Source organism: Felis catus, chromosome X (assembly GCF_018350175.1).
Source record: "Felis catus isolate Fca126 chromosome X, F.catus_Fca126_mat1.0, whole genome shotgun sequence".
Lineage (NCBI taxonomy): Eukaryota > Metazoa > Chordata > Mammalia > Carnivora > Felidae > Felis > Felis catus.
The window spans coordinates 13,406,816-13,680,003 of record NC_058386.1 but is presented as its reverse complement, the minus strand read 5'-3'; the positions used below and the strand labels follow the sequence as shown (position 1 = coordinate 13,680,003).

The 273,188-nt window shown below is 41.6% G+C and overlaps 1 protein-coding gene and 1 pseudogene across 8 annotated transcripts; one reads left to right on the top strand and one right to left on the bottom strand.

Moving 5' to 3' along the window:
- Window positions 1-45,814: 45,814 nt before the first annotated feature.
- On the bottom strand, window positions 45,815-263,160 carry REPS2 (RALBP1 associated Eps domain containing 2). Of its 8 annotated transcripts, none has more exons than XM_023248867.2 (19): window positions 262,791-263,157; window positions 206,619-206,742; window positions 195,210-195,358; window positions 192,655-192,781; window positions 186,215-186,312; window positions 163,532-163,670; window positions 156,484-156,547; window positions 153,497-153,639; window positions 148,070-148,164; window positions 141,256-141,325; window positions 139,830-139,883; window positions 134,707-134,752; window positions 130,750-130,886; window positions 105,581-105,642; window positions 103,778-103,870; window positions 80,744-80,827; window positions 79,382-79,527; window positions 68,739-68,844; window positions 45,815-49,365 (listed from the first exon to the last, which is right to left on the bottom strand). In XM_023248867.2, the coding sequence occupies exons 1-19, from the start codon at window positions 263,028-263,030 to the stop codon at window positions 49,297-49,299; spliced, it is 2,046 nt and encodes a 681-aa protein (XP_023104635.2). In that variant the 5' UTR covers window positions 263,031-263,157; the 3' UTR covers window positions 45,815-49,296. The 8 variants fall into 8 exon arrangements, with proteins under 8 accessions (XP_023104635.2, XP_023104637.2, XP_023104636.2 ...); XM_023248869.2 differs by having other exon boundaries at window positions 141,256-141,322; XM_023248868.2 differs by having other exon boundaries at window positions 192,655-192,778.
- LOC101098439 lies at window positions 183,571-183,834 on the top strand (annotated as a pseudogene).
- Window positions 263,161-273,188: the final 10,028 nt, after the last annotated feature.

The following is a 273,188-nucleotide window of genomic DNA, read 5'->3' as shown; positions in this document are numbered from 1 at the left end:
AAACCAAAGTTTGTTATTTGATCCATATGTCTAATAAAGTTTAGGTCATATTGCTTTGCTTTTCATATGCTTATTCCAAAATTTTTATTGAGGAGTTTTTAATAAGTGTATAATTTACTCATATTTTATACCAGCTTTTATTGCTAATTATTAATAGGTACAGAAGGTTTTCCTCATACTTAAAAAGGTGGATAAAACATAAATCCAACATCTGGTCATACACAGAATAGAGTATTTGGTTCCTAACTCGTATACTCCTAATTTTGTGAAAAGGATTAAAATTTTTCTATTCAGAAATCATTTTGAACATTTTTAATCAGAATCCCCTCTTGTAGTCCCCCAGAATGTCAACATTTGCTTATAAACCATTTACTGAAAATATTTTTCTTAGAATATTTTTCTTATAAGTTAATTTGGAAACATTTGTTTGCTTAACAATTACTGAGAAATAGTGCAGTTTGGTGATTAAAATCATGTACTCTGGAGCCAGTATGCCAGGTTCAAATTCCAACTCTGCCATTTATTACTTGTGTGATCTTTGGCTTGTTTTTTAAAAATGAGGTGGTAATAGTACTTCCCATACGGTGATGTTTTGATGATTAAATTACTTAATACGTGAAAAGTGCTTAGAAGAGACCCTGGTACATAGTAGGTGCTCGGCGTTAATATTTAACATTAAATGCCTTTAGGAGTCTAGTCACTGGACTACATATCTTTGTTAGTGTGACTATTTGAAAGGTGCAGAATAACATTTCACTTAAAAGTTAACAAAAACATCTTTCAGATTTTCACTAATGCTGCATTTCCTTCCTAATTTTCTATCTCCATCAGTTCTGACTATATGTTGTCCTCTAATGGCTGGTCCTCATGCTCACTATACCCTTGGCCAGCACCAGCCTTATCAACTGTGGATTATGTATGTAAGAAAAAATACGTCAACAGCACACTACATGGTGACTACACCAGACACTGTTGTGGGAAAGTTGCCTGCTGCTCCAAAAGAAGTGATGGTCAAGCTGTTCATGAGTTTGCAGTTAGAGGGGGATGGGGGTTGAGGTCATCTTATAGGCTAATTCAGTCAAATGCCTAGTGCCTGGGCTGGGAAGGCTCAAATAGCTGGGGGCTGAACAGCTGGGGCTCTCAGGCATCTCTGTCTCTGCATGGTCTCTCTCTGTGGCATCTGTAACATGGCAGCCACAGGGTAACAAGACTTCTTACACAGTGGCTCAGGATTCCAACAGTGCCCGTGAGGGGAGGGGTGGGGAGGGGGGGTAAGAGAGAGAGAGAGAGAGAGAGAGAGAGAGAGAGAGAGAGAGAGAGAACAAGAGCCAGGCAGAAGCTGTACTTCCTCTTATGACCTAGCCTTGGAAGTCACACATTAGTCACAACTAATATTGTAGTCTGTGAGTCGAGGCTGTCAAAAAGGGATGAATGCCCACTGATGTCCAAGGGGGAAGCAAAATAGACTCCACCTCTTGACGGGGGGTGGGCGTGGGGTGGCAAGGTTCTGGAAGAGCATGTGGGACTGGAATTATTATAGTCATTTTTGGAAATATGCTCTGCCACAGATGGAAAGAGCATCAGTCAAAGCATGACTTGTGCTGGCCAAAGAGATGATACCCACAAGGAACAAAAAGCCATAGGTCCACTTGAGATGGCTAAATGTGTAGCTTTACCTGAATGGCCCTACCTGTATCAGGTTAAGAGAGAGAGCAACGATGGGGATAAGGGGAAGGGGAAGAAGGAAACTCATGTTTCTTGAGCACCAATGATACCCTGAATCTTTTACACATTGGCAACTGTCAATCAACAACCATTCAGCTCATGATTCTGTGGGATGGCAATCTGAATTGCATTCACCTGGCCAGTTCGTTTTTTTGAGTTTTTTTTGTTTTTGTTTTTTTTGCTCTATGCTTGCTTGTGCATCATCATCAGCCAGCTGCTAGGTCAGCTGGAGGCTGGTCGACAATCAGCTGAAGCACCTTTGCTCTTCCCATCATGGTCCCTCATCCTCTAGCAGACTAGCCCAGGCTTGTCCACACAGTGGAAAGTCCTACAGCAGCCAGCCCCATTACGCAGGCACTTTTGAAGTCTCTTCCATGTCACAATTGCTGTTGTCCCATTGATCCAATCAAGTCACATGGCCAGACAAGATCCACAAACACTGCAAGAGTGTAGACACAGGGAAGGGGGACATTTGTGGCCATTTTTACACCTTACCACAGCATGAGATGTAAAATTTTGTTCACCAACTTCTCCACAACAATTTCTCACAGAAAAGAGTCATAGTGACAGAAGTCTCTATTGGAGATTCCTTATGCTTCACCCTAGGCAAGCAAGGAAGGACCAGGAGCAAACAGTCTTTAGGACTTCTAGTCACACTAGAACAGTCCCATGTGGTCCGTGAGCCAGGACCACATCCAGCCTGGAAGGAAGGCAGCACACTTTGAGACAAGGAAGAATTGAATGGGAGAAGAGCAAGGAGAAAGCCCCTTCCAGAAGATGTCAGTCTAGCACCGCTGCTCCCATTCATCATTTACCACCTATCCCTGAAGAGAGTTCTCATTCAACCTCAATATATTCGTATTGTCATCAGCAAAAAAAAGTAAAAGCAACTAAGTTCTGCTTTTTGTTCTATATTTGTCTTCTTTTTACTTTTTTGTTTAGACAGTCTAGAGTGGGGGACTGGAAGAACTGGGCCAGGAAAGCTACCTACCACATAATGGACAAGGTTACATAGTTAGACAAAGCCCCCAAGGTGTGTTATTGTGTAACATAAGGCCATGAGTGCATTTTAGAATATTAAATTATTTTTAAAAATTGTCCTTGGGTCTTTGGCCTTCTTTATTTCTTCCACTTAGATGCCTCACTTATTTACCCAGAACATAAGCTATGGCCTTCCTCTGTGGCTACAACTCTTTGGCAGGGGTGGAGGGGCCTTAGTGTTTAACTAAACCACAAATAATTTGTCTCCAAAGAATAATCCCATCCCTACCTTCCATGCTCCTACCCTACCCCCACCCTACCCACACAGCTTGGTGGTTAACCCCTTAATGAAGTTCCAAAATGTCTGTTCCTCCTTCATTCAGGAGGACCAGGACTGTAGAACTAAGACCAGACCCTGACAGTAGACACATTCATGGCCAAGCTCTCAGGCAACTTCTCCTGAGTCTTCAGAGTCATATGAGCTATAGGTAGGACACTACTTGATCCCAGGTGCTCTTACTTGTTTCCCAATTCACAGGCCTGGTGGCACAGGAATAATGCCTCCCCCAAAGGTGTTATATTCATTTTCTAGGGCTGTGAAGAAAAATTTGTTCCAGCTTCTGATGGTTTTCCAGCAATCTTTGGTGTTCCTTGACTTATAGATGCATCACCCCGATCTCTGCCTTCATGTTCGCATGGAACTCTCCATGTGTGTGCGCATGTCGCTGTGTCCAAATATCCCCTTTTGATAAGGACATAGTCATATCAGATTACTGCCCACCATAATGACCTCATCTTAATTTGATCATCCGTGAAGACCCTATTTCCAAATAAGGTCAAATTCACAGGCACTGGGGGTTAAGACTTCAAAACCTTTTGGGGAGTTACAATTCAACCCATAACAGATGTCTACACAGTAATCCCTGGAACCTGTCAATATCTTGCCTTACATGGCAAAAGGGACTTTGCAGATGTGATTAAGGTTACTCAAGGGACTTTGAGATAGATTATCCTGGATTATCCAAGTGAGCCCAATGTAATCACAAGTCCTTAAAAGTAGAAAAGCTTTTCCCACTATAGAGGGATATGTGAGGATAAAAGAGTGCTCAGAGAGATTCAACACTGAGGATGACATTAGGGGGCCACAAGCCAAGGAATGTGGTGGCCTCCAGAAGCTGAAAAAGGCAAGGAAGTGGATTATTTCCTAGAGCTTTCAGAAAAGAATGCAGCCCTGGGGCGCCTGGGTGGCTCAATCGGTTAAGTGCCAACTCTTCATTTCAGTTCAGGACATGATCTCACGGTTCATGAGTTCGAGCCCTGGGTCAGGCTCTGTGCTGACGGTACGGAGCCAGCTTGGGATTATATCTCTCTCCCTCTCTCTCTGCCCTCCCATGCTTTCTCTCTCTCTCTCTCTCTCTCTCTCTCTCTCTCTCTCTCTCTCTTTCTCTCTGTCAAAATAAACTTTACAAATATTTAAAAACTAAGAAAAGAATGCAGCCCTGCTAACACCTTGATCTCAGGGTAAGGAGACTCATGTCAGACTTCTGGCCTATAAAACTATAAGATACTAAAATTGTACTATTTAAGCCCCCAAGTTTGTGGTAACTTTTCAAGCAGGGACAGAAAACAAATAAGCTGAGATTAAGCCTAACCAGATCTTACATCCTGTTCCCTGGAAGCAGAGCCTGAGACAGGGATTTTGTGCAAGTGATTTACTGGGGGAGCAGGATAGGGCAGGAGGAGAAAGCTAAGCAAGGATGGGATCTTTACTGGAGACTAGCTTCCACTTGATCCTGTGGGAAGCTCTGAAGTATAAATAGCACAACATTAATCAAATTTCTGCAAGGCTTTTATACCTCCATGCTAGTCAGTGATTGATCAAGAACTATAGGGGTTAGGGTAAGGTGGAAGTGAGCAGGGGAGGAGCAGAGCTTGCAGAGACAGGAACAGCTATGAGTCATCAGCCCATACTCACACTGGCTGGGAAATGGAGACCCTACACATAACCTAGGGCAGAGTCATCTAAATCTAATCTTAGGACCTTCAGGAGCCTCATGCATATTCCACAAGGACAATATTGGTTCACAATTTTAGGGTGCATTTTCCCTGTGCCTCCTGAAGGACATGACTTTGCCATGGTCAGTCCAAGGCATCTATTTGCTGGAAGATGGAGTGGGGCAGTGGGAGAGGAGATGGAGATTTTGCTGCAGAGGGCATGAAGACAGAAAGACCAAAGTAATATTTGGCTTTTAAGATTCAAAACTGAAATATGCAGCAGGCAAGGGCCTTATAAGCCAAGAGATTGTCTTCAGGAAGGATTTTCCAGAATCCTTTGTTCTCTTCCTATAGCCAATTAGCAAATGGAAGACTCTGGTTTTTACTGTAGTGAAATCAGGGAGATCTTTGTCTGCCATGAAGGCATAACTGGAGTCAGGAAAAAGGAAATATGACAAAGGGGAATAAAAGAAGCCCACCCCTTTTCCAGGCAAAGAACTTGTGAAAAGTACGAGTGTGAGGTAAGGAAGCGGTCACAGGGGTGTGTCCTGAGCTCCCATTTCTGGAATGTGCAGTAGCCACACTGAGAGATAAGAGGGCCTCGGACAAACCTGAAACAGTCACCTTACAGTCAACTGCATGGCACAGTGGGATCAAGTACGGGTGTCCCTGATCTTTGCAAGCTGCCTTCGGTCCCTGTAGGGTGTAACACCTAGGTTAAGAGCCAGAGGTCCCACCACAAGACCGCTGTAGCAGGACAATTTCACCCTGCAGTGGGCTGCACAGAGGCCTCAACAAGTACCCAGGGGTCTGCAGTCAGCAGGAGCCTAGGGGAGGCCTGGTCATCCTGGGAGGCCCTAGGCCTTGCCCACACCAAAAGAATAGTCAGATCCCAAGTTGCACTGGCAAGAAGACATCAGCCTGGGGTCCAGAAGAGGCTAAGGAGCCTGCCTAAGTCCCTCTCCTCATGGAGTAGGGAAAGTGCTTTCTCACCAAATGAGTGTCTGAATGTCTCCTGATAGGCCCATTTATAGCATCACAGATGACTACACTGAAGCCAAATTGGCATTTCATTTAATTTTATCCCACTAACAACCAGGTGGGGCCTCAGTAGACTCATTAAAGATCAAATAAAAATAATCTGGAGGAACGGGGACACCTTGGCTCAGTTGGTTAAGCATCTCTTGATTTTGGCTCAGATCATGATCTCACGGTTCATGAGATCGAGCCCCGTGTTGGGCTCTGCACTGACAGTGTGGAGCCTGCTTGGGATCGATCTCTCTCTCTCTCTCTCTCTCTCTCTCTCTGCCCCTCTCCCACCAAAATAAATAAACATTTTTTAAATAAAAATTTTTTATACACCCCATGTGCAGGTGAGTTTAATTCTGCCATGTGTACAATGAAGAGGCTTAGCCAAATGATTAACTTTAGAATTATGATTTTAGATCTGATACAGCAGGAGGTCACCAGAGCCGAGGACAATCTGAGCCCCAAAGGAGAAGAGGACTGCCCTCCTTCTCCACCACAGGGAGGCAGCCCCCAGGGAAAACAAGCCCTCATGCCCGGTCCCTGCCCCAGCTTGTGGGACTTGGCTCAGAGTGCTGAGCTAAAGGCCCTCACTTCCATGCTGCACCCTCATACCTGGGTCTGCCAGTACTCTCTGCTCCTCTCCCACCCTGACACATCAGGGGCTTTGGACTTTCCAGGGCTCATTAGTGCCTCTGTCATCAGAGAGAGGGCATAGGAGAGGAAACTGGCCTCTTCTGGCAATGCTCAAGAAAGGCTTGGTGGAGAGAAGGGGAAGAATCCTGCTAGGTTACCATGAGGTTTGGAGATGCCTGGTGAGTTCTACTGGCCCACTCAGAGCCACACTGAACTCAGCATTTTCAGAACATGCTAGCTCTTTCTGCATGACCATGGCTTCACTTGTTTTTGCTTTCATGTCAGCTCTTTTTCTTCAAGCACATGGTTTCTCCTTCAAGCCCCACTCCAGTGGAACCTCCTCAAGGAAGAAATTCCTGCTGACTCCAGGAAGATATGGCACCCTCCGCTGGGCTACATCATGTCCTTGCTGCCAATACAGAAGGAATGCAGTAACTTTGGAATGCTTGTGCCTTACCTGTTCGACTAAACTTCCCAAACTTGGGTGCAGCCTCAGTCTCAACCCTGCATCCCCAGGGCCTGGCACAATGAAGACACTGAACATTCCCGCAAGACTTTTGTCCCTTTTTCAGTCATGGTTCTAGCTTCATGCCCTTGATCTCTTCCTCTGGTAACTCTTCAGATATCTCATGTGATTCACTCATTCAGCAAATATTTACTAAATACCTACCATATGCCCCGACATTGAGTTGAACACTAGAGCTTGGACAAATATAAGACATGGGCTCTGACCTCAAGGAGCTCAGCCTATTGATTAAGACAGACAGGTGAACAAATTATTGTAAAATAATGTGGTTCCAGCAACAACATTGCACGCAAGGCATTACAGGAGTGCTAAGAAGGGACACTGCAAGGCTTAGGTCCAAGAGGCTAATGGTAGGTCCAAGAGGCCAATGGTTCTGCACATGGATTGGGTGGAGAAGAGTGCCACAGAGAGGGTTGCCAGCTCAGACACCGTCCATGTGAATGACACATGCGCACACACGCACACACAGATTCCCACCCCCAGGGTGCCAGCTAAGCTTAAAACAGACTGTGACATGTCAGATCTGAAATCCCAGTTCTTTTCCCAGTGAAAAAAAATGGGAATTAAGTTAAAGTTTTCTTTGAAAGTTCTTCTAATGGCCTGGCTCCACATTCCAAGCCATGGTCCTCCTCTGCATTCAGCTTATGTAGTGGTGGCCACTGCCCTATATAGAGAGGAGATTTGGAAGCCCCACACCTAAAACACAGCATCTCCTCTACCCAGGCTATCCCTTGGAGTTATGGGGTCCAAGCCAAACTCACTTTGAGCTCTTGAGATAAAGTTGATATTAAGGGCTCTTCCAAAATGAAAGAGAAGACTCCGACTGGGTGCAAAGTCGGGGACGATCAATAATCCATTCAGACCCCTTCATAACCATTCCCCATTGTGACATGTGGTGTCTGGTGGGCTTTCCTGCCCAACCACCAGCACTTGCATCTCTGTTGGTGGCCTGCCCTAGGCTGTTGGAGCCCGCTGTGTTGTTGGGCATGGACCATGAGTTGGCCCAGGGACAGCACATTGGTGACATACTGATAGGGAAAGGGTGTGAACACCCTCCTGTCCTTTGTGCAGACACAAATCCCAGAGCACCACTGCAGGGCTGAGCTAGTCACCTTCTGCGGGCTTTGCTGCGCCTCTTTCCCTCCCCAGCCCACTTTCCACTCCCATCCTGGTCTTTAATACAGCACTGTCCCATGAAGCCTCAGGCAATATGCTTCCAGGGAAGGCAGCCTCATGATGGGGGGTGGGGGGTGGAGGGGATGGGTTGTGCTCCCCCACTGGCTTGACTTAGGTGAGCCTTAGGATCTTTGTTCACCACCTGGTGACAGGCACCTGGGCCCCTTCTCTAGGCTACAAGCCACAGTGTGACAAGACCTGTCTCACCTCAGTAAGTGCCCTGTTTCTCCATAATCTGGGCAAGGCACTGGGAGCCCACCAAACCTTCTGGACCAAGGACTTCTCTGATAAAATGTTAAGAGGTCTCCTACAAGCCATTGAAAGTAGCTTCCTACGTAAACTTTGCTTGGTTTAGCCCAAGCTAACACTTCTGCAAAGTGTCATGAAGAAGGCACACAGGTTTGAGTCCTGACCACTCATCCGGGGTTATAATGGGGAAGACTATGGGAGCACTTTCACCTGGAAAGGGAAGAAAACAAAAGAATTCTCACTTGACATTGACTGAGTTTTCCTTGCCAGTTTGTTCTGAAGGAAATTCTGTTCTAACCGTCCTTGACCACAAAAGATCATGAAAATACTAAGGGAACATTTTTAGGCTTAATGTAGCGCCTCTAAATCATGTATCTTGGCAGCACAGATCCTGCTGACTCGGGATGTCAGAATTGGCAGGTGTGAAAAATCCCTACCGTCCATCACTGTAAAACTCATCTTCTCCCTGGGGTCTGAAGCTAGCAGAGCTGAGGAAAAAGAAAACACATCAAGCAAGAGACACTGCAGGAAAAACAGCCAGGGCTTTCAGATTCAGAGACAGCGACATTCATCATCATTAGCCAAATGAAGAGTTAAGCCAAAGGCCGGCAACCCCTTCATTACTGGCTCCCCCCTCTGAAGGGCTGGCAGAAGGTGGGCCAGATAGTTTTTGAGAGGCCCATGGTTTGTGGCACTTGGGCGTGAGGTGGCCTCATCAAGACCTTCAACAAAGGCATGGCCAGATACGGCTCTGATCTAGGTGCTCTGGGCAGAAATGTGATAGAAGGTACATGTCAATCAGAGGACAGTTGACATGAAGGACAAGATGAGGTTCTGGAGACGGCATGGGTAGGATCAAGCGGGAGAGGCTTCAGGAATGAAGAGACTTCAGGGGCGTCTATAGCTATGGCGAGGACTGCTATATATTCACTAAAATGCATTTCCTGTCTTCACTGGCACGCAGTTAGATACATTTCTCAGCCTCCCTTGCATTAGCCATTGGCATGTGATGCAGTTCTGGCTAATGGAATGCGGACAGAAATGTGGTGTACTTGCCCTCACTTGAGCCATAGAACCTCCTACAGGATACCCCCCACTCCCTTCCCCTACCTGCCTTCCAGAAGCAGAGGATGTAATGGATGACACTGAAGCCCTGGAGGAGAACAGAGGCACAGTTGGAAGGAATCTGGGCCCCTACATGACTGCATAAAGCAAAAGCCCCAGTCCCACATGGTCAGCCAGACTTTGTGTGTGGAAGAAGTAAATGTGTATTGTGTGAAGCCCCTGAGATTTAGGGCTTCATCTGTTATAGCAGCTAATATTACCTAAATTCATTCAGCAGGGAAGCTGAACCATGACAAAAGCAACCTTCAGTGTTTCACAACTGAGCCAAGAATGGACACTGCAGACAATAATCCTAATGAGAAACAAACCAACAAAAAACTAGTTACCTGGATCAAAGCTTTCCTTTCCCAGTTTGAGAAGCAGTGTACAAATAACAGGTGCTATGCAGGCTGACAGGCCAAGAAGTGAATTCTAGCTTTGTCCCTGGCTAGTCATGGGATCTCACAAGGAAGCTTCTCCTCTAAGGCTCAATTGCCTCACCTTTACAACAGAGATAGCCGGGGCACCTGGGTGGCTCAGTCTGTTGAGCGTCCGACTTCAGCTCAGGTCATGATCTTGCAGTTCTTGAGTTTGAGCCCCACGTCGGGCTCTGTGTTGACAGCTCAGAGCCTGGAGCCTGCTTCAGATTCTGTATCTCCCTCTCTCTTTGCCCCTCCCCCATTCACACTCTGTCTCTCTCTCAAAAATAAATAAACATTAAAAATTAAAAAAAATAAAATAGAGATAGCCATGTCCAATTTCTGTGGTCGTCATAATGTTCAGACTCAATGAGATTACATATCTAGTGTCCACACAATGCCTGATGCATAGCAGGCCCACATTAAATATGAGTTTTCCATTTTCTTCCTTGTCTTCCTCCAGAAACTTCTCCACACTGCCATTTTTCCCCCATAATCACTGGATAGTGTCCGACCTCAGAAAAATGGCAGACACATATACGTCTCACAATTTATCAGGTGCAGGAGAAAGACAGGAGCTGGTGCTGGCCTTCTCTGTCACACTGGGGCAACTTGACCAAGGCTTTCATTCCAGTGATTGATCATGTTCATTTTGAGCTACATTTGGCTGCTCAGAAAAATTCGTCCCCAGCCCTCACAGTGAGCTGGAAGGCTGGCCTGGCCCCAAAGATACCTCAGCAAATCTGCTACCCAGCTCCAGTGGCGGGCAGCCAGGCGTCTGGTCCCTCAGCCTCAGTCGTGCAGCTGTGACTGACAGGCAGCGGGGAGCTGAAGCTCTGATGTGAAGATCTGCTTTGGCTTCTAGAAAAATAGCAACAGCAGCAGCAGGCTCCACTGGAAAGCAGCCCCTGCCAGCACGGCTGATGCTGACACCCCACCGCCCAGGGACCCACACCGGAGGGTAAAACAGCAGGTAATTGATGGCTTCCCAAACTAACTTAGCAGACTGAGTTGACTCTGGAGTTTAAGACAGAGGTTTGATTCCAGCCGGACCCTAGTGGGCCATTTCCTGACAGCTCAGAGCAGAAAGCAAGAACTGAATGTTGCTTCCTCAGCTATATACAGAAATAATCCCTTGCAAGTGTGGGAGGCTCTAGCAGTGGGCCTCAGATCTGGCTGCACACAGGAATCACTTGGCAGCTTAAAAATTCCTGATGCCGAGGCCATGACCCAGGCCAACGCCATCAGAATTTCTGGGGCTGGGACCCAGGCATCTGGGGGTTTGAAAGCTTCCCCCAGGTGATTCCACCATGCAGTCAAGGGCGAGAATTCCCGGGCTACAGATTCCAAGCACTCACCCTGACATTAGCTGCCGTGATGTAGGACTGTTGGCTGCATTGGAGAGAGAAGTTCCCCCAAGTCCTAAGTTTGATAAGTGAAGGAGCTAGGATGTGGCCCCAGCCTTTTGGTATTTAATCCAGTAATCTCTCCTTAACCCTTCTGGCCTCATCTTCCTCTTCTGTAAAATGAGAATCCCATTAACCTACTTCACAGGTTGTTGTAAGGATGAAACAACTCAATTTTATTGTTTAATTTATTTTGCTTAATATCTACACGTGGCCTTCCAGTGTGCCCAGCACCCTTCAAGCACTTTACCAATATTAACTCAGCTTAGTTCACTAAAATAGCCTCCTGTACGCTCCTATGCCACTGGGGGGAATTGCTCTGGGGAGTGATTTAACAACATGAGCAATTGCCTTTAAAACGTGTGAACTTTTTGACCCAGCAAAATCTTAAAAGTCATGAAAGGAAATAATTAAGGGTGCATGAAAAAATTTAACCACAAGGGTGATTGCTGCAGTTTTTATAATGACAAAAAATGGAAACACTAATTTTCAAATATAAGGGATTCATTAAATAAATCAGCAAAAAGCTGAACCAGCATGGCTCGGTTTTAAATGGTGTGTGGCACACCCTTCCATGTTATCTGACTCTAATTCCATGGGAGCTATTTTACAATTTTGCAAACTGTATAACTGACAGCAATGTAGTTTCTCTTCTCTTGCTTAGGTACGTGCAAATCCTATCCTGCCCTGTCCTGTAGAAGTTCAAGGGACTGCCCTCCCCCACTGCGGAAGAGACTAGTTTTGCCTCCATTTGCACATTCATTTCAACATTCCTGATCTATAAATGTGTCCATTCTTTGGATTTTCTTTTGAACTGGTTATATATACCATCTGCTTGGTTTCCTCATTTTTACTGAGTTAAATAAAATCTTTAACAAGTGTAAAATGAAATGGAATAAATAAATGGTATGTGGCAAACATATCCTAGGGTGGTCTGCACCTGGCATAATCCCCTCCCCTTGAGTGTGGGCAGGACCCACAACTTGCTTCTAACCAATGGAATATGGCAAAGGTGATGAGATGTCATGGTTACATTATAATGTAGATATAAATAGGTATAGACAGATATCAGCATAGATACAATACTTATCTTGCTAGTGCACACTAGAAAGACTCACTTGCTGGCTTTGAACAGCTGCCATATTGAAAACTGCCTATGGAGAGAGCCACATGGCAGGGGATTGCTGGTGGCCTCTAAAACCTAAGGGCAGCCTCTAGCCAACAACAAGGAAGAAGCTGAGCCCTTAGACACACAGCTTCAAGAGAATGAATTTAACCAATGACCTAAATGAGCTCAAATGTGGACCCTTCCCTAGTCAAGCCTCCAGTTGAGAAAGCGGCCTGGCCTACATCATGTTTGTAGCCTCATGAGACCTTGAGCAAAGGCTCTAGCTAAGCCAGGCCTGGACTCTTGATGAGTGGAAACTGTGAGAAAATAAATGGTGTTGTTTTAAGTTACTGGATATGTGGTAATTTGTTACACTGAAATAGAAACTAATAGAGGTATTGTGGAAGAATATTCTTTTACATGAAAGAAATCAACAAAATATTATTCAATTACAAGCTCAGAATATAAAGCAATATGATCCAACACCCCCCCCCCACACACACACAATCTAGAAAGCTAATAATATAGAACTTGAGATGATTTGTATTTCTTCTTTTTGATTCTCTGTACCTTACAAAATTAGTTGCATTTTTAATATAATATTAGAAAATGTTGAAATAAAAGTACTGAATAAAATATTCAAGTATTAACAGTGGTTCTGTAAGGGTGGCGAAATTATGGTTGAATTTTATATTCCAGAATTCAGAAAATTATTTTAATTTTTCTGCTTTGAAGAGCTGACACTGACTGGTGTAATTAAACAGAATAAATAAATAACTCCCAATTATTCTTTCAATTACTGAAGAAAAATCCCACCTTCATTGCTCCCAGACTTAAGTAGGAGGGAAAAACCATCCATGTATGGTCTGTCAGCCACACAGAGATACAGAATAACACAGAGTTAATAGCATAGACTCTAGTGTCATATGACCTGGATTATGAGTCTGGCTACCTGATTGTATTTTCTGGGCAAATTATTTAGTCTCATCTAAAAATGGGAGAATAATAACTACTACCCCAGAGGGTAAGGATATCATGGGGATTCAATAAGATAGTTTATATAATTTATTTTTAAATGACCCTGGTATATGATAGGTGCTCAATAAATGTTGGTTAGTGTTATCATCATCATCATCATCATCATCATCATCCAACTTCCTATTGCAGGAGTGGCCATTATTTCAGGCCCAATGTTGTTCTTAGGCTCATTAAAAGAAGTGCTAAAGAGGGGTGCCTGGTTGGCTCAGTCAGTTGAGTGTCTGACTTTGGCTCAGGTCATGATCTCATGGTTTGTGGGTTCAAGCCCCGTGTTGGGCTCTGTGCTGTCAGCATGGAACCTACAGCCTGTTTTGGATTCTGTGTCTGTCTGTCCACCTCCCTCTCTCTTTGTCTCAAAAATAAATAAACATTAAAAATTAAAAAAAAAAAACAAGTACAAAAGAAAAACATAAGAATTATAATTATGGCATATTAATTCAGATATTTAAATGAATATCACATGCATTGAAAGACCTAAAGTGGATGCTGTGGGATGCTGAAGACACAATTTGCCCACTTCAATGCTAGAAAGAGGTTCTTCAGTATAATTAGCACTATGTTTCCGCTGGGGTGACATGAGGTGGTTGGAACTGGCCCTTTAAGAATCTGAGTCAAGCTGGTTTGAGGTTTATTACGTGCTATAATAAACTGGTTCGTTATGGTATGAGGTGAGCCAGGTCTAGGTCAAAACTCTCTCAACATTCCAGGGGCCTCTGGGCACTGGGTGGGAGGTGGAAGCACTCCAAGGCCACCGTGAAGCACAGCTGAAGAGTTACAGCTGCCCTTGGGATGGTGTCAAAATCTGGGCTTGGTAGGGGCAGGCCAGGCCAAGGAGCCTTGACAAACAGGCTGGAGCAGGAGAGAGGCCAACATCAGGGGACCTGTAGGCTGGGTGTCTGATGATGTGGCCACAGGCAGTAGGCAAATGGCCAGCCAGACAGGCAGATGGAGTCAGGGATGTTCTACAAACTTTTCATTGCCTGGGACAGACCTGGCCTTGGGAGTCTGGCAGAGAGTATTTGGTGGAGGCTAGGCCAAGCCACCGATGGCACAAGGGAGCCAAGCTACTGGTAGAAGTGCTACAGCTATAAGATGTTAAGGATGGCTTGTTGTCCTAAGAAGCAATTCTAAGGAATGTCTCTCTTAGAAGCATGCAGCTCCAAAACACTTGCAGACACAGGCATGGAATTGCTCCCATGATGAGCAGGGCAAAAAATGAAATCCATCTAAATCTTCCCCAAGAAAACTCCTAAAGGAAACTCATATTTCCTCAGGAGGACCTGTCTCCAGGTCCTCACAAACACCAAGCAGCAAAATAATGGTATCCATTTTGTTTATATTAGGAGCTCATCAGTGCAAGGTGAGGAAGGAGCAATGTATCCCCAGACTCAGAGAAGGGACAGTGGCTCTCTGGTGGGTCAGGCTTTACTATGAATATGATTATGATTATGGTCCCTTAAAAGAACCTTCAGATGTATTTATTTTTAAGTAACTGGTGTTTTAAGATTCCAATTCCAAAATGTCAAGACCAGTTTCCTAATTCACAACTAAACAGGTGGAAAGCAATTTAGACTTAAATATTAGACTGTCTACAATTTAACTAGTTTCCTCCCCTGGAAGGAAGATGTCTAGCTTGAAGGGACTGTCTACTTTGGTGCTTTCCTTTTTGCTTTCATGGCCAAGGCCATATCCATACCATTGTCTCCTGAGACCCAGAAAACTGCAGGAGCAGATTTACCCTGCAATTGGATGCTAAAGCCAGCATACCCAAATCACTACTTTGAGGGGTACAATACCCCAGTCAAAAGCCTATGAAGGTTGCTTACATTTAGTCAGCGTGGGTAATATCAGATGCTGTAACAAACAACCTGAAAATCTCAATGACTTAACATGATAAATGTTTCTTTCTTGCTCATGCAAAATCTACTCCGCTGAATGGTTCTTCTCTAAAGGGAGAGTCAGGAATCTAGTTGGTATCAATCATGAGGTTCTACCTTCCTGTGTGTTCAAGGCTGAGCTGGTATCATCCAGCTACCCAGTGGGGCACAGGGAGAGCATGGGGATCATATACTTACTACCTAGCTAGCTCAGCCTAGAGGTTACACAAACCCCTACCACTCACATCCCATTGGAGAGAACGAGTCATGTGCAAGGAGAGCTGGGAAAACATAGTCTGTGGCTGGGCAGGCAGCTCCCAGCAACAGTTCTAAACTACAGAATGGGAAACCCAAATGTTTGGTGGTCAGCCAACCATCTATTCCAACAGAATCTCCTCACCCACTGAATTACTTCCAGACTTGTTAGTATGGTATTCGAAACCTATCCCAACTTAGCCCCCCCAATTCAAGTCATGAAGGACATCTTCTAACCAACCAGGATGACTCAGTTTCCCCCCAGATATATCAATTAGCTTTGGTTGCATAGCAACCCATTCCAAAAGTTAGCAGCTTAAAACAATAACCATTTACTTCACTCATAATTCTTCAGACTGGCAATTTGGGCTGAGCCCAACTGACAGATTCTTCTCTTCCAGCTCTGCTCACTCACGTGTCTGTGGTGAGCTGGTGAATTGGCTAGTGGCTTTGAGTCTAGAGGGTACCTCAGCTAGGACAGGTTGCCTTTGCTTCACGTGGTCTCTCATCCTCCACTAGGGCTACTCCTGGCTTGTAAACCTAGCAGTGGCAGGCTTACAAGAATGAGAGCACAATTGGCAGAGCCACTTGAGGCCCAAGTTCAGAACTCACTCACTTCTGCAACATTTTAATAGACAAAGCCAGTCACAAGGCCAGTTCAGATTGAAGGGGTAGAGAATAGATTCCACCTCCTTGATAGGAGGAGGCTCAAAACTACTACACCAGGTATGTCCTGTGCTCTCCATGCCCTCCTCACAGTGTGCCATCTACCTAAAACTTCTCCCTTCTCCTTGTCTTTGTCTGTGAACAACTCCAGTTCAAATGCATCCTATTCCACAATGGCTTCTGCCTTAGTTTAGGTTCTCCCCAAAACAGAGCCTGAGACAAGGACTTAGGTACAGGTATTGAGTGAAAAATTAAAAAGAGTAAAGCAGAGGGGCACCTGGGTGGCTCGGTCAGTTAAGCATCTGACTCTTGATTTTGGCTCAAGTCATGATCTCATGGTTCATGGGATTGAGGCCCATGTCAGGCTCTGTGCTGAAAGCACGGAGCCTACTTGGGATTCTCTCTCTCTCTTCCTCTCTCTCTGCCCCTCCCCTGCTTGTTCTCACTCTCTCTAAATAAATAAACTTTAAAAAGTAGTAAAGCAGAGATAGAGGAAAAGGCCAAAATAGAGGTGCTTCACTAAGATCACTGCTGTGGGCAATAAGAGATTAATTCCACAGGGATCCCCAAGAAGCTATGGGATGAGTCTCAGAAGTGACCATTCTTCAAAGAAGAACAGCTGAGAGCCTTTCTCCACCAGCTCCCATTTTTTATTGGTTGAAGTTTACTCCAAAGGACAATATCTTCCCCACACTTTCAGGCTGCTCTTGCATATGGACCAAGACAGCTCTCACCGCATCAGAGGAAAGCCCTGAGGTAGAAAGATCCATGTGCAGGTTTGAAGTGGGATGCTGTCAGCATGACCCTGAGCTCCTCTGGAATTCTCCTCTACAGCTGTGTCTGAAATCAGAGACCAGGGAATGTTTTCTGAGATGCCAAAAATGTTAGATATAATTTCCCTGATGTCTTGTTGGAGAGGCATTCTCCCTCCTCAGGGATCCTGTGCTCTGAAGTTTCCATCAATCCTACAGCACTTATTACACATTGTTTTTAACTGCAGACATTTATATATGTGCATAATCTCCCCTGCTGGGCTACAAGCTACTGGAGGACAGCAGCCACATCAGATAGAACTTTTTAGACCCCTAAGGAGGGATGGGGGAATGGGGGAAATAGGTGATGAGGATTGAGGAGGGCCCTTATGATGAGCATGGGTGCTGTATGTAAGTGCTGAATCACTACAGTGTATACCTGAAACTAATGTTACACTGTATGTTAACTGGAATTTCAATAAAAACTCTTTTTAGAAAAGTAAATATGTCTAGGGGGGGCCTGGGTGGCTCAGTCAGTTGGGCATCGACTCTTGATTTTGGCTTAGGTCATGATCTCATGATTTGTGGGATTTAGCCCAGCTCCACTGTGAGCTTGGAACCTGCTTGGGATTCTTTCTCTCTCCCTCTTCTTCTGCTCCTTCCCCACTCATTCTCTGTAAACAAACAAACAAATAAACAAGCAAAGATTTAAAAAGTAAGTATGTCTAAGGCCATGCCAGGGAGTAATCTGGGGGGCACAATGGCTATGCCAAGAAGACCAATGGAGATGTTGTATTAGTGTGGCTGCCATAATGGAGACCTAGCTGAAGAAGGAGATAATGCAATAAGAAGCAGGTGTCACATTCACCAAATGGGTTAATATTTTTACAATATATTACTGATCACAAATATGATACATGTGCATTATAAAAGAGTTAGAAGATGCAAAAAAGAACAAAGAATAGAGTTCATAATCCTACCACCCAAATGTAACTACTAGAAACACTCTGGCATAGTTCCTTCTTTCCTTCTTCATACACATTTATGTTACACGGTTGAAGTCATACTGGATATTGATTCCTAGTTTATTTAGCATGAGAGCTAGAAGAGACAGAGAAAGTTGAGACCAACTTCTTCACTATATAAACAAGAAATGGAAAGCCCAAAGAAATCGAGGGATATATGAAGCCCCCAGAGCTGAGACCAGAATGGAGGTCTCCCAATCCCAATCCAGTGATATTTCCATGATATTATGCTACCTCTATTTACCTCTTCTTCCTTCCTATATAATTATCAATACACATAAGAAACATGTTTGTGGCTTAAGATTTTCCAAATCAGTATGTGCACTTAAAACTGTATGTCTCTGTATGTATACACTGTTGTGGAAAGAGGTAATGGTGACCAACAGAGCCACCCTGAGAGTTAAAGGAGATAACATACATGAGAAAGCACCCAGCATGCAGCAGGGACTCCGTAAGTGCGACTGGGGTGTCCATGTGGCTGGGGCGTGCAGAGAGAGGCAGAGCAGAACTCTCAGCTCTGTTTTTTCCACATGGCCCCAAGAATAAGCTCACAAGGTTCTGTTGCCCATGCTGGAATATAAAATAAACTTCTCAGCCAGGAAGGTGGTTCTGCCAGGTCTCCTCTGTGTCTGGGTGGATTCGTTTTTCTATAAACTTTATGGTCCTCTGCAAAGAATGACGACAAGGGCTGCAGATGTTGCAGGCTCCTGCGAGCAGATGTTCATGACTGTAAAATCTCAGGGAAATTATACCTCAGCCTTTTAAGTCAATGAGCTAAAACCCAACATAACATTCTGGGCTCATTTATTCTTTTCTCCCCTTACAGCAGGCTGTGGATTAGTAGCAACAAAACAAATGCATTTCCTGGGCAGTAGCCCATGGTCACTGGAGTCACAGATAAGCTCAAACCTCTCTGTGTCTTAGCCACTATGATTATCTTTCTTCTGGGCTTAACTGACAACACAAAACCTCTGGTATCAGAGGAGAAATATATTCAGGGACTCTGTGGGTGGCAAAGAAAGCAACACCTCCCCCACCCACCCCCACCTCTGGAAGCGACTTCCAACCCCTCCATTGCCACCAGCACCCATGCCAGGGGTGAGAGAATTGGGGTGTCAGAACAGAGCTTTGGAATTATTTAACCTTCTTCCTGTGCTGGAACTCAGTGCAATATCACAAACAATTATGTACAATAATCAGGAAGGCTTGAAGGAGTTTTTGTAAACAGAACATTAGAAGAAGTCACAGTTTGTTTGCTTGCTTTCTGTCTTTCAGTAAATGCAAGAGCATTTCTTTTGTTCGCGTATACCTCAGTATCTAAACACACTTTTGTGGGGAGGGATCAGGTTTCTTCTGTGAAGCTATGCATCATTTCTCTTCAAGAATAAGGACAGGGCATAACATTCTCACCACTATGAGCAAACAAGCACACAGGCTGTTGTTCTCTTTCTTCCTCTCCACCAGTGTCTCCTCCCTTCTTACCACCCCCTCCTCCCAATCGTGGAAGTCAATGAGTGATGAATAACAATCTCCCGAGCATGATGTTTCAAGATTAGGCCAGAGCATTGCAAGAAGCAGACTCCAAGCAACTTTCAAAAGCAGAGTCTGTTCAAAAACATACTCTGCTCCTCCCTCAGACAACTAAACAGGGTACAGACTGGCTCACAACCAGAATCTCTGCAGATAGGAATATGGAGAGAGTGACGTGCCTTGAAACAGAATTGTGGGGCGAATCACATGAAAGTATCAGACTCACTTTAAATGCCCAAGAGGAGAACAAGATTCCCAGGTGCTGAGAACAATTTCTAACAAGCAAACAAATAGGCACTTCATTGCTGAGCCTATCCCAAGCAACACAGCCAGGGTCCAATCTGGTTCGGTTGGTGGCAGTGGGCAAAAGTCCAGGTTCCCTTAGTTTATCCAAACTGGTTTGTCCATTTCTTGCTTTAATGTACAGAGTTTGTTTTTAAAAGTCATTGCCAACAGCTTTTCTCACAGTCTAACTGACTCATCAAATATGTATCTGGGGAAGTAAACTAGGGCTGTTTATTAAGTTTGGTGGTCAGAAGTTGTAGATGTCCCCATCTGATAATTTCTACTTTCTCTATGAAAATGATTACAAGTTTATTTCCTATAAATTCGGTACAGGGGTTGTGTGAGGGAGTGAGCGAGTGAGCGAGTGGGTGTCTGTGTTGGTAGAGGGTGGTATGGAAGAAAATGGAGGAAGATGAAAATGGGAGGAACAGAGTTATGGACACAGAGAATGATCATATAACAGTGTTGACGCCTCAGATAACTTGGACAATCTAACTTTGTATGTACCGTTGTATGATGGTTTTTCCCATGAGCCTACGTATAGACTGACCTAGTCTGAGGATTAGAGTGACCCAGAGGTAGGGTTTTGTCAGGTAAGTGCAACTAAAGGCTAAGGAAGGCCGTGGAATTAAGGATATTTTCAAGAATGCAAAGAGTACCTGGAGGGAAGATGAGAGAGAATAATACCTGGAGCTCACGTGAGGCAGGATATATAGTAGCTGTTCCCACAAACCAGCATGGAAAGCCTTGTAATTCACGGGGCATCAGGTGGAGTACTCAGAAGCATTTTGCCTCAATCACGGGAAATAATGAGCCCAAACAAAATGCTGCCTTGGTCCTGCCTAGTAAGTCTCAGAAGCAAGACCCAAAAGAATCAAACTGCTTCTAAGTAATTGAACCACATCGCAGGAAAATGAAAACTATTTACAGACATGCAAAAATACCCAACACCCAACAAGGTAAAATTCACAATGTGTGGAATCCAATTTAAAAAATACCAAGAAAGCAAAGAAGCAGGAAAATCAATCAATTGAAACTGACCTAGAATGGCAGAAATGATTGAATTAGTAGGCAAAGTCACTAAAATAGTTATTATAACTATTCCATATGTTCTAGAAGCTTAGAGGAAAGAGCACAAGTTAACTAGAGACAGAAATGATAAAAATATGGTAAATTATAGTTCTTTAAAGCATGTGTAAAGGCTGAAAGCACAATACAGAACACCATATGATGGAGTTCTCAATATCTGTTGACATAAGACAACTATAGCATGAAGGGGGGAGGGTAAAGATATCTATATGGCGGTAAGGTTGTTACATTTTCATCGAAGTAGGAAAATGTTGATTCTAACTAGACTGTGAAAAGTTAAGGATGCATTTTGCAATTCCTAAAGCAACTACTAAAAGATAATCAACTGTTTAAAACACACAACAGAACTGGCCCAAAAGGGAATCCTACTTTTTGTTCAATAAAAAAGTTAATAAACCATCAGAAAACCGCCACCTCCACAATTACTGCTCTAGGACAGGGGGTCAACAAACTATGGCCCATTGGCCAAATTCTTCTAAATAAAGTTTTACTGGAAAGCAGCCATGTTCATTGATTTATGTATCACCTATGCCTGTTTTCATGCCACAATGGCAAAGCTGAGTATTTGCAACACAGACCACAGGGCACGCAAAGCCAAAAATATGTACTATCTGGCCTTTTACATCAAAAGTTTGTTGAGTCCATCTCAAGTACTATACGGCCTCAGTCTACGCCATACCAAAAAAATGAAAGCCCTATGATTTGCCCCTCAACACATATTAAGTTAGAGCTTCATGCAGGGACCACTGTAACTGCTGCTAGAGAAACAGAACTCTAACTGCATACGCCATGAGAAGCATCACATCCACCTCATTTCTACTTTGCAAGTCTCTCAGGAAGGTATCTTCAGGGCAAAACCTGGGACACATACAGAATCCAAGCTGTCAGAGAAATTAGCAAATGAATTTAGCTTTCCAGTCCCCAGCATGAAGTAAGGCATGCTATAGAGTGTTGGAATGGAACTCAGTGGGCCAATTTGTACTATCTGCCAAGCCATCCACCTTAACGGTCATTCCAAACAAGAAATCCATGATCGAGCCAACAGGATGGCGACCAGGAAAAGGTATGAGGAGAACAGAAGGCACTTTATTTTATTATTTAATTTTTGAGATTTAATTCACATACCATAAAATTCACCATTTTAAAATACTTGATTTAGTGGTTTTTAGTACGTTCAAAAAGTTGTGCAACCACCACTACTAATTCCAGAACATTCACCACCCCCAAAGAGCCCACACCCATTAGCAGTCACTCCCTATTCACCCCCTCCTCCCAGCCTCTGGCAACAGTTAATCTGCTTTCTGTCTCTATGCATTTGCCTACTGAGTACTTTTCACATAAATAGACTCATGTGGCATTTTGTGCTTGACTTCTTTTACTTAGCACAATGTTGCAAGGTTCATCCATGTTGTAGCATGTGTCAATGCTTCATTCCTTTCTTGGATATGTGTGGATACACCATATTTTATTTATCCATAAATCAGCTGCTGGATAGCTGGGGTAGTTCCACTTTTTGGTTTCATAAATAATGCTGTTATGAATATTTGTGTGGACATGTATTTTCAATTCCCTTGGGTAAATGGGTAGGGGTAGAATTGCTAGGTCACATAGTAACTCAATGTTTAACTTTTCCAGGAACTGCCAAACTGTTTTCCAAAGCAGCTGCACCATTTTACAATCTTAACAGCATTGTAGGAGAGTCCCAATTTCTCCACATCATTGCCAAAACTTGTTATCTTCTGTTTTTTTAAATATTATCATCCTAATGTATATGAAGTGGTATGTTATGGTTACGACTTGCATTTCCCTAATGACTAATGGATGGTGTCAAGCATTTTTTCACGTGCTTGTTGACCATTGGTGTATCTTCTTTAAAGAAAAATCTATTCAAAGACTTCACCAATTTGAAAAATTCGGTTATTTGATTTTTATTGTTGAGTTGTAAGAGTTCTTTACATATTCTGGATACTAGTCAGTTATCAGATTTTTGAGTTTTGAATATTTTGTCCAATTCTCTGAGTTGTCTTTTCATTTTCTTAATAGCATCCTTTGAAGTACCAACATTTTTAGTTTGAGGAAGTCCAATTTATCTATTTTTTCTTTCACCATTTGTGTTTTTGCTGTCATAGTTAAAAAAAAAACCATTGCTTGATTCAAGGATATGAAGATCTATGTGTATGCTTTCTTCTAAGATTTTTATATTTTTAGCTTTTGCATTTATGTCTTTGGTCCATTTTTAAGTTAAATTTTGCTTATGATGTGAGGTAGTGGTCCAACTTCATTTTTTGGCATATGGATATCTAGTTCCAGCACCACTTACTGGAAAGACTATTCATGCCTTATCAAATTGTCTTGGTATCCTTGTAGAAAATCAATGGGCCATAAATGTAAGGTTTTGTTTCTGGAATCTCAGTTCTAGTCCACTGATTTATATGTCTATTCTCATGCCTGTACCACACTGTCTTGATTACTATTGCTTTGTGGGAAGTTTGAAATTGAAAAGTGTGAATCTTCCAATTTTGTTTTTCTTTTCCAACATTGTTTCAGCTCCATTCTGGGTATTTTGAGTTTCCATCTGAATTTTAGGAAAAGCTTATGAACTTATGCAAAAAAGGCAGAATTTTTATATGGGTTGCATTGAATCTGTAGATCAATATGAGGAGTATTGTCACTTGAACAGTATTAAGTCTTTCACCCCGTAAACATGAGATACCTTTCCATTTATTTAGGTCTTCTTTAATTTCTTCCAATGATATTTTGTAGTTTTCAGGGTGTAAGTCTTATACATCTTTGGTTCAGTTAATGCTAAGCATTTTATGCTTTATGTTTCTTTTCTAAATGGAATTGTTTTTTATTTAAAACAATTTTTTAATGTTTCTTCATTTTTGGGAGAGAGAGAGAGAGAGAGAGAGGCAGAGCACAAAAAGGGGAGGGGCAGAGAGAGGAGACACAGAATCTGAAGCAGGCTCCAGGCTCTGAGCTGTCAGTGCAGAGCCCAATGCAGGGCTTGAACCCATAAGCTGTGAGATCATGACCTGAGCTGAAGTCAGATGCTCAACCAACTGAGCCACCCAGGTGCCCCAAATGGAATTGTTTTATAATTTCATTTTCAAAGTGTTCATTTCTAGTGTATAGAAATACAATTGATTTTTTAATATTGATCTCATGTTTTGCAACCTTACTGAACTTGTTAGCTCTATTTTTCTCTCCCTCCCTCCCCCTTCTTTCTCCGCACTGTGTGTGTGTGTGTGCGTGTGCGTGTGTGTGTGTGTGTGTGTGTGTGTGAGAGAGAGAGAGAGAGAGAGAGAGAGAGAGAGAGAGAGAGAGAGTATTGTTTAGGATTATCTATACACAATATCATGTCATCTGCAAATAGAGCTCATTTTTACTTTTTCCTTTTCAATCTGGATACATTTTATTTTGTTTACTTGCCTGACTGCCCTGGCTAGAACATCCAGTTAAATGTTTAAATGAAGACATCCTTGTCTTATTCCTGTTCTTGGGGAGAAAGCTTTCAGTCCTAAGTATGATATTAGCTGTGGGGTTTTCATAGATGCCCTTTACTAAGTTAAGGAAGTTCCCTTCTGTTCCTAGCTTGTTGAGTGTTTTTATCATGAAAAGATGCTGGATTTTGTCAGACGCTTTTTCTTTGTCTATTGAGGTGATCACGGGGCTTTTGTCCTTTATTAATATGATGTATTACATTGATTTTCACACATTGAAACAATCTTGTATACATTAAATAAACATCACTTGGGGATAGTGTATAATCCTGTTTATATGTGGATTTGGTTTGCCAGTGTTTTGGTGAGGATTTACGCATCTATAATCATAATGGATATCGGTCTGTAGTTTTCTTTCGCTGTTACGTCTTTGTCTGGTTTTGGTATCAGGGTAATGCTGGTCACATGGAATGAGTTGAGAAGTATTCCCTCCTCGCTATTTTTTGGAAGAATTTCTGATGGCTTGGTGTTAATTCTTCCTTAAACATTCGGTAGAATTCACCAGTGAGGTCACCTGGTCCTGAGATTTACTTTGTGAAAAGTTTTTTGATGACTGATTCAATCAATGTCTTTACTTATATTCAGATTTTCTGTTTCTACTTGAGTCAGATTCAGTACTTGTGTCTTTCTGTGAATTTGTCCTTATCTAGGTTACCTGATTTGTTGACATAAAATTGTTCATATTATTCCCTTTTAATCACTGCCATTTCTATAAAGTCAGTAGTAGCGTCCTCATGTACATTACTCACCTTATTGAGTCTTCTCCTTTTTCTTGTTCAGTCTAGTTGTAGGTTAGTCAATTTTGTTGCTCTTTTCAAAGACCCAGCTATTGGTTCCACTCATACTTCTCGGTTGTCTTTCTATGTTCTATTTCATTAATTCCATTCTAATCTTTGTCATTTCCTTGTTGCTGCTTGCTTTGGGTTTCTGCTTGCTTTTTCTGGTTTCTTAAGGGAGAAAATTATTGATTTGAGATATTTCTTCTTTTGAAATTATTAGCATAACCACTCTAACTCTTTTGGTTACATTTGCATGGTATCTCTATCCTTTTACTTTCAAGCTGTTTGTGTATTTGAATCTAAGATGTCTCTTGTAGACAGCACATTGTGGATTTTTTAAATATCTATTATCCCAATCTCTGCCCTTTGTCTAACACATTTATATTTAATAATATAGGATCTACACCTCCAATTTTGCTATTTATTTTCTATCTGAATTGTCACTTTTATTTCTATATTCCTCCATTACTGCCTTCCTTTGTGTTAAATAGATATATTTAATGTACTATTTTATTTTCTTTATTATATTTTTGAGTTATTTTCTTAGTGATTACCCTGGGAATTATAATTAAAATGTTAATTTATAACAAACTGGCTTGGATTAATACCAACTTAACTTCAACAGTATATAAAAACTTTGCTCCTATATAGCTCCCTGGATTGCCATAAGCTTTTGGCTAATTTCCAGAGTTCTGAAAAAATTGATTCTGACCATTTTTGCTAGTATTCTTATAGTTTTTACATAGGAAAGGATTTTTGGAGGTCCTTGCTCCAATGTCCCCAGTGACATACACCCAGGCAGCTCACTTTTAAAGAGTGCCTACAATCTTAGGAAGGAGTGAGATAGAGTAGCTAAAGGTATAAAAGTAAAGATGGCTGTTGTAGGTATATAGCTGTGGAAGACTGCATTTTGTTTCCAATATCCACCCCTCTCACTATCCATGCACTCAGTCTGCCCTGTGACTTTGCAGCACTTCCATCTAGAGGTTTGGTATATTTCTCCAATCCACTGATGATGTTGCTTAGCTATATAGCTTTCTTTGGCCAAGTGGAATGTGGACAAAAATGAGGGTGCCAGTTCTGAGCTTAGATCACAAAGAAGTCGATGTTTCCACTCAGTCTTTTTGTGCCTCTGGCATCACCATGAGAACATGTGCAGCTAGTTTGCTGGTCCAAGAAACAAAAGAGACATAGGAAGCCAACCTGGACTCAACCTAGAGCTTGGAGCCAAGTTCAGCCAAGCTTGGTCTATATCATCCAAATGTCAGCCAATCCACAGGTGTGTGAACAAGAACAAATGATTTAAGCCAGTGAATTTGAAGCTACTCTATTATATATATCCCTGTTGTGGCAAAAGCTAGCTGATACATGTTGTTTTAATCAGACCCCTGTAGGACCTGGACCTCAAACATATCTACTAGTTTTTTGTGCCAGTACCACTTTCCTTCTCTCCCTCTTAACAAGTGGAAGAGTTTGCTCTACCTTCTCTGGGCTAAGGAGCTACTTTAGATTTGTGTCAGTTATGAAATGAATATCTGGTATGAAAGTCAACAACTACATTAGATCATGCACACTCAAAACAGCCTCTATCTTTTAGGGAAACAGCCAGCAGATCAGACAACAGAAACTCAAGATCAAAAATTACCAGGTCTTTTTTTCAAAAGAGAAATGATCAATTCTTCCCTCTCAGAGGGGAACAGTTTGCAGTATGGAAAGCAGTAATGGAAACTCCAGTTTTCATTCCAAGGATTGTCCTCCAGAAAACTAGTCATTTTCTTCAGAGCAGTTTAAGATCACATGCTCTGACTAGATTACATCATTTGTGGGGGAAAAAACGTCTCTGCCTCAGTATCTTTCTGGTGAAAATTTGTTCAACTGCCTATAGCCTCTAGGCCCTGAAAAATGGTAGAGTATGAGGAAGATATATGGGGAAATGGGTGTAAAGGTACTTGGTAAACTTTACAGGTGTTTTTTTAAAGTGTTGGCAATTTTTCTGTTGGCTACTCTATCTTGCTCAATTAAATTTTTAGTCTTTAATAGGTAAACTCTAGCTTACTGATAATGTAAATCATGGATGATCATTTCTTAATCATTAGAATAATGTTAAAGAATGAAGTAAGTGGGGGCACCTGGGTGGCTCAGTCAGTTAAGCATCTGACATCAGCTCAGGTCATGATCTTACGGCTTGTGAGTTCGGGCCCGTGTCGGGCTCTGTGCTGACAACTCAGAGCCTGCAGCCTGCTTTGGATTCTGTGTCTCCCTCTCTCTCTGCCCCTCCCCTCAAAAATAAATAAACATTAAAAAAAGAATGAAGTATAGAAGAATCATAGGAAAGAGTGCATTCTGTGAGTTGGTAACTTAATGTGCATGTATGAACATTCATACATTAGCATTAATCCCAGCAGTTCACTGATGCCTCTGCCCTCAATCTTAAGACATGTTTTATTTATGTAACTCCCTTAAAGAGGGGCTTATGTACATCAAGGAGGCATTGGAGTTTTTTAAGGAAAGAGAAACACATTTCCTTGAGAACGAAAGAGTGAACCAAGTACAACTGTTTGCTTGGGGACTGGCAATCTATGGCAGATTTACAACTTACATGAGCCTATGACAGCCACTGTTGTTTGCCTATCCCAACTCCCATCATAGTCTTCTTTTTAGTAACAGAATCTCAATTTTATTTACTATAACCATGGTCTTGCTTAAAGCTTACATTTCTACAGCCTCTCTTGCAATCAGATATATCCAAATAACTAAGTATTGGCCAATGAAATGTAAAAGGATATATGCATGGCTAATAGGAAGTCTCTTTAAAAGAACAGCATTTCCCTTAATTACTTCTTTATTGTTCCTACTGCCTGAATATGAATGTGATGACTGGAGATCCAAGCCACTATATTGGACCATAAGGTGACCTAAAAAAAGGAAGCCACATGCTAAGAATTATAAAACAGCATGATCTTCACCAGGATTCCTGTGACAACATGAAGCCACTATGCTAGCCCTAGCCTATTACTTCCTGGCCTATTACCTTCTTTTACGTGAGAGGAAAATAAAATTCATTTCCTTAAAGCCAGGTTTATTGTATAATATAAACTTCACCCTTTTCACGTGCACAGTTCAATGAGTTTTGACAAATTTATACAGTCATGTAACCACCATCACATTCAAGATGTGGAACACTTCCATCCCACCTGAAAAAGTTCTCTCATGTTCCTTTGCATTTAATCCCTTCCCCCATCTCTAGCCGTGAGTGATCACTGATTTGATTTCTGTCCAAAAAATTTACCTTATCCAGAATGTCACATAATTGGAATCATACAATATGTAGCCTCTTGTGTTTGGCTTTTATCACTTAACATAATGCTTTTGAGATTCACCCATGTCATTGCACATGTCAGTAGTTCATGCCTTTTTGTGGCTCAGTTTTTACAATTTGTTTATTCTTCATTTACCACCTGATGGGTATTTGGAGTGTCTCCAGTGTTGGTAATTATAAATAAAGCTACACTATTTGTGTACAAGTCCTTGTATGGACATAGTTCATTTCTCCTGAGTGGTATTGATGGGTGGTATGATAAGTTTAGTATTATGATTCTGCTAAATCCATTTTTACCCAGAAGCAATGTATAGGAGTTCCAACTGTTCTGCATTCTTGTCAGCACTTGATGATGTCAGAAATTTTCATTTTACGCATTCTAATCGGTGTGCAATGGTATCTCATTGCAGTTTTAATTTGCATTTCTCTAGTGATTAATAATGTTGAGCATCTTTTCATGTGTTTATATGTCATCTGTATCTCTTTGTGAAGTTTATGTTAAAATCTTTTGCCCATGTTTTAGTTAATTGTCTTCTTAGTTTTGAGTTGTATTTAAGATAGAAGTCCTTCATGAGATATGGGCTTTGTAAACATTTTCTCCTAAAGTGCAGTTTGCCATTTTCTCAACAGTGTCTTTAAAAAAAACAGAAGTGTTTGATTTTGATGAAGTTCAATTTAGCATATTTTTCTTCTATGATTTGTGCATTTTGTGTCCTATTTAAGAATACACTGCCTACCCCCAAGGATTTTTTCTTATGTTTCCTTCTAGAATTTTTATAGTTGTAATGCTTAAATGTGAATTCGTGATATATTTCAAATTTATTTTTTATGTGTTACAAGGTAAAGGTTAAAGTTCACTTTTATGCATACGGTTATCCAGTTGTTCTAGCAACATTTATTGAAAGACTATCCTCCTTCCACATTGAATTACCACGGCACTATTGTTAAAAATTAATTGACCATATATACACACAATGGACTATTTCTGGACACTATATTTTGTTCTGCTGATGAGGTCTATCTTTATGCCAATGCCATGCTGTCTTGATTACTGTAGCTTTACAGTAAGTCTTCTTCTAAGCGGATAATGAGAGTCCTCAAACTTTGACCTTTTTGTTTTCCAAACTGTCTTGGCTATTTTGGTTTCCTTAATTTTCCACGTAAATTTTAGAGTCAGCCTGTCAGTTTCTACAAATAAGAATTACAGGATTTTGACTGGGATTGCTTTGAGAAGCACAGTAATTTGAGAAGCATTGACAACCTAAGAATTTTGATCCTTCTGATTCATGAACATGGTATATAAAGAGAAAAATAAAACTTGATCTCACTTAAGACACTGTTACTTAGAGTTTGTTGTTGCATTCAGCCAAGCTTAATATTAATCAATAAAGAGACATTCACAACTTGTTATCTTGTACATCAGACACTCACAAGAAACAGAGGTACTAACAAAGAAAAAAGGAGCGTCACCTGGGTGGCTCAGTCGGTTAAGCATCCGACTTCAGCTCAGGTCATGATCTCGTGGTCTCTGAGTTTGGGCCACACGTCAGGCTCTATGCTGAAAGCTCAGAGCCTGGAGCCTGCTTCAGATTCTGTGTCTCCCCCTCTCTCTGCCCATCCCCTGCTTGTGCTCTCTCTCAAAAATAAACACTAAAAAAAAGAAAAAAGAAAAAAGAAGTCAAAAGGACACTGGAGTCAATCTGAAAGAGCTTCAAATTGCCAAAAATGAGTCAATTTGAACAACAAAATAAATACTGATTGTACTGGATCATAGCCCAAAGAATAAAATAAATATCCATGAGTTCAAACTGATATAAATCACTGAATGGGGAAGAAACAAATATTCCTTATACAAGAATTTCAATTAACATGTAGAATGAGAAAAATAGAAGATCACCCTTAGAATACCACAGCAATAATTACTACAGGTAAGAGTCACTGATGTGTACGAACATGTCAAATTCTTTAAACTTTACAGTTTTTATACGTGCAGTTTTGTTGCATGTCAATTGTACCTCAATAATACTACAAAATTAACTGATCCCATTCACAATTGCACCAAGAATCATAAAATACCTAGGAATAAACCTAACCAAAAAATGTAAAAGATATGTATGCTGAAAACTATAGAAAGCTTATGAAGGAAATTGAAGAAGATATAAAGAAATGGAAAAACATTCCGTGCTCATGGCTTGGAAGAATAAATATTGTTAAAATGTCAATACTGCCCAAAGCAATCTACACATTCAATGCAATCCCAATCAAAATTGCACCAGCATTCTTCTCAAGGCTAGAACAAGCAATCCTAAACTTTGTATGGAACCACAAAAGATCCTGAATAGCCAAAGTAATACTGAAGAAGAAAACCAAAGCAGGAGGCATCACAATCCCAGACTTTAGCCTCTACTACAAAGCTGTAATCATCAAGACAGTATGGTACTGGCACAAAAACAGAAACATAGACCAATGGAATAGAATAGAGAACCCAGAATGGGACCCACAAATGTATGGCCAACTAATCTTTGACAAAGCAGGAAAGAATATCCAATGGAAAAAAGACAGTCTCTTTAACAAATGGTGCTGGGAGAACTGGACAGCAACATGCAGAAGAATGAAACTAGACCACTTTCTTACCCCATACACAAAAATAAACTCAAATGGATGAAGGACCTGAATGTGAGACAAGAAACCATCAAAACCCTACAGGAGAAAGCAGGAAAAAAACCTCTCTGACCTCAGCCGCAGCAATTTCTTACTCGACACATCTCCATAGGCAAGGGAATTAAAAGCAAAAATGAACTATTGGGACCTCATCAAGATTAAAAGCTTCTGCACTGCAAAGGAAACAATCAACAAAACTAAAAGGCAACCAACGGAATGGGAAAAGATATTTGCAAATGACATATCGGATAAAGGGCTAGTATCCAAAATCTATACAGAACTCACCAAACACCACACCCAAAAAACAAATAATCCAGTGAAGAAATGGGCAGAAGACATGAATAGACACTTCTCTAAAGAAGACGTCCAGGGGCGCCTGGGTGGCTCAGTCGGTTAAGCGTCTGACTTCAGCTCAGGTCACGATCTCGCAGTCCATGAGTTCGAGCCCCGCGTCGGGCTCTGGGCTGATGGCTCAGAGCCTGGAGCCTGCTTCTGATTCTGTGTCTCCCTCTCTCTCTGCCCCTCCCCCGTTCATGCTCTGTCTCTCTCTGTCTCAAAAATAAATAAACGTTAAAAAAATTTTTTTTTTAAAAAAGAAGACATCCAGATGGCCAACAGACACATGAAAAGATGCTCAACGTCACTCCTCATTAGGGAAATACAAATCAAAACCACACTAAGATACCACCTCACACCGGTCAGAGTGGCTAAAATGAACAAATCAGGAGACTTTAGATGCTGGCAAGGATGTGGAGAAATGGGAACCCTCTTGCACTGTTGGTGGGGATGCAAACTGGTGCAGCCGCTCTGGAAAACAGTGTGGAGGTTCCTCTAAAAATTAAAAATAGATGACCCAGCAATAGCACTGCTAGCAATTTACCCAAGGGATACAGGAGTACTGATGCATAGGGGCACTTGTATCCCAATGTTTATAGCAGCACTTTCAACAATAGCCAAATTATGGAAAGAGCCTAAATGTCCATCAACTGATGAATGGATAAAGAAGATGTGGTTTATATACACAATGGAATACTACTTGACAATGAGAAAGAATGAAATCTGGCCTTTTGTAGCAATGTAGATGGAACTGGAGAGTGTTATGCTAAGTGAAGTAAGTCAGGCAGAGAAAGACAGATACCATATATTTTCACTCATATGTGGATCCTGAGAAACTTAACAGAAGACCAGGGGGGGAGGGGAAGGAGGCAAACCATAAGAGACTCTTAAATACTGAGACCAAACTGAGTGTTGATGGGGGGTGGGGGAGAGGGGAAAGTGGGTGATGGGCATTGAGGAGGGAACCTGTTGGGATGAGCACTGGGTATTGTATGGAAACCAATTTGACAATAAATTATATTAAAAAATAAAATAAAATAAATAAAATAGTTAATTGTATTAAAAATAGAACTACCCTACGACCCAGCAATTGCACTATTAGATATTTATCCAAGGGATACAGGTATGCTGTTTCAAAGGGGCACATGCACTCCAATGTTTATAGCAGCACTATAGACAATAGCCAAAGTAGGGAAAGAGCCCATATGTCCATCAATGGATGAATGAATAAAGAAGATGTGGTACACACACACACACACACACACACGCACGCACACACGCAATGGAGTATTACTCGGCAATCAAAAAGAATGAAATCTTGCCATTCACAACTATGTGGATGGAACTAGAAGGTATTATGCTAAGCGAAATTAGCCAGTCAGAGGAAGACAAGTATCATATGACTTTACTCATATGAGGAATTTAAGATACAAAAGGGAGGGGAATCAAAAATAATATAAAAACAGGAAGGGGGACAAAACATAAAAGACTCTTAATATAGAGAACAAATAGAGGGTTACTGGAGGGGTTATAGGAGAGGGGATGGGCTAAATGGGTAAGGGGCATTAAGGAATCTACTCCTGAAATCACTGTTGCACTATATGCTAACTAACTGGGATGTAAATTAAAAAATAAATTATTAATAAAAAAATAAGATGTGGTTTATATACACAATGGAATACTACGTGGCAATGAGAAAGAATGAAATCTGGCCTTTTGTAGCAACATGGATGGAACTGGAGAGTGTTATGCTAAGTGAAATAAGTCAGGCAGAGAAAGACAGATACCATATGTTTCACTCTTATGTGGATCCTGAGAAACTTAACAGAAGACCTCCCTCAGCCCCTTTCCCCCTGCTTTTTCTCTCAAATAAAAACAAAAACATAAAACTACTTGCTATTGAACTTTTATCTCAGGGTTGGCTTCTGGGGGAACCCAAACTAAGACAAATATGTAGTGGGCACCTTTAGTGAATACATGAGCATCTCTAAGAAAAATTACTAGGAAACATACTCCCCTTGAACAGAAAAACTACCGAGAATTTCAGGAACTTAAAACTTTTTTTTTCAGCCTATGAATATGCTTTAGAATTACTGTCTATAGGGGCGCTTGGGTGGCGCAGTCGGTTAAGCGTCCGACTTCAGCCAGGTCACGATCTCGCGGTCCGTGAGTTCGAGCCCCGCGTCAGGCTCTGGGCTGATGGCTCAGAGCCTGGAGCCTGTTTCCGATTCTGTGTCTCCCTCTCTCTCTGCCCCTCCCCCGTTCATGCTCTGTTTCTCTCTGTCCCAAAAATAAATAAACGTTGAAAAAAAAAAAAAGAATTACTGTCTATAAAACCAGTGCAATTAAAAATAAGCAATAATGTATGCAGCTGACTTAGAGTTGATATGCTTCTCACCATTTCTAATGAATAACTCACACAATCTTGACCATCACCTAGTTTATTCCCAGGCTAACAGTATATATTTGTCTATTTGTCAACTGTTCAGCAACTCTTCACTACTGGGGTTTTTGTTTTTTCTATCCCTTAGATGTTTGTCTTCATAAGATATCTCAGAAGGAAAGAGGAAGGCAAGCTCGTGACACAACGATTCAGCTTTATAAAGCAATTGTTTATCCTAATGAGGGGGGTGATGATCTCAAGGCTTGAACACAATGGGTTAACAATGCACAATTGGAAATAGCAGCAGCTGACATAGTTACTTATCACCTCTGAGGAGAGAGTATTGGTAATTGTGATGAATTGCAAAAACTGCCCCAACTCTTTACTTTTCCATGTATCCGCACTCACTCTGCCATGTAACTTTGCAGTGCTGTGCTATGCCTACAGGTTCATCTATGTGGCTTACTTTTAGACAACAGGATATAGGAGAATATGACACAAGTAGAGGTTTGAAAAGAGCTTCCATGGTTGGACTGGTTCACTCTTGCTTTCTGTCATCACCATGAGAACATGCTCAGGATGGCCTGCTGGTGGATGAGAGACATGTGGATCAGAGCCGAGTTGCCTCACTCATTTCAACCAAGGCCATCTTGGACCGGCTGAAAGTCAGCTAATTGCCAGAACTGTGAAGAACCCAGGTAAGACCAGATATACTGCCCAGTTGAGCTATCACCAACCCACAGACACATTAGTTAAATTTATACATATTTTGAGCCACTGAGTTTTGCAGTGGCTTGTTACATAGAATTTTGATGGAGATAAACAATTAATACATGTTTGACACATTACAAGCCACATTCTTTCCATCCTTTTGCTCACCATCCTTAGCATTTGGGTTTGTCCTCAGGCTTCTCTCTTCCTGATCACAAGGTGGCTGAAGCAATTCCAACCTTCACATTAATACAAGTTGACACATTACAAAACCACAACATCTTGGCCCTCATTGGAACAAGGGAAAACTTAGATAGAAATCAAGAGCGATTGAGGAGTATAACTTTTCTTGGGGCAATAGGGTCCAAAATCACATAAAAATGGATAAATTCACCAAGTCATCAGAATACTCATGAATATCTAGGTAAGTGATGGATTCTAAAACACCTATATCAGAGACTGCAAACTGGTGACCCACCATCCATATCCAGTCTGGAGATGTGTTCCTATGGAATGGTGAAAGCACAATTTCTTGTCTTCTTTTCAGTTGGAAAGAATAAGTGAGTCCTATATATTAGAAAGCTTACCTCTACTTGCTTCTTCTTTCTCTTCTACCAATTGGATGTAGAATCTAAAAGTAAATCCTGGGGTCAGGAAAATGTGACTCTGTATTAGGGTTTAGTCAGAGAAACAGAACCACTAGGAATTATGTAGAATAATAATTTGTCACAGGGATTTGACCTTAAGCAATTATGGGAACAGGTAAAACATCTTCAGCCTGGTTGTTTCTTCTGCATTTGGTCGAGAGCCTGTAGTGAGGTAGGCATGAACAGGGCAACCAGAACCTGCGAGGAACAAGCTGTATTTGCTTGGGCCTTTCCGCATCTCCAAGCTTCCGGTCTTGCTGCTCTAGGTGACCTGCAGAAGAAGTTGGTGCTCTTGCCATGAAGCCACACTGACACCTGGACTAGGACTTGGAGAAGCTAAAGAAAGAGATCTTATAATAACTGAAACTGCAAACCTGGCTGCTGCCGCAGAAAAAAGGTGCACCAGCAGATCCATGAAAATGTGCACAAGATGTAACACAGCCGAACCTACACTGACCTCCTGAGAGCAAACATGGCTACTGCTTCACTTCCGCCTTCCAACTATCCTGCAAATTTCTCCTGGGCTAACTCTAACTAGAAACATACAGGGAGGGGAACTCTAGGATCTGTAGTACCTGCTTAGCCAAGTTGGCACATGACAAAGCCACAACATCTTGGCACTTATTTGAACAAGTGAAAACTTAAATGGAAATCAAAAAGCCAGTTATCATATCCTAAGTTTTAAATTTCCGGATAAAAACTAGAGAGAGAAGAGCCATGCGGTTCATGCTGTGTGTCTCAGTTAGGAAGCTTCTTACTCTGAGTAAGACTGGTTTAAATGCAGGGAGATTTCCTGCCTTATATAATAAGTTAAAAGGTAGTGTGGTTTAAGAAAAGGTTAACTAATGGCTCCATGACACCATCGAAGATCCACATTCTTTCCATCTTTTGGCTCACCATCCTCAGCAGGTTGGGTTTGTCCTCAGGCTTCTCTCTTCCTGGTCACAAGGTGGCTGAAGCAATTCCAACCATCACATTCCCACATGCTAGCGTCCAAAAGTGTCTATTTTTGATGTGTGGGGTAACTTTTTCCATTAGTCTCCCTAGCAGAACTCTCTTCACATCCCATTGGCCAGAATTGGTTATATGTCTACCCTAAACCAATTAATGGCAGGGGAAAAAGGATTACAAAAATTTATCTTCCTAGGCTATGATTATGTCCATACAACTTTTTCTCTTAGTTATTTGCTTATGACATATGCTCCAAGGTACAATTATGAGGTCAAAAGGCATAATAATACTTCATTTTTTAATGTTTATTTTTGAGAGAGAGAGACAGAGACAGAGAGAGGGAGGGAAGAGGAGGTGGGGCAGAGAGATGGGGACCAAGGATCTGAAGCAGGCTCTGTGCTGACAGCAGAGAGCCCAATGCCAAGCTCGAACTCATGAACCCTGAGATCATGACCTCAAATGTTAGTTTCCTGTTGCTACCATAAGACATAACCACACATGTAGTGGTTTGAAACAACTTAACTTTATTACCTTACACTTCAGTATGTCAGAAGTCTGGGTACAGCATGGTTCAATTGAGTTCTCTGCTTAGAGTTTCTCTAAAATAAAATCAAGGTGTAGGTAGAGCTGTATTCCTTTCTGGAGGCTCTGGGGATGTATCTGTTTCCACATACAGTCAAGTTGTTGGCATCATTCAGTTATTTGTGACAGTAACACTGAGGTCCTTGTTTCCTTGTTGGTTGTCGTCTAGAAGCCTCTCTTTATGGCCGGCTGCAAGTCCTTCTCATGCTTCACATCTCTGTCTTCCTCTTCTCCTTTTAAGGATTTATGTGATCACATTGGGCCTATTAGATAATCCAGAATAATCTCCCTCTTTTAGAGTCAGCTGATTAGCAACCATACATCTGCAAAACCCTCTTTGCCACTCTAACACAATATGACCACACGTGTAACACCAGAACACCAGAGGGTGAAAATGGTAGGGTGCCAAATTCTGCTTAGCACAATCCACCCTCTGGTGGCCCCCATGGTCCCCATCCATTGCACATGGCCTCCAAGTTCACTTTTCTACTAAGTCTCTTTATGGTATTTAAGCTTTCTCTAAGGTAATTAGGATTTCTCTAGAATTGCCCTTAATCTTTCTGAGCCCTGACCAACAGTCTTTAATACCCATATTTCTACTAACAGTCTATTCAAGACAATCTAGGTTCTTTTCTATCATGCTGCCATGTCCTAGGAAAGTTACTTCACTTCTCAGGGTTACAAACTTCTTCATTTGCACGAATAATTCTAGTTTCACACTTAGGGAGAATACGCCACAGAATGATCTTAATCATCTAAGTGGCTTTGGATTTTAGCCATCAGCAGGCTCCACAAGAAGGTCATCAAACTGTCTGGTGTTCCCATTTCAGCCAGCTCAAGGAAGGAGGGGGCATTAGGTCAAGTTGTTTGCCTGTCTTGAAATCAGCTGGTGGTCTCTGAGACAGGGACACCTGTGTCTCCTGTTTCCCAATGCCGGACACAATGCCAAGGCCTGACACCAACCAACCATCAATTTTTAGATTAACAAACACATGCCTAGCACTTAGCTTACTAGGCACTGTTCTAAGTTCTTTATATGAACATGCAAACACTATTATTGGTAAGTTAGGGATGAGGAAGTGAGGCAGAGAGAAGCAAGTAACTTGCTGAAGACCACATAGCTGTTAAAGGATGGAGTCAGCATCTGAACACAGGCAGGCAAATTCCAGATCTCATACTTTTATGCTATACTGCTGGAGTGCCGTCCTCCAGGCTGCCTCTTCTTTCTCATCCCAACAGTGGGGTTAGAAGATGTGACAAGAGGAAATTCTACCCCTACCCCCACCCCACTGTCTCTACCAGACCATCAGGGAATTAAGAAATAGAGGTGCTTGGGTAAAGAAGAAAAGGAAGTGACCAAAACCAGAGTTAGGGAAGGAGATAGAAAGTAAGGAAGTTGGACATTAATGAGCTCACAATGTTACAGGTTTAAGCCTACGTCTCCATTTCTTGTGCCTCATGGCAGCTTGAAGCTGACTTCCAGAAGTGCTGAGCAATTCCAGTCCGAGAGCAGACTGAACACACAATGGGAGTCAATTTTAAAACTTGATTAAATTATACTTTAAGCTATTTTAATTACTGGGTCTACCAGAGGGAGAAAAGTGCTATTTAAAACTTAAAATCACAATAAGCAGCCATGCTGCCATCCAAGAGAAAAATCTCTATTATTCAGAAATCTATGTCTACATTGTTTCTTCCCCTCACAGAGGCTGGCAAGAAAAAAATGAGAAAATAGAGAAATGTTAAAGCTTCTATCATTCTTCTGTGCTGTGAAAGGTGAGGTTGCAAACTGGCAGTGTGTAGGCCCAAGCTGGCTCACAGACATGTTTTGTTTGGCCTGCATAATGTTAGCCCGCACAGTGGGGTTTTCCCCCTCAGTGTTTTAAATTGAAAATAGTTGCCAACATATTAAAAAATAGGCAAGAACCCTTTGACAGATGTATTGCAAATAAGTTCTACTGTGCCGCAGTCTGCCAAAACTCTCTTAGTTGTGAATTTCGATAAACAGAAGTTCCTAATTTTAATGAAATCCAACTTATCAATCTTTTCCTTTGTGGTTCTCTGTATGCACCATTTAAAAAAAATCTTTATGAAATTCATGAAGATATTATCCTATGCTTTATTCTAGAAGACTTCTTGTTTTACCTTTCACATTTAGATCTACGACCCATACTGAATTAATGTTTGTGCATGGTAGGGATCCAGGTTCATTTTTTTCCATGTGGATATCTAACTGTTCTAGCACCATTTATTGAAAAGACCATCTTTTTCCCCCACCAAATGATGGCAACATATTTATTGTAAATCAAGGGATTATATATGTGTGGATGTGTTTCTGGGATCCCTATTCTGTACTGTGGACCGTTTCTCCAACATTTGCAAGAATACCACACTCTTAATTACTGCGGCTTTATAGCAAGTCTTGAAATCTAGTAGTGTAAGCCCTCCAACTCTGTTCTTCTTCAAGATTATCTTCACTATTCATTGGGGCGAACACTTAACATTGGTGCATGTACATTACGCCTCAATGAAAAAGTAATGCAAAACAGACCTTCTGAGGGGTGAGGGAGAGGAGATACTGGGCTTCTCAAGCAATCAGTAATCTAGCAACACAGGAGCCTGACAATAATCTACACGTGCCCTTGTAGATGGAGTAAGGTCCAATTGGTCACAGTCCCTGCCTACTGGTCCCTACCACTGAGACGGATGGGCCAGCACACTTCTCATCTTCCTCCCAACTCACTTCACTAATTTACACTGCTGCCCGGAACCTGGAGGGATTTAACTTAACGGACTGACTTAGCAGAGCCTGTTGATGTAGATCTGACCGTTTGAAGGGGTGTCCCTGGCAGTGATGGGGTGAAGGCTACATTGTTCTCAATAATTGAGGAGAAAATGAAGGAAGCCTGAGGGGCTCCTCCATGGTCACTACTTTGAGGGCCAGAGCAGTCTTTGTGGTGGGACTCGTGCTATGCATTGTCGGATGGTTAGCAGCATCCCTGTCTTCTCACCAGATGCCCTCCCAAGTTGTGACAACCAAAAGTGTTTCTAGATATGGCCGGATGTTCCCTGGGGGCAGAGGCAGAATTGCACCCAGTTGAGACCTACGGGATCAGACTTTGACTAGAAACAGGAAGGGGAGAAAAGACATCTGTAGTGGGGGTCTGGGCACCAAGTTAGAACAGAAATACTGGCAGGACCCCCACAGCTCCCAACTTCTCTCCACTAGCAGAAGCAGAACACATCTACAGAGACAGAGAGGGGAACACTAAGAGAGGGGACCGTGCAGCACAGGGCTGTGAACAGGTCAGCCACATCACAAACCGCAAGGGGCATCTTTCACATAGAACACAATGTGAACAATGTCCCCTGGAAGTGCGAGCTGTGGAGGCCTTGGACATAAACTACACTCTATACATTCTGCCCCTTTCCCACTCCACCCCACCTTCCATACACATACACACAAATGCCTCGTGTAAGTGATATCTTGCAGGGAAATAATGGCCCATCTATCAAACTAATTCCTAGGAAATGTATCAGGGCCAGAAGTGACTAGGACAAAAGCATCAGTTCCTCTACCATTACCTCTGCATCTCAAAATCTCCAAAAAGACTGAGATGCAGGTTCTTGCCACACATGGGTTGAAGTTCAGGCCAATTTAATTTACATTTCAAAGGTCCTACATCACAATTCTCTGTATCTGTATTTAATTTGCTTCGCTTTCCTTTATTCCATTCCCCAAGCATTATCTTTCTTCCCCTTGGCTTTCCTTCAGCCTTGTAGCTTTGAGTAAGTCTAATCCAGGGTGGAGGTGTGCACTCTGTTCCATGTGTATCTCGGGCAGGAGTGGTCTGCCCCAGGTCCAAGAAAATGGGGTGCATTCTCTATAGAAAGTTTAAAGAAAACAATAATAAAATAGACTACAAGTCAGTCTTTTATTTTCACCAATGTGCCAGTGATTCTAATATTTAGACACTGGTCAAAGATAAAAAATATTCTGTTGGTCAACGTTCAAAACAATTACTGTGGTTAGTATTGTTTTATACACACACACACACACACACACACACACACACACACACACGATTGAAAGACAAATGCAATGAGAAGATCACTTAGATACCTTCCAACACCAATGTCTGCACTTCCCAAACACCTATTTGAAAACCAATATGGCAGTACTCTTTGAAGTTGGAGTTTGCCACAGAGATGCTATACTTCGGTGTATTTCTCCCCCAGACTCAGGGATTTTCAGAATTATTAAACAAATTCAAATGAGAACTCATGTCCAAAGGAATCAGTATTTTGGCTTCATTTCCAAACTCTCCATTTCTGCATTTTGATGTGCCTTCTTGCCAAAAAAAGAAAGAAAAAAAAAGAAAAAGAAAAAAAAAGAGCCTGTACCTCTCGGTCATCTCAGAGGCTGTTATCTCCCCCAAAAAGAAAGAACTGAGGATGGAAAAAGTCTTGTGTCATGCAAAGAACTCCTGCCTAGCAGGGTTTAGTCCCCAGAGTTCTGGGCTTTGGCCCTTTATCCAAACACGTGCCAGAAGACGTGTAACACATCAAACTAACAGGTTTGGTTCATGTCAGAAACACTAGTTTACAATCTTCCAGTGAAGCATTTCCTTTCTAGGGGGTAGAAGAAACTGGAAGAACACAAATCACTCCTTAAGTATTAGTGAAGTGACTTCATGCATTTGTGCTTAAATCTTGAAAGAGGCTGCAATTTCAGGATGCTTTATGCCTTCTCATGATGTGCAAGGCCTTCCCATCCAGCCCTGTGGCCAACTCTTGCCACTTCCTCCTCCCCTCCGTGCTCCACGGGCTCCTCCATCCAGAGGAGAATCTTCGGCAGTTCCCAGAAGACACCATATTCTTACTCAGCCTTGCCTTAACGTACACAGTTCTGCTCCCTCCGCCTGGAACACCCTCTTTTTCTTAGTTAATGCCCATCCCTCTTTTAAGACTCTTCTGTGAAGCCCTCTCCTGGCTCCCCACAGTCTGAATTAGATGCCCCCCCCTCCACCAACATACTGTGGGTTCTCAGAGCAACCTGGCCTTGTGTCTTCTCGTGCATCATGTGCTCACCACAACTTTTTCCTTCTGAGCAGACAGCTAGACCACATTTCCCAGTCTCCATTGCAGGTAACTGTTGTGATCTGAGCTCTGGGAAATGAAGTATGAAGAGAAGTGATGCATACCATTTCTGTGAAGAGAAATTGTATCCTCTCTACAGTGTCTTTTTTTTCTCCACACACTGGCTAAAAGGAGAAAACTCTCTAGCCCTATAGGAAGACCAAAGTGCATGTGAAAGGAGTCTGGGTCCCTGCATAACCACAGAGAAAAGGATGCAACTAAAAACATCCACTCTGCACTGTAAGGGGAGAAATACACTTCCATTGTGTCAAGCCACTCAACTCCTGGGGTTGTTATAGCAGTCAGCCTACCCTCGTACATCTTAGTAACTGTCCCACACTGCACTACAATTCCTTTGTCAGTGTCTGTGAGCTCCTTGAGGGAAGGGATCCTGTACTGTTGGTCTCACTTCCAGCTCCCAACATAGTCCTTGATACCCAGCAAGTATCCATGGGGAGAAGGTCAGGAGAGGGAACAAACTCATGACTGGATGCTATAGCACAGAACAAATTCTGCCCTGGGAACATTTTGATCCTTTGCTGTCAATTAACTGAGACCGGGATGAATCCACTTTGTCTCTCTGCACCACTTTCTTCAGCTGTAAAATGAAGTTAGCTGTACCAGGAGTTCAATTTTAGTGAGCATCAGTATCACATGGAGGGCTTGTTAACACAAACACTGCCAGGCTCACACCCAGAGTCCCTGATTCAATTGTTCTCCAGTGTAAGTTCCCTAAAGATGAGGATATCGCCAGTCCGGGGACCACATTTTGGGAACCACTTGCCTAGATGATCTCAGATGTCTTTTATCTCTAAAGTGAGGGACACAGTGATTTTCACCAGTGCTTGGAAAAGGCCAGGGTCAGGTGACCTCCAGTGTCCAAGCTTATGAGCCAAATCATGGATGATTTTTTTGCAGAGTTTTTTTGGTATTTAGAACTCATAGATTAGAAATATCCCATGTGTAGCCCACCATTTGCATTCACAAAGCAGAATAAAACTCCCAGCTGATAGGACAATGGTAGACTCCTAAAATTATTCAAATTTTATTTCATTTCATTATTTTGAGAGACAGTGCACGTGCACACAAACAGGGGAGGGGCAGAGAGAGAGGGAGAGAGAGAATCTCCAGAAGGCACCATGCTGTCAGCGCAGAGCCCAGCTTGGGGCTTGATCTCTCAATCCGGGGCTTGATCTCTCAATCCGGGAGATCATGACCTGAGCTTTAATCGAGTCAGGCACTTAACCAACTGAGCCACCCAGGTGCCCCAAATGATTCAAATCCTGAAGGTAAGAAACTGCAACTGGGATGCCAGATTACTGGGTCGGGCTTTCAAGCCCACTCTCCTTGACCTCTCCCCCACTTCACCCCTACTCTAGCTAAGGATAGGATGCTGGGAACATTTTCGAACAAAAAGAATACTGACAGGATGAAGCAAATAACCTGGACCCCACATTAAGCCAAGTTTTCAATGCAGGAGATCTTTAAAATGCACTGTGAGTTAGGCAAGATAGCCCATGATCACCCAGTGTTACTGTGTCTAGATATTTAAGGACCTAGCTCAGATCACCAGGAGGTAAAAATAATCAAATCTCAGACTTGATTGGGAAGACCTCCAACTCTTTTCCCACAGCACTTCCATTAAATGCACAAAACCAAATGCAGGCCACAATACATCGACACCAAGACTCCATAAAAACACTTAGTTATCGTACATTTATTTTTAACATAGCACCCCAGTTTCACATCATGTACATTTTCCAAAGTTGGAGATTTTTAACCTACTATGTTCTTCACAGACTTTCCAACAAGTGTGAAAAAGAGGCAGTAAGGTTAGTTTGAGTCTACAAGTCACAATCCAAATATAGGTTACCCTATATTTATTTATGCTTAAGACCAATATACTTTATGTTCCCAAGGCCTAGCAAATGAACAAAACTCTGGCTAAGTAAATTGCTAACACAACTTGTTAGCACATTATCATGAGGAGACAGAAGGCATCAAATATATATATACTCTGCTGTTACTCATTTTACTGTTCAATGTACCTGCAGTGACAAAATAGACACTCTTACTCTCGAGGTTAAAATAGACCATCAGCTCATTCTCTCTCCCGGCCCACTGTCGTGAAGACTAACACGGCTCTTCCTGTCTCTGGCTTTCTGGAACATATCTGTGCTGAAGACAAACAGAATGGCAGAATGCCGAAGAAAAGGGAACGCCCAGTTCCCAAGATGGGTACAGTTGAAGCCCTCACACAAGCTGCCTTAAAACAAAATGAAAACAACACAACTCGGCTGATCCAATCGCCATGCGATGGGGCTCTTGCATCAGCTGCACCATTCCGAGGGCAGAGCTCCAGAGCTCCGGGAAGGCCCTTTAGGGTCCAGTCCTGTCAGGCAACGGAGTACTGGAGTAGGCCGGAACTGGCCCCTGAATTTCCCTAGTGTCGAACTTGCCCTCGAATTCCAATTCAAGCCCTCTTAAAAGTCCCCGTCCTCTGGTCTCCAGAGTCATGAGCCCATTTTCTCCAGCTTCCCACAGCCGTGAACTTAGCTTAGAGCAAGACAGGAAAACTCACAAAACACAAAAACACTTTCCCATTATTAAGAACAGAGCAAGGTTTCTGTAAGTAGAACAAGTCCTCTCAACCGAAACCCCGCGATGCCTTTTAGAAAAGTTTCTTTCGTCATCATGTATGTCGGCAAATGCAAAAAATAACTATATAAGCCTAACAGGAGCCATGTGCCTGGGATGTCTTGCTCGCAGTAACACACTGGCTGTTCCAGGGAGCACTTGTAAGGCAACCTCTGAAGGCCGATCTTGGAGGAGGGCAGCAGCCCCCGGACTGACTATGCGTGGCTTTTGAAGTCCGGTCCCCCACGTCTGTTCTTTTGCTCTTGGAGGGGTCGCAAAACTAGATGCATTTCTCATTGCAAACAAGCAAAGCAGGGTGGCTCATAGAGCAAGACTCACATGCACACTGCCGCCCATGGCCGAGCCGCTGGTACTGGCGAGCAGTAGCCCTTAGCCTGTGCCTAAAGACAAGATGCCGCCTCGGAATTCCAAAAACCCAAATCCCCACCCCTTACTAGGGAACTTGAACCACATCAAGTCATGATGCAAAAAAAGAACATAATAAAACACCCATAGCTAACGTGTAAATTCAAAAGATCCTTGGAAATCGGAGTTTTAAAAGAGTACACTTAAAAGGGAGTAAGCCGGTTGGAAAGGGAAACCAAAGTCACCTCTGCTCTACTTAACGAGAGGAGAAAAAGACCTTTCAACTGATACTACATTCTGTTCACCTTCATAATGTTCAAACCACAACCTACTAAGCCCTACTTGTCAATAATATGGGAAGATCTGGTCGCTCTGATATTTGAAATTCTTTTTTTTCATACTTTTTTTTTTAATTTTTTTTTCAACGTTTTTATTTATTTTGGGGACAGAGAGAGACAGAGCATGAACGGGGGAGGGGCAGAGAGAGAGGGAGACACAGAATCGGAAACAGGCTCCAGGCTCTGAGCCATCAGCCCAGAGCCTGACGCGGGGCTCGAACTCATGGACCCCGAGATCGTGACCCGGACCGCGAGATCGTGACCTGGCTGAAGTCGGACGCTTAACTGACTGCGCCACCCAGGCGCCCCTTTTTTCATACTTTTAAAATCACATTCCTTTGGTGATGTCTAGTCAGGAGGTGTGACTGAAGTTTGTTTTGAACAAATGTTTTTAGCTGTTAGGTGTTATACTGTAACTGAGACCTTTCCAACTACTGCTTAGGAGAAGACTTTTGTAAATGCCTGTCTTAATTGCAAGAAAAACATCCGTTCCAGGTTTTCTTATTGATCTTCTGAGTGCACATCTCTTATTACCATGGTTGTGAGATCGTTTAAGAAACAAATTATCATTTATAAACAGACTATAGAATCAAGTCACATATGAAGAGTGCTTTATGATAGTTCAGACATTGGTAGGAAATCAGAGGACAATTCGTGTTTTTTACTACTCCCCCTCTAAAATATGCTGAAATCGAACATTTGCAACCCACATAACTGAAGATACAGCGAAGAAAACTGTAACTTACTACATATTGAATTCATTTCAATCGCAGTAGTCTATTTTAAAAACAAACTCCCATAAGGAATACAGGAATGGAATCCATTCAAAGCAACAGCTGTCAAAAGTTCTGCCAAGAAACTCAGAGTAATTTATTGCATCATGAAAGGTGAGGTGTTCAGAAGAACAAATAGTTCAATCATACTCTTTCCCTTCAAATTGTATTTTTTGCTTCAATCTAAGAGGAATATCTAGATCTAAAACTCACTGAAACGTGTTTTCATACTTTAAAACTTACTAAGTAAATAAAATTCAACATGGTAAATAGAAGAAACCCTTCTAATCTATTTTTAGTATTGCTAGAGGCTGGAGGACTTGACTTAGAATCCCTAAGATCAGCTGGCATCCCAGCTCTGCCACTAGTTACCTCCTTCTATGGATTCTCGGGCTAGAAAGTGTGGCTTCCCCAAGAGCAAACTGCAGGAGACGGGTCCAAGTCCTCTCCGCTCGGACATCCCATTCTCCAATGAGAGTAAAATGGGCTTCCAGCCAAGATGTCTCCTCTCCCGATCAGGCCCGAAGCATCTCTCTAATATTTATAAAGCGGTTAGATCTGTCCAACTAAAGCGAATCCAAGTATCTGCCTTGATCACAACATGCACTTCCATTCCAGATATCCACCTTCTGCTTTGGCTTCATATCTAATGGACAGGGAGGGGGCAAAAGCAGTAGGCCACATACAAGGCACATGAGGGTACCTGGAAGCCTGCTGTCAATTCCTGCTGCGCTTCCCGCTTTGGGGCACCAGGACCCTATGGAGGAGGACCACTCAACAAGCAGCTTTTTAAACCTCCACGGACGGGGGGCAACACCGACCTTCTGTCCATTGAATTCTGCTCAACGAGCAGGTCTAATTTGGGAGTGGTTTTATAGAAGAGGGCTAACGGTGACTTCACCAACTCAGCCTTCCTACAAGTCACATTAAAGGCTCACAGGAACATTAACAGGAGTTACAGTCCTACATTAAAAGTGCATATCCTAAGAAAACAGAGGAACAGAAGATGAGCACTAGTCGGGTAATCATAATAGTGTGTACTTGTTTTCTCTTTTAAAATCCACTTCTGAGCAACTAATAAACTGTGGTCACTGTTAAGTGCAGTCAAGAAAGATAGGCATAGACATTACTGATGTGGGCTTTAATGCGGCGCTCATCTTAAAATACGGGTGACGCTATGTGACTCATGGGGCTTTAACTGTCCAACGCGAGTTTGTTCCTTTAATGAAAACCAAGCCAAGTAAACAAAACCCGAACATCCTAATTTGTCTCACTGCGGCATGGACTGATCGGGGAAAAACATCTCGATATTTCTTAAATGTAGAATAGTGACTAACATTCTTTCATTTGTGTGCCCGCTCAACGGCTATGCGGCGCTATCTCGAGTGAGTGTGTATGTCCTGGAAGATTATGAGATGAAGTGCCAATGTCAGTCTTTCCTGGATGGAACATAACAAACGGTAATCATGCTGTCAAATGTGTGCAACGAGGACACTTGATAAAATTCCTTACAGCCCCCAGGTCTCAGAACATGGGAAAGGAGGTTATCTAAAAAATTTGCACCGCCCTTTTATAATCTTAGGAAGTGTTTTAAATGACTCCAAACCCCTCCCCGAGGGGCAGAAAAGGCAACCAAAAGGGAAGGAAAGGGAGAACAGAGAAACAGTTCAAGTTTTTTGATTTTCAAAATCAAATCAATTCCAAATCATCCTTTAATACACACAGAATAGAACCACCAACTTATTGGTTAGGCTCAAACATCATCTGTTTGAGCCTTTCTCTTCTGTTATTAAGCTATTGATAAAGCTGGCAAGTAAAATAAGGAAGCATTAAATAAACACCCACTTATTCTAAGAGCCGTCAACCTACTGAAACCGGAGGCTTGATCCCACATACCGCAAACCCATCCTAAAGCACTTCAGAAAGGACCGTAGGCACACCCCACCCGTCTACTCTAAGAATGGGTAAATTAGTAAAACGCACAAGAGACGGTATTTCTTATAATCAGTCTCTCAAAGTGATGTTAAAGCAGGCATGCCCTGACCCCTGTGAGGGTCGATCGATTCCCACTTTGAACTTGAGCTTTCAGGGGGAGCAGGTGATCAAAGTTTCTACAGCATGCTGGCTTCTGCAATTTGAGCTCATGGTTTTACATCACACACGCTGGAGTCAGCTGGGCTCCGCTGGGCTGTACATAAACCAATCACTTCCCCAGGGTGCACTTCACACAGAACGAACAGTTGCACCCCCAGAGTGAAGATGGGGTTTCTTTCATTATTTGTTTGTACTCAATACAATCACAATTCAGGTTAAAATAACAGGGACAGAAATAACTCCCAGAGTTGTTGGGAGTGCTGGTAACAACCAGTTCCCCTTATTCCCCAGGTTGAATACCTGGGTTCAAGCAACAAATATTTATCAGTCCAAACAATCTCTTCAGCCTTTTGCATCTGACGGGCGGTTTCCAAATACATGCATTTACAGGTATGTTATCCCATGCAGGATAAAAGTAGAGATCTGGCAACTATTTGTTCAATTTAAGCGGGTGAGGCAGTTAAAAAAGCAGATTGCTCTTGCACAAAAATTTACATGAAAGGACCGAGTTCTGTGAGCTGATGGCCTGGCTGGGCCAAGTTAAATAGATCACTGACAAAACTTCCACTTTACAGAGGTGCAAAGACCCAATAAATCTCTGCCATCCAACGGAAAACAATAGTTATGTATTATTTATAGCTAGATATAATGTCAAAATGGCACTAAGAAGCAGTTTTGGCATATGGTGGCAGAGGGCACAGCGCCAGTCTAAATCTGATGCTCTTGTTTTAGTTTTTGTTTTTATTATCATCATGCCAAAGACTATCCAGTTGGAATCCCAATTATTCAGGAAACCAACCTACTGTATTTGATATACATACAAAAATAAAACAAGCATCCTGAAGGTACTAGGTTATGAGGTTTTATACAAATCATAAAGTCTTTAAATAAATAACGCTCTAACTTGTTTTCATTTGCTAGAAGATTGGTTTTTGGTAAGGAGAAACATCTAACAACTTGAGGAAGTATTTAAGAATGTGAGATAAATTCCACTGATAATTACAATTTCAAGTGTGATAACTGGTTGTATTTTTTCCACCAGAGTAAAAGGTACAAGTGAACTACAAGAGAAAAGGAAACATGGATTATATTCTGCCGCTCACAGCTTTTCACACAGTCTTGGACATCTATGACAAGTAGTTGGGTTGAAACATTCAAAGGAAAGATCTTGGCAGAAAAAGTCGCCCACTGTTACTTGAATCTTGGGGATTACAACACAGTGACTGGACGAAGTTGTTCCAATTGGTTTTCCAATGCAATCCGTTCTTGATGAACCTCCTGATTTGTACAAAACAGAGAGAAGAAAACAAAAAGCAAAGGGGTCATTTCCTGGGTTCATCCCTACTTCATCAGATATTAAACAGAAACTCATAAGTGGACCCCAAAACACTGAAGTCCCACATGACTCAAGGACAAGTAGACTGTAAGGCATCATATTTAAAGCTGGTGATCAGACCAAGGCGGCTTCACAATTTGTCATCTCTCAACTCCCTTCTGAAGATGAGGAAGTGAAATTGACTGACACCACCCCCGCCTTAATCTCACCAGCAGTTTTAATAGGATTAGTGACTGGCAGAAGATGATGTTAAAAATCAACAGACAGACTGGGAGAGAGCAGAAAAGCAAAAGCAGACTGCTACTACTGAGAGGGAAGCCAGCAGGACTCAATTTCTAGCTTCAATCTCTCGTTCCTAATCCAGCACCACACTCCACAGGTCTGACGGATGAGCAAATGCACTGACTATCTGCCAAAATCTCATCTTGGCTCCTGCACAAAATACAACTTAAGGTGTGACTGCATGGCTAATGGCAGGGAGAAAGAAAGAGAGGATCATCCATCTGCTATTTGGGAATTCAAACTTTCAGCCCTAAAACAGATTTCTTGGCAGGAAGAGAGGGGGACACGTAAAGGCATTCTTAAGTACAATCAGTTGAGATGGGAAAGACCTCTGTATAAAGGCTCAATTCTGAGATGCCCCAGAAGAACCAACATATTAACAGTCCAAACAGAACTCAACAAGCGTTTGTTCACCCTCCCCTCCTACCCGGCCATCCAACAGTTCTTTGAGTATCTATCTACTATGGGCCAGATTCTGCTCTAGGTATGATAGTACCAGCAAAGAACAAGACAGATCAGACCAATGCCCTCACAGGGCTTGCACTCAAATGGCTAGAGAAAGACAATAAAGAACAAGATACCTTCAAAAGGAAAGAAATAAGATGACGTAATAGAGGAATCTGGAAGAAAGGTGGAGTGGGTGGTCAGGAAAGGCTTCACAGAGGTGACGCTATCTGACCAGAGACTTGAATGAACTGAGGGGTGAGCCATATGAAGACATGGGGGAAGGATCCTTAGGGAGACAAAATGGCAACTATAAAGGCCCCAAAGTGGGGCGGGACAAGCTTGCTGTGTTTGGTAACAGAAAGGCCTGTGTGACCAGAGGAGAGGGAGCAAGGAAGGCACTGGCAGGAGCTGTAGTCTGAGAGTTAGGCAGAGACCTTGTGGACAGAGTAAAGAGCGTGGACATCATTCACAGTACAGGGGGATAGCACTGTGGGTTTTGAACCAGGGAATGCATGTGGCTTAACTTAGAATTCAAAATATTCACTCTGGCTACTGTGTAGATAGTGGACTGGACAGCAGGGCAAAAGCACAGGCAGGGAGTAGTTGCAAGGTTACTGCATGGACCGAGGTGAGAAATGAAATGGCTTTGATCAGGGTAGCAGCCATAAAGATGGGGAAAACTGGATGAATTCTGGATACATTTTGAATTTAGAACTGATAGGACTTGCTGATAATGTAGGAAAGAAGGAAGGGGATTTGGGATTGAGCAAGTGGGTAGCTAGTAGTGGTATTAATTGAGAACAAGATTAGATGAGAAATCAGCATTTCAAAGGGAAGGTTGGGAAGGAAGCGTCTGACATGTGTACTGGATGTTTTAAGAGAGAATGGTGAGTAAGCAGTTGTGATAGTACGTCCAGGGACCAGAGGTAAGAGAAGGAGAGCTGGAGACATAAATTTAGGATCACCAGCCTATGGATGATCTTCAAAGCCTTGAGACTGTATAATACCATCTAGCAAAAGAATACAGACAGGTTGAAGGTAAAGATGCAACTGAACACACATACCACACTCATTCCCTACTGGAACCCCACCAAGACAATAAAAAGAAGTTTTTGAAGTCACAGACGCACAAGAACAAGTGATACAAATAAAATTTGTAAGCTGGAAGGCCAACAGATGACTTAGCAAATCCAAGAAAAATAAATGTGGGCATTCCACGGCTGCATGGTGGGGTCCTTCCATAAGGTGACCCAAACACCCCTCTGTTCAAGGGATTCTGCATCTGTAAACTGAGTCAGTCCAGAATGGACTGAGAGGCTGGGACTAAAGCTCCATTTTGATGGTTCTTCAGATTTCTGTTCACTAGGGCTGGTACGTTTCCACTCCTACAAATCAAGTACAGAAAACTGAAATGCAAGCTAAGCATAGGCACAAAACAAGAAGCAACCTGATTTTACAAAGAAGAATCCCTGAAAGACTCAAACTGGCAGCACCAGATTCCTGCGCAGGTGCAAGTGAAGGGAGGAGGAGGACCGCCTATGTAAGTGCTGGTTCCAAGTCTGCTTCGCAAACAGTTAGCTCCCTACAGCGTTCCAGCTACCAGGCCACAACCTTAAGATTTATTTCTTGCAAAGGGACAACATAAGGCCTCTTGACTAGCAGTACAAAGACCCAGTTGAGGACAAGATACTGGACTGGAACTAGGGAGAATAAATGAATGAATATCCAGGATACAGAGACCCAGAGCCCTCTCTCTCCAATGAACCAAGTCTTTCCCTCCATGTAGGAGACCAGAAAAAGTCTCTTCTCTGGAAACTCCAATCAGATTAAACAGAAAGAGCCAATGATGCTGCCTTAGGAGGCTCCCCAACTATGCAGCCCAACCAGACTGAAGACTGAAGCTCAAAGTTGACAAGCCTCACAACATGCTATGTGTTTCCAGTGAGCATTTTCATCCTCCTCCTAAATATAAGCAAAGGACCATCAGATACTGAAGGAAAGCATCTAATGAGAAATAGCTAATAAAACAGAAAAGCAAGTATTCAGGAAGAAGAAAACTACTACCATTAATAGAAGATATTACAATAATGAAATGAAAATAGGATACCTTTATTTTTTTTAACATTTATTTTTGAGAGACAGAGTGAAAGCAGAGGAGGGGCAGAGAGAGAGGGAGACACAGAATCCAAAGCAGGCTCCAGGCTCTGAGCTGTTGGCACAGAGCCCAGTGCAGGGCTTGAACCCACGGACCCCACGAACTGTGAGATCATAACCAGAGTAAAGTCGAACGCTTAACCAAGTGAGCCACCCAGCTGCCCCAAGAATAGGATACCTTTAAAGAGACAGAGTACAAAAACTGAACTCGTTATTAAACAACAGACTGAATATTTAAAATTAAGTAAGTTTCCAGAAATGGACAAAGAGACAAAAATAAATAAGAACAGAAAGAAAACAGATGAGAAAGTATGAGAAAATTAGAGGACCAAGCTAAGAGTTCCAATGTCTGAAAAATACCAACAAGTGAGAAGAGAGAAAATGGACAGGGGAGTGGGATGAAAACACATGGAGGAAATGTGCAACAATAACAAAAACCAAGAAAACTCCCAGAACTGAAGAATATGGGTTTCCAAATCAAAAGGGCTTACCAAGTACAGAGAACAAGTAGACAAAAATCATCTACACTTTCAAAGCAAAGTAAGAGGAGAGAAAAACAGCAAATAAAACACAAAACAAAAACAAGGTCACATACAAAGATTCATAAAACAGAGTGAAGTCTGACATTTTAAAAAATTATTTTTTATTACATGGTAAAAGTGACTTTTTTAGTGTACAGTTCTATAAATTTCAACACATGTATGTATTAGTGTAACTACCACCACAAACAGGGTACGTTACAGTTCCAACCAGAAAGCTCCCTGGTACTACTCCCTTATCTATAAACCCTCACCTTCATGCACAACCCCTGGCAACTACCAGTCTGTTTCCCAGCACCTATGGTTTTGTCTTTTCAAGAATGTCAAATACAAGGGAACAAGCAGTGTATAACCTTGACACTGGCTTGTCTCACTCAGCATAATGTCTGAGCTTCACCCAACTTGTGGTGTGTGTCACTACTTTTTAATGCTGAGTACTACTTCATTGTATGAATGTACCACACTTGATGCATTTATCCTTTGAAGTACATCTGGGCTGTTTCCAGGTTTGGGCCATCACATAAAACTGTTACGAACATTCGTGTACAGATTTTTGAGTGAACACAAGTTTTCAGTTCATTAAGGTGGATACCCAAGAGTAGAACTGTTGGGTCACATGGTCGGTGTATATATAACTTCATAAGAAACCTCCAAGCGTGCCTGGGTGGCTCAGTCGGTTAAGCATCTAACTTGGTTATGATCTCGCGGTTCGTGGTTCGTGAGCTTGAGCCCTATATCAGGCTCTGCACTGACAGCTCAGAGTCTGGAGCTTGCTTTGAATTCTGTGTCTCCCTCTCTCTCTGCCCCTCCCCCACTTGTTCTCTCACTCTCTCTCAAAAATAAAAAAACATAAAAAAGAAAAGAAAAAGAAACTGCCAAATGATTTTTCAGAGTAGGGTACCATTTTGCATTCCCACCAGTGCATGAGAGTCCCAGGTGCCAGCACTTGGTATTGTCATGATTTTCTGTTTTGGCGATTCTAATATGTGTGTAGTGGTATGTGATCATGGTTTCAATTAACGTTTCCCTACAGCTAATGACACTGAGTATCTTCTCATACATTTATCTGCTATCCTTATATCCTCTTTGGTGAAGTGTCTGTTCAAGTCCTTTGCCCATTTTTAAGTTGAGTTTTTGTAGTTTTGAGAGCTGTTATTGAGTTTGGAGTTCTTTAGATAATCTGGATACTATCAACTCCTTTGTCAAGCATGTGGGTTGCAAATATTTTATCCCAGTCTGTAGCTTGTCTCTTAACTCTCCTGACAGTCTTTAAGGCAGAGCACAAGTTTTTAATTTTGATGAAGTACAATTTATTAATATTTTTCTGTTCTAGATTATGTTTTTGGCATCATTTCTAATACCAGGTCATGAAGATTTTTCTCTATGTTTTCTTCCAAAAAATTTTATGTCTTTATGTTTTATGTTTCCATCCATAACCCACTTCATGTTCATCTCTGTAGAAGAACTGAAGTTTTGATCAAGGTTCGTTTTTTTCCCCAAAGGGAAAGGACCCATTGTTAGAAGACAATTGTTGAAAAGACTATCCCCTTTCTTAATGAACTGATTTTGCACCTTTGTCAAAGATTGAATGGCTATATTCATGTAGTCTACTTTATGACCCTCTAACCTGCTCCACTGATCTATGCATCAATCCCTCCACCAAGGCCATACTGTCTTGATTACCAAAGCCTGATACTAAAGTGATTCCTGGGGCATATGTGTGGCTCAGTCAGTTAAACATCCAACTTCAGCTCAAGTCATGATCTCATGGTTTGTGGGATCGAGCTCTATGTTGGGCTCTGCATTGACAGCAGAGAGCCCGCTTCAGATCCTCTGTCTCCCTCTCTCTCTCTCTCTCTCCCAAAAATACAAAAACATTAACAACAAGTGATTCGTCCAACTTTGCTCTTCTTTTCCAACTTTGTTTCAGCTATTCCAGTTTCTTGCTCCTTACATACAAAGTATAGGATTAGCTGATCTACACCTACAAAAAGTCCTGCTGACATTTTGATTGGCATTGTAGTGAATCTATAGATCACTTTGGAGAAAAATGACAGCACTACTCTGTTAAGTCTTCCAATCCACAAAAAGCAAATGTGTCTCTCCATTTATTTAGGTCTTGGCACTTTATAGTTTTCAGTATTCAGATCCTATGTGTTTTTGATGAATTTGTACCTAAGTATTTCCTTTAGAGGAGGGGGGGGCAAGATATTGTGAATGGTAGGGTTTTTCACATTTCTGTTGCCAATTATTTATTGCTTACGTATAAGAATATGATTGGTTTGTGTATGCTGACCTCGCATTCTGTAACTTAAGAAACTCAATGAGACAATGAAAATTTAAAAACCAATTCAGTTTGCGATAGTGTCACAAAATATTGGGAATAAATTTCACAAAACACATGTAATACCTGTACACTCAAAACTGCTAAGAAAAGTTTACAAGACGTAAATAATTAGAAAGATGTACCCTACCAGCAGATTGGCAGACTCAACACTGGATTTTGATCCTCCTTAAACTGATCTATATATTCAAACAAGTCTAATCATAATCCTAGCAGGCTATTTTGTAGCAAATGACACGCTGATTCTAAAACTTATATGAAACAAAGGGTCCAGAATATCCACAGGAATCTTGAAAAAGAAGAACAGGCTAAAAAAATACATGCTACCTGATTTTCTTACTCTAAAGCAACAGTGATCAAGATTGTGTGGTACTAGTATAAGAATCAACAAATAGATTAATGCAACAGAATAAGAACCTAGAAATAAATCTATATTTATATGGTCATTAGACTTTTAACAAGGGAACCAAAGTAATCCACGGAGGCAAAGAAATGCTTTTCAACAAATGGTGCTAGATTAGATACTGACATGGGGAAAAATAAGCCTTGACCCTCATCTCAAACTATACACAAAACGTAATTCAAGGTATATAAAAGACATTGGTGCAACCGCTAGGGAAAACACTATGAAAGTTTATCAAAAAATGCCAAAACTACCAGGAGTGACATCAGCATCATGGCTGTAAAAGACATGTCCCCCTTGCAACAACAATTTGGCACTCATTCATGGCAAAGTGTCTTTGTGGGAACTGTGGGACCCAGCACCGTACACTAAGAGATCCAGGAGGAGTCTCACCCAGCCACGCATTGGGTAAGAGGCATACATGTTTGTCTGCTTGGTCCCAGCTCTGGACCCTGAGCTGGCCCATGAGCCAGCTCTAACCCCTCTTAGCCAGTCTGGGAGTCTCTGGAAAACTGTTTTAGACAATCACGCACAGATGACAGAGCCTTTGTAGAAGTTTAATTTTCCAGCAGGTAAGTTCTAGAACAATGCTAGAGGAAAAAAAGAGTTTGGATGCACTGGAGAGAAGGAACTGTTAGATTTTACTCACATCACCCTCCTCCATAAGGCAGCACAGTTTGGGGCCAAGAGAGATCTTCTCAGCCCATGATTTCTCCCTTGGGGGAAATAGGTGTGTGAGTACACACCCAGTTTCCCCAGCTATGTGGAACACTGCCAAAGAGGCTCAATTCTCTCTTGCCCCATTCAGAGTACTGAATTGTGAACAACATGACTGAGAGATGGAAAGTAGCTGGGAGAATGGCAGATAGGACGCTCAAAAGGCACTAAAGGAAACACGGATCCTACAAAATGTGTTGTGGGACTCCATCAAGAAACCCACCCATGAGTCTCTGGGGATCCTCCAACTGCCCATATGGTACTTCCCAGCACACCTCTAGCCTTACTGACACACATACCCCTATCCTATAGCCAGACCCCTGTTCACACTCCCTAGGCAGCAAACTCTGGCAGGTGGCTAGCGAGCACATACAGAAAGGCTGTGCTGGCCCAAATCTGTGGGTCAGGGAGAGACCACAAAATTGAGCTTTAGCGCCACCTTTGAGAAAACAAAAGAGAGGCTGCTAGCACTTGACCTGGTGTTTTGTAGGATCAGGAGGAGACGGCATACAAGCTTAATAATTCTGCCACAAGAGGGAGCAAGAAATGTCAGGCAGATACATCCATAAAGGTCTAAGAAAGCCTCAGAATCCCTAGCAGGACTGATGAAACATATTTCTTTCCTGAAGGCAGTTTATAAAGACTGGAGGAAGGGACTGCTACTTCAAATATGAATACAGCAATGCAAAATTTCAAGGAACATGAAAAATCGAGGAAACCTGACACCACCAAAATATTGCAGCAATTTCCAGTAACCAATCCCAAAGACATGGAGATGTGTGGTTTACCTGATAAAGAATTTAAAATAGCTGTTTTAAGAAAACTCAGTGAGCTACAAGGAAACACAAAAAGACAAAATCAGGAAAACTACATTATACAAACAAAAGGAGAAGTTTAACAAAGAGAAATCATAAAAAAAGAACCAAACAGGAATTCTGGAGCTGAAGAATGAATGAAATGAAAATTGCAATAGAGAGTAAAAACATCAGAATGGATCAAACAGAAAAAAGAATCTATGAGACTGAAGACAGAAACTTTAAAATTGTACAGTCAGAAGAGGAAAGAAAAAAAAGAATCAACAAGAGTGAAGACAGCAAACATTATAGGGTACCATCAAAAGAAATAACTTATGATTTGCTAGACTTCCAGAAGTTGAAAAGAGATGGGGACAGAAAGCTTACTTAAATAAATAAAGGCTGAGAACTTCCCCAAACTGGGGAGAGATATGGATCCAAGTTCACAAAGCTCATAGATCACCAGACTCAAAGAGATCCTCTTCAAGACTCATTATGATAAAACTATCAAATATCAAAGAAAGACCATCTTAAAAGCAGCAAAAAATAAGAAGTCTGTAACTTACAAGTGAACCCACAAAAGGCTATCTCAGCAAGCACCTTACAGACAGGCCAGGCCAGAGTGGGATGAAAAGGTGATGAAAGGAAAAAAAACTGCCAACCAAGAATACTCTATTTGGCAAAGTAATCCTTCAGAAATGAAGAAGAATTCAACACTTTCCCAGAAAAACAAAAGCTGAATGTGTTCATCAACACTAGACCAGTGTTGCCAAGAAAGGTAGAAAGGAGTCCTTCAAGCTGAGACGAAAGAATGCTAATCAGCAACATGAAAACATAAAAAAATTAAACATACTGGTAAAGATAAGAATAAAACTGGTAAGATTCAGAATATTCTAATGCTGTAATATGAAGGGGTTAACCACTTAACTCTATTACAAGGTAAAAGGACAAAAGAATTAAAAATATCTGTAGCTACTTACAAATCAATGTGATACATCATACATTAACAAGAGGAAGGATAAAAACCATATGATTTTCTCAATAGATGCAAAAAACAGATTTGACAAAGGACAACATCCATTCATGATAAAAACTCCCAACAAAGTGGGTTTAGAGGGAACATACCTCAAAATAATAAAGGCGATATATGAAAAACCCACAGCTAACATCATACACAATGGTGACAAACTGAAAGCATTACCTCTAAGATCAGGAACAAGACAAGGATGTCTACTCTAGCCACTTTTATTCAACATAGTACTGGAAGTCTTAGCTGCATCACTCAGACAAAAAGAAATAAAAGGCATCCAAAGTGGTAAAAATGAAGCAAAACCGCCACTATTTGCAGATAAGTATACTATACATAGAAGACCCTAAAGACAACACCAAAAAAATGTTAGAATAAATGAATTCAGCAAAGTTTCAGAATACAAAATTGATATACAGAAATCTCTTGCATTTCTAAATATTAACAATGAGGTAGCAGAAAGAAAAATTAAGAAAACAACCCCACTGACATTTGCATAAGAATAAAATACCTAGGAATGAAATTAGCCAAAGAGGTGAAAAACCTATACTCTGAAAACTATAAGACACTGATGAAAGAAATTGAAGATGACAAAAATAAATGGAGGGATATTCCATGCTCATGGATTGGGTGAACAAATATTGCTAAAATGTCCAAACTACCCAAAGCAATCTACAGATTCAATGCAATCTCTATCAAAATACCAACAGCATTAAAAAAAATTTTTTTTAACGTTTATTTATTTTTGAGAGAGACAGCGTGAGCAGGGGAGGGGCAAAGAAAGAGGAAGACATAGAATTTGAAGCAGGTTCCAGGCTTTGAGCTGTCAGTACACAGCCTGATGCAGGGTTCAAATTCACAAACCGCGAGATTATGACCTGAGCTGAAGCTGGACGCTTAACTGACTAAGCCACCCAGGCGCCCCCCAACAGCATTTTTCAAAGAACTAGAACAAATAATCCAAAATTCATATGGAATCACAGAAGATCTTGAATAACAAAAGCAAACTTGAGAAAGAAGAACAAAGCTGGGGGTATCACAATCCCAGATTTCAAGATACACTACAAAACTGTAGTAATCAAAACAGTATGGTACAGGCACAAAAGCAGACACATAGATCAATGACCAGAATAGAGAGCCCCGAAATAAACGCATGCTTATACAGTCAATTAATTTATGACAAAGGAGGCAAGAATATCCACTGGGAAAACATCTCTTCAATAAATGGTGTTGGGAAAACGGGACAGCTACATGCCAAAGAATGAAACTGGACCACTTTCTTACACTATACACAAAAATAAATAAAAAATGTACTAAGACCTCAATGTGGGACCTGAAACCATAAAATTCCTCAAAGAAAACATAGGCAGTAATCTCTTGGATATTAGCCTTAGCAACATTTGTGGATATATCTCTGCAGACAAGGGAAACAAAAGCAAAAATAAACTATTAGGACTATATCAAAATAAAAAGCTTTTGCACAGCAAAGAAAACCATCAACAAGACAAAAAGGCAACCTACTGAGTAAGAGAGGATATTTGCAAATGATTTATCTGATGAGGGGTTAATATTCAAAATATATAAAGAACTTATACACCTCAATGCCAAACAAAACAAAATCCAATCCAATTAAAAAAATGGACAGAGGACCTAAATAGACATTTTTTTAAAAAAGACATACAAATGACCATCAGACACATTAAAAGATGTTCAACACCACTAATCATCTGAGAAAAGCAAATCAAAACCACAATGAGATATCACCTTATACCTGTCAGAATGGCTACAATCAAAAAGAAAAAACAAGTGTTGCCGAAGACGTGAAGAAAAAGGAACGCTCACGCACTGTTAGTGAGAATGTAAACTGGTGCAGCCACTATGCAAAACAATATGAAGGTTCCTCAAAAAATGTAAAATTGTAAGTCAGAGAGAGACAAATACAGTTATGATTTTACTCTTATGTGGAATTTAAGAAATAAAATAGATGAATATAGGGGAAGGGAAGAAAAATAAAGTAAGACAAAAACAGAAAGGCAAACCATAAGAGACTCTTAAATATAGAGAACTGAGGGTTGCTAGAGGGGAAATGGGTGGAGGGATGGGCTCAATGGGTGATGGGCCTTAAGGAGGGCACTTGTTGGGATGAGCACTGGGGGCTGTATGTAAGTGATGAAGCACCGGGTTCTACTCCTGAAACCAATATGACACTGTATGTTAACTAACTTGAATTTAAAATGAATGAATTAGGGGTGCCTGGGTGGCTCAGTCGGTTGAGCAACCAACTTCAGCTCAGGTCATGACCTCATGGTTTTTGAGTTCGAGCCCCGTGTCAGGTTCTGTGCTGACAGCTCAGAGCCTGGAGCCTGCTTCGGATTCTGTGTCTCCCTCTCTCTCTGCCCCTCCCCCACTTGTGCTCTGTCTCTATCTCAGAAATAAACATTAATGAATTAATTAAAATGAATGAATAAGAAATAGAACTACCATACAATCCAGTAATTCCAATATTCAATATTTACCCAAAGTAAATAAAAAACACTAATTTGAAAAGTTATATATGCACCCCTAAGTTTACTGCAGCATTATTTACAATAGCCAAGATATAGAAGCAACTCAAGTGTCGATTGACAGATGAATGGATAAAGATGTAAGATACACACACACACACACACACACACACACACACACACACACAGGAATATTACACAGTCATAAAAAATGAACGAAATCCTGCTATTTGCAACATGGATGGACCTAGAGGGTATAATGCTAAGTGAAATAAGTCAGATAGAGAATGACAAATACCATATGATACTACTTATATGTGAAATCTAAAAAATAAAACAAATGAACAAACGAAAAAACAGATCCTTAAATACACAGAATAAACTGGTGGTTGCCAGAGAGGAGGTGAGTAGAAGGATGGGCAAAATAGGTGAAATGGGTTAAGGGGTACAAAATTCCAGTTATAAAATAAATAAGTCATGGAGATGAAAAGTACAGCATAGGCAACAGAGTCAATAATACTACAATAGCACTGTATGGGGCCAGATGGTGACTACACTTGTGGTGGTGAGTGCTGAGTAATATATAGAATTGTAAAATCACTATGCTATACACCTGAAACTAATATAACAGTGTATGTCAGTTATACTTCAACAATAAAAAAAATAAAAAGCGGGGTGCCTGGGTGGCTCAGTCAGTTGGGCGACCAACTTTGGCTCAGGTCATGATCTCGCAGTCTGTGAGTTCAAGCCCCGCATCGGGCTCTGTGCTGACAGCTCAGAGCCTGGAGCCTGTTTCAGATTCTGTGTCTCCGTCTCTCTCTGACCCTCCCCCGTTCATGCTCTCTCTCTGTCTCAAAAATAAATCAACATTTAAAAAAAAAATAAAAAAATAAAAAAAATAAAAAGCAAATCAGTATCTTATGGGGAAGCAGAGTGCCAAAGGTGCTAGAGACTTGGTGTTACTCCTCCTCTGCTCTGTCCTGTGGTAACTAAGTGACCGGGGGCCAGTCACACAGATTTCAAGGGCCTTTCTATGCCCATCTGTCAAAGGAGGGTGTCCAGGCTCCCTTAAAGCTCTGAAATTCTGATTTAGAATGCTAAAAATCAGGACCTAAGACATTAATAGCCACAACTTTAGAGAGACTAGCATCCAGTTAATACTTTAAGAAAATAAAGTGAGATAGTAACTTTTAACAGGAACCACAGGAAGAGTATCTCTATAATTAAGGCAATAAAAAAACTTTTTTTACAAAAATGCTACAGCTACAATAATTTGCTAATGGATACACAATATAAAAAGAAGTTGTGACATCAAAAATGCAAATGGGGAGAGTAAAAGGGTGGAGTCTTTATATGCAAAGTTAAGTTGTTATCAGCATAAAACAGACTGTTATAGCTGTGAAACGTTTTATATAAGCCTCACAGTCATTGCAAAGCGAAAACTTATAGTAAATTCACAAAGATAAATAGAAGACAATCCAAGCATACCAATGGAGAAAAATCATCAATTCACAAAAGAAGGCAGTGAGTGAGGAAAAAGGAACTAGGAAACAGCCAGAAAAAAAATAAGATTGCATTAGTAAGTCCTTACCTATCAATAATTACTTTTAATGTAAATGAATTTAAATCCTCCAATCAAAAGGTATAAAGTGGCTAAAAAACAAACCCAACTATATGTTATCTACAAGAGACTCACTTCAGCTTTATGGTCACACACAAGGCTCAAAGTGAAGGGATGAGAAAGGGTAATTCATGCAAATGAAAAACCCAGAGAGCAGGGTGGCTATACTTAAAATCAGACAAAACAGACTTTAAACCAAAAACCATAACAAGAGGCAAAGAAGGTCATTATTTAATGTTTAGGGGTTAATTCATCAAGAAAATATAACAATCGTAAATACATATGTACCCAACATCAGAGCACCTAAATATATTAAGCAAATAACAGATCTGAAGGGAGAAATCGATGCATATATCATCCAGACAGAAAATCAGTAAGGAAACGTTGAACTTGAGCTATACTTTAGACCAAATGGACCTAACAGACATATAAAGAACATTCTATCCAGCAGCAGCAGCAGCAGCAGAATACATATTCTTTTCAAGTGCCACTCTCCAGGATAGATCATGATAGGTCACAAAACAAGTCCTAGAAAACTTAAAAAGATTGAAATCATACCAAGTATTGTTTCTGATCACAATGTTATGAAACTAGAAATCAATTAACAGGAAGAAAGCTGGAAAATTCATAAATATGTGGAAATTAACACTCCTGAATAACCAATAAAAGAAGAAATCAAAAGTTATCTTGAAACAAATGAAAATGGAAATACAACATACCAAAAGAAATGACCAACAGATACATAAAAAGATGCCCAACATCAGCAATCACCAAGGAAATGTAAATCAAAACCACAATAGGAGATCCCCTCACACCTGTCAAAATGACTATTATCAAAAAGGTAAGAGATAAGTGTTGGCAAAAATGTGGAGAAAAGGGAATCCTTGTGCACTGCTGGTAGGACTGTAAATTGGCCACCATGGAAAACACAGTATGGAGGTTCCTCAATATTAAAAGAACCATCATCTGATCCAGCAATCCCACTTCTGGGTATCCAAATGAAAAAAAAAAAAAATCAGGATTTCTAAGGGGTATCTGCATGTTCACCACAGCGTTATTTACAATAGGCAAGATATGGGAACATTAGGGTCTGTCTACAAATGAATGGATAAAGATGCAGTACATACATACAGTGGAGTCTTACTCAGCCATAAGAAAGAAGGAAACCCTACCCTTTGTGACAGAGATGGACCCTGTGGGTACTACACCAGGGGAAATAAGTCAGACAGAGAAAGGTAAATATTGTATGATATCACCTGTGTGTGGAATGTAAAAGCCAAATTCGTAGAAACAGAAAATAGAATGGCAGTTGCCAGGGACTTGGGGGAAATGGAGAGATGTTGATCAAGGGTGCAAACTTCCAATTGTAAGATGAGTAAGTTCTAGGGATCTAATGTACACACGATAATTACAATTAACACTACTGTATTACATACCTGAAAGTTGCCAAGAGAGTAAATCTTAAATGTTCTCACCACAGAAAAGAACTAATAATTATGTGAGGTGATAAAGGCATTAATTAACGATACCATGATAATCATATTTCAATATGTCAATGTATCAAATCAACATGTTGTATACCTTAAAACTACACAGTGGTATATGTCAATTATATCTCAATAAAGCTGAAAAAAAAAAACAGAACTACCATATGATCCAGCTTCTGGGTATATATCCAAAGGAGTTAAAATCAGTACCTTGAAGACACATCTGTACTCTCATGCTCATGGTAGCATTATTCACGGTAGCCAAGACATGGAAGGAACCTAAATGTCTACCAATGGACAAATGGATAAAGAAAATGTATATATGTACAATGGAATATTACTGAGCCTTAAAAAAGAAAGAAATTCAGCCGTTTGCAACAACATAGATAAACCCACAGGACATTATGGTAAGGGAAATAAGCCAGACACAGAAGGGCAAATGCTAACTGACACGATTCATATGAGCAATCTATAATAGTCAGACTCCGAAAAGGAGAGTGCAGAATGGTGGTGGTCAGGGACTGGGGGAAATGCAGAGACACTATTCAAAGGGTACAAAGTTTCAGTCATACAGGATGAGTAAAGCCTAGAGATCTATACAGCATAGTGCCTACAATTAATTATACTGTAGTGTATAATTAAAAATTTGCTAAGAGAGTAGATCTTACTTTAAACATTCTTATCATATACACAAAATAGTAAGAGAGAAAGAGAGAGAGAGGAGGGAACTTGTAGAGGTGATGGATAGTTTTATGGCATAAATTGTAGTGATGGGAGATATAATTATCTCCAAACTGTATGTATCATGTTGCATACACTAAATATTCACAGCTTTTGGTGTGTCAATCATACCTCAGTAGTTTAAATAATTATCTTAAGACCTAAAAGTAAAAACTAAAACAATAAAGCCTTTAAGAGAAAACATAAGAGACTAGATTCATTGTTTAGATGTAGGCAGTTTCCTTATATAGGAAAAAAATAACCAAAAAAAATGATAAATTCGACTTCATGGAAATTAAAAACTTCTGTTCATGAAAAGATACAGTTAAGAAAATGAATAAGCAAAACAAAGACTGCAAGAAAACATTTATAAAACAGGTATCTGACAAAGGACTAGTAGTAACCAAGATAATATAAAAAGCATCTGCCTAGGGGCGCCTGGGTGGCGCCTGGGTGCCTGGGCACCTGGTTGAGTGTCCAACTGTGGCTCAGGTCATAATCTCGCAGTTTGTGAGTTCGAGGCCTGCAGGGGGCTCTGTGCTGATGGCGCAGAGCCTGCTTCGGATCATCTGTCTCCCTCTCTCTCTGCCCCTCCCCGACTTCTTCTCTCCCTCTCTCTCTCTCTCAAAAATAAACATTAAAAAAAATCTACCTACAACTCCACAAAAACAATTTTTAAAATGGGCAAATACAGTACAACCTTGGGTTGCAAGTAACTTGTTCTGCGAGTGTTCCTCAAAACGAGCAAACATTTCTAATACATTTTAACTTGATAAATGAGCGATGTCTTGCAATACAACTAGTATGTGACGCCCAATGTCACATGATCAGAACTGAGTCAATGGTTCTTCTCTCTCTCTCTGGCTAGCTTGGTGTGGATTGTGGATGATCATCTCCCATGCTTGGATGCTCAGATGTTCTGTCTTAGGCCACAGTGTTCGGCAGAAATCAGTGATTTTTCAGAACGCTGGAAGGAGCCCACGACTGGCACTAGTGTATTTTTTGTCGCTTCAAAGCACCCATGGCCAGTCCTTTGCTTTTCCAGACAAGAGTAAGCTTAGGAATGCTCTGCTTCATTCTAGGTCAGGCTGCCTGCAGATACAGACCCTTTCCTCTGCTGCCTTCCTGTCAATTACATTAACTACAGTCTATGACAAGAGTTTATTAATACTGTACTATAGTCAACATCTGTTAGTAATAGTAAAAGTCATCCTACTCAATAACCCTCCTCTCTCTGGTCTCCCTCACAGCAGCCATGAAGGTTTTCAAAGGTAAGTGAAGGTTAACTTCTTTATTTTTCTTTACATTTTGTATTTTATTTATTATTTTGTATTATATTACAGTATTGCAATCATTTTTATATGAATATTTTTGTGTTGTGGAATAAATCATCTGAGTTTTCATTATTTCTTATGGGGAAATGTGCTCTGATATATAAGTGCTTTGGATCACAAGCATGTTTCCAGAACAAATTATGCTCACAAACCAAGGTTTTACTGTATTTTGAAAAGACACTTTATAAAATAAAATACATGAAAGGTAAATATAATTACAATAAAAAAGTGCTCGGCAAAATTATGCATCAAGGAGACACAAAATAAAAACTACATAACCACAGGATCAACTAAAATTAAAAGAACAACACTGGGGCACCTGGGTGGCTCAGTTTGTTGAGAGTCCAACTCTGGATTTGAGCTCAGGTCATGATCCCAGGGTTGTGGGATCAAGCCCCGCATTGGGCTCAGCACTGAGTATTGAGCCTACTTAAGATTCTCTCCCTCTCTCCCTCTGCCCCCTCCCCCACTCATGCTCGCTCGCTCTCTAAAAAGAAAAAGACCGCCACCAAATGTCAGCAAGGATGTGGAACAACGGGAACTCTCATGCTCTACATGGGACGAGTACAAAATACTTAAACCACTTTGGGAAAAGCTCTATTAGTTTCTAATAAAACTAATCACATACCCGTACCACATTACCTACTAATCCAAATCTTGGGGATTTCCTCGAGAGAAATGAGAATATATTTCCACACAAAGACTCACTCCAGAGTGTCATTTTCTTCAAAATAGCCAAAAACTGGAAACAGCTCAGGTGTCCATTAATAGGATAACTCATTAATAACTGATAACTAAATTGTAACACCATCGCTGAATGGAATACTATCCATCAGTAAAAAGGAACGGACAAGCAATATCAATCAATCTCAAAAATGTAATACTAAGTGAAATAAGCTTTACACAAAAGTACACATTGGAGGACACCATTTATATAAAGTTACAGAATAAGCAACACTATGGCATCACAAAGTAAGAACTGTATGAGTGGCAGGAATTGACTGGGAAGGAGCATGAGGCATCCCCCTGGGGTAATGATAATGTTCTAAATCTCAAGAGGGGTTTGGGTTCCATAAGTATATGCATTTGTAAAAAACTGAGCAAATACACATTTAAGATTCCTGCATTCATTTCATGGAAAACTTACATCATCAGAAAAACCTGTAAAAATACTGAATTCTAGTTAATGATATGCATGTTGCAAGCTAGGGGATGCAAACAGATGTCTGCAACGTACTTAAAAATACGTTAAAAACAGGGGCATCTGGGTGGCTCAGTCAGTTAGGTGTCCAGCTCTTGATCGGCTCAGGTCACGATCTCATGGTTTGTGAGATTGAGCCCCACGTGGGGCTATGCAGAACCTCTCTCTCTCCCTCCTTCTCTGCCCCTCCCCTCCTCGTGCTCGCTCTCTCTCAAAATAAACATTTAAAAAATGTTAGACATAAGATAGACTGAGGGACAGAGGCATAGATACATGATAAAACAAGTATACTAAAATGTTAAAAAGAGGTGGCTATGAAAGTATTTACCATAGGATTCTTCCAACTTTCCTGTAAGCTTGAAAATGTTCATAATAAAATACTGGGGCAAAGGGAAGAATAATACAACAGAAATCAAAGAAGGAAGAAATAGCAGAGAATGCTAAGGAAGAAACACCAGGAAGGGAAGGAATAGAAAGAACATGAGAAAAGTATTAAACCCCAAAACCAGTGAGAAAAGCAATGCCAGAGAAGGCAATAGTCCATTGTGTAGAATTCTTCTGAAAATTCAAGTAGTACTGAAACAGCCCATTGGATTTGGTCATAGGAGGGGTGTGAATGGAGGAGAGTGAAGCCACACTGAAGCGGAGAGAGAGAAAGCTGTTGGTGAGGAAGTAGAGTAAGAAGAAACCTAGCTGGGAAGGAGACCAGGGAGCTGGGGCTGCAGCTGGAGAAGGATGCGAGAAGACCAAGGACAATACTGGTGTGTGTGGATGTGGATGGCAATGACGTAGTAGAGAATCAGGGCATGTAGGAGGTAGAACCGTGTCCCCCAAAACGATATGCTTCAGTCCTAACCCCCAGCACCTGTAAATGTGACCTTATAGGACCTTTGTGGATGTGATTTAATTAAAATGAGGTTATGCTAAATTAGAGAAGGCCCTAATTCAAGGACTGGTGTCCCTATAAGAAGAGGACACAGTAAGAGGAGGAATTTGGACACAGATCCAGAGACAACGCCATGTGGCAGTGGAAACAGATATTGGAGTGATACATCTAGAAGCCAAGGAATGCCCAGGATTGCCAGCAACTACCAGAAGCTGGGAAGCAAGAAGGATTCTCCCCTAGAGCCTGCTGATAGAGCATGGCCCTGCTGACACCTGGACTTCAGACTTCGAGCCTCCAGAGTTGTGAGAAGTGATTTCTGTGACTTTAAGCCACCGAGTTTGTAGTACTTCGTTACGATGGTGCTGGGAAACTAACACAGGAGAGATGAAGGGAAAAGAGCAAGCGGTGATAAGGACAGGGATCATGTCCTTGAGAAGGTGCCATGGAACCACTTCCAAAGTGCTCAGGGGAGGGGTTGGGCCTTTGATAGTTATCAGGGCCACCCTCTTCGGCCTAAAGAAGTATAGAATCATTCAGGGAGGATCTAAACGATCAAGGGTTTATCCAGAAGCTTTGGACAAAGAAGAATGCTTCAGACAGCCTTTGTAATAGATTTTCTGTCCGTTTAACGAACACACGATATGCAGCCTGCAACATTCAAGTGACTAGTCTTCCTCTAAACATACGAGAATCAACCCATGAAACTTAAGTGCAGCAATTCTCTGCCTTCCAAAAGAAGTTTAAGAACAAAGATGAAAGTCTTACCAACAGGAACAGAAGCCAGTGCGCGGCCAAGGGGCAAAACAAAACCACCACACAGAAAGCTTGGTGATCCACATTCGGGAAGCCCCTTACCTTGAGCTGCTGCTGGAGTTCACTGTTCAACCGGGCCAGCACCGCGTTTGCCTCTTTATTTTTGCGGATAGCAGTTTGAATAGCCTTCTTCTGTTTGGAAGACTGTCTATAAAAAAGCACAAACAGTTCAGTGAACTAGAACCCAGAGATCCAGACCCTTGTGGGTCCAAACACTCGGATTCATGGGAAGTGCTAAACGAACAAGGGACCAATGTCACAGGGCTCCAAAAATAAAATCATACATTCACAGACAGGCAGCAGGCAGGTGCACACCAAATGAAACAAATTTGTCGGGATCAATTATTTACACCTGAAGTAATTCCCATTTTATAACTTGAAGAAAAGCTGTGAATTGGACCTTTTCAAACCTCGCATTCCATTTATTCCCAGACAATTTAATAAGTATTTCTTCCTGACAAACCACATTAACTAGAATGCCCTTTTTGTGTAAGCATTAATGGCATTTAAAAGACCTGCAGGTGGCCCCTGTGGACAAGTCTGAAGGAAATGAATAGAAGAACATTCTCTTTAGCAAAAATCCTACATTAACTTAGCCAGCCTGTATAACTCTCCTTCATTTCTTCATTGTTAGGCATAAATGCTTGAGTGTATGTGAGTATGCTCACATGTGTGCGTTCACCAGCACACATCTGTGGCACTGAGGAAAACAGAAATGTTTTAATACCAGTATCCCCAAATTAAGTCAATAGTAAATTCACAGAGCAGGTATAACTAGGGTGACCACATGTTCCACTTTGCCCATTACAGTCTCTGCTTACACTGCTTGCCTGGCCCTAATTATTCTCAGAACTCTCTTTCTCTTTCAAAGCTGTCTACAGTTGGGATGATAAATCAACGTGACTGCATAACCTATAGCCCTATATCCCACCGCAAAAAATACTGAATCCTCAGAGGAAAAAAAAAAACCCAGACATATTTGTAATCAGTGAGAGGTGGGTTCTAGGTGAGAGCAACTCAGCCAGAGTTGCTGGCTGTGGAGACAGCGACCACTGTGGAGATCTGATTAATATTCGCTGAGAATGTACACTATGGTACCCACTCTGCTACCATCTGCAGAAGGCATACTCCCTTCCCCAACAAGTTTAAAGATGAATTTTTTTCCATCCATAAATAGGCATGGAAGAGGCTTTAAAATCTACGTTTAGAAAGATAAGGATTGACCTTCCGGTTTCAGGACAACATAGAGTAGACACACTTCTCTCTACCCACCAAGTACAGTTAAAATCCTGGACATGATATATAAAACAAACATAAGATTACTTGAAAAAGGGGCACCTGGGTGGCTCAGTCAGTTAACCGTCTGACTCTTGATTTTGGCTCAGGTCATGATCTCACAGTTGTGAGATTGAACCCCACGTTGGGCTCTGCACTGACCACGCAGAGCCTACTTGGGATTCTCTCTCTCTCCCTCTCCCTCTGCCCCTCCTTCTCTCTCCCTCTCTTCCTACTCCTCCCTCTCCCCTCCCTCTCTCCTCCCCCTCTCCCTCAAAATAAATAAACTTAAAAAAAAAAAAAAGGTTACTCCAAAAAGTGAAGAAGGCAAACCAGCTAGGGAACTTGGTACCCAGGGAAATACATAGCAGTGAATTCCCTGAGTTTTCTTTTTTGCTTCATATATTCCAGACTAGATAGTGGAGAAGTCAGAAATCCATAAATGCCAATAAGGGCAGACATAAAAAAGCACCTTCCACCAAGCCCAAACGCTGCTCTCTCTAGTGAAATGACTTGGAAGGGGGCAACCTAGCAAGACATAAATTAGGCAAAGTATCTCTCCTGGAGATAGATGCAAAATCTTTTAACAAAATATTAACAAATTGAATTTATCAATATATTTAAATACTATACGCCATGACCAAGAGAGTTTTATTCCAGAGATGAAAGACTGATTTAATATTCAAAAGTCAATCAGTATAATCCACCATCCTGACAGTTGAAAGAAAAAACTCACATGATTATATCAACCGATATAGAAAAAGCACCGGTTAAAACTCAATACCCATTTCATGATAAAAACTCTCAGAAAACTGTGAATAGAGGCCAAACTGCTCAACTTGATGAAGAATTTCTACAAAAAAAGCCACAGCTAACATCATACATAATGAAAAACTGAATGCTTTCCCCCTAAGATGAAGAACAAAGCAAGGATTTCTACTCTCATTATTATTTTCAACACAGTGCTAGAAGTCCTAGCTAGCACAATAATTCAAGAAAAAGAAATAAAAAGCACACATATTGGAAAGAATGAAACTGTCACTATCTGCCGATGACATGATGACCTATATAGAAAATTCCACGGAATCTATAAAAAAAAATTCTCAGAACTATTATTTCAGCAAGAATAGAAGTGAGTTTGGAGGACAGAAGATTAACATACAAAAATCAATAGAGTTTTGATATAGTAACAATGAATACTTGGGGGAAAATACAGTATCACTTACAAAGATTCAAACAGAAATTCTTAGATATATCAAAACAGATACAAGATTTACATACTGACTTTATTCCACTGGATATTCTTTCCTGCTTTGTCAAAGTCTAGTGGGCCATATGTTTGTGGGTCCATTTCTGGGTTCTCTATTCTGTTCCATTGATCTGAGTGTCTGTTCTTGTGCCAGTACCATACTGTCCTGATGATTACAGCTTTGTAGTATAGCTTCAAGTCTGGGATTGTGATGCCTCCTGCTTTGGTTTTCTTTTTCAAGATTGCTTTGGCTATTCAGGGTCTTTTCTGGTTCCATACAGATTTTAGGATTGTTTGTTCTAGCTCTGTGAAGAATGCTGGTGTTATTTTGATAAGTATTGCATTGAATATGTAGATTGCTTTGGGTAGTATTAACATTTTAACAATATTTGTTCTTCCTATCCAGGAGCATGGATCTTGCCATTCGCAACTACGTGGGTGGAACTAGAGGGTATTATTGCTAAGCAAAATTGGTCACAGAAAGACAAATATCATAGGACTTCACTCATATGAGGACTTCAAGATACAAAACAGATGAACATAAGGGAAGGGAAGCAAAAATCATATAAAAACAGGGAGGGGGACAAAACCTAAGAGACTCTTATGTCCAACCAAACATGGAGAACAAACAGAGGGTTATTGGAGGGGTTGTGGGAGGGGGGATGGGCTAAAACGGGTAAGGGGCATTAAGAAATATACTCCCGAAATCATTATGGGTCTATTTGCTAACTTGGATGTAAATTAGATAAATAAAATGGTAAAAAAAAAAAAAAAAAAAAAAAAAAGATTTACATACTGAAAACTATGCAACACTAATGAAAAATTAGAATCAAAATAAATAGAGAAATATTTATCATGTTCATGGATTGGATGACTCAACATAGTAAAGATATCAACTCTCCCCGGGTTGATACAAAGGTTAACATAATTCCTACTGAAATCTCAGCAAGATTTTTGTAGATCAATACAAAATTACTCTAAAACTTACATGGAAGGTCAGAGGAATCAGAATAGCTAAAACAATTCTAAAAGATCCTAATAAAGTGGGAGAAATAGACATTTTATTATAGAACTATAGTAATCAAGTAAATAAGTAATGAAGACAGGAATCAGTACTGTGTGGTATTGGCAAGAGGAAAAGACACATAGATCAGCCAAACAGAACAGAGAACCCAGAAACAGATTCACATTGGTACAACTTAGTTTTGACAGATGTGCAAATGTAAGTCAATGGAGCAAGAATAGTCTTTTCAACCAACAGGGCTGAAGCAGTTCAACATCCACAAGCCAAAAAAAAGGGAAAAGAACCCTGACCTAATGGATCCAGCAAGTTAAATATAAAGTGTAAAATTACAAAACTTTTAGAAGAAAAGACACGAGAAAATCTTTAGGACCTAGGGCTTGGTGAAGAGTTTTAGATGCGACAAAAAAAGCACGATCCATACAAGAAAAAAAAAAATCAATAAGCTGGACTTCTTCGAAATTTTAAGAGCTTTCACACTACAAAAGACTGTTAAAGAGGATGAAATGACAAGCTACAGACTGAGAGAAAATATATTCAAAACACGTATCTGACCATTTATATGTATTTAAAACACATAAGGAACTCTCAAGTCTCAACAACAAAAAACAATTCAATTAGAAAACGGGCAAAGGACTTCAAGAGACGTTACCAAAGAGGATATATGATGGCAAATACACACATGAAAAGACGCTCGACATCACTAGCCATTAGGGAAATGCAAGTTAAGACCACAATAGGATAGAACTACACACCTATTTGAACAGCTAAAGTAAAAAAAATAGTGACAGTACCAAATGCTGGTGAGGATGTGGACACACTGCACCTGCCATACATTGCCGGTGGAAATGTAAAATGGTAGAGCCATTTTGGAAAACGGCGTGGCAGGTTCTTTAAAAACTAAACATATACTCAACACACAACCCAGCAGTCACATTCTTGGACATTTATACCAGAGAAATCAAAAGTTATGTACACATGAGAACCTGTACACAAGATGCTCATAGTAGCTTTATTTACAATTCTGAACAACTAGACACAACCAAAACGTCTCTCGACAGGCAAATGGCTCAACAGACTGTAGTACATCCATACCACAGAATACAGCTTAGCAGTGTGGACTCAGATACATAACTTGGATGTCAAGGGACTGTGCCAAGTGAAAAAAAGCCAAACTCACAAGGTCACATGCTGTGCGATTCTATTTATATAATATTCTCAAAATGATAAAACTATAGATAGGGGAAACAGATCAATCGTTGCCAGGGGTAAGGAATGGTGAGGAGGACGGGGTAGGTCTGACTTCTGTACCTTGATTACAGTGGTGGTTACAAGACTCTACACATGGGATTAAATGACACAGAACTACACATACACTATCCCAATGCCAGTTTCCTGGTTTTGATATTGTACTACAGTTGGGTAAAATGTTATCCATTGGGAGAAACTAGGCGAAAGAACACAGGACTGGGGCACCTGGATGACTCAGTCGGTTAAGCATCTGAGCTTGGCTCAGGTCATGATCTCGTGGTTTGAGAGTTTGAGCCCCGCATCGGGCTTGCTGCTGTCAGCACAGAGCCTACTTCGGATCCTCTGTCCCCCTCTCTCTGCCCCTCACCTACTTGCATGTGCGTTCGCTCTGTCTCGCTCTCTCTCTCAAAAATAAAACATTAAAAAAGAAGAAAATAGATTTAAAAAAAAAGATACACAGGACTGCTCTGCACAGTTTTTGTAATTTCTTGTGAATCTGTAATTATTTCAAAATAAAAAGTTTAAAAAAAGATGTTGATCAGAACTTGATGTCCCTCTTTAAACTACCACATTATGTGTGCTCAGTTCCTAACAGTTTCCTCCTTCTTTGGGAACTGTCTCCATCTCCTCCCACCTCCTCCACTGGGATGGGCCCCTGGCAGGCAGTCATATTTGTCTTAAGAAAACCTTCACCTCTATTTTGACCCTTGAGTGGATGCTGGCCCATGCTGAGCTGACCAAATTCTCCCTCCAAAGGATCTGGGTTATGGCTAATAGTTCAGTTCAGCCTGGGCCCAGCACAGAGAGAAAGTAATCTCTGGAGTTGTAGTTGCTTGAGGAGTCTTCACAGATAAAAATGTCAAAAACACCCTAAGAAAATTGAGAGGAATGAGAAGGCACCCCAAAGGGTTTGCAATCTTCTCTTCCAACCCACTCCTAATCCTGCCGCGGATTTCTATGAGTCACCCCTATATTCTTGTAATAAAGAGAATGGTTTTGCTACCTCAAGTTGCTTTTTATCATTTGCTACAAAGGAGGCCTAAATAACACCAAGATAGGATCAAGCCCAGAATACCTATGAAGAGGTCAGCGAAGCATTTAACTTGCCCCATCCTCTTTTTTTTTTTAATTTTTTTTTCTTTTTTTTCAACGTTTATTTTTATTTTTGGGACAGAGAGAGACAGAGCACGAATGGGGGAGGGGCAGAGAGAGAGGGAGACACAGAATCGGAAACAGGCTCCAGGCTCTGAGCCATCAGCCCAGAGCCCGACGCGGATAACTTGCCCCATCCTCTTAAGAGTTGCTTCTGCAGTTTGTCTCTTCAGGTTTTTGTAATATTTTCACTCACTGTTCCAGGCCAGGCTCTAACTGGCCTGGTTTCCATGGAGGAAAATGAAGGAGTAACAGTTAAGCAGACATTTACTTTGTCTGGTTCTACTGTGTGTCATGCTATCTATCAATTAAGAACTGCAGCACTGTAAGGCACTGTCCACTCAAGCTTTTGCAGCCGACTATCCTCCAAAACCTATTCCTGTGCCCTCTTGTTTGCAGTAGCCAGCCTATCATCTGCAGTTGAATGAGGTACACGCCATCCAACCAAAAAACTCTATTTCCCTGTCTCTACTGCAGGTAGGTAAGGCTATATGTCTAACTCTGGGCCAAAGGGATCAGAGAGAAGTGATGTGTGCCACTTCTGAGTCATGTCCTTAAAAGTAATCTGTTTTCTCTCCATTTTTCCTTTCTCCTCTCTGGGGCCCAGAATATGAACATGCTGGTGAGCCATCTGCAACCACAGGGATAAAGGGAACTCCCATGGGGATCTAGAACAAGAACACAGGAAGGCACCTGGGTTCCTGGGCAGAGCTACTCTGTGCTTCGACTACTCACCATCTCAGATTTTTACACAGGAAAGAAGGCAATTTCTACGTTAGCTGAGTGGCTGTTACCTGGGTTTCAATCAAACAGCTGAATCAATATTTGAAAGAATATAAACTAGGGTCTCTTGATGAGAAAAATCTTCTTAGCCTCCAACCTGAGGCCTGATTTCTCCCAAGGAATTATGAGTACAGCTTCTAAGAAATGAAGTTGTGTTGCCTTTTCTCTACTTGGAAATGGTAGATTTCATTAGGGATGCCACTCATCAGCCCCACAGACATTCCAGTGCTGCCAAATATGAAGCAGGAAGAAAAACAGAATCCCAGCCACATTGAGAGCGTCATGCAGGCAAGCAGACACTGCCACACTGGCTGCTGGGTATGCCCTGGGGTGGTCCAGGACGCTGTGGCCGTTGGCACAGTTTCAGTCATAGTACTGTTACACAACATCCTCTCTCTCCAAACTGTTCAAACAATTCTATTTTCCCAAAGTTCATCTTTACTAGATAGGCGAGATGTGAGGCAAAACCAAGTAAACCAAAGTATTTCTTTAAAAAACCCATTTTTGTCCTTAGGAGCAGCTCATTAATGATGACACAATACAAGAGGTGTTTATTAGTTATAACCTGGACTCAGCAGCTTGCGTGGAGACAATATTTTATTTTTCTTTTGCCCTAAATGGAGTAGACGATGATATCTGAAGAAGAATTTGTTTCTTACAATAGGTCAGTGCTGATGTTGATTTCCCAAAGAGCTGATGACCACTTTCCAACTAGTCTTTTTTTTTTTTTTTTTTAGCCTTTCTTAACCAGGGTTCTGTTAGGTAATTAAGAAAATGATTTGTGACTCTTTTCTCATTTTTCCCCAAACAATACATAGTAAAGACCACTCCAGATGCATGAGAGAGATTAATTTCCTACAGACAAGAGATGTCTAAGCACATGAGAATTTAATTCTTTCCCCAAAAAACCATGGGTGAATAAGAACTATACATCACGTTTCTGGCTGTCTCTCTCTCCAGGGCTTAAAAAATTATGAATGCTGGGGTGCTTGGGTGGCTCAGTCGGTTAAGTGTCAGACTCTTGGTTTCGGCTCAGGTCACGATCTTGTGGTTCATGAGTTCATTGGCTGTGTGCACTGTGAGTGCGTTGGGCTCTGCGTGGACAGTGTGGAACCTGCTTGGGACTCTCTCTGCTCCTCCTCTGCTCGCTCTCTCTCAAAATAAATAAATTAAAACAATTTTTTTAATAAAAATAAAATAAATTATGAATGCTAAGTTGCTTCTTATCACTCCAAAATAAACTGGTCTAGGAACTAAAACAAGCTGTATGAAATTCATCCCTGCCATTTACAGCACTATTTGTGTTGCTGGTGGCCAGGAGACTCTCTCAGCCTGACACCACATGGTCATCTAACTAGTGAGAGAGTATCACAATGAGGGACAGTCACTAAACAGGTAGATAAGAGAAAAAAGGATCTCCTTTCAACAAATGGTACGGGAACAACAGGATATCCACATGCAAAAGAATGAAGCTGGGGCCCTTCCTCACACTATACACAAACATGAACTCAAAATTAACCATGGATTTCGATGTAAGAGCTAAAACTATAAAATCTGTAGAAGCAAACACAGGAAAAAATCTTTATGAACTTGGGTTAGGCAATGCCTCCTAGCTATGACACTAAAAGCACAAGTAACAAAAGAAAGAAAAATAGATAAACTGGATGTCATCAATATTACAAACTTCTGCACTGCAAAGGACACCTTGAAGAAAGTGAAAAGACAACCTACAGAATGGGAAAGAATACTTGCAAGTCATACATCTGACAAGGGACTTGTATCCAGAATAGGCCAAGAACCCATTACTCAGAATAAAAAAAAAAAATCCGAGCAAAAAAGGGCAAAGGATCTGAGTAGACATTTCACTGAAGAAGATACACAAATGGCCAATAAATATATGAAAAGATGTTCAACCTCATTAGGCAAGAGGGAAATGCAAATCAAAAGCACAATAAGATACCCCTTCACACCCACTACGATGGCTGTAAAAATTAAAAAAAAAAAAAAAAAGAAACAGATAACAACAAGTGTTGGAAGAAACTGGAGAAACTGGAACTCTCGTTTGTTACCCGCCAAACTGTAAAATGCTGCAGTCACAGTGGAAAACAGTTTGGCAGGTCCTCAAAATACTAAATATAGAGCTGCCATATGACCCAGAAATTCCACTCCTAAGTACATACTGCAGACAAATGAAAACGTAAGACCACACAAAAAACTTGTACACAAAGAGTGTACCAGTGATGTTCTTTCTAGCTTCAAAGTGGCAACAACCCACATGTCCATCAAGTGAGAAACGGATAAATACAACGGGGTCTATCCATATAACGGAACATTACTGAGCAATAAAAAAAGAAGTACCCATTTGTGCCACAACACAGATAAACCTTGGACACGCAGTGGTAACTGGGAAAAAAGCCAGCCACAAAAGACCACATGTTGCATGATTCCATTTACATGACATGGCCAGAACAGGCAAATTTATAAAAAATAAAAAAAAAAGAAAAAAAAATAAAAAAGAAAAGAAAAGAAAGTAGATTAGTGGTTGCCTGGGACGCAGGATGGGGAATGGAAAGTGACTGCTAACGGGAATGGAATTTCTTTTGGGGGCAATGAAAATGTTCTAAAATTAGATTGCGGCAACAGCTGCACAACTCTGTGGATATACTGAACACCACCGAACTGTACATGGAAAAGGGTGAATTGTATGCTATGTGAATTATACCTCAATAAAGCTGTTTAAAAAAACAGACGAAGGAAAGAAAATGAAAAAGATCTCTGCGTGAGCCCCACCAGCCACCGTCTGTGCGCTCTGGTAGATGTAGCGGCCACCCCTGAGCGGCGGTAATGTGAAACAGAGACTAAAGCGGAAAGCTGGGGGAGCACTCGGAAGCGAGTTTAGCCATCTCTGTCCCTGACGGGGCTCCGTCCCCTAGGCCTGAGGGTGACAGGAAGATGGTCGAGGCTGTCAGCGGCCAGTAAGGACAAAATACACTTCCTTTATGCACTGACACCGTTAGGAAATGATCCATTTGAAAAAAGACACAGACACCATTCTGTGAAGAATAGTGCCGCACAAATTCAGAACGGGGTTTGGGCTCCAAAGGCAAGTTGCACCCCCGGAGTCTGTTGCTTCTCCTTCCACGACAGTGGAAATGGGAGAAGCCCAAAGCAGCCCCTGGGATCTGCGAGGCCTCGAGAGCAGTGTCAGGGCACATCTTGAGCACTGACATTAGTGCCCAGTCGAGCTCACTTGCGAAGTCATGCACAGCAGCAGGTTTCTGCCCTCAACACCTCGCTCGATTTCACTAGAGGGAAACTGAGGCAAGTGACAGCCTTCCTTAAAGCCAAAGCCTTCTAGAGAAAAATGGTTTGTCCAAGAGCACTGTTCTCTCGGCTCCCGGCCATGTCCACAGGTGTGCCCCCCTCCCTCCAATGTCTGTTACAGCCAGTCATATGGGCATTTTGGATATTTTGGATGCTCCACATGCAACCATTCTGTGCCGAGATGAGTGAAAACAGGCAATTTTCATGGGGACTGAGAAGAAATCACAAGCCACATCTACTGAAAGCTGGGTCTAAGGGTCATGAAGCTAACCATTCGCCCTGGGGCAACAGAAGACAGGTCAAGAGGGAAGACTGGCATCTCTATCACTGTCTTCCTCCTCGGAAAACGTGGGCCCCCATAAGAAGAGGGGTGGGAAGGAGACAAAGAGGAGGGAAGGAAGGAATCAAACCAAAATGCTACAGCTTTGTACTCGCTCGCCCCTTGGGGTGGTGGTCTCTTTCTAGGGGACTGGCAGGCTGTAATAGTACCACAGAGATGACTAAGATGAAATACAACCGAAAAAATCACACTCTTCTATGGCCATGAATATAAATGTAAACATATTTACATTTACACATGCATGAAGATTTAAAAGGTAGTCTCCGACCTCACTGATCTGATGGACTTACTTTTGGACTGCCGCGTGGGGTTTCACAGCCGCTGCCGTTGCTGGCCCACCAACAGCAGTAGAAGTGTCTTGGTTTTCTGTAGCTGGGTTTTCAGGTCGGAATTTCCTTCGGATGGGCTTTGATGGAGGCTGAGAATACGGTATGTCCTGCGGATTAAATACAAAACAATAAAACCCAAAAGTTAAAAACCGAAATGCTCCCCCATTATGCCAAAGCCCCATGTTCCTCTAGGTCAGGCGTGTGCTCTGTTCCAACTCCACACCCGAGGATAAAAGGCAAATTCATGGCTTGGCAAGAACTGGAGGGACACAGGCATCAGGTTCCACCCTCCCTCTCTTCCTTTTCTGAACGCTGTGTGCATCTCACACCACGAGGCCTTTTCTAACTGAAGACAAAGCTCACCCTTGCCTCACTTTGGGGCTTGTGGGAATATGTTAGACGTTTTGAAGTTTGTGATGGTCTCAGTCATCTGCTCCTCATTCTTCCATTCCCAATTCCTACATGAAGTCAAGCTCAAGGGCCACAATGTCGTCTTCTAAATTTTTTAATGTTTATTCATTTTTTTGAGAGACAGAGACAGAGCACAAGTGGGGGAGGGGCAGAGAGCTAGAGGGAGACACAGAATCCGAAGCAGGATCCAGGCTCTCAGCACAGAGCCCAACGCGGGGCTCGAACCAGCGAACCGTGAGATCATGACCTGAGCTGAAGTCGATGCTTAACCGACTCAGCCACCCAGGTGCCCCAGCAAGAGCCACAATGTCTTCTGGGAGGAGACAGCCAGCCTGCTTCCTGGGAGGCCCCTCTTCACCCATGCTCCTGAGCCCAAGGCCAGTGTTCTGACCAGAGAAGGGTCTGAGAAAAATGGGACCAGTAAGAAGAGGATGAGGTGAACAGAGAACACAACGAGTGAGTGGTGCCTACTGAGCAAAATGACCTGGGACTCAGAGACATGGAGGAGGGGGGTGAGGCTAAAGTGAAGACACCAGGACTCAAGAGGGCACCATGGCACACAAAGAGCAGACTGCCCTCCCTCAGAGGCACTCCCAGAGGCTCAGCAGCACGCAGGGTTCTGCTAAAGGCACCTGGCCCTCCCCACCATGCCGCCTGAACTTGCCAAAAGCAAGGCCGCCATATTTAACTGGGGTGTTGAAGAGGGAAGTGCAAACTGTCAGTGGCATCAAGGTCAGGCCCAAGAATCATCAGCACCCTAATCTTCACAAAGAACCCACATTCTAGGAAACCCGTATCATTAACATTCACCTCAGGACACAAAAACCATGAAAGAGATTTGCAAACAAAGACAAGAAGCCCAGGGGAGGGGCTCATAATGCCATGACAGTAGCACCTTCCCCTTGGCCTTACCTTCTTTGCTGGACTGCTCTCTGCAGCTTGGGAGGGGGCTCTGTTCAGCTGGGGGTGTATTTCAGCCTCAGGCGCTTGCTCAGACTGTAGCAAAATATCACACAGAAGATAAAAATGCAGAAACGTAACTACCTAAATATATAATGAAGAAAACTTAGAAAAAGTCACTAAGTGGAAGTTGATTTAGACCAACTTACAGCCAAGCATGGTCAGGTCTTCAGATCCTTGAGAAAAAGTTCCCTACACCCTGTCATTCCCTCCCATGCTCCCTTCCAGCATTGTTCAATCTTAAGAAAAGAAGTCACGGTTATGTCTGTAACTGGACATACATATTGCAAAACACTAATGCCTTATAAGTGCAAACAAAAAAAATTAGGATTATCAGAAAAAAAAAGGCACTGGGAAAGGAGTCAAAATTTTAACCCAAGCACTAACAAAAACAATAACCATAATAATAATAAAAAAACACTTTAAAAATATTTTTTAAATATATTAAATTCCTAAGAAAAACAGATAGGACTCTTTACCTTTAAAAAGGTAGGGATGGGAGAGCATGATGAAAGGAGTCAACAGAAGGGTTGAGGCCACGGAGTGGTATGGAATCAATGAATAAATGCACCAAGATTGGCAAGTAATGCTTCCAAAGCTCGTCAAGGCACAGCAGGTGCCAGAGAGCCAAGCAGCAGAGCACAGGAAGACGAGGCATCACTGCTGCGCCCCCATCTCCAGGAGGCTTGCTACATTCAGCTGCTATTAGTCGGCAATGCAAAGTGTTAACGTGCTGAGAAAAACCCTCCATGTAGTGATAGTGACAACAGTCCTCTACCCACAAATTAAAATGCATTACAGGAACACACGCTGCAGCACAACCATCAGCCTTAGTGTGTCCAGTCTGTCCCTAACCCGGCCTTCTGCAACCTCTTGCATGGCTTCTTCCTTCCTCTGCGTCCACTGAAACAGACAAGGGCACCAATGCTTCCCCATTTATCAGATTCTTCCTGCCTCTTCCAGTTTTGTCACAGGCCTTCTGCCCAACACAGCACCCTTGACTATCTTTTTAAAACTCCCATCCCTGGCATCTGAACAACCGCAAAGTCCTATGGATCATCATTACCTTTCTTTCCTGTTTTGATTCCTCTCATCCCTCAGCTGTAGGATTTCTCAAGGCTCTGTCTTTGGTTCTCCCACCCTATACCTCCCACTGCCATTCACTCTTTCCCAGAGTAATCCCATCCGCTCCCACATTTGCACGGCCCTAGCCAGAAACCTCGGTTCCCAACCACCTCTGCACCTCTTTCAAACCCACTATGCAGGCTTTTGGTGCCTGATTTCTCATTCCAAGCTTTGCTTATAGCCTTCTCCTTTCCATCAAGGATAACTGTATTGTTGTTGTCGATAGATATCTGAAACACCAAACACTGTGTCACACGGTTCTCCGGGTGTTCCGCAGGGATGAAAGCATTTCCTCATCACAGCCCTAGGAAGTAGTCATTCCCCCATCTTATTACTGAAGAAACTGGTGATCAAGAAGTTGAGGAACTCACCCAAGATCACACAAACAGCCGAGTCTGAACCCAGGCCTCAGGTTCCGACGCTGGGCATGTGACGACCATGTAATACGGCCTCAGGTACTCTCGGGCCTGACTGGTAAGTCATTCAAGAAATATGTATTGAACAGCTACTGCAGGCAAGTCTTGTGCTAGAGCTGGTATTCAAGATAAATGATACCCAGACCTTTCTTACAAGGAGCTTGAAGTCTAATGGAAAAGGCACAGAAACGACTGGGCAAGCATGCTTCGGTGGAATTCCAGACTATGGTGAGGAAGTATGGGGGCTCCAGGCACACCCACGCCTTGCGGGTCAACAAAGACTTGGGTGAGACCTGAGTCTCAGGGTGCTGCCAGCTACTGGGGCAGTGCACGGGGATGGTAAGGAAGGAGGCTCCGGAACCCAGAACACCAGCTTAGCATGCCACGAGAACACCAGAGGCCTGTCCCCAAGACAGGAACTGTGACAGAAGCAGGTGTAAGGCAAGCTCATTTTTAGCCATACCAGGTTTAAAACACCCAGGCAACATCTGAGCGAAGCTATCCGGGAGCCATTCCTTGTCAGGAGCACGGGGATTCCAAGCGTTCACCCGCCTTCCTTGGGTTCTGACAAATAATGTCCTGCTTCAACATTCGCGGGCCCGATGTCAGCTTCATTAAGGGGTGAGTGAGGGCCCAATAACCTCCCAAATGCAGGGCTTCCCATGACCTGTGCAGAAGAACACAACTTGGACCTGAGGTCCCTTCTTGCTCTCCACCTGCAGATCTATTGCTTGGAACGTGAATGTCCTGGCCTCAAGCGTACGCACACAAGCCCCTGCAGAAGTGCAGGTATGCATTGGCACGTCCCTCCAGGGAAAAGGAGCCAGAGGCCAGTCTCCTCACCTTTCAACTGCTCAGGTCCCCTCCATTATCAGGCAAAGGAGTGCTCGCCCTAATGCTCCCTTTCCTGGGGAGATGAGCAGTCTCCCTCTTGTAGTAACATTGAGGGAAATGATAAATCGAACCCTCTTTTCAACAAAAATAAGGATTCTGAGCACAGCAAAAGGAGTAGAATGTCACTGTCACTGCCTCCACACTCTCTTAAACATCTCTAAAAACAGGAATGTTGTGGGAGTTGGGAAGGATGAAAGAACAGTTTTAAGCGTCTGACAATTTTTTCCATTCACAGTTTACCTTCTGAAATTGTATACAAAGACTAGGTCTTCTAGCTCTACCACAGGGAACAAACCACTCCTGGGTGTCACGTCGGGCACAATCTAACCACCAATCTCCTTGGGAGGAACACCAAGAGGGCCCGTCACCACTCCGTGACTGATTCTAAATGGGTCCATCTATTGAACATTCAGGGGAGTGAAATCTTGTGAGGAGCCTGGAACACGGGGATCAAGAAAGTCCTGGAAAGGCAGAGGTTCGCCAGAGCCAGAAATTATCCCAGGAAAAGAGACGAGGAAAGAAAACAAGCTTTGTGATAAAAACAAACAAAAACAAAGATGGGATTTAGAGGTACAAAAGCCCCTCTTCACAATAAACAATTTCACTTGCATTCAAGAAAATAGGGTAAGGCTTAGCAGCTGGAAAGCAGAACAAACCTGGAAGATTTCGTTGCTATTTCTTCAGACTTTTCTAAGGTAACAACTTGGAGAGAATGATAACCCATGAAAACAGGGGGACCTCAGCAGCTCCCCTTTTCCTGCACATATTGAAGAAAGTAGGGAACAACTCTATCAATATGGAAAATAGGCCCTTGTCTGAAAGTTTTGAAGGTCTGAACTGAAATCCAATGCCTGAATCTTGTAAAAGAGACAAGTATTTGGATTACAGTTACTAGTACAAATGGCAGTCCTTCCCTCACGGTTCACTGTGTAACACGTACCCAGCCAGGATGTGGCAAGGCAGGAAAATGTACTTTTAGCCAAGAGCTCACTGAAACTCAAGCTTAGGTTCCTTTTAAAAATATATATCTCATATTTTAATTTCGATACTGCCCTATCCACAAATGAGACATATATTTTCATTCTCATCTTGCAATGAAAAGCCTGTTTAAGTCACGTGCACTTGGAAGGTACTGCCACTCAGGACACGGAGATCTGTTCTGGGGCTGTGCCCATTCCTATGGCTGATAGGACAATATAGACCCTGCTCAGCTGGCCCCCCAGAAATGGACACAGGGCCAGGAAGGCTAAGCATTGTCCACCAGAAGTAGCGTTTGTTTAGCTATTTAATTACACAGATATTTATTTTGTATACATCATGTATCACTTTCCAAATAACACTCATGTTCTACTTTTAGGGAACTAGACCTGAGACACCAGGCAAACTGCTCCCAGAATAGGAGAGTTAAAGCCTTCTGATGTGCTCCTCCTTGGTTTCTCTCTCAGATCACTTGTTCTGGAAAAAGTCAGCCGCCATGTTGTGAGAACACTCAAGCAGTCTTAACAAGGGGCCCATGTAGCAAGGAATTAAGGCCTCCCACCGACAGCCATGTGGGAGAGCCATCTTTGAGGTAGATCTTCCAGCCCCAGTCGAGCCTTCAGTTAACTGCAGTCCTGGCTGACATCTTGACTGCAGCCTAATGAGACCCCATAAGCCAGAACCACCAGATTAGTTTCTCCTTAATCTCTAACCCACAGAAACTATGAGACAATAAATGTCACCTGTTTTAGGCTCCAAAAACACCCATTCTCGTAAGTCTGAAATACGGAGTCTAGTAGGGCGGAATAAGGGTGAACAGTAGAGAAGAAGGAGAGCACTACAGCTGGAGAACAACAGTGCAGTGGATCACACGTGGTCTTAGAGATCACTGTCCCAGATGGTCTAGTAGCTACTCAGCACCATTCCCCCACTTGCGTCGTCTTCCCTATGTTGCAGGGGTAGAAGCCTGGGAACAATATTTATAAAATCCCCTTTCAATAATGCTCCTTGTTGACTCTGAGAGTCACTCACGTTAAACCAAGAAGGTGAAAGAAAAGAAGCTGTATTACTGCTCCTCTGGCAGGGGTGGAAAGAAAAGCATGGGGCTCAGCCGCCGGAAGATCTTGTAGTGGCCTCAGGCATTTCCCCACAAACCGTTACTTAGATGCTGCGGGCAGCCTGAGCATCTCCAGCTGTTTCCTTTAGTTCTTGCAAAGTCTTAAGGTTCAGAAAATTCTGGCCAACCTGACTGGTGGCCTTCCCTCATCTTTGCTCCTCTAGCAATCTAATTCTTTAAGTATCTAATTCCTTAAATGAAATCTCTTCCAGGGTGACATACCTAGAATGGTTTCTGTTTTCCCCACCAGACCTTGGCTGATACATCCATGTTGAGGATTTGGAGCTTATCCAGAGAGCCATAGGTGGAAGGGGGCATGGAAAGATTTTAAGTAGGGAAGTGATGAGACTAGATTTGCATTTTAGAAAGATTACTCTGAATCCAGTGAGTAAAATGGATTAAAAGGAACCCATCTTGGGGCAATTCACTTAAAAGCCCAAAAATGAAAACAAGACAAGAGATGACGGTCACTTAAAGCAATCTGGTGGGAATGGGGATAGGCAGATTTGAGAGCTATTTAGCTTGAGACTGAATACATCCTTGGTGACTGATGGAATGTGATAAGTCAAAGGAAAGAACAATGACACATGGGAGCCAGATTTTGGTCTTCAACAGTGGATAACGGTTGAGAGAAAATAGTTTAAAGCGAGGAAAAGATAGATGGCAGCATAAAAGCTGAATAAAATTAAGCAGATTCATCACAAGCAGTGCTAGAACAACCCACCTATATCTTAAGGCAGTATCTCTCAAATAGGGGTTCCAGGGAACACCAGTTCTATCAGTTGCCTGGACGGGGATAGGAAAAGTTTTTCTGTAAGGAGCAAGGTAATAAATATTTTCAGTTGTGCAGGCCATTTGGTCTCTGTGTCTCCAATGCAAATGTGCAACTCTGCTCTCCAGTGCTAAAGCAGCTAAAGACACCACAATGAACGGGTGGGACCATGTTCCAATAAACTTTACAAAAACATGTGGGTGGGATACATTTAGCCTGTGGGCCAGTCTGTCAGCCCCTGGCAGAGAGGAAAAAGAATCTACAAAAAAGTTTAGGGAACACTGCACAGTCTCTCTCCCTCCTAGAAATTCACAGAGCACACTGCACATCACACACACTCTGAGATCCCATGAGGTAAAGGAAGCCACTGCCTTGGCTTACTTAACCCAGCAGTTCCCAAACTTATTGGGCTTCGACTTCTTATTCTCATGTAACTCCTATTAACATCCAGCGGAACTAACGTTCTGTGGAACACACCTTGGGAAACAATGACCTACAGGTTGGGTTTTAGAGAACAAAGGAAAACTATTCCATTTGACCTCAAGGCCAAATGCCACATTCCACACCTAATCCTTTGAGAGGTGGTTGTCTTCGTTGTGGTCAGCAGGTCTAGCTCTGGGGCGTTTCTGCTAGGCTCCCTTCCCCAAGAGTGGAGAGGCAGGGTGAGGATGGGGTTGCTGCCTGGCAAGAAAGGCCCACCTTCATTTCTCCCTTCCTCCCGCCTTCCTCGCAACAGCAGCTCTGGCTGCTGCCAACTCCTTCTCTGTAGGAATTAATTTACTGGGCTTCCTTTAAAAGCTCCTGGACACAAACACAACAAAACCACTCCTTATAAGAGCTAAAGCAGATGAACACAACACTGATAAATTACCGGTTTGTTTAAAGTAGCTTAAAACAACATGTCCCAGATTCCTGTCTGGACCGGGCAGGCTAGCATTGCGAAGGTCCTACAGCTCCCATCTGAGTCCACGTGCTGACTCCACCTCCTACCTGGGCCGCTGCAAAAACTGTGCTGGGTCTTTTTCTACCCTTCAGTTTTTTCTCAGTCCAGTGTACCCCGCACACACTGAGGAACTAATTTTGTGAAACACCTTCTCTCATCAAAACACTTTTTCCTAAAAGCCTTTCAATTGGTCTGTAAGGCCTATGGCAGAGCACCACAGGCCTTAGGGACACTCGGCCAGTTAAAAGACCCTCCATCATCCGGCTCCAATTTACCTCTGCATCATAACTGCATTAGTTTGCCCATATGGAACTGGCTCCAGGCACGTAAGTATTACCTGAATCTTCAAACACACCAGAAATTTCTTCCCAACTCAGTTCTGTTTGTTCTAGACCTTCTATGCCCAGTGGTTCCCAAATGTAGCTGCACAGGAGAATTATTGGGGAATTTTTATAAATTACAGACTTTTAGATACTACTCTAGACTTCCCTGATTAGAATCTCCTAGGGGTGGAGCATTAGAAACTTCTATTTTAACAAGCTCCCTGGGTAATTTTTATGTAGCCAGCCCAGACCAACTGGGGGCCATCGATGGCCCAAACTCTTCATATAAGTCTCCAAGGTCCTAGTGTGAAAAAGGCCACAGGTGCTGCCCCAAAAACGAACTAGGCTAAAGTGTTTTCTTGTCCATTTACCATGAAGGAAATAGGGCTGTCTGCCATATGATTTCATAAATAAATAATGAAAGGTGGGCAAAATCTTCAGCAATAGGATTTTTACTTACTGCAAATTTGCAGGGTGCCTGGCTGGCTCACTTTGTGGAACATGCAACTCTTGATCTCAGGGTTGTGAGTTTGAACCCCACGTTGGGTGTAGAGATTACTTTAAAAGAATAAAATCGTAAATAAATGTCAAATTTGCAACAAAACAAAATCGGGGGAAGGGGGAGAAAGGGAATTAGAGAAAGGTGATCAAGAGGCACAAACTTCCAGTTCTAAGAGAAGTAAGAGGGATGTGATGCTGATGTACGATGTATAGGAAGTTATTAAGAGAGTAAATCTTAAGAGTTCTCATCATAAGGAGAAAACTTCTTCCTTTCTTTTCTTCTTTGTTTTTATTTTATCTATATGAGAAGATGGATGTTAGCTGAACCTATTGTGGTAATCTTTCACAATATATGTTTATCAAACCATCACGCTGTACATCTTAAACTTACACAGTGATATTACTTCTCAATAAAACTGAGAAAATAAATCAAATCTTTTTAAAAAGTAGTCTAATTGCAGAACTTGTCGCTAAGGTGGGGGTAATTGGTGAAGTTATTTTATAAGCTTTGTAATATTCATGCTACTGACAGATTAGAAAAAGAAACTCAAATTTCATTTATTCCCCAAGAATCCGGGCAGCTTCCAAGACTGGGAATCACAAAGGCAGCAGCTAAGTTCTAGGCAGATAAGCAGACGATTGTGCCATGGCCTCTAGGGAATCCCCAGCATCCCACTGGTATTCATTCGGTGCCTACCTTTCACCGGACCTCCATCTCTGCTAGGTAAGGGCACATTAGAAAAGCCACGTGGTCACACCCAGAAATAGAAGATGCAGAACCAGTGGCCAGGAGCACACTGGCCACAGCAAACCCCGTCATTCCACAATCAGTTTCAGAGAGAGGGTCCAAAAAACTGAATTTCTCTGCAAGAATGATTACTAAAATCCACGACCCCAGCCACCTATGAGAGACAGAAATGGGGCTGATGCATACGCACGTGGAAGGCAGGATCTGTGCTTTGCTTCACTATCCTTCTCCCAGTGCCTAAGCAGAGTGGCAGCACACAGCAGGTCCTCGGATCAATGTGTGGAATGAGCTAGTAATGAACTCAACACTGTTTTGTGTTCCACTGGACAAGTCAAGAATTCATCCTACAGTAACTGGAGCCATGGAGCACATCGGTTACAGGGCAGAGCCTTTGGAATCGATCCAGGGTTTGCACTTGCTGGGTATATAACCCCCCGGGCACGCACTTAACCTCTCTGAGCCACAGTTTCTTCATCTGCACTAGGGGATAATCCACCTAACTCCTAGCATTTGTAAGATTAAGCAAAATAGCTGTCTAGAGTGCTAAGCACAGTAACATAATAACTGCTCAGTAATGGCAGCTACTATCATAATTAAGAGTAAATATACAATTGGTTTCCCACTCAAAGATTCCACAACCTGCAAATAGCAGCCAATTCAACATAAAGGACTCTTACTCTCTTGCCAAAAGATGAAAACTTACACTGAGAAAGTGCTGACTCCGGTTTAGATTATACACAGATCCCATAGAGCAGGCTACCCACAATCCAAATTTGTGCCACTGGATGTTGCTGCTACCAATAGTGAAGGGAAGACGTTTTTAAAAATAAAAGCCTTTACAGATTTCATGGCTGCTTCAGCACAGACATCTCGGGCAGCTTACACTGAACATCTCTGGTGGCCCCTAGAGCTGGCCAACCCAACACCAGGGACACACCCAAGTGAACACTGACAGAGGAGCTCAGGGACAACTGCTCTAGAAGTGGATAATCAGTAACTAGAATGGGCAACCAGTCCCTGGATACGGCAGTCACACAGCACAGTCTCTTGGGAATTTTTGGAATCCACTGGATTACAGACAACGCCATAAAACAGACTTATTGTTAGAACTAAAGGACCATGGGTGCTTTATTTTGGTCTAAAAGACAAATACCTTGACTGCGCCTGGGGTTTTGGTCTTCTATTTCCAATTTCTAGTAATAGAACAGAAATCTGAGTCAAGTCTGAGCCTCACTCCCTATTCATCACACTCCTAAAGCCATATATGACAATGCGATCTGCAGAGTTGACAACACAGACCACATAGGTAAGGTGATCTACACGACAGGGTTCTCTTGAGATTCATGTTTCCCAATGACTAAGGGTGAAAAAAGATGCCATATGCATACCTCTTGCCATACTAAACATATGCTTACTTAAACGGGCAGCACCACCATCACAATTCAAAGGCGTCTAGATAGTAGGCCTTTAGAAATTCCTTTTGCTGGTTCCGCGGCCCTGACATAATAGGTCCGGGAAACAATACAAAAAGCATATAAAAATTTCAAAGTGCCTCAAAGCCCTAGCCTCACTTGATATTTTACCACACTTAAAATTTTGAATACCACTCCCAGTTCCACTGTTCTGTATTAGTAATCGAGTGTGTGAACCACTTCTCTTCTAACTAGTGATAGCTCATAGTGAGATTGTGATTAATGTCCTCTTTTGGGTTGACATAGCTCTTCCTGCATGAGCTATGTCCATCAGAAGAAGGTGGCTTTTAAAAATTTCAATTAGAAACAGTTGGCGGGAGAGGGAACTATAAAAATTATGTAAGAGTTAGGAGCCAGTCATAAAATAAACTCAGTATTGATGAGAATGTAGGAACTGGAACAGGCACACTGTTGATAGAGCATAAATCAGTACAAACACTTTATAAAACTGTTCAGCAGTACCCACGAAGGCTGAACATAGGCCTAACCTATGACCCAGCAATTCTACTGTAGGCATACATCCAAGAGAAATGAAAACATACATCCACTCAAAAACTTGTACGTGAATGTGCACAGGAGCATTATTCATAAGTGCCAAAATCTGAACACTACCCAAATGTCCATCAACAGTAGAAAATAGTGATACCTTTGCACACATAATGGAATACTATACAGCAGTGATCTAAAATTACACACAACAATATGAATGAATCACACATCTTTTAAGCCCAAAGAAGACTGACACAAGAGTATATACTGCATGGTTCCACTTATATAAGGTAAAAAATAGGTAAAACTGATCTATGCTGTTAGAAGTCAGAATAGCGGTAACCCTACAAAGGAATAGTAACTGGAAAAATAGCCTAAGATAGGCTTTCTGGGGTCCTAGTAATATTTTGTTTCTTGATTTGAATGCTGATTATACACATGTGTTCAGCTTGTGAAAATTCATTCAGTTGCACACTCAATGGGCACTTTTCAATATGCATGTTATACTTCAATAAAAAAGTTAAAAAATAAATCCAGTAGAGCCAATTTCCTATAATGTCCTTAAAGTGCCACCTAGTGGCACAAGTTAAATGTAAACAAGAGGAAAGCGTCATCTCTAGTGACTTCAAAAATATTGTCCCATTTCTAACAGCACATTTTACGACTGGGCTGAAACAGTGCCCTAGACTAAAAACAAACAAACAAACAAACAAACGAACAAACAAACAAACAAACAGCTCTTGTCTGGCGCAGAGAATCCCTAATACAAGGATTCAGCAGCAAGTGACGCTGTCGACTACGCAGCGCGCTGGTACCAGCGAGCTGATGACACACGTCACCTCCCAACCCCACCTGTGATCAGTCACAGTGGGAGTATTTACAACACAGACTGTGGAGTAGAGATTTTTCTTTTTTTCAGAGAGAAGGCTTACCAACACATCAGGAGGTGATACCTACAGAACTTGCTGAACAGAACAGGGTATTCAGGAAGAGATGGGGGAAAAAAAGAAACTCTTTCTCCTGTTTCTCCTGGACAGGCTCTTTCCTTCCCTCTTTCTCACCTTAAAGGCACACCCTTACTCTGGTTTCTTCTAGTGAGGCCTGAGAAACATAAAGTTATGAAAGCCCACCCATAGCAAGTCTTTGAAGCTGCCAGATGAATAAAGAATATTTTCTCCAGGTTTTGCTAGTAAACTCTGAAAGATGGAGCATCTTGGTCGATAAAGGTCCTCATGGCAAAGCTGCAAACTATAAATATAGGCATCATGACCCTTGAGTTAGGAGATAGTGGGTTAAAAGGCTTATGAGGACCTGTCTTTGCATCGATTCTTCTCCTTCATGTTTCCATGATTTACAGAAAGAGGCAATGATCTAGATTTGGCCTACAGGCTATAGTCTGCTGACCCCTGACCTAGGCAGAGGGCCAGCCCATGAAAGGTCACAGAAGTGGGCAAGAACGCCATTCTACTATAAGTGGTTTTGTAAGCCAGTTTAGCACTCATTCTGTGCTAAGGACTGGCCACTAACTTCTGGTTACCCTGAGCCTGTTTCTCCGTTTGCCAACTAGAACCTGCTTCTGTTTTGCTGGGCCTGGAGTGATAATAATCATAACGGCTACTTGTCAACGAGACCTGACTATATGCCAGGCACCACTCTGAGTGCTTCACGGATACGACCTCATTTAATCGTTTTAACAACCCTATGAAAGCAGACACTACCACTGTCTCCACTTTACACATGATGAAACTGAGACAGAGAGACTCAATAACTTGCCCAAAGATAAACAGCCAGTAAGACACAGAGATAAGATTTGAACCCGAGCCCATGTTCTTAACTACTCTGTCTACTGGCTCCCTGGGCCTGACTCCTAGTTGTCTTCTGCTGTCCTTTCCCATTAACACCACAGCACATCTGGACACCCTTCCATCCTGCCCCACTTCCATACCCTCTCCTTCCCTGACACACAGCACAGAGGAATGCTTCTTGGTTTTTGTCACTGTGTGGTAAGGAGGACAGAGAAAAGAAATAAGGATTCCATTGTTTAGGAACCTAGAAACCAACCATAACTGACCCCCAGGGGAAAACTGGGCTAGCTTGTTAGTTCAAGGAAATATGGCACTCAGCTATCGCTTGACAATACAGCATGAGAAAATGGATTTAAATGGATACATATACCCACCAGGAGAGACCATAAAATGGATGGTGTTAGGCATGACTGCCTTCAAACGGTGAGGAAAGATGAAGGAGTTACAGGATAAGAAGCCTATTGCAATTTTTGTGTCATCATAGTACTCGGCAAAGCACGGGCCTACTGTAAGCATATTCCATCAACACCTGACGAACTGACTAGATGAACTCATGGCATCTCCAGAGGAATGTTGCCAGCAAAGAAAGCTTTACACAACAATACCATGAGCACAATACAGTAAAGGGGGGGGGGAGTGCTAAGAAAGGACACAAGCTCCTAGAGGTGTGGTAAACCTAATTCGGTAAGAGGGTTCATAATATAAAGTGTATCCCTGATAAAGATAACTGTCAACTCAATTGTTAAGAAGAGACAGGTTAAGGGGTGCCTGACTGGTTCAGTTGGAAAAGCGTGCAACTCTCGGTCTGGGGTTGTGAGTTCTAGCCCCATGTTGGGTGCACAGATTACTAAAAGAAAGAAAGAAACTTTAAACAACAACAAAAAAAGAAAAGATAGGTTAAGAAAATAATTCTGAGATACGGTTGGATAGTATAGCACAGTAGGAGGAACTGGTACACTGAGGCAAGATAGCCAGGGTTAGAATCACCGCATTAATTCCTACTTGCTGTGCATACCTTGAGGAAATCCTCAAGTTCTGCACACCTCGGTTTACTTATCTGCAAAACGAGAACAGCAACAGACCCCATCACACATGGCTGTTATGAAGATTAAGTGAGTGAATATTTGTCGAACACTTAAAAGAGCATCTGACATATAGCCACTATATATAATTATTCATTATGCAGAAGTTCTGCCTTTTTGTTTCCTTTTAAAAAGCAGAATAAGCTACACTTGGCCTTTTGCTACCCCAAAAATAGCCCACTGACCAAAGTGTGAAGGCTATTTTGGCCAAGATAAATGTAAGTCTGCACTAATAAAGGCACTTCAGCATTTTCACTGAGTGTATGGAAATACTTCATGTTTAGAAAATTATTCGAGGGTGCCTGGATGGCTCAGGTGGTTAAGCATCCAACATCGGCTCAGGTCATGATCTCACAGTTTGTGGGTTCATGCCCCACATCAGGCTCTGTGCTGACAGCTCAGAGCCTGGAGCCTGCTTCGGATTCTGTGTCTCCCTCTCTCTCTGCCCCTCCCCCGCTTGTGCTTTGTCTCTGTCTCAAAAATAAAATAAAAACATTTTTTAAAAAACTTAAAAAAATTATTCGTGGGCATGGAGAGTGGAGACTCTCACTAACTTTTGCTTAGCAAATCTATAGTTAATTTTTGTGATGTGCAATGAGTGATTTTTCTCTCTCTCTAAACATTTATCATTAAATTTCTAGTATGTCCTCAGAAACCCTTCCCAGCTCCACCCTTCACAATAGCTACCTGGCTCTGTCACTCACTAGCTGTGAGGCTCCAAGGAACTCGCTTTCACTTTCTGAATCTCAACTTCTTATGCTGTAAAATTATATGCAAGGACAGACGTGAGTGCATGAGCATAAAAAGTGTTAAAATTAAAAAAGACTTAGGGGCGCCTGGGTGGCTCAGTCGGTTGAGCATCCGACTTCAGGTCAGGTCATGATCTCACAGTTTGTGAGTTCAAGCCCCGTGCCAGGCTCTCAGAGCCTGGAGCCTGCTTCAGATTCTGTGTCTCCCTCTCTCTCTGCTCCTCCCCCGCTCATGCTCTTTCTCTGTCTCTAAAAAAAATAAATAAATGTTTTAAAAAAAAAGACTCAGACACACTCAGAAGCAAGGTCAAGATCCCTATGGGGCCAAATCACAAAGCAGTTGGCCAGGCTGAGGGTTCGGAAGCAGGTAGAGGCAACTGAGAGCTCACAGGTATTTAAATGTCCTCTATGAGGCAAAGGACTGGCACCAAGTTCATTTCCTGAAGCCAGAGGCTAAGGTGGCGCTTTGCTACCTGTAAAGCTGCAAAACCAGGATGAAGTCTGCGAAGGTGCTCCGTACTGCCTACTTAGGAAAGGGAGCGGAAGCACATATAGCATCGCAGCCTGGTCTCAGGCTAAGCCACCGCCTGGTGCCATCTGCACCATCTCTGACATCTGCACCAGACGCACGTGCTGAACATCGAGTATAAGAACTGGCCTTACACTGGAGGCCCACGAGTGCAGGACCACGGGGTGTGGTTGGCCAGTGAACTGCTGGACGCCAATGAACTGCTGGACGGGGAGGAGCTCCAAGAACTGAGAATGAAATTTAAATTTAAACTCCAATTCAAAATAAGACTGCTAAACAAATTTCCAAAAGCATGAAGAAAAAACCCAATAGTAAGAAGAAGAGCCGAAAGAGAGAGAGAGAGAGAGAGAGAGAGAGAGAGAGAGAGAGAGGGAGGGAGGGAGGGAGGAGGAAAGGGAGGGGATGAATTTGCCTCTTGACAAAAAAGAAAACAAATCAAGTAGAAAATAACTTCAAAATAATTATGCTTAAATCCTCTCCCAGTTAAAAGTAGAAAATGCATCCTTAAAAAAAACAGACAAGTATGAAACAGAAATTGGGAGAAGTGAAACAAGAACAGATTGATATAAACAAGAATGGACTATAAAACTTGGAATCATACACAGTTACACAAAAGAATGATTAATTTGGAAGATGAAGGTTTCATCCGGGGCCTAGAGGGATCATGACATAAAAAGATAAAAGAGCCATTACTAGAAATAAAAGGTGTATTGACAAAGAAACCTAGCTAACCGGACTTCAAGAAGAAAACAGAGTAAGCATAGAATCATAACCTGCAGAGATATGACTAAGAATATTCCAAATTTGAATACATGGCTTTCCAGATGGAAAATGCACACAAAGAGTCACCTGGAACAAATAAATTTAAATCTATGCTTAGACACATCACAGTGAAATTAACACAGAACATTGAAAATAAAGTTTTAAAAGCCATCCTAGAGAAAAAACAGTCAATCCAAAGGAAACAATAGATTAACAGAATTCTCAGCAGCAACAATAAACACCAGAAAAGGAGGAGGTAATACATTCAAAACACTGAAGGAAAATGAACTTCAACCTGGAATTCTGCACAATGCAAAATTATCATTTAAGAGAAAGGGCAATTAGAGTATACTCTCCAGAGAACATGGATAAAAAAAACTAGAAGGTGGGGGGAAAAAAGAAAAAGAAAAAAACTACTACAAGCTAGATTTCAGCAAACAGTTTATTTGAAGCTCACAACTATATGATTATGCAGTATTACATGTCTTAAAAGTTCTGACAGCATGGTGTGTAAAAGTAGCTTCCAAGAGTCATTTGATTCTGATAAAGCTTTGAGTGACTTCTTCAAATTCTAGTTGTCCTTTAAGAGTGTTTTTCCCTTTTTCCTAAACCTCAATTGAAAGAGAAACTCTTTAAAAGAAAACCTACATAATTTTCCCACCAAAAACAGCTATCTAAACTATTACCAATTACTTAGCAGTTTACCTCCACATGCTTAGCAGTAAACACTTGACATTTTATTTATTTTGAGACAGCAAGCGAACGCGAGTACATGTGAGCGGGGGTGGGGGCAGAGAGAGAGAGAGAGCGCGCGAGCGAGCAAGCGAGAGAGAACCCCAAGCAGGCTCTGCACTGCCAGCACAGAGGCTCGAACTCACGAACCATGACATCATGCATGACCTGAGCCAAAATCAAGGGTCAGACGCTCAACTGACTGAACCACCCAGGCACCCCAATACCTGACAGTTTAGAGTGAAATGTCTGGAGACCTTCACAGACACCCTAATTCACACATTTACCACTCATGTAGAGTCTCTCCCAAAAGAGAGAATGTATTTCTATAAACAAGTTATCATAAGGTGAGATAGGTAAATTATAAATGAATTACTTAAGTGACCCCTTTAGACCCTCAATAAGAGTAGAGATTCACTGAGGAGTTAAAAACCTCAAAAGCCCACTGGGAAGAGAACACGGACCAGTAACGCTGAGAAAAGAATTCAAAATCCAACCATGGCAAAAGTGATCCAGAGGTGTTCCAGCCTACCCTGAGAAGGCAGAACACCTTATTATCAAAGGTCCACTAAATATTTTTATGTGGTACAGTCAGGAAACATTTCTGTATTCAGCTGGTGTCCCTCTTACCCAGTATTTTCCATGTAATCATTTTAATAGATGTCTAATATCCTATTAAGCAGATATATAACCCTTAACCAGAGGTGTCTTCTTGAACATTTATGTTGTCTGTATTGGTTTTTATTTTATTAATACTAAAATAAATGTCATCATAGAACTTTTCCTTTCTTTTGAACTAGTTAACAGGATAAATGCTGATGGCATTTGTTGATAGCTGGCAAAACGATGCATGCTCTTTTAAACAGAGGGATTTATCCTTAATCTTTCCTCCACTATCACAATGTGAGTACTTCATCGTTATTTCTCTTCTCCTTGAACTTATCACTATGGCAGTTTCCTTTGCCTTTCTAATTTCTCATTCAATGCCAACTGTTTTGATAATAGCTTTCAAATTCCCTTTAATAAATCCCTATTAAGAGGACCTGCAGAACTCTCGAGATTCCATCAACAGAGGCTGGTTTAAACCACAACTGTGTCTTCACGTTACACCATCCTGGAGCTCTGGCTGGCAATTTGAGTAATCTATAAACCAATCCTACAACTAGGGAACATACAGCAAAATGTACTGTGCCAAAGTTAATACAGGGGAAGAAAACACCTTACACAAAACAGAGTCATTCTACGGGAATATTCAACCTTGATAAATTCAAAACAACACTACCTACAGCGAGAGATAAATTTATGAGAATCTGATTTTAATTTCAAAGAAAGCCTTTTATTTTTAACTAGAGGCCACAAAAAACCAATTTCGGGTTTCAATGATGTTGCTATTGTTTTCCTTTCTCTATTTCATTCATCTCAACTCTCCTCTTCATCATTTCCTTCCTTCTGCCATCTTTGGGTTTAGCTTGCTCTCCTTTTTCTCATTTCTTTTATTTATTTTTTTTTAATTTTTTTTTCAATGTTTATTTATTTTTGGGACAGAGAGAGACAGAGCATGAACGGGGGAGGGGCAGAGAGAGAGGGAGACACAGAATCGGAAACAGGCTCCAGGCTCTGAGCCATCAGCCCAGAGCCCAACGCGGGGCTCGAACTCACGGACCGCGAGATCGTGACCTGGCTGAAGTCGGACGCTTAACCGACTGCGCCACCCAGGCGCCCCGATCCTTTTTCTCATTTCTTATAGTGTAAAGTTACCTTATTGATTTTCGATCCCTCTTTCTAATGTAAGTGGTTATAGCTATAAATTTCCTCCAGAGTACTATTAGTACTATTATTCCTGCATCTCATAGGTTTTGGCAGGTTTTCCTTTTCATTCATCTCAAGGTGTTTTCTAATTTCACTTACAATTTCTTCTTTAACCCACTGGTTTTTAAAGAGCATGTTGCCTAATTTCTACATGTTAGTGAATCTTCCAGTGTTACTTCTGTTACTGAGTTCTAGTTTCATTCCACCGTGGTCACTTACTATGATTTCACTCTCCTTAAATTTATTGAGACTTGTTTTGTGGCCTAACATATGGTCTATCCTGGAGAATGTTCCATGTGCACTTGAGGAAAATGTGTACTGTGCTGTTGTTGGGTGGAGCATTCTATAGATAGATGTCTGTTAGGTCTAGTTGACTTACAGCATTATTCAAATCTTCTATTTCCTTTTTTAAATTTTTTTTTAACATTTATTTTTTGAGAGAGACAGACAAAGCATGAGCAGGGGAGGGTCAGAGAGCGAGGGAGACACAGAATCCGAAGCAGGCTCCAGGCTCTGAGCTGTCAGCACAGAGCCTGACACGGGGATTGAACCCGCCAACTGTGACATCATGACCTGAGCCGAAGTCAGACGCTTAACCGACTGTGCCACGCAGGTGCTCCTCAAGTCCTCTATTTCCTTACTGGTCTTCCATCTAGTTGTTCTATCCATTATTAGAAGTGAGATTGTATAGAACTATGTGTAACTCCCTTTAATTCTGTTGGGTTTTGCTTTGTATATTTGAGGGGCTCTGTCATTAGGTGTGTATATTCTTCTAAATTTTTTGCCATCTTAATGGAGTGACCCTTTTTTATCAATACGTAATGTCCTTCTAGGTCTCATAACAGTTTTTTATCTTTAAGTCTATTTAATCTGAAGTGACTACAGCCACCCGGGCTCTCTTTTGGTTACTATTTGCATGAAGTATCTTTTTCCATTCTTCCATTTTCAACCTATGTGTATCACTGGATCTAAATGAAGTCTCTGGTAGACAGCATATAGATGAATTATTTTTTAAATCCATCTCCTTCTGCCTTTTATTTGGAGATTTTTATCCATTTAAAGTAATTACTAATAAGGAAAGATTTACTTTTGCCATTTGCTGTTTGTTTTCTATGTCTTACACCTGTTTGGTCCTTCAGTTCCTCCATCACTTCTCTTTTTATGATTAACTGATTTTTTTTCTACTATACCATTTTTATTACCTTCTCACTTTCATACTTTTTTATATGTTTTAGGTTTTTTTTCCTAAGGATTAATGTCTTAACTTTATAACCATCAAGTTTGAATTAATAGCAACTTAGTGTCAAAAGTATACTAACACTCTACTCCTTTATAGCCCTGCTGCCCCTTATATTATTATTGTCACAAATTATATCTTTATATATGTGGGCCCATTGACATAGATCTGTAATTATTGTTTTAAGCACTTTTAACTCCTAAGGAAAAAAGACGAGCTACAAATCAACACTACTGGGTTTTCTATTCACCAATGTAGCTACCTTCACCATTCTTCATTTCTTTTTATGGCTTCGAGGTACTGTCTAGTGTCCTTTCATTTCAGCCTGGAGGACTCTTCAGTATTCATTATAGGGCAGGTCTACTAGTTACAAACTCCTTGAGTTTTTGCCTATCTGGGAATGTCTGTCTATAATGACATTGTCTGGGGAGTGGGGGTTATAAAGTGCCTCCCCAGGCCACCTGATGCCATCAGATCAGGGTTAGGAGACCCCTTTGGTCTCTGCTGAAACCACGTTTGCCAGCTAGAAAAGTATCAACCCAGGCTGTCTGGCGAGGGACAAGAGACCAAACTCCGAGATCGGTCTCTGATGACACCAGAGGGAGGGGCACCCATGGTGTCTGGCTGGGGTAGGGCAGGTATTGTCAAAAAGGTTTCTATCTAGCTTGGCTACCCCTTTCCCAGTCCTTTGACTAGACAGTAGACTTTTCTCAAGGCTTTGTTTTCTTTTGGTCTACACTTGTTGGCAATTCCAGGCTACAGGCTTCTCTAGTACCCAGGGCAGGACACATGGGAGATTTTTTTCTTTAACTCAGGCAACTCACACCACCATGCCATTCCTCAAGTCCTAAGGCCCTCAACCAGTCCACTTTCCTGTTTACATCTTTCAAAGTCCTCTGTTTATTACGTCCAGGGCCTTCCATTGTATTCAGCAGTGTGGGCAAGCAGGGAGAAATTAGTCTAAACTATCTTGTCCTCAATTGTTTTATGATGTTTCGACTATATTTGCAACAAAATTTTTCTTGGACAAAGGAATACAACCAGAATCTAAGACCTTAAGAATGAGAAGGATCTATCTACTTTAATCTTCACATTTTACAGAAGAGGCAATGGTAGGTCTGTGAGACGAATGTGCTTACTCCCACAAGGCTACCGAGCTACAGAGTAGTCAGGCAAAGAATAAGACCACAGACATATTCATTCAGTGTTCTACAGCTTTCACTATGTCCTTCCATCATCACAGATGAAGAGAAATCCTGGGCCTAGATCTTTTCTTAATTACAGAAATACTCATTAACATACTGTGATTTTCACCTCATCTGCAGCGTGCACCCTAAGACAGAACAGAGTAACACTCCGAAAGAAAGTGAAAGTGGCATCTTAGGTGATAGGGTTGTAAATTCAGAATAATTACTAAGTTTCTAATACATGAATACATAGAAAAATACCTCTTGACATATACTAAACTTCTATATTGATGAGTAAAAATGATGATGCTGTAATCTTTGAAAGCTCACAAATATGCTTTATCTAAATAGCCAATATATTAAGGTGATTCGATGACTAACGTACATTGTATGAGATCATGTGCATGTATTATAGCAAAAGATCTTGTGATATTTGACGCATGCCCACTGAGTTTTAACTTGATAAAGAAAAAAGCCATGAGGGGCGCCTGGGTGGCTCAGTCAGTTAAGTGTCCAACTCTTGGTTTCAGTTCAGGTCATGATCTCATGGTTTGTGAGTTTGATTCCCGCATCCAGCTCCGCGCTGACAGTGCAGAGCCTGGTTGGGATTCTCTCTCTCTCTCTCTGTCTCCCTTTCTCTTTGCCCCTCCCCTGCTCATTCTCATTTTGCTCTCTCTCTCTCTCTCTCTTTCTATCTCAAAATAAATAAACTTCAAAGAAAAAAAGAACTCAGGGCATACCAGCAACAAATCCCCTAGATTCTCAACTTCTTCCTTGAACATTCCTTCTCTTGCCTTAATTCGGTGTTTCTCAATCCTGGCTGTACTTCAGAACCATGTGGGGAGCTTCTTAAAACTCCCAAAGTCTGAGCCTCCTCCCTGGGGGTGGGACCCAGACATCAGTAGGTTTAAAGCTCATCCAGATGATTTCACTGTGCATAAGGGTAAGTACCCCTGGACTGACACCCTTTGTTCTCCCTTCAGGGACTGCTCCCCCAACAGAACTCTCTTGTCAGGGGGCCCTTCTTCTCCCCCAGCTCTGGTACCACCGGGACTCAAGTGGGCAGGCCGCTGGTCCTCATTCCCACCTCTAAACACTAAATCTCTCTCCCCCAAAATCTAGCTTTCTACATTTCAGACAGTTCCTCAAACAAATGGGGATCTCTTGCATGCGTGTTTCCTTGCATTTGCTTTTTCTCTACAGTAATAGTCTGCATCCTTCGGCCATCAGAAAAGCAAAGTTCTCATTTAAAACTCACTTCACTGGTCATCTCAGCCCTTCCACGAAGCCCTCTCAGTCTAAGCCTAAGAGTATTGATCAAATGCTTCCTCCACAGTGCATCCATTCTGCAGTGCTATTTTAGTATTCGTTACATTGCCAACGAGAAGCACCTGCCGTTGTAAGAAATTCGTAGTATAAATAGGAAAATTATGAGCACGTTAGTCTACAAAGAGCCCCAATTCATCAAATGTGGTGCTAATATAAAACTGGAAAGATTACCCCATGTACCAAAAAACCTTTTTTCTTTAGAAAGATTACTGCCATAAGAAATATAGCATGGCATCAATACTATGAAACAGATTTAATTATTGGAGTACCGATCAGGCCCTTAGCAGAGAAGCAACCTATAGGACAAGCCACTCCGCAGATGGCATTTTATTCAGTTTCTATGCAAAGCATGAGGTACCAAGTTCAACTCTCATTTTAACGCTGCTCCATATGAAACAGTTCACTCTAATTGCTGTTTAGTCATTTATGTTATGAATCAGTCTTTAAAAAAATTAATAAATAAACGTGTCACCTCCTCTGAGCAGAGCCAAAATACCATGCCCTGTCTCTAGCCCATCCCCAGGAAAACACAGAACACAAACCATTTGATTCTTTATATAGTCATATGGTCCCTCTTGATCTTACCTATAGTACAAAAAATAAAAAGATCTGTTTCTTTGAATTTATTCCTTTTCTTAACTCCAGAGCCCCATTTGTATAACTTAATCCACATGTTCGTATCATAATGGTGCTTAGTAGAAATAGGAGCCAGCGAAACTGCATTTTATGCTAAAAACCTATACCTTCTCCCTCTCACTTGACAAAAGATACACTTTTAGTGTATGTAGAAATGATCTATATATACCTTTGTGGGCACAGCTGCAAACATACAAGCGCTTTTCTCTTACATACTTAAAACCTCAAAGGGCATCACTGGCCACGAAGTTTTTTAAACAGTGTTCCTTTTTAGGGAACAGAATGTTTTCGTGTTTACTATAATCTAGTCTTGCCCATTTATCAAGTTAAATAATATGAAATTTTTAAATCAAAACCTTTCTATCTTATAAAATCTCTTCTCAGAGCTACCAATAAATAAAAGATTTAAAATATAACCAAGCTTCCTTGTTTTCTCCCCTAGGTACTACAGTTTAAGCCTCATAAAAATGAGTCTGTGGTTAAGTACTGTATATATATTTTTTCCCAAAGTCAAGCCAATTGTCCATATATAACAAGGAACACTCAAAAAATGTGTTTAACAGAGCAAAAGACGAATTCGGAGCGCTTAAGATTTGCTGTAATAAAGCTTGCTGCGAAGTGGTAAAAATGACCTCATGAGAGAGTAAGCAAGAAGGAACAGAAAAGCAAATAAGAAAACACAACAAAGTGAAAACATGACAATCTGAAACCCGAAGCTAATGTGTAGTAAACTTTATTTTGCATTTTCAATTCCTCTAGGGAAAACTATTCACCTAAGTATAAAAATTTAACTTCAATCACATAATATAGAGAGGAGGTGACAGATTAAAGAGGTTTGGAAATGTTATTACCACTACTCTAAGGCTGGTGTATAATGTTTCCTAACAACCAAGCCCTCAGGATATTGATAAGTATTTTATAAATAAAGAGGTGAATGGTCACAATCACTAGGAAATCGCAAGCTTTACCAAATTTGACCAGATTTCTTTACTGTAGAATTTCAAACCCTTCAATGAGCCCATTCGCACCGTGAACCTCCCTAAGTGGGTACCGAGGCCACAGCCTGCAAATCTGTCTTACCACAGAGCCCTATGAACGTCTCCCAGAAGACTACTTTATCACAAGCAGTTCGGGAAAGACTAGAATATACAGGTGCCCCATCCAAGTGGTTAGGGGACTCTCTCCCAGGGCCATTAGGAATTTGACACTGCACAAAGACTAAATACAATCATGTGTTCAGTACCCAGGATTTCCTCTGTTGAATGTGTGTGTCCCACTTACAGAGGAGGACAGGGGGAGAGCAGGGGGAGGTCAGTAGCGAAGGGATTTTCTGCCTGCATTTCTTACACACCTGTTTCTGCAGTCTGAAATCTCCATAGTTAGGCAGCTGAGTTGGAGGCCTGCGCTGAGCACTGCGCTTACTGTTTACCCTGAGATGGGAAATCTGGTAGACAAAGAAGCAGTCTCGTTCATTAACAGTGACTTGAGAATTCCCAGCCCCCCGTCAGATCCTCAGTCACTAAGCCCCAAGGCAGGCAGGAAGCCCACTCAAGCAGGTCAGACGAGGCCCACTGATGGCAGCAAAACATTTCACAACCGGGAAATAACTGCTGTCACATGTGCGGTAGAAGATAAGGAGGTTGGTCACAAAAGCCCTTTCAGACAGGTCTTCCACGCATTCATCCAGGCGGCTCCCAAGCCCCAGTTTGAAACCAGCAGCTGGTGGGTAACCGCCTCCAGAATGCCCACTCTTCTGTTTTGACAAAGTCCCGGTTTGCTATTGGTGCCAATCAGGAGTTTGATCTCATCTACGTCCTCCACAGGAAGACGGGGTGAAGGCCTTACCTGCCAATGCAGCAGATCACCGTCTTACTGTATACATACACATCAGCTTCAAGGATGGGGAGGACAGGGATGTTTAGGAGATGGACTCTGACTGGGGAGCTGACTCTACCTATTCACTAGCTATGTCACCTTAGCTGACTTGCTTAACCCCTGTATGTTTCAATTTCCTCATCTGTATAAAAATAAAGCATATTAACACCTACTTCATAGGAGTTTTGTGAAGATTAAATAATGCGCTGAAAGCACTTAGCACAATAGGTGCTCGATAAACAGAACTAATAATTTAAATGAGCAGAAATCATAAGCAGGGAAAAGCTTGGAATGGAACTAAAGCTTGCTATTAGATATAAATGAGTATTTGTTGGCTGATTAATCAACAGGTCTTAGAGCCAATCCTGGAGCGTTGGAAAGGGGGTTCTCATTCGTTTCTATGTGAGTCAGGAAGAACGGGGCTTTTTATTACCCTTCAGACTGAGGCAGGAAAGCAGGACCTCACTGTATTTGCACCTCAAGGTTGAGTGGATGCTAAAGATGATCTAATTCTCTAAAAGAAGGACAAGCAAATGTTAAAAGTGGCTTCAGAGACTCAGCGAATCCTAAGATGTGGCATACGGAAAGATATGCTCTGGGCAGCATTTTCCGCCGAAAGTTAGAGAGGGCCTTTAAAGGCACAAAGTTTCTTCAGCAGCAGTTAACAAAAGGAAGGACCCGTAGTGCCCTTCACCGCATTCCGCAGATTTGCTGCTTCCTTCTCATTTCCAATTCTACGAGCAGTGTTGATGAATAAGGCCACAGCAGCACATAAAAATAAGGCAGAATGAATTCACAGGCGAAACAGATTTTGGTGACACACTCTCCCAACTCCTGATGTTTCAGCTTATTATTCCAAAGGAAGATACCAACCTAACGAAAGCACTGTAGGCTCAAACCACAGCTCTAACACCATGGTGATGGCCATTTATTTTTAGTTTATGCAGAATTCACACAGCTCCTAAAACATGATGAAAATATACACACCCAGACTGTACATACTATACAGAAACACCATGTCCCCCACCCCCAAAGCGAAAGGTGAACCAATACACATTTGTTTAGTTGCCTATTGAGGGAACTTCCACTTTTCTACATGAGGTTGAGGGACTGGCTAGATAAGAAGAAATTCAACCGCTCTCTCCTCTCTTTGTCCAGATGTCATCTTGGGAATGTGACCAGCCAGTTCTGTGGCTATCAACCCTTGCAAAGGAAGCACAGTGATAGGACCACTTCCCTAGTACCGAACAGTTCACAGAAATCAACTTCTGTCTCCTACCTGTGATGGACAAGGTCTTGGAGGGAGCGCAGGCGGCGGAGGTAACAATCCTGACTTAGTAGCTGAAAAGAAAAACACATACTGTTAAGAATTCCCAAACACAAAACAAATACCCCTCCACTTCTTAACTAGGAATAGCAATTGCAGTTAACATGTTTAAGTTATTAAAATCCATCTGAAGGCTTAATTAAAAAAAAAAGCACACGCTATTTCTAATCCCTTTTTCATCTGGATCCTACCTTCTCCAAATCCAATTATTTATATAGGCTGTTGTGATTAAGACCATATAAAACAGTAAGGAAAAGACACCTTTTGATCAAAGCACTGGAACCCAGCACGGGAAAGGCGGTCAATCCCTCATTATTCTGATGTTAATTATTTAGTTTCCAATCATCTAGGCCCTTAGGTTTCTCTAACATGTCTCCCTCTCTCCCGGCCATTACACTGCTCATTAGCTCAGCAAGGAGGCTACAGAAACGAAGGGAGCCAGAGTTCCCGTGACGCAGCTCTACTGCCCTGTAAGCGAGTAGGTCTGACAGCAGCAGGGGACGCTGGAAGAGACGGACTAAAATGATGTTTACAGACCCTTCAAAGATCTCAATTGCCTTTTCTCTCCCTGATCCTTATTAGCAGAAATAAGAAAATCTGTTTCTAAAATAATCTGGCCCCATTTGAAGGATGTTTTGAAGGGAAGTTTCAGTCTAATTTTTTTTTTAATTTTGTGAGATCTAGAGAAAATTTGAGTTAAGCCAAGAATGTCTGAATTATAACTTAACAATGAAAATAAACATCTGCTAGTGAATTATAAATCAAGTCCAAAATCACACACAAGAAATAACTTTATTATCGCACACTGGCAAGTTAAACCATATTCTTTACAAACTCGTTTAAAAAGCACACTGTGCTCTATATAACCGTACACAGCTTATTGGCAATTCTATAATATGTGTGCTAATATTTGGACAATTTTCTGTGACTTAAAAATAAATCATAGCAATGTGCCAAGAACATAAAAGTTTTTGTAAATCACTTTTGATCTGACCTAGCTAGACCAGACATGCCCAAAGATGGAGTTTGGGGCTTTCCACAAAGGTAACTTAAGAGTAATTTCACAGAGATTTGCATTCTGAGCCAGGGCAGAGATATGGTACAACCATGTGGGTCCATCAATGACCTCTCTCAATCTGTCTCTCATTAAAATTTATGAAACACATCAGTGGGTCACAACTCCAGTGGTGGTAAGACCTTGGACAGTCTTCAATAACAAAGCGTGTAGCAGCAGAAAAACAAAAGCCTCAGGAATTATCCATCTCGGGGTCCAAACTCTAAAGGTCCTCAGGATTGGGCCTTTAAATTACCGGTTTCTTTTAAAACAAAACTTGAAAAATCTACACGTGCTTTTAAAGGAAAAGCCTTGCACCAGAACAAACTGTGTGTTAAAAATCACCCTTTATTAACAAAAGAGGCCTAAGAATCGATAAGCCGCTTAATTAAACTTCTGCTTCCAGCCAAGAGGGAGTAACAAAGACCAGATTTATCCTCCCATTTGAAACAGCCAAAAACAAACACGTTTTTTATATGAAACAACAGTTTTCAACACTAGAACAAAACACAGAAAACGACAGTTTTCAAGACACTAGGAAACCAAGCAACAAAAGACAGTGATCCCTGAGAGGCAGGAAACCAAGCAGGTGAGTTGTGGGGTCTCACTGTTCCCGCTTAGTGTACTCGGATACAGGACCTACACATCATATTCGGGTCTGGTGCATGTCATTTGTGCTATTTTTTAATTAAAAAAACAAATGCCCTATCTTTATAAAAGATGGTATGAAGGTGTTTCTGCATATACTTTTGGATAAAATCGTATCACCTACAAACATGAACAGTAATTCTGTTGCCTCTTTTCAGTACCTTTACCTATTTTGTGTTTTTCAACGTTTATTTATTTTTGGGACAGAGAGAGACAGAGCATGAACGGGGGAGGGGCAGAGAGAGAGGGAGACACAGAATCGGAAACAGGCTCCAGGCTCCGAGCCATCAGCCCAGAGCCTGACGCGGGGCTCGAACTCACGGACCGCGAGATCGTGACCTGGCTGAAGTCGGACGCTTAACCGATTGTGCCACCCAGGCGCCCCTGTGTTTTTTATCTTACCTGGCAAGAACATCTACTATAAAGTTGACTTGTAATGATCATATGGGCATTCTTACCTTCTTTGATCTCAAAGGTAAGGCTGTCACTATTTCACCATTAGTATGGTACTTTCCGTAGGTTTCTTGTAGAAATGCTATAACGAATTATGAAAATTCCCACCTGTTGAGATTTTTTTTATAATTTGTTGATGATTTTTTACCAAAGTTGCATCTCCATCCACTGAGATGATGGTATGATTTTTCCCCTGATAATTAGTTAATATGATAAATTACATTATACATGTTTAAATGTGAAAGCACCCTTGCCAGCCTACAATAATCCCAACTTGGTCAGGTTTTTAGATCTGCTAGATTTAGTTGGCTAATATTGTGCTTAGGATTTTTGCCAACCATATTCATAAATGAGACTGTGATCAGTAAGTCTCCTTTCTCATGTAGTTGTCTGTCAGGCCTGATTCAGCCAGAAAATGTTCCCCATGTGTGCTCGGGAACAGGCTGTGTAAGATCGAAGATTGTTTTTGTTGCTAATGTTGAATGTCAGGTACAACTTGCCAGCAGAACTATCTGGGCCTGAAGTTTTGTTTGAAACAAGATTTTTAATGATTTCATTTCTTTAATTGTTACAGGATTATTCAGACTTTCTAATTCTTAAGTCAATTTTGAGAAATTTTATTTTTCTAGACATTTATTGTCTAAAGGCTCATATTTATTGCCATAAAGGAACTCCTACGCCCTCCTCTACTCATCTTAATCTTCGTGCACCTAACTTTTGTTTTTGATTCCTCATACTATTTGTATCATCACTCTACTTTCCCTTCACCGAGCTCACTTGACATTTGACCATTTTATTACTCTTTAAAAAAAAAAAAAAAAATTGGGGGCACCTGAGTGGCTCAGTTGGTTAAGCGTCTGACTTTGGCTCAGGTCATGATCTCGCAGTTTGTGAGTTCGAGCCCCGCATCGGGCTCTGTGCTGACAGCTCAGAGCCTGGAGCCTGCTTCAGATTCTGTGTCTCCCTCTCCCTGTGCCCCTCCCCTGCTCACGCTCTGTCTCTCAATAATAAATAAACGTTAAAAAAATAAAAAAAATAAACTTTCCTGAGCCTCTGTATTGCCTGCCTCCTTTGTTTCATTAATGTCTGTTCATCTTGCATTTTCTTTCTTTAGGCTTATCCTATTGTTCTTTTTCTAGCATAAAAACAGTTGCCAAGCTCAATTTCCAGTGTTTCTTCTTTTCTAACATAAGCATTTAGCGTTACAAATTTTCTTCCAAGAATCACAGGTTTTTGATATGTTCTCATTCAGTTTTACAACTTTCCTAATTTCCATTACAATCTCTTTTATGATAGTACCTTCCGTTTGAAATTCATCCTTTAGAATTTCTTTCATTGAGCGTCTGTTAGTAGCAAGCTTACTCCGTTTGTGGGACTGAAAGTCTTTATTTCACCCTCATTCTTAAGAGATTATTTCCCTGGCTCTAGATTCTAGATGGACAGCTACTTTCTCGCAGCACATTAAAAATAACATTTCGCAGTCTTCTGGCCTCCATTGCTGCTGCCGAGGAGTCAGGTGTCCATACAATCGTTTTTTGCTAAGTAGTCGGTCTTCTCTGTTTGCGGTGCTCTGCAGTACTGAACCTGACGCTGAGTCTGCCTAGTTCTTCATCTTCTTTTTCTTTCAACACCTACTGAGCTTCACTGGAATTTCTAAACCATGTGGCATCCCGTTCATTCTGGGAAACTCTGAGTGATTCTTCAAATACTATCTTTCTGCCAGTTTCTCTACCTCTCCTTCTGGAGCTCTTTGCTAAACTGTGCTGTGTTCTGGATAATTTTCTAGTATCTACTGTTCCATTGACCAATTCCCTCTTCAGCTGCGCTTAATGTCCTGTTAATCCTGTCTTTAGGTTTATTTCAATGACTGTTTCATTTCTAGTTCTATTTGATTTTTTTTCAAAGAGCTTTTTTTTCATTTTTATAATTTCTTGGCTATGTACTCATTTTCCCCATTTCCTTTTTTCCCCAAATTATTAAACATATTTATGTAACAGTGTGTGTCTGATAATCCCACAATCTGAGGCCCTTGTATTTACTACTATTTTGCTGCTCCTGCTATCTATCTCTCCTACTGGTTTATTTCCTAGAGTGCTTGGCAACCTTTGACTCTAAATGCGTATCCCTTGAAACTTTACCTGAAGAAATACTTTGGGCTCTGTGTGGAAAGTGGGTTCCTTCTCTACTATGTCTGCCAGAACCAGAAACTTGAAGACACTTACCAACTTGGGATCACTTTAAACTATAATCTTGGCCTGATACTGTGTAAGATTCCTAGTTTCTTTACTATCCTGAAATTTATTAAATGCCCCATAGTAAGACTTTTGAGTATAGATAGTAGCTTGAATATGTGCAACTAATCTCACTCTTACCTCATTACCAGTGAAAAGAACTGTTTAAACTTTCTTGTTTAAATTTGAAACTAGGAAAAGAGATGAGTGGCTGATGCCTAAATCAGCAGTAGAGAAAGCAGAGACTAATCAGTTTGTACCACACAAGCCCCTCAGTTCTCAAGAATCAGTGACATCAAACTCCTCGGGAAGTAGGGGTAAAATGAAGAAAGCAATAAAAAATAAACAAAATTAACTAACAGTGAATCCTACTTCCTACCCTTTAGAAGGGCATACCTTCACAATACCCTTGAAGATCAGGTTCCAGCTATACCTCATGCAGCTTTTGGCTTCAGCATCCCTGCTCCTGTGGTCCCCTCTACCTGTAGTATCCATGCCCTACCCCTACTTCACCTTAATAGCTCAGAATATAGTAAGTATCCAACAAATATCTATTTGAACTAATATAAGAACTACAGGACCATGATCCATCACAGCAGTTAGATCCTAAGATATTTCTCCCACATTCTGCATATTTGCAGCATGTTTCCCACTCCAGCAAAAGGCTAGAAATATTTTTCTTCTCCAGGGAGGACACCTGGCCGAGATGAAGGCATGAGGCCATACTGAAAACAGGGGGATCTAATAAATATATGAATTCTGGATGCTGAGACTTCCAACCCAATTCCTCTCTGCTCTCAAACTTCTGTATCCAGAGACTGAAAGAAGTGCTCCAGGGAACTAGACCAACCAAGAAGGAAGATCTAGATACCAACATTCAGAGATCTCCAACAAGTCATATCATTCTACCATGAAACCCAAAGGTGGCAAGTCCTATCCATTTACCCGTATAGTCCAATGAGCTTTTTTACCACCTTTATTTTGTCTTTAAGTTTATTTATTTTGAGAGAGAGGGAGAAAGAGAGAATCCCAAGCAGGCTCCACACTGGCAGTGCAGAGCCCGATGTGGGGTTCGATCCCACAAATCGTGAGATCATGACCTGGGCCAAAACCAAGTGTCAGACACTTAACCAACTGAGCCACCCAGACACCCCTACCCCTTTTCTTAAATAGAAACAGATGATGAAGTATTACCAGATAGCTGCAGAAAATTTCTAATCTAAGAGCAGTAAGAATAGAAAAAGTTAATCTAAAGAGACAGAGTAGATCTATATTAGGAGAAAAAATATAATGTATATTAGTATCATCATAACAATCATTCAGTTTATTCCAGAAATATTTAAACATTTACTATGTGTCAGGCATTGTTCGGAGTGCTGGGAAAACATCAGTGGAAAAAAAAAACAGGAAAAAAGGCCTACCCTCATGAATCTTTATTCTACTGAGAAGACAGATAATGGGGTGGAAGTAAGGAATGAAATTTCTAAGAGTCATTAGGGAAATCCTCAGTAAAAGGTAAGAGAGATTATTTGCAAAGACGAAATACTCAGATGCTATTGAAAAAAAAAAAACCAGTCAAATAATTAAAAAGAGCACCTGGAAATCAAAAACATGAGAGCAGAAATGGAAAGCTTAATAGAAAGGTTCAAAGATAATATAAGGATATCTTAAAGAAAGTAGGATAACATCCAAATAAAAGTTCCACAAAAAGAGAGTAAATAGCTGGCACAAAAAGAGACACTCAGATCAATGGAACAGAATAGAGAACCCAGAAATGGACCCACAAACATATGGCAACTAATCTTTGACAAAGCAGGAAAGAATATCCAATGGAATAAAGACAGTCTCTTCAGCAAGTGGTGCTGGGAAAACTGGACAGCGACATGCAGAAAAATGAACCTGGACCACTTTCTTATACCATACACAAAAATAAACTCAAAATGGATGAAAGACCTAAAGGTAAGACAGGAAGCCATCAAAATTCTCAAGGAGAAAGCAGGCAAAATCCTCTTTGATCTTGGCCGCAGCAACTTCTTACTCAAGACGTCTCTGGAGGCAAGGAAACAAAAGCAAAAATGAACTACTGGGACCTCACCAAAATAAAAAGCTTCTGTACAGTGAAGGAAACCATCAGCAAAACTAAAAGGCAACTGACAGAATGGGAGAAGATATTTGCAAATGACATACTAGATAAAGGGTTAGTATCCAAAATCTACAAAGAACTTATCAAACTCAACACCCAAAAAACAAATAATCCAGTGAAGAAATGGGCAAAAGACATGAATAGACACTTCTCCAAAGAAGACATTCAGATGGCCAACCAACACAGGAAAAAAGGCTCAACATCACTCATCATCAGGGAAATACAAATCAAAACCACATTGAGATACCACCTTACACCTGTCAGAATGGCTAACATAAACAACTCAGGCAACAACAGATGTTGGCAAGGATGAGGAAAAGAGAATCTCTTTTGCATTGCTGGTGGGAATGCAAACTGGTGTAGCCACTCTGGAGAACAGTATGGAGGTTCCTCAAAAAATTAAAAACAGAACTACCCTACGACCCAGGAATTGCACTACTAGGTATTTGTCCAAGGGATACAGGTGTGATGTTTCAAAGGGACACATGCACCCTCATGTTTATAGCAGTACTATCAACAATAGCCAAAGTATGGAAAGAGCTCAAATGTCCATCGATGGATGAGCAGATAAAGAAGTTGTGGTATATATATACACATATATGTACACAATGGAGTATTACTTGGCAATCAAAAGGAATGAAACCTTTCCATTTGCAACTATGTGGATGGAACTAGAGGGCATTATGCGAAACAAAATTAGTCAAAGACAAGTATCATATGACTTCACTCATATGAGAACTTTAAGACACAGAACAGATGAACATAAGGGAAGGGAAGGGAAGCAAAAATAATATAAAAACAGGGAGGGGGACAAAACATAAGAGACAAATATGGAGAATAAACAGAGGGTTACTGGGGGGGGGGGGTTGTGGGAGGGGGGATGGGCTAAACGGGTAAGGGGCATTAAGGAATCTACTCCTGAAATCATTGTTGCACTATATGCTAACTAATTTGGATGTAAATTTAAAAAATAAAATTAAAAGAGAGAGAGAGAGAGAGAGAGAGAGAGAGAGAGTAAATAGCAGGAAAAAAAATCACCTAGTCCAAGAAAACTTCCCAGAAATGAAGAATACGAGTTTCTAAATTAAAAAAGCCCAGAGTGCCCAGGACAACGGAAGAAAACAGACCCAGGGCAAGGCACATCGATATGAAATTTCAAAATAAAAGATTCTACAAGCTTCCTGCAGGGGGTGGAAGAGGAGGGGAGGCCACATCCAAAGGATCAAGAGTCCAAAAGGTTTTAGACTTTTAAGATACCACTGGAAGCTAGAATTCATTGGAACAATGCCATGAAAATTCTGAAGAAAACTGATTTCCAACTGATGGCTTTCCCCAAAAGAGCAGCCTGCATGATGGTTCAAGTAAAGGTATTTTTAGACATTCAGGGTCTCATATTGAGCTCCATGCACCCTTTCCAAGAAACTACTCAAGGATGTGTTCTACCAAAGCAAGAGAGTATACCAAGAAAGAGCAAAAGATGAGAACAGGATAAAAGAGATCCAACATGGGAGAAAGAAGAAAATCCTTGGATGACACAGATGGGGGATGCCATGATGAAAACTAAGTATGAGGCACAGAAGACAATCACTCTACATTTCTTCAAACAGATGAAACTAATACCTGTGTCAGAATTTCATAAAAGGAACTTTAGAAAATTGAGAGAGAGTCTGCAGTTGATTCAGGGCCAAGTACATTGAAAAGAAACAAGTTGATTATTCACTCCAAAGCCAACAAAAATCTGTCCAAGTAAGAAAAGTCAGTAATTTACTATATGGCTTACATAGCCATAATACTACCCTAAATACTACTGATCTAACCAAAATTCTAATATAAGTGTACTGGGAGGGTGAAAGAGGAGAAAGATGCTAGAAAGGGAAGGCAGTAGATGATGACTAAAACTGAAAAGTCAACAAGAGGTTATACAAGTATGTTATTTTGCAGTGTGAATACCAAAAGAATATAAAAAACTGTAGCAGAGTATATTCTCTCAAGTCTTGAGGTTCATCAATAGCCTTGGGGTACTTCCCAGACTTCAGTGTATCCCCTCAATTCAACACGGAGCCCTGGGCCTTCCCTTCCACCATATCAGGATACCAGCTGAGATTATTCACTTTTCCAGCTTTTTCCCTCTCTTTCCAGAAGTCATGTCCACTGACCCTCGGTCAAGAGAAGGTGAAACTAAGAGCACCCACTCACTTTACTTCACTCCAGATTTGGAATATCAATAAGAAATCTCAAGATTTGCCTACTTGCACACACAACTTCTAGAAGGAGGCAGGCAGAGTCAAGAGTGCTCCCAAAGCCTCGGGTTTCCCCTTAGCTGCCACTCTTTCAAAAAAAAAAAAAAAAAAGGCATGAGCTCCTGCATCTTTGCCTATTTGGTTCCTGCTGAAAAATCTCTTCTTCGTGTTTATGACCATGTTCATTTCCTTTAACAATAAGTGATATTAATCTAGGTTCATTCTACCAATTTTAAATCCAGTTCATCTTTTTATCTCCCACAGCACCTAAACACACTGCCTTGTGCATAGTAAGTATTCACATGGTGCATGAATAACTGAAATTGAATTTAGTAAAACAATCTCCTCTTATAATAGTTTCAGTCCATTCATGACCTTAAATTGGATTCAAGTATTTTATCCAGCATGCCCTAATCAATTTTAAAGAGTGAAAACGTATACCTTCATGCAAAGTGAAACTGAAAAAATACTTTGGCTGAGTAATCTAGCATACACATGCAAAAGATGACAACGTACCTGTTAAGAGTAACACCTGCTTGCCCGGAAGGGAAGAGAAGGAAAGAAGAGGGGAGGAGAACACTTTTGATGCATACATTAAAAGCTACCATCCTTGTGAAGCAACTGCAGGTTTATTCCTAAAATCTCACAGTTAACAGGTCGAACACCAGGTATCAGCAAGGCTCTGTCAAATCAAAAATTTTTTATAAGTTGGGGGGTGCCTGGGTGGCTCCGTCGGTTAAGCGTCCAACTCTTGATTTGGACTCTGGTCATGATCTCGCGGTCGTGGGATTGAGACCCACACCAGGCTCTGCACTGGGCATGGAGCCTGCTTAAGATTTTCTCTCTCCTTCTCCCTCTGCGCCTCTCCAGCTTGTGCGTGGTCTCTCCATCTCCCCCCAAAAAATAATTTTTGCATGTGTAATCAGAAAAAAAAAATGATACCCAAATCCTGAAAACAAGATTTAGAAGTTCATAAAAGAAACTGCTATTTAATCCTAAACTCAAAAAACACAGTAATAATTTCTGGTGTTTATTAATTTATTGAAAGATGTGCATTTTCTAACACTGATCTGCTGAATCTCAGGTTTCTAGTGTCTTCATCCCAAACTCTAACCTCTAAAATTCATCCTTTTATTATGCTAAGAAATTTCCAGACAGGGGCACCTGAGTGGCTCCGGTGGTTAAGTGTCTGACTTTGGCTCAGGTCACAATCTTGCGGTTCGTGAGTTCGAGACCCACTTGGCACTCTGCGCTGATGGCTCAGAGCCTGGAACCTGCTTCGGATTCTGTGTCTCCCTCTCTCTCTGCCCTCCCCTGCTCACGCTCTGTGTCTCTCTCTTAAAAAGAAAAAAAGAAAAAGAAATTTCCAGACAAAATATTATTCATATATGTTACTATCTATATACTAATTTCCTTCAGATTTTTACAAAGCCCCAAATCAATGACTTAATGAAAACGTGTTCCAAATTACTAAGTGGAAATAAAGCAGATGTGGCGTTGGATAGCTGCAAAGAACAGAAAGTCAATTCTTCAGGGGAGTGAAACTTGGAATAACTTCAGCTGTGAAAAGGCCTCCCATCCCCCCAAACTAGGAATATTTTATGAAGAAAATAAAAGCATTCAAATGCCAAAGGAAAAGAAAACACTTAAAGGATGGAAAATGTTGAAAGGAGTCTACCAGTGGGACCAACACTTTTAAGTATCAATCAAGTAGAGTTAGCCATAAGCAAAGCTTCAAGGATTTCATCAGGAAGGACCATTCCTCTTCTTGGAATCCATTAAAATGGCTATTTCTTTGTAATAGACAATGTACTTCCTTTCCTTTCTAATCATAAAAGCACGTGTGACTCTATGCCTATCTCCTAATCACCCAGTTACACACAGTGATGGGTTCGTAGGTCACACACACCTATGAGTATGACCAAATATTTGCCAGGAGTACTCTTCCAACAAAATAGCTGCCTCGATCCACTGACAAGGCCCCATTTGCCCCTAAACACACAAGCTTATTAAATTCTCTATTCAACACAATTATCTTTCACCAATTCAAAGACAGGAATTTACACATGACTTGGAACTGTTCAACAGGGAAAATATTAATGACTGAGTTGGTTAAAAAGTAATGAGGTCAAATTCAATTCTTCCACTTTGCAGATGAGAAAATTAAGGACAGAGAAGTAAAAGGACATCATGAAGGCTACTATGATGCAGTAATCAGTATCACATTTTGAACCCATAGGATAGGTAATGGTAAAGAGCACAAAGGTCACTGGGATAGGGGATAAACAGCTGGACAAGTGTTACTGTATATCCAGGGAATAAGCACGTCAGAAAGTTGTAAAGAAAAGTACCGCAACTTCAAGGAACTAAAAGGATGCTTCTGAATATGCAATATACCACAAACTCAGATAAATGTTAGACAAGATCTAAAAATGTGTCACTGTAGCAAATATTTAGCCTCCTGAGTCATGTGATTACCTCTACACAAGACTACATATGACTCCCTTGCTTTAAAAAATATTCAGGGGCACCTGGGTGGGTGAGTCGGTTGAGTGTCTGACTCAGGATTTCAGCTCGGGTCATAACGCACGGTTAGTGGGATGGATCCCCACACTGGGCTCTGGGCTGAGCTTGGAGCCTGCTTGAGATGCTCTCTCCCTCTCCTTTTGCCCTTCCCCCACTTTCACATGCACGCACATGCTCTAAAATAAAAAATATTCAGTGGAGTACTGTCATAAGGACATACAGATCAATAAAGAGAATGCAGAGTCCACAAACAAACCCTTATATTTACAGTCAAATGATTTTAAACAAAGGAGCCAAGGCAATTCAATAGGGAGAGATTTTCAGCAAATAGTGCTGGATATCCCCGTACGAACAAATGAACTTCTACCCTTACCTCATATTACATACAAAAATTAAATCAGAATGAATCAGAGATAGAAGTGCTAACACTGTAACATTTTTAGGAAGGATGAGTAGAAATGCTTCAAGACCTGGGGTGAGGCAAAGATTCCTTAGATATAGGACACCAAAAGCATAATCTAAACAGGACAAAATTGATAAACTGTACTTTACTGAAATGTACAACATTTTTGCTTCAAAATATACCAGTAAGAAAATGCAAAGACAAGTCACAAAATGAGAAAATGTATTTGCAAATCACGTATCTAATAAATGGCTTGTATGCAGAATATACAAAGAACTCCAGAATACAGAATTCAACAAGAAGAAGACAAACACCCAATTTAAAAATGGATAAATGATTTTAGCAGACATTTCACCAAAGAAGATATAGGAATCATTAGTAAGCACATGGAAAGATGCTCAACATCATTAGTCATCAGGGAAAAAGAAATCAAGAAATCAAAACCACAAAATGAAATACCACTTCCCATCTACTGAGATAGCTATAATTTTAAAAACTAGTAAGGTATTGGTGAAAATGTGAAGAAACAATAACTCTCGTACACCGGCTGGTGGAAATGTAAAATGGTATGGCCACTTTAAAAAATAGTTTAGCAGTTTCTTAAATTCACCATACACCAAGTAATTCCACTTGTAGGTACTATGCCAAGAGAAATGAAAACATATGTTCCCACAAAGACTTGCATGCAAGTGTTCATGGCAGCCTTATTCATAAAAGGTAAAAAGTATAAACTCAAATGTCCATCAAACTGAAGAATGGATAGACAAAATGTGGTATATCCATACAACGGAAAACTGTTCCACAATAAAAAAAATGAAATACTGATACATGCTACAACTTCGATGAACCTCAAAAACATCATACAAAATACAGAAAGCTAGACACAAAAGACCCCATAGTGTTATGATTTTATTTATATGAAATGTCCAGAAAAGGCAAGTCTATGGAAACTGGAGGTAGATTACTGGTTATCTGGGGCTGGGCATGGGTATTGACTGTAAACATGCATGACGAATATTACTGGGGTGCTGAAAAGATTCTAAAACTGGAGTATAGTAACATCACAATTTGATAAATTTACTGGAAATCATGGAGCTGTACACTGTAAAACAGATGAACTTTATGGTCTGAAAATTACATCTCAATAGTTCTTTTAAAGCTAAGGGTGGGGGAAAAAAAGTATAATTAATCATATGGGAGAGAGAACATAAACAAAATGGGCCATAGTTGACCACTGTTGAGGCCAGGGATTCAGTACACTATTCCTTTCCTTTTTAAAAAAAATTTTTTAACGTTTTATTTATTTTTGAGACAGAGAGAGACAGAGCATGAATGGGGGAAGGGCAGAGAGAGAGGGAGACAGAATCGGAAGCAGGCTCCAGGCTCTGAGTCATCAGCCCAGAGCCCGACGCGGGGCTCGAACTCACGGACCGTGAGATCGTGACCTGAGCTGAAGTTGGACGCGCAACCGACTGAGCCACCCAGGCGCCCCAATGTTTTATTTATTTTTGAGACAGAGAGAGACAGAGCATGAACGGGGGAGGGGCAGAGAGAGAGGGAGACACAGAATCGGAAGCAGGCTCCAGGCTCTGAGTCATCAGCCCAGAGCCCGACGCAGGGCTCAAACTCACAGACCACGAGATCGTGACCTGAGCTGAAGTCAGGCACTTAACCGACTGAGCCACCCAGGTGCCCCTTCCTTTCTTTTTTATATATATATTTAAAGTTGTTAGGATGCCTGGGTGGTTCGGTTGGTTAAGGTCAGACTCTTGCTTTCAGCTTAGGTCATGATCTGAGAAATCATGTGAAATTGGGCCCCATGTTGGATTCTGTGCTGAGAGTGCAGAGCCTGCTTGGGATTCTCTCTCTCCCTCTCTGCCCTTCACCCCCACCCCCACCACCACACACACGCTCTCTCTAATAAATTTTAAAAAATAAAGTTGTTGATACTATATATGAGATATAAGATCTCCAAGTATTTATGAAGGCAAAACTTTTCTTTCCTGTCTAGCTAAAGAACCTCAGGAAATTGGCCCAACACTGTAAATCACATAAAAGAAAACACAGGAAAATACTATTAGTTTCTTGGCATATAGTGGGCACCATATCTATTCTTCAATGTATCTCTTAACTTTAGGTGTATTATTACCTATAGAAAAATAATAAGGTGTGCTACCCAAATTAAATTAATATAGACTGCTTTCTCTGACACCAAATCTGCTACAACAAAGACCTGAACAGAGAGAATTCTGATGAAGAACAAAGCAATTACATTTCTGGATCTCAGCATCACTGCCTATAGTATGTGAGAGTTGGCCAAGATAACATTTAAGTTCTCTTTGAGCATTGACACTTTCTGATTCCAGAATTTGCTTGCCAGTTTTTTCCAGTAACTCCTTCTTACACCATGGGATATGTGATACAGGTTAACTAGGTCCCAGATGAAAACACAGGCAGAGTTACACAACAAAAACGCATGAGAATTAACTAAGCGGTAAAGTTCAAGTTTCACTTCTTGTACTACATTTACATAAATGCGTTTCTCCTAATCATGTTACTATCAAACTCCTTAGGTTGGTTCAAAACACTAGCTGTGCATGTGTATGTTTGTGTTGGAAGGAAGGCAGGCAACCCAGGAAAAGATTCTATTACCTTGGTACAGTCTCTTTTCCACCAAGAATTTTTTAAAAATATGACATTTAAGTCTGAAACATTTCAAAATGAGTTTGTGATGACAACTATTCCATACCAAAGTTTCTCAATCACTCCACCTTTTGCAACCTGGATTAATCCTACCACTACATTGAACTGTTTTAAGACTTCCTAAAAACACAGTTGGCAAACTCCTCCCCTAGTTTCCATTCTTTCTGGTCAGTCAGCAAATGTTAGACTTCCGTTCTCCACTTACTCCTAAAATACCCTCCCCCCAAGCATTCCCAGCCAAGGTGCTTGACCCTTACTGAATTCATGTATTGTCATGGCTTTAGGTCCAGCTGTTAAGACAAAGGAATTTGGTGTTTACATAGAAAGACATGAAAAGTTTTGAGCAGGGAGGTGACAAGAGAGTTGAGCATAAGAAAATTAACCCTTGGGGCGCCTGGGTGGCTCAGTCAGTTAAAAGCATCCGGCTCTCTGTTTCGGCTCAGGTCATGATCTTGCAGTTTCATGAGTTCGAGCCCCGCGTTGGGCTCTGCGCTGACAGCTCTGAGCCTGGAGCCTGCTTCAGATTCTATGTCTCCCTCTCTCTGCCCCTCCCCTACTCGTGCTCTGTCTCTCTCAAAACTGAATAAATTTTAAAAATGAAATAAAGGGGCGCCTGGGTGGCGCAGTCGGTTGAGCGTCCGACTTCAGCCAGGTCACGATCTCGCGCTCCGTGAGTTCGAGCCCCGCGTCGGGCTCTGGGCTGATGGCTCAGAGCCTGGAGCCTGTTTCCGATTCTGTGTCTCCCTCTCTCTCTGCCCCTCCCCCGTTCATGCTCTGTCTCTCTCTGTCCCAAAAATAAATAAACGTTGAAAAAAAAAATTTTTTTAAAAAAAAATAAAAATGAAATAAAAAAAAAACTGCCCAGACTCAATGCCCTTCTCACATACAACTCTAATAGTGATTGGCAGAATGTAGGGCCATCTCCATATTCTTCTTAGAATTCTCCAGAGTACCTAGTACACAGTAAGTGTTCAGTGAACATTGGTTAAATGAGAAGACATTTTTGCTGGTCACCCTTACTGCAATCTATTTCAGCTTTCACATAACTCTTGAAACCAAAATGCATATAAGGAATTTAGTGATACACTGAGAACTGTGTTGGTTTATGGTATTCTTCAGTTCAAAAGTTTCGTAACAGTCATAAGCAAAAGGTCTATCAACAGGTACATGGGTAAATACGGCCCAAATTAACAAAGGTAAAAGAAATAGAGTATCACCATTTTGCAACTACCAAAGAAATAATGGATCTAAACAGTAGTTTGCTGGAAACAGCTCATACCAGCTTCTGAGAGCCAACTCAGTACACCTGTTCCAACCCCACATTTAGTGACACATCAGCAAGAATGAAATTGGCTGTGGCAGGAGTGTTTATACCATAAAAATTGGCAGACAGCCAGTTAAACATTGACCAACGCACCACTGGATAAAGGCAATGAAGCTCAATACCTGATAAAACGATTATATGAAAGGCTGTGGGGGATCTCGATGATAATGGATGAACCAGGCTAAAACTTCATGAACCCACTGATAAACCAAACATCACAAAAACCTAGGCATTAGACATCAGAGGCCTCCTACTGTGATGCAGTAGAAAATACACAGCATCACCAGTAATGATTCTTGCCAAAACTAGAATGTGATTCTAATCAAGCCTAGATCTACCTACCAGTTTGTAAGAAATACAAAAGACAGAAGGACAACAAGCCAAATATAGAATGTGGAATGTCTACAGGGTAGATGATTTTCTTACATATGAATAAATACCAACTGGCGGGGGGTGGGGAGGAACAGATTGTAGGAAGTTCCTATCGATTAAAAGAGACTTAATAGTCAAAACAAACACAGTGTGCATTGTAGCCCTTGTTTGAATACTAATTTACAAGTCACTACAAAAACACATACTTGAGACAATTCAGAAAATCTGAACATTGGCTAGATATTAGATATTAAGGGGTTATTGTTAATTTTGTTACATGATAAAGATTTAGTCATTTTTTTTGAAAAAGGCCTTATCCATTAGAGATACATACAATGTATATATGAAAGTATACAATATCTGGCACTTGATCTGGGGATGGGGATTTTCTACTTTTACATAAATTTGAAGTTTTCCTTAATACAGTTTTTAACAGAGTAACCAGTATACAGAATATATACAAAAGAATGACAAAATTACCAGTACTGACAGGGATATATCTCCAAGAAATGACTTGCCTAAAAGTGTTGGGGAAACATGTACAATGTGATACCAATTATTTTAATGACAAAAAACATTAAATTGATATTATGAGTGGACTAGAAAATGTCAGAGGGATAGCGGGCTTGGTGGAGATGAGGTTAAGGAACAGATCTGTCTGCACTGTACACAGAACAAAAAATTTGTCTATTACTCAAATGAGTTTTATTAGCATTTTAACGTATATTTATTTTTGAGAGACAGACGGCAGGCAGGGGAGGGGCAGAGAGCGAGGAAGACACAAAATCTGAAGCAGGCTCCAGGCTCTGAACTGTCAGCCCAGAGCCCGATGTGGAGCTTGAACCCACAGACCACGAAATCATGACCTGAGCCGAAGCCGGACACTTAACTGACTGAGCCACACAGGCGCCTCAATAAGCATTTTAAAAATAAAGGTCATACCTTTATCCGCATCCTCCAGGTATTCTAGTCCTGTTCTTTCCCACAGTCCCTTGTTCAAGCACTCAGCCAGCCAGGGAAAGCTGTAAAACCAGAGGGTCGATAGAAAAGAGAATGCATCCTGCCTAATTGCAGCACTAGCTGCCCCCTCACCTTGGCAAGCCTTTGTAAACCCTCTACAGGCACAAATCACAGCACTATGCTAGTAGAGAAACTTTCACATAACTATTGGAAAAGAAAAAAAAAACCTATACATAGCGGAAGGAACAGGAAACAGGAAAAAGAAGGACCAAGTGACACTATACTGCAGCCAACACCTTTTACCTATCAACTACTGAGAAGTGCAAAAGGAAACCTTAATGCTGTCACTACAAATTCTTTCTTTTTAAGTTTACTTATTTGGGGGGGGGGCAAGAGAAAGACAGGGAGAGAATCCCAAGCAGGCTCCATGCCACCAGCACAGAGCCCAATGGAGGGCTCGAACTCATGAACCATGAGAGCTCAAACTCACGAACCAGGAGATCATGACCTGAACCAAAATCAAGAGTTGGATGCTTAACCAAATGAGCCACCCAGGTGCCCCTGTCACTACAAACTCTGAGTGTTACTTCTAATTTTTTTTAATGTTTTATTCATTTTTGAAAGAAGAGAGAGAGAGAGAGAGAGAGAGAGAGAGAAAGAGAGAGAGAGACCCATGAGTGGAGGAGGGGGAGGGGCAGAGAGAGAGGAAGCAACAGAGTACAAAGCAGGCTCCAGGCTCTGCACTGTCAGCACAGAGCCTGACGCGGGGCTCGAACCCATGGACCATGAGATAATGACCTGAGCCAAAGTCAGATGCTTCACTGACTGAGCCAGTCAGAGAAAAAGTACAATTGTATGCAAGCAGCCAGTTAATGATTCTTTAAATGTTTTCCAAACACTAAAAGGGATTTCCTCCATGATTTGTGGTAGCTGCAGGATTGCTTAAGCAGTTAAAAGTCCAATGAGTATGCTGCCAAACTCATCATCTAAGTCAAGGATGTGTCCAGACAACTAAGAGACCAGTTAGCAAGGTTACAAGATAGATCAATATATAAAAACCCATTATATTTTGGGGCACGTAAGTGGCTCGGTCAGTTAAGCATCCGACTTAGGCTCAGGTCATGATCTCACAGTTTGTAAGTTCAAGCCCCACATTGAGCTCCACACTGGGCTTCACGCTGACAGTATGGAGTCTGCTTGGGATTCTCACTCTCTCCTGTTCTCTCCCTGCCCCTTCACCACCTGCACATGCTCTCGCTCTCTCTCTCAAAATAAATAAACTTAAAAAAATTATATTTCTATACACCAGCAATGAAGACTGAAAAAATGAAAGTAAGAAAACAATTCCCTTTAAACTAACATCAAAATAAACAAAATACTTAACAATAAATTTTTTAAGTGTGAAACTTATATGTGAAAACTACAAAATACTGTTGAAAGAAATTAAAGACTTACATAAATGGAAATATATCCTGTGCTCATGAACTGTAAGACTTAATACCGTTAAGATGGAAAACATCATGTTGTAGACCATAAATGTGTATAATTTTTGTCAATTACTCTCATTATAAAGTTGGGGGAAAATATTGTTGAGACAGCAATACTAACCAAACTGATCTACAGAGTCAATGCAATCCCTACCAGATGCCCAGCTGCCTTTAATATAAATTGACAACCTGATCATAAATTTCATATGGAAATGCAAGGAACCCAGAATAACCAAAACAATCTTGAAAAAGAATAAAGTGGGCAGATTCACATGTCCCAATTGCAAAACTTACTACAATTCTGCAACAATCAAGACAGTATGGTGCTAGCTTAATGGAATAGAATTGAGAATCCAGAAATAAACCTTTATGGTCATGATCAGTTGATTTTTCAACAAGGGTGCCAGGAAAATTAAACAGGTAATTAATAGTTTTCTCAACAAATGGTACTGGAACAACTGGGTAGCCACATGCAAAAAAACAAAAAACAAAAAACAAAATTTGAACCCCTGCCTCACACCACATACAAAAAATCAACTCAAAATTGATCAGAGACCTAAATGTAAAAGTGAAAAATATCAAACTCTTAGAAGAAAAGAGTATTTGTGACCTTGAATTGAGCAATGATTTCTAAGATATGATACCAAAAGCACAAATGACAAAAGAAAAAATAAACTGGACTTCATCAAAATTAAAAGTTTCTGCACTTCAAAGGATACCATCAAAAGGTTGAAAGGACAACCCACAAACTGAGAAAATATTTGTAAATCATATATCTGAAAAGGGACTTGTATCCAGAATATATAAAGAACCCTTACAAACTCAACAATAAGAAGACAAACAGCCCAATTTAAAAATGCGCAAAGATTTTGAAGAGACATTTCCCTAAAAATGGCGCAAATATGGCCAACAAGCACATGAAACGATGTTCATCATTAGTCATTAGAAAAATGCAAATAAAGGGGTGCCTGGCTGGCTCAGTCGGTAGAGCATCTGACTCTTGATCTTGTGATCATGGGTTCAAGCCCCATGTTGGATATAGAGATTACTTTAAAATAATAATAGTAAAAAAAAATGGAAATCAAAACCATGATAAGATAAAACTTCATGATGGCTAAAATAAAAACGACAGGCAATAACAAGAGCTTCAAGAATAAACTGCGGTCCTCACAGATTGCTAGTGAGATGGTAAACTGGTGCAACTACTTCAGTAGTTCCTTGAGATGTCCAACTTACAGTTACTGTACAACCCAGAAAGTTCACTCCCATGGATATCCATGAACTGATAAATGAATAAAATGTGCCATATTCATAGAATATAATATTATTCATCCATAAAAGGAATGAAGTTCTCCTACATGCTACAACATGGATGAACCTCGCAACCATTATATTCAATGAAAGAAGCCAGTTACAAAAGACCATATATTGTGTGATGCCACTAATATGGAATGTCCAGAACAGGCAAATTCATACAAACGGAAAGTATGTTAGAGGATGCCAAAAGCTGGGGGAAGAGGAAAGGGGAATGAAAAGGGGCTGCTAGTGAGCATGGGGTTTCTTTTTAGAGTGAGGAAAATGTTCTAAAAATGGATAATGCTGGTGGTTGCACAACAGTGTAAATCTACTACAAGCCACTGAATTGTATACTTTAAAAAGGGAGAATCTTAGGGGTGCCTGGATGGCTCAGTCGGTTAAGCACTGGACTTTGGCTCAGGTCATGATCTCACTGTTCGTGAATTTGAGCCCTGCGTCGGGCTCTGTGCTGACAGCCCAGAGCCTGTAGCCTGCTTTGGATTCTGTGTCTTCCTCTTTCTCTGCCCCTCCCCTGCTCGCGCGCTGTCTCTGCCTCTCTCTCAAAATAAAAAATAATAAAAAAACTTTTTTAAAAAGGCGAATTTTATAGTGTGTGGATTTTATCTCAATAAAGCTTTGATTAAAAAAAATTGTCCAGACTGCCAAACTGAACCATTAAGCTGGATGTGTACTGCAGACCCAAAAGTTTGGGGGTGGGGCAGGAATCCCATAATCCTACTAGATTTTAAAAGAGAACCAAGTAGCACTCACATGAATGATACAATAAGGAAATCTATAAGGTCAAAGCCGTCTGTGTGAGCAAATTCATCCTTCGGAGAACTTGAACGGTTAAGTTGGTAAGACATATTGTATCTCTTCTTCCCAAGGCATTTACCTATTTCTCAAGTTGCAGAAAAATGTATTTGTTTGTAGGAAACCCCAGACAGACTCTTCTCAGATTGCCAACTAAAAAATACACCCCCATTCCAAGGTAAGAGAGAGCCGTTATCACACTTTGCCCATCCGTAGATCTCACAATGGAGGCTAGAGGAAGTCCTCTAAAACTATTCCTCACTATTGGAAAGGCACTCAAAAGGAATCTGAAGAACCTATCAGAACCTTAAAGAATGTCCTAAAATGCTTCTGTTATTTCAGGTGCATTCTAGGAAGTGGCAACAGATTGGTCATAAAAATACCCTGGATAGAGAATAGTAGGCAAGTTTGAGACAGGTAAACTCAGCCAGGAAGGACATTTCTGGTGCTCTCAGGTACCATCTGGTCATTGTGACTACGGAGTGAAAAGTAAAATTTTTAAAATATCGGGGTGCCTAGGTGGCTCAGTTAGTTGAGCGTCCAACTTCAGCTCAGATCATGATCTTACGGTTCAGTTCATGAGTTTAAGCCCTGCATCAGGGCTTGCTGCTGTCAGTGCAGAGCCTGCTTTGGATCCTCTATCCCCCTCTCTCTCTGTGCCTCCTCCACTCATAACGCTCTCTCAAAAATAAATAAAACATTAAAAATAATAATATCTATATATGAGGCAAAATTTAAAAGATGCAAGTGCAGAGGGGCACGTAGGTGGCTCAGTCAGTTAAGCATCCAACTCTTGATCTTGGCTCAGGTCACGATCTCACAGTTCTTGAGTTCAAGCCCCACATCAGGCTCTGTGCTGATATCGTGAAGCCTGGTTGGGATTCTGTCTCTCCTTCCTTCTGCCCCTCCCCCACTTCTTCTCGCTTGCTCTCTCTCTCTCTCTCACTTAAAAACCAAGATACAAGTGGGTGTTCAATGAAAAGTGAGTTTCTCTCTCACTTCTGTTCCCAGTCATCCTATTCTCTTCCCCAGAGGCAACCACTGGTACCACTTTTCTAAGTATCCTTCCGGAAACTGTCTACACATTTGAAAACAACATACATATTCTGCACTGTGCCTTCTTCACTTAGATAGGTCTCCACTTAGTACACATACCTTATTCTTTTTAACTGCTTCGTAAGTATTCATAATATGGATGTACTATAACTTCCTAGCCCCAGAATGGATTTTTATTATCAGGATGTCTAAAGCAGAGATAAAACATTGGCAACCCATGGGTAGTATCTAACCATGGATGTGTTTTGTTCAGCCATCACAATGGTTTGAACACGTGGATCTCAATGTATTTGACCATACGGGATGTGGTGGAAAGAGCTGTCCACCAACATCCACTCTCCTCTTTTATAGTAAGAGGGATGTCAACGGGAAATGGCTACCCTAACAGGAGCTACACTGCCCAGCTGCCTGCAGCCAGCTATCTCCACGGGACTAGCTTTCCCCAGTTAAAAGTTGAGTGGAAGTGATGAAGGTTTCTGGTCTGCAGCTTTAAAGGGATGGCTGTGTTTCCTCCACACAGTCCCTGCCCCTCCTGCCAGGCTGACTGACGCCCAATGACTGGAAGAGGGCTCTCCGTGGCCTGAAGGGGGTTCACCAGCACCGGCCTCTGGTTGCAAGCTTTAGGCATGGCTTTGGAGCAGGTCACTGTTGAGAGTGGAATGAGGGTAGTGGAACAAAAGATAACCCTGTTATGAAAAATATTTGCTTGATGAAAACAACTGTTTCGATGAGGAACAGGAGGTTAGGTTCTAAAAAGTACTACCTTCGCAGTGTGGTTTTTCTTACAGGAATTTCAGTAATAAAATGTTTTGTGGCTATAAGCATAGAACTATAAAATCTAAACATCACTGAACAAGTCCCAGGTTTGACTACATCTAGGTTTTGTACACTTGCATCACCACAGAGACTTTCTTACACGTTTTTATTTTCTCTAAAACACAGCAGCTGTTCAAGCCTTGAGAGGATGGCTCCGCAACCTGGATCAGCTATTACAAAGGTGATCTGATCTCTCTTTTACACACGGCATTCGTGTCATACCAATGCCTGCCTATGAAAGCATACACCTTTAGGTCTAATACCAGCACCTACCTATCTAGAGCCCTGGGAGAATCTAGACTCCTGTGAATATAAGTTGAGACTGTTTTACAGGTATCAAAGTAAAGCCAATTGCCCCTGACTGCCAAGTGGCCTTGTTCATTTTTATAGATTTACATTCTATACCAGCCCTTTGCGGGGCACCTGGCTGGCTCAGTCGGTAGAGCATGCGACTCTTGATCTCCAGGTTGTGAGTGCGAACCCGATGTTGGGTGTAGAGATTATTTTAAAAAAATAAAATATTCAAATCAGCCCTTTGTTATCCTTCCCCATATCATGTTACCTATCTGCATAAATGTGAAGGCATTAATGCCACCCTCTTCTAAGCTCTTCCCTTAAATCCCACCCAAATCCGACACCGAGTCTGTGGGCTCTCCTCCCTTTGGTAGCTACAGTCTTTTATTCTATATCCTTCTCCTCCCTTTATATAAACATCAGCCCTCCTATGTAACAACCACCTCATCACTTTCTTCACTTCCCTCTTTCATTCCTGCTTCTTGGCATCATCTCTCCATCCTGTTTCTTCTCCACACAGTCAGTCCACCGTAGGCCACTCTGACTCAGCAATCTAGCCTCACTTCCCCTGTTTTTCACAATCCTGTGTTTCTACCACAGCAGGCAACTGGGGCTCGGTCCCTCTGTGAGCCCACCAAGGAACTATTCCACGGGAGATCAAGGGAGTCAGGGGACTTTATCCTCAGACTCCCTTTCCTCAATGATCTTCTGTGCAAATGAGTGCATATGGATCAAACATGCTGCTATTAGGATCATGTTTATCATCTCACCAAAACCCTACAACTCCGCGGACAGTTGGCCCTATTTTACAGATTAAAAATCTGAAATGCAGAAAGATTAAGCCACTTGCTGAAAATTAAACAGTTAATAAGCAGCTGAGCTGGACTCCAAATCCAGCCTCGTCTCTTCCATTCTATGATGCAATGTCGGAAGAGCCACAGCACATCCATTCCCCAGCACGGTCGGCACTCGTGGGCTTGCACAGCCAGAGAGATGCTTGCACGCTTCCAGCCTCTCCTCCCAAGGAAAACGTATTAAGATAGCTGCCCAGATTGTTTTAATCTTCTTGCATGCATAGGAAAACCTTCTAGGTCATAATCCACCAGCCATGTGAAATTTTTATAGCATCATCATCCGTGGCTACTCCCACCTCAAATACCAGTTACTATGAAATTATGCCAGAATTTGGATCAAAGTATGGGGGAAAATGCAAGGCAAATTTTTATCTGATGAACTCATGGCAGAGAATCAAATTTCATAGAGAGTTCCAGACTCTAGTATATTAAAAAACAATCTGTAACTTTACTGTGAGGAGACTACTTTATTAGAACAACTAAAACATGCTGAGCTCTGCTGGGACACAGGGGTCATGCTAATGTGTGAGCCAAAGAGAGTCTTTTCTTGCTTTAGTAGAAAATATAATAATCTGCAAATCACTAGCATCTGAGGCTGGCTTGATTTAAAATGCACACAGATATAGAAAAAGTTCCAGGAAATCACTGTATTTATAGCTTGCCTACATTAGTCAGCGGAACGGCCCTCGCTGCTCCCAAAATAACACTTGGGAAGGCACTGCATCCTAGCACCTTCACTAAAGCCAAGGCATGGTTCTCATCTGCTGCTCTGTAAGTTCCCTAGGAGGACCTCTCCCCCTTCCCAGGGAGCCAGGCAAGCAGACAGGGCCCTCCAACCTCCCTCACCACCCGCCCAGCTGTACAGTGGCTGCCTCGAAGAAGTCCCAGCCCCAGAAGGCCCCCACCAGGCTACCTAGAGGAGCCCTGGCCTTAATCCCCTCCACCAACCAGCTAATCATCAGTCAGATTTAGAAAGCAGAGCCCCCTTAGCATTAAACCCTCCAGGACACAGGATCTTCACCACACGGGTAAGACACAGGAGAAGATTCTGGCCGGGTGTTGATCACCAAGATCTTTCACAAAAGAACCACGTAAGCGTTGGGGAAATAACAGATAATATATAAATTACCACAATGCAGCAGAGAACAAGACCCCAGCCATGCACACTCAGTGGGCTATGTGGGGTTAAAGTATTTTAATCCTCTTGGTACAGAATTTCTTAATTCCTGGTCCATAGCAAGTGTGGGCAAGGCTCCAGACACATGGGAGATCTATCTGCCTAGAACTGCTTTCCCTCCCAGGAATACCATAGCAACTCGAAGACCTTCCCAGGATGGGAAACGGCCAGGTCTGCTCGTCCCGTGAACTCACAAAGGCCTCTGTGGCAGACACACATCCACGGACTCTCACAGGAAAAGGAAAGACTGGGGTGCAGAGGGGCACTTCACCTGGCACACTGGGCTGGAAGACTTTATTCAGATCCAAGGAGGAGGCTCTGGAGTGGGTTTTCTGTGGCCGCGGTGGCGGGGTGGGAGGGTCCTCGCCCCTTTTCATGGCCTCTTCTATGGAGGTGCTAGAGTAAGATCTGCAGCAAAATAAGGAGAGGTCGGAAGGGAGACAGCAAAGCTTTAGTCTCTGAAGTAGGGTTGGAATGGAAACACCCACTACAAAGGACTGACCAGTTCCCATCTCAAAGCAACAATGAATTCTACTGTCCCTTGGGTGCCAGTATCTGCAGTAACTGCCCACACCCAACCCGTGAATCAGAAACTTTTTCAACCTCTTTGTTCATATTATATCTTAGACCTAAATTTACCCAAAGGAAAAGCTAAATTCAAACCAGTTTCTACTGGTACTGTTAATAAGAATAACATGTAAACCTTCTGCTTAGGTACTTCCATATTGTAACAGAAGGGCTTCATGGGTTAACAGACTGCAGAAGTTTCCTCCTGTTTACATGCAAACGTGATGACAGGCACATATGGGAGTGGGACAGATAACCTGAGAGTAAGTATCCGATACTCAGGGGAATATGCCACAAGTGAAATTCAGGAAAGGAAAACACACATCAGTCAGATGGAGGGGTCGAGGCTGTCTCACCGTGAGAAAGACCAGTTTGGGGGTCAAATTTTCAAAGCAAGAGCATCCTCTTAACCTTCTCCCTCCCTCGGTAACAAGTCAGTAGCTAACTAACTAGGCAACTTCTGAGACTGTAACTCCAATAATGACATTTAAAGAAATAGGAAACAAATAGCTTGCCAAAGGTCACATAGCTAGAAAGTTACATAGGTTCGATTCAAACTCCAATCTCTTTCTAAATTCCATTTTTAAAATATTCTGATACTGCCTATGAGCCAGGAAAGAAATCTTTTGGTAGCAGCGGCTAAACTACTTAGAGACGTAATTATTTTCTAAATTAATTCAACTCAGTCTATTGCTTAGAAATAGCTTTGTGGATGAGTTCCCAATATGATTTTCTAAAAAGCGGATGTGTATATCCGTTCTGCTCAGCTTCTCGGCTAAGTTCACGTCAAAGAAGAAAATGACCTTTGAGTCAGAGATAGGTTCTAGGGACAAATTAACCTCAGGAAACTGCTATCAGTATTTAGCTATTAGAGAGGCATTTATAAAATCAGAATCTATCTATTACTATTAAGCAATTTCAATTCTTGGTAAAGCTGGTTTGGGCATAGCAAGATTTTACCTTCCTGAATCATTCCCTCAAGGGTTTCCTTGTGGTGGCTGAAGAGTTTTGTTTGTCAAGCAAGATTGCAATCTTTAATAAAGCCACCATAATGGCATGTGATGTGCTCTGGGGTGGTCCCTGTAAAATAAGTGGCATGACGGACAAGGCAAAGGCATGTAGGAACCAGCACGAAGAACGCTCTAGTACTTTCAACCAGAGTCAGAGGAAATTGATAAGAAAGAACATTTTCAAATGGGAACTCTTGATTTGAAAAGGAAATGGGAGACTCCTGCTAGAAATTAAAAGAACTTTCAAGCATTTGACTTCGGCTCAGGTCATGATCTCACAGTTCTTGAGTTCAAGCCCCGCATCAGGCTCTGTGCAGACAGCTTAGAGCCTGGAGCCTGCTTCGGTTTTTGTGTCTCCCTCTCTCTCTGCCCCACCCCTGCTCATACTCTGTGTCTCTCAAAAAATGAATAAATGTTAAAAAAAATAAAAAGATTTAGGGGCGCCTGGATGGCTCAGTCGATTGGGCGACTGACTTCACTCAGGTCGTTATCTCACAGATTGTGAGTTCGAGCCCCATGTTGGGCTCTGTGCTGACAGCTCAGAGCCTGGAGTCTGCATCAGATTCTGTGTCTCCCTCTCTCTCTGCCCCTCTCCCACTCACGTTCTTTCTCCTTCAAAAATAAACATTTAAAAAAAATTAAAGAAAAAAAAAAGAACTTTCTATGCCAGACAGAGCTTTAGTGACATTTTTCAGTCAAGAAAGAAAAAATAATATGTGTGCATGTGTACACTAACACATATATATAGTTAGGCACACCATCCCGTCCCACATACCTCATTCCATTTTATTCCCATATGTAACCTGTATACTTGTATTTCCATATGGAAAGTTAACTGAGTATCAAATAAGTGATACTGGAAAACTAGGACCACAACCAATTTCAATATAAATGTGCAGGGAATCAACACAATAATGAATATAAGTAATGTCAGAATGGGGATTTTCCCTCTTCCCCTCACATTTCTACAAAGTTTTATTATTCTAAAAAGGAAAATAAAAATAATTTGACTCTCTCGGTCTCAGTAAAGACCCAGTGGGTTACAGTGAAAATAAAAAGGTCCAAATTAGACCAGGAGACCAATCCTTAAAAGAACATATAAAATTTGGCCATAGAGGGGTGCCTGGGTGGCTCAGTCGGTTGAGCATCCGACTTCGGCTCAGGTCATGATCTCACAGTTGGTGAGTTCAATCCCAGTGTCGGGCTCTGTGCTGACAGCTCAGAGCCTGGAGCCTGCTTCGGATTCTGTGTCTCCCTCTCTCTCTGCCCTCCCCCACTCACTCTGTCTCTCTCTCTCTCTCTCTCTCAAAAATAGATAAACATTAAAAAATAAAATAAAATAAAATAAAATAAAATAAAATAAAATAAAATTTGGCAGAGATATTAATAATAGAATATGTGACTATGAAGTTTTGTACTTTCACTCGCTTTGAGAAAAAGAGGAAGTCAACAGAAGAAAAATGTGAGGCTCAAATTATAGTTAATATAGCACACCTAAGCAGCTTCCTGCAAGTCAAAGGTTTTTCCTACTATGAGGTCAGATAAATGTTACTATTCCTACATCCTAAAGTCAGTACAGACTAATTTGCAAAAGAGCCATTCATCCTTAAAACAACAACAACAACAAAGGATGAGTAAATGTGGCAGCCATAGAGAAAAACGGTGACTGTATCTTTTCTTTTGGCCAAAAAGAATTCCTGTATCTATTGTTTCAAAAAACATGACTATAGGTATCTGTACCTTCTATAAACAAGAAAACAAATCCCCAATATAGAAAATCCAGATATACAAGTTAGACTAAGGGGTAACTCTCAGATTTACACAGAGACGAGATTTCCTTAAATGTCGGTATTTCAAGCATATAAAGTATTATCAGATTTAATTTCACTTTTTCAGGGACGTGTCTAAGTAGCCAAAGGAAGAAAAAAGTCACTAAGAGCCAAAGCAAACAGTGGAAGCCACAAACGTACTGTCCTATCTTCCACTGTATTCCTACCACTGAAAAGTGCTCCCAATACCATCTCCCCTCTCTGATGTTCTATTCATGTTCATGTATTTCTCCTCCATCTGCCATTCTGATGTCCAATGCCAACCGCAACTCTGCCTTCCTGGCTCTCCCTCTTCTACCAATCTAAAAACTGTGACTCCAAAAAGAGGCTCTAAGATAGGATAAAACAGACCATAAGCACCGCTTACCCGAAGCTTCAAGCCTCATTTTAAAATGACTGTGAGCATTTGTTTTTCCTCCTCTAGATTTTATCCCTCAGGTGTCTGTTTGGTGTCGACCTTGTCACGACAGTAAATTTCAGGGTTAGTCACCTCTTAACCACTTTTCCTTCTCTGCAGAGCCACTGCCCTCTATTCCTTATCATCCTGCAACAAGGGGGCCACGGCACACAAGCCACTTCTTGTCAGTCGACCAGCCAGCAGCAGCCACCACCTTCTACCACTAAGAGACACAGAAATTAAGAGTCTCCCAGCAGCACTGCAAGCTCCGATCAGGCCTCTCGTGACAAAGGAACTCACCCATTGTCTAAGCTGCCAATCTAAAGGAAAAGGAGATCGTGGGTTGGGCTTTGGGTTGTGGGACTTTATTTCTAGTCAAAGAGAGGGTACGAAGGGCATTAAAGCAGAAATTAAACAAACACTACCTGGATCTTGGTCTTGCTTTGAGGCTGTTGGAATCCTTAGAAGTGGCTGAAACAAAGACCGGTTGTTGTTTACTTGGCTTTCATTTCTGCGGTTGAACAGGTTTATAAGCAATACCTGGGCTAGTAGAGAACATATATCTCAACAGGTAAATATGAGGTGCAGGCATCCCTGTGGAGAACTTAACTGCCTCCACATCTTCATTATTTTCTCATTTCATTTCTAAAGCTAAAGGCACAGTTCAAAGGAAAGAAAATCCAACATTTTTCATCCTTCTGTCAGAGCACTAAGGAGCTATTCTCAAATCTATGCTGATGAATAAATTCCAATCTAAAAAGACAACCCTCTCATGGGGTTATCTACTTATATGAGGGGTTCTGACGTGTGGTTTCCTTGGTCTATCCTGATAGCTTAGTAACTGATTTTGAACCAGGCTCCCCTGAAGGCTAGGAAGAACTCTATCAGGTTACATATTTTAAGAATTTCTTAAGATACACTACCAGAGTAGCATGACCACAAGAAATCAAAGCTCCCACAAGCTAAGTTGAAATGAGCAACACAGCTTTTCCTCCAAGAAAATACTCTTGTGTCCTATGTCCCTGTGACCAAATCACACAGACGATAGTACGGAATGAAATCATTAAGATATTTTACCAACCATATGAGACTGTTCCTTATCAAATTTAAATCATTAACAACTTGCTCACTATCAACACCCATGGACCCTAACTTTCCCATCACAAGTTGTTGGGAATAATTAGAAACATTTACAAAAACATTGATCCTTTTTTATATTTTCAGTACCCTATGGAAGACAACTTTAGAAACCACCAGTTATGCTAAGGTTTTGCAAACACTGCAAATCTTTCATCATAAAATCTCATAAAAATTCATAGAAAAAGTGCTACTAACTAGGAACACGGAGAATATCATTTGTGTATTGTTTGCAGAAGTTCTTCCGGAGAGAAAATGTCTCAATGCATCATCCCACCTTTTTTTACATTGCTCTAAAGATAAAAACCCTCCTTGGTATGAAGGAGCCTAGATTTATGATGGTCGTTAAAATCTATGAGTTAGATAAGCAGGAGAGAAAGAGGAGTTAAAAATGTTAACAAGGCACAAAGCAAAGAAGCAATATGTATTCCCTTAGATATGGTCAGCTGTAGAAAAGACACATTTCTCTCAAAACAAGCATTGTGGCTTGTTGTAGCGAGAACACAGGCATGTTTCAACTTCAACCCATCAAAATGCTCTCCGAGCTCTGGAAAGCACTGGACGCCCGAGGAGTCTGAGCCCTGTCTTGCCCATTATCACGCACCCCCACCCACATGTACATGGAAAACTACCTCTTCCCACCCCACAAACTCCAGGCAGCAGAGGAAAGCGGCCTAAGGGGAGCTGCTCCTGCAGCCAAGCAGGCCGCCTTGGGGCTGAGTGGACAGTGCGACCGGACTCACCACAAATCCGGGGGCCGTCCTCCGGGCAGGCTGCCCACAGCTGGCTCTGACCCCTCTTCTCCCTCAGGCTACACTACTTTCCAGAAATAGTGTGGGCCCGGGGACACCTGGGCAGCTCAGTCGCTTAAGCATCTGACTCCTGATTTAACCCTAGGTCATGATCAAGCCCTGCTGTCAGTGCAGAGCCTGCTCGGGATTCTCTCTCTCCCTCTCTCTCTCTTCCCTTCGTCTGCTAGCTCTCTCTCTCAAAAATAAACAAATAAACATTAAAAAAAGAGAAATATGTGGGTTGGGAAAGTCTTAGTCATTTTAAAATAAAAGTCTGGTTCCCCAAACCAGACTGTAGTGACCGTTAAATGCCTCTGTCAAGTGCCATTATCTCTTTCTCCTAGGTAAGAATGGGTGTGGAAGAGTGAACCCTGCTGGTGAGAGATAGACACACAGACAGATGGGGTGAGGGGTATGGATAAGCAGTGGGGACGAGGACAGGAGTCCTAAGGCCTACGTGTTCCTCCTGGACACAATACCAACTGTTGCGTCTCTGAACCTCAGTCTCCTCACCTACAGAATGAAGAAAATAAAAATGTAGCCCCTTTCTCCTGGGGAGAGAGAAGGCAAAGGTACTTGGAAAACAATCTATTTTTGAACTGTAAAATATTACTGTTGTAGAGTGCTAATTTTTCAAGCTGAGAAATCTGGATTCTAAATGTAGTTCCCTCTAGGACAGCAAAGGAGGTGCAGGTGGGAACAGGTAATGAAAGGAGAAAATTGCTCTACCCCATAAGGCCATGGGGTGAGAGCTAGTAAATGGGGAAGCTGCTAGAATCACTAACAGCTGTCTGAAGACTACAGTGTGGGGACAAACAGGCCTAATCCGCTCAGCATAGCCTAGAGACATCAAGAAAAAGATCACCATTGTGCAGCTTGCTCCGAGGAATGAGGCTGCAGTATGTTAGCTAAGAAATCTACTTTCAGCAATGAAAAGGATAAGGGCATATTAAAAAACCACGTGACAAGGAATACCCCCCTCTTCCCTGACAGCAGTCCTACCACAACATCCTCTTCCTCACCATTACTATTATCATTATTATCAACACTACCAGCCACTGTGGAAGAACAGGGCAGGGAGAGACTTCTCCTGCCACCTGCAACAATATACCACAGGCAGGGCTTGGTGAGTCCCCACAGGTTTCAGATCACAAAAAGCTGGAGAACACTATTCCGGTTCAGTCGTCCATCAGCTTCCAAGCTCCTGAAAGTCAGACTGAGCATTTGGGGCATGTGAGCATCTGCAAAAATGGCAAGGTCGTGTTGTACTGGAATCCAGGCCAAAGCCAGCAGGTAGGTCATAGCTTCTCATTTAGCTAGGAAGAGGGAAGAAGGACAACTTCCCAGAAGATTGCAGGCATGTCATCGTTCCAGAAGATTGAAAGAGGATAAAAAGGCAAGCCTAAAGTTTAATTCTCTAAAAAGCAGCAACTCAACTGAGGTGAACTGCCCGTGTGGCATGGACAACCACCACCTTGAAATTCTACAGCGTCTCGCACTGGAAATTCAAACATTCCCCAGGAAAGGGGGTATTAAATACGTTTCAGATGAGGGATTCCCTCATATCCACTCCAGATAGGGAAGCAGTGGGAAAAATGAATCAGAAACCACATAGCATGTTCCTAGGCAGAATGTGAAACAAATTCAGATGTACTTCACGCACTGTCGCACACCCTGATAGGATTTGTCTGGTGACTCCGTGCCCCATTCAATAAAGAAATCTTAAAAATGACATCTACAGCTCAGGCTCCAGAGAACACATGATGCTCATGGAAAAAATAGGAAGTTATGAGCCTCAAAGACTGTTGGAAAAGCACCAATTTAACTCTCCAAAATCAAATAGCTTTTATTAATACCGTCAACACGAAGTTTACAAAACCTGAGGTACATCCACTCTGGCTCCAGAAATTAAAGCTGGAAAGAACCTACCTCATGCATTTGTCCTAAAATGGGTTTAGAGGGCAAGCGTAAAGTTTAATTCTCTAACAGGCCAGTCATCCATTTGTCTTTACACAAACTGAGCATTTCTCTTTCTGATGAAAGAACCCAAATCAGTTTCAAAAGCCCAAACTAGGCTTGAGAATTCCTACCACTTTGGGAGTCATGGTTGATCTATAAACTCAGTTTTCTATTTCTTTTTTATTTTTTTTTTGATGTTTTATTTTATTTTTGAGAGAGAGACAGAATGTGAGTGGGAGGGGGGGCAGAGAGCAAGGGAGACACAGAATCCGGAGCAGGCTCCAGGCTCTGAGCTGTCAGCACAGAGCCCGATTCAGGGCTTGAACCCACAAACTGTGAGATCATGACGTGAGCCAAAGTCAGATGCTTAACTGACTCAGCCACCCAGGTGCCCCAACGATTTTCTATTTCTTAATATCATCTTCTAGAGGCAAAGGTTCCAAAAATAGGCTACACACCGGAACTGCCTGGCAGACGATCTAAAAACAGATTCTTAGACCTCTTCACTAAAATCAATCATATATTCTCATTTGTATTCATTCTCACTCTCTCCCCTCCTCCTCCTCTCTCCCCCTACTCCCTTCTCTCCCTCCATCCCTCTTTTTATTAATTTGTTAAATATTTATTATTTTTGAGAGAGAGACAGAGTACAAGTGGGGGAGAGGCAGAGAGAGAGGGAGACAAAGAATCCGAAGCAGGCTCCAGGCTCTGAGCTGTCAGAACAAAGCCCAATGTGGGGCTCAAACTCACAAACTGTGAGATCATGACCTGAGCTGAAGTTGGACACCCAACCAACTGAGCCACCCAGGCGCCCCTATCCCTCTCTCTTTTAAACCTCAAATGAACTTGGTGTCTGGGGAAAACTCTACTATAGCATAAGCCTCAATGTTCTATCGACTCCTTTGTTCCAACTTTAAACAAATAAGCTTGGGATGATAGCTAACTAACCCAAACAAACATGATTTACTTATTAAATATTATGAGAGAGAACAATAAGAATGCAGCAACCTCTTTCATGTCCTCGTAACCGGAGCTCCAAATAGTAACGCCCTCCCTAGCCAGTTTGTTTTTAACTAGGTTCATCTTAGTTCAGTGATGGCTCCCATCAAGAGAGCTGAGGACACAGGCCTGGCCATCTCCCTGGTTCACAGACACAGTGCTGACTCTCCAAGAACGTGGGCAAACACACCTTTTCTTTTTCTCCTTGGGATCTCCTCCATGTAGAAGCACATTTACTTACTTGCCTTCCTGGTGGTGAATTTTCATGAAAACATTGGAGATTTCTGCTTTGGAAATGGAGAAGTTCAACTGTGGGCCTCCACTTGATCTATCCCATAAGCTCCTTACTCCACAGAAACCACAATGGCTTGCTGAAATCTTCTCAACTCCAAGTCTTTCCAATTTTACAGTAAAAGTAACAATGAGACTCTAACTTCAAACTGAGCGCTCCTATTGGTGAAACCTAAATTCAGAACTTAAAAATAAAATACCACCCTCTTTTCAGGTATAAAAAGCAACCAAAGGTTTCATTACAATAAAACCCAAGGCAAATATTTAGAGAGAAACATACACAACCATCAATTTTCTACTCACTGACACTGTTAGGTTTTTTAAATTAGAAAATAATTACACAAAAATGTATTAAAATTGTTTTCTCCTACCTGGATCCTCAGACACGTCCTTTGGTAAGGCTTCATCCACAGTACTTTTCAAACCTAGACGTGTTTTGTTTTTAAGGAACAAGAGAAAGGAGGAGAAAAGAAAACAAAACTGTAAAATTTTATTTCTTAGGCACATTATATTAAAGCAAAGAATCCCTAGTCATCACTTATGAAAATGGTGTAACAAACCTCTGTAAGTTGCTACAGCACCCAAACAATAGAGACCCCTTGAAGTAGGGAAATAGGTTCTCATCCCACAAAGAACATAGCCGAATTACCAACTTTCAACCGAGCGCGGCTCTAGTGGCTAGGAGGAGTATTACCAGGAAGTGCCAGAAATCTCCTCCTTTCATTCTTGACATCCAGACCAATGACATCAGAATCTCTCCGGGAGTGAGATGCGGGCTTTAGTACTTTCAGACCCGTCATTCCAACGCACAATCAAGGCTAAGACCCGCTAGGAAAGAACGTGATCAGAGTACACACTGCTGCAAAAAATGTCTAGTTCTGCCTGCCTCTCCTGAGCAAAGATTTAAATAGAGAGCAAGCGATCATTGCTTCCTAATGGAAAACTTACTTTTCATGTTTAACTCCTGTACAAGCTTGCGTCGGTGGCAGGTTTCGACAACAAAACTTGAAATAGCTTCACTGATTTTTAGTCCCTTCTGATAAGCCTCTCATTCATGGGTAGTAAATCAGTATCAGCTAATAAAAGGAATACTAGCCTGAGACTCAGAAAATCTTTATTCTTACCTCCACTCTTTTTATTATTAAGCAAATGACTCCTACTGCCTGAATTTCGGTTTACTCATCTCTAAATTTTAGGTGATAAAACATACTAGCCTCTGTTCGGCTTTGTGAGAACTGAGTAAGGCAGTAAATGAGGAAGGACCTGGTAGATTATAAAGCATTATATGGAGTGGTGGGAGTGGGGAGAGGTCCTCCTGTTCTAAATATTCCCAGGCCAACTCATCTCTGTGCTTAACGGTAGCGCTAACATGGAAAACTGAGCCGCGCTGCTTCTCACTCGCCTGGTAAGACAGACAAATTACCGCTGGCTTCCCGACACAGCTTCACATCCACAAAGTAACAGAAGATAAATCCAAAGGACAGAAACTCCCTCCAGAAAGATAACTTCCTCAAGGATTAGACCTGTATACAAATGTGCATTTGTACTGATGTTCTGGGATCACCTCTGCCAACCCAAGATGTTACGCTCTCAATTCTTTCAGCTTCCAGTCATTTCCTAATCAGTATGACCAAATTCCAAGTAAAGGGTCAGGACAGGTGAATAAGGGGCCAATGAGTTGAGGGGCTTTGGAAGTTCCTGTTACCACATGCTCCCGAAGTCAGCCATTCCAAGAGAAGTGGATGAAGAAACACAGGTAGAATGTCCCTGAAGGAAGAAAACTCATTCTTTTCATACCTTGTTTGTCATCACTAGTCACATCTTGAGTTGGGACAGGAAAGTCAGCCATGTCTTTAACAGATAGCTTCTTGGAAAAGAAAAGTAAATACATTATACAAGTTGAAATGGAAATTACATTATGTATACATATGATGAAATTGCTTTAAAAGCTACATATCTTGCCAATATTTTGGCTTCAGTAAACCCTGACATTTAATACTTTTTTATTTTGGGGGGTTCCTAGGGAGGTATAAGTTAATTTGTATTGAAGGTTTACATGTGGGGCGCCTGGCTGGCTCAGTCAGTAGAGCCCATGACTCTTGATCTCAGGGTTTTGAGTTTGAGCCCCACCCTGGGTGAAGAGATTTTTTTTTTAATTTTTTAAAGAAATTTACATGTGCAGAGGAAAAAAATTATTCAGATTTAGGCAGATGTATAGACTGCACATTAAATCTGAACCCGGTTTGGGATTCAGCCAGAGAACTGTGTAGCATTTGCCCATTCTGTCCAAAAACAAACCTGCACTTTCTGTACTGTTTCACAAGCAGAGTTCTGACAAGTAGCCCTATAATGTGGGTATCTGCCAAAATCTGTTATGCAGAGAGTGTTCAATAGCCTGATTCAAACAGCCTCCTTGTCAAGGAATAAGGTAATTTTATTGATGACCAGAACAAAATTTTCTCCTAACTCACTTAGGGGAAGTCTTCAGTAATACTAATGAGGTAGAATACCCAAATTGATCAAGTACTGATTCCTTTAAATTTTTGTTTAAAATCTACTTGCTATGAATTTATTTCTTACAAAGTCTAAATATGCACTCTGTGACCTTAGATAAGATTACAGAATAATATTTATTAGTATTTACTATATATAAACAAATTCTGGAAAGATACATAAAAATCGAAGGGTGACTCAGTAGATGGGGAACAGAATGGGAGGAAGACTTGTCACTATCTGCCTTTTGATATTCTTTTTATTTTAAACATATTCAGAAAAATCAAATAAAACTTATAGGAAGCAGAGTAAATCTTGGAGCAATCTGGTGCTCCAGAAGGTTCACTGGTTTGCCTTTCAGAATCTGAACAACCCCAGTGAGATAAGCAATACTTGTGTTTTTCAACTGCTTTAAAGAATGCAGTTCAGTGCTGCTTGGCGGTAACCTGATCTAGGATTTAACAATCCTCAGGCAGGTCATTCTTGGCATTTCCATGAAGCCTCCAGATAGAATTTCCTATTCAAAGTCTACTGTCTCCAACAGAACAGAGAATGTATCTTAACAGTGCCTTTCTTTCATTTTCTTCTCCCACCTGGATTATAAACTAGATACCTAGGTAGAAGAAAATGATTTAGGAGTAGAACATATAAAAAGTTCTCCAAAACAACCACCTTTGAAAGAAATTTTTAAAGCCTAAAGAAGTGGAAAGACATCCCATGCTCACAGGTCAGAAGACTCGATATTGTTAAGATGGCAATACTCCCCAAATTCATCTACAGATTCAGTGCAATCCTTCTTCACTTTTTTGCAGAATTTGAACAGCTTGTCCTAAATTTCATACAGAAATGCAAGGGACCCAAAAGAGCAAAAATATTCTTTAAAAGGAAGAACAACAAAAGAAGAAAACTGAAAGACTGAGACTTCTCAATTTCCAAACTTAACACAAAGTTACAGTCATCAAGACAGTGTGGTACTAGCATTACGACATCCATGTAGATCAATGGAACAGAACTGAGAATCCATAAATAAACCCTCACATTTGTCAACTGATTTTCAACAAAGGTACAAAACAATTGGGGGCGGGGGAGTTGTCTTTTTAATAAGTGATGCGAAAAGAATATACAAAAGAATGAAGGTGGACCTCTTCCTCACGGCATATGCAATAATGAACTCGGACTGGATCACGAACCTGAATGTGAGACCTAGAACTATACAACTCCTGGAAGGCCACATATAGGACTAAGTCTTTGTGAGCTTCTGCTAGGCAGTGGTTTCTTAGCTAGGACACCAAAAGCACAAGCAACAAAAGAAAAAAACAAACAAACTGGACCTCATTAAAATAAAAAACACTTGTGTTGCAGAGGACACTCTCAAGAAAGGAAAAAAAACAAAGAAATACTACCTCACACCTGTCAGAATAGCTAACATTAACAACTCAGGAAAACAACCGATGTTGGCGAGGATGCAGAAAAAGGCAAACCCTTTTGCACTGCAGGTGGGAAGACACACGGGTAGGTGTAACCACTCTGGAAAACAGGATGAAGGTTCCTCAAAAAATTATAAATAGAACTACCCTACCACCCATCAATTGCACTACTAAGCATTTATCCAAAGGATACAAAAATGCTGATTCGAAAGGGCACATGCACCCCAATGTTTAAAGCAGCGCTTTCAACAGCCAAAGTATGGAAAGAGCCCAAATGTCCATTGAGAGATGAATGGATAAAGAAGATGTGGTTTATATATACAATGGAATACTACTCAGCAATGAAAAAGAATGAAATCTTGCCATTTGCAACAACGTGGATGGAACTAGAGGGTATTATGCTAAGTGAAATAAGTCAGGCAGAGAAAAACAAGTATCATAGGACTTCACTCATCTGTGGAATTTGAGAAACAAAATAGATGACCATAGGGGAAGGGAAGGAAAAATAAGATAAAAACAGAGAGGGAGGCAAACCATAAGAGAGTCTAAAATACAAAGAACAAACTAAAGGTTGCTGGAGGGGTGGGGGTGTGTTAAATGAATGAAGGCACTGTTGGGATGAGAGCACTGGGTGTCATAGGTAAGAGATGAATCACTGGGTTCTACTCCTGAAACCAATACTACACTATACGTTAACTTGAATTTTAAAAAAAAAGAAAGAAAGAACAACCAAAGACAGAAAATACTTGCCAATTATGTATCTAATAAGGGACCTACATTCAGAATGTACAAACACAACTCAACCAAATTTAAAAATGGACAAAGGATCTGAATAGACATTTCACCAAGGAAGATATACAAATAACTAATAAGCACAAGAAAAGATGCTCAGCATCAGTAGTCATCAGGAAATTTAAATCAAAAGCACGAAAAATCAATACCACTTCACTCCCACTAAGGTGGCAAAAATAAAAAAGGCAATAGAAAGCGTTAGCAGGGACATAGAGCAATAGGACGCCTCACACATTACTGGTAGATGAATGTAAAATGCCGTAGGTACTTGGGAAAGCATTTTGGCAGTATCTCAAAAAGTTGAACACAAGTTACAATATGACACACAGTTCCACTCCTAGGTAAGCACCCAAGGGAACTCCAAACATCACGTTCACACAAAAATCGGTCCATGAATGTTCACAGTAGCATTTTTTCCTCACAGCCCCAAGGTGGAAACAAGCCAAACGTCCATGAGCTGAAGAATGGACAAACGTGGCAGATCCACACGATGGACTACTACTCAGCAATGAAAAGGAATGAAGCGCTGATATACACTACTACATGAACTTTAAAGCATACTACAGGAAGGGCGCCTGGGTGGCTCGGTCGGTTAAGCGTCTGACTTCGGTTCAGGTCATGATCTCACGGTCTGTGAGTTCGAGCCCCGCGTCGGGCTCTGTGCTGACAGCTCAGAGCCTGGAGCCCGTTTCAGATTCTGTGTCTCCCTCTCTCTCTGATCCTCCCCTGTTCATGCTCTGTCTCTCTCTGTCTCAAAAATAAATTAAAAAAAACTTAAAAAAAATAATAAAAAAAATAAAACATACTACAGGAAAGAAGGCAGTCCCAGAAAAACCAGATATTGTATGACTCTATATGAAATGTCCACAACACGCAAACTCAGAGACAGAAAAGAGATTACTCATTACCAAAGGCTGGGGGGAGGAGGGAATAGTGAGTGACTGCTAATGAGTATGGGCTTTCTTTTCTGAGGTGATAAAAAATGTTCTAAAATTAGACTGTACTGATGGCTGCACAACTCTGTTAATACAGTAAAAACCATCGGATTGTACAGTTTAGATAAGTATATTATGTGAATTGTATTTTAGTAAAGCTGCTTAGAAGAGAAAAATCCAGTAATCTAAGAAGCACTGCTATGGGGTGCCTGGGTGGCTCAGTCGATTAAGCATCCAACTTTCACTCAGGTCATCATCTTGCAGTCCATGGGTTCGAAGCCCACGCCGGGCTCCATGCTGACAGTCTGGAGGCTGCTTGAGATTCTGCCTCTCCCTCTCTCTCTCTCTCTGCCCCTCCCCCTCACACTTTTTCTCTCTCTCAAAAATAAAAAAAAATTAATAATAATAATAAAATAAAACTTTAAGAAGCATGCTAAAGAGGACTTTATCTGAAATTTATCTTTAATTCCTGAAGGAAACGAGTACATGGTTACAGCTCTGCTGTCTGGAGATCTGATCTGTACTACTGAGCAAACTTCTCACGACCCGAATCAGTTACAGCTTTCTCCATGGCACCAACACCTGTATGGACCCATTCCTCACAGGGCTAGTCCCAAGAGCTATTTAAATCCCACGCATGCAGGGGCGCCTGGGTGGCGCAGTCGGTTAAGCGTCCGACTTCAGCCAGGTCACGATCTCGCGGTCCGTGAGTTCGAGCCCCGCGTCGGGCTCTGGGCTGATGGCTCGGAGCCTGGAGCCTGTTTCCGATTCTGTGTCTCCCTCTCTCTCTGCCCCTCCCCCGTTCATGCTCTGTCTCTCTCCGTCCCAAAAATAAATAAACGTTGGAAAAAAAAATTAAAAAAAAAAATCCCACGCATGCATTCATGAGAGATTAAAAAAAACTGGTAGAAAGAACAATGAATGAAATAGAAGAAACTGGAATATTTAATCATTAGCTACTTAAATTTGACGTATACTTCTTGAATGGCCAAAGCATCCATTAACCTCATTACTTTGGCCATGAATTCTGTATATTACGTCATTATCTAAAAGCACTCCACTCTGGAATATAACGATTTTGTTGGGAAAGAGTTTTTGTTGTTGTTTTGCTCTCGTTTGGACAGGGCAAAGCAAAGACTTTGTAATCACCCCCACCCCCACCAAAAGAGCCAGTTAAAGTATAGAAAAGTATGTAACATAAAACTAGCTGCACATCACGTCCATAAAGTTGAACATCAAAAATGTCATCAAGGACATCAGAGTGTGTGTTTGAAAGCATCTGCATTTATAGACTTCACAGCTAACTGTATATTTGCTCCTTTCCTTTTAGAAAGATGATAAATGACTACGTGGGGGAAAGCAACACGAGCAATTAATTTCTCTAAAACACAGCATTATTTCTGTTGGAAGGGCAGAGACCACCTGAGTGCATTCTAGAAATAATAAGAGCTTATGACATTTTTTAATAAAACACCTAACGACCTCATAAGTTTACACAAGCAGGGGGACCCAGAGCCAACAAACAAAAGCAAGGCAACTACACAAGCCTCCGGACACTGCCAGCAGCCCCCGAGTTCACAGAGGCCGTGAAAAGTGGCTAACTAGTCTACTTGCTTCTCCGTCATATGCATTCTGCAAAATAAGAAATGTAAAAAGCTAAAACTCTTCAAATGCACATCTATCACTTCTGATACCACTTTATACCTTTTTCCCTCGAGTAGAGATCTGTTGAGGAAAGTAACAGAGGCCATGACTTGAATAAAGAGTAGCAGAGAGGCCAAGAGAGGTGTTATCAGAGGAAGCACTGCAGAAGCAGGCCAGTTCCCTCACAGAGGAGCAGAGGATGCCAATGCAGCACAGACTATATGCCTGAGAGCCCCACGGAAAAGAAGAAATAATCACACACAGTTGCAAGAAATTAAACAAATGGTCCTGCATCCTGCCTCTGACTTCCATCATCTTGCAACAGTTTTAACCGGGGTCTGAGGACGATAGCAGCCTATGAATAAACCTCCATTTATTACACATTTCCAGAGTTGTTTTTTTTTTTTTTTTAGGATGGGAACAGATGTCATAAGCTGTCATCACAGCAATCATAATGCGATGATGATGATGAAGACTGTGCTGATATTAACAATAACTACGATGACTCCTACTTATTGATGCATACCTAAGGACCACTATGCATGTGGCTAGGCCCCAACAACATCAAGGACCAACATTGTAGGAATTCTACAGGTTTCTCTTAAGATAATCCAAACCAGTCTTCATTTGGTCTAAACGCTAAAAACTCTGAGGGAGAAGGTAGCTTTAAATGTGACTTGGGGTCCTTTTACACAGTTCTCAAACTTCCTCTCAAAACTGTTCTGGTCCGTTAGATCTTGTTCATACTCAACTATTAAAAATACAACTTCACAATGTTTACTTCAAAATTAAAGTTTGGGGGGGGGGGGGCGCCTGGGTGACTCAGTCAGTTAAGCGTCCGACTTCAGCTCAGGTCATGATTTCATGGTTCGTGGGTTCGAGCCCCATGTCGGGCTCTGTGCTGACAGCTCAGAGCCTGGACCCTGCTTTGGATTCTGTGCCTCCCTCTCTCTCTGCTCCTCCCCCACTCACTCACGCTCTCTTTCTCAAAAATAAATAAACATCAAAATTAAAGCTTGGTTAAAATAAACAACTTGGCTCGCATTCTTCTGGCTTAGTTTTTCTATACCTAAATTTCATCCCTAGAAGGTCAAGAGATTACTTTGCTTATTTCACTAAATCTAGTTCTAGGGAGAAAAGAAAACAAATAATTATAAGCTATATCTGGTGTCTAGATTTGAAAGGTTGAGCCTCAACGTAAGTACACAGCATGATGAGAAAATGTTATGAAAGTGGATTTTCAGGAGTTTATAAAGAATATACGCTTATGGATTTAATTCCACACACACCCTTATTTATTAACATATGAGGACCTTTTACCTCCATCCGATTCAAGTCACGGGGTTGTTGGTTTGCAGGCATTGACTCAGAATAAGAATCAAATAATGCACACTCCCGCTTGGGCTTAGGAAAAGCTAAGAAAAAACAAAAAGAATACATAAGAACATATACTATATTCATAGCAGGCATTGTTTCTTATCAGCTTTTCCGTGCCTGTTAAATATTACAATAAATCAGCCAGCACTGACATACTAGTTATGGCACTAATCACGAGGAGGTAGTATTTTAAGTTCCTTACATATACAACATACTATTTCTGCCTTCCCATTTTACATGTGATGCATCTGAGGAGCAGGGAAGCTAAGCAACTTACTCAAGGTCATATAGCTGGTAAATGGAAGAGCAGGAACTTGAACTGCCGGCAGTCCTGCTGGAAGGTACATGCTTTTAGCATTTACGTTGTAACATAGTAGTGACCCTCGCTATCACAATACTGAAGTTTTAACTATGCTACCAGCACAATTTTTAAATGGCACCAACTATGGGGAGAGTCTTAATGCTATAAACATTAACTATGGAAATACTTCATTTTAGCTATTGTTGTTGGAAATAGACAAGATCTTGCAATGACAGGTGCCCCAGAAGACTTTCTAAAATATCCATTTCTTTTGTTTAGCAGAATAACAAAAATAAGAGCACAAGTTCTTGCTGAGTTACAAGGAAAGAAGAATCACATTATGGGCTTCTTCGAACACAGAACAGTGACAGAGGCTGTTAGGTTAGCTGGAGAGCTGAGTGGATCGTGCTACTTGGTAAACTGATACTTAACACACCAATTCTGGGAAGCAGATTCTATTTCACCACTTTGTCACCAAGTAATTAGGAAGGAAATGTCTCAACCAGAAAATTGGTCAATATCCCAAGGAGGAAAAGAAGATCATGGCAGACAATGGCCAGAAGCTACAAATTTGTCAAGACCAGCTGTTAAGAAATCAAAATTTTAATGCTGTGTTTAAAAAATTTTTTGAATAGAACATCAAAATGGATTGACATTGTTTTTAATCCTTTCTCACCCTCCCACCTCCACCAGCGTCTGAAATGCCAACTTCCCTCTGCAGTAAAGTACTGGCCATGACTAACAGCTACTCAACTTGTACAGTTGAGTACAAGCACCTTAAATTGTTCATTTTCTTACTCTGGTTTGAATTTCACTGATATCAGGTAGGGCAAACCGTGGGCCCTGGCGATTTGTCTGACTAAACTAGGGGGTCTCATTTCCTTGGTAAAAACTCAGCAAAACAACTTTCCAAGTTCTATTCTGCTATCTGGCCACAAGAGCAGGTTTAACCAAGATGAGATTTCTGTTTCTAGCTTACCAATCAGTGATCTGAGTAGAATTACACGACTAAAGCTTTATCATGAGCGGGTCTTGCTACGTAAAAAGGTAACGCTTTCAAAAACTACAAATGCCATCATTAACTACTAAATCTCTTTCTAGCCTGTCCCTATCTCTCCAACTCCACTTGTCACCTCCCTAGTGACAGGCCCTGGGGTCCTGACTGGACTGCTCCAGTAACCTGGTCTTTCAGTTTGCACCCTTGCTCCTCAAAACCTGCTCTCCAGTCAGCAACCAGCACGATCATTTCCAACAGCAAATCTGATTGGGGCACTTCCCTGCTTAAAACCCATCAACGTCATTGCCAGTGATTTGTTCCCTACCTGCCCCTTCAGCCTCATCCTCAGCCCCTCCAGGCCCGGCTCCTTGCACTCCAGCCACTGTGGCCTCAAGTCTCCATGCCTCCGACGCTCCAAGCCGCCTCTCAGGCCCTTGCAGTAGATCTGCTGTCCCCTCTGCCCACAGCCTACTCTTCCCCCTCCTTCACCTACACAGCCCTTAGCTCACCCTTCACATGTCAGCTCAAATATTTAAGGAAGCCTTCCCTGAGGTGACGCACCCTCTTGCTGCAGCTGAACTTCCCCTTCACAGCACCTACCACTGCCTCCAATTTACAAGTATGTGAGTTTATTTAACATCGATCCTCTAACTGCCAGCAAGTTCCATGACAGTAGGAACACTCTTCTGAACACAGCATTCTGACCACAAAGAATAACACAGTGCCTCTCACATAATTATTTTTAACAAACTCTATAGTAAAAATCTATACCAGAATCCACCCAGTCACCCAGACAGGAAAATATCAAAAGGCCCACAGGTAAGCTATCAAATAACCAACTTTTCCTTCCAACGGTGCCCTTTCATTTTCACTGTTAGGGAAAAACTCAGACACAACAGTTTGTTTCATTATTTTACTGAAAACAAGCTTGTGTAATTGTAAATGCATGATGGTATCAACCAAATTTATACTCTTCACCAACCTTGTTGAAAACTGGATTACATTTTTGTAAAAGACTGAATGTAGGCTAATCAGAAAAAAAGTTGGAACAGGAACTAAGCTTTTAAAAAAGCCAGGTGGGATGGGGCCCCTGGGTGGCTCAGTCGGTTGGGCGGCCAGCTATAGCTCAGGTCATGATCTTGTGGTCTGTGAGTTCGAGCCCCACGTCGAGCTCTGTGTTGACAGCTCAGAGCTTGGAGCTTACTTCAGATTCTGTGTCTCCCTCTCTCTCTGCCCCTTCCCTGCTTGCTGTCTCTTTCTCTCTCTCTCTCTCTCTCTCTCTCTCTCTCTCTCTCTCAAAAATAATAAACATTAAAAAGAAAAAGGTGGGATACCATAAAAATGAACCCCCAAAATGAACAGAATCCCTCATATTTTGCAAAGTCTAAAAGCACAGAGAAAACCTACACAGTTCTGGCCATTTTCTTGAGCTGTATATAAAGATAAGCATGAGTGATAAAGCATTAAAAAGTTAACTGCTAAAACCCTCAGGGTTTGCCTAAAATATACCATCACTGAGCCTGATGAGGCTTTAAGAGATCTCTCAGGTTTTTTGTTAGAACTATATAATTATTATTTATGATTAATCCCACAAGCCCTGGAAATGATGTGAAGTCTTTGTTTAATTAAAGGGTATGTCATGGGTTCCTCAGTTGTTGCTGTATAAATACGTGTTGACAGCCTCCACCAAAGACCAGGAACAAACAAGGGGCTTCATTCCAAACGAAAGGAAGGTGCCTCTTGACTGGCACTCTATTTTACAGACTCCACGCCCCCCCCACCCCCACTCCATAAGCAAGACAAAAGCAGTCATTTGCAGCAATAAAGGAATCAAAATGCCACTTGACTTCCATTAACACACTTTTTGCTCAGGGCTTTCAGATTTTTTTAATTTTTATTAGTGATTCCCACCAACAGGGCAGGAGGGTTCCCGTTTTTTCACATCCTCACCAGCACCTGTTGTTTGCTGAGTTGTTAATTTTAGCCACTCGGGGGAGAGGGGAAAATGGGAGATGGGCATGGAGGAGGGCACTTGCTGGGATGTGCACTGGCTGTGGTATGTAAGCGATGAGTCACAGGAATCTACCCCTGAAACCAAGAGCACACTGTATACACTGTATGTTACCCAACTTGACAATTAATTAATTAATTAAAGGTGGGCCAAACAATAAAATAAAATAAAATAAAATAAAATAAAATAAAATAAAATAAAATAAAATAAAATAAAATAAAATATTTTTGTACCTGGGGGGTAGGGGGGCGAGGTAAAAAAAATTTTTTTATTAGTGACTTTTGAAACAGTCTGTGAAATACTTGGATATCTACAAAGTGACTTGTCAAACAAGGAGTCCCGACACCTGGCATAGGTTCCATGGCCAGAGGGCATCACAACAATACAACAGCATTAATCAAGACCCAAAAACAGAAAGCTAAGTGTGGGCATGGGAGATAAAGCTACCCAGGACTCTCCCCAGGGCTGACAATAGGCAACAGTGATGTATTAAATATAACTAAATAGCCCTGGAGCAGACCTTGGCCCTCTGGTTAGCTGTTCACATTAGAGAGAGACAAAGTCCCATGTGGCCCTGCTCCCAGGAGAAGGGGCTCCTGGATGACCCCGTACTGACTTGGTTATGAAACCTGTGCAGTTGCCAAGATTGTTAGTGCTTCTTTGCCTCAATCCAAAAGAAACAAAGAGAAAAAGGAAAAGAGAGAGAGAGAGAGACACCGAAGAGGAAATGGAGCAGCGTGTCACGGTGCCCAACTGCAAACTAGTTCCTGGGGACCCATGAGGGTCTCCCCCAGCCTAGAAGGAAGGGTATACGGCCTGCTGTGGTCAGAAAGCAGCTGCTATTAGCAAAGTCTAAGCTCTTAAATGAGTAGTAGTCTCTACTCTTTGAACGCTCCCGTGCATACATTTTATGAGGCATTTGGGAAAGATCCCAGAATAATGGGTCACTCTTCCCCCACATGTTTACCTGCCATTGGCACCAGCCACATACTTGCTCTCTTCCCTTTGGTTGGGCCTTGGCCCCCTCACTACCAAATACAGAAAATGACAAACTTTTTATTTAAAAGTCAGAGAACCCAAGACTGACTTAGATTAGTCATTGGCCACTTTGAATATAGTGTTGTTATGAGGGGACAAGACATGATAATCTAGGGCCTTTACTAGATCTAACCACAAAATTTACACTCTATTAATGACTAATCACAGTTTCTTTAGACATTGCTCCTTCCTGCCAATAATCATCCATGACTAGCTCTCATGTTTTTAAGAGACCTTCCCTAAAGAAAGGTTACTGACAGTACCAGTTGTTTCTGGACCCTTTCAATGGAAGCTATACTTCTCTAAGTAACAGAAATTGTATCATTGCCCACTGCCTTTGAAAAGGGCAAGAGACACTTAATTTTCCAGTCTTCCAAAAGAATGGATAAAAATGTTAGACTCACCATGACTCTTTCTTATCAAAAGGGTTTGGGGGTAATAGCTTTATTAAGGAGAAAGACAAAGAGCTCTATTCCAACCTTGTGGTGTGCTGGGATTTTCTATCTTTATCTGATTGCAGCTACATGGGTATATGCAGATGTAAAACTTCATCAAGAGTACATTGAGATTACGGCACTCGGCACATTTCATGGCCATGTAATTTTTAACTTCTTCATTAGGTATAAGAGTTCTATTCCATTGCCCCAAGCCACTTGGGGACACTGGGGTGTACCTAAAGATGCCAAATCAGAACTTGGCTCTACAGGAAGATGTTCCTGTTCATTTTGTATCAGCTGAGAGGTTTAGTACTTGCCTACTCGGTAATTTTCACAAAAGGGTAAGGGACTGATTCAAATCCATCCAGAGAGCACCAGAATAGGAGTAACAGATAACTCACACTTTACCCACATCATCCCTATTACTCATATTATAAGTTGTGAGAGTCTAATATCAGTTAAAGGACAGTTACTTTAGATACAAAGGACTCTGCAAAGTACCTGGATACCACCTTAAGGCACAAAAGGCTCTTATAACGTCTGGATGGAAAATGCCCAAGGTTTAGGATTTATGATGAGGCCTTACCTGCTTGCAGGTACTCTGTCTGCAGAGTCGGAGGCAGGCCCTCTGGCAGCGGGTAGCCGTTTTTCCGGGCCACAATGAGATGAAATGCAGCACAGAACTCGGGCAGGGTCAGGGCTCCGTCACAGTCAGCATCACTCAGTTCCCTAAATACAACATGTCACAAGTACCTAACACGGGTCTTAGAGGAAAAGTTACTCAGCCTCGTACATGCAAACACAACTCCCAAGGTCGCTGGGGGTGGCCCTGCAAAGTCCCCAAACTCCTATGAAATCTCAGGGGGCACTTGCAGGACAAATGCTGATCAAGAGCGCTGGCACCAGTGGCCCTTTGTAAACAAGACTTTACACTCCTTGGGTTCTGCGGGAGGTCTGTTTTACAACACCGAGCACATGAGACAAGACACTAGAGCACGAAAAGGAAAATAAGGCCAGTTGGTTGAGAGTCGTTCGATAACCGGGCGGCATGAAGAGCTCCAGACCCGGTGCCCACAGTAGTCGAAGGAAGGGCTGACCTCGGCCTGTGTCGTTGTCCCAGACGTTATACATGTACCCGGGCCCACAAATAAGCACTTGGGTTTCCAGCTTTAAGGAAAAACCTTAAAGTTTTTAAGTCACATAAATGTTGTACCAAAAAATTTGCTTGAGAATTCCCTCCTGGGAAAATACAAGTAAGTTCAATAAACACTGGTTAAATTAGGTTTTCAGATAAAACTAGCAACTTGGGAAGGCTGGAAGCAGATAAGACAGCAAGGCAGAAAGGAAGAGTCTTGAAAAGGCTTATCTTTGCTTCAGTCACTGTTTCCCACTGAAAGGCACAGACCTATTTACTCAGCCCAAAACAAACCCATTTGCCAAAGTAAGACACCATAAGCTCAACTAGTCTCGTAGATGTACAGAGATGCCATATTTGTGCTGGGACAAGTAAAGAGATAGGATATAAACCCGCGCTGGCAAGGTGTCACTATTCCAAAGAAGTACAGAAGGTAAGCTCCCTAACTTTCCTTTGGACCATTCACAGCCTCCTCCCCTCAAATATTTAGAATGAGCCAGCCCTGAAGGAGCAGCCCCCCACCCCCCGGCCCCGGGTGAGAAGTCAGGGAACTGTTTCAAACGCTGGGTGGAGAGAATACCATTCAGCTTTTGCAGATATGTCTCAACAAAAAGATAGGAGGCCTCATGCCAATAATGTTAAAACTGGGAATTCTGCCAAAAACAGAGTGTATTCTTTTCAAAATGATAATTTCTTTTTTTCCCCTAGCTTTAAAATCTAATATAAGGCTTGTCGTAAAAAAGAAAAATTATGCTAGAATATACCGCTGAAGAACCTAAATCCAGCTCAGGATCCCAGATACATTGGCATGCACAAATGTTATTGCAATAGTTTTCCAATAAAACGCACAAAACACGACAGGCAATTTTAAGTCCTACCACGATTTCTATAAATCCTCATGAAAAAAGTCTTACATAAATATTCCAGTGTTTTAATTATATATCTACAGCAGCACGGTCTCCCACCCAGGCTTGAGGAAGAAGAGCCCACACACAGCTGGGAGTTTAGACAGGCAGCAAGCGTTTTCGTCCACGTAAACCGGCCATCTGGACCGTCCCCACACGGCCCTTCTGGAGCCCGGCCACGGCCTGCGTGGCAGCAAGGTGCAGGGCACACCACAGCCGCACATCTGAATGGGGGCCCAGCTGATACACACCAGCCAAATTTGTGAAGCTCGGAGGCAGCTAGAAGAGCCAAATTTGACTTAATTCCAAAACATTTGTGGGCCTTCTGTTCACCTGGCCTCATATCATTAAGAATAGCTTTTCGAGATCCTCTGGTTACTTGCATCATATTGAACAGAAACATCCAGAAATACAATTCACGAGATGGAAATGCTCATGGGCCCACACAATTGTTTAGACAGGAAAGGCATCTAGAGGAGGATAATAACTGGGAAATTCATTTTTAAATAACAGCTAATAGTTACAATGCAGACTATGTGCCAGACACTGATCATTATGCTTCTCATACAAGTTACTCTTCACAGCAACAAAAATCTTAAGTTCCATTCACTCTCTAAGTCTGTTGAAAAAAAACATGCAAGGATAAAGAAGACGTGGTATATAAATGATGGAATATTACTCGGCAATCGAAAAGAATGAAATCTTGCCATTTGCAACAACGTGGATGGAATTAGAGTGTGTTATGCTAAGCGAAACTATTCAGAGAAAGACAAATATCCTATGACTTCACTCATATGTGGAATTTAAGTTACAAAACAGATGCACATAAGGAAAAGGAAGCAAAAATAATATAAAAACAGGGAGGGGGACAAAACAGAAGAGACTCTAAAATACAGAGAACTGAGGGTTGCTGGAAGGGTTCTGGATGGGGGGATGGGCTAAATGGGCAAGAGGCATTAGGGAGGGTACCTGTTGGGATGAGCAGTGGGTGTTATGCATAGGGGATGAATCACTGGGTTCTACTCCTGAAATTATTACTGCACTATGTGCTAACTAACTTGGATGTAAATTAAAATAAATAAATAAGTAAGTAAATAAATAGGAATGGGAATTGGTGAAACACCCCAAGGGAAGATGCTCTTTAAAATAAATTCATTTAGGGGCGCCTGGGTGGCTCAGTCGGTTGAGCGTCCGACTTCGGCTCAGGTCACGATCTCGCGGTCCATGAGTTCGAGCCCCGCGTCGAGCTCTGGGCTGACAGCTCGGAGCCTGGAGCCTGGAGCCTGCTTCGGATTCTGTGTCTCCCTCTCTCTCTGCCCCTCCCCCGTTCAAGCTCTGTCTCTCTCTGTCTCAAAAATAAATAAACGTTAAAAAAAATTTTTTTTAAATAAAATAAATTCATTTAAAAAATAAATACATAAAAATAAAAAATAAAAAACATGCAAAAGATAAGACTTTCCAAATGCAAAAGTAGAAACTAAGGGATGGGTATGTAACGACAGTATGATACTATATGGCATTAATTGTACTTACCATATGTAGGAGAGTTCTGGAATGGAAAGCTTTGATTTGGTGAAGAAGTTCTTGGCCACAGAACCTGCCAAGAAAGCCACTGTTTAAATAAATCATTAATTACTCATCTAGAGCAGCTTTTATAGTTACATGTAAATGAATCACCATTGTTTCATTCAGCAATTCCTACCATATAACAACAAACATAACACTTATTCATCAAAGCAACTATAAATCATATGACTAAAAACAACATATTAACAGCTTTTAAAAGAACATATAAATTAGGGGCGCCCTGGTCGCTCAGTTTGTTAAGTGTCCGGCTCTCGATTTCAGCTCAGGTCAGAATTTCACAGTTCATGAGATGGAGCCCTGTGTCGGTCTCTGCATTGACAGCGCAAAGCCTGCTTGGGATACTTCCTCTCTCTCTTTCTCTCCTCTCCTCTCCTCTTCTCTCTCTCCCCCCTCCACCCTCCCTCTCAAAATAAATAAACTTAAAAAAAATAAAACAGAGCAAAAAGAAGAAAGTTAACACCATTAATCTCATCACACAAAGATAAAACAGACATTTTGGTAAAGACTTTGGTGAGATTTAAGATCTCTTGGTGGCTCTTTGAGAAACTTCCAGGAACCTCTTGCTACTTTCTTTATTCATCACAAATTTACCAGTATCAGTTGAAATCGGGTAATTCCATTTTACATGTTACACTGCTCCAGGTCCCAACTGCACTTAATGTTAGACACATCCTTATTGAGACAGAAATTTTTATGGCTAGACCCACCCTTATTGAGACAGAAATTTTTATGGTTTCAGCTCTCAGACCACTTTCAAAATTCAAAGGCCTCAATTCTAACACAAAGAACAGTTAAATCAAAGCCTCAAGCTCTAAGCCAATAAAGTCAAAAGTCCTTGGCAATCTCAAGGCTTCTAATTGGCCTTAAAACAATGGATTATAATGTATCCTAAAGCAGACTTATTTTCCTTTGATAGATTATTATGGATCAAAGGCAAAGTGCCCTACTAACCAATGAGCTTTCTCCCCAAAAGCATCCTGGAAATAATGCTGACATAGGATTGTTGGCCATCGACGTAGCCACCTTGTGTCAAACGTTTGCAAGAAATGTCTTGAAAGCCTATTTACCAGCTATTTTATAGATATAAAGACATTCTCCCCTCAACTCATTCTTCTTTTTCCCCCTTAATATCCTTTCTTCAAATCACACTAGGTCCAAACCCAAACAAGAGACTTGGCCTGGTCTTCAGACAGTACAGAGGGTGTTCTGCCATGGTGTCCCGAAGAGAGTAGGTAGGACCCACCGGGAAGCTGACAGCTAACAAGTTCAGTTGTACCCTGGCTGCCGCCTGCCAGAGGAGGAAACTGATGAGAGCCCATGTGCTCCCTTCTTTTGGTGCTAAGAGAAGTTCCATCAGTGAACCAGAACCCTCACCCCAGCCCCACTCCCAGCCAACTTAGAAACCCCAAGCCAGCTCCCTTTCCTTGCCCTTTCCAGCCATTTTCAGACCTGCTGTGAAGCCTGATATGGCGCAAAAGAGAGAGAGGTGAGGCTTTAAAAAGCTGTCAGCAACCAAACATCAAAATGTAGATTCAGACTTTTTACTGCAAGGAGTCTCTAAGCCCAGTTAAAACACACACACACACACACACAGCTATATATAGCATTGATATATCAGTGATAAAATGTTAACATACTGAATAGATATAGACCTTTAAAAAATAAAGACCAATAACACAATGTAAAAATAGGTAGAGCTATGACAGTTCACAGAAATAGAATCTAATTGGCTCTTTTTTTTTTTTAAAGTAAACTCTACCCCAAGATGGGGCTTGAACTCACGGCCCCAAGATCAAGTCACACACTCTACCAACTAAGCCAGCCAAGCATCCCAATTGACTCTTAACCATATTTTTAAAAATTCAATATTCTTCATAGGAGTTCTATAAATTTGAACCAAACACAGGATTTCTTGTCTATTAAATGGAGGGAAAATACAAAAGTAGGTAAACATGTTGTGATAACAAGATTGTGGGAGAGCGAGCATCTTTTACGATGCTGGTGCAATGACAACATGGCACAAGCCTAATGAAGGAGTGTTTTCCAATGTCTAGTAAAATCACACTACCCAAAGATACACTGACAAAAATAACAAAAATGAAGAAAGACATGTGCAGAGGGCTATTCACAATGGAAATATGTATCATAGCAAAAGACTACAAATAATCCCAAAAGAGGACCAGTTAAATAAATGATTGCATATCACACAATCTAATAGTACACGACTATAAAAGGGGATGGGAAATATCTCTACATGCAACTATGGAATAATCAGCAGGACATAGGGTTAAGTGGAACAAGCAAGGTGGAGAGAAGTACAAATACTATGCTATCATTTATCTAACAAAAGATGAGAGATAAGAATATACACATACACATACATATATGAATTTGCTTTTACTCTTAAAAACAGATAAACCATTAAAAAGGGAGCAAGAAAAGGAAGAGAGGGGATAGGAACAGAAGCTAGACTTTGTTCATCATTTTTGTAGACTCAAATTCAGAACTGTGTAAAAATTTTATGTAAGTATAAAACTAAATTTCAAAAAGCACAATCCCTAAAAACTGAAATCAAAACAATTAAAACTGGGGGCATCTGGGTGGCTCAGTTGGTTAAGCATCCAACTTCAGCTCAGGTCATGATCTCGTGGCTCCTGAGTTGGAACCCCGTGGCGGGCTCTGTGCTGACAGCTCAGAGCCTGAAGCCTATTTCAGATTCTGTGTCTCCCTCTCTCTCTGCCCCTCCCCTGCTTGCTCTCTCTCTCTCTCTCTCTCTCTCTCTCTCTCTCTCTCAAAAATAAACATTAAAAAGCATTTTTTTAACAATTAAAACTGAAAAGAACAAAGTTGGAGAACTCCCACTTCCTAATTTCCAAACCTACTACAATACTCAAGACAGTGTGGTATTAGCTTTAGACTAGACAGTGGAAATCAGTGGAAAAATATTAACATCCAGAAACAAACCCTCACATTCATGGTAAACTAAATTTTGACTAGGATGCTAAAATAATTAAATCATGGAAAGAATCTTCCAACCCCCCCCCCAAAAAAAAATGGTGCCGGGACAACTGGATATCAACATGCAAAAGAATTTGAATTGAATTGAAATTTGAATACCTACCTCATATCATACACAAAAACACAAAAACTAACTCAAAATGGATCAAAGACCTAAAGATAAGAGATAAAACTCTAATATAACAGAGATATATAGGGGCGCCTGGGTGGCTCAGTCGGTTAAGCGTCCGACTTCAGCCAGGTCACGATCTCGCGGTCCGTGAGTTCGAGCCCCGCGTCAGGCTCTGGGCTGATGGCTCGGAGCCTGGAGCCTGTTTCCGATTCTGTGTCTCCCTCTCTCTCTGCCCCTCCCCCGTTCATGCTCTGTCTCTCTCTGTCCCAAAAATAAATAAACGTTGAAAAAAAAAACATAATTAACAGAGATATATAAACTCTCTAATATGAGATAAAACTCTAACAATACACCTTCTTAGAAGAAATATAAATTTTCATGACCTTGGATTAGGCAACGTTCTCTTAGTTATGGCACCAAAAGCACAATCAACAACAACAAAAAATAGATAAGCTGGACATCAACAGAATTAAAAACGTATGTGCTTCAAAAGACACCACTAGGAAAATAAAAGGCCAAGCCATTGATTGGGAAAAAATATTTCCAAATCAAGTCTGATAAGGAACATGTATCGAGAATACAGGCATACCCCATTTTATTATGCCTCATTTTACTGCACTTGGCAAATACTGCATTTTTTACAAATTGAAGGTTTGTGGCATCCTTGTGTTGAGCAAGTCTATTGGTACCATTTTTCCAAAAGCCTTTGCTCGCTTCGGGTCTCTATCACATTTTGGTAATTCTTGCAATATTTCAAATTTTTGCATTATTATATTTGTTATGGTGATCCGTGATCAGTGATTACAACTCACAGAAAGCTCACAAGATGGTGAGCATATTACAGCAATAAATTATTTTTAGTTAAAATACGTATATTGGGTTTTTTTTAGATAACATGCTATTGCACACTTAACAGACTACAGTATAGCGTAAATATAACTTTTATATGCACTGGGAAACCAAAAAATTTATTTGACTTGCTTTATTGCAATATCCACTTTACGGCAGTGGTCTGGAACCAAACCCTCAATATTTCCGAGGTATACCTATACGGAGGAACTCTTACCGTTCAGTATTTATTTAAAATGGCAAAGGATGTGAATAGACATTTCCCCCAAACAAGATCTACAAAGGGCCAATAAGAACATGAAAAGATGTCCAATGTCACTATTCATCTGGGAAATACTAATCATAACCACAAAGAGATACTACTTCACATCCACTAGTGAGACAGGAGGGAGGAAGACAAGTTGACCAAAGCAAAGCCATTGTGGTTTTCGGCTGACCCTTAACCTAAAAGTCAGCAGGTAATAAAGAGAGTCACAAGATCTGACTCGTGGGAGACCATAAGACCCTACTCCCTCTGGCAGTAAAAGCCACAAAGGCCAGACATTCCTAAAATTGCTCCCTGTGGGTAATTTCACAACCCTAAGACAATGGAAAAACTAACCACTCAGTGTAAATGATAAACCCAAAGCTAAAGAGTAAGCCCCTTCTTATATAGTCAACTAATTTAAAAACACATAAAACACTTTCTTAGATGCAAAGGCGGGGGGGGGGGGGGTCCTCTTCCTCACCTGAGAGAAGAGACAGCTATTTTGTCTGTGAAGTAGCTCCTTTCTTACTTCTATACTTAATAAATTTGTGTCTCTTTCTCTAAACAGCCCGCTCCTGAACTCTTTCTCGCCCAAAGCCAAGAGACCCTCATGGCAAGGGGCCAAGGCCCTCCCTCTTGGAGTCTCAGCCCATCTGGCATGACTAGGATGGCTGTAATCAAAAGACAAACAATAAGTGTCTGTGAGGATGTGGAGTAACCGGAACCCTCACATGCTGCTGGTGGCAACGCAAAACGATGCAGGCACCGTGCAACACAGTCTGACTGGTCTTCCGATGATTAAACACAGAGTTACCATATGGTCCAGCAATTCCACCCCGGGCTATACATTTAAGAGAAATCAAAACATACATGCACACACCAAAAAAGTGCACACGAATGTTCACAGCAGCATTATTCTTAATCGCCAAGAAGTGGAAACAACCCAAATCAAATGCCCATCAACTGATGAATAAATAAAATGTAGTATATCTACACAGTGGAAATTATTCAGCCATAAACAGCAGTGAAGTTCAATGAAGTTCTAGCACACAGTACAACCCGGATAAACCTTAAAAATATTATGCTAAGTGAAAGAAGTCACACACAAAAGACCACACATTATACGATTTCATTTATAGGAAAAGCCCAAAATAGGCAAAACTATAGAGAGAAAAAGTAGTTTAGTCATTATGGAGGGCTGTGAGGGAGAGGAGGAGTGGGGAATAATTGCTAATAAGCAGGTGGTTTGTTGGGAGGTAATGAAAGCGTTCTAAATTTAGATTGTGAATATATTCTGTAAACACTAAAACCACTGAACTGTACACTTTACAGGAGTGAATTTTATGGTATGCTAATCTCAATAAAGTTGATTTTTAAAAGAGGCATCACCTAGCTGCAATATATGAACCCCTCTGACCTCGAACAAATTCAACTATTTTTAAGGCACTGGTGAGACAACCAGGGAAACAAAGACTTGGGGACATTAAGGAAACATGTTTTGCATTTTTTTTAATGTGTGCCCATGGATTGCAGTTATGTTTTTAAAAGAGGTCTTTCTTATCATTCAAGATACATCCTGAAACATTTTCAAATGAAACGATCTGGTAATGGCTTCAAACTCATCTGCGCTGACAGAGTATATAGACAAAACAAAATCACTGGTGCTGTGTAATAGGTACATAGGGATTCATTATACTAGCCACTCTAGCTGTATCCGTACTTGAAATTCTGCAAAATAAAAAGGTTAAAAGAAAATAAAAACACTCCTAAGAGCTACCATCTGTATTTGTCTAATTATTTGCATACATTGTGAAGAAAGTCACTTAAGCAGCGGGTAAGGTCAGCAAATGGTCAATGTGGGTTTCTGCTTATTTTTTTTAAGCCATGTTGTCAACATTAATTTGCTCTATCTACAATACTGTGCTTTCAATAAAGCTTTTACCAACCAATCAGAAATGATGTCTGAATTTGTACAAGTATATTTCAATTACACACCTTATTTCTCGAGAGAAAATTAGTCTTAGTCCACATTCAGTATGTCAGGTTACAATTATGGAGGGCATACTGTTATTCTTCAAAATTGAACTATAAAAAAAAAATTTTATGAATTTTTCTTCCAGGCTCTACTATTTCACTGTTTGTTTAGTCTTCAGCCCAGTAAAACATAGGCACACAGGAATTAAACCAATTTGTCTCAGTTTGAATTTTACAGGAGAAATCAATGGGAATACATATTTTGAAGACAACCCAGAAGAACAGACATGCGGACATAAAACTGCTGGCCAATTTTACTCCTGTATTTTAATTTCTCTCAGAAAATCCTGAGGTAAAAGACTTGAGCCAAAGGAAACAAGCATGAATTTGGACTTCTAAAGCGTACATGACATAAAGAGACTTGTGACGCTAACTCTTTAGAAGGCCATGCTACATCTTGGCTCTAATATGAAGAAGCAATTAAAGGTGTCACCTTGGTGCCACAGTCTATCATTTCAAGAAGTGCCCCAGCTAATAAGGCACAGGTCTAGACCAGGTTCCCCCAAATTCCATTTAACCTCTTCAAAACAGAAATGTAATTTTCTAAATGTCATTGCCAAGTATTCTTCTGCATGGCTTATAGTTGATAAGAAATTCAATCTTAGAGGAAAACAAACTGGAATCACAAAAGGCTGTCACATTCGTTTTGTGTGGACTCTTTCTCAAGATGTGTACTGTTATGTGTGTGAGACAATGATCTGGGACCCAGGTCTTCACCCATCAGACTCCATTACCTGAAATGAAGGAGCTCGGGTCAGGCTGAAGGGATCGGAACTGATTGACATAGTACTCGCGCTGTTCTTCTGTTATCCTCCAGGGTTCATCTGGGTAATTACTGTTGTTATCCTGCGGTTCTCTCTCCACGGAAAAGGACTTTATAAAAAATAAATATGCAAATGCTCAGAGAATTTGTCTTTAGCGAGATGAAGCAGAAATATTAAACGTCAGTAAAAGTTACGCATTATACTTATTTTTTCCTCAAGAGAATAAACACCTTGTAACTAGGACGTAATGAGAACATAAACTTCTGAGGGGCAGACAGCATGCTTTATACGTTTCTTTGTATACCTCAAAGTTGTTAACAGGACTGAGCATGAAATACTGAGTACTTGGTGAGGGACAAAAGTTTTTCCAATGTGATGAAGAGAGAGTAAAAAGGATGATCATTCTTTTCTTTTCAATTTTTTTTAATGTTTTATTTATTTTTTGACAGCGAGAGACAGAGTGTGAGTGGGGGAGGGGCAGAGAGAGAGGGAGACACAGGATCTGAAGCAGGCTCCAGGCTCTGAGCTGTCAGCACAGAGCCTGATGTGGGGCTCGAACCCACGAGCTGTGAGATCATGACCTGAGCCGAATGAAGTCTGACGCTTAACCGACGAGCCACCCACGTGCCCCAAAAGGATGATCATTCTTACCTTCAAATATTCACCACATTTTTACCCTTTCAGATTAGCTGAGTAGACAGCAAAATAATCTAGATTCCTTTTAAACCATTTTTAAAAATCTACAAAAGCTATAACCATGTCATCTTTTTTCTGAGGCATTCCCGGTGTATAAATCTGGGAATCCAAAGTTCCAATTCCAATGCCACCTCCGCAGGTCCTACTCGAGTGGCAAGTGAGGATCACAGAACCTCTCGTTCTGCATTTGTGAACTGGGAATAATGCTCCGAAACGGAACTAGGTAGAGAACAACCGCTCCTGACCACAGCAAACAGGATGACACAACCAGGGGTGCATCCGACCTGCCACTAGGGGGCATGCAAGGCAAATTTGAGGATTTAAGGATACAGACAACCAGAAAAGTAGTTCAGGAGAACACAAGACTATAAGAGGCAATGAGGAAAGAAGCACAAGTGGTTCCATCCCTCCCATCCACCCTAAGGCTAAGGAGCTACTTGCCAAGGGCCACCTCCATGGAACCAAGAGGTGAACACAAGCAACGTGAGCCTTAAGGACAAAAGCAGACTAGGAAAGAAGAGATATTACTGCTAATAAAGCCGCCTGCTTCTGAACACACTATCAAGAAATTAATCATTAGGAGAGCATTCTACTCACTATCCCTAGAAAAGACATCCAACCATCTCTGCACCCTTCCTCCCACCCCAACACACATACCCCCCACCCCAGCAAGTAATTCTTCCCAGGGACACCCAGCTCTCCTCTCCTCTGGGGCCTCTCAGAGAGGAAATGAGATTATAAAATGTTGAGCTGTGATATAACCTTGAGATGTCATCTTTAAAGTTTTCATTTAACAGGTGAATTTCCACTAAATGTAAATCAAACCATTTTTAAATGCCCCCCGAAGCCACTGATCATTAGTTAATACCTTAAATTCATAGAATGCTTTCGAATTTACCAAGGACTATACACACCTATCTCATCTGAGCATCTCAAAACCTCTGAAAGGTAGACATAGCAGGTATTATTATCCTTTTGCCAGATGAAGGAATGAAGACTCAAAGAACTCAAGGGATGAGCGCATATCCTTCATTATTTTCCATCAGCATCAATGCATTACTGCAGTCAGCAAGTAACTGCCCTCCACTTTATCTATTGTTCAAAATCAGCCTACTCCGTATCAGGACTTTTCTAAATTGGGCTGCTTCCAAATTGCTTTCAGAAACCCCTAACATCCCGGTAATAATACAAATAAAACAAGAAAGGCCACAATTCAGTCTAAGCACCCAGTGGACCACACAATTTTCCAAAACACTCCCACCAAATTCAAGTGCTCCACACTAGCACTTTCTGAACATGCCCATATGACCAGGTTCCAGGGGCAAAACCCAAGGTAGAGGGCGTTGGCATGCAACGGATTGGGTTCCTGGCCAAATTACAATGTGTAGAGCTCCCGGGAATGCTGCCCTTCTGGGTAGCACTGAAAGAAACAGCTGGAGTAAAGGTATCTATCTAAAAAGCTGGGCACATGGGGCGCCGGGGTGGCGCAGTCGGTTAAGCGTCCGACTTCAGCCAGGTCACGATCTCGCGGTCCGGGAGTTCGAGCCCCGCGTCGGGCTCTGGGCTGATGGCTCGGAGCCTGGAGCCTGTTTCCGATTCTGTGTCTTCCTCTCTCTCTGCCCTTCCCCCGTTCATGCTCTGTCTCTCTCTGTCTCAAAAATAAATAAAAAACGTTGAAAAAAAAATTAAAAAGCTGGGCACGGACCGGACACAAGAACGGATGTTTACGAGTGAACAATTAAGCGGACAGAGATGGTTCACGAACCCGGCAGGACACGGTTGGAGAGCTCTACCCACTGCCACCCTGCAAAGGAAGGCACAGAAATCTCTGTGCTGGGTGTTGGCCGCTGAATTCCTTGATTCTGACACAGAAGCTACTATTTCCCTACCATACACTCCTTTCCGCCTGGAACTGAAGCTGCCGTATCCAGTTGTTGTTATGTGAGCCCACGTTTGTTCTTTCTCCAATCCCAGGACCACCTGCTCACTCTATTTCCTCTCCCACATTATCTCACTCCTGACTGGCATCAGTAGCCTCTTAGCAGGTGTCAAGTCTATTCTGCCAGCAGGAAGCAGGAACAGACAGGAGAAGTGATGATTCCTCTGCTCAAAAGCATACAGAGACGACTTGTTGCCTAATTTAAAAAATGTACCTCCTCCACGCAGCCTTCAGGGTCCTTACAATTCCTCCTCCTCCTTGCTCACTCTCAGCAGGCATCTGCTCACTCTTCGTAGGTCAGATGTGTACCTTCTTCCCAGCCCATCCTTTCTCTGATCTCAGCCTATTATCCCCAGCCTCTGAGCCTATTACTCAAGTCCCAGTGCCCCCAAGGGCCCGCCAATGTACCTGCCAGGCCCACAGCTACTGCAGACGGCACTGCCCATCCCCCAGCTCTGACACAAAGGCGGGCCTGGCGGTTATGTGTGTACCATGACACCCAGCTCACATCTGCTCTTGCCCAACTGAGTCCAAGGAAGCAGGGGTGGGCACACAGTTTCTGGCCTCTGGGATGCTGTTGCATAGAAAGCTCTACTCTAGCAAGGAAAACTTCAGCCGTATGCTCATTACTGGGGGTGTGGATAAGAAATATGAAGATCAACAAGCACAGAAAGCAGACCCTGAGCAGATACAGAGAGGCCATGAGGCACAGTGACAGCCAGAACCAGCAGAAGCAGAACCCGTGAGGTAGAGAAGTACGAAAAAGAAAAGGAGGTGAGGATGGCGGTTGGCAGCCAAAAGATAAGCGGACAGTGAAGAAAACTCAAGGAGACTAGGGCAAGTCCTGTTAATGGCAAAACAAGCACAAATAACCAAGAACTCCCACTCCTCTGGACCAGTGGGCCACTCCCTGTCTCTCATTTCTTAGATTCATGAGAACGCCAACCCTCCTCCATTTCAAGAAAACTTAAGCTGGCAAGGAGAGTTCCTGCTCCCTCAGACCAAGAAGGCCTCACAACAAAGAGAGAGGGCATATGAACACTGTATAACCCGTGCAGAACACAGTGTGGCCCTCCTCCTGGCTTGCACTAAATGTGTTCACCTACTCCCATTCTCTTTCCCCTTGCTTCCCACTGCATGGTTTTAACTGATTTAATAAACCAAGTAATTAGCCATCTTTAAAAATAAGAATTCTTGTAAGTGCCACACAGTGTGAACATTTCAAGTGCTCCTGAATATCATCACTCGGGTTTCAACCTGGAGGACCACAACCGTATCATGTACTCCTTTATTCTATGTACAGTCATTAGCAGGTACATCACAGATACCAAAGAGCAGTGTGAGATCCACTGACTGATGCACTCTAGTAAGTTCAGGTGTATGTCTTATATTAAAAGAGGTGCAGAAATACTACTCTGTGCTGTGCTTAATGAAAGAAAACCTAGGAGTCTATTTCATACTTAAAGTTTCAGATCTATCAAAAGAAGTCCATGTCTATCTTCCTGTAGTTCGTCCATGGTCTCTGATCTCTACGGGGAGTTCTCACATTCCATATCCATTAAGTGAGTGTTTCAGGGACAGGTGAAGGTATATGGAAGGGGTAGATGACATTCCACATATTCTTAGGCTGAAACAGTCTAAAAGAAAGCTGATCTACAAGAAGCAAAATGATTTGAACTTTGCTGCAGGAGGTGATCTACTCATTCATTCATTCAACAGATACCTGCTGATCATTAAGTATATTTCAGACACTAGAGATTCTGGCTACCCTGTTGGGCCAACAGATTCTTTTTTTTTCAAGGAAGGCTAGAGTTTAGCCAGGGAGAAAAACAAACAGGCAATCTCAAAAACAGTGAAGGGTAGTCTAGAACTTTTCTACTCAAAGTACAGTCTCCAGACCACCCACATCAACATCACCTGAGGACTTACTAGAAACAGAGAACCTTGGGCTCTACCCTACATCTGGTGAATCATAAAGTTCCAGAGTAGGACCCAGGAATCTGTGGTGTAACAAGCCCTCTAGATGATATGAAGCACACTCAAGTTTGAGAAGCCAGGCCATAGAACAAGCAGGGCAAGACAAACAAAAGGAATAGCATTTGTCAAAACTCCAAAAAATGAGAGAAGATGGCCATCTTCTGAAATTAGCTCAGTGGACTACACGTAGAGAGAAAAGATTGCTGGTACAAAGCGGATGTTAGTGGAGTTGCCTCAAGGTGCTCCAGACAGCAAGCAAGGCCCCGATCATGAAGGCCCAGGTTGAGAGGTACAGACTGTATCTAGAAGGCAATAGGAAGCCACAGATAAGTATTAAACAGGACAATGAAATAATCAGATGTCAGTTACAGAAAGATCACTTCAGTGAGGAGAATGGAAGGAGAAACACTAAAGGCAGGAAGACAAGTTAAGGCCACATGAGCAACCCTGGCCAGAGGTCAAGATGGGCCAGAGTTAGGGAGAGGATGAGAGGAGTCAGGGAGGAAAAAGCCATACGGCCATGACCAGAGGAAGGCCCACTCCAGCAGTGAGATGGCAGCTAAGGACCCCTCTGTCAGCAGCTCGAAGTCCATCTTGCTGCAGGACCCAGATATCTGCACGCAACATCTCCAAACGAACCCACAAGTCAAGTGAAACAATGGGCACAACTTGACAAAGGTCTGGGAAGTCAGCCACCTAAGAGAGAATGTCGAACTCCAAAGGCTGGAAGCACGGAGAAATGGGGGTGGATAAGCTACGGAGCCTCGGGCTCCCAAGCAGAAGCCAGAACCAGGCAAAGCTCCACTCATGCACGCACCCTAGGAGGCCGCTCCCAGTTCAACTCCAGCGGTTCTGTTGGCTGGGTGGAGATATTTGCGAGTTGGTGCCAATTTTGAGCTCTGCCAGCATTTTTAAGATAAAAGGAGAGAGAAACCTTCCACATCTGTCTGCTTAAGCCACATACATATGGTCCATTATGCAGTTTCTCTAGACACAGGAGAATTAGATTTGCTTGTATTTAAAACATTCAAACCCTTAGTTTCGTTTCAAGTGAAATGCAAATATTTGGCACTACAAGTTATTATCTCCGGGGAAAACAGGCTGTTTATAATGAAAGAGACTTCAAAAGACTCATTAAAAAGTAATACTATTAATAAAATCCCAAAAGGTGACATTTACCCCTGAAGTATCTTAAAAATCAAGCACAGTTGAATAACATGAATTGCAAGGAGGCATTACAGGGAGAATTTACAAAGGGCGTGTATATTGTTTCAACCACAGAACATTTCTGTTTAGAATATAATCTCACCCTGGAGGCATCCTGTAAGTGCTGCCCAAGAGTCCAGCCATTTTTCACCTGAGGATGCAATGATCTCATGCCAGTGTCCTTCTGGTACCTTGGTAAACAAACCATCTGGAGTAGCAAAAGCTCATACAAAGCCCACAGTGAATATGTGAGAACACCTCACCTACTGACAATATTTTGGAAAGAAGATGGCCATAGTGCAACCACTGATCAAAACACGATTTCATGAGCAAAGATGTGAGAAGACTCAATCACTCAATCACCCCTAATGAGAAACAATGGCTAACAGGCTGGTGAGACCAGACGATAGCCCGAGTGAATACTGACCTGCCTAAGGAAAGATCATGGCCACTGATCAGCCACGGGGCTGAGGCAAAAGAAGAGTCATAGAGGCAAATGACAGCCACGCTGATAGGTGGGATCATGGCAGCTGTCCTCCGATCATTTACACCACACGAGGCCTGGTACAGAAGTATCAGTGAGTGGCTGTGGTTGCCCACCCCACAATGACATGTTCTACCACACCCCCTGCAGTGAGCTGCAGCCACATGACTGAGTTCTAGCCAATGCAATGTGAGCACCAGTGACCTGCGCCATTTCCACATACGGTTAGCACCCTGTGGCACTCTATGCTAGTCCACAAGGGCCGCTGCATGGGGGATGGCACAGCGAAAGGACAGAAGGAGCACTGCTGCCTGAATCACCATGGGGAAGAAAGCTGCCTACCAATCTGTTAGAGGAGTGAGAAATACACCGACGCACTGAAATCATTAAAATGTGGGGCATATTTGCATAGCAGCTGTTAGTCTAACTATCCTTCAAGCAAGGCCCAGAGAAAAGGCAGGCCTGCCCCATCTCAGTGGCACAGCCATTCCTGCAGTGACAATGGAAGGATGAGGCTTTGTTTTGCAATCTGACCACCTAAAGACAGGAGACAATTCCTGAGCCCACACAACTTTATAACTTGTCCCCGTAGATGACCTATAGGGACAGCAAGAGTGTGGATGCAGCCATCTTTCTATGACTGGTTAATAGGAATTTATCTTTTGTGGGTTTGAAGGAGGCTCCCAGGGAAGATGTACAGAGTAAAAAGAAGAGAGAGGTAGGGTAAAGCTGTGGGAAAACTATTAAATGAGGAACAAAGTAAAGGAGATGGAACTCAACAATTTTGTTTCGAACATTCAACCGGTTCCCCTGTATGATACCCTACAATCCTATTTATATTCTGTCTCCCACCCCGCTCTCACTATAATAAAAGGTCGACGAGGGTGGGAAAATTGGTCTATTCTGATCACCGCTATATCGCCAGCACCTAGAAGAGTACCTATGCTCAATAAATGTCTATTCAATGAGTGAACAAGTAACTGGACAAATGGTCAATTCCAATCCAGAGACAGAAAGGTTAACCTGAGCTCTGTCTCCTATGATGATGAGAGCCGAACTTTATATGCATTTACCAAATAATGTCGCCTAACAGTGTAAAGGCTGGGCCCTCTTCCTGACCTATGAAATGAGAAGGAAAAAATTCTCTTTTTTTTTCTTTTGAGATAGTTATAGATTCACAGGAAGTTGCAATAAATAACTTCTGGTTCTGCCTATAGAGACGTTAGTTAAAATTAAATCCTAACAGAGCAATTTAACCTTATCAGTTTCTTCATGGAAATAAATCCATAAAGATGCAAAACTCGCTCAGGGATCTAATTTCAACAGCTTAGGAGGTTGATTGCTAAAGTGTAGGAATCTGAATCTAATGAGCAACACAGAGTTGCTGCTTATTAAGATAAACTAAATTTTAAAAGTAATCACCATAGACATAGTGCTTTGCTAATTAGGTGCCAGGCATTATAAGCATCCAATACATGTGACCTGTTTTCATCTTCACAAAACCCTGTGAAGTGGATTCTGTTATTTCCATATTGCAGAACAGGAAACTGAGGATTAGGGAAGGGAAGTGACTTACCAAGATCACACATATATATTAAAATGGTAAAGCCAGAACATGAGCAGAGTTGTCTGTACTCTTTCTTAATCAGCAAGCCCTATGGCTCTCCCTGTCTTATCCATCTATCCTGTAACATTACCATTTCCTTTTAAGAAACACCCTTACGGGGGGCGCTGGGTGGCTCGGTCGGTTGAGCATCCAACCTCAGTTCAGGTCAAGATCTCACAGTTCATGAGTTCAAGCCCCACATCGGGCTCCCTGCTGTCAGTGTGGAGCCTGCTTCAGATCCTGTCTCCCTCTCTCTCTGCCCCTCCCCCACTAGTACTCACTCACTCTCTCTCAAAAATAATAAACATTTAAAAAATCAACCTCACTACTCTGAAAACTATAAAACACTGACAAAAGAAATTCAAGATGATGCAAAGAAATGGAAAAATATTCCATGCTCATGGGAAGAACAAATACTGCTAAAATGTCTATACTACCCAAAGCAACCTACAGATTTAATGCATTCCCTATCGAAATGCCAACAGCATTTTCTGCAGAGCTACAAAAAAACAATCCTAAAATTTGTATGGAGCCACAAAGACCCTGACTAGTCAAAGCAATCTCGAAAAAGAAAACTGGAGGTATCGTAATTCCAGACTTCAAGTTATATTACAAAGCAGGAATAAGTAAAACAGTATGGTAATAACATAAACATAGACAAATGATCAATGGAATAGAATAGAAAATCCAGAAATAAACCCATAATTAGATGGTCAATTAGTCTTTTACAAAGGAGGAAAGAATATACAATGGGAAAAAGACAGTCTCCTCAACAAATGGTGTTGAAAAAACCGGACAGCTACATGCAAAAGAATGAAACTCAACCATTTTCTTTCACCATACACAAAAACAAACTCAAAATGGATTCAAGACTTAAAACGTGAGACCTGAAACCACAAAAATCCTAGAACAGAACACAGGCAGTAACTTCTCTGACAGCAGCCACAGTAGTATTTTTCTAGACAAGTCTCCTGAGGCAAGGGAAATAAAAGCAAAAGTAAACTACCATGACTACATCAAAATAAAAAGTTTCTGCACAGCAAAGGAAACCATCAACAAAACCAAAAGGCAACCTACAGAATGGGAGAAAATATTTGCAAATGATATATCCAATGAGGGGTTAATGTTCAAAATATATAAAGAACTTCTACAACTCAAAACCCAAAGAACAAATAACCCAATTAAAAAATGGGCAGAAGACATGAATAGAAAAGACATTTCTCCAAAGAAGACATCCAGATGGCCAACAGACACATGATAAGATGCTCAACATCACTCATCATCTGGGAAATACAAATCAAAACCACAATGAGATATCACCTCACACCTGTCAGAATGACTAAAATCAAGAAGACAAAAAACAAGAGTTGGAGAGGATGTGGAGAAAAAAGGAACCCTCCTGCACTGTTGGTGAGAATGCAAACTAGCACAGTCACTGTGGAAAACAGTATGGAGGTTCCTCAAAAAAATTAAAAATAGAACTACCCTACAACCAAGAAATCACACTACTGGGTATTTACCCCCCAAAATACAAAAACACTAATTCAAAATGATACATGCATCCCTATGTTTATCGCAGTGTTACTGATAATAGCCAAATTATCAAAGCAGCCTGAGTGTCCGTCGATACGTGAATGGGAAAAGACGTATTGTGTGTGTGTGTGTGTGTGTGTGTGTGTGTGTGTGTGTGTGTGTACATACATATGTGTGTATGCAAACAATGGAATACTGCTCAGCCATAAAAAGGAGTGAGGGGCACCTGTGCGGCCCAGTCAGTTAAGCATCCAACTTCGGCTCAGGTCATGATCTCATGGTTCGTGGGTTCAAGCCCTGCATTGGGCTCTGTGCTGACAGCTGAGAGCCTGGAGCCTGCTTCAGATTCTCTGTCTTCCTCTCTCTCTGCCCCTCTCCTGCTTGCACTCTCTCAAAAATGAATAAACGAGGGGCGCCTGGGTGGCGCAGTCGGTTGAGCGTCCGACTTCAGCCAGGTCACGATCTCACGGTCCGTGAGTTCGAGCCCCACGTCGGGCTCTGGGCTGATGGCTCGGAGCCTGGAGCCTGTTTCCGATGCTGTGTCTCCCTCTCTCTCTGCCCCTCCCCCGTTCATGCTCTGTCTCTCTCTGTTCCAAAAATAAATAAACGTTGAAAAAAATGAATAAACGAAAAAAAAATTTTTTAAAGGAATGAAATCTTGCCATTTACAACAACATGGATAGAACTAAAGAGTATAATGAAAAACAAATTAAGTCAGTCAGAGAAAAACAAATACCATGTAATCTCACTCATATGTGGAATTTCTAGATTTTTTTTAACGTTTATTATTTTAAGAGAGTGCAAGCGGGGGAGGGACAGAGAGAATCCCAAGCAGGCTCCACACAGCGTAGAGCCCGATGCAGGTCTCGAACCCATGAACTGTGAGATCATGACCTGAGCTAAAACCAAGAGTGGATCCTGAGAAACTTAACAGGAACCCATGGGGGAGGGGAAGGAAAAAAAAAAAAAAAAGAGGTTAGAGTGGGAGAGAGCCAAAGCATAAGAGACTGTTAAAAACGGAGAACAAACTGAGGGTTGATGGGGGGTGGGAGGGAGGAGAGGGTGGGTGATGGGTATTGAGGAGGGCACCTTTTGGGATGAGCACTGGGTGTTATATGGAAACCAATTTGACAATAAATTTCATATATTAAAAAAAATAATAATAAATAAAAAATAAAATTAAAAAAAAACACCAAGAATTGTACACTTGACCAACAGAGCCACCCAGGCGTGCTCACATGTGGAATTTAAGAAACAAAACAAACAAGCAAAGGAAAACAAAAATAAAGACAAACCAAGAAACAGAGTCTTAACTATAGAGAACTAACTGATGGTTACCAGAGAGAAGGTGGGTATAGGTGTGAGTGAAATAGGTGATGGGAATTAAAGAGTATACTCACCATGAGGAAAAAAATAAAATAAAGGAACACGCTCACTGCAATGCCAAAAATCAATGCAGCAATTCTGCAGACTGAGGATCTGAGCATGGGATATGAATATCCTATACTTACATGTCCCTCCCATTATCTAGTTTGGTTGTAGATTTTGGCCCATAAGCTATTAATTATACAGAGAGAGCACCGTCTTATTTCTGACATGCCTATAAGCATCTGGCATGTTTTCACATCAGGAAAGAATCCTGTAGATAGCCATATAATACAGGTATTCAATCATTTATTTCACTGTGATTTTAGTATGTGGCACTAACACTATTTTTGATTAACCTAAGAAATGCTTATGAATAATCACGGTCTCCAATTCTTCCATCAGGAGCCAAGATCTGCTGTTCCAGAAGGCCATTTTTCCTTGGGATTTTGCTCTCTGGAGAAGGCCAGCAGAAAGTGAAAAATCAGCAGTAGGAGGACACTTTGACAAGGCTGCGGACTTCAGTACCAGTGCATTAACGTGCCCAGCCCAATCCTTGCCAGTTAGGTCAAGGACACCTACCTCCTCCACTATGTCCTCCCTTAATACTCAAGGCAGTCTGAGGTCAGATGGGAAACAGATGCCCCAAGATCTAGGGCTCAATTCAAGGACTGCTTTAGACAATGAGGCTACAGATTGGAGGTGCAAAAAGAGTGCAGATTCTGGAGGAAGAAAGACTTGGGCTCAAATCTGGGATGGTCACTTACTCACCATGAGACGTGGGCCACTTAATTTCTGAACCGTCAGCTCCCCACCTAAAAGATAGTGGCATGGCTCACAGGGCTCCGCCTACCCACCAGCCTCATCTCCCTCCCACTCCAGGCTCTGGCCACACTGGCCTTCTTTCTTCCAGGTCTTGGACTGTGTCTCCTCGGTGGGCTGTATACACGGTGGACTGGCTCACTCAATGCCCACACCATCTCCTCTTAGCAAAGCTATGCACTGCAGACGCTGGCTAGGTAAAAGTACATTATCCAAATACCTTTGCTGTTAGAATTACAGATGGGACTTAGGTTCCACTAAACATGCCCATGGAAGGCTAATTCAAAACAAGTCACGTGGTCAAACAGGCAGGGAACAAAGCATTCACTTGGCGGGCCTGGGTCAGACTCAGCGTGGAGCTGCGGCTAAAAGCTATGGCAGCAACTGCCCAGGTCTGCAGCTTCCTGACGGTGAGAAAGGCAAAGCTCCCTCAGCTGTCCAGCCATCCAGTCCTGCTGTGCAGTTTGAGGAATTGTTCCTGCATGCTCAGAACAGAGTCGGAATCTTCAGCCCTTCCAAAGATCTGGTAGGCTTTCCACTCCCTTATTAGAAACCCCTATTTGCCTAAGCTAGCCAGAGTAGACTCTGCTGTCCACAAGGAAGAAACGCACGACCTTAGCCTAGAGGCTTCCCACTCAGCCAGGAGCCCCTCTCCACACCTCCCGGCACCATCCTCCCTTAGCCTGGTTACCTCCTTGTCACCCTTCACAGCTCAGTTCAAGCAGCACTTCTTTGGGGAAGCCTTCCCTCACTTCCTAGCCCTAGGTGGGATTTCTCTGTCACATGCCAGGAAGTCCTCCCTTGCCTCTAGGCAATGCCCATTATACCTGCAGTGGCAGGACCATTTGATTCACATCCATCTGCCCTGCTTGACTGCAAGTCCCCTGAGAGCAGGGACCATGTTTGTAGTCTGCGGGGTACCCCTGGCATGGTGCCTGACCCACATAAGCCACTTAGTATTACTGAGTGGACGAGTACAGGACATAATCTTGCAAGCAGTCTACCTTGCAAGACTGTTGGGAGAACTGGAATGACACACACAAGGGAAGGGGCCAGCACGTCTTCAGGACCAAATAAATACTCGGTTTGGTAGAGACACTCATTGGGATAGGCAACTAGGGGGACGACACCAGCTGCTCACCTGAGATTGGGGGAATAACAAAGGGCCCAGGGGCGGAAATGGTGCCACTGTAAATGAGCCTTCCGTATTTACACCCTAGTATATGCTAACTGAGATGAAGGGGTCCTGGAGAATATGCCAGAAACAAACACCCCTCTCCTTTCCAGCTTTAAAAGCTACTATCTGGGACCAGTTCAATTGGGTGTTTACATCTGAGAGGGTAAATCAGAGGTGCTCCTGTCTACCAAATCAATGTGGGCCCTAGCTACTACCAGGAAAGTTCTGGATACCATGATGCCCATATCTGCGGGGAAAAGCAATGCTGACCCCACAAATAAAATGTGCTCATTTACTTTCATCTAGTCTAGCTGACCTGTTGAGCACTATATGGAAGCTAAAATTCTCATGGGTACCAGGTCTATCATTTTTACCCTCTGTCCACCCTGTCTCCAAGCACGGCTTCTGCAAGGCCTTAAGGCAGCACCCCAATGAATCCTAGTATTTTTTTTTTTTACTTTTTTTTTTTAATTTATTTTTGGGACAGAGAGAGACAGAGCATGAACGGGGGAGGGGCAGAGAGAGAGGGAGACACAGAATCGGAAACAGGCTCCAGGCTCTGAGCCATCAGCCCAGAGCCCGACGCGGGGCTCGAACTCCCGGACCGCGAGATCGTGACCTGGCTGAAGTCGGATGCTTAACCGACTGCGCCACCCAGGCACCCCTGAATCCTAGTATTTATTGAATTTTCCTTTTCCCATAAACATCCTTCAGTTTCAATGTCACATGCCCTGTTCTCATATCCTGGAATCACCTCTTTCAATGATCCAGTATCTCTTTACTATTCTCATCTTGTAACACAAAACATTTTTCATGTAGAAGTGCCTCCCAGCAAAGAAACCGAGCAACTACTATCACTTTAATTGTTAAGAAGCATAGGTAGATGGCGAGCACCTGAAGAATATAATAAGAGACAGCTAAAAAAAAAATTTAGGCTAAAAAAAGTAAATTTCAGTATCAATTGAAATTAAAGGTTTAAAAAATAAGGCCTAGAAAATCTGAAAAAGAATTAGAAGTGGGTGAAGGAAATAAGAAGGAAGGAAGCTTGATGAGATGAAAAACAGGACCTCTTTGTGATAATAGTGACTAATCGGGTATCTAGGGGGTCCTAGGGAGACTCAGTGAAGTAGAACACATCAAATTTTTCACCCCTTGGGACATGGCAAATCTCCAGCTAGGGTTTGAAATCAAATGTGGAATGTGTCTGATAAAACAAGATGTCAAGAATAAGGCACTTACATTCCTATAAAATTTATCAAACCAGTTCTTCCTGTTATACAGAAAGGCGAACACACATACACTCTTTCCCACCCTCTTCCTCCTCCTCCCTTTCTTCCCTCAAGCCTTTCTATTTCAGCCAGAAGAAGAGAATTTAGCCAATTTAGCAATGGCAAGAGGTCAACACACGCACAATATGTTACCATTCAACATCCCGAACAACAGAAGATTTTCCTAGCCTAATGTTTACCCATAAACTAAGTAATTCTACTTTCTGCCCTAAAGATTATAAACAAGAAACTCCTGTTGCTGGAGGGCCTAAGGTGCTCCAGAACCAAGAGAAGCTGGGGTCCCCAACCTCCTACAAGGGCCTTCGGTGCCCAGACCTCCCCTCAACCACGCAAGAAGCAATTTTCCACATACACTGCAGCCTCTCACTCGCCCAAAGGAAGACACCAGCTTCTGGTTTCAGACTGGTAGGAATGACAAACCAGTAAAGAACACACCAATAACTCAAAAAAGGGGCATACAATATGAAGCAATTCACTGAAAAGGAAACACAAATGACTCATAAACGTAAGATACTCCACTTCACTAATAAAGAGAAATGTTAATTACAAGTACAGCGAGATCTCATTTTTTACCCATTTTTCACCAGACTGGCAAAGATGCATCAGATTTTTAGCACATTGTGTTAGCATGGGTATGGGAAAATAAACATTTTTGTATATTGGTGGTAAATGTGTGAATTGGTAGTCTCCAATTTGAAAATCTCTATAAAAAATAAAAATGTGTACACATTTCACTCAATTATTCCATTTCTAAGAACTGGCCCTATGTATTGCAAACATGTATTGCAAGTCTGACTGCAAGTTCCAGATGTTGATCAGAAGGAGCTGATCGTGGCTCAGTCAGTTAAGCGTCCACCTTTGGCTCCAGTCATGATCTCATGGTTTGTGAGTTCAAGCACCACATCATGCTCTGTGCTGACAGCTCGGAGCCTGGAGCCTGCTTCAGATTCTGTGTCTCCCTCTCTATCTGCTCCTACCCCACTCGTGCTCTGACTCTCTCTCTCTCAAGAATAAAATTTTTTTTAACTTAAAAAAAAATAAGGAGCTGATCCATAAATGATTTATGGAAGACGCACACTATACAATACTATGCATTTAAAAAAACCAAAAAAGGGGTGCCTGGATGGCTCAGTCGGTTAAGCGGCCGACTTCGGCTCAGGTCATGATCTCGCGGTCCGTGAGTTCGAGCCCCGCGTCGGGCTCTGTGCTGACCGCTCAGAGCCTGGAGCCTGTTTCAGATTCTGTGCCTCCTTCTCTCTGACCCTTCCCTGTTCATGCTCTGTCTCTCTCTGTCTCAAAAATAGATAAGTGTTAAAAAACAAACAAACAAAAAAAAAAAACAAAAACCAAAAAGGAGTACTTTATGTACTGCTATAGAATGCTACTAAAGCTCATCGCTAAGTAAAACATGCAAGTGCATAACAGATGTATATTGTATGCTACCATACATGTAAGAAGGTGCAACTCCATGTTTTGTACCTGTTATATATAATTACATAAGAACACCTATATTCACTTGCATATGCATAAAATCATCCTAGAATGATACAAAAGAAATTTGTCATATTCACTGCCTCTGGGATAGGGAACTGGATGGCCAGTGGAGGGGACGGGAGGGACACTTTTCACTCTACACCCTTTTGTATCTTTTTAATTTTTGATATTTTTTTTAACTTTTTTTTTTAATTTTTTTTATTTTTTTAACGTTTTCATTTTTTATTTTTGAGACAGAGAGAGACAGAGCATGAACGGGGGAGGGGCAGAGAGAGAGGGAGACACAGAATCCAAAGCAGGCTCCAGGCTCTGAGCCATCAGCCCAGAGCCGACGCAGGGCTCGAACTCACGGACCGCAAGATCGTGACCTGAGCTGAAGTCGGACGCTTAACCGACTGAGCCACCCAGGCGCCCCTATTTTTTTTTTAACTTTTAATTGCCCTGAAGAACAAGGGTATTTGAAAGCTCACAACCCACGATCCAAAACAAAACCAAAACCAGTGTGGTGTTTGCCGTATAACCTGCAACAAGCAAATAGCACCGTAGCGTGCTTTCGCCGCAGCCCAGGGAAGAGGGCATCGTCGGTGGCTGCTCAGCTCTAGCCACTTGGGAGAACAGCCGCGTGGCTCTCTTCAGGGGCTCGTCAGCCCACTGATTTGACCGCAAGATGTGGAGAAGAAAAAACGGCAAGAACTAAACGTGGAGTGGCATTATGCTGAAGTACGCACAGGGGCACTTTGCAAGGGACAGAGTCACAGCTCTCAGATAAGGGGAGAGGGGGAAGATTCCAAATTAAGGAAGGAAAAAAAATGGCCCAGGCTCCACTAAAACAAAGCAAAACAACATAAAAACCAACCCCCCACCAGGCCAAATGACCCTGAAAGAGCCCCCAAGGCCCAACCTGTCACGTAGGCCACTTCCCCGGGACAAGCACTAGGTAAGAAAATGAGAGTGGCTGAGACAGTACTGCGTGAGGCCCACTTGCTGACCTGCTTCTTTCTTCTCACACTCAGAGCACCGACGTGCTCGTGACTTGCCTCTACGCCACCTCATTCAATCCCATCCCAATCTTGCAGCCACAGCCTCTACTCCTCGTCACCCCCACCCCCAGCGTCCTAGTCCCAACCATCCATAAAATACCCTTGACACCACAGAAAGTCCTCCCACTGCAGGGACAGTCTCCCAGAAAGTCTAGCTCTGCCTGTTCTCATCCAAACTCCTACAGTGAACAACTCACTCGCACTGGCTACCAATTGTCTTCTGACTTCTGCCAACACTGCTCCAACAGAGCCTCGGGGTGTTCATTTCTTTCAGCATCCTTTACACACTTCTTTTCCACTTACAACCATTCCGAATAGACGCGAGAAGCAGAGAGAATCTGCTTCTGGACATAAGTACCTACAATTAAGTCCATAGCAGGATGGGGAGGGCATGGCAAGAAACTGAAATTGAGCGAGAATGAGGGGGGTAAAGGAGACAACTAAGTTCAATAAACGTTTTTCAACTCACAGACTTTTAGATTAAAACGATGGCTGCTTAGCAAGGTATGACAATGTCTGCCTACTCATTAGAAAATTTCCACCACAAATAAAGCCAAAACCTCTAAGTGAAATGGCAGGGTGATAAAGTTCTCTAAATTCTATCACTATTTTGTCTTTGAAGTAATAAAGACAAGTGAGCATTGAGAATTTACCCCAGAAGACTGTTACATTCACCCCTTCAAAAAGAGAATAAAATATTACAGCATGCATATTTAGGTGCAAAAAGTGAATATGTTTTGATTTAAAATAAAAGATAAAATTTTTTCTAGTGAGATCTGCCTGGAAGTATATTTGATCTACCAAACCTGTATTCCCAAAGTCAGGTAAAAATATATTGCATATATTTAATATATATGTAAATATATACACATACAAATACACATATACATGAATACCTATATTTATTTATGTGTGCCTAAAATATTCCTGGAATGACACAAAAGAAAAGCTGCCTCTGGAATGTGAAACCAACAGACTGAAGGCCCATCCCTCTGGCTGAGCTTCACAGATAAAGGAGATGAGTAATGAGCTATTTTTTAAGAATGAAAAAATGGAAACTTCACATGTACAAGAAATATTAGAAAATTCTCAAACTTAATGTTATCAATGGAAAAAAAAAGTATACATGAATGAAGGCAAAGGAGAAAACAAAGAAGGCAAAAGACAAGACGAAGAGTAAGGTTCCCACACAAAGGACACTGGCTATTAGGGAAACTACAGTAGCTCCCTTGTGGCCAGGGTGTGGAGGGAGAGAAGTGAACTACTATGGCTGAAAAGGTAACAAGTAGGTGTGAACAGCAGGGCCCTGAGGGCCATGTTCGGAAGTAGGTGGTATGCAGAGAGCAGTGGGCAGGTCTCAACCAAGGGAGTAGGGTCATCAGATATGTATTTTTAAGACTATTTTTATATGCAGTAAGCATAATGGATTTGAAGAGGCAAGAGTGGAAGCAAGGAAAAAGAGTTACAGGCTGACAGAACAGATTCAGTGACAGAGGAGGACGGCCTGAACCAAGGAGGTGCAGGGAAATGGACAGGTAAGAGAGGCATTTAGAAAGTGAAATGGCCAGGACCTGGTAACTAAGTGGGCAAGAGGGCAAGAGATGAGTCAAAGACAGCGACCAGCATTCTGGCCTGTGCTGACAGATGGATGGAGACAGGAACGGAAGGGTGAAAGCTGGTTCTGTGGGAAAGACAGTGGGACATCTGAGTGAAGACATCTGGCAGATGGAGATATGTGGTCATAAGCTTCCATACGGCTAAAGAGGAACAGAGTAAGAAGCGCACCCAGGCATCACCAACATGTGAGGTGCTGGTGGAAGAAGAAGAATGGAAAAAGAAGATTAGTAAGAGGTAGTCACAGAAGCAGGAAGAAAACCAGGAGAAGATGGCATCATGGACACCAAACGATGAGAGCATATCAAGACAGTGGTTAATGTCAAAAGCTGCCAAGGGGTCAATGGAGCAAGAACTTAACCCAAAGCAGTTTCTGGCAACCACGGCAAAACCAGACGCAGTGGAGTACAGTGGGAGCAAACGGGGCAATTCTAAATCCTACACCAGCAAATTACAAATGACTACAGTCTAGCTGCTTAGGAAACTTTGTGAAAAGTAAATCACAAAATGACCTATAAACACATAATAGATGAATCAGGAAAGAAGACTTAGTATTTCTTTACAAATCGCTGTCAACCCTCCACAGATATAGAATAAGCTCAGTCTGAAATTTCAAGGGGAAAAACATCTCACCCTGAACAAAAAAAAAACCAAAAACCGAATTCATAAAGTACTAAGCAAAAAAACTATTCATTCCAATATTTGGGTGCTGAATTTGGCATAAGCATCTCTAAAATGCCAAGCTCATGAGCTGCAACAGCACTGGCCCAGAGTCCCTAAAAACCTCCCCCAGGACCCATAGGCCGCCTCCCATCCTACATGAGGAAGGATTCGAATACAAGGTGACAGAGGAAGCTAGAAGAAAGCAAGGTTGCCATCAGCACATTAACATGGCAATGTGAGGGGAATGAGTTATCCCAGTCTCAGCTGGCACCAGGCCCAATCCATATTAATCCCCTACCACCAAAACCCTTCTCTTCAGATCCCCTCATCAACAAGACTAATTCAGGTTGGCAATTTTCTTTCTGGGACGTAGAGTCTAGCCAAACTAAGTTGACAGCCATGAGGAAGAAACCTAGGAACAAAAGCAACAAAAACACATCAGCCATGAAAACCACAAACTGTGCTGTCTGGAGGAAGGCCCCTTGTTCTCATCTTAAACAGAAGGCAATGCTTCAAACAGGAGGGGGTGGGGCAGGGGCGGGGCTTCCACTGATGCCAAACAAACATTAAGAGAGTCAGACTGTCGCAGATTATTACAATGGACTGTTAAATCCATTCCAAGTCATTCATGTTATAGAAAAGAGAAGGAACTTACCCAAAGTCACACAGAGTTTGGCCAGTCCTGCACAAGAACCCATCTGGTTTCTTCCAGACAATACCTTAAGTCCTTCTAATGGCCAACTACTGGCAAATACTGATGTTCAGCCCTGGCTCTCCCCAAAGCTCCAGAGCCATTATCTCCTACCATCTCTTTGACACCTCCTCTTGACTCTCTCAAAAGCTCAAATCCCAGCATCTAACACTGAGCTCATGATCTTTCCCCAGAACTCTCAAGGCCAGTTTTTCATCCAGGGCTTCTTAGCTTACCAGATGATATTACTATCCATCTGGTTCCTGAGCCAGACTAAGAAATCACGTCCTGTGTTTGAACTCCAACCCTATCACTTCCTAACTGTGACTTTGGGCAGATTACGTAAGGTCTTTAAATCTCAGGTTTTAGCATCGGAAACATGGGATGACATAGCAGACACCCAGGACTCCAGGATGGCGTCATCCATACCAGTGAAGGAGAAGCAGCTCATGGATGTCAACTTAGGAGAGCTGCCAAGCTGGATACTGATGCAGGATTTCACCCCCTGAAGGCACTGCTGGAGCGTTTCAAGAGATTACTACCAGTGTTACAAGTATGTCAATGTGAAGAAAGGGGCCATCGCTGGGATTCCTATGGTGCTGGCAGCTTATGTGCTTTTCAACTACTGTCACTGTTACAAGGAACTCCAACATGAGCAGCTAGGCAAGTACCACTGAAGAGGGCCCAGTGTCGAGGCACATTCTGCATTCCTGACCATGGCCTTTGCCTGGTACCCTTGACTCCTTTCATACTCTAATTGAGAATGAAAGAGGACTGGTACATGGGAAAAAAATGGGATAACAGGAATCACCTCATAAGGCAGCTGTGAGCACTGAAGGGGATGTGGATAAAATGCTAAGCACTAGCAAAGAATGTTGTACATGCAGTTCCCTCTATATTCTTGCCTACTCCCCCATTCTCATCCCCTGACCTGGTTAACACCTACAAATCCTTCCCATTTCAACTCAAATGTGGCTTCCCACTAAAAGCCTTCCTTGATTGCCCCCTACCTGCTAAGGGTAGGACATAACTGCACCCCCACACTGTTTTTCAGCCTCAAAGCAGTGTAATTTCCATTCACAACACATATTATAATGACTTATTTACTTTGCAATGGTTTGATTATTGGCCACCTCCTCCAACTGCCTAGAAGCTCTATGAGGGCAGGGACTGGGACTGTTCCACCTCCATAGGTATATAGTAAACATCAGTTGAACGAAGAAGCATGTCTATTAGCAGGAAACGTGGACCCAGAGATTAGAAGTCACAGGACACCAATCCAAATAAGAACATATGGCATCCCCCCTGCCAGGCGACTAGGTAGAAAGGGACTCGTGATCCCTATCTGACCACTGCAAAGGCCATGATTTCCTGCTTGTGTGAGCATCATTCTAACAGTTCAGGATTAGGACTCCACAGCACTAGGATAAACTCCACACAGACATGCACAGCACATCCTGTAGAACCTTTTAGATGAATCCCAGTCCCTCCAATGCCTTTCTTATTGTAAACCATCATTCCGCAGCAGATGGGATTCTTATATTTAAAGACACATATTGTTGTACCACAGGACCTCTAAACACAACCAACTACTGCATCTGGGGCTCAGCTAAAGAAACAGCTCTTTGTTCCAGCTTGGAGGTGAAAGTGAGGTCTTCTGGACATAGGAGAGAGTGGCATGTTAGCCCTCCAACATGGTACCAGTAAGGGATTTTCAAGGATAGTTCTTACTACACCCAATGCTTATTTATGTAGCAAGTTCGGAACATAGCCTCCCTATAGTATGGAACTCTAATGTAAAGTATTTTAAGCGTAGATTTTGACACTGGGTCAAGGCCTGGTTTCAAATTCTGGTTCTTCCACTTACTGGCTATGAATAAAACTTTAGACCCATTACCTAACCTCTCTCAGGCACAGTTAACTCACCCACACTAATAGATATAACAGTACCTAGATCTTATAGTTGTAGGAAGCATTAAATATAAATACACAGCATATGGCTAAATTATTATCCTTAGGAAAGTTCTTTGTACAAAGACTACCACCTTAGAAGATAAAGTTTTGTCCATAACACAGTTCTAGGCCTAACAGAGTACCCATTCCCAGAGGGTATTCAGTGAACACCATGATCTTCCTTCAAAGGTCCTTAGTAATCCTTCCTAAGTAGAACACTGACAAACCAACCAAAAGTAAACCCAGTTTTTTCGTAATTCCTCTCATGCAGACACATACACCAACATGCACACACCCTTTTTTTGAGAAAAGGACCTACCCAGCACAGGACTCAGAGATACTGCACAAGATAACAGTTGCAGATACAAAAAAACAAATGAGTTCTTTATCCAAAAGAAAACACTGGAGAAAGGGAAGCTGAAATTTTCTAAGCCAGGAGAAACTGAGACATCACTTGTGTTTCTGTCAGAATACTGCTATCTATTACATATAAAAAACAGTAGTTGCTGCCACACATAAAATAACTGTTCTCCAAAAGGCATGGACTAGGCACTGAGAGAGAATGCCTAAGAACTACCCCTGCCTTCCAAAAGCCTGCAATGTAATTGGAGGCACAAAACAAAGGGCAACAGCTAAGTATGCATCAAATGAATAATAATAAAGAATAAGGCAAAAATAAGAAAGGCTGTTTTGGGGGGGAAAAATGCACTCCTGAGGGAGGTGCCTAAAAACTAAGTAGATACAGGTGGAAGGGCATTTTGACATACAAAAGACAAAGAACCAGCTTGGATTCGTCTAGAGACACTGAGAAAGTGTAGAAACACACGTTACAAAAAAGATCTAGGAAAATAAGGGTGCCTGGCTGGCCCGGTCAGTAAAGCAGGTGACTCTTGATCTTGGAGTCGTGAGCTCAAGCCCCACGTTGGGGGTAGAGCTTACTTTAAAAAAAAAAAAGATTAACGAAAATATACAAGCAACAGAACAAGAAGTCCAATATTTGCCCAAGGGGGCAGTTTTATATCTTCCTTGTAGAAAAAAAAAAGGCAGCCCATCAAAAAGCCACGTCCCCAAAGTCTGCCACTGGCACAACCCCACATCACTTACCCGAATAAGGGAAGCCTGATGGCGAGGGGGTTTGGTTCCTGGGGCCCCCGATGAGGGTCCTTCAGGCTGGACAAGGGGCTGTCTAGCTTCATAAGGAGCTGAAAAAGCAGGAGGAAAAGTCAGCACAGCACAAAAAGATTCCACCCAAAAATTATGATGTCACACTCAAACTGAGACTGTCTGTTCTTCAGGGAAGAATCAGCAAAGGAATTAGAGTTTATGTACATAGGGCCACCTTGTACAAACAAACCTGGGTGCAATCGAAAGCCATTTAACTGATTCATAAAAAGACAGGAAAAGATTTGCATCATGTTGAGATTAGGAATAAATATGAAGGGTGTAATGGTAAGAACATAAATTGGAATAGAAAGCAATAACAATAGTCAGAGAAGTGCCATATTACAAATGCTCAAATTCTGAGTATCTGGTAAATTCTATATATACCTGCCGGTTTAAAAGTCTTGCATTCGTCACCCATCTTCCAAAGAAACAAGAAAATAAGTATGCATTTTGAACACTAAGAACCAATGTTACTATTTATTTTTCAAAAATAAATGGCACAGTCTTCTTTTCCTTATTGGAAAGGATGTAAAATCAAGTAGAGATAAATACAAAAAGGAATAAATGTATTTTATATTTATTATTTTATCTTTCAATAACCAAACTAAAAATAATTTTGGTGACTTTAAGATAAGTTTTTAAGCCACAAAAACAAAAGCCTTTTTTCACTTTATTTCCCAAATATTTTATAATGACTTTGCCAATATGGTAGGAAAACAGTTAAACATAACCAGGTAGTATTCAGCTCCAACAGAAAAGAGAACTCATCACCCAAGATGAAGCCATTTTTGATTAACATTTCTGGTTGACAATTTGAGTTTTTGGAAGTATATCAAGAAGTAAAATGCTCGCTTCCTCTAGCTTCCTTATAAATAAGGTCAGGTAGAGGGTGCGGGGCAGCCTGTCACAGCACCACCCAGGGCAGACTCTGATCACCTGAAAATAAAGGAGGTGTAAGAACAGTACATCAGGAACAGCAAACCACTCTTGGGCTCACATCTGCTTTTTATATTTCCTCCAAGGGACTGGAACACAACATTATAACACAGTTAAAATACATTAAAACATCAAAAATCATTACCTGGCAAAGTATTAAGTAGATTTTCAGACCCTGCTAAGAATAAATAAGAATATAAAAAAACTGCAAAAGACACAAACCCAGGAATACATAATCCAAATGTTAAAAAAGAAGTCTCAGCCGGTAGGCAGGTGTCTTTCGAAGAAGGATTTTTAAGATCACTCCATTTTGACAGAACACTGAATATAACTATTAATGCCAGAAGGTTTGAACACAGTAAACTGCACCATGGTTGGGGTACTAGCGGTCATGAGCCTCCCCTGGGCAGCTGACCCTCCGTGCCTCTGGCTCCCCTCAGAGGAAGGGAGCTTCCACTACACAGGAGGAGCACATATGCGAGGAGGCCACCTGGCCCATGGCTCCAGCCCCTCGCCTACAACGGCCTTCCCTTGGAAGAGATGGACATATCTCATCAGTAAGGCTTGAACAAAGACTCAGCCACATGGGGCATCATTTTTGGAAAGGCCTGGCCTCAACGGCAGATCTTCTCTTCCTACTCCTATGGGAAGACTAGGATGGCCGTGCCTGCCCGTGACTGGAGAGGTGAGTGTACGAAGCCCATGTTGTCACAAATCTAAAACATGTGCTTCGATCAGCTCTGTCAGTATCAGAACTGATCATCAGACCATCATCAGTCTGACTCTGGTCCCATCCTCAGGTGGATCTCAACTCAGAAAGAGTTACTTACTGCCTCTACTCTCCTTCCTCCCCAATAAAACCTGGCAAATGCAACTCAATGCAAAAGAAATAATTCTCAGATCCCCTTACAAGAGGTTTCATAAGGAACTAGAAGTTATCATCTTTCTCCAAAGGGAAGAACCCTAAAGATTTCATCACTCTGAGATTCAGTGTCAAACCAGAACGGGGATCACTAGCAAATGCACAGTAAAGACTCTACATCTGCCATCAACCCAATGAATGATATCCAGAAGGTGAATTTCAAGAACACTTAAGGGCGTCAAAAACCAAACAGGTACCAGATCCTAAAAATACAAAGAAAATACTAGGCAACAGTTGAGCACCTACAATGTGCCAGGACCCGTGTTAGGCACAGAGGTTTATATAACATTCCTCATTTGATCCACAGGGCAAACCTCTGAGGCAGACGTTCTTCCACTTTACAGATAAGAAAAACCGAAACTCATTAAAGCGAAATACCCATAGTCACACAGGCTAGAAATGCAGGCCCACCAAGTCTACCTTTAGACCCAGGAGACTGACATCACAGCCCATGCTCTTCAGAGAGCACATTCCTAGATTCGATACATCAGAATAAGACGTGTAAGAAAAAGCAGAACGGATATCTTGATACAGAGATAAGACATTAGGTATCAGAAGAAACAGGTAAGATTTGCAGTAGTTGCCTCTGGAGATCAGAAATAAGTTGAGTGGGAAGGAGAAAAGTTGTTTTCACTACAGGCATTTAAATATTTTTTAACTATATGGTTATATTACTGTGATTTCAACGGTTTTTAAATATGGGTAGTAGTATCTGCCTCCAAGGGTTGTGCTAAGAAGAAAATAACACACATCAAGATCTCTGCACGATGCCTGGCACACAAGTCTCACCCACGGGACATGAGCTACAGCTACATCCAGCAGAGGTTAGAATAGCAGGAGCCAGGAGAGAAGTTGAAGAGGGGCTCTGAATCAGACTGGTCTGGAGACACTCAGTCTGGTTTATTTTTTTTTTTTCTTTTTTTTTTTTTTTTTAATTTTTTTAATGTTCATTTATTTTTGAGACAGAGAGAGACAGAGCATGAACGGGGGAGGGTCAGAGAGAGAGGGAGACACAGAATCGGAAACAGGCTCCAGGCTCTGAGCGGTCAGCACAGAGCCCGACGCGGGGCTCGAACTCACGGACTGTGAGATCGTGACCTGAGCCGAAGTCGGCCACTTAACCGACTGAGCCACCCAGGCGCCCCACACTCAGTCTGATTTAAAACACACTCACAAACATTCCCCACTAGCCAGGAATCATGGCAGAATCTTAGACAGGGAAATGACCCCAGAAAAATGTATTCCTAGAAAATTATTCCACCGGCAAAACTCCTTTCTGAAAAGGCATAAATTAAGAATAATTCTAGAATGCTGAGCACCAGAGTCACTGCAATTTAACAGGTTTTAGATATGCCACTGTGTAGATCAAAAGGAAAACAGAGTACAGAAACAGGAAAGGGAATCCTGGGTTTGTCAGATGGGTTGATGACATGGTGAAGACAACAGAGAGTTAAAAAAAACAGATGGAAAAGAGCATGAAGGCCTTAAGAAAAACTGAGTTCTGAAAACATGGGAAGAAAGAGAATGAAGACATGTGGGATTCTCTTACTTCCTGACCTGAGGATATAGGACAGAAAAGGAAGCAAACAGGCCAAGAAAATCCTCTGGGGGAGAATCTACAGACATTATACAAATAGGAGTGAACAAGCTGTGAAGTGAATATTACCAATTAGAAGCAAAAATCACAAGATTGAACCAAGTTGCAGATAGAAAAACTCTCCCTTCCTTTGACTTAGACAGATGGAGAAGTCTAAATGGTAGTACCTGTAAATGTTTTATTTCTGAATGACCTTGTTCGCAACTATAGGGACCTAACAGACTCCTAATCGACGGCTAGAGCCAAAAAACTCAAACTCTTTGAGAAACAGGCAACTGACTGTTCACTCAGACTCCTCTCTATGGGTGTGCTGTGCAAAGAAGAACCCTCTGGAATGGTAGCTCGTCAAGTTTAAGGTTCATGATATAGGAGAAAAACCAGCAAGGGGTAACTTAGAAAACAATGTTCCAAGAATAAAAGAGTGACCACAAGGAAATGTCTTCATATCTGATATAATGTCTACAGTTAAAAAACACTGAAGAAAAGGAAACCACTGAGAGTACCAAATGCTGGCAAGGAACACTGAACTCTCATACATCACCAGTGGGTATATACAGCCACTCTGTAAAACTCTTTGGCAGTTTCTTACACCCCTTCCCTAAGGTACAGAAATTCTACTCCTAAGTGCCAGGGAAATGACAATATATGTCACAAAAAGATTCACAAACAAATGTTCGTTGGATCCTTACTCATGACAGCCAAACACTGGAAACAAACCAAATGTCCATCAACAGGAGAATGGATCATCAAATTGTGGTACATTCACACAATGAAACACAACTGAGTAATAAAAAGAAGCAAACTACTGAGACACACAACAATAAGGATGAACCTCAACCACAATGCCAAGGGAAAGACAGCAGACACATAAGAGGAGTTGTTCAATATGATTCCATTTATATTAAGTTCTAAAAGAGGCAAAACTAATCTAAGGTGATAAAAATCAAAACAGTCCTCACATTGGAGGCCAGGGAGTGACTGGAAAGGGGCATCTGTAGGGTGATTGAAATGTATGTTTGTTTGTTTGTTTGTTTGTTTGTTTTTTAGAGAAAGTGCACACAGAAGTCAGGGAGAGGGTCAGAGGGAGACAGAAAATCTTAAGCAGCCTCCACACTCAGCACAGGACCCAATGTGGGGCTCAGTCCCAAGACCCTGGGATCATGACCTGAGCCAAAATCAAGAATCGGGACGCTCAACTGACTGAGCCACCCAGGCGCCCCGGAAATGTTCTATTCTTGATCAAAGTGGTGGCTACATGGATGCATCCATTTGTCAAAACTCAACTTGGGAGATTTTTAAATATGTGCATTTTATCATTTAGAAAAAGTAAGTAAGAATGAAGGCATGGACAACCTTGACATAGGCTGCTAAGAGTCAAGGAAGACGGAGAGAAGCAGGTTGTTTCCTTGCCAATGGGGGGAATGGAAGCCCAATTGGAATGAGGAAAGAATGGGGCAAGAAGTAGAGACAGTGAATACAGACAAGTTTTTAAAGGAATAGCCAAATAGATATAGATAGATAGATAGATAGATAGATAGATAGATATAGATTATAGATATAGATATAGCGAAGAACCTGGTAATAGGCTGACTCAGTAGAACAAAAAATGACTCACGTGTGAATTAAAAACCAAAAAACAGGCACCACGCTGGGCATAAAACTCCAATGTCCAAGCCCAAATAACATTAAGAATCAAAAAAAGAGCTCCGCTTCTAAAACTAGGGAAATCAGGCAGGAGAGGCTAAAAGCAAAGTGAAGAATTCTCAACCCTATTTTGTTTCAGACTCCAATGGGACATTCGAGTTTAAGGAGAGTGATTTTTTGTTACTATCCCTTAACAGCATCATCTTGCATTTGCATAGGACTTAATTTCCAATCAGACTTCGTGTTTCCGCTAATCCTCACAACACCCCAATAGAATAGTGTTACCCCATTTTAAAAGAGGAGAAGAAATCACGGTTCAGAGCAGTTCAGTGTCTTGCCCAAGGTCACATAGCTAGTCACATAAACCCACACCTTCTGATTCCCATCAAAAAATTTTTCCATTATGCCACACCGGCTCCTCTCTACAATATTACAGCCTCTCTATAGCCTAGCACACATTTTTATCTGTGTCCCTCTAGAACTCACCACTATTTTCAACGCAGCAAAACCCTGCAGAAACTGGGTCATTTTCAAACACAGCCCACAAAATACAAGAGGAGGGTGATGAATAACTGATTCTAGAATACCTTTAATTGGTCCTATCTTAAAGTACGAGCCAGAGCCCCAGGAGGACAAGGCACTGCCGTGAGTGCACGCAGCCTTAAGCACTGCAGGCTAGGCAGCCAACTCGGAACAACTAACGTACCTTACCGCTAATGCGGCCAGCACGGCGTTAAGTGTGAGCAAGCAGGCGACCCCACAACTGGACACGCCACATGCTCTCAGCAAAATGCTTCCCCTACCATTTCCCTTATTCTTCTCAAACACAAGAGCGAGATATTTTCATTTATGTGATCTGTCTTTAAAGGTTGAATCAACTCTTTTGCTTTTGCAGAGTTATATTTTTAAGTAGTTTCAGAAAAGCCGTTGTTATATAAACATGTTTGGAATGTCTACTGAAAGGAACAATTCCAAGACAATATAAACCTTCGACATGCGATGTTCCCAGGTAATGAAATCTATATACGAAGGATTAAATCATCTAAATCAATTACAAGTCGAAACTGGTTTGTTTCGGATAGGACACAAGGCACCGCTAGGATACATTTCATTTTATTTTTTTAAAAAGCCTTGCTTGAGAGTACAAAATTAAATTGAGCCATGTTTCCAAAGACAGAGGTAATTAAGTCAGGAGATTCAGCAGCTGGTGGCGTTGCTGCCTGAGAGATTAAGGAGTCTCTAGGACACTGCCTGGGACAGCTGGACAAGATCGCCTCTTACCTGGATGCATCTGCTCCGTGTTGCTCCGCAGTTTGCCGTAGGCATGGCTCAAGGGCACCCTCTGGTAATGAGGCGGGGAAGAAGGAGGGGAGGCGAGGGGTGACATCGTGGGAGACTGTGTTTCCTGCTTCAAAGGAACCAGAGCAGAGTTCAGAGGCAGTCACTTGAGAAGCCTGGTGCTTTGAACGGCAGTTACGAAGTATAATGCAACTCTACCGCCGGTGAGACGGCTGATTTCACAAATGGGAGGAAATGTTTTCTCAAAAACACGGCTTGGTTAAAACGCAGTGTCTGAGGATTCAAGTCTCCCAGAGAACAAAGTCTCGCCAGCACTCAGTTGCCTAAATTACTAAAACTAGCATGAAATGCTTTCCGTTATTCCACTAGTATTTTCCTTTGGAAAATGGAAGACAATGATCACATGAAATAGCATTCACACTCCCCAAATGTGATCTCTTCGTGGATAAATTCAATTTTCATGTGTTTATAATAAAGGCTCCTATTTCCTGGATTTACACTTACCAAGTCTTCCAGCAAATGTGGGTATTAAAAATACACACTTAAAATGCTTAATGCTAAATGTTGCTGGGGCTTACTGTACCAGAGTAAAATGCCAGCTTTCTCTTTTTCACACTAGGGGATAATGAAACAATTCATCATGGGCAAACCACTCCTAAACAGGAGGATGGAGGCTTAATAAGCTACAGTTCAAATCTCAGTTAAAATGTGAATTTTATGTAAGAGTCTGGCAAAGCAAACAACCTTACTCTGCTACTGGGTTTCCTCCTTTTCAATGCTACCAATAAACTGGTAACTTTGGAGTACCCAAGTAACAAGGAAACAGTACTTTTAATCAACATGCAGACTATATAGGTACTCTTAGTCTAAAAAAAAGGCAATCTGAGTTACTGATCAAATACTCTTCTTCAAGAAAAAGAAAAGAATATTTGAAGTGTGACCTCACACCAACAGATGGGATGGGCAGAGTACAAACCTACCCTCAGGTGAAAGGATGTGTCCTCAATCACGCAGCCAGGGATGGGCCTAGAAAGTCCCCAGAGTATCAACCATCTTGGGACAGCAGACCCTCATTCCTCTCCAAATGCTGGTAGGAAAACATGCCAGAGTACTGACTGAAGCTTCCTATACCCCTTTACATATATATCCCTAAAGAACTCATTTAAAATGTATCAGAATTATGACATCAACATTACACTGAGTTATTTAACAAGACATGCTATACCTCACTTGGCTATAAATATAAAACTTCTGCAGCAACACCTCATATATCCAGCATTATCATGGTGAGCCATATAGTTTTTCAACTTAATCCTTTGTTACACAATGCATTTAAAAAACGTTTTGACTCATCTTCCTAAAATATGACAAATTTCTTGGTCTTATAGAAGATACTATGTTCAATGTAATTTGACTTTTCTGCATGATTCAGTATCTTTATTAGAAGTATGAGCTGTACCTTGGTACCCCCAGGGTTCACTAATGCATAAATAAGACTATTTACCTCTTTCTTAATAGGCATACTTTTCTGAAATTTTATGCTTTCATCTCTACCAATCACCACCTAACTATTGCAATTAGTGCTCTAATTTTTAAAGCCTCTCCTCCCTACTCTTGTCCCTAACCTGCTAAATGTGAAATGGCAGCATTTCCCAAGTTGGCATCCCAAACAAGCCCCACAAGGAAGGATTCTCTGGTGAAACAAGTTTAGTAAACACAAATCTCCATGTCTCTTCACAGCGGGACTTGTCAGGGCCTTGAATTTGCTAATGAGCACTTATGAGTCTCCAAGCCTCAGAATGTAGTCTTTCACCCAAGGATATGAAGCAGCACTCTCCAAATATATTTAACCACAGAAACCTTTTCTCCAAACTTTTTTTGTGAAGAGAGGATCTATTAAAAAGTCCTAGGGGCGCCTGGCTGGCTCAGTCACTAGAGCATGTGACTTGATCTGAGGGTCTTGACTTAAAGTCTCACCACGTTGGACTTAGACTTTACTTTAAAAAAAAAAAATCCTAGAAGTTCCATTTCAAAGAACCCATTTAGAAATACTGATTAGAGAAATCAAATAAGTGTATTAAATCATACCCTTGGGGCACACAGGTGGCTCAGTCACTTAAGCCTCTGACTTCGGCTCAGGTCATGATCTCACAGTTCAAGAGTTCGAGCCCCGTACTGGGCTGTGCTGACAGCTCAGAGCCTGGAGCCTGCTTCAGATTCTGTGTCTCCCTCTCTCTCTGCTCTTCCCCCACTCACACTCTGACTCTCTCAAAAATAAACAAACACTTAAAAATAAAAAATAAAAATCAGTGGCCTCACTCTGGACACAATCTACATTCAAGTAAGCTCTAAAGGGCGAATGGGTGGCTATACTTCAGCTTTTTCTTGCTACAAGGAAACTTCACTGGCTTCCTTCCAAGTCTATAATTGTATCCCAGATGGTGAGATTTGCTAGAAGCCTGACAGTAGACATGAAGCACGGCTATGTGAGGTTTCACTGTCAGAATCAAATGGACACCCCTGATCAGACTGTTTACCTGTTTATCCTCATCGTCCATTCTTTTGAAGGTATTTTTTTCTGTGATTAAATATGGAATCTGAACCTTAGTTCCATGCAGTTCAGTCGGGTTCCCAAATCGGATCTCAGCATCGGTCTTTGACATCAGAAAGCGAGGCAGCGGCAGTTCTTTAGGACCAGAATCAGAGAAGCTCAAGTGAGACTTTTTTAAAACTGTGAAAAGCGGAACTCAATGGCCAAAAGATGAATCACTTTTGAGGAAAAATTCCAGAGCACTAAATATAGATTAAATTTTTATTTTGACACAGTGAAGACTCCTATAATAATGTCATGATAGAAAAATGCTTCAGTTTTACCAAGCAATTCTGGCTTAACATTTTTAAATGCTGTCAAATCATCACGGAACATATTCAGGTTTTGGACTGATCTCCTACCTCAGCCTTTAGTCCGGCACCAGCTAAAAGGCTCTGATACTGTATGAACACGATATGTGGCAAATGAAACAGGCAAAACCCATATAACACACATTATATGCCAGATACTATATTAACATCTGCAAACATTACGTCATTCAATCCTCACAACTCAAGACTATCATTAGCCTTCCTTTTATTTTTTTTAATTTTTTAACGTTTGCTTATTTTTAAGAGAGAGTCAGAGCATGCATGAGGACAGGGCAGAGAGAGAGGGAGACACAGAATCTGAAGCAGACTCCAGGCTCTGAGCTGTCAGCGCAAAGCCTGACACGGTGCTCGAACTCATGGACCACAAGATCATGACCTGAGCCGAAGTCAGACACTTAACTGACTGAGCCACTGAGGCGCCCCCTGGGTGACAGTTTTTCACCCTATGTAATTCCTTAAGGAATTTTCACACTCGATCTTCAATTGTCTTTTCATAATGGAATAAGGAAAATACTTTAAGTTACAGCGATCAGTCCGTTCAGCCAGATTCTACTGTCAAAACCATTAGCCACACTCACAATGCTACAAAGAGTTCAAACCCAACAGTCTGGAATATTTACTTATCTTTCAAATATCTGATAAAACTATTCTGAAACAGAAATGATGCTTTGGCACACTTCTAGTTCTCAGTGCGGCAAATCACACACAATCACACAACACAAAGGACTCCAAAAATGGGGATAATATTATGGATTATGCATAATGATTTGCATCTGTATCCATTGTTCAGGATAATACTCATCACTGTGCCTCCGCACTTCCATCAGCGCCCCATTCCAAACACAGCTGCACTTCCAATGACTGATGCTGTGCTAAAGCCAGAAAACATCTTAGCAACACAACCAAGTATCCCAGCTCCCCAGGCAAAGAAGGCCCCTGGTTCTCTAATATCCACATTGTGTTTATTTTTAGTTGCTATGTCCACATTTGATTCAAAGAAGTAGGCAATATGACAAATCCCTGCATGATCAATCAGCCAAAAGGCCCAAGAGACATAAATAGAATAAGCAATCTGGAAAATTAAACCAGGACTCTCCTCTAAAAAGAGGATGGCCACCATTTTTAACATTTTAACGTTTCCCAACCTCGGCAGCTCTCCAGTACTCAAGGCAGGAATGGACTTTAAAAGAAAACAGGCAAAAGCAGAGAAAACATAGATTCTTAGTAAGTCAAATATAAGCTAATCCCATGGTTCTCTTCTCAGAAAGGGATTTCTTTCAGTTCAGTCTGCAAAAGGGATCTAAAAAGAAGGAACAAGCTCACATAAAATAATCTGCACCCTGATTGCCCATGAGAGGAGGAATTACTTCCAAACACTACTTGAGGGAGAAGAGTAGGAAAAGCCCACATGTGTAAACCCCCCGACCAGTGTTTCACTGGTGTTCAACAGATAATTCCAGGAACGAGAGAATACAAACACGAGATGATGAGTATCAACTATTATACAAGGACTCCCAGATACCCTTTAGGACCCTGTCACTTCACACACTGTCCTCCTTCCCTGGCTATGGCATTTCTCCAGAACTATTCACCTGGCAAAGATCCTCTCTCCTCCAAACAGCCACCAAACAGCAAAACACAAAATACAGCTGAATTTCTCCTGTACTTTCTTCGCTTATGTGGTTTTAAACAACACTCACTTAACAGATTGTCACCATACATAATAATCATCATATCACTGAAAATCTTAATGAAGGTGCTATCTCCCTTACACTGCTCCAAGCTTTCAAAAACTGCAAAGTAAAACTGTAGTCTGTAAATAAATATTCAGTCTAAATGCTTTCTAGTCATATGGACACCATATTTAATAGTGAAACTTTATTTGAAAGCTAATCAATAAAGTACCTGCTATCCAGTGATTTATGTCAAGTAATCACAAGAGAAGAGCCGTTTGTAGTAGTAGTTGGTTAGAATCTTTTCTCCCAAACGGAATTCAATTAACACAAGGAAATAAATAAAGAGTTCAAATTAAAGGTTTATAGGGGCCAAGGAGACAATGAGTGCAGCCATCCAAGGCAGTAATTTGTTTCATAATGCTACCTTAGGTTGTAGTCTTTGAACACAGAAACACTTTGTATATTAAATGACTATCTTTCCCTTCCACAAAGAAAACTATGCTTCCAAAGATATGACCCTCTAAAAAGTAGGGGAAAATCCTTTCATTTTCCATGTCTGATGGAGACAGGAATGTAAGAAATACTTCCATTTCCTCAATTAGAAGAAATGTGAACATAAAAAAGAAAACATAAATCCAATACCAAATGGTAAATGGCACTGGGGAGAGGTGGGACTGAGCATAGAACTCTGTCCTGTCTAAAATGGTGGCGGCTGTTTACTCTCCTTCAATACCATCCACTAGATATAACGCCAGCCACATCATTGTAAACTGTATAGTAACTAAAATTTTTTTAAGTGAAGAAACCAGTCACAAATACTGTATGATTTCACTTATTTGAGGGATCGGCAGACAAATGTATAGAGACAGAAAGTAGAATGGGGGTTGCCTGTGACTGGGGAGAGGGGGAATGCAGAGCTGTTTAACAGGTATGAAGTTTCATATTTCTATTATTTTATTTATTTGTTTTTTTATGTATTTATGTATTTATTTATTTAGACCAAGCGCACACAGGGGAGGGGCAGAAAGAGACCAAGAGAGACAATCCCAAGCAGGCTCTGCACTGTCAGCACAGAGCCCAACACAGGGCTCAATCTTACGAACCTTGAGATCATGACCTGAGCCAAAATCAAGAGTCTGACGTTTAACTGACTGGGTCACCCAGGCACCCCATGGAGTTTCATACTTCTAAGATGAAAAGAGTTCTGGAGATGGATGGTGGAGATGGTTGCACAATAATATGAATGTACTGAACTGTACAATTAAAAAATGGTTAAGGCATGGCACTTGGCTGGTTCTGTCAGTAAAACACGCAACTCGTGATCTCAGGGTCAGGAGTTAGAGCCCCACAATGGGCACAGAGATTACTTTAAAAGAATAGTTAAGGGGCACCTGGGTGGCTAAGTTGGTTAAGCGTCAGATTTCAGCTCAGGTCATGATCTCGCAGTTGATGGGTTCGAGCCCCGCATAGGGCTCTGTGCTGACAGCTCAGAGCCTGGAGCCTGCTTGGGATTATGTGTCTCCCTCGCTCTCTGCCCCTCCTCCGCTCGCACTCTGTCTCTCTCTGTCTCTCAAAAATAAATAAAAATGTTAAACAAATTTTTAAAAATAAATAAATACTAGTTAAGATAAAAATAAACTTTATGGTAAACTTTATGTCATGTATATGTTATCAAAATTTTTCAAAACTTTTTCAAATAAAAAAGGAAATGGGTAAAATTAATTTTAATAATTATTTGAACCCAATATTATCGTTACAATATATAATCAAGATAAAAAATATTAATGACTTCTTCCTTGCCAATTTGTATGCCTTTTCTTTTTGTTGTCTAATCGCTGAAATAGTTTACATTCTTTTTTTCGGACTAAGTTTTTTTTCAAACTCCCAGGTGTATTTTACCTGCACTGCACACCTTGATTCAGACGCACCACATTTCAAGTGCTCAGAAGCCACACTAGTATGGCTACTGGCAATGCTACTGGAACAGCTCAGTTCCAGTTGACAGGTGACATGAAGGAATGTGGCCAGAAACCTGGATTTTACTAAGAAATACCACACAATGTTAAATGTTAACACAACCAATTCATTTCTTTTTAAATTATGTAAGGAGTATTTGTATGGAGGGATAATTTTTATAAATCTTAAGTGTACTATTTGAAGAGTTCTGACAAACACATACATTAAGCACATAACACCCAAATTAAGATAGGACATTTCCATCATACAGAATTTTCCTTCCCATCCATTTCTAGTTAATCCCCTCTCCTTGTCCCACTCTGCAACCCCTGTTCTAATCTCTAAATCCACAGACTACCTTCGCCATTACAGAACTCCACATAATGGAATCATTCAGTAATAATCCTTGAGACTTAGATTCCTTCACAACATTTTGTAAGAATCATCCAATGTAATGTATGTAGACAGAGCTTATTCTTTTTCATTGCTATGGAGTAATCCATTTTTATGAACATATTGAAATTTTTAAAATCCATCTAGGCTGTTTCCAGTTTCGGGCCATTATGAATATAAATGTTACATTCTTATAAATGGCTTTTGATGAACATGAATACATTTATCTTGGGGATAAACCTATGAGTTGTATATTCCATGAGTTAAGAATGGGCTTTACATTTTTTAATGAAAAACATCAAAAGAAAAATAGGGTGCCTGGGTGGCTCAGTCGGTTAAGCGTCCAACTTCGGCTCAGGTCACGATGTCACAGTTTGTGAGTTCAAACCCTACATCAGGCTCACTGTTGATGGTGCAGAGCCTGCTTGGTATTCTCTCCCTCTCCCTGTCTGTGTCCCTTCTGTGTGTGTGCTCTCTCTCCCTCTCAAGATAAATAAATAAACTTAAAAAAAAAACAAAAATAGCTTGTGATGTGAAAATTGTATGAAATTCAAATTTGTGTCCATAAATAAAGATTTATTGGAAGGAACACAGCCATTCTTGTTTGTTTACATAGTGCCCATATCCGCTTTCGTAGTTCAAGGGCAGAATCTGTAGTGAATATAATCAAGATAATCAAGTTGCAGCAAAGGCCATATGATTCACAGAGTCTAAAATATCCACCACCTAGCCCTTTACAGGAGAAGTCTGATCCTAGTCTTACACAATGCCTACAGTTAAAGTAAAATGTAGTCTTACTAAAACAATAAAGTTTCATTTAATGGAAAAATACACTGCTTGCATATTTAAATTTTAAAATATTTCTATTAAATTAAAATTTTAATTTCTCAGTCAACACTAACCAGATTTCAAGTCCTCAACAGCCAGCCAAATGTGGCTAACAAGTACTATATTAACACAGTTTCGACGCTTTTCCAAAATTTTAACATTACCTGATTTTATGCTCGCAACAACCCTGTAAGGCAGGTACTATTGGGACACCCCTTCCCCAGGTGAGCCACGTGAAGCTCAAAGAGGTTAGGAGGGCACCACTTTGTACGAGGGCACAAAAAGAAAAAGTGATGGTCCAACCATTCAAAATCCAGCAGTCTATTGCTGTGACCCACACTCAGCCACTAGGCTCTACTGTCATGCTAAAAATCAAAACGTTCTTTCTATTGCAGGTTTGAACACTCAACATAAAACTGCACCACTTCAGAGCTGGAAAATGGTCTAGAGAAAACCTGCTGGAAAATCCACATCTCACAGGTGGAGAACTAAGCCCAGGAACGTCTCAGACATGCAGCAATATGGTGACAGGACCATGAGCATAACACTCCTGCCTGCAGGGGCTCCCTCCTCTTGTAATTTTTGGAAGGGTCATGGCGAATCAATTACATTTACTCATTATCAATGTCATCAAAGGGCATTTAATCAAAACAACCATCGTAGAATTGAGTACATTTCATTTTATAAGTAACTCACTCTTTTGTCCTAATTCTTTCTCCTTTCCCTACAGACTGTGCCAGACTGCCACTAGATCAATAACCAGTCTGGGGAACACAGCCTAGAGGCTATGTGAGCCACATTATTGCACTATTAGCATTTGGAGACTCCCAGAGGGGCTGTAGAAAGAAATCACGGGGTCTGTCATCTTGGTTAAGAAAAAAAATTCCATCTTTATTCTCCCTACCCTAACCGAACATTTGCATTTCTTTCAAGTATGAATGTAGGCAACAAAGCGCTGTACCTGTAACTTTGCCACCCACCGAAATCAGGTATTTATATATCACATTACACTTGTTGTAGACATCTTCAAGTACTGTTTATGCCGCTCACTACTTTGAAAGTATGGTAGTTATTTAGGTCACTCTTAGGTCTCTTATTTAATACATTAATGAAGTAGTATGGATATTGCTATATAACATTCTTAAGTATCTTAGTTTTAATTTCAATATAATTGGTTTCCTTTGGACTCCTACGTCTTTGTATGTATTTAGAACATTATTCCAAGAAGGAGTGTCAGGCTGCCAAAGGAGCCCATGACACAAAAGAGGTTACAAAACCTCCTCTAAAAAGCCCTATCTATACCTTCTCTCAGTCCTCACACCCCCCACGGCCAGTCCTCAGAAAGAAGGAAGGGACAGTTCCCAGGGCAAGTGTCCACCATGTGGTTTCCTCATCAGGAATTCTCCAATGGTCCTCAATTTCACCCCCTGCTTCTCTCCTCCTAAATTATCCTAAGGTTTCACCACTTGTTTAACCGGCAAAATAGGGTGAGGCTAGAGAGATGCCTAGTGCCAACATTTAAGGAGGTGCTCACTCTCAGGGTCGTGTAAATGCAGAATCAGCACTTGTATGGCCCAGAGTGTGACTTTCCCCTTAAAGTTATGTGCCCTGGGTGCCCCTGGCCTCACTCCAACTCAGGTCCCGATATAACCAAAACTATAAACACAGTTTAAGCAAAGCTCTTGAAAATGCTCTACTCGGTTTTCATTAGAACGTGCTCTCAACCCCAGCTCCACATAAGAATCACATGGGGGAGCTCTTAAAAATCCCCACGTTCAGGCTGCACTCCGGGGCTAATTAAATGAGAATTTCTGGAAGTGGCCCCAGGCACCTGTATTTTTTAGTTTGCACTTAAAGCTCTCCAGCAATTCTCAAGTGCAAACAAGGCTGGGAACCATGGCCTGAGAAAGAGGACTTCTTTAGAAATCCCTTAGGAGTTCTGGGTGAACCTGAAATCCAAATGTTTGAGATTAAAAAGTGACAGATGATTAACACTCGGTCCTCATTCATCAGCATTCATCTCTTCACTCATTCAACAAACATGCCTTGAGTGTCCACAGTGGTACACAGAGCAGGGGCTACCAGATCCTCCTCCCTTCCCTTTAGGTAAGCTTGCAGACTAGTGAGGAAGACAGAAATTAGACAAACCTATAAAGGAGTATTTACAAACTGATGAAAGTGCCATAAAGGAGCAGATGCTGAAAGTAAAGTAGGGAGGGGACAGTCACACAGAAGCATCATCTAACAGGATTAACCCATCCAAGGATTACCTAACTCCCTAGGGACATGTACTTTTGTTTTGACTTACTGTTTACTCTTCATTAGGCATCTTACAACACTGAAAGGATCGATATTAACTCATAGAAAACTGTTAGCTAACTAACCTTGTCTAATAGCAATGCAGGTGAATTTCATCCCAGAAGAGAGTCTAATAGCCAAGTCACAGTTTTATTGCTCTATAGGGCATTCATCAATTTTATATGTAATTTAGCAATCTTATTCCAGCATTCTTTCCTTCCAGGACTATAAATACTTCTGACTCTCCTGTATTTTCCTGAGCCAGTTTTACTCTATGCTGGTTCCTTCATTAATGAATTAATTTGACAGAACCTACTCTAGACAGGATGGTAGGGACAGTGAACAAATCCCGAAGGATGAAGAGGAAGAGCGAGCCATGGAAAAGAGAGGGGGAAAGAAACAGACTGTGGGGAATCCAAAACCTCGAGATAACATGGTCTTTCTTGCAGCGGGAAAGAGATGGCCCAGAAATGGCTAGAAGGCCAGTGAGGCTGGGGGCAAGATGGAGAACACAAGGCGGGGCAGGTTTAAGATGAGGGCGGAGAAGGAGGCAGAGACCAGATCACTCAGGGCCCTACAGATCAGTGTAGTGACTGAATTTAGTACGTACAATAAGCCAACCAGGGGAGGATTTCAAGGAGGAGGACAAAATGATCTGATGGATATTGTGATATTGCCTACTGCCATATAGGCAAAGAGGCTGGAATAGAGAAGAGAGGAGGCCAAGAAATCAATGACAAAACCACTGTGGTATCCAGGTGAGTGGCTGAAGGTGGCCCAGTCTAGTAGGATAGAGAGATGGAGGGAGAAGGCAATAAGACTGGAGCCACACTGCCAGGACTGCTGACAGATTACACTGTGGACCGAGGCAAAGGGTGGAATCAAGGATGACTTCTAGGCTCCTGGCTTGAGCAACTGTAGATGGTGGTGGCACTGACCAAAATGGGCAAGGCTACGGGTTAGAGGTTAACACACACATACACACAGACTCATGTAATTCATGAAGTAAGAACGGACTCACAACTCCCTGAGTGTCATGAGGCTACTACAGCCTTTCCGATCAGGTTCTCACAGAGCATCCTCTTTGGCCTTCAAGGTTTGTGTCATCAAACATTAAGCGAATGGATTTCAAGCAACAACTTGGAAAATTCTAAGTGGCAGCTCAAAGTTTGGCCTAATCTTGCCCTCATTCTTACCTAACATATGCTGACTGTAAATAACATTTATTTAATAAATCTTTAAGTGAAGGAAGAAAATTCAAAATTAACTGAGTATAAACTGTCAGAGGCAAAAGGCAGCATCAGGATTTATAAGGTACAACTGAGAAAGCCTTACACTTCAGAAAAAGCGTTAATCCTTGACACATGTGATCATTTAGACACTCCTTCCCCCCTCTCTCCTCCTAGGAAATTAAGCTGTAGATGTAGGCACAAATCCCGTAAAAGACCAGTCTAACTTAAACAACAAAAGTGTCAGAAATTTATTCTTGCATACAAAAAGCAGCTTTAGCTTTTCCAGCAGATAAAAGTTGGAAGACACAACAATAAAGCTTAATGACCATTTACAGTGGAATGGAAATTTTCAGTGTCTACCACAAGCCCAAATACAATGTGATGTGGCTCTAATCATAGCAAGTGACTTATAGCAGTGACTGCTCAGCCCTGTCGTCATAAATACCAAACTTGCCACTGAAATAACACTCCATCAAAAAACCTATTTTGGGGTGCCTGGGTGGCTCAATCAGTTGAGCATCCAGCTCTTGATTTCAGCTCAGGTCATGATCCCAGGGTTGTAGGATCGAGGTCCAAGCTGGGCTCCATGCTGTGTAGAGCCTGCTAAAGATTCCCTCTGCCCCTCTCCCCATTCTCTCAAAAAAAATAAATGAGTAATGAATAAATAAAACAATTTTTTAAATCTATTTTAAGAAACCAAATTATGTAATACCAAGGGATGCCTTTTGGGGTCAGATTTTTTCCCCACTCAGAAAATACTCTGTGATTCCAGATTATAATCAGCACCTTAATAAAGAGAATAATCAAGAAGAGGCTACTATGCACAGTAATGAAGAGCACGGCAACTGGAGACAGATTCTGGCTCCAAACTCTACTAACCTGAAGTCTTTAGGCAAATTACTCAAGGCCCCCTAAACTTCAACTTCAATAATCATCTGTAAGATGAGGGTAAAAAGAGTGCCGCAGTAGAGACTTCCAGTGTTCATCCACAGAAAGTTCTCTCCTTGCGGGTACAGGGGACAACTGCATGCCCCCCCCCCACCCCCCGCCCCAGTCTACCCTGCAGTTCAGTGGATCCACGTGACAAGTTGTGGCCAATGCACTGTGAGCAGCAGTAACATGAGCCACATCCAGGACAAAGCATTTAATTGCTAGGGTGAGAAACTATTTCTCTGTTGCTTACGGGGGGGGGGGGGGGGGGGGGGGGGGGGCGGCGGGGGCACAAGATCAAGCAGCCAGGATCACAGAGGCACCACATGGAGGGCAGCTGCCCTAGAGGGTCACCATGACCCACTGCAAAGCAGGAAGCGAACCTTCATTTTGTTAAGGCACGGGGATTCCAGTGGAATTGGTTTCACAGTTTCTCGTACAGAATGTAAACTAACACAAACACCTAATTTAGTGGGATGCTGGGAGGACTAAATGAGATGGTACCTGGCACGCAGTAAACCTTTAAGAAAGATTAGCAGGATGATTGTGACTCTCTGATGGTTAGCGCAAAAGGACTTTGTTTCCCATAGTCAAGCCATCAGAATCTTCTCAGAGTTGTTCTACAAGGTTCCTGAACTCACTTTTACGTTTACAAGGCTTCACAGGACACATGTGGACAGTGGAGTGGTTTTTATCTCAAAATGAGGAAAAGGCAAAAGTTCCTGCATGGCTATGTGAGCATATGGAAGTAACTTGTATCAGAGGACATCAGCATAACCCTGGAATAATCACCTTCTTCATAGGTACTTGTAAACCCAATAATGAGACAGTATAGATGATAAGAGTCTGGGGCTTTGCTTTTTGTTTAAGTTGTGGAGAGTACTCAAACACTCAGTGGGTTGGGGGCAAGGATGGCAAGATAAGAAAATTTTAAACCAAAACTTTGAGAAGCTAAGTTCATTCTGCCAAAATTTTGGTAGCTCCATAGTACTTAATAATGATTAGAACGGTTATTTAGGAATTGGGGGATTAAAGGATGATGATGTATGGGGTGCCTAGGCGGCTCAATCTGTTGGGCGTCTGACTTCGGCTCAGGTCGTGATCTTGTGGTTCATGGGTTTCAGGCCTGTGTCAGGCTCTGTGCTGACAGCTCGGAAACTGGAGCCTGCTTTGGATTCTGTGTCTCCCTCTCTCTCTGCCCCTCTCCTGCTCATGCTCTCTCAAAAATAAACAAACATTTAAAAAAAATTTTTTTAAAGGATGATCATATACGATATGACTGGCAGGGACAGGAAAGAAAAAAGGGACAGCTCCATTCATACTCTCCCAGGTATTTGTGCCCTTGTCCTTAAAAGAACTTCAAATGACACTGCATATTCCTCAAGAGGAAAATTAAACTAAATGTTACTATTTTGCCACAGGCTCTAGAATTCCTGTCCTGATCTCTTTCTGCTAAAGAACAAAATCTATTTCAGCTTTAATTCAGTTAAAAGGAATGAATCTCAGGTCACTCTCTTATTTTTTTCCTAAAGAAACAAAAAGAAAGTAAGACACCCACTACATTTTCTTACTTCATTTAACAGACGCCTTGTTAGAAGCAAGGAGAAATTCCATAAATGCTTATACAACAGGCCTTAAGCCCACTAAAAATGGTTCTCATAAACAAGACACCTGTTGTGGACAATCAAACGTAAAAATGGGAGATACTTACCACATTTAATACTCTCTATCCGTACAGGAAGGCCAGACTGTGCTGCAGCAATCAATTTTAAGGCAATGTAAAACTGTGTTGGACCAAAATAACCAACCCGCTTTGCACCACACAGTTCTGTGATCTGAAAACAGACAAGAAAAACCAGGCTGAAAACCCCATTTCATAACAGGAAAATGAGACAAGATATATTATGAAATCCCAAGGATTTCACAGCATAGCTAACCAAAAACTCCCTGGAGAACCTATGTGTACACACTGGCTGGGGCGGAGGCGGGGGGGGGGGGGGGGGGTCCTACAGTTCACAGGAAGATTTTCAGTTTGGATCATTAAATTCTACCTACTCATGATATTTCAGGACTCAGTGATTATTCCTCCTCTTTCAAAGAGAAAAAGAAAGGTAACAAAGGATGGCTGTTACTGTTCTTACAAAAGAGAGTGACTTGTTTCCGGGGGCAGGTACTAATGTCCAAAGTCTAGAAGAGCACTGGGGTGAAAAGAGAACACGTTAGTCATTACCACTACTTGTGGATTATCCCAGCTGATCAAAACTAAAAGTGAATTAATTATTCTTAAAGTTTTCAGGCAACAGGATTTCCTAAGCATTAAAATTACAATCAAGAGTGCTCAGAGAAACAAAAGAGAGGGGGCTATGAGCACAAATATCTTCAAGATCCTGCAATCTTTAATTTGCAGACCTTAAACTAACACATACCCTATTTGGTAGTTTAAAGATAACAAATATTCAGTAACTTTTTAAAGTTATTTCAAAGTAATAGATACTCAAAAACTCAAATAATAGTAAGTGGGGTGAAGACCTAAAAAGCACCCCCCACTTCCTATGGTCCAGAGGAAACCATTATATTCTTTTGGAAATGTTCTATGCATATATGTATATGTATATATACATATGTACATATATATGTATATGTATACATGTATACATATATACATATACATACGTATATGTATGTATACATACATATACATATATGCGTATGTGTATAGATACATATATGTGCATATATGTATATATGTATGTATATGTATATATGTATATATACGTATGTATATATATGTACATATGTATATAAATGTTTGTATATATAGCACACACCTGTGTTTTTCCTCTTGTGTATCCAATACTTGATACAAACAGAATACCACATACTATTAGCAACTTGTTTTTCATTTAGCATTATCCCTTGAAAATCTTTTCTATCAGCACAGTTAAAATCACATCCTTCTTTTAACAACTACACGATATTCTGCTATAAATATACACCGTGGTTTCTCTTTTTAGTTAGTCCTTATGGATGAGCTTTTAGATTTCCAAACTATAAACAGCCACTAATTAATCTTAAGAAAATTCCTATGAAAATTCAACTCGGATGTCAGCAAAAAATGGGGGTTATGAGGGCTTCCAAAAATTCTTTCTTCCATCAAAGCAGTGAGAAAACCGACGAAGAAAATGGACAGAACTCTGGAAATTAACCAAAGGCTTGCAGTTAGCCAGGGAGCATTTATTCAAGAAAAGCTGCTGGATTTCAGGAAGAACACTGAGCGTTGTGGTATTTAACTGGCCTTACACCCATGCCCCCGCCCCAACTGCGGGCATTTGCACTGTGGTTGCAGGCATCCCAAGCCTGGAGTCACAGCGAGACAGCCTAGCAGCCACAGCAGGGGGCAGGACAGGGCTGGGCTTCTTGAACGTACAGATTAGTGTTCTTCTTTCTCTTGGTCTTCCCTCCTTCTGATACTTCTAGTACTTCTCACAGCAGGTGGTCTACCTCTCCTAGCCCTAGACTAAGGAACTGGGGTTGGGGGAACAGAATCCTATCTTCTTGGCTGGACCCACCAGGAACAGAGCTTTCGGAGGAGAGGTGGGAAGCGGGTCGTGGCTCAAATACTGCAGATTCACTGTTCTTACCAAGATTTAGCAAATTTTCTTCAATGTTTCTCCATTTGCTGTATGTCCTCAGATCCATTTCCAAAGACTTCAAATGATTTTTTTTAATTTTTTTTGTTACCAGCTAAAAGGTTGTTCCACTAGAGAGAGGGTCTGCTGTGCTTCTCCGGATGCCATTCCAAAAGTCTCAATCTCCCCCCCAACCCCACCCCCACTCATTCTTAAATGTTAAAGCAATAGGATGTTATGGTAAGGAGAACAGCCCTTGGAGTAAATGAGTTTGTGAATCCTGGCCCGAGGACCTAATTAGCTGTTTGCATAACCTAAAGCAAACTACTTAACTCTCACGCCTCGATATCCCCGTAAGTGTAGTAAGTGTAAAGAGAAATAATGTGTTTACCTCATGAGAACTAAATTGGCAGTGCTGACAATAGTGTCCAATCAATCACAACTGTCTGATTTATGCATCTGCTTGTCGTATTTTGTTCCCAGTCCGGCTGCATATTAGAATAACCTGAGGAGCTTTTGAAAAATACAGATAGCTAGGCCCTAGCCCCCCAAAGATTCTGCTTTACCTGGTCATTGGTGTGGCCCAGGCATGGGTATTTTTGCAAAGCTCTCAAGGTAATTCTAATGTGCAGCCAAGTTTGAGAATCACAGCTCTTTGAGTGCTCTCATTCTCTCTCCACACTTCAGTTACCATCCAAACGATCACCAAATCACGTTCTCCAAACCTAACACCCCTCGCACTTTCCAAAACCCTAACACGGATACCCAATGCCATCTCAGACATACCATAAATAAGCCGCGCTCCTTTGCCCCTCTCCACTTAGCCTGGCATCTGCTAACTAATCTCCTGGCAGCCCTCACCTCAGTTGCTGACGTCAGCTATTCCAAATCCTAATTCAGAAACTTCTATTCAGTGGTAACCATATCCAGTTGACCCTACCACCAACCCATGTCCCTAACCAACGCTATCTTCTCCTCTGCCACAGCCTTAACCCTTCCCAGTGTCCCATCTGGCTCTCGTGACAGATTTTTTTTAAATAGAATTCACAGACTTAACCATACAGGGACAGATTTAACTTTTTTCTAAATTTATCCCATTAGTTGGTGTTCTCGCAACAAAAGGAGCAGGCACTAATACGGAGAGAGGTGAAGAACCTGAGTGTGACTTTCAGGAAAAAGTTGAGTTTTCCTCAAGTGAACAAGTAGACATCATTACTAATTATCAGAATTTGTTTGTAGAAATATTGCTCTTTGAAACTTAAACTTTTTTGTACTACTTTGTATATTTAGCTTTTTACTGAAATATAATATTCATATAGAAAAGCATAACAGACATACAGAAAAGCATACCAATCCTAAGTGTATAGTGTATGGGGAGAGCAGCTTTCACAAATGGAACACAACTATGTAACTAGCACCCAGAATCAAGAAATAAAACATCACAAGCCTTGTAGAAGGCCCCCTTTGTGGCTCCTTTCAACTGCCACACACATGCCATTTTCCTAACTTCTAAATCCACAGATTATATAAAGTTCAGAAAAAGGCAAGACTAAACAAAGAGTATATACCCTCGTGTGTGGCTTCTTTGTTCAATGTTGTTTGTGACAGTCTTCCAAGTGGTTGAGTGAAATTACGGTTCAGTCATTTTAGTTGCTATTCAACACTTGTGTGGATATATCACAAATTATTGATCCTTCTGCCACTGGACATCTGGATGGCTTCCACTTTGGGTGTATTCTGAATCGTGCTGCTATAATATTCTTGCACATATCTTGTCAAGACATGTAGACTGGAATACATTGCTGTGAAATACATTTCTCTATAGGTTTCTAAGAGTGGTAATTGCTGGCTTACCAGATATGTGTTATGTTCAGCATTAGCAGGTATGGCCACACTGCTTCACGTCCTAGCCAACACGTGGTCTTTTTAGGCTTTTTCATTTTCACCATTCTAATGGGAGTGTAGTAGTATCTCGTTGTAGTTTTACTTTGCATTTTTTCTGAGAACTAGGAAGTTTATTATCACCTTTTTGTGGGATCATAGGTATTATGGTTCAGATACCAATTTCAAAATGTGGAGGGGGAGGTATCCCACACAGCACCAAGGAATTCTCCAGACACCCCCTGGGTGTCCTACAATTCAACTCAACTCTGACACGATTACCCAGAGTCAGCATCAGATTCCACAGATTAAGGGCTCAGTCCTATAAGACTACCCCTTGCTCCTCACCCCCCGCCCCCGCCACCCACTTCAGACACTGAGTCGAAAGCCCAGGTTACCAACTGGCTATTAATCAGATTCCCATGACCCCCTCCTCAGATTCAGTTAATTTGCTGAAGCAGTTCACCGAACTCAAAGAAACATTTTACTCAGTAGATTAACAGTTTATTATAAAAAGGATATAACCCAGAAACAGCCAAACAGAAGAAATGAATAGGGCAAGGCATGGGGAGGGTGCAGAGCTCCTATGATCCCTTGGAGCACTCCACTTTCCCCAAATCCCCCTGTGCTCGCCAACCCAGAAAGTCTCCGAAGCCTGTCCTTTTCCAGTTTTTATGAAGGCTTCATTATATAAGCATGGGTGATTAAATCACTGACCACTGCAGATGGATTCAACCTCCAGCCCCCTCCCCACCTGGAGGTTTGTTGGGGGCAGGTGTCAAAAGTTCCAAACCTCTAATCACAATGCTGGCTCCCTAGGCGTCCACCCCCATCTTGGTTGCCTAAGGGCTTTCCCCAAAGTCACCTCATTAACATATCAAAAGACACGTTTACTATTCCAATCACAGGAAATTCCAAGGGTTTTAGGAGCTCTGCCTGGAACTGGGTTGAACACCAAATATATATTTGTTACTGTAAATCACAACATTACAACAAGCCCTGTGCATGTGACTCTCTACTAACATCAATGAAACAGGAAGATGTGTGTCTTGTTCGTCAGTTCATTCTCTGCCATATTGTCTATGCTTAATAAATAGAAGTGGAATAAATAAGTTTTCTGGCCCATACCCCCCTCAGTTCATCTTCCAATTCTGCCGAGTCTTCCACAGTGTGTGCATATTCCCCCTTCTGCCAGCTGACAATACTGTTCTCATGCTGTAGGACCCATCAGCCTGGAATTCCACCCTCGTCAGGACAATATTCTATCTCCTCAGGGGCATTAAAGTCCCTTCACAACCTGGCCCTGAGCCATATCTCTAGTTTCCTCTCTGAACACAACGAATGGATGGATGGATGGATGCGCATGCACACACACACACTCTGTAGCTGCATTCCATTCCTCCGTCACTGACAGATCTTGTACTTTTACGTCTCGGTATCTATACACACGGTGCAGAAGGTGGTAAACTAAACAGCCTTAAAGCCAAAGTTGGCTTCCAACACAGAAAACTAATTAGTTTTATGACTTTGGGCAAATTCCCGAAACCTAATTTCCTCATATGTAAAACAGAGATATTGCCTCCCTCATAGGACTATTGTGAAGAAAAAAATGAAATAGTGTACTAAATGAACCTAATACAATGCTTAACCATATTCAATAACTGTTGGGTCCCATCCCTTTTACATGAAACGGGAACTTTTTTTAATGTTTATTTTTCAGAGAGAGAGCACGCGCGTGTGAGAGCGTGAGCAAGAGAGAGAGTGCGCAGGGAGCCCAAAGCAGGGTTCAAACCGACAAACCGTGAGATGGGGACCTGAGCCAAAATCAAGAGTCAGCCCTTGGGCACCTGGGTGGCTCAGTCGGTTAAGCATCTGACTTTGGCTCAGGTCATGATCTCAAGCTCTGTGAGTGTGAGCCCCGCCCCGCATTGGGCTCTGTGCTGAGAGCTCAGAGTTGGATTCTGTGTCTCCCTCTCTCTCTGCTCCTTCCCAGCTCACTTGCTCTAGCCCTCCCTGCCTCCCTCTCTCTCAAAAATAACATAAAAAAAAATTAAAAAAAAAAAAAAAAAGAGCACTTATCTGGCTGAGCCATCCAGCCACTGCACTGCCTCCATTCTTAAATGCCACTTCTCTGTAGCTCCTTCCCAAATCCCCAGGTATAGTTTATTTTCTCTGCGTATTCTGACTCTTCATCTATAAATGCCCATCACATGATATACTGTCTTGGATTTGCTTCCAAATAAAAAGGGGGATTGGAGTAAGTAGAGCATATGGGTGCAACAAGAAAGCCCCAAAGTTGACAGCTATTGAAGTTGGGTGATGGGTTCATGGGGGTTCATTCTCCTACTCGGTACTTAATGTGTAGGTTTGAAATCCTCCACATTCAAGCTTTTTAATGTCCATTTCAGCACTTATCATATTATAATTATCTGTTTCTCTCTGCCTCCCATTAAAATGTCTTCTCTCCAAAGGCAAGGGGTAACTTCCATTCAGCTCCTAGCACAAGGATAGGCATCCAAGATTCAGTCAAAAATTTCTCAATCAAGTGAATGAACCAAACGTCACAAATAAAAAGTAACTGAGTTGTACATCTCTTACTGTGAATAAATAAATTACACATCTTCAGGTACAGGCTTGTCTACACATGGGAAAAAACACCAACATCATCAATGTAGGTTCCAGCATCAATATAACTACCTTGCAGTATAATCCCTAAGAAATTATAATTCCTGACAGGTGAACAATTTAACAACTACTATTTCTGTCAGCATTAATTTATTATCAAGTTAACCTTCAGTTATTCCTTTGCCATAACTAACACACAGAATTGAAAAGCTCTTAACTAAAGGTAAATAAAACTGCTGGTAAACCTCCATATGGTCCTTTGAGACCAACACCCAAAATCTGACATTAGTCAACTGCTTTATTTGCCTTGGAAAGTGTCCTTTGGTCTCATGTACCATTAGAATCACTGCTTTGTAACAAACGTGGAATATACAGACATAAGTGAGGTAAGCCCATCGAGGTCACTTTTCTTGCTCTTTGTACACCAACCCTCATGTCAAGAACTTTCTAAAATATTCAAGCCACAAGAAGATAAAGTAATTATAAGCCTTTGAAACTTATGTATAGACCCTTGTAAGCCTGAGACCTCTCAATTCAAAAAGGAGGTTAATTTTGTAAGTTTTGTTTGTCAAGGTTCAAGATGTTCTCAGTCTAAATTAAATTCTCCGTGAAAGCTCTAAATTGTGGGTACAAACATTTTAACACAAACTGAAGGAAATAAGGCGGTGCTTTATCCCTGATACTCAATTAGCAGGAGATATTTTATATAATTGCTCCTCCAAATAGTCCAAGTTGCCAAGCACTTCTCAAAATAAAGAAAAAATACAAAGATTCCACTCTTTTTTTTAAGTCTAAACTCCAAATCCGTAACACTCTCGGCTGGATCCATCTCAGTTTACACGTTGTGCAAGTTTGTGACACAGAACAAGAACCTATGGACTAGTATTTGTTTTCTCAGGTGGAAGGCCAAAGATGGGGGGGGGGGGGGAGGGAGGGAAGGAACGGATGAAATCAACTTCCTTACAGCTTACAGATGTACACTAAACTGTGGGGGTGCTGGATACGAATCAGAGAAATACACCATTTGGGAGGAACCTGGACAAAGTTCTGGAAGAAGATTGAAGGCCACTAAAATAGCTTACCTCCTACCTAATTCTGAAAGATTAAGTGACTGTGCTGAGTAATCAGTCCACACATGTTCCAGTTTGCCTGAAATAATACTTTCTTTCCTAGTTGAAATGTAATAAATTTTCAGAACTGTTCAAAGGTTGGAATAAGCTTCTCTCTTTCAAGTATTTTTAAAGACTTAAAAACCTTAGAAAGATTTAGAATTGTAAAAAGCCTTGTTGGGAGGGGTTGAAAGAATTCTGCAAAAGCACCAGTGGACGCTTATTTTCTATTCTTTCTCTGCTGTAGCTGCCAAGTTCAAATTCTTTGCTCACACATCAACTGCTTCAAGTCCTTCCCCTAGACTAGTGCAATTTCACACACCATCCTCCACACTCCCTCTATCATCTTATCAAAACAAGATCACCCCCTTTCTCAAAGGGACTTCCAGGGTTCCCCGCTTCTTTTCCTGTAAAACCATACTGCTGAGCATGGCTTTTGAGGCCTTCCCATCTGACCCAAATTACCTTTCCAACAACCCCATGTCTTTCTCCTCCCCACCCTGCATCTTTTTTTTTTTTTTTTTTTTTTTTAATTTTTTTTTTTTTTCAACGTTTATTTATTTTTGGGACAGAGAGAGACAGAGCATGAACGGGGGAGGGGCAGAGAGAGAGGGAGACACAGAATCGGAAACAGGCTCCAGGCTCTGAGCCGTCAGCCCAGAGCCTGACGTGGGGCTCGAACTCACGGACCGCGAGATCGTGACCTGGCTGAAGTCGGACGCTTAACCGACTGCGCCACCCAGGCGCCCCCTCCCCACCCTGCATCTAAAGCTTCAGCCACTCCAGACACCAACCAGTCTCTCAACACATAAGAGCCATTCAGGCCTCTGGGCACCTGCTGTGCCCCCTGCCTGGACGCTGGAGGTCTCCCCCACTTCATTACCCACAAGGCTCATTCTTCAGAGCACCTCAGGACCAACCGTATGTTTGCAACCTTAATTCCATATGGCATGTTTTCTGCATTCCCATAACCCTTTTCACTAGCTTCTACCACATCACTAGTCTTGCAATATACCAAAATCTGTATTTTGGTCACTGTGTCCACTGTACCCCAATTCCTTCCCCTGCCTCCCAACTGCCCAGCACAAGGCAACAGTGTATCTTTATCATTTGTACCCCCAGACTCATACTTTACAATGCTTGCTATTTCTCACTTGCTCAATGAATGTTTGCTAAATTCATTCATTTTCACAGCCTATAGTAGCAGAATTGCTCTTCTTTTTCTCATCTCATAATTACTTTTACAAGTGGCTGCTAAATTGGCTTTAGTCATCTCACACCATATAGCCATAAGAGTTCCTGCAGGAATATAAGAGGATATTAACTTGTCTGTGCTCAGGTAGGAAGGACTGGTTAGGATTAAAGCACAAGGAAAGGCCTCCACTAGGCTTTATCCTGGCCCTCAGAGCCCAGAACATGTCAGTAATGCTCCAGCCACTAGGTGCCCCATTGAACCACACTGCAGGCTTCTTCTTCCAAGCCTCCTGCTACTCAGCATGTGCCCAGGGGATGTCAGCCCCCATGTCACCCTCAAAAACAGAAATAGTGACAACTAGGGGTGCCTGGGTGGCTCAGTTGGTTAGGCCTCCACTCTTAATTTCAGCTCAGGTCATGATCTCATGGCTCATGAGATCGAGCCCTCATCGGGCTCTGTGCTGACAGTGGGGAGCCTGTTTGGGATTCTCTCTCCCTCTGTCTCAGATCCTTCCCCGTTTGCATGCGTGTGCTTTCTCTCTCTCTCCCTCCCTCTCTCAAAATAAAAAAATAAACATTTTTAAAGAAATATAGAGGACTATTTGAAGGACATGCTTTCAAGTTGTACCAGCTGAAGAGGCAGGTCAATTATCCTGAGTTTTCCTTTCCTGTCCATTTACACATTGGAAAAATCAAGAGGGACTTTCAGTGCAGAGGGACCTGGGTGAGCTGCCCAAGAAAATATGAACCCCCATATTTAATTACTCAACATCGGTACCATAGTACATGCTAAGGCAAACTACCACACTGTTAAAGAGAGGACATTCAGTGCTTAGGCATAATTTCAGACAGAAGAGCCCACTAATACCTGAAAGTAGCTAATAGTTTAAAATGTCCTGGGCATCTCCCCATTAAAAGCACTGTGCTCAGTGCCATGCTAGGAAGCAAGCAGCACTGAACAAAAATAACTTATTCTTTTCTCTCTCTCTCTCTCTCATTCCCTCCCTCCTCCACCCCTACTTTATTATTCACCTCCCCAAAACAGAGATATTCTCCTACACCATCCCACCATCATCACCATACCTCAGGAAATCAACATTATCCCACAGCATATGGACCATACTCACATTCCCTCAGCTGTCCTATAAATGGCCTATAGAACTGAACTTTCTCTTTTATAACCAAGACTTACTGTTCTTGCATCGCGTTTTTATATTATCTCTCCTTAATCTTTCCCTAATCTAGCACAATCCCCCTTGGTTACTCATGATACTGAATCCTTTCAAGAGTTCACAATGTTCCTGCAGAACGTTCCACATTGTATATTTGTCTGTTTCCTAGTGATAATATTCACATCAAACATTCCTGGCAAGACCACCACATAGGTGATACTGTGATACGGTAAGAGGTACACATCAGTGAGGAGCACGTCATGTCAGAACATCCCACCAATGATGGCCAAGCTTGGCCATTTGGTTAAGGTGGTGACAACCAGATCTCTCCATTTCAAAAACATGCTTTCACATAATACTTTCAGACTAAGTGAATATTCTATCCCTTGACAAACGCTTCTGAATCCATTAAATACTAAGTCTAAGTAAGTCTAGCTAACTTACATCAACGTCTACAGAACTGGAATCCTAATTCAAAATCCCAACACAACATGGGGAGGATATGTAGTCCATGTGGTTTGTGTCATTACCTCCAGTTTATGCACAAATAAACACCACAACTTAAGTGAGATGTTCAAGGTCACAAGTTCAGAGCCAATACTCAAACCTACACATACATGCATCCAAAGCTCATGGTCTTCCCATTACATCAGGGGTTGGAAAACTAATGTGCACAAGCCAAATCTGGACCATTGCCTGGTTTTGTATGGCTCATGAGCTGAGAATGGTTTTTACAGATGAACATTTGCAATCAATTTGATGATCAGAAAACACTAACTTTGGGGGTGCCTGGGTTGCTCAGTTGGATGTTCGGCTCAGGCCATGATCTCACAGTTTGAGTTCAAGCCCTGCATCAGGCTTTCTGCTGTCGGCGCAGAGCCCACTTCGGATACTCTGTCTCCCTCTCTGCTCCTCCCCTGCTTGCTCTCTCTCAAAAATAAACAAACATTAAAAAAAAAAAAAGGAAACACTAACTTTGAATCTCATCAGGTAAAAGGTTATCCCCAAAACAAGAATCCCATGCCTCTTACTAGGAGACCTGTATTACCAAAGAAATTTTGTGGTGGGTTATTGTATTTTTAATTTTGTCAATAAAAAGTTTGTGGGAGTTTGTTTTGTCTCTTGTTATATAAATAAGTACCTAAATAATGACCTCAATTTTGTCCCTTGGCCTACAAAGCCTAAAATATTTCCTACTAGGCCCTTTACAGTAGGGTTACCAACCCCTGCATATCAACACACTGCCTCCCTGAGCCATACTTTATATCCTTGCAGAAACCCTCAATAGCCATGCAGAAAAAGGGCATTTTCTTTAAATAACCAGCTACACTAAGTAAATGCCAGTTTAAAGATTGAACACTTCCATTACAAAAGAACACACATGTATTACGCCCCATTTTCTACCCATTTATATACATTTGTTTAAAATTTTCAGGAGCTTTTAAATAAGAGCTTCCTACATCACTAAATACTTCCACAGCAACTGACTGGAGCACCTGGATGCCAGCTTTCAGTTATAACAAAACCTATGCAATAACTAACACCCCAAAGTTAAGAGTCTGCCCTTTTTTTCACCTTTGAGGTAAAACCAACAAAAGAGTCATAAAGTGTACAATGTGATTCTTCAATATACATACACACTGTGCAAAGATTCCCCCAGAGATCATTAACACACTCATCACATGTTTACTTTTATGCGTGAGAACACTTAAGTTCTACTCTCTCAGCAAATTTCCATTATACCATACAGCATTATGAACTATCGTCACCATGTTTTACATCAGATCCTCAGACCTCATTCATCTTATAACTGAAAATGTTTACCATTTTACCACCCTCTCCCCCTTACCTCCACCCTCTACCTGCCCCAGGCCCTGACAACCACCATTCTATTCTGTTTCTAGGAGTTCAACATCCCCCACCGCCCCCCCACTCCAGCTTCCACATTTAAGTGATACCATGTAGTATTTGTCTCTCTCTGTCTGGATTATTTCATTTCTTTGCTTTTTATTTTTAAAGGGTAAAGGTATTATAAATCTTAATAACCATTCTTTAAAAATGTCCTTTATGCAGGGACACTTGGGTGGCTCGGTTGGTTGAGCATCTGGCTTCAGCTCAGATCATGATCTCATGGTCTGTGGGTTGAAGCTCCATGCCAGGGTCCACAATGACAGTACAGGGCTTGCTTGGGATTCTCTCTCTGCCCCTCCCCCATTCACACTCTCTCTCTCTCTCTAAAAAATAAAGAAACATTTAAAAAACTGTCCTTCTGCATTTGTGAACACATAATGATCCAAGTCCTCTAACATGGAAACTCCTCCCAAGTTGCAAATCAATTTTGGAAGCTACATCATTGTTCAGATTCCCCAAGATGTCATTTAATTTAGGGCTAGAGAATCTATAATAAACTGTACACTGAATCCAGCCCAGATGCTAAAAACAGGCTATACTGGCAGAGGTGATGGCCCAGGCCTGGTGTGCCAGCATTCTTGGCCCAAGGCCCCAAATTCACCCCAGTAGTAGGGAAGACCCAACCTGCCACTCTCAGATGAAATCTGCACAGGGAAAAGACTCTGGGCAAAAAAATCAGGAACTTGTACATTGCTTGTGGAAACACAGGCTCGTATAACATCCAGAGACCATTTGGCAATATGCATAAGAATTATAATCAACTTTTTCATCTAGGAATTCTACTTCTGAATTTATATTCCATTTTACACAAGCAAAATGACTTATGTACAAGGTCATTCAATACATATTGTCTAAGATACAGATTGGAAAACACACACCTAGAGGTCCCTCATCTAAAATATTAATCAGGGACACCTGGGTGGCTCGTCGGCTAAGCGTCCAACTTCAGCTCGGGTCATGATCTCACAGTTTGTGGGTTCGAGCCCCACATCAGGCTCTGTGCTGACAGCTCAGAGCCTGGAGCCTGCTTCGAATTCTGTGTCTCCCTCTCACTCTGCCCCTCCCCCATTCACACTCTGTCTCTCACTCTCAAAAAATTAATAAAACATTTAAAAAAAATTAAAAATAAAATATTAACCAACTATGGTTCAACCACACAACAGAATTCTAGGCAACTCTAATAGATATCTGTCATATCTGTGATTACCCATCATCCTTTGAAAACTTTTCTCTATTTGGAGAAATTTCTCCTATTACAAGTCTCACCTCCCAACTTGAAAGCTGAGGATTGCAAACATGTGACCAAGTCTCCACTGATCAGACATATGCACACATGACTACACTTTAGAAGTGAGAGATGTAAGGGAAGAGAGGCTGCTCAGAGCACCCGCCCTGCAGGTGGGGAGGTGCGGTAAAGGCAAAGCTGGTTCCTGACTCAGGACAACAATGGAAGCACTTGCAGTGGACTCAAGTCCCTGCTCTCTGCTGCTTCGCAGGCAGGAGCCCGGGCAGCTTCCACTTAATACTAGTGAGATGCGTGTCTTGGGGCTGTTTCTGGAAAGTCAGATGCTGGCCTGTTCCTCCAGCCCTCCAAACAATTCTAAGTTACCTAAAATCCTAATCCCTCTTTGGCTTAACTATCTAGAGTGGATTCAGCTGTCTGCCACCCCCCACCCCTCCCCCCACCACACACACACACAAAACACTAACTAAAAAAAGAATGAGGAAGCTCCTTATATACTGACATGGAAAGATCATCAGGTTAAACTGTTGAAACAAAAAAAGCAAGATGCACAATAGTGGGTATAGTAGATTATTTTTTAAGGGGGTTGACTGTAGATGCATTTACTTACATATTTATACACTACCTCTGGAAGTTGAAGCTAACAAACTTGGCTGCCAGCTGCCCTCAAGGGAAGGGAAGAGAATGGGTTGGCCAAGGCACAGAGACAGGGAAGAGTTTGCTGTATTTCCTATTATACTTTTTGAATTTTGAATCATGTACATTATCCACTTAAAATGAATTTAGAAAAGTTGTGAGGAGTAAGGGACAAAGCCTAACCCTATGTCAGCAGATTACAGACATACCCCAAAACCATTCCCCTCCCACCTGCTCTAAATGTAATTTCAAACCAAAGTACCCAGCCAGACAAAGCAGCAATGGTCCTCACTCACTGAGCCCAGATTTAACACCCAAAAACAGTACTCTCTCCTCTAAGTTGCCAATATAGAACAATGCAGCAGCTTGCTTTACAGAAACGAGTTATCTTTGCCAAAGGGAGCTCTAACAGGGTGACGCAGGGGAAGGCACCTGACCTCCCATGGTCTCAAGTCTCATCTACTGGAATGAAGCAGCTGACTACATAGGACACAAGGCTTTTTCTAGACGCAAAAATTCTATAAAAAGGAACTCTAGGGGTGCCTGGGTGGCTTAGTCGGTTAAGCGCCTGACTTCGGCTCAGGTCATGATCTCGCGGTTCATGAGTTCAAGGCCCACGTCGGGCCTGGAGCCTGCTTCAGATTCTGTCTCCATCTCTATCTGCCCCTTAGCTACTCGGGCTCTCTCTCAAAAATAAATAAACATTTAAAAAAATTTTTTTAAAAAGGAACTCTATGGGTAAAAGCTAAAACTATAGTTAGAACCTTCCCCCCTGGTGTTTACCACTTGTACTTTGTATTACAGTTCTCAGTATACCTGCTACATCCCCCCTACAATGCCCAAGTCTCTTAAGAGTAAGTCCAGAATGTTTAAAATCATCCTTGCATTCCCCACAGCATCCATCCCATTGATTTCCCACTAAGAAGGCTTATGGAATAAATTAAATACATCTACTGAGTTTTAACTCTTCACTGCACTGAGAGATCCCCTACAAATGTTGTTTTGTACCACTGACTTGTGCCTTATATGAATACATCAACCTATTCAGAATTTTTTTTCAGATTTAAAGGACCACATAAACCACCTGATCCCAGGATAGCAAGCACCTCAGGCGAGTTCAGGTAAATCATTGTGTAATCACCTGATTCTAAGCAAACAAAGCCAAAGAGAAATAGATACAACATATCCTCCCAGAACTTTGCATTTACTCAGTTTCTTGTTTGTTTTTGCAGAAAAGGGATCACTTTTGAATTAAAACGAAAAACTATGTTGAGTCACACATGAAACTAAAACGGTTCTTAAAGACAAGAACTAAAGAAATTCTACACTCAAGCTACCTGCTTTGGCTTTTGCACAATGGATTGGCATTTATCAGTTGAACAAAGTGATTCAACAGATTTTATCAGGCACTGAGACTGTCTTTTGGAATGAGCAAAGATTATAGGTAGTGATGACATTTGATGACAATGATTTATCATGACTTTTGTAAACAAGGCCTTCTTTGGCAAGCCAGTGCCACAGCTTTTCAAGCTGTCCAACTGGCTGCACATGTGCAGGCACATATCTCAGGGTCAGGAATTCCTCAGGGTTGACACCTGCCCGGGGACAAAATGGGATCTAACACTTCAAGGGAAGCAGAAGGGAGGAGCACCAGGAGAGTGAACCACCCAGGTACAAAGGAAGCATCCTGTCAACCCCAAGAAGACAGTCACTAGGATGTAGGAGAAAAGTATAGGGAAAAAGAACGATAGAATCGACAATAAGAACACTTACTGAGGGCTGATTGTGTGCCAGGCATTGACTTAAATGCCAGGAATCAATGAAATGAAGGAAACACGCGTGCACGCGTGCTCTTGACATTAGAACCAAACTAAAACGAAAAAGTGGCTCACATTAGAAAAGAAAATTCACTTTAGGATTCTGGCCCCAGTTTCTAGGCTCTGCATATCACAGAATTTTGTACAGCTACGGGCAGCAAAATCTCAGGTGAACACACATGCAACGCCAAGATTATATAAAGCTTTTACTGGTTCTGGCAATTCTGACTTACCTCAGCAGCCAAAGGATTCGCTTTTCAATTTGTTTATTGACATTTTTAGTGCTTTTCAAACATAAAATTACAGGTTGGGGTTAGCTGGTATTTTTGTAAGTTTGTTCATTTTAGTTCATTCGATAGATCTTTTATTTTATACCACTCATGCATGCACAGGCACACATATACTCACTCATACACACATTTCCTTTCCAAAGAAACTAGTGCCTTAATGAGAGAAACAGAGCAAGCCAGGACACCTCATGTAAGTGGAGCATCCGTGTATTATACACAAATCCTTGAAATGCTTTGGGAGGGAATGAACGAATGGAAGTTCAGTCTCAGATCACATTAGAGTTCTTGCTCTCCAACCTAAACCCAGACAGATTGGAACCCTCCAGCACAGAGTTAAACTCATACCAGAAATAGCACTTTCTGGGGGCACCTGGGTGCCTCAGTCAGTTAAGCATCTGACTCTTGATCTCAGCTCAGGTCTTAATCTCAGGATCATGAGTACAAGCCCCACGTTGGGCTCCATGCTGGGCATAGAGCCTACTTCAAAAAAAGAAAATAAGAAAGAAATAGCACTTTTTGATGGGGTAATCAATCTGACTTCATTAGTTGGGTTTCTTTGTCAAACTCCTAGTAAAGACCCTATCCAACAGTACAACAAATGTTCCTCTCCCCTCCCTGATATTCTGGCAGCCTCCCTCTGAGAAAGCCGGCCCCTCTCAAATCAGCCTATACTACAGGGCACTGAAACTGAGGCTGGCGTCCTCCCTGTTCATGACTGTTCTCCCCACAGCAAGGCCTCATGACAACCAGCACACTAAGTTCCACATCTTCATCACAGCAAATGCAAGTGGATTCTTCGGCCCGACGAGCCAGAACCCAGCCCCAAATGCACTCTGCTACTGGTCCTACCGTGACCTAATGGACACATTATATTGACGAGACTAGCCTCTTTCCATGACCAAATCCCTTTTTTTGCCCCAGCAATAAACGTCCATCCTCTTTCCCCTCTAGCTTAGCAAACACCCATCATTTAAGGGCTGGCCTTGCTCTCAACTGTCTGTCCTTGTCCTGCACCTTACCCTCAGGTACCCCCTGACAGTTCCCTGATACCCAAATCCCCAAACTTTCCCTGATTTTAGGTCTTTGGTCACTGAGCTGTGCCCCCCAGGAGGGACATCCCTAGGACCCAGGTGTATCTATCTTGTACCTTGAATCACCTGTAGACACTGTTCCATCAGCCCGAATAGACTTTGCATTGCCTGATCTTATACAAACCACCATCCCCCCTAAACTGGCACCCCCAGCACAACGGATGAGCTGAGGTCTAGGTCCTGATTTCTTCCAAGACAATCTACCCCAAGAACAGTTCACTCTCACAAGCCATGCCTAGAGATCTGACAACTCAGACATATCTGACACAGAACAGTCCCTACACTCAAAAGGTTTATACTCTGTTATGGACTGAAAGTTTGTGCCCCCTCCCAAGGTGAAACCCTACCCATCAAAGGGATGGTATTAGGAGATAGGGCCTTTGGGGGGTTATTAGGATTAGATGAAATCATGAGGGTGGAGACCCCATGAATGGGATTTGTACCCTTATAGAATCACAAGACAGCTTGCTTCACTCTCTGCCATGTGAGGACACAGTAAGAAGCCAGCTGACTGCAACCCAGAAGAGGGCCTTCACCAGAACCTGACCATGCTGGCACCCTGATATTGGACTTCCAGCCTTTAAAACTGACAGAAATAAATTTCTGTCATTTATATGCCACTCAGTTTACGGTATTTTGTTACAGCAGCCTGAGCTAAGATATGATCTGATTGGGGTGTGTGTATACAAGAAGTTTGAAAAAAAAGGATCCACATTTCTCAAGCACCTACTACATAGTCTCCAAGCATGACACTTTTCTATGTATTATTTTTAATACTTAAACTAATCCTACATAAATGGTTTTGCAGATAGGCACTTCAAGATTCACAATGGTTATTAGAGAAATTCTGAAAAATGAGAACCCGAATTGAAAGATCTTGCTGCCCAACAACTCATATTACAAATGTCACATAACTGAATTCACTGCACAAACAGGCAACCCCTTTATGTTCACTAAGATACCACTAAGATACCGTTCATTCATTCATCCTGTTAGGTGGCACTCTGTGGCAGTCAATGCAGTCTCTCTGGGCCTACCAACTGAAAGACACACACTGTACCTTGACAACCAGAGATACATGCAAATTAGGGCCCACTTATCTTGTGGCCTTCCAAATGGCCATGGGCACACATCTGTGAGAAAGGGAGCAGGTGTAAAGGGTAAAGGCTCAGATTATTGTTTTCCACAAAACCTGTTTTCCACAAAGGAACAGATCACAAAGCTGATTTCATCATAACTGGGCTATAATTGAGTTAACCAGAGGACAGAATAGAAACCAATGCACATTTTGCCATTTTTCTTTCCACTGCCCAACATCACAACACCTTGCCAACGTTTATAAAATTTTCTACCTGCCTTCAGCTAAATCAGTTAAAAATGTCGGATACTCACTTGCCTGATTTCTTCTCAATCAGGGAATGGGCACAAGACCTAAGCTTGGCTAGACACACCACAGGGCATTTGAATCAGTAACGAGTATGCAGAGGGGCAGAAAGAGTAGATCACTTGTTTTCTGAAAACAGCAGCAACGCCAGTTTCCAGGGGCGACAGAGGTGGCAAGCTCCACACCTCGGGTCCAGTCCAGGCAATGTGAAGTGTACCTGGAGGCATCCAATACTCAGTAGCTACAGTTCCAGCATCTTCACCAGACCAAATCTGTGGCATGATGCGGCTGTAGTTCTGCCAGTGCTGCCCCCTGTGTGCTTTTCAAGCCTTTCCCCCATCTTTTCTTAGGCAAATACTGAGCTACCTAATAAACCCTTTAATGTGTAAGTTACCCACAGGTAATTTCTGTTACTAACACGAGTATGTTACTACGAGTCCTGGGTGTCATAGAGAACAGATCAAAGGTGAGCCTTGATTGGCCCAGAGCACCCGAACTCAGCTCTATCTATTATCTATTGCTGCATAACAAACCACCCCAAAATTTTAGTCCTTAAAACATTTATTTCTAAGTTCATAATTTGGGGGCCAACAATTTGGGCTGAGCTCAGCTAGGCAATTATATTGATGTGGACCAGACTCTGCTGATGTCAGGTGGGGCTCACTTAGGCTTCCACAGTCAGCTATCAGGTTGAGTGGGTGCCTCCGCTCTCCTCCCCAGAGCGTCTCATCCTCCAGCAGGTATGCCTGGGCTCTTCCACAAGGTGGCAGAAAGAACTCCCAAGCAGCAAGAACTGAAGGTGAAATGCTTCTTCAGAGCAAGGCTCCAAATTTGCACAAGGTTCCCTTCTGCATTCTATGGTTAAAGCAAGTCACAAGGCCAACCAAGACTCTAAGGATGAAGACACAGACTCCACATCTTGATTTTTAAAAAAATGCACAGTCCTGGGGGACTTTACAATCTACCGTACCAGACTGATAAACAGCACAATGGGGAAGCTGTCACAACAGTGATAACTCTAGGGGTTTCCATTTATTACAAGTGCTTATATCCAGAATCTGTGCTCTCACTACCATTTCCATCAACCCACCACCAATGCCAGCCACTGAACCAACAATAGCTAACTAGAAGCAATAAACACAGAGTGCTGAGTCTGCCAACTCCACAGCCTGTAAACAGTTGTGTAGAGGGCAGTCCTCTTGGGTCTCTTATACTGTAGGGCATGCTTAAGATCATGAACTGAAGTCCTGTGGCATCAGACACCAGCTCTCTGGCTTTGGACCTTTCCTTCTACGAACGTGGCTTTCCTCCCCCAAAGCTCAAAATTAGCATTTTCTGCGTATGAACAAATGGGTAGTTTGATCACTTCAAGCAGATGAGTTAAAATACCCCTATATTACAGAAAAACTTACTATAACTTCAAGAGAATCTAAAAAAGCTCTGCTCTGAATGTATTAGGATTTTGAAGAGGTTTAACCATATCCTCTTAAGTTGGCAAGAGCCACTTAAATTGGCAGACCCCACAAATGGAAACTCGATGTCTCCCTGACAACTGTTGAACTGAGACAGGAAAGGCTCCTATGAGAAGTCTCCATGGAAACCATCCAGTCCTTGCATCTACCATTTACCTTATTCTTTGGCTGGCATTCAAGCACATCAAATTAGCAATAAAAACGTAAGGAAGTTGGAAGGGCCTGGAGCAATGAAGACTGTCTATGTTTGGTACAGTAAGATTTTCCAGGAAAATGAAAGCATCAGTCCAAATGTCTCAGGACTCAGATTAAGAAGCCTCTGCATGCCCAACCCATTTTTTTAAATACTCTAAGAAGTTTTGAAACACAGTGTACTGGTTTCCCTAGGGCTGCCGTGACACAGTACCACAAGCTACATAGCTTAAAACAACAAAAAGTCATCATCTCACAGTTCTGGGGGCCGGAAGTCCAAAATTAAGGTATCGACAAGGTTACTTCCTTCGGAGAGCTCTAAGGGAAGATCCGTTCCTTGCCTCTCTCCTAACACCTGGTAGCCCCAAGAGTTCCTTGGCCTGTAAATGCATCACTCCAGTCTTCATCTTCCCATGGCGTTCTCCTTGTGTGGCTTAGGAGCCCACCCTGTTCCAGTATGATTTCGTCTTAACTTGACTGCATCTGCAAAGACCTATTTCCAAATAAGGCCACATTCCAAGGTACCGGGGGTTAGGACCTCAACCTATCTTTTTGCAGGGACACAAATCAACCCATAACATATAGCTTTTGTATAAAGTATTTGATTTTATTAACAAGTGCTTGTTAAAGCAAACTGACAGTTCCATTTAATTTATGGCTCAATCAAAATAGATGGTTCATACTTGGTCACACTGCTGCACCTAACTACTGAAATCTGAGCAAACGCAACCTTTACTCTGAACAGTCATGTGCCCAGCTCAAAACTGGAGTTTCTACTGCAGAAGAGAAGAAGGGAATGACTATCAGTGGACAAACAGAACTCTCCATCACATAGCGAAAGAGCAAAAAAAAAAATCATTCAGGAAAAACTAATCTAGTGTCCAGATATTCTGGCCCTTAGGTAAGAACACACTGCAAAAATGAGATCATAAAAGTTAACGGTGCTTGGAAATGACCTTGAAACTGAAATGGAGAAACTAGTATGTGTCTAAAAGAAAACCAGAGACAAAAGGCACACAAAGGGCATACAGAAAATAGATTCCTAAATTAGAAGCACTTGAGGAGAAAAGTCAATCATACACCTACATACAGGGACTCACATGGACCTATTTCAGAACAAAATTGGGTCAGAAGTGTAGAACACCACCAAATACAAAAGTGCTACATTATTTATTATTTCTGATTCTTCTGACTCTGATCTTTGTAGATCCTACTGTATTTTTTTCTTCAATGCTTTTTTAAAAATTAAACTATTTTGAGATAATTGTAGATTCACACGCAGTTGTAAGAAATGATACAGAGAGGGGTGCCTGGGTGGCTCAGTCCATTAAGCATCTGACTCCAGCTCAGGTGATGATCTCCCGGTTCGTAGGTTCGAGCCCCATATCAGGCTCTGTGCTGACAGCATGGAGCCTGCTTGGGATCCTCTCTCTCTCTGCCCCTTCCCTGCTCGCAGTCTCTCTAAATAAATAAACTTAAAAGATAAAAATAAAAAATAGAATCGCATAGTATGTAGCCATTTAAATTGGCTTTTTTTCACTCAGCATAATTCTCTAGACATCCAAGTTGTTGCATCCACAGTTCATTCTCTTTTATTGCTCAGTATTCCACAGTATGGGTGTAGCAGTATGTTTAACCATTTCCTCATTGAAGGACACCTGTGTCATTTCCAGTTATGGGCTATTAAGAATAAAGCTGCTATAAACATTTGTGAACAGCTTTTGGGGTAAACATAAATCTTCATTTCTCTGGGATAAATGCCCACGAATGCAATTACTGGGTCATCTGGTAGAGTGTTTTTAAGAAACTGCCAAACTGTTTTCCAGAGGGGCTATATCACTGTACATTCTCATCAGCAAGCTATGAATGATCTCGTTTCTCAACAGCCTCATCAGCATTTGGTGATGTCACTATTTTTTATTTTAGCCATTTTCCTAGGTATGCAGTGATAGCTTATAGTGGCTTTCATTTGCATTTCCTTAACAGCTAATGATGTTGAACATCTTTTCATGTGTTTGTCATCTGTATATCTATCCTTTTCAGTGAAATGTCCCTTCATGTCTTCTGCCCATTTTCTAACTGGACTGTTTGGTTTCTTACTGTTTGAGTTTTGAGAGTTCTTTATATATTATAGATAGTCCTTTGTCAGATACGTGATATGCAAATATTTTCTCCACTCTGTAGCTTGTCTCTTAACAAAGTCTTTCTCAGAGTAAAAATTGTTAATTTTGATGAAATCTAATTCATCATTTTTTTCCTTTCATGGATCATACCTTTGGTGTCAAGTCTAAAAACTCTTTGTCTAGCCCTACGTCTTGAACACTTTCTATGGGTTTTTTTATTTATATTTTTATGTTTTATACTTAAGTTTGTGATCCATTTTGTGTGTGTGTGTGTGTGTGTGTATACACACACACACACGTATGATGAGAAAAGGGATAAGTGGAGTTAAAGGTCCTTCCATTGTCCAGAAGAAAGATAAAGATTAATGGTAATTTTTATCAAAGCATCCCCTAAGCACCTCCTCTCAGACTGAGGAAGTAGAAAAACCTCCATCTCCCCTCATTTCATTGCTTTTCAATCAAATCAAAGTAAAATCACTTACCCACTAGTATCACTGGGCAGCAAGATGCTACATGTCTATAATAAATCCCTCCTTAAAATATCTCTAAGAGTACTCGCCAGTGCCAAACCATCCATCTCCATGCTTTCACTGCCAGGATGACAACCATCCTGGTGTGCCTCTGGCTGAGGGGGTTCCCAGGATGTGGGACTTCCAGTGCTAAAACTGAGAAAGTCCAGGCCGGTCACCCTACTTCCAGCTCCAATAGCCCATACTCATGAAACGGACTGAGTGGGGCATGAGTAGCTCTTCTCTTTTCCATTCACTTTTAGCGAACAGGTCACCAAGTGAAACTCATTAAAATCAAGCACACAGGCTCACCTACAGATGCCATCTTTTAAATGCTCTTCAGATGAGGTTTTTGAAAGCACATAAACTCCTTGGCTCCTCAAAGGTACAGCATATCAAGAAGTTAGCTGAAACAGAACTCATGGATATTTTATCAGGCTCTGTTTCTGTTTTCTCACTTTCTAGACCCCAGTGTCCTACTAAAGAATACCAGTATGCAGCAGAGAAACAAAATCTATTTTAATCTAAGAGAATTGGGAAACTTCCAAAGAGCACTGACCTGAAAAATCTTGACACAGCAGAGGAAATCGATTTTCTACCAAAGCCATGCAGAGGATTAGACTCAGATTTAGGCCAATAAAAGATTTACATTCCTTCCAAGTCCCACTATAACATGATGCACAGATGAAAATATGCTCATGAGCTGACACAGCTAACACACATCACAAAGTCCAAAGTAGAAGTCAGCTCTTAAGATGCGAATCCCAAAGGTAAAAACACACACTATAGAAGTTGCATAAAATCTTCTGATGAACCGTAACATAGTCTTTCAAATGAATTTTCATAATTACTTGGGGTTTTTTAATGTTTATTTTTGGAGGGACGCACATATGCGCAAGCAGGGGAGGACCAGAGAGAGAGGAAGAGAGAGGATCCCAAGCAGGCTCTGCACTGTTAACAGAGAGCCTGATGAGGGGCTCAAACTTACAAACCAAACCGTGAGATCATGACCTGAGCAGAGGTCAGACGCTGAACTGACTGAGCCACCCGGGTGTCCCTGAATTTCCATAATTAGTTTTTATTCTCATCTTGGCCGCTTTCCAAAATGATTGCCCTCAAAATTTCAGGATCGAAAAACAGCACCAGCCATGCATTTATGATAATCAAAAAATTTTTTTAATTGATAATAGGTATCTTAAAATTACAAAAACCTCTAGCTTCCCACCTTTCAAATATCAGACAACTGCACCTGCATGCAGCACACATGCAGACTTGACGCGATGCCTCATTTTTATTATAACCTGTATAAGTAATGGGAAGATCTCCCCTACACAGCTACACTTAGAACCAAGAGTAGTGCTGGTGACCAGCTTGACCTTGATTGACCTGAGCACCTGCACTGGGCAGTGTAACACAAGATGGCAGTTCTGCCCATCAGGTGACCACCTATTCTGGTTACAGTGAAAATTAAAGCTGCCTTTCAAGGTGCTCTTCACTTTTGCAAATTTTCTTCAAATCCTTAATTTTTTTCAATCTTCCTATGTCTAAGAAAGAAAATGTGACACATAGGATGTCAAGTCAATAGATAAAGTCGAGGAAAGCTATCGCTGTGTGAATGAAGCATGACATCGGGACAGTAGGCGTCAAGATCAAAAGGGAGCGAGCCAGCCTCCGTGCAGAATTGGTCACATCCAACTGAACACAATTTCGAAAGAAAAAGGAAAATACTTAAAGGAAGCGAAAAGCTCTAAACCAATGCAATCAACAGTGGTTAAAAGTGATGGGCTGATTCCTGAGGTGGAAACGTTTTTGATTTCATGGTTGCACGATTAGACACAGTAAATCCATATACCTCTGCTCCCAGTCAAAGCCGATCTTTTATTCCCCAAAGCTCAAACCAAATGAAATAAACAATAGTTAAACTGCTTGAGGACTCATTAATATCCTCAAGTTTCAGGAAAACCTATTTCAACCTTAGAGATGATAGAAAAACTCAGTTCTGAACTTTTTTCAACAAATCCCCTTTCCAAGAGCTACTAGAATTGATGGACACCAAACATTAACTGGAAGGGGTTAGATACATGAAGGAGGAAAGGTTCCTGTGAGAAGTCTCCATGGAAACCACCCAGTCCTTGCATCTACAGTCTAGCTGATATTTTGGCTGTCATTCAAGCACACCAAATCAGCAATAAAAACATAAGGAAGTTGGAAAGGCTTTGGAAATGAAGAATTCAGTGTTTGGTACAGGGAGATTTTCCAGGGAAAAAAGAAAGCACCAGCAGTCTGAACATCTCAGGACTCAAGAGGCCACTGCTAGTTTAGCCCATTAAAAAAAGAATCCCCCAGAGGAGTGCACTTGTCATGATGAGCACCGAGTGATGTATAGAATTGCTGAATCACTATCCTGTACACCTGAAACTAACTGCACACCGTATGTTAACTGGAATTACAATAAAAACTTTAAAAAATTCCACAAATGAAGTATTTGCAGCAGTGCTTTTATAGTAAATATTTGATTTTGCCCATTCACTAAATATTTATAAAAGTAAAATTTATATCTCCACTTAATTTTGGGTCTTTTAAAGTTTGAAATTCTGGTTTGGAATTTTAAAATACGAAAAGGAAATATAACTCATAATTTTGCGACTATGGGAAATAAGGATCCTACACATGTAGTAACCAGCCTCCCAGATGGCCTTCCAGTGACCGCCATGCCCTAGTATTCATGATTCCCTTGTGTAGCCCTCTCCCACATTATTTCAGGCCTCTCTGTGTGACAGACAGATGCCACTGAATGTGGCGGAAGTGATGATATGGGACCTCTGAGTCAAGGACAGAAAAGATACCGTGACTTCTTAAAACAAAGGGGGTGGCAGGGCACCTGGCTGGCTCCATCAGTAGAGCATGTGACTCCTGATCTCAGAATTGTAGGTTCAAGTCGCACGTTGGGCATAGAGCTTACTTAAAAAAAAAAAAAAAAAGATACTGTGATTTCTGTCTTGCTGTTTCTCTCCAATTCCTCACTCTGGGGAGGCCATCTTCTAGGTCATGAAGACACTCAAGCAGCCCCAAGGAGAGGCACAGGTGAGAAACTGAGGCCCTCTGCCAATAGCCATCACAGAAGATCTTCCATCTCTAATCAGGCCTTCGGATGATGGAGGTCTGGATGACAACTTGACTGCAACCTCAGAAGTGGATCATGAGCCAGGATCACCAGCTTAACTTCTGGATTCCTGAATCTCACAAACTGCGATAATAAATGTTTGTTGTTTTAAAGTGCTAAATTTGTAGGTGATTTATTACACAGCAATAGAAAGCTCATACAACACAAATTGTTATCAGGCATTGCCTTGCTTTCCGTCGAAACCAATGCTACAGAGGTGGTATAGGATTGTGTAAGGGACAGGGCTCTGCAGGCATAAGTATCTGGGTCAAATCCCAGGGATTTAACCACGACTATCTACTGAATGCAGCCCATCACAGACCGGAAAACCTTTTCTTCTTAAACTTTTGTCATGGTAATATCTTATCCCCTGAAGACAAATTCTCAAATAAAAGTCAAAGTCGCCTGCAAAGTACTTTGCAGGACACAAACAAGAGCCAACAGAAAAGAATTCCCTTTTGACCTTTAATTTTTTTTTTTTTTTTTAAGATTTTCGAAGAACGACACTTAACTAGGAAACTACTTTATCAAATTGTGGTCAGAATATTAAGGTATGATAACTCTTCTAATCTGCACTCTATTAGCAAAGAGGTTCTGTATTTTTTTTGCCACGGACTCTTTGGCAGACTGGTGAAGCCTTATGGATCCCTTTTAGGAATGAGATTTTAAATGCAAAAAACACAGGATTACAAGGGAAGCCAATTATATTGAAGTAGTTATTAAAATACTGCACTAATTTGTGATATAAAAATACATATGCTCCTTTATTATGGCATTAAGTATCAAGAATGAGCCGAAATTCTAGTAACTGGCAAAATTTTGAAGGAGTGATTAGCATAAATGATATTGCAAGGTATTTGCAACAGCTGTGATGCATTATGAGGCTGACTGACGACACAGTCACAGATGGGCCTGATAGCACCATGATTTGTTGCCCACATTAATTGATGAAAATGCTAAATATCCATTATATATTAGTCAAAATAAAGATGCACTTTTGTTCTTCATTCAAGGTCAAGGTCCCTTTGAATTCTATTCACAGTTCCCTCGGAGATCTAAGAATCCGTGTTTAAAAATGAGTAATAACCTAAGATGTGAATCCTTCCCAGAGGGAAGCAAATTTTAAGATGTATGCAGACACCATTTAGAATGTTTTCTTTATGAACTACATAGACACAAAGGGTTGTAATTTTTGTGATTTTTTTTATGCTGCCAATACCTTGTACGCAGCACATAAAAAGCAAATATTAATAGATAAATAACATCTACATCTGGAATAAAAGAAGTAACCCATGTTCACTTTTATCCTGGACATTCTCTTGACAGAAATCCTGTTGTTAGACTTGGCTGACTGCCTAGAATTTTACTTGGACTAGCCCTTCACCATGAGAGAGAAAGCAAATTTTATACTTCCCTCAGATTTATCCTCCGCCTACCTCCTACACTTTTTGAGACTGTTCTCAGATTTCTTAATCAATATTGAAGCAAGTAAAATCTCCTGTGGCTATGAATTTTGGCACGCTTAATGGTATCCATGGAAACGTCCTAATTGAAAACATTCAGTTCCCATTGGATCATCTCATCCCATGAAGCATTTAAGAGAATTTAAATCCTCCCACATATTTGACACCCCATAAAGAGTCTTACAGTGCTAGGTAATACACGTATGATAAGGGGGGAAACCTGTAATCTGAGCATACAAAATAATTCTAGAGACTTGCTTAGGGGCACTCAAAACTCTGACTAGGATGTGTTTGTATTAGCAAATTTAGTATTTTGTCTGTAATATAAACAGCACTCTGAAGTTAGGCAAAGATTATCAGAAATTTCCTTTTTTATCGCTTTAAACTGATCATTTAGGGGCACCCAGCTGGCTCAGTTGGTAGAGCACCAACTCCTGATCTCCAGGTCGTGAGTTTAAGCCCCACGTTGGGTGTAGAGATTACTGAAGAAAAAACTGACCTTTTTTTTTTTTTTTTTTTTTAATTTATTTTAAGAGAGAGCGAGCAAGCAAGCAGGGCAGTGGCAGAGAGAAAGGGAGATAGAATTCCAAGCAGGCTCCACACCGTCAGTGCAGAGCCCAATGTGGGGCTGGAACCCAGAAACTGTGCGATCATGACCTGAGACAAAATTGAGAGTCAGATGCTTAACCAACTAAGCCACCCAGGTACCCAAAAAAACTGACCTTTTATTAACTTAAGCAATAGAAGATAAAGTGGTAGAAGCTGGGAGGCCACTTGGATTCTCACCTTTCCTCATAATTCAGTCTCACATCTTACTAAGTGGCCCACAATTTCGAGTTAGAATCAACATCGTTTTTCCTATTTTAAAGGTCCAGTGCTACAAATAAGTAGTACAGGATCATAAAAAGATCCAGCTCGATTATGCTCTTGCCCAAGGCACATCTGTTTTGTGTTAAAATCAGTACTAGGGTAAAGAGGGTAGAGAATCCAATGCTGCCATTAAGAAAAGCTATTTTATCTTTTCATACCTCTTCCTCCTTATGTGTAAAATGGAGGTGAGGAGGTCGTGCCCCTCTTGTACCAAAAGCTTAGGAGGATTCCTGCAATTGAACGCAAGCCTTACTTACCCTCACCAATTCTACATCCCAGTGACACTGCTCCTTCTAATGCTCTGGTGCTCACTCAGCATGAGTGGCTCAAGAAAAAAAAGAAAACACAAAGGCACAGAGAGAGCATGGATACCAGCCAAGGCTGACAGAGTTTCAATAACCTGGGATTAGAAAAGCTGTACAAATATATTTATTATCAAGATGTTTCAACTTGTTATTATTATCAGCTTACTTTTATGGAGTAAAAGGTCTTCTGTGCTCACACCAGATGGCCAGGAGAATGTTAGGAAATCATTTCCAAAGGATGTGCTCAGTAATCCAAAACAAGCCAAAAGTTGAACCTCCTGCTATTTGGACAATCCAACATCCACACAAAGAGCAGAGGAAATACAGTGTTCCTTCTTTCATTCAAGTTTCTACCTTGATTGGGTTATAAATATGACAAAATAAAATAACATCACAATCCCAAGTATGTTTGCCAGTATCTTTTTTTTTCTTTTTAAGTGTATTTATTTATTGAGAGAGAGAGAGAGCGCGCGCACGCACAAATGCGAGCAGGGGAGGCACAGAGAGAGGGGGAGACAGAGAATCCCAAGCAGGCTCCATGTTGTCAGCACAGAGCCCAACTCGGGCAGGGCTCAATCTCATGAACTGTGAGATCACGACCTGAGCTCAATCAAGAGCCACCCAGGTGCCCCATGTTTGCCAATATCTAACTGAATTTAAAACAGAGGCTTTCGGGGCGCCTGGGTGACTCAGTCGGTTAAGCGTCCGACTTCGGCTCAGGTCATGATCTCACGGTTCGTGGGTTCAAGCCCCGTGTCGGGCTCTGGGCTGACAGCTCAGAGTCTGGGCCCCGCTTCGGATTCTGTGTCTCCCTCTGTCTGCCACTCCACTGCCTGCACTCTGTCTCTTGCATGGTCTCAAAAATAAACATTTAAAAAAAATTTTTACATAAAATAAAACAGAGGCTTTCATTTTATCACCAGCCTGTAAGAAGTGCAACTACCCAGAGACCACCATGATGTGAGAAGCCTAAATCATGTGGAGAGGGCCTGGAGGATGAGATACCACATGGAGAGATAGGGCCACAGACACGGAGGAACCTTTCCGAAGAGTAAAGAGGCAATCTTGGAAGTGAAACCTGCAGTACCAGCCACCCAACCAATGGCATCTACAGCCCAGTTGAGACCTTCTGAAATCCCTGACCAACAAAACTCTGAGAATGGTTTCTGTAAGCCACCAAGTTCTGGGGTTGGTTTTCAGGCAGCAATATAGAACCAGACAGTCCATCAATCCCCTCTTGGAATGAGCTTTGGTACTGCCAGACAAGTAACAGTGAGGTGGCCTGATCATTCTTCACACAGGAGTAGAAAATGAGTGAGGGTCCTTCCAGCTGGCGCAGACCTCAGAGGCACTCATCCTTAATCCTCAGGCAGAAGTATCTACAGCAGGGCACCTGGGTGGCTCAGTTGGTTAAGCGCCTGACTCTCCGTTTAGGCTCAGGTCATGATCTCGTGGTTTCATGGGTTCTAGGCCCACATCAGGCTGTGCGCTGATGGTGCGGAGCCTGCCTGGGATTCTCTCCACCCCCCTCTTCCCCTCCCTTATTCACACTGTCTCTCTCTCAAAATAAATAAACTTTAAAAAAATTTTTTTTAAGTTATCTACACCAAGAGGGGCGCCTGGGTGGCACAGTCCACTAAGCGTCTGACTCCTGATCTCAGCTCAGGTCATAATCTCACGGGTTCGTGAGAATGAGCCCTGCATCAGATTCTGCGTTGACAGTGCGGAGCCTGATTGGGATTTTCTCTCTCCCTCTCTCTACCCCTCCCCTTATCTCTCTCTCAAAATAAATAAACTTAAAAAAAAAAGTCATCTACAGCAAGAATGGGACTGCCTGACTTCTGCCCAATTCATCCCAATAGGAATCATTAAGGCCATAGGGGCTCTAATGGTGAGGGGATACCTCATTCAATTTAAGATCTCCCATGAGCAGGAAGCTGAGGCAGGACTCTAAAGGAAGTGCTGACTCTTCAGAAAAATGACCACTTGCCTCTAGGAATCCTCCCCAACTGTGTGAACCGCAGAGAAATCCAGTAAACGTTTGCAGGTACCTAATAATGAGTTATGGAATTCATCAATATGCTAATCTCTCAAGATCAAGACACAGGCTAGTCCTGGAGTCTCTCTTACATCTACAGCCCACACAATCCCAGGAATCTAACAGTCTCAAGGCCTTGTCAAATTTGTCAAGGAAATGAAACAGACACCCAACACCATACAGCAAAAGAATAGGTGGGTCATTTGGGCAATATTATTAAATGAGTATTTTTAAATCTATAGCTGTTTCTTCAGTTCCAGCAAACTAGGACATGTGGCCATGCTATCTATATTCTACAGTGCTATTAAAATTAGTTATAATAAGGGGAGCCTGGGTGGCTCAGTCGGTTAAGTGTCTGACTTTGGCTCAGGTCATGATCTCACAGATGGTGAGTTCAAGTCCCATGTCCGGCTCTGTGCTACCAGCCCAGAGCTTGGAGTCCACTTCAGGTTCTCTGTATCCCTCTCTCTCTGCCCCTCCCCCACTCATGCTCTGCCCCATGTCTGTGTCTGTCTCTCTCAAAAATAAACAAACACTAAAAAAAAATTAGTTATGGGGTTCCTGGGTGGCTCAGTCGGTTAAGTGTCTGACTTCAGCTCAGGTCATGATCTCACAGTTCATGGGTTCAAGCCCCACATCGGGCTCTGTGCTGACAGCTCAGTGCCTGGAGCCTGATTCAGATTTTGTGTCTCCTTCTCTCTGCCCCTCCCCCACTCATGCTCTGTCTCTCTCAAAAATAAACATTAAACAAAATTTTTTTAGTTAGTGATAATAAATATTCCCAACACAGAATAATGACTGAGAATGACTCCTCAAAGAACACTGATGAATGTTACTAAGAATAAGGAGCCCCCTTTATTCTGCAAAGCATTTTACAGTTTCATCCCAAAGCAGCCTTTGGAGTGAAGTTAGTTTTTTTATGTTCACTTTACAGACCAGAAAAAAAGACACATGAAGACTGCAGTGAGAAAAAGTGGCTTTATGAACCCTGGGCCTCTAACACTGCTAGAATGTATCCCAAACTCTATGGATCAATACCTATCAAACCATGTACAAAAGCATAGATGATCAACTGGTAGATGGCCAAGATAGAAAACATAGGATGCGATTTAAACTCTGGTCTGCTATACTACAGGAATAATCTCACCTCTCCTTGCCCTTATCCAATCCAAAATACTTCAACCCCAGAGGTAAAAATTACCAAAGCAATAATTGTCAACTTTCAGAATAAAACTGCTCCCCTTATCAGGATTTAGAGTTACTATATATTAACTCATGCCAAAACACAGAAATTGCCCTATATTACATGGCAAATAATATTTTTATCATAGTCTTGATATGGGAGCAAAAGTTGAGTGATCTTATTCCAGATATAACAGAAAGCTGCTGTTTATACTAAATATTGTGATGACATATAAAATGAGGTTACCAGGAGCTAAGGGAGGGTGGAAATGGATAATTATTGTTTAGCAGGTACAGAGTTTCTGTTTGGGATGATGAAAAAGTTCTGGAAATGAAGAGTGGTGATGGTTGTACAACATTGCAAATGTACTTAATGCCAATGAATAGTACATTTAAAAATGGTTAAAATGGGGGGCGCCTGGGTGGCTCAGTCGGTTAAGTGCCCGACTTCGGCTCAGGTCATGATCTCGCAGTCCGTGAGTTCGAGCCCCGCATCGGGCTCTGTGCTGACAGCTCAGAGCCTGGAGCCTGTTTCAGATTCTGTGACTCCCTCTCTCTGACCCTTCCCCATTCATGCTCTGTCTCTCTCTGTCTCAAAAATAAACAAATGTTAAAAAAAATAAAAAATTAAAAATTTTAAAAATTTTTAAAAATTTTTTAAATGGTTAAAATGGTAAATTTTATGTGTTTCACTACAATAAAAAAAATTTTAAGGAAAAAAAATTGCCTGCATGAGGAACTATTCTGGATCAAAGGAGACTAAACAGTCATGAATGGGTAAATCATGCATTAACATTTCAATGGTAGAAGATGACTCAAGAAAAAGAAGTTAAAAACCTGGTTTCATGTTATGTACACATCAATCTGAATGGTTTCGAAAGCCTTTTCAGTCATAACATTTCAATCTAAACACTGTTGTAAGAGGCTTCCTGGTATTGATCACTCTGATATTTCATATCTAAAAAACACTTCAAACTTAGACAATACTTAACCAAATGATAAAAATTTAAATTACCAATGAGAGACAATGAGACATCACATGCCTCCTAATGCCTTCATTACCTGAGAAGGACCCACTGTTTATGCAGGATCCCAACAAATATACATAACCTTAATCTAAACATGAGTTGGTTAGTGGCTACCAGCTAAACCCAAATTTGGTGCATTCTACAAAATAGTGTCATGAAATGTCATTTTACAAAATGTGAACGTCACAGAAGACAAAGAAAAGGCTTGCAGGAACTATTCCAGATCAAAGGAGACCAAAGAGTCATGACAAATAAATTCAATACATGATGCTGGGGGGATCCTGATTCAGGAAAAGACAAAAAGATTCCATGAAGAACTTACGGGGGACAAGTGAGGACACTGGAATACAGACTGCAGAATAAAGTGCTATACTGATATTAAACTTACTGAATTTGAATAATTGTATGTGCTTATGTTCAGTTTTTAAATTTTATACACCAGTGGATGGGGCACCTGGGTGGCTCAGTCAGTTAAGTGCCCAACTTCACTCAGGTTGTGGTCTCACAGTTCGTGAGTTCGAGCCCCACGTTGGGCTCTGTGCTGACAGCTCAGAGCCTGGAGCCTGCTTCGGATTCTGTGTCTCCCTCTCTCTGCCCCTCACCTGCTCACTTTTTCTCTCTCTCAAAAATAAATGCTACAAAAAAACTTTTAATAAATAAATTTGACACATCAGTAGAAAACTATTAGTAACATTATCTTCACTAGATACTGTAAGTCTAAAAAGAGAGAACTGTTCATAAATGCTGTAATCTGGTTACCGAAAGTGTTTCTCACAGGAGTATGAGATAGCAATTCTGCAACTACTTTATATGTATACTAGAATTAAACAGGTAAATATTCAAGTTTAAACTATGAAAGCATATAAGAGCATGATATATGAAACTTCATCTCAAATGACTTCATACAGGTAGATGATAAATAAATGCATGAATGGATGGATATAAAATACATAAACATACATGGAGGGAGAGAAAGAAAATAAGGCAAATGTGGCAAATGTTAAGTAAATCCAGGTAAAGGTTTTATAGGATTTCTTGGTACTAGTCTCACAACTTGTCTATCCGTTTGAAATTACTTCAAAATAAAAAGTTTAACCTGGGTCCTTGAATTATTACATGACAGAAAACCACCTACACAACCAGAAATGCCCACGCTGGGAAGGAAAACTTCTGTTGTGTTAAGCCTCTGAAAGTTGGGGTACACACAACTGCTGGTGTTACACTAATACAACAGGGCTTTAATGTTAACTGATCTTTGTTTCTTTGAGGGCTCAGCTATATTTAATCAAATGTTTACCACAAATATTCTAAGAAATGATATGAAATGGATATGGATCCACCAATGAATACTAAAAATTAACAGGCAAAAATTTGAGGAGAAATAGGATATTCATATAGTCTCAAACCATCTCCCCCAAGATACTTTAGCTATGAGGGATACCCGGCAGACAGTAACATAAGGGACCAAAGTAAATATCACCATTAATAAGACCTATCTGGCACAAAAACAGACACTCAGATCAATGGAACAGAATAGAGGACCCAGAAATGGACCCACAAATGAATGGCAACTAATCTTTGACAAAGCAGGAAAGAATATCCAATGGAATAAAGACAGTCACTTCAGCAAGTGGTGCTGGGAAAACTGAACAGCGACATGCAGAAGAATGAACCTGGACCACTTTCTTACACCATACACAAAAATAAACTCAAAATGTTTGAAAGACCTAAATGTAAGACAGGAAGCCATCAAAATCCTCTAGGAGAAAGCAGACAAAAACCTCTTTAATCTTGGCCGCAGCAACTTCTTAACTCAACACGTCTCTGGAGGCAAGGGAAACAAAAGCAAAAATGAACTACTGGGACCTCATCAAAATAAAAAGCTTCTGCACAACGAAGGAAACCATCAGCAAAACTAAAAGGCAACTGACAGAATGGGAGAAGATATTTGCAAACAACATATCAGATAAAGGGTTAATATCCAAAATCTATAAAGAATTTATCAAACTCAACACCCAAAAAACAAATAATCCAGTGAAGAAATAGGCAAAAGACATGAATACACACTTCTCCAAAGAAGACATCCAGATGGCCAACCGACACATGAAAAAAAAAGGCTCAACATCACTCATCATCAGGGAAATACAAATCAAAACCACAATGAGATACCACCTCATACCTGTCAGAATGGCTAACATTAACAACTCAGGCAACAACAGATGTTGCCAAAGATGCAAAGAAAGAGGATCTCTTTTGCACTGCTGGTGGGAAGGCAAACTGGTGAGCCACTCTAGAAAACAGTATGGGGGCGCCTGGGTGGCGCAGTCGGTTAAGCGTCCGACTTGAGCGAGGTCACGATCTCGCGGTCCGTGAGTTCGAGCCCCGCGTCGGGCTCTGGGCTGATGGCTCAGAGCCTGGAGCCTGTTTCCGATTCTGCGTCTCCCTCTCTCTCTGCCCCTCCCCCGTTCATGCTCTGTCTCTGTCCCAAAAATAAATAAACATTGAAAAAAAAAATTTTTTTTTTAAATAGAAAACAGTATGGATGGGGCGCCTGGGTGGCTCAGTCGGTTAAGCGGCCGACTTCGGCTCGGGTCATGATCTCACAGTCCGTGAGTTCAAGCCCCGCGTCGGGCTCTGTGCTGACAGCTCAGAGCCTGGAGCCTGTTTCAGATTCTGTGTCTCCCTCTCTCTGACCCTCCCCTGTTCATGTTCTGTCTCTCCCTGTCTCAAAAATAAATAAAATGTTTAAAAAAATTTTTTTAAAAATAAAATAAAAAACAGTATGGAGGTTGCTCAAAAAATTAAAAATAGAACTACCGTATGACCCAGCAATTGCATTACTAGGTATTTATCCAAGGGATACAGGTGTGCTGTTTCGAAGGGGCACATGCACCCCAATGTTTATAGCAGCACTATCAACAATAACCAAAGGATGGAAAGAGCCCAAAGGTCCATCAATGGATGAATGGATAAAGAAGATGTGGTATATATATGTATGTATATATATATGTGTGTGTGTGTATATATATATGATGCAGTATTACTAAGCAATCAAAAGGAATGAAATCTTGCCATTTGCAACTACGTGGATGGAACTAAAGGGTATTATGTTAAGCAAAATTAGTCAGAGAAAGACAAATATCATATGACTTCACTCACATGAGGACTTTAAGAAACAGAACAGATGAACACAAGGGAAGGGAAGCAAAAATAATGTAAAAACAGGGACGGGGACAAAACATAAAAGACTCTTAAATATAGAGAACAAACAGAGGGTTTCTGGAAGGGTTGTGGGAGGGGGGATGGGCTAAACGGGTAAGGGGCATTAAGGAATCTACTCCTGAAATCATTGTTGCACTACATGCTAACTAACTTGGATGTAAGTTTTAAAAAATAATAAAAAAAGATCTATCAACATTATGAACTCCATGATAGAATGCAATGAAAAGGATGAATTATTGTTTTTCTAGCAATCCTGCCAAAAATACACAACTTTATTCCAATCATAAGAAAACATCAAACAAACCCAAATTAAAAACTATTCTACAAAATAGCTGATCAATACTCTTCAAAAATGTCATGAAAGATTAAAAAGATTAGACAAGGCTAAGGAGAAATAAATGCAACATAGAATACTGAATAGTGTCCTAGAACAGAAATAGACCAGTGGAAAAATGATGAAATTTCAATAAGGTCTGTAGTGCAGTTAATAATAATGTAACGATGTTAATTTCCTGTTCTTGATCATTGTACTGATTATGTAAGATGTTAACATTTAGGTAGCAAGGTAAGGAATATAAGGGAACTCTTCTATTTTTGCAACTTTCTAAAAGTCATTTTCTGTAAGCTTATCTCTTGAGTGATTGAATGAATATTCCTACTAGATTGAACATACATGTTAAATTCCATTCCTACTCAAAATTCCACTAGAACAATAATACGGGGTTGTTGTTTTTTAAGTCTTAAACCTACAAAAATGAGAGAAAGGGAAAAAACAAAATTACAGTGGCTAGAAAACAGATGGACATATAGTGATAGAAGGAAGTGGAAACAAAGGAGGTCATTTCATACAACAGACTCTGGGAAAGGACCCAACTCCCTCTGAGATGTAAATAAAGCTAGAAGCAGGAAGATAACAGCATTTCAAACCTAAGACACCATTATTTAGGTAGTACTAAGAAAACACAGCCAAATAAGATAGGACACAATAGTATTACCACTTAGTGTTTATCTTAGAGCTCTTTTACACTTAGATTTTCATTTATCACTCACATATACATAGAAAGGTAAATAAGCAAAACTAGTTCAAGGTTTTCCTAAAACTTCATATTCAGAATTGAACTTCTGTCAATCATTTTGACTAAGAGTGGTCACTGTCCATATTTTTCCATAATGCTGTCCTCTGTGCTATCAATGCCATTTGGCGATGGAGCATTTCTTTTAAAAAATACACAAAAAGAAACTGGAACCATTAGTACTCAGCTTTGAATTTTGTAAAGCTGGACTATTTTGACTACTATTTTCAATTTGCTGCTAAACACTGAGGGAGCATCCAACTACCAACTCTCTCACGACCTCCACCTTCCATCCATTTGGATCTGAAGAGTTAAGAGTGTGTCACTCTGCACTCCGGTATTTTTTCCCTAGCCACTAACACCCAGTCTGACAGCTTTGATGCAGTGTAAGACACCATTAATTGTGAGATGTCCTAAGTACAGGAGGGGGGAATATGTGCCTCAAAAATAAATAAAACAAATCAAGACAGTGTTGTACTAACACAATGACAGAAATGCAGATCAATGGAATAGAATGAGTAGTCCAAACACAATCCCTTATATTTATGTTCAACTGATTTTGGACAAGGGTTCCAAAACCATTCAATGGGGGGAAAAATGATGTTACAACAACTTTGCAACAAATGATACAAAGACAACTGGATATCCATATACAAAAGAATGGAGCTGAACCCCTACCTCACACCAAATACAAGAATTAACTCAAAGTGGATCAAAGACCTAAATATAAAAGGTTAACTATAAAACTCTTAGAACATAGGAGTAAATCTTTGTGATCTTAGATTAGGCAATGGTTTCTTAAATATGACCCCAAAAACATAAATGATGAAAGCAAAAAGTAAATAGATTACCTCATCAAAATAAAAAAAAAATCTATGCTTCAAAGGACACCATCAAGAAAGTGAAAAGACAACCCAAAGAATGAGAGAAAAATTTTGCCAAGTCATTTATGTGATAGGGGACTTGTATAGAAAGAACTACTACAATTCAATATTTTATAAAGCCAAATAACCTAATTTAAAAATGGGCAAAGGATCTAAATCAACATTTCCCTAAAGAATTATAAAGGGCAAATAAGTACATGATAGCATCAACATCATTAGTCACCAGGGGAATACAAATTAAAACCACCATAAGATACCATTTCTTACCCACTAGGACGGCTATAATCGAAAAGACAGACACTAACAAATGTTGGTGAGGATGTGGAGAAATTGGAATTCTCATATATTGCTGGTGGGAATGTAGAACGATGAAGCAGCTTTGGAAGAGTCTGGTAGTTCCTCAAAGGAACCAAGAGAAATAAAAGCATACATCCACATAAAAACTTGTACACAAATGTTCACAGCAGCATTGTTCGTAATAAACAAAACATAGAAACAACCCATATGTCCACCAACTAATTAATGGATTAATGAAATGTGGTATATACACACAACCAAATATTACTGAGCCATTAAAAGTACTGATACATGCTACAACATGAACACTGAAAACATTATGCTAAAAAAGCTAGTCACAGGGGGCGCCTGGGTGGCTCAGTCGGTTAAGAGGCCGACTTCGGCTCAGGTCATGATTTCACGGTCCGTGAGTTCGAGCCCCGCGTCGGGCTCTGTGCTGACAGCCCAAAACCTGTGAGCCTGTTTCGGATTCTGTGTCTCCCTCTCTCTGACCCTCCCCCGTTCATGCTCTGTCTCTCTCTCAAAAATAAATAAATGTTAAAAAAAATTAAAAAAAAAAAAGCTAGTCACAGATGACCACATATTGTACCATTCTATTTATGTGAAATGTTCAGAACAGACAAAACCATACAGATAGAAAGTGGAGTTGTGGTTGCCTAGGGATAGGAGGACTGTAGCTGACTACTATTGGGTACCCTGTCTGGGGTTTCTTTTTGGGGTCATGAAAATATTCTGGAAATTTACAGTGAATACACTAAAAACTGAATTGTATACGTTAACTGGTAAGTTGTATAGTATGTGAATTATATCTCAATAAAGCCATTAATTTTAAAAGTGAGAAAACAAGAGACAAAAGAGAAAACAAATTTAAAAAAATATAACTGCATGAGTGTTCCAAAGCTGATTATGTTAAGTATATCAAAATCCAACAGGATGTATGTAGAAAATGAAATCTTTATCGTATGTAGGATTTATTAAACTAGTGCAATCAGTTCAGGTGGCTTAGTTAGGATTATTAACGTATCAATGTTTATATGGTGGCTGAAAAGCCCAATAGTAGAAAGCAATATAGTTAAAAGTAAATAGAAATAGGGGATTATAATTACCGACCTAGCAAAGAAAACACATTAACTAGTAAAGTGATAAAATCCATTAATCTCATTTGGGAAGGGTTAGGAGTATTTGTTATAATAAAAAACCAATATGGGTATAAAAAGAGCTGAAATTAACATATGTGAGATATTCTATAGTACGTGAAACTCGGCTTGGAAACACTGTAACATTTAGTAGAAAGGAGGAAAATATAATACCCAAAGAGAATTCAAATACACAAATTCAATCTGCTTTTATTACTCAGTACAATCTCCCATTCTAGATGTAGAATAATATACAGTAGGGGTTGGCAAACTTTGTAAACACTTTAGGTTCTATGGGCTATAAACAGTCTCCGTTTCAGCTATTCACCTTGGCCACTCTAGAGCAAAAGCACCCGAATATAATACAGAAACACACAAGTGTGGCTGTGTGCCAATAAAACTTTGTTTATGGAAGCTGAAATTTGAGTTTCAAATAATTTTCACATGTCATGAAATATTTTTTATTTTTGTCCAAACCATTTAAAAATGTAAAAACTATTCTTAGCTCATTGGCCATACCAAAAAACAAAATGAAAAAAAAAAAAAATAGATGACAGGACAGATTTGGCCCACAGACTATTTTGCCATCCCCTGATAGAAGAATGCTTTTCAGTATCAGAAACATTGTACAACAAACTGACAAAAAAGGAGCAACCAAGTCTTACACTGCACAACAATACCTACCAGAAACAAAAAGGCACACTAATAAGTATGCCTCATCTGGAAAAGACTGACAAAAACCATTAAGAATATCTATGGTAATTAAGTTAATTACACACAAAAATTTCTAAGAATATAGCATTGGATGCCCAGAAAGCACTCAAAAACTATTTCCAATATTATTAGCAAAAAGATACTCATGCTGACTCAGAGAGAGAAGACAAAGGCAATGATTCCATTTCTGCAGTAGTACAACACAGATCAGAATTAACAGTGATTACATTTAGGTCTAAAATTCCCTGCCATGGTATTTTCTCAAGAAAATCAAAAATTCTTAAGACTAAATTTTATTTCAGCACCAGGAAGCTGTTATTTACATATAAGACAAGTTTCTAGAAGAGAAGTGAGAACGACAAAATATGAGACTTACTGCTCTAAAAAACTACCCAAAGAAGGGGCGCCTGGGTGGCTCAGTCAGCTGAACATCCAACTTTGGCTCAGGTCATGATCTCACAGTTCAAGAGTTTGAGCCCAACGTCGGGCTCTGTGCTGACAGCTCGGAGACCAGAGCCTGCTTCGGATTCTGTGTCTCCCTCTCTCTCTCTCTGCCCCTCCCCGCTCATGCTTGCTTGCTCGCTCTCTCTCTCTCTCTCAGAAACAAATAAACATTAAAAATTTTCAAAAAAAAATTACCCAAAGGATTCCTCAAAGGAAAAATTAAGACTAGGGTCAAGATTCCATCCTTGGCTACACGTGTGAGGCCAATGCTAAAGCCAGCACCATGAAATGATCTTTACCAAGGATATGTTCCATCTTAGAACCCACAAAAAAAGTCAGTATTCGATAAACAGCTCAGGGCTCATCTATTGCACCTGACCACTTGCTACTTCTCAGTTTCTAAGTACAAGCACTTTAGCAGAACCATGTGTTCAGGAACTGGAGAATTCTACTACTTGCCCCCAACCCAATCCTCTGTCACACACCCTGCAGCACCAACAGAAAGAGAAGCCATTTACTGATTACCATGAGAAGTACCTGCAAACACTGTACTTACCTGACCTGCAAAGGAAAGCTTCTAAGTCACAAACAGAGCACCACTACCTGCCTTTTCCAGATAAAACTGCATTTTGAGACAGAAAAGCAAATCGATAGTCATTTTGATTTCACAACCTTAAACAATGGAATGCTGACAAAGCACCCTGCTATACATTCACACAACCACCTGTCACCAACATCACCCTGAAATACAAAGGGCTATTTTTATGTAGTACACTACAGAGATAGATAATATCCCATTGCCATGGCAACAAGTTTTCCAGAAGATATGCTAGCCCATGAAGAATGCAAAAGAGAACAAAGCTATTTCTTTGCACTTGCCTTTACTTTGCATATATGAGGAAGATTCTAAGTTTTTTTTAAGGCCTTGGTTTGCTCAATAGGGCCTTAGTAAGTCTGAGCAATGTACAAAGAAATCCTGAGTGGACACATATACACACATAGCTAAATCCCTACAGGAATCTTATCCTTCAGGGAAAGAAAAATGCCAAACTAATGCCAGGTCACATCTCCAAATGTTGTAATATACTTTCTACTCCCCTGAATTCATCTCTGGTCCTAGGGCAACCTTTCCCACCATGTGCAGCTACCTCTTAGCAGAATCTCCAAGAGGGTCACTCTGTTTCTGTATTTTTTCCTGGTGCCCTGAACAAGAACAAACACAGCAACCCATGGAAATGTCTCACTCTGATCAAAAAGCACACACATGCCCACATCCGATATCCAAATGCAAAGAGACAACCCTACAGTCTTCAAGGCTTCCCTAAAGAAGTGGAAAGCAGCAGCTCAGACGGACCGGTCGCTCCTGTCCAGTCCCCTCTTGTCCCCGCTGGAAGTATGCACAACCAAGCCCAGCTTGGCACAAATGGACTTCCCTCACCTCCCCCACACCAGCCATGCCCCATTCTCCCTAGGATCTAGGGCAGTCATTCCCAGTCCAGCTTGTAGCCCGTGCCGGCTTTTCCTCCATTTATCCCCCAGAGCCACAACCCTTCTTCATCCACCAGACCAGGAGGCTGGTCTCTATAAGCTTCAACACCAAGGCTTCCCTGCCTCTGGCTCCCACTTGGGCAGTGTAGCACATCAGACAGCTGGAGACAGAGTTAGTTATTTGTCCCTCAGCCCACCAGCTGCACGCCCCCTCCCGCCCGGGGCCATAGTTCTGGCAATGGTTGCATTCTTCTGGACTACTGTTCCTTTAGAGGAACCACACCTTTCACAGCTCCAGCAACAACATTCCATTCCTTGGCCCCTTCTGATCTAGAGACAGCCATGGTTCCTGCTGCTGCTAACCTCTCCATGCCTCCACATTCCTATATTCAGTAAAACCCTCTGAGCATCCCATTTCCTTCAGGGCCCTGAACAATACATAGCCTTACCCCAATTTCTGTTGGCTTCCTTGGCTTCGAAGTTTAATCGGACTTGACCCTAGACTGTGCCATGCTCTGCTTTACAATACTGAAGCTCCTTAGAAGTAAGTCCAAATCCCCTATTCACATCCATAGACTCACCCCTTTAAACAAGAATTCCAACATTTACACAGAATTGCTGTGAAAGCCATAGCCTCTCCATTGAGACATCATCAGGAAACCTCCCTTCTTTAATGTTTCTTTAGAGAGAACGTGCATGCACATGGGGGAGGAACAGAGAGAGAGGGAAAGAGAAAATCCTAAGCAGGCTCCTCACTGTCAGCACAGAGCCCGACTCAATTTCTCAAACCATGAGATCATGACCTGAGCTGAAATCAAGAGTCGGACGCTTAAGCGACTGAGCCACCCAGGCCCCCCTCCCTTTCTTTTTTAGTTTGTCTCTTCAATAAAGGCTGAATTTCAACACAAATAATTATGAAAAGTATTACCAGAAGTCACTTATCTTTGTGATCATGGGCAAGTTACTGAATCTCTGCGCCTCTATTTTGTTTTCTTCAAACTGGGGGCTGATAATACCTATCTTGTGGCTTGCTTGTGAGAAACAAGATGAGCATTCTACAAGTTATAGAACAAGGTGAATTACATGGTAATCAGTAAATAAATGGTAGTGCCTACTATAATTATTATCACGTTTCTACAACCAGAGTAAATTTTGCCCCAAGGGACATTTGTCACTATCTGGGAACATGTTTGGTTGTAACAACTAGGGGAAGGGCAGATACTGGCATCTACTGGGTAGAGACCAGGAATGTTGCTGGACATTCTATAATGCACAGGACAGCCCCCACAGCAAAGAATAATCTGGCCCAAAGTGTCAACAGTGCCAAAGTGGAGAAACCTTGATATAGAACAAAGAATAAAGTAAAAGAATCTAAGACATCCACATGATAAATTTCATGCATTTTGCTTCCAGTGTCATCTCTCAGTAATAGGACTCTGAATTTACCAGAGTGCATAGCAAAGGAAAAGAATTAAAACATTTTAAGACAATTCTAAAGGAATCCTAAAAAAAAAACCAAAACAAAACAAAACAAAAAAACTCAAAAAGCAAGCACACCAAACATCTGCAGGGGCAAAAACCTGTTCATGTACAACATCATCTATTTTTCATAAGGCTGACCCTGAACTAAGGGATAAAAAAAGAAATTTTTGCATTACATATGTTCTTCTGAAGGCATCAGGGCAAACATTACACATTTAAGAAAGCCTGCTTTAAAAAAAAAAAAAACAATTCTTAACTGCTGGCATTTATGGGATTTTCTTCAATTAGTCAAGAAATTAACACAGGTGAAACATTTAATTACCCCCCGGAGGCTGAACAAAGTTATTTTTCTGTAAACCAAGAGCAAAGTGTTACAAATGAATTAAGTCAAAGCAAATGTTTACTACTAACCTAATATTAACAGCCTCTCTTGGTCCCGAATTAAATTATGAGGAAAGCCGAGTTTCTCCAGTCTGTTAAAATCACTTTTCCTCTCAGGTTCATGTTCTAGCCAGTCTCTGAAGTAGAGGTAATAGTGGTAAATAACACAGACCCAAAAGCCAGCTGCCATGTGCTTCACAGGGGCTCCCTGGAATGAAGTGGAGTTGAGTGGGCCAGATAGAAAGGTCAGGAGCAGAGAGAGCGGAGCAGGGACTGCAGGGTGAGGTCCTAGAGGAAGCAGCTGAGCATTCATTCTCTCTGGGCTTCCTTCCCCCTGGCAGGGCTGCCTGGAGGGGGAGGGACCACCGCAGCCTTATGGAATCTCATTCCAGACCCAAACTTGCCAGCAGTGCTGCTGCCATTCTGACTCTGGAAACAATGAACTATGAAGAACTGAAATTCCTAGTGCAGACACCTCGCAACTCTTCTGAGCAAGGCTTCTTAATCGTTTTTTATGCCCCTACCCTTGGGTGGTCTGCATGGACCTCTTCTCAGAATGTTTTTAAATGCATAAAGTTAAACACTTAAAATAGATAGGATATAAAAGAAATATCCCAAAATTTAGCTATCAAAATATTAAAAAGCAAGCTTGTGGTAGTAATGCATGGGTTTAAATATGCATTACTACCTGTGATAACTGTAGTATGATAAAAAAAAAAAAACCTATTTCTACAGGTGATGAAATCACAGGTACGGCTACGACTGTGGTTTGTTGCCTGCACACACAATAGAAGGAAATGCCTGGTTTCAGTTAGGGGTTGGTACAAATAAAAATGTATACCTTTCCACATCTAAATCCACAGACCCCTGAAATGGGCCCAGGCCTGCTTTCGTGTATTCCAGGCAGGAGTGGGCATGCAGGGCATTCATATGTGCTTTTCGGCTTTTTTTCCTGCCTCCTACTAGTTTAGAGGAAAAACAAATTGCCTAAAGACTAAAACTGACAATACGTGACAAGGTAGTATATTTGCCAGTTCTACTTGGCATAAGAAAATGAATTATGCATGTTTTTTAAAAAGATAAAGAAATTTTAAATGACTGGTTGGGCAAAAACATCCATATTTTCAGGCCCCCAAAAGCTGAACAGAGTAATTTTCTGCTTCAGAAAACTCTGGAAGGCAAGTGAGGTACAAAATTCCTAAGGTGACACATACCCCCAATAATTCTCACTTCCTGGTTATCTATGCTTTTGAATTATCCTCTCCCCTTCAGTGTAGATAAAACCTGTGACTTGCTTCTAAACAAGAAACAAAAGTTGTCCACCAAAAGGCGATGAGGGATCACACTCCTCTAAGCCAACCAGAGAAAGAGACTCTCCTTAAAGAAGCCAACAGCCATATTATGAATTGCCTGTGGAAAGAGTCATGTGGCAGGGAACTGCAGGCGGCCTCTGGTAGTTGAAAGCTTCAGTCCTAAAATCACAAGGAACTGAATTCTACTAACAACTACATGAGCTTGGAAGATGTCCCCGAGCTCCACAAAGGAATGCCACCCAGTCAAGGCCTTCATTTCAGCATGTGAAATCCTGAGCTGAGGACCCAATTAAGCCATGTCAGGACTCCTGACCAAAAGAAACAATGAGATAATAAATATGTGTTGTTTTAAGGTGCAATTTAAATTTATGCAAAGTCATTATAGAGCAATAGACAATTAATGCAGTAACCAATAGAGAGGATGACCAACCATCCCAATTTGGCTGCGACAGTCCAGCTTTGAAAACAGAGAGTCCCATGCCCCAGGAAACCCCTCAGTCCCGAGCAACCCAAGCTGGTTAGTTGCTGCTACGATCTGAATGTGTGTCCCCCACAAAATACATATATTGAAATCCTAATGCCCAATGTGATGGTATTAGGAGGTAGGGCCTTTGGGAGGTGCTTAGCTCATAAGGGTAGAGCCCTCATGAATGGGATTTAATGACTTATCAAAGAGGCTCCAGAGAGATCCCTACCCCTTTCCACCATGCGAGGACACTGCAAGAAGGTGCCAGCCATGAACCAGGAAAGGGACCCCTCACCAGAAAGCAAACATGCTGGCACCTTGATCTTGGACTACCAGCCTCCAGAACTTTGGGCAACAAATTTCTGTGGTTTATAAACCACCCAATCTGTAGTATTTGTTTTGTTTTTTGCTTTTTTAAGATAAAGTCATATTTATTATAATAGTGCATGACATATTGCAATCATACATGTTAGATGTTATTTCCCTCCTAGCAGTTTTGTTATATAGCAGGCAGAGAAAACAAAACTGATCAACTGGCAACAGAGCTTTAAGTGAACAAGGTCTTGGATCATGCTATGTAAGCAATTCCATCTTCAGTTACAGATTTTTCATAGTTCTATAGTTTGTGTGATACTTGTTATAGCAGCCTAAATGGACTTAGTTGTCCACCAAAAGACCATGTACTCAAGAAGAGAATGATGTAGGGGCCCCTGGGGGGCTCAGTTGGTTAAGCGTCCAACTTCAGCTCAGGTCATGATCAGTTCATGAGTTAGAGCCCTGGATTGGGCTCTCCGCTGTCAGCACAGAGCCTGCTTCAGATTTTCCGCCCCCACCCCCTCTCTGCCCCTTCCCAGCTAGTGCTCTCTTTCTCTCTCAAAAATAAACAAACATTTAAAAAAAACTTAAAATCAAATCTTGAAAAAAAAGGAAAAAAAGAACAGAATGATATAAAACCCTAGATACTTGCCTTTACGAAACAACAAGAAATTTTGAAAAAAATCTGGAAAGGAGCCAAACCCTCTTTAAAAAGTTACTGACAATTAACGAAACAACTCAACATTTCCTGACAACCAATTTTCTATACCCTTAAAGTAGGACAGTCCCCAGTTATGCATGTGGAACTAGGCCAATATTCAAATCCATCTTACATTATTTTTTAAGTAATCTCTAACCCAACTCGAGGCTTGAACTCACAACCTCACCATCAAGAATCTCACGCTCCACTAACAGAACCAGCCCAGGCACCCCCATCTTGTATTTCTAGTCTTCACTTTGCTGCCTTTTCAATCTCCCTGTTGGTTTGTCCAATTATTCTAAATCAGTCTCAAACACGTTCTCTGCCACTAGCTCGATTGTATGGAACCATTATTCAGTCTTGCCATTTGACCGAAGACCACATATACCTTTTCTGCCCATATTAAACCTCTCCATGTTCCCTTTGCCTGACCACTCCCAGGTTCCTACTTTAAAGATAAACACTATGAGGGGTACCTAGGTGGCTCAGTTGGCTGAACATCCATCCAACTCTTGATTTCAGCTCAGGTCATGATCTCACAGTTTATGAGTTCAAGCCCCGAGTCAGGCTCTGTGCAAACAGCACAGAGCCTGCTTGGGATTCTCTCTCTCTCTCTCTCTCTCTCTCTCTCTCTCTCTGTCTCTCTCTCTGCCCCTCCCCCACTCATGCACGCGCACGCACACACACACACTCAAAATAAACAAACGTTTTTTTAAAAATAAAATAAAAAATGAGGCACCTGGGTGCCTAGATGGCTCAGTCAGTTGGGTGACCAACTCAGCTCAGATCATGATCTCACCGTTCATGAGTTCGAGGCCCACGTCTGGCCCTGTGCTGACAGCTCACACCCTGGAGCCCGCTTCAGATTCTGTGTCTCCCTCTCTCTTGGTCCCTACCCTGCTCGCTCGTGTTCTCTCTCTCTCAAAAATAAACATTAAAAACAATGGAGCCTGGGTGGCTCAGTCGGTTAAGCGTCTGACTTTGGCTCAGGTCATGATCTCATGGCTCCTGAGTTCAAGCCCTGCATCCGGTTCTGTGCTGACAGCTCAGAGCCTGGAGCCTGCTTCAGATTCTGTGTCTCCCTCTCTCTCTGCCCCTCCCCTGCTCATGCTCTGTCTCTGTCTCAAAAATAAATAAAAACATTTTTAAAAATTTTTTAAAAAGAATATCAGTGTGTATTTCACTGCCTATAAAGAAGCTTTTAATATTTGTATGCATTTAGTACAGTCCCCAAGTCATGTGCCATTCTATAGAAATAAAAATGCCACCTATTTTCCTTAGGCATAAAGGCCTCTACAGCACCATAATGATGAGTCATTGCAAGAATAAGTAATGAAGATTTTTAAAAAGGACACATAAACGAACTAGAGCTATATGTGTCAACAAAGATGAATCCCAAAAACCTAACAATGAGAGGAAAAGCGAGTTGCAGAAGGTTACAGAGTATGATGCTCCTAATTTTAAGTCGAAAAGCCATACAAAACAATATATTGTTTTAGTGACATACACACACACTATACACACACACGATATATACACATATAATAAAAGTATTAACATTTTTTTCAATTCATGCACACCAAATTCAGGACAACAGTAACCTCTGGGGCTGGGAGGGAGGAGAATGGGACCAGAGAAGGAGGTCACAGGAAACCTTCACACTAAATGAACGGTTTTACTGATTTGTTGGGTAATCCTCTAAATTTTGCACTCTTCAAGTATTTTTTTTAGAAAAGAGTCAACAAGCAACTATAATGCAAATGTCCCTCTTTTAACGAAACAATGGTTTGGCTCTGGAACTTCCTATATCTGCTGGCATTCTTTCTTTTTTACAAAAAAAGAATTACTATCTCAAACAGCATACATTCTTAGTTACTGTTTTAGTATTCTGGCCTCTATCCCCTTCCAGTGTATGTTACAAAGGGATATGATATAAAGATGCAAAAATAGAAAACTGCTTTATTAGCATTTTTAAAAAATAGTTCTAGCTAATAGTCTAACAATGGGGAAAAGTTCACAAGAATTTGTCTTTTACCCTACAGTTTTCCTTAATGATTAAACAGTTGCTTCAATGAATTACAAGACAACCTTTAAATTCGACTTCTTCCCAAAGCTGAGTCCATGCCCAGGAATTTTTTAAAAATCCCCTACTTCTAACAGCTTTGTTTTACTTCTTTACCTCAATCAAAGCTGCTTAAATAACCAGACATTATTTATTGGCTTTTTTTTCCAATGCAATGATTTCCCCTGGTATTACAGAATCAGCACTGTTTTATGTCTAAGAGTTAACTATCAAGTCAGAGAAAGATAAATACCATATAATCTCATTTACATGTGGAATCTAAAACCAAGCAAACAAACCTGAATTCATAAATACAGAAGATAGGGGGAGGGGGTGGTGAAAGTGATCAAAAGGTACAAACTTCCAGTTATAAAATAAGTAAGTCATAGGGATGTAATGTACAAAATGGTGACTATAAATAATATGATATTGTATATTTGAAAGTTGCTAACAGAGCATGTCATAAAAATTCTGATCACACGAAAAAAAATGTATAACTATGTGTGGTGACAGATCTAGATTTACTGTGGTGATCATTTCACAAAATATAAAAATATCGAATCATATTGTATACCTGAAACTTGCATTTTTATATAACAGATATTTAATATATAATGTTACATGTTCATTATATCCCAATTTAAAAAACAGACTATTTCAAAACAAAAGAGCTAACTATCATTAAAATGAAAACAAATTATGACTACTTCAAATATGCATAGCATTCCCCGAGACTAACACATTATACTAACAGAAAGATATAAGCCTATATAGGGGTGCCTGGGTGGCTCAGTCAGTTGAGTGTCTGACTTCCAGCCCAGGTCATGATCTCACGGTTCATGGGTTCAAGCCCCTCATCAGGCTCTGTGTTGACAGCTCAGAGCCTGGACCCTGCTTTGGGTTCTGTGTCTCCCTCTCTGCCCCTCCCCTGCTCATACTCTGTCTCTGTCTCTCTCCCTCTCAAAAATACAGTAAACATTTAAAAATTGTTATAAATAAGTCTGTATAGTTCATTGAAGTCTATATATAGTTTATATAAGTTTATGTAAGTCTATATAGTTTATATAAGTCTATATAGTTTAAATTCATCAAATACAATACTTGCTAGTTAAGGTAAATATTTTATTTCTAGAGGTTATATTTCCTTTTTTCTTTCTTTTTTTTTTGAAAGAGAGAACATGTGTGAGTGGAGGAGAGGGGCAGAAGAACAGGGGGAGAGAGAATCACAAGCAGGCTCCATGCCCAGTGCAGAGTCCAATGCACAGAGCCCAAGGCAGGGCTTGATCTCAGGACCCCAAGATCACAACCTGAGCTGAAATCAAGAGATGGACACTTAACTGACTAAACCACCCGGATGCCCCTCTTTTTTTTTTTTTTTTTTAGGTCAACTCTACACCCAATGTGGGGCTTGAACTCATCACCCCTAGATCAAGTCACATGCTCTACCAACTGAGCCAGCCAAGTGCCCTCTAAAGGTTATATTTTAAAATGTCTCATAATCAAATAAACTGAAGAATAAAAAACATTTACGTTGGAATGTAAATTCCATGAAGACAGGGATTTGTGTTTGATTCATTGCTGTAACCTCAGAACCGAGAACTGTGAAGTTATGTGCAATCAATACTCAAATACATGTCAAACCTAAACCTGATTCCCACCACACTACCCTATACCTTCTAGTAAAATGCTGGCCTTTGAATACCAATAAAATACTTCCCAAGTGAGAAACCAATCACTCTAACATTTGTAGTTCTTTGTCTTAAAACCTGTTACTCGATAGCCATATTTTCTTTTTCTAATTTTAAAGGGTTCTGTTCTAACATTTTTCAACTAGTACTGGAATCTGGCTTCTAAAATAAATCAGCACATGAATACAAATACTCTAAGGGCACCTGGGTGGCTCAGTCGGTTAAGGATCCGACTTCATCTCAGGTCATGATCTCGCCATTTGTGAGTTGGAGCCCTGCATCGGGCTCTGTGCTGACAGCTCAGAGCCTGGAGCCTGCTTCGGATTCTGTGTATCTCTCTCTCTGCCCCTCCCCCACTCATGCTCTGTCTTTGTCTCTCCTTCAAAAATAAATAAACATTTTTTTTTAATTTAATAATACTCTAGGGGTGCCTGGGTGGCACAGTCGGTTAAGCGTCCAACTTCAGCCAGGTCACGATCTCGCGGTCCGTGAGTTCGAGCCCCGCGTCGGGCTCTGGGCTGATGGCTCGGAGCCTGGAGCCTGTTTCCGATTCTGTGTTTCCCTCTCTCTCTGCCCCTCCCCCGTTCATGCTCTGTCTCTCTCTGTCCCAAAAATAAATAAACGTTGAAAAAAAAATTTTTTTAATTTAATAATACTCTAAAAGTAAAGACCAAAAGGCCTTTTTTAAAATAGGCTACTATAATGCATTAAAATATAATTCAAGATGGCAAATAAGCATATGACATGATGCTCAACATCAGGTCATTAGGGAATTGCAAATTAAAACAAGGAGATATCATGGCATTCCTACGGTCAAAATCAAAACCATTGATATCATTAAATGCTGGTGAGAATGTGGAGCAACATGAACTCTCATTCATTGCTGGGTGGAATTGCAAAATGGTACAGCCATTTCAGAAGATGGTTTGGCAGGTTCCCAAAAAACTAAAGATACTCTTACTGTATGATCCAGCAATCACACTCCTTGGTAATTACCCAAAGGAATTCAAAACTTGAAGTCCACACAAAAACCTGCACACAGATATTTATAGCAAGTTGATCCATAACTGCCAAAACTTGAAAGCAACTAAGACATCTTCCAGTTGATGAATGGATAAACTGTGGTACATCCAGACAATGGAGTAATTCAGTACTAAAATGAAATGAGCCATCAAGCTATGAAAAGACATGGAGGAATCTTAAATGCATATTATTAATGAAAGAGTCCAATCTGAAAAAATTACATACTGTGTTTTTCCAACTATATGACATTCTGAAAAATGTAAAACTATGGAGACAGTAAAAGTACCAGTGGCTGCCTGGGGTTGGGAATAAAAGGAAGGGATGACTAGGCAGAGCAAAGAGGATTTTTAGGGCAGTGAAACTATTCTGTACACACTCATGTCATTATACATTTGTCCAAACCCATACTATGTTCAACACCACGAGTGAACCATAATGGAAACTATGGACTCTAGTTGATTATTGATATGTCAATGTAGGCTCACCAACTGTAACAAATGTACTACTCTGGAGGGGAGTATTCCTAATGGGGGAGGCAGTATGTGTGTGGCCAGGGTGTATATGGAAACACTATGTACCTTTCCCTCAATTTTGCTATGAAACTAAAACTGTTCTAAAAAATTAAGTCTTAATAAATATATATTTTTAGTAATTTTTTTATGTTTATTTATTTTTGAGAGATAGAGAATACAAGTGGGGTAGGGGCAGAGAGAGAGGAAGACAGAGAATCCAAAGCAGGCCCCCATGCTGCCAGCACAAAATCCAACATGGGGCTCGAACCTGCAAACCATGAGATCATGACCTGAGCTGAAGTCAGATGCTCAACCGACTGAGTCACCCAGGCACCCCAATATATATATATATATATATATATATATATTTTTTTTTTTTTTTTAACACAGAATGTACAACACCCAGAGCAAACCTTAATACAAACGATGGACTTTGGGCAATAATGGTATCTCAATGTCAATTGTAACAAACATACCAACCTGGTGAGGGATGTTGATAGTGGGGGAGGCTGTGCACGTGTGCTAGAAGGTGATATATGGGAATTCTCTGTGCCTTCCCCACAATTTTGCTGTGAACCTAAAACTGCTCTGAAAAAAATTTATATATATATATATATATATATATATATATTTCAACAGAAAAAAAATCCCTAAGATAACTCACTTCCATGACAAGTAACAGGTATAGTTTATTTTTACTTTACAAAATTAAGTATTTAAAAAAAAATTTAACACTTATTTTTGAGACACAGAGAGAGACAGAGTGTGAGCAGGGGAGGGGCAAAGAGAGGGGGAGACACAGCATAGGAAACAGGCTCCAGGCTCTGAGCTATCAGCACAGAGCCCAACGTGGGGCTCAAACTCATGAACTGTGAGATCGTGACCTGAGCTGAAGTTGGACAATTAACCGACTAAGCCACCCAGGCGCCCAGTAAAAAATTAAGTATTTCTGAAAAACACTTACTCCGGGTAAGACTTACGCCCTGCCTGAAACATTATGGCAATTTTTTTAAGTTTATTTATTTTGAGAGAAAGAAGGAAAAAAAAAAAAAAACACTAGGCAGGGAGGGGCACAGAGAGGGAGAGACAGAATCCCAAGCAGGCTTCAAGCCATCAGTGCAGAAACTGACATGGGGCTTGAACTCAGGAACCCATGAGATCATGACCTGAGATGAAATCAAGAGTCAGATGCTTAACCGCTTATCCAACTGAGCCACCCAGGCGCCCCTCATTATGGTAATCTTAATTGTATGCTTATTAAAAAAATAATCTGGCTGTTACCATAGAAACTACCAGGGATGGTAGCGCCATGATTTGAGCAGTTATACCTGTTGGTCCACTTAATTCTGAACTTACAAGTTCCTGTTTAAGGGAAAGGCTAAAAACGTCCACATTTGTTTTAAAGAATGGCTAATACACTCATGGGGAAATGCAAATTGAGTTAAATGGAGCACACACGCGTGCACACACACATCAAGATATGACATGCCATGCCACACCACACCCCACCCCACCCCACCAAAATGGTTGGTAAAAATTAGGTGGCTACTGGCTGCTAGCTTTGTTTGAATCTCTCTGATTACATTTCCCTGTCCAGGATGACTTTGATGTTAATTTTCACCTGTATGAAGAATACTGGATAATTGCAATTGTTAGGTTAATGGGGAAGATGTATTTTGTTTTGCTGAGCTGAATAAGAGAGCTTAAAGCTCTGAGAAATTTACTGCAAGAAAACTTCTAGGCCTCTCCCCCTTTGGCAATATCTGAAACAGTCTTCTGCAAGCAGAAGACATCAAGAATATAACCTCATGGGGCGCCTGGGTGGCTCAGTCAGATAAATATCTGACTTCAGCTCGGGTCATGATCTCACGGTTCGTGGGTTCAAGCCCCGCATCGGGCTCTGTGCTGACACTTCAGAGCCTGGAGACTGCTTGAGATTCTGCGCCTCCCTCCCTCTCTCTCTGTCCCTCGCCCGTTTGGCATTCATTAGATCTCTCTCTCAAGAATAAATAAACATTAAAAATTTTTTTTAAAAAAAGAATATAACCTCGTTCATGTAAATGCACTGTGCCTTGGGTTCTTTCTAAATCATATATACCTCAAGGGAACATGGATTCTAACACCAGGAAAGCCTCCTCCCCAATTCCTTAGGAGCGGTAAACCAACGCATTCACATTTAACATGCCCACCTTCTTTTACCACATTCCATGGATTACTGACTACAAAATAAGCCTTAACAGATGCCCTGCTGTCATTTATTTGCTGTATGGACTCAATCACTTATTCCTTTTTCAGTTAAGAAGCTGTAACAGCATTTAATATATTTATATGCTTGGGAATATTCTGAGGGCCACAGGTAATGGCCATGGTTTGTGTTTTAATACACTTTTTGTCTACCTAGTTCAGCTCAACCATGGAATGGTAACTGCAAAACTTTCTGCATATCAATGACTTTTTTTTAAGGTTTTTTGGTTTGTTTTTTTGAGACAGAGAGAGGGAGAGAGAGAGAATCCAAAGCAGACTCCATGCTGTCAGTCCGGAGCCTGACACGAGGCTCAAACTCACAGTAAGATCATGACCTGAGCCGAAACCAAGGGTCCAATACTTAACCAACTGAACCACCCAGGTGCCCCTAATCAAGAACTTCTTTAAGGCATAAACAGCCATGCTAAGTTCTATGAATACTAATTACATTTTCAGAAATCCCCTCTAAAAGGTCAAAGATTACAGAATGGCTAAAGTTATGCTCACAAACATATAGGCATATGTATGCTCCAGTAGTATAAAGCACAAAACAAACCTTACAAACACAGTGATATTGCAAGTGAACCATAAAACCCTCACTAATCCTGTGGAACTAGATTCTAAAATACCACTCCCCACTCTAAATATTCAATCGATGTTAACTTTCATACTAACTACTGCTTTTAAGAAAAGCTTCGTTTCCACGCACCCTAATGTTTATAGCAGCATTTTTTACAACAGCCAAGATATGGAAGCAGCCCAAGTGTCCCTCAATTGATGAATGCATAAAGAAGATGTGAGATACAGATATAACGTACTGTCATAAAAAGGAATGAAATCTTTCCATTTGAGAGTATAATGCTAAGTGAAATAAGTGAAAGAAAAATGCCATATGATTTCACTCATATGTGGAATTTAAGAAACAAAACAAATGAGCAAAGGGGAAAAGGAGAGGGAAATCAAGAAACAGACTCTGAATTATAGAAAACAAACAGAGGGGAGGGGGTTGGGGGATGGGGTGAAATAGGTGATGGGGATTAAGGAGTGCACTTGTCCTGATGAGCACAGGGTGATGTATGGAAGTGCTGAATTACTATATTGTACACATGAAACTAACTTAACGCTGTATGTTAACTACTGGAATTAAAAACTTTAAAAAAATAATTTTAAAAAGCTTCAATTCACGTTTGAGGCTTGATATTAAGAATCTTACTGTGAAAACCTGGTGACATCAAAAGGTAATGCTTACCAAGTAGTCCTTCTCCAAGCAAAGCACAAAATAAAGCATCTGCTGTGGACTATCCCCTCCTCCTTTTCCAGGTATAGAGCAGTCAAAAGGAGGTAGCTATGATACACATTACTTTCCAGTTCTATTTCAAGTCCAAGTAGTAAGATGGGAAACTACAGCTGTCCCCCATGGTGGACATCTGGGGTCCATCTCTAGCCCTAAACAGTAAGCTTGGCTTTGCCTTGACAAACGTCCTCTTGCAGCCCTTTGTCCCTGCTCTGCAACTTATTAAGGCTTTCCAGTTTAATACCAAAATTCAGAAATACGTTAGCAAGCAAATACATATAGATGGGTATACGTTTACATGTATAGAGGGCGAACAACATTCAGTTCTGGGCCCCCTGCTCTACATACATACATACATACATACATACATACACACACACACACACACACACACACACACACTTCAAGTTCAAATCCCAGCAAGACACCCCGGGCGCCTACCCCTTTCCACTCACCCAGCAGAGGGAAAAGCAGGAACAGCGAGCAGAGGTTAAACCAAACACCAGCCAAAACAAACACCACTTCCAGAACAAGGCAAACTTTGGGTCTGGGCGGCTGCAGAGCCCCAGCAATGGCCGGGGGAGGGGAAGGAGTGTCAGTCTGTCTCAGGAGAAGAAGACGGGGAGCGCACCCAACACTCCTGAGCTGAGGAGGAGGCTGGTGTGTTCCCTGGGGGACAAGGGCGTCGCCACCATCCCCGACTTCGACCTGGCCGAGGCGTCCAGGTCCCTGGGCAGCCCCATCGCCCCACCCCGCCCCCTTGTCCCCACAGAAATGGTCCCCACAGACCGTCAGTGGCAAGAGGAGCGGGGACTTACCTGGTGCAACGTCTCGGCGGGCAGCTGTGACGCCCGGAACAGGTCGGCCACAGGGCCCGCGGCTGCGGTGGCCGCGCTGGGGACGGCTCTGGCGGCCTCAGGGGGCCCGGACCCGGGGCCCCCGCCTGCGGCGCCGGCGGCGGCGCAACGCGCGAAGAGCTCGGAGTAGCACTGCTGCTCGCCCTCGCTCAGCAGCAGAGGCGGCCCAGAGCCGCAGCCCCCGCCCGCCGCCGCCTCCATGGGGCCTGGAAGGGGGTCCGGGGGAGCACCGTCACCGGCTAGGCAACCGCCGCCTTCGCCTCAGTCTCCGCCGCCTCGGTCTCGGCCTTGGCCGCCGCCGCCACCGCCGCCACCGCCCCCACGCCCCGCAGCTGCCGCGCTGCCGTTTCCTCCCGGCGCGCGCCGGCCCCGCCCCCGGACTTGAATGTTGTGCCTCCGCCGCGCGGCACATGGAGACAGGCGCGGGACGGACCAATCGTAGTCTGGGATCGCACCCCGGCCCCGCCCCCGCCGTCCGCCCCGCCCCGCGCCCCGCCAGGTAACTAACTCCGCGGGCCACCCTCCTCGCGGCGGGTCACCTGCCCCGCCCGCACTCCCCAGGCCCGGAGGGCGGGGGCCAGTCCCTGGCGCGCCCACCCAGCCTGGGAGAGGTGCCTTTGGCTCTCCGCCCTGGCTGGGAAGGGAGACATCTAGACCCACCTGGAGTATGGCGCTTGTCAGGGGGCGGAGAAAACTGTGATTTCTCCCTAGAATGCTGGAGCAGGTGCGGCGCTCTTCGCAGAAAAGGGAGAAGGCATTAGAAATTAAGCTTCCCTTTTTTCATAGCAGCGGTGCTTGAGTCCTGAAAAGCTGGAGGACAGAGATCTCCATCCGAACTGGATCCCAGTGACTCCCCATGGTGTTCACGGTGATGAGGTTAGGCCACTTTCTCAGGCATGGCTCAAACCTGGAGTTGAGTCTTAAAAAGGAATAGCATCAGTTAGTGTTAAATACTAGAGCAATAAGAGTAAAAAGGGTCTTGGGAAGAATTGTATATATGTATATATATACACACAAATGTATATATATACATATACATAATATGCATATACTATATATATATATATATATATATATATATATATATATATACACACACACACATATAAAGCCGCACTGGGAAACACTAACCCAAAGAAAAAAAAATGAGTCCAGGGTTAAGCACTAATAAAAAATATATTTTAGAATTTACTAAAGAGGTATATAAAACTTTCACCCCAAATAATTTTAATTAAAAACAAAAAACGAGGGGCGCCTGGGTGGCTCAGTCGGTTAAGCGTCCGACTTCGGCTCAGGTCATGATCTCGCGGTCCGTGAGTTCGAGCCCCGCGTCAGGCTCTGTGCTGACAGTTCGGAGCCTGGAGCCTGTTTCAGTTTCTGTGTCTCCCTCTCTCTGACCCTCCCCCGGGTCTGTCTCTCTCTGTCTCAAAAATAAATAAACGTTAAAAAACAAAACAAAACAAAACAAAAAACGATCTCAAGAGGGGTGCCTGAGTGACTCCGTCAGTTAAGCCTCTGACTTCCACTCAGGTAATGATCTCACCGGTCCGAGTTCAAGCCGCATTGGGCTCTCTGCTGTCAGCGCAGAGCCCGCTTTGGATCCTCTGTCCCCCACTCTCCTCTCTGCCCCTCCCCTGCTGATTTTCTCTCTCTCTCTCTCTTTCTCTCTCTCTCTCAAAATAAATAAATAAACTTTAAAAAATACCGATCTCAAGAAATAGTACTCATGATAACAAATATACTTTGATATTTTGTTCAACTAAAATAAGGAGGAAGGACAGGAAGATGGGAAAAAAATCAGCAGATGGCAAAGGGGGGAGAATACATAAGAAAAATTATGGGGGAACCTGGCTGGCTCAGTTGGTAGAACATAGAACTTTTGTTGATCTTGGTGTCATGAGTCCAAGCCCCACGTTGGGAGTAGAGCTTACTTAAATAAATGGGTTTTTTAAATGAGAAGAAAAATTATATCAATTCATAAGTGATTGCCAAAGTAAGATTTCCCTTTTGGAATCTAAAGAAATGAAATAGAGAAGAGGATCCACTCCAAAAGGAGGAAGTTCTTATCTCTTCACTAAGATTTCCTTATACCACATTTTGCTTTAGACCTGCCGGGAGATAATTAAGAGAGCAGCAAACTTGTGGGCAAGGGTATAGAAAGGGTAGGTAAGTAAGGAGCAGCAAAGACTAATAATTTACATGGGGAATTTCCATTTCAAAATCTCACCACCACTATATTTTCCACAACCGTAATGTGAGGTATAATAATACCTGACATTCATATAGTGCAAAGCTACATTATCTCCTTTAAGCCTCACGGTAACTCTCTGAGGTAGGTTGGGAAAACATTTTCATCTTCATTTTGCAGATGAGAAAATGGATACAGAGATGGTGTGATTTACCACTGAATACTAGATTCGGAGCTGCTCTTCATTACTCAACTCAGTTGAATAAATTTGACAGATATTCATCAGCACCACAGATCCTGCAGAAATGCCTGGAAAGTCTTACATCTGTGCCTATCCATCAAACAACACTTACTGGTAGAACAGGAAGTATTAACTGTATCCCTGCTGGAGTATTGTGAGTGATTAAAAAAAAAAAAAAAATACAACATGTGTTCCTTTCAAGGAGTCTGCTGCTTCCCTGGAAAAGAGAAAACTAACACAACAAATAAAAACAATAAAAGACAATATTTAATTAAGTGCTAAATCGTGCACCCCGTGCTAAGTGCCGTGAGAGTTTAGAGAAGAGAGAAAATAGAGGAGCCAGAGCCCAGCCAAGGAAGGTTTGATGAAGAGGGCGCCCAGAGGGATGTTGACGAATCGGTGGGACTGGGAAAGGCGAAAGGACAGACCAAGAGGGAGGCTCGCAGGAGAGGGAGGAGCCCCAGAGGATTGGCGCCCGGAAAGAGACGGGTGTTTGGGCCCACGGCTGGGTCGGCCAGCGGGGGGCAGCCGCTCTGGGGCTCCGGGATGCCCGCGGAAAGCTGCTCCACAGAGGACCAGAGGCACAGCCAGAAGTGACCCGACGGCAGTAACGTTTAAACCCAGGACGCGGGAGGGGGGGAAATGGCATTTTTTTAATGTTTTGATATCTAAGGAATGGCAAGTACTGTACTTTATATCTGCAACAGATTTTTGAATAAAAGAAATAGTTATCAAACTTCAGAGTAAACACAGATAAGAAACACTCATATCCCTTAAAGGCTGACTGTAAACAAGGACGTTTTAGAAGAGAATTTCTTTACAGTTTGTTCAGTTCTAAACTTACTTGTTTGGGGTCCATCCTGGCTAGAAAAGCCAGAGTGATAATGTAGTTGACCCTTAAAAAAGGCAGGCGCTAGGGGTGTCCACCCCTGCGCTGTTGAAAATCCATGTATAACTTTTGACTCTCCGGAAACTTAACTAATAGCCTACCGTGGACCAGAAGCCTGACTGAGAGCAAACACAGTTGATAAACATATATTTCCTATACGTATATGTATTGTATATTTGTATACATGTATATGTATATTTCACATATGTATATCAATTACAGACCATATTCTTACAATAACCTAGAGAAAAGAAAGTGTTATTAAGAAAATGATGAGAATACATTTACAATACTGTACTGTATTTATGGGGAAAAAAATCCACGTACAAGTGGACCCTTGCAGTTCAAACCTGTGTTGTTCAAGGGTCAACTCTATATTCAGGAATAGCCAAAAGATAGTCTTTAAGTTTTGGTTTTTTCCTTTTAAATCCAGCATCGGTGCCGTGCATGCAGATGGCAACTGAACAAACTCAGAACGAGGTACTGGTTACCTGTAGGGAAGAGGTTTTTTGTGTGTGTTTTCAAGTAGGCTCCAGCCCAACCTGGGGCTTGAACCCAGGACCCTGAGATGGTGAGTCACATGATTTACTGTCTGAGCCAGCCAGGTACCACTGTAGGGAAGAGTTTTCTAAAGCAGGGGTTGGAAAACTAGGACCAGTTACTTGGTTTCGGATGTCTCACAAGCTAAGAATGGGTTGTACTTTTCTTTTTTTTAAGTAAACTCTATGCTATACATGGGGCTCAAACCCACGACCCCATGATCAAGAGTTGCTTGCTCTGGGCGCCTGGGTGGCTCAGTCAGTTAAAGGTCTGACTTTGGCTCAGGTCATGATCTCACGGTCTGTGAGTTCAAGCCCCGAGTCGGGCTCTGTGCTGACAGCTAGGAGCCTGAGGACTGCTTCGGATTCTGTGTCTCCCTCTCTCTCTCTGCCCCTCCCCAACTCGTGTGCTGTCTCTCAAAAATAAATAAACATTAAAAAAATTACAAAAAAAAAAAAAAGAATTGCCTGCTCTACCGACTGAGCCAGCCAGGAACCCCATGTTGTACATTTTTTAATGGTTGAAAAATAGTGCTTTCTGTATACTGAATATTTCAGGACATGTGAAAATTATATGAAGTTCACATTTCGGTATTCATAAGCAAAGTTTTACTGGAACACAGCCAGGCCCATTCATTTACGTGTTGTCTATGGCTGTTTTCAAACTAAAATGGCAGAGTTGAGTCATTGCCTAAGGTCTCCGGACCTTTACAGGAAAAAATTGCTGATTCCTGTTTTAAAATATGGAAATGTAATATTTTCTTTTCTTTTCCTTTGTTTTTTGATTTTTGAGACCTGATATTTTCTTATACCTACAGCCAATTTACAGGTTACCTGGGCAGGGGAGAATATAGACTTCTAATTGGCTTCTCTGAACTTCAGAACTTTCATGAATGATACTGAGCTTCTTGAGATTGTATTTCAAAGATTGTGAGCTTTAAAAATTGATTAGTGAGGGAATGACCAATGTAAACACTAAATAATCACTGGGATTTTTCCCCCCCCGCTGGAAGTGAAGAAAGGTCTTTGACAGTGTGAGAGGGAATCCTATTCCCCTGGCCGCATTTTTTCCTGAGAAAGTTTCCTCTCTACTCCCCAGGAGGGAGTATGATGAAGTAACCTTGGCGCTTTTCCCAGCTCCTCTCATTTACTCTTCTCTAAGGAAGAAGTGATGGAAGGGAGAAGAAATTGATCATTCCTGATTTGTAACAATGTCTCTCTCTGTTCCTGTCTCTCTGTCTTTATCTCCCTCTATCTCTCTGTTTCTCTCTTCCCCCACCCCCTCTCTCTCTTTCAACCTCTCTCCCCTCCACCAACACCCTTGAATTCTGTGGCCCTCAGAGAGGACTCCACTCTACCCCTGATTTCACATGGCCCCTATTTTGGGGCCACTCTCTTTTCCCACCTGCAGGACCTGATGGGCTTAAGACAGCAGTGTCCTTGCGGCTTCCCAGGTATAGGTCTGTTTTGTAGACTCTCTTAAAGGTGGAGAAGGATGGAGACAGGGCAAGTAAGAAGCCTGATTGTCACCACAAAACAGTCTGAATTTCCAATCCAATTCCAGCAACGGTAAAGCTGATGTGGGCCACATGGACCTCACCCAATTCATTCTACACTCGTAGAAAAAGAGAGCAGTTGGGGGTACTCAGCCCCCTGTATGCTTTGCCATCTACTAATGACAATGAAATCTTGCAACTTATTGTCTCCCACAAACCAGTTTTGAACATTGATGAAATTGTATCCTATATCCACCCTTATGTGTATGTGGCGGGGGACAGGGGGGTTGAAATGTGCCCTCTTCCTTCCTATACCAACTCGATCCTCTGAAGAAAAGCTTGACAAATTGAGAAGGTGGATGTTCTCAAGCAACAAACAGCCTGTTCTTAGTAGCCCTGTTAGCCTCTTAGGTAAGCAGTCTGCCTCTCTCCATGGTAGCCCTGAGAATGGCTGAATAGAAACATTAAAAAGCTTGCTGTGCGCTGAGCAAGTCCAATAATTATGTCAGACAAACTGCAGCCAACAGTTCTGACTACTTGTTAACAATAGCAAGCTGTCTAACCTTGAGAAGGCAGCTTCCTGCTTGGTTTCCCTGAACAGGATTTTGGATAATAATTATCCTAGCCATATATTTTTATGGTACTTTTTAAAATCACCCATAGTACTCAAACATACTGTCAGAACTTTCTTCTAGGCTTGAAGGAATAAGTAAAAAATCTTACTTTAGTTCTTCAGCACTTCGGTCATCACAGATTTGAGCAAAGATTATTACTGATGAGACTGATAGCATTCTGAAAATAAAATTTTCAGAAGCTATTCAGGTTTCTGAAAAATAGAGCGTTCATAAAATGAGTCTCGGCAGGCTAACTACTGAAACAAACAACCTGAAAAGTCTCGGTGGGTTAACATAATAATGATTTGCGTCTTGCTCCAGTCACAGTCCAACAAGGGTCTGTGCAGATGGTTCTCTTCATGTTCATTCAAGCACACTATCTAGAAAGTCCTCTACCCCATGCAACCTCTTAGTCTTCCACTAGATGCTCTGCATCTAGCAGTTATAAAAATAAAGAGAGAGCTCAACAGAGCTGGAAAGAGAGCATGGAAGATTGCTTGCACAGGGGTTTTATGGGCCAAGGCCAGAGGTATCCCATATCACTTCTCCCTGCTTTCCATTGGTTACAACTGAATCACGTGACTGCCGCAAACTGCAAGGGAGCCTGGGAAATGTAGTCAACATATATAGCCAGAAAGAAGAAATGTGTTTGGGGGACATCTACCCAGATTCTGACATAATAACATATAAAAATTTCAAACCTATTGTAGACACTATTGGTTCACTGCCAACATTCCCATCACCAGGCAATGCACCTATCAGGGAGTGTTGTCTGTTAATGGCTCACAGCTGCTCCCTTCTTTGGAAACTTCCCCTCTGCCAATCTGGAGCCACCTCAGGGAGGTTATACCTCCACACCCCCCACGGACCAACCCATAGCCAATGGCTGAGTGGCAGAAGTATAAAAGGCCAGCCCTTTGCTCCAAGGTGAGACCACCTCTGTGGTACAGATTATGCTCCATAGTGCCTGTGGGATCAGACTGAAGCAAGTCTTCAGCTGAGACTGATTCCTTGCTTCCCTCCTTCTCCAGTCCCACTCTGCTTCCTTCACTACCCTTCTCCCTAGAGCTGTTCCTCAATGAGGCACTTACACAAGAATCCCCATCTCAGTTTCTGCACCCAGAGAACCCAACCTGAGACAGTATTTTACATCAGAGAGTAATATGACTCACATCTCATGGGAAAAAGCATGTGCATCATAAGTTGACCTGTAAATATTTAAGTGCTCTCAGTGGAATATGTATAGTCTTATCCTCCATAAACAAAGACCACTTTTCCAGCACAGCAAACAGACTCCTTTTATGGTGAATATGGATTATGGCCTCATTCTTCATTGTTGTTTCCTGCCCTTTCTACTTTGACTAAGTTGATGTGACTACTGGATCATCTAGGATCTGAGTCTCAGCATTGCAAGTCCAGAATGTGTTTATCACTTCATTGGAGGTATTGCATCCCATAGGTGAGAGTGGGTACATAAACCACAATTCCAGCTAACTGATTTACATCCTTAGCGATATCTGTTCTGTGAAGCATAATTCCCCTTCTCTCTGGAGATAAATTTTAAATAAGAAAACGGTTTCTCAAATATAGAACCATAGAAACCAACAAAGGAAATAAAGACAATGAGCCTGAAACAAGCTTTCTCACAGTCAAAGATGTTTCCAAGTAGCATTTTAAGGACAAGGAGCACATCTTAATCATCTGGTGCTCAATAAATAATTGAATTCAATCAAGGGAGAAATCGGAATTACCCAGAAAGTACTAGAATTATGATGGAAAAGTATCCTTGTAAGATTTCCTCTATGAGAGGCTTCTGTTTCCTTTGCCATTAATCCCCTCTTAGTTTAAACCTACTTTTGGGGCGCCTGGGTGGCTCAGTCGGTTAAGCGGCCGACTTCGGCTCATGATCTTGCGGTTCGTGAGTTCAAGCCCCGCGTCGTGCTCTGTGCTGACAGCTCAGAGCCTGGAGCCTGTTTCAGATTCTGTGTCTCCTTCTCTCTCTCTGACCCTCCCCCTTTCACGTTCTGTCTCAAAAATAAATAAACGTTAAAAAATTTTTTTTAAAAAGAGCAAAATGTTTTAAAAAATAAAAAATAAAAAAAATAAACCTACTTTCTTTTTTTTATTTATTTAAATTTTAGTTTGAGGGTTGATGGGGGGTGGGAGGGAGGGGAGGGTGAGTGATGGGTATTGAGGAGGGCACCTTTTGAGATGAGCACTGGGTGTTGTATGGAAACCAATTTGACAATAAATTTCATATTAAAAAATAAAAAATAAATAAAAATAAAAAGATAAATTTTAGTTAACATACAGTGCAATATCGGTCTCGGAAATAGAATCCAGTGGTTCCTCACTTACATACAACACCCAGTGCTCATCACAAGCTCCATTCTTAGTACCCATCACCCATCTAGCTCATCTCCCACCCACCTCCCTCCATCAAGTCTCAGTTTGTTCTCTATCGTTAAGTCTCTTGTTGTTTGTTTTCCTCTCCTCTCTTACCCCACTTCCCATGTGTTCATCTGTCTTTTTTCTTTTTTTTTAATGTTTATTTATTTTGGAGAGAGAGAGAGAGAGCGAGCGAGCACAGGTGGGGGAGGGGCACAGGGAGAGGGAGGCACAGAATCCCAAGCAGACTCTAGGCTCCAGGCTCTGAGCTGTCAGCGCAGAGCCCGATGTGGGGCTCAAACCCACAAACTGCAAGATGACCTGAGCTGAAGTCGGATGCTTAACTGACTGAGCCATTCAAGCACCCCACATCTGTCTTGTTTCTTAAATTCCACATATGAGTGAAATCATATGCTATTTCTCTTTCTCTGATTGACTTATCTTATTCTAGCTTCATCCACATCATTGCAAATGGCAAGATTTCATTCTTTTTGAAGGTAAACCTAATTTCATAACATGATTTTATTCTCAACTTCATGTCTTATTTACATTTTAACTCATTTCTTTAGCTCTCTTCTCTATGAGTTCCAGTCAGCCACCAAAAACTTGTATTTTAGTTTAGCTATTTCCTGATGACTTCTGCATAAGTACCATAATCTCAATACTGGTTTCCAAAATAACAATGCAGATATGGTCGTGTCTTGGCAGTGTTCCTCTCTACATCTACTCTCATTGACAGATTATATCAGAATCTGGTGGAAAACATGAGTTTTAAATGTAAGCAGCTGTCCAGACAGCATGATTTCAAGATGCTTAAGATACGAAATTGTATTAGCAATCTATTGCTGCATAATAGTAGCTTGACCAACAAACCTTTATTCCCTCACGATTTCTGCAGGTCAGGAATTCAGGAGTCACTTAAGTAAGTGGTTGTGGCTCAGAGTCTCTCAGGAAGTTGCAGCCAAGCTGTTGGCCAGGACTGGACCATCTGAAGGCTGGACTGGAGCTGGAGGATCCATTTCCAAGATGGCACACTCACGTGGTTGTTGAGAGGAGGCCTCAGTTCCACCTTATGTGGGCTTTTCCCCAGGGCTGCTGAGTAGTTCAGACCATGGCAGCTGGATTCCCCCAGAGACAGGGATCCAGGACAGAGTACTTCTGCAAGCACAGTGTCGTGTACGACCCGGTCTTAGAAGTGACACACCACTTCCACCATTCTATTCGTTAGAAGCAAGTCACCAAGTCCAACTCACATTCCCAAGAAGAGGGCACGTGACCTCCAGCTCCTGAAAGGAATGTCAAAGAACTTGTGGACACATTTGACACCTACTACACGACTCTTTTTGGAACCGTTTTTAACTACTCTCTTGTTCTTCACACAGTCCCTCTCAAATTTGCAAAGTACTTTTTAATATGGTTTTGAGTCCAAATTGATATCAATCTATTTATAAGCTCACAATGAGAACAGACAGGATTTTTTTTTAGTTAAAAAAAATGTTTATTTATTTATTCTGAGAGAATGAGAGAGCATGCAGGGAAGGGGCAGAGACAGAGAGAGGGAGAGAGAGAATCCCAAGCAGGCTCCACACTGGCAGCTCAGAGCCTGATATGGGGCTCAAACTCATGAACCATGGGATCGTGACCTGAGTTGAAACCAAGAATTGGACGCTTAACTGACTGAGCCACCCAGGTGTCCTGAGAACAGATGGGATTTTTTTTTAATTCATAGGCATCATTTTAGTTTATTAACTTTTTTACAGTAATTTCAGAGTCACAGAAAACTGCAAAAATAGTACAAAGAATTCCTGTATACATCTCACTCAAATCACCCAAATGTTTCCACATTTGCTTTATCATTTTCTCTCTATATATTTTTTCTTAATGATTTGAGAATTCATTGCAGATAGAATTTCCCTTTACCCTTGAATAATTCAGTGTACATTTCCTATAAAATGAGGATATTTTCTTGTATGACCACTGTACAATTATCAAAATCAGAAAAGT

Bases quoted from the DNA above. Each gene is read 5' to 3' on its own strand.
- REPS2 (XM_023248867.2), bottom strand. From the start codon at position 263,030: ATGGAGGCGGCGGCGGGCGGGGGCTGCGGCTCTGGGCCGCCTCTGCTG. The intron at 192,782-195,209 runs GTAAACAGTCTG...GTTCCTTTGAAG, and splicing joins TGGACGATGAGGATAAACAG to CAGGAAACACAGTCTCCCAC. The intron at 68,845-79,381 runs GTAAGTCCATCA...GCTTTTTTATAG, and splicing joins CCCCACGCGGCAGTCCAAAA to ACAGTCTTCCAAACAGAAGA.